Here is a 288,358-nt window from a genome sequence, read left to right as displayed (position 1 = left end):
ACATTCTTCACCTGACATCTGGTGATGCTGCTTACACTAGTGAGTGGAAAACAGAAGAATGGCCGGACATTCTTCTCTATTCCACTAATTACAAACTTTAAAAAGCTGAATTTTCCGTATTTTTAATTGTTTTTTCTTCCCATTTCCACTCACTGATGAGTGGACAGTTCCAAAATTAGATGTATAGCTCAGATTATTTTCTAAAAAAAGAAGACTTTTTTTCTTTTTCCAATCAGTGATTCATCACCCCTTTCTGTGTCAAAGTCAGATTTAACCCAGATTAGTGAAGATCATCCTTTCTTCTAGTGCTGGAGCTATGCACTTCACTATTATTTTTGAATTGGCATGGCCTGTTAATAACAAATTTCATAAGTGAATACACATATTGCGAAGGTAATATGAATATTCTGAGTTCCTTAAAGAAAAGTCTGCAAGGTAATCTTGGGTGGGCTTCAGCTACTATTCTGATTATACACTTTTGTTCAATGAATACTTTTTCCTTAATGATGAATTTACCCCAAAATATGATGACACATGAAAGCAGTGAATGAAAATATGCATATCAGGCTGATTTACTGATATTTTTATCACCAAAATTTGCAATAACCCTAATAGCGTAACTGAATGTAACATGAATGTGTTTCTTCCAGTTCAATTTCCCATCAACGCACACACCTAGAAATTTTGAATATTCTGCCTTAGCAATAGACTTCTGTTCAAAGTCTATATTTGTCAATGGTTTTATGCCATTTGTTGTATAGAATTTTATGTGCTGTGTCTTCTCAGAATTTAGTGAGAGTCTATTTGCAGTATAAACCAGTCTAAATTCAGTTCTGATGCTGTAACAAATGGAGGAGAGAAAGCAGAGAACAATATACTAATGCAAATATACTATCCAGTGTATCAGAATAACATTAATCAAAAACCTGATTTCATCTGTGCAGGCATGGACCCAGCATTTCCTCTCTACAGTTTAGAGCCCATTGAGAACCGCCTTGACGCAAGTGATGCTAGCTTTGTACAGGTGATACACACCAATGGTGGACTTCTGGGATGGAAAGATCCTATGGGCACAGCTGACTTTTACCCAAATGGTGGAACATACCAGCCTGGCTGTGGCATTGATATTGGATGTTAGTTATTTATGAAATTATGCACTTTTAACTTTTATTCAAAAGTAGAGAGAGTAGTATTGCTATGCAAACATCTATGCTATACTATGCAACTGAAGACCTATAACTTTTACAGTTCTGTTAACCAAATGTGTAAAAATCCTTTGTGAAATATGGTACTCTTTCTCAAACTTAAATATTGTAGGCAAAATGAATCCTCATACATTTAAAACTAAAGAAAATATTTAGTACAGTATATTACAAGTTTAGGTATTTCTGTTAATTAAAAATATACCATAAGGATAAAGACTAAGCTTTTATTTTTTCAGATGTTAAGTTTCTGTAGTGTTTGATGATGCATCTAGATAATAGTTGTCTTTTCCTTTAAAAAAAAAAAATCATTATTGAAAGCTGTTTGCTCATGTGGCACATAATTCCAAATGGTAGCTTTATAATCACATTTTTTCTCAGTGGTTACAGTAAAGTTATGCATTTTTTTTATTCCACAAATTCACAGATACCTGTAGTCATGCTCGGTCATTTTACTATTTTGCTGAATCCATAACGACAGAGATAGGTTTTACGGCACACCAATGTGGCAGCTGGAATGACTACATGAGTGGAAATTGTGCTGGGAATCCAACAGCTCTCATGGGAGAGACTACCCCAACCAGGTACAATACATTCATAATGTTTAATGTGATTTAGTAACTGATGTAGTTTAGGAGCACCTGAGTAATCTAGACCAAAAAATAATGGATAATTACATACAACAATAATTGTCCTTATATTCATTCAAACATACTTAGATACAATGTGTGTTCCCGTTCTGTTAGGACTGTGGCTATGAAAAATAAAAGTCATAGCTTATGTTCACAAAATCACTGTACTTGTTAAAAATAGTCTCCCACTGAAACAATGCATAGCTGAAATAATTTTGAAGGTGTTTTGAAACAGTCACTGCAGTCCTTTTTTGGAATTACATTTAGTACTGCAGTACAGTTTTTTGGGGATGATCTTAAATGCATTATAACGCCATACTTTCATTGCCAACTTCAATTAGGGGAACAATCAGAAGTTAGGTGGGACCAAATCTGGCAAATATGGTAGGTGATCAAGGATTGTGATCTGTTTTCTGCCCAAAAACTTGTGCACAATCTCCACTTTGTGGTCTGGTGCATTGTCATGGTGGAGCAATCAGAAACCTCCCTCTTGATATTTGGGTCAAATCCAATGAATTGTTCCGAGTGAGGTGGCAAAGTGCCTAGCACACTGGACTCGCATTCAGGAGGACGATGGTTCAATCCCGCTTCTGGCCATCCTGATTTAGGTTTTCTGTAATTTCCCTAAATTGCTCCAGGCAAATGCCGGGATGTTTCTTTGAAAGGGTATGGCTGACTTCCGTCCCCATCCTTCCCTAATCCGATGAGACCAATGACCTCACTGTCCGGTCTCCTCCCCAAAACAACCAAACCGCAATGAACTGTCACAAACACAAAACTTGATCATTGTCTCCGTGCTCCACTGCCATTTTCTGATGATGTCAGGCACACATTGTTACAATAGTTGCCAGGATGTCTGCTGTAGTGACGATCATGCTTTGTCCTTCTGTACAGTTGTTGCTCAAACTTCAAGGACTGTAAACCCAAAACCTGCCATGCGATAACATTACAATTTGGAATTTCACATAAGCAGTCCTAATGGAACTGGAACACAATGTGTACATCATGCTCTCAAGGGAGTGAAAACATGTTTAAATATCCCGACTACTCATTATTTATGCATTGGGAGTTACCAAAAGAAATTCAGGAACAATCTGTCATTCTAAGATCACACACACACACACACACACACACACACACACACACAGGGTGCCCCAGGAGGAATTATTAGTATTCAGGGATAAACTGCAGAATGGTAATTAGAACATTTAATGTACGTTGTGTAGTGAACTAAAAATTCTCATTTCTGGCCTGACGTGACATACAGATTACTTATGAGATCACCCCACCCTCGAAGCTGGTAATTAAGTAACTACAGTGATCATATAGTGAAATCAAACAGCAAAGGTTTATGAGAGTAAGGGATTGATATGCAAATGGAACAGATTAATTAGAGGTTTAACACATGAAACATTTGCTCTTATTGCAGTCCCTTTTACACACATTACAAATCTAAGGGTCAGTTTGAGTAAACATGAACACAACTCAATTATTAATGGGAAGGAGGATGGAATGAATCATCTCACCATTCTTCATAGTCATTGTCATGTGGTGATGTCGGCAGCAGACAGTGAGTCAGTACGGCACATCACCTCATTACTGTGCCGAAGTGGCTCGGCAGCTGCCATTAGTGTCTTGGAGCTTTGTTGTGAGGCTCCAGAACAGTCTCCATGTTGAATGCTCATAGTAGGTTGTGTAGCTGAAGTAGCATTACCACAGTGTTGGAAGACAGATTGAAATGCTTAGTTTAGTGCTTCGTTCCCAAGCACCATAAGGATTTGTCCACTTACCACAGACAGCTCCAGGATAAGTCACAAAGTGGGGATGAACATTTAGATGGGAGTAAAGATTAAGTAGGCAATGTGTGGAAGAGCCTCCATGTCCTCTTTATTTCATGCTATCTCACCAACTGTTCCATCCTGACTGTCCTCAATGAATTCTTCTTCCCCTTGGCATTATCCATTTGTGGACTAAACTTGTAATACCACCAAATGACTGATGACTGTTTTGTGACCAATGCAGAGTGGAAATTTTCTGTCTTGTGTGGGCAGGTGTGTAACTTGGGAACTGGCATTTTCCTCACATATTCAGTGCCGAGACTGTTCCCAGTGTTGGTCGCAATCAATCCAACAGATTGTTCTGATGTTTCCTGCATGCCTTAGTTGCTGTGAAAACAGCAACTTAACATTTCTTGATAATGGTAGTCTCTGCATGAGGCCTGGGCAAGTTTATGCTTTGTCTAAGAACCTGCTGGAATTTATGTTTTATAAGTACCTTGTTACTGACTGGCAGACAAAATAAAGGCTTGATTTTTCTTCCACAGTTCCATAGTTTCACCTGCCTCCCTCTGTGCATTCTTGGCAGTTTTGTGTCTACACTTTGTCTCTGTGCCTGTAGGGGTCTATAAATTATTGACATGTTTCTCGCTTTTTTAAGGTAGGTTAAAATTGCTGCAGCCAGCTAGGAGTTTCACACGCCTCCACGTGTCCATTCTTGACACTTGTGTGTATATGCTCTGTCTCAGACTGCAGGGGCTCATGAATTTTTGGCAAGTTTCTCACTGTCTGCCAGGCCCTTGCATGGTGTCTATTCTCATATGAACCAAGAGTCTTTTTCTTAAAGTCTACCCATTTCATGGGTGCAGAATGCCCTCATGTCCACATCTCCTGTGGTCACTTTACGAGGTTCAGCTTTCTTCTCCTACATGGCAGCTGACACTGGGAGGTATTGAAAGTGTCTGCCAGCAGAGCTACACCATAGACCCTTGGTATGACTCTTAAGCTTTTGATATGGAAGGTTGAGAGTCTTGGCAAAGTGTTCTATATGTGTTCACTTGTCTCTTCACACACACACACTTTAAAAAGGAAAAGAAAATTCTTCACTTCCTAGTAATTACACAGACACTACACTCACTAGTGTGGGGCTTTGTGGTGAGCTTACATTTTAAGTTGTGCCATAGTGTGTCAAACCCAGTTGACTATTATACAAATGTTACCCATAATAAATGAAACAAGACATGTAAAAATAAACAAAGATCAGAACAAGTGAACAGTGCACGAGGAACACATATCACATTGAACGGGGTAATGACATCACAGATGCACATAAGACACACAAAATAACCATGGAACAGAGATGTGCAAAAATAAAAATAAACTATACACCCTAATACTGTTAACGTGGAGATATGTCACAAATTTAAATAATAAATACATTCAAGGCACACAGAATTAGGATGTGTCCAACTAAAATAAATCTTACCCTGTAATGATGTTCATCAATGAGTTACATGGGACATACACCAACATGATAGACACAAGAGACACACAAGTTATGATGTGTGAAACAAATAAAACATGTTAAACACAAATGAACCTTACACAACAAAAAAGTTTATCAATGAGTTCTATGTCACAAATGTCAATATGAGAACCACATAAGACACTTAAAAGTAATACATGTAACACAAAAATTGACCTTACACAGTAATATTGTTCATCAATGAGTTCTGTAAAATGGATACAAAATGGTTGTCAGTTCAAATACTTGCTCACACAATAAATATTGATGACATTAGAGATGGGCAAACTGAGCCACGTAACTGTTTTGAAACAATGAAACAACACAATGTAATGTTTAGATAGGCAGTTTTGAAACAGTGAAATAGTTTTTGTTTTGTAAGCATATAGACCTACATATTATATCTTCTTGAATGTCTACTGTATAAATATTTTCATATAATCACAAATGAGGTGTGAGAGTGCCATTCATATCGCAGACAGAATGAAACTTCCACTTAGGTGTCTTGGCAGTTTCGTATTTCCTGCAGTAAATGATTTCGTGTAGTGTGACTTTCGTACTTTTCAATTGGCTGAGGACAGAGTTTGTATGTTTGACATAACAGATTTCGCCAAACTCGTTCTCCTGTATTGTAGCTCCTAATTTTGAGAGGTTTTATGAGTGAAAATCTGTATGTGCTCTTCAAAAGGCATGTCATGAGATGTAATTTATTGAGATAGCTTTCTAGTAAGCAAGGCACAGAATTAACATTTATGAGTGTGCCACTCACACTTTTCTTATAGTTAAATTTTCCATTGTTTGCCACACAGAGCAGGCCTGTAAAGTGACTGATGCACAAAGATAAATAAATTACCATAACAGGCTGGAGCATATAACGCATTGGTCAAGTATGGCAGTTTTTCGTCAAACATTCACAAGTCAGCTGGATACAGCTCATAATATGTACACTTGATAGAACTGGAAAACATGTTAAAACATTTCAAGGTAACTGAAATGCAGAGATTGGTATGCTTCCTTGAAGTATAAAATCCACTTAAGCAACCATACATCACTTAAGCCAACCATACATCAAAACACCCCCTACTCACATCTGCCACATAAAAGTGACCGCACATACCCTGTGAGCAGTGAAGAATTATGCTGTTGATATGTGTGCATGCGCATGCATATGTACGTGTGACAGAGATTTTCGGGGTCAGTGTTTCATTTTATATCTCTTGTAGACATGGGAAAAAGATAGCTAAAGCAGCCTCACTCTTTCTCTCTCTTATACAAACGCTTGCAATCATGTTCTCCAGGAATATATCAAACTCTCAGAGTGCATAAGAAGGGTGCTGTTGTAATAAGTGTTTATTTCTGCTTCCCTATACGTTTTGTTTGATATAATATCTTATGAAATATATGAATTATTGATGAAATGCCATAAAATGTTCGATGCTAGCAAACTACATTTTTTTTGGCACTGGCAATGGAATGCTTCGGCAGTCACCACTGCTTGCAGCATGTGGATTGTCTATACTTTGCATCAACCCTCCTACAGCTTGGTCAAAATCTTGTCAAATGCTGTCACTTGCTAGAGTTGAATGTCCCCACCACAACTGGTTTGGCTGGTGGTGGATTGTCTGTAGAACACTGAGTGGGTTTCTGTCACATTAAACAGCACTTGTTAATTGTGGCATCTTTTGTTTCTTTTAATCCTTGCCCAGTTTTTGGAAATGTATGCTCCCTGAAGCGAGGATCCACAAGCAATTGCTTTATCTGCAAACGTTTAAATGAGGTGGGTACAGATTCCATCCTCAAGTTTAGCAATTACTGTATTAATGGCTTTATTGCTGTAATCTGAGTTTTTCAGTCTCAGACAATGGCTTTGTAAACCTTTACTTAATAAGACAACATTTGACAAGGTTACATTTCTTTTGCTGCTAATTTCTGTTGTGACTTGATCAAAAGGAGATACTATTTCACAAGATTTGGCAATAACTGACCGGGCTTCATTGGACAGTTTTTTTTTAAATTCACACTGAGGAGGGCAAGGGTGCAAAGACTCTTTGATTTTCAAAAGCCTGTCAAACATTTCATACATGAAATTCCCTCTCGTAGGACAGTCTTGTTTCAGCGTTAAAATAGGGAAGCCCATTTGCTTCTGAATATTGCATAATTTCTGAAATGCTAGAAGGCTTCTTTTGAAAAATTTCAGTATTGACTTCACTTTTCCCTTGTTTCTGTAACTGGTTCAAGGCTTACTTGCACAACTAAATTCGTGCATGTGCAAAACAAGGTACATGCCACCATTTGCGCATCATCACTGCCTTCACCACATTTGGTGTATTATCTGTAGTGCAATCTATAATTTTATTGGTAATACCCCAAGTTGAAGTCACATTTTGTAACTCACTGGAAATGTTTTCAGCTGTACGCTTGTTATGGAATTTAAAAATGAAATGAACAGTCATTGCAATATAATTCTTGTTTTTCACAGATGTCCATCCATCATTCGTAGTGCAAATGTAGGATGGAGCTTGCATTGCAGATCTTACTCGCATGAGTGTGTTATCGAATACTTGACAGAGTAAACTCTTGGAGTTTCATTTAATAAATAAGTCGTTTTTCTAAACTGTACACTCTCAACTATATTAAATGGAGGATATTCTTTAACAACAAGTCTTAAAATCTATTCATCTATTTTGGCTCATTTGGATGAAGACATTGGCTGGTCTTGGTGCAAATCCAGTAATTTTTGTTTGTCTACCACACCTACCCAGAACTGAACTGGCAGATTCCTGAACAGTTGCTGCAGAAATTTATCTGGCTTCATCACTGCCCAGATTCATAAAAACTGGTTTCAAACAAGTTTCACTTAAATTAACCATTGGATGCTTATGCCATAAATGTCTGTTTAAGCAAGAGGTTGAACTACTTTTAAAAGACAACAACACCAAGCACAAGTTACACTTAATTTTGTCAGGATTCATCTTCATAAAATAATTTCACATCATGTTTCATAACGCCATAGCTGAAGACAGAAGAACCACCATGAACGGAACTGGAGGTGGGAGCAAACTGCAGAAACAATGTATATGCTACTGGGATTCCTACATTCCATTAGCAAGGGTAATATACCTATCCTGCTAATTTCGATGCACACAAAAGGGATCATTGTGGAGACTAGGCCCATTGACTATAGACTAACAAATAGCTCCACTTAATTCGAGTAAATAACAAAATATAACAGACAAAATTTTTGTTCCTCAAGGTGTTTCAGATCATTACTATAAATTCACCATGCTTCCCAGCCCTTCCCATTCACCATTTCACCATCAGTGATACATCAAGCAGATTGCTTGCAATTATACCTACATCCAATTAATGTATATGTCTAAAAACTGCCACTCTGTGGCTTTTTTCATTCAAAATGTTGTATGCTTACTTGCATTTTTAATTATTACTGTACATGAACAGAGAAGCATATGTTATAAAAGGTGTGTAATTTAACTGAATGGCTTTCACTCATTTGTTATTTTGAATGTGAATAGTGTGCATTATTTTACTGTTTGGATAGCGTTTATAAAGCAGATATTACGCTATTTTGGAAAAGGGCAGTCAGCCAGAAATGAAGCTTTATTTTTGGAAATCTCAAGCTTCATGCTGTTGTTTGTCAAAAATATTTTGACACTCTTGAAAGTGTTTCAGTATCTGTGCCAAGCTCGAATCTCATCCAACAATGAGTGAAATGAAACATCACTGTTTCGATACAGTTAGTCTGTTCCAAACACACGTGTACTGAAACAGCATTATTTTGAAACAACGATACAGTTTCTGTGTCTGGCTTGAGATCATATCTGGTCCCATTATCTGAGACAGGACGGAATGAAACATGACTGTTTCGAAACGATGAACCATAGCCTTTTCAAAACACTGAAACAGTTCCACGTATTGATACACTGTATCAAAACATAGAAACAGTGGCCAAGTCTAGATGACATACATTGTTGGACCACCACTAGCCATCAGGATAGGATGGGATGGGTAACATCTTAATATTTTTTCCAGCAGTGCACCACAGACCTCAGTGAGTTTGGTTCCCACCATACAGATTAGAGCCATCCTATCATGGAACCTACAATCATTATGAATAAAGTATGTATAATAGACTTTTGGGGGCCTTCCTCTTATTCACCAGGTTTTGTAGTATCTGCTGTGCAAGTTACATGAACAGACTCAAATCTCAACAATAAAAAATAACTAAATAAAAAATTAATAAAAAAATAAAAATTGTGCATGTATGTATACTCAATCAATCTTAACTTAACCTTAGTTTATAACATACAAAATAATTCTAACATGCCTCAATCCACATTCTATGCACTACTTTGCAAATGTAAAATGTCTTCTCTGCTGACTGTAAGGTACTTTTGGCAAATCTCTGCAACAGAAATCTTGTCAAATGGGGTGCATGTGTATTTCTCACCATCCATGCAAGCATCAATCAATTTGACACATTGTATGTCAATATGATATAACATGTACACACCATATTACAATTAAGGAAATGCAGCAACAAAAAACAGTACCATACAATGAAATGGTAATGTACTAGCATGAGCTGCATTATAATCCTGTGCTACAGGGAGTCTTATGCTATCAAAGACAGGTGGCTCCTATCATCCTTAATGACTGATAGTCAGACACACAAACATGGTGCATGTAGTAGCAGTGAGTGTGCTATCCGTATATAGAATGGGGAAAACACACGATCTATCTGAGTTTGACTGAGAGTAGATCATGACGGTCCAGAAGCTCGGCATGAGCATTTCAGAAACTGCACAACTTGTCAGGTATTCATGGAGTGCTGTGGTGAGAGTCTTCTACTTGTAGTGAAACCAAGGTGAAATCTTGTGGTTTTCCACCCCTCATTACAGATGTCGGTCATTGTAGGCTGGGCAGACTGGTAAAACAGGACAGGCGGTAAACAGTGGCAGAACAAACATTAGACTTTAACTCTGGGCAGAGTATGAGTGTATCTAAACACACAGTGCCTGAACACTCCTATGATGGGCCTCCAATGTTGACACCATGTCCGCCCACAGTAACTGAGGGGTCAGCGCAACAGGATATCAATCGTAAGGGATCGATTCCTAGCTGGGTTGAAGATTTTCTCCGCTCAGGTACTGGGTGTTGTTTTCTCCTAATCATCATCATTTCATCCCCATCACGCCCAAGTTGCTGAAGTGGCGTCAGATTGGAAGACTTGCACCCGGCAAACGGTCTAGCCGACGGGAGGCCCCAGTCACACGACATTTATTTGACATGATGACATCAGCAGCTACGACTGAAATGGGCGTGCAACCATCGGCACTGGACACCGTTGCAGTGGCAGATTGTTGCATGATCTGATGAATCTCAATACCTTCTTTATCATGCTGATGGAAGGGTACGAATCCATTGTCTTCCGTGGAAGCAGCTTCTTGACACCTGTACTGCGGGATGGAGACAAGCTGGCACTGGCTGCATTATGTTCTGAGGAACACTCACTTGGATGCCCATGGGTCCAGTGGAGCTTGTGCAAGGCACCATGATCACCGAGGAGTATTGTACACTGGTTGCAGACCACGTACACCCCTGGAGACCAACTTGTTACCGGACAACAGTGTCATTTTTCAACAAGATAATGTGCCACGTCACAAGGCCAAGGGTGTAATGGAGTGGTTCGAGGAACCAAGGAACACAGTGGCAAGTACCAACTGAAGTGTTAGCCCTCCTTCCCCTCCCCCTTCAGTACCACATACTGCAAAACATGGCTTCATTGAATTTCCTCTCTGTCTCTGGTAGGTGCTGGACTCAGGTTTTATGTCCGTCAAAAACCATTATCCTAAAGATGACTCCCAGCTGGTGCATGTATCACTTCATGGGATCAGACTGAGGGTTTCTAATTGAGGAAAAGGTCACTTTGATCCCATCCTTTTCCAATCCTGCCTTCCACTATGTGGATGTGACAATCGTAGAGTGATATGAGAGGGTTCTCTTGGGCTTACCACATATGTGCACATAATTTTCCATCAAAATTTTTAATGAGCCTTTCATTGCTTGTTTTGTGATGTAAGGCCTGATGTGCTTAGTAAATACAGCCACGACAACAAAAATAAATTGCTGCCCTGAACTGCCCCCTTGACAGAGAACCATACTGATCAACACACACCAAGTCATTTGGCACATCTGGTGTAATTGCATGCATTTCGCCTCATACAGCATGTTCAGGTGTTTTACTTGCTGGCACATATAGCATTTCCTAACTATCACCACAACTTTCCATCTTTAGTATGGCATATTCCCATTCCTTGGTGACTGTCACACACAACTTTGTCACTCTGCAGTGACCAAGATGCTGATGCAAGCGCTTGATTGAATCCTCCAAAAGTGCATCAGGGAGCCAAATTTTCAACCTTCATTCTTTCACGAGCCACCAGAAACATACACATCACTCATACATGCACAATAGAGCAGTATTCCTTGTTTGTGCATCCGTTACACCAAAGCTGACTACAGAAATTTCTTTACACTCCAGACTTCATGCTGCTGGTCTTGTACTGTGGCTAAATCCCTCCTGTATTGTCAGATGCATGCTTGGTCCTATTGTTCCAACATTGCCATTATTACCTCATTAATGTCTCTGCCAGCACATTAGTCACTGTTATCCTGTGATGACCAGTTGGTAAATTTGTTATATTTACCATGGCAAAAAGATTATTTCCAGATTATATTCCTGAATTGCCATGGTCTACCCCACTACCCTGTTACTTGTGTATCTGATGATTCTTAGGAATGTTGAAAGCATAGTGGTTTGTGTATAACCAAGTTTTCCACCCAAGCAGGTATCTACTGAACTGTTTTGATGCATAGACAGTGACCAGCATTTCTAGTTCGGTAGTGAAATACTGTGTCATTGCATCCAGTAGTTTCTGGTTATACATAGCCAAAATGTGTATGTTCCTATCCCTGCTGTCCTGTTCTAGACATCCCCCGCTGCCTTCCATACTTGCCTCTGTGATGAGTTAGAAAGGTTCTGAAAAATCAGGATGTGCAAGACAAATACTGTGATGGAACACAATCTTTAGTTTCTTGAACGCATTTTCCTCCTCTTTCTGCAGCTCTGCTTCTTACCCCTCTCCAACAGTGTGTATAGAGACTCAATGTCTGCATGAAGCTGACCATGCACTCCCTTTAAAATAATATCAGGCACAAGAACTGTCTTAACTCTCATACATGGGATGGTCACTTCATTTTCATGGTCTCCATCAGTTTGCACTTTTGTGGATGGATAGCATGCAGTGAGATCTCAAACATGAGATATACCACTCCATTTGCACACAGGTTCACTTTCTCAGGCCTGAGCATCATGCCAGATTGTCGGAGTGACACCAGCAGCTGATTTATGTGGCCCATGTGTTCATTGTGCTGCACAAGCCCTTGTGTCCCCCTATTTTCTGCCCTCATTGTATTAACAAGTGCAATCCTTTGTACCTCCTGCTCTTCAGTGTCATCCAAAGACATTAAGATATCAAGAAACTGTTCTGCCAATAGTGCCCCAATGAATGCATGTTGTACATGAGTGGGAAAATGCTCAACCGTTCCTCATCTGTCACTCTGTCATACAAGTATGCCACAAGAATGACAAAGTGAGCAGCATATGTTTTCATGGATTGACTTGACTGAGGTGTATACTGTTCCCAATATGTGCTCATCTTTTCACTTCCCTGTGCGACCAGGTTCTAGTATCTCACCAGAAACATGATGCATAAATCCTTGTAACTACTGTTTTCACAAATAGTCACATCGAACCTCACAGTTTCCTCCTGGCCAAGCATCCGCCATGCAGCAAGTAAATCATTGTATTCTGCCACTCCTTTCATTCACTGATACACATCTAAATTCTTTAGGCATGTCTTCAGGGAGGAGGGAGGGGGGGGGGGGGGATATTGCAAATTCACTGAAAATTTGGTGGCATGACCCACATTACCAGGACATTTCCTTGTCATATTGTAGAGACCTCTTGCAAGAGGACTGACATTATATTTGTGTGTCCTTGGACGATTCACTTTCCTCATCTTGACAGAGAAGTTTGTCATCTTCATGTTAACCAGCATTTCTAGGTTTTCAACCTTCATTTTGCATTCTTTTCTTACCTTGCCCAGGCTGTTGGTGACTTCTGCCAATGTCTTTCTGGTCCCGGTTCCCAGTTTGCAGCTGTCTATAGTAATTTGCCCATCAATGTTCTGACTGAAAAGTTTTAGTTTGGTTTCCAGTCTTCCAAATTTTGTTTGATTCTTCTCCATTATGGTGGTTAATTGAGATGTGTGGTTTTACAATATAATGAGAACTTGGCCCAGTGGACTCAGATTTTGACTATCCCCCAAAGATGTGCCTTGTATTTCCTTGGTCACCCTCAAACTTTTCTTAAGTGGCCTGTCGATTTCTAGCAGAATCAGAATTTGTGTACTTTGCACAGACGTGCCTGGTGATTCCTCACTCTCCCCCAAACGCTCCTCAGTTGGCCTGTCTGTTTCCATAGTTCCTCAATTGCATAGAAAACATCCATTCTTGTTACTTTTGTTATATGCTCTGTCTCAGTGCCTGCAGGTGTTCCCAGAATGAACTGGGACAGAGAATATGATGCTGATGTCAATGCTGGTAGCAGCAAGTAGAACAATGAAAATGTGAAACAGAATATTCACAACAACCAACTACATGTTCTAAAACTGCTTCATAAAATACAGGGGAGCCTGTGTGAACTGAAACTAAATACACTAACTACAGCTATGTCCACTGCTTGCTGCTCATTTGCAACACACTTAGCACACACAGACACACTGTCTTTGTGCCTGACATCCCACACAATGGTCATGGGAAGAGCCTCTATGTCCTCTTCCTTTTGTGCTGTCTCTTGACTTCTCCTAACTCTCAATAGCTCACAGACTCATCAGATTTTTCCTCCTCTCGGTATTGTCAATGGCATACCAAATTTGGTATGCCACTCTATGACTGATCACTGTTTTGTGACCTTGCCTCCCAGTATAGGGTGGAAATCTTCTGTCTTGCATGAGCAGGTGTGTGGCTCAGGAACTGGTATTTTCCTCTTGTGTTCACTGTTAAGACTGTTCCCAGTGCTGACCGCAATCAATTCAGCACATTGTTCCTACATTTTTGCATGTTTCTTAACTGCTGTGAATTGTGCTTTGTCTAAGAATCCGCTGGCATTTGAGATTTATAAGTAACCGCCTTGTTGTATGGCAAACATTTTTTTTAGCAGACTGATTCTTCTTACAAATTTACATAGATTCACCTACCTCCCTTTGTGGATCATTTGCACTTTTGGGTCTATGCTCTGTCTCTGTACTTGCAGGAGTCCTTGAATTATTGGTGCATTTTCCCCTTTTTAAGGCAGGCAAAATGTGCTGCAGCCAACAAAGAGTTTCCCACACCTCCAAGTAACCACTGTTGATGCTTTTGTTTCTACACTCCATTTCCGTGTCGCAGGGGTCCATGAATAATCTGCAATTTTCCAGATTTTTAAGGCAGGTCTATACTGCTGCAGCAATCCAGGAGTTTCACACGCCTCCATGGGTGCATTCTTCTTATCTTTGTATAAACACTCTGTCTCAGTGGCTGCAAGGGTCTATGAATCATTGGCAAGTTTCTCAATGTCTTCCAGGCCCTTCTCAGTGTATCTAGTCTTGAGCAAGCTGATGGCATCCACAAGGCTACCTCCTGTGTGGGTGCAGAATGGTTATGTATCCACATCTCCAGCAGTCACTATATAAGGTCCGACATTCCCCTCCTACTGGGCCGCTGGTGCTGCGAGGCATCAAAACTGTCTGCCAGTGGAGGTATTTCAATTGTTATTTATTTTCTTTGTTATTCAATACATTGTGTGGTTTACACATGTACAGCAGTTATTAAACAATACAATACTTGTTTACTAAATGTCAATGGAAAAACAGACATCATCCAATGCCATAAACAAAAGTCAAAAATCAAATGACTGTGCTGCTATGATCAATCCACAATTAGGATGACTGCCACTAGCTCCAAAACAAATGTACCTTAAATGTGTTGTATCCTGGAAACAATGTAGAACTGGGCATTTGTCTATACGATGTGTTTGCATCAAATGAACATTCTTGTCATATCCCTGAATGTTGATCATTCCCCCTGGAACACCTTATTCAGTTTGTTTCACAATTCATGTTACAAACTTTGAGAGGTTGTAGAAGGGACTTAGTAGACCATGTTTTACATAGGAATCCATGTTCTGAAACGTCATTCAAGGATGCTACAGAGCTCCAAAGTTATAGACACTGGCGCCTGTAATTATGTATATACAGGGTGATTTTGTGATGATGTTACAAACTTTCTAGGATTATGGAGAAGGATAAATGTATCAATTTGAGGTAAGGGTAACCCGTACTGGAAATGAATGAGTCAAAACTTAAAAGCAAAAACCGTTCTGATATATCTGACAGTTGGACACATGTACTGTTGCTGTTGTTGCTAAGATGGTAGGGTAAGCAAATCTCAGAGGTGGTAGTATAGACCAAAACAAGAAAAAATTCTAGTAAAAATGGGCTCTAAAATGGATACAGTAAGAGCTATGAGCACTTGTTAAATAGAGGAGATGTGTTTCACACAATAAACTGATTTTATGTTGGATATATGATTGCTAATGCTGTAGGGTAGACATATCCAATCAACATATAGGAATACATCATGATGGCTTAGCACAGGAAAATGCACCAATACTATGTAGTTAGTATAAAGTGTGCATTGAAATTGTCAGCACTGATGTCAATATGTTCAGATTGCTTTTATGGTATGAACTGTACAGCACTAATGAAATGATGGTGTGTTATGGCAAGGGTAGCAGCAGCATAGGCTGAGTAATGGAAATGACTGGGAACTGTTAGTTAGTTAGTTTATTAGTTTCATGCTCCATGGACCAGTCTGCATAATAACTATAATGAAGTGGAACAATTCATTTTAAATTCACATTTCAAATTAATTTGTACATACTGTTATAAGCTGAACATTAATAATTTAAAAAAAAAAAGATATACAGGTGTGAATTGGTAGTTCCAACCCACCACCTTTAACACACTACAGTAACAGAAATTCTTCTACAGAATGGAAGGATTTGTCAAGAAGAAACTTTCTCAGTTTGCTTTCAAACTTTACTTTCCTGTCTGTCAGACATTTTGTGTCACTGGGTAAGTGTGATCAAAAAAATTTTTTTTTGCTGCATTTTTCATCCTTTCTTGTGCTAAAGATAACCTTAATGTAGAATAATGAATGTCATTTTCTCCTTCTGGTGTTGTAATTATGTACATAATCGTTCCTTTTAAACTATAGTGGGTTATTTCCAAAAAATAATCATGAGGGAATAAATATCCTGTGAAGTAGTAGGCTGAGTGCCCAACTCCTTAAACATATGTCTACAAAATGATTGTATGTGAGCACCACATATTAGTCTTATAGCACATTTTTGCATAAAGCAAACTTTCTTTCTTAAAAATGGGTTACTGAGAACATTATTCCATACATCATTATTGAAAGAAAATATGCAAAAATATAACTTACTTATTTGTCAATTCCCAAGATTTGTATTGATGCTAAATGCAGATGTGGTGCAGTACATCTAAATGTACAAAATTTAATATGCTGTGTTGTTTTAAAATTGAAGGTGATACCATTTGCAGAAAATAAGTCAACAATACTTTTAAGAATTTTATTTGCCATTTCTTGCGTTTCTGTACATGCACTTGCACTGATTATAAAGAACTAATTCTGCTTGTTGTATACTGGACAGAAGTTCATTTAGATATATGAGGAACAATAGTGGACCTAAATTGAGCCTTGAGCAACACCATACGCGATTTCTCCCCAGTCAGAATTATGTCCCTGGCCCATATTCGTTGAGTTACAAAATACAACTTTCTGCATTCATTTGGTTAGATATGACATTATCTATTGGTTGTCTACTCCATCAATCCCATAAAACTTCAAATTTATCTCAGAGAATAATGGGATTTACACAGTCAGATTCCTTAGACAGTTCACAGAAAATACCAGCCTTCACTATTTTATTACCTACTGCTTGTAAAATTTGGTGAGTGAACATGTAAATGGCATTATCAGTAGAGCAACTCTTCTGAAGTCCAAACTGTGTTTTGCTGAGGATATTATTGTTTTGACAAGGTGAGTTATTATTCTAGATTACATCACCTTCTCACAGGTCAGTGGTTATCTCTCTTATCACTTTTCATAAACAGGGGTTTAATAAGGCATTTTTCAGTCTTTCTGAAAACATGCCTTGAGTTAGTGATGCATATATGTGGACAAATCTTTGGTACTCTGCTGGAAACACCATCAAAACCAAATGAGTTTTTATTTTTGAAAGAATGTTTAACTTTCTTAATTTCAGTAGAAGTTGGTGATACATTCATATGATTGAATTGTTTGAGAGAGCCTTTTGTCCCTATGCATTGCGTTGTGTTTAAGAAATGAGTATTAAATATATTTGCTAACTTTAAACTCATAATTAATAGCCCTTCCATTCAATTCAAAAGTGATGTTATCCTGCTCTATGGCCGGTTGCCCTGTCTCCGTTTCACTGTATTCTATATAGCCTTAAATCTGTTGTTAGAATTACTGATTTCTAACATTATGTGCATGATGTTAGGTTCATGTTCCCTGATTTTCTAATAACCTTTCTTAGTAATTTTGAGTAGTTTTTTTTTTAGTATGCAACTAGCGCAGCACCTCTACTTCTTCTTGCCAAAAGATACATTTCCCTTTTCCTTTCATAAGATACGTTAATGCCTCTAGTGATCTGTGGTTTTTCATGTGGTTATTTAATGTCCTTTCTGATTAGCTTATGTGGAATGCTGCTTTCAAATAACAATATGAATTTATCATAAAACAGATTAAATTTTATGTTAGCATTTGGTTCATTATAAATTTCATACCAGGTCATCTCTTGTAAACTATTCTTTAAAACATTTGTCCTGGAGACACTAATTATTCTATATGATTTCCACCGAGGAGAATCAGTACTGTAAGGCACAGTGTTATTTATGCTAACTAAATGTACATCATGAGCAGAGAGAGCATTTGTTACTGGTAAGCAGCTTTTCTCTTGTTTTTCAGTTTCATCACAGAAAACATTATCAGCTAGTCTCCCACTGTCTTTACCAACTGTGTTGGAAAGTTAATTGATCACATCTAATTGAGGGACCAAAATAAGGTTCTGAGATCACTTTTTCTGCCAGAATCCTTAAGAAAATCTCTATTAACGTCACCAAAAACTATCAAGTGTTTGCTACGGTCTGACAGACGGCACTGTAAGGAAATCAGATTCCTCACAAACAGTTCAAAATTTCTTAGTGGGGATCTGTATACCACTACAATTAAAAGTGAAGTATTTCTTGGTATTAATTCATAAGCACACACTTCTATGTGCTAATCACTACAAGATCTTCTTGTCTCAATGTTTTTGAATTTGTGTTCTGTGTTAATATACTTAACAACTCCTCCTTTTCCTATATTAGTTCTGCATGAGTAAGCATAAAGAGTGTAATCTTTAATATGTCACTTATCCAACCCTGTGGCAATGTGGTGCTCAGACAGGCACAGGATGTCTACCTTTTCAGGGGTCTCTAAATTTTTCAAACAGACAAGAAGCTCTTCTACCTTATTACCCAATCATCTAAGATCCTGATGAAATAAGCCAACTGCATTTTACGGTGTCTTCTGAAGTATTTTGTGGGGCTCTTCTGTTCTTCTGACTTCTTTCAAAACAGATTGCCTGAATCCTGATTCTAACCCAAAAAACCACAGGAATGTTGCTTTGCGTGACCATGCCCCCCCCCCCCCCACCCACTGCAGTATATTATCTGCAAGAAACTCATCAGCCTATTTTTCCCTCTCCTATTCAGGGGTGTAAGCCATGTCTAGTATATCCTCATCTCTCAATTGTAGCAGCCAGCAGCTGGCACTGCACTCACATGAGATATTCATTTTAGTCAGCAGCAGCCCTCTCAATGCAGTGTTCACACACCTCACAGCAGTGTTGACCCAGGGCCTATTCATGGCACTGCAGAACACAAAACTTGCATTTTTGTGTGTAGCTCCTATGCCTATTTCATCCTGGTCACTGCTAATGATGTAATTACTGTTCTTAGCCAGGCTGTTCTGTGCTCCACCTACTACAATAATCCTATCCTCTTTGCCAAAATGTTTGCAGAAATTCACTATGTTCTCTGTCACCTTGGCTACACAATACTTGCAATGTGGTACCCCATTCCTAATTTGTCCTGTACCATCTGACCATACCCCTCCCATTGCATCTACCTTGCAGCAAGGATCTTTTCTTCCTTCTCTTTTTTGGTTTCAACCTACATTGAGTTTCTTTGCTAGGAGCCTGTTTCAGCCTGCTGTGACCTGTGGCTGAATGAAACTCTTCTCCTTCTACTTCAATGTAATAAGTCAAGTTTATTCAATATTGATAGCTCAAATGTACGTGAAGTTGAAGAGCTGTTCCCCTTTTGCCCATTGCTTGTTACCTTTACCCAGTTCCCATGATCGTTTCCACTTCAACCCATCTACTGTAGTTCAAATTTCATGTGGTCAGATTCAGCCTGAAGGGCAAAAACCTTTGCATCCTGCTTGGTGATGCTCTTGTCAATTTTTTAGAGCCTACAATACCATGGGAGGGCCTTGTTGATTTCTCCATTCAGTTCCCCATTGCAGTCATCCCACTGAAATTACAACCCACAGTCTACGCATAATATTCCCTCCTTGATTATACTACGGCACCATCCACACTTATCACACATTGCCGAACCAATTACAAGCTTCCAGATAGAATTAAATCACTTCACACATTTTACACTATATGAATTTTCATTACTTATGAGCAGCAATAATTAGGCCTACAGGTTAGCGCTTAAGGTGTATGATATAAAGTAAAGAGTTATTTATTTCTCCTTGCAACAAGAACTTAACACTTGCTTAACTACAGCGTCTGTTAATAAACTTCACCACAACAGACTGTAACTTTAATATATGCAAACAGTATGTAAACAAATGATTAGTGCAAAATTTTCTAAATCAAACAACTTAGAATTTATGCTACAAATACTTTTCAGAAATATGAAATTAATATTGAATGGACACACTCAAATTAGATCCTCGGAAAGAAAAGCAGAACAATTAAATGAGGTCCTCTAAGTTAACTATGCCACATGAATGAACTAATACATATATTGTACTAGATCAACTGTTATTAAAATCCAAATAACCTATGAGAGTGCAAAATCCTGGACGTCTCACATGGCACAGGGCTGCCAACTTGTAGGTGGATTTTTATTACATACCAAAATACACAGTTCATTAAACAGTATCACCAAGATAGCTTGAAACAAGTGACAAAATCTTCTATTAAAATTGTGTATAATAATGATGAACATTAATAGACAATATTTAATAAATATACAACAAATATAGCAAATCCACAATCAGAGAAAAAAGAAATTGAGATGGCACAGTTCTTAGCACACTGGTCTTGTATTCAGGAAAATGATGGTTTGGATCCATGTTCAACCATCCTGATTTAGGTTTTCGTTATTTCCCTAAGTCACCCAAGGCAAATGCCAGGATGGTTCCTTTGAAAGAGCCTGACCAGTTTCTTTCCCTATCGTTGGGACTATCTGAGCTTGTGCTCCTTCTCTAATCACCTCGCTGTTGACAAGATGTTAGCCCTGATGTTCCATCTTCATCCCTTCAGAGAAAAACCTATGTCTAAAGTGCAGAAACAGCACAGATAGGCTTGCTAAACAGACGTAGAATAGAGAACAGATATTTTGAGTAATGAAAGTCAATGCCTAGGAATCCTGTAACAGTGATTCAAAACCCACCGCGATTTGAACAATATTTTAGTAGTAAAAGAGCAATACTGATCATACCAAAATACAGTAGAATTAAATAATTACAATACACCAAGCCAATGCCTAATCCTAAGATTCATGTAACAGTAACTAAAAATACACCAAGGAATATATCAAAATCATATGAGTAAAACTCAATAAACCTGATACCAAAAGCAGCAGAATTAACTGGTACTATATCCTAGACTACAGAATGCACATTATTTGAGCTATAGTTTGATGGACCCCAAACCATCGAGGGACAAAATGAAACAATATTAAATCATAACTTGCATCAGTAGTGTGGCCACCAGCAATGTATAACAAAGCATAACCATCTACACACACAAATTGGTCAAATACTGTGTTAATATGTGGTCAACTGGCATGGAATACATTCCCATGTAATCTCTGTTGCACTAGTGCCTGTACTATTTCCTGTCAGTACGTAGTCAGCTGTAGTGTGAGCACACAAAGAAGCTCACACTTGTCCTTGGGAAGCCCTGGATGCTAGACGCATAGCACAAGATGCTGTCTCTGTCAATGCTCTCTAGGAACAGACTTCTCAGATACCAACACAACACCAGCTGGCCTATGCTCCTCGGCTGCAGAACCTCTTGGTTGTGTCATCTGCCACCAACTGCTACTCAGCTCCAGGCACATGCCTCAAGTTCAAGTGTTCTGTTGTTCATCAACAGACTGACTGATAGTCAGATCCCAAGACAACACCATATGTTGTGCTCTCCATGCAAATAACATGCATGTTGCCAGTCAGCAACTGTCCATAATATTTTATGGTTCTGGCTCCAAGTTTCAACAGGTCTCAGGAACCACCCACTTGGGAACCAAGACACCACCAGATGGCATGCTTTCAGTGTGTTGTCAGACATCAGCTGCCCATTGTCTTTCTCAGTGCTGACTCCAAGTTTCCACATGTTTGATAGCACACTTAAGACTTCTTAACTGTTGCTGTGCACTCTCTGCATCAGCAAAGTGACCCCTCCACCTACACCTACAAAGTGGGGGTAGGACTTAAACTGTACTCCGAAATCATGGCACAGTTGGAACTAGTTACAGACTTCACATATAGAGAAGCATTTTGAAATCATAGAAAAGATGGTAGGTTGCATTGGGCCACGTACCCACTGAGGAGACATCTGATGTACACCAACTTACCAAAACTTTTCCAGTTATTAAGCAAATTTGAGCAAATAATACAGCAATATAGCTGAAGAGGACAATAAACTGTATGGACCTATGAGTTGGTAGAAACCCTTCTTGCTGGCTTGAATGAGGAACCTTCAGGCAGCACTTGATCTGATGCATATGACACTGTTGCCATACACAGTACTGTGAAATGCACAAACAGCAGCTACACTGCTCCCACCCACAGAAAATCCAAATCTTCAACTCTTGCAGACATTGGACCTCATGTCTTGGGAAGCAATGTGGATGTCAGCACTTACACTCCTACCATTCACAGAAAGTGAAAATTGTAGCTCTTGCTGACTTGAGAGATTGTGTTGTGTTGAGCCAATAAATGCTGTGTGGTCATAACTCACCTTCCCTCCCAAGAACTATTCTTGAATGTTGCCTATTCCACCAGATGTAGAATGCTCAGTAGTCACAAATTTCACATATAGGCTATTGTGAAGCCCTGTGCTACACTGGCAAACAGCTGCCACCATGGATGGAACTCCAGCAAACTTTGTATCTCTTGCCTGAATAAGCCAATGTGAGACATTCCACGGAAGGTGAATAGGAAGAGGAGGATTTTTCCTTTTTTGATGTGACCTCATTTCCTCTTGAGGAGTCCTGTAAAAATGTCTCATTATGTGACCCCTGTCGAAAGTGAGGAGGCTGTCCTGAAAAGAAGTTTCATTACATGTGACGTGTGGGATGTTGTATGAACAAACATTTGTACAATGATGTCAGGTGTCGTGCTTGCATGGAACCTGCAGGATTCTGCTTGGAGCAATTATTGTAAAAGTAGTATCTTATATGAGTAATTCAGATAAATGAAATCATTACAAATTATTTGTCTACTTGGATTTTTATCACAAGTGGATCAACAATAAAGGTGAAATTTTATACTTTCTTTTATAACTTTTGAATCAGTCATCTCTAGACCAAATTTCTACATCTAAAATTGATTCAGTGGATCCACTCCATCATACATGAAAGTTTGTTTCATCATCATGGAAATAGCATGTCAATAAGCTAGGCCTGATACAAGGAGCAGATGTAAAGAGTAGACTTTTGCTTCTTTGGAGGAATTGCTCTGTCATTTGTCCAACTTTCAATAGCTATAAATAAGCTTAATATAAAACAACCTCTAGATTATATTATAGAATACTTGAAAGACATATCATTGCTAAACTTTTTATGGAGAGGTATTTTCTTCTGGAAAAAGAGAGAAAAGTGTTGAAGGAAAGGAGACTTGTAAGTCTTAAAGATACAGGAAAAAATCTCCCAGGATCCCAAGTTAAGGGTAACTTTCAAGAAAGTGTATCTGCTGATGCTCCATTGCATTGATATTCTATGTGACATCCCTATAACCTTATACGTTACAAATGTCTTTTACTTCAATGTTTTCTCTCTGAAGAAACAAAGAAGAAGACCCTAACTCTGACAGAAATTTTACAGCTTTCTATGTGCTTCCACCTGCAGCCACTAGGTGAGCTTGTGCACTTTGTTCATATTTTAGATATTTTCAAATCTTTGATAATTACATATCATATTTCAGTAATACTGCAAAGATTTTCTTTCTTTCAGTGCATCTGGAACATATTATTTGGCAACTGCAAGTTATCCACCATATGCTCTTGGTTAGACATGGTGTTTCTGTCTCATTCTTCTGAGGATAATTAATTAGTTTACTAGTTAGTTAACTAATTAGTTAGTTTTGTGTTCCATAGATAAAATCTATGATAAACATTAAGATGTAGCCCGAGTCAACAGAATGAACATACAACACTTATATACAACTAAAAATAATATGTGTATGGCTACAGGCTGGCCATCTGTAGGTCTTTCTTTCGTTAAAAATGACTGATTATTTTATACAAGAATTCCTCAAAGATGTACAAGGAGTTTTTTAATCTACATTTGAATATACCCTTGCTACTCGTCAAACACTTTATTGCCATCGGTAGATTGTCAAAGTGTTTCATATCTGTGTATTTCACCACTCTCTGTGCCAGAGTTACCTTCAGTAAAGGGTAATGAAGACCATTTTTCCTTCTAGTATTGTAGTTGTTAATATCTCTTTTAATTTTACTCCCAAAATTAAATGGATTGTTTATGGTAAATTTTATAAGTGAATAAATGTACTGTGAGGCTGTGATGAACATTTCCAGCTTCTTAAAAGGGTACCTACAAGGCTAATGCGTTTGACCTCCATGCATAATTGTAACTGTTTTCTTTTGTACAATGAATACTTTTTGCCTAAGTGTGGAATTATCTCAGACTCATCCCATAAGACATCGGAGAATGAAAATATGCAAAATATGTTAACTTACTGACTTCTGTGTCCCTAAAGGTGGAAATTATTTGCATCACTCACATAGATGAGCCTAAACATTTTAGCAGGTCTGCTGTATGGCTTTTCCAGTTTGTTTTCATCAATATGCACACCTAAGAACATACAATGTTCTACAGTATTTATTATTTCTTGTTGGTGTACTGAGTTAATAGGAGGTGGGATACATTTGACAGTGCAGCATACATAAACCTTTCACAAAAACATCATTTAAATTTTTCTCTGTTGGTGCTTCTTTTCTTGGCTTCACAACAATACTAGTATAATCTGCAAACAAGAGTAATTCTGCCTCTTGATTCAAATAAAATGGCAGTTGTTTAACATAAAGCAAGGACAGTAGTGGGCCAGTGGTTGAATGCTGTGGGATCCCATTGTAATTTCTCCCCATGCAGACAAAGTGGCATCCATCTTGTTTTACTCTAATAGTGTTGGGTAACTTTCATAAATATGAACTAAACTAGGCATTTGCCTAAAATATATATTCTGTAACAACTTCTCTAATAGAATGTTATGAATTACATAATCAAATTCCTTTGATAAGTCACAGAAGCTCCCAATTGGTGATATGTTATCCTTTAAAGATTTTATTAAGTGCTCAGTAAATGTATAAATAGCTGATTCAGTAGAATGGCCCTTTTTAAATACTAAGTATCCTATTACTGCACAGTTAGGCAACAGCTGTGGTGTACATTACTTTCTCAGAAATTTTAGAAAATGATGTAAGCAGTGACACTAAGTGGTAGTTATTGACATCAGTGGAATCACTCTCTTTATAGAGAGGCCTAAAAATGGAATATTTCAATCTTTCTGGGAAAGCACAATGTACTGAGGATACATGACATAAACAACTAAGAACATTACATATTATAGGGCCACAGCTTTTTAGTGTCTTATTAGATATAATATCCACTTCATTTGAACTTCTAGTCAAGATTATCTTCCGTATTTCATAGGGGAATGTGAGATGAATTTTTATTTAACTAAATGTCCTCTATATTGCTTCTTCAGTGTCATTTTGCTTTCTCTTCTGAACTGTTTGCATCGATTATTTCACTTTTAGAAAGTAATTACTGAAAGTTTCTGCATGCACATGAACTGTCTTCTACAATGGTTCTGTTTGATTTAAGAAAAAGTGTCATCTTCTATGTCTTCTTTCACTGTCTGATCTGTCAATTTCAGACAAGATGTGCATACTCCTGTTTATAAGCAAAGTATTTCTGGGTCACTAACTTTTCTGGCTATTTTTTAAAAGGCCTTTTATCATTGTGAAGAGACTATGATACCTGTAGTGATCCATCTGTTTGTAGTGACCTTGATGATCAACATGTCAATCATGAACAATTAGAGTAATCAGTGAGAGGTCTTTGTTATGCAGTGACTGTCTTGCTCATGAGTTGCAATCAATCAGTTCTGTGTGGAAGTTATAACATACCTGTAAGTAGATTCCTAGAACATGTTGCTAAGAATACAGTGCGATAATGGTTGTCTCATAGGCAAACTTGAATATGTGGCATGTTTTATTCACAGGCAGGTAGAAATGAAGATTCTAGAGTTAATTTCCACACTGCAGCTGAGTGTGTGCTGAAATGAAGCAGCCTGGCAGATTAAAACTGTGTGCAGGACTGGGTCTCAGACATGGGACATTTGCCTTTTGCAGGCAAGTGCTCTACCATGAACTACCCAAGTGTGACTGACGACCTGTCCTCACCACTTTACTTCCTCCATTACCTCATCTCCTACCTTTCACATTTCACTTTAGGTCCCCTGTGAAACTTGTGGGACTAGCACTCCTGGAACAAAGAATACTGGTGACACATGGCTAAGCCACAACCTTGGGGATTGTTTACAGAATGGTTGTCTTCTCTGCAGTGGAGTGTGTGTTGATATGAAATTTTCTGGCAGATTAAAACTGTGTGCCAGAATTGAACTCAAATCTAGGGTTTTTGCCTTTCGCAGGCAAGTGATTGACCAACTGAGATGTCTGAGCACAATTCACGACCCATCCTCACAGCTTTGCTTCCACCTATACCTCATTTCTTACATTTCAAAATTACCAGAAGTTCTTTTGCATAACATGCAGGACTAGCACTCCTGGAACAAAGGGTACTGTGGAGACATGGCTTAGCCACAGTGTGGAGGTTTGTTTCAAGAATGAATTTCCACTCTGAAGTGGAGTATGAGTTGATGTGAAAAGAAAAAAGAAAAGTGAAACCAGAAATCTTGCCTTCAAACATTTGCAGTTGGATTCCCCTTCTCCCAGCCTCTGGAATGATTGATTGGAAAGAAGGATATTCTATGGCAACAAGTTGTCCTGGTCTCTCAAGTTGTGGATGAAAGATGTAAGAAATGTGGAGCATCCACAAGTTATATGTTACCAATTGCAGGTGTACTGAAAGGTTTTCTCATGCTGCAATGAAATGACTCTTGAAAGGAGACTTTCCACTGAAGCTGAGACGAAACAATCACAGTATACACAGATATTTTGAAAGATATCCCTGGCTAGAAACAGGTCACTCTTAGAATTATTTTTTGAGTAAAAGTGCCGTGTTTTTGATTGAACAAATATGATAGAGATGGCAATTGATTGAATGAACTGGATAATAATGATTTCAGAATGAGATGAAGAGACAGTGATTAACAAAGTTAACATTATAGGAGGGACTAAAAAGGGCAATTATATAAAATGTGGTAATACAAATGATCAAAGTCTGAGACACATTTGTTCCGTAATTACAGTTTTATATATAAGATTTTCTTGTAACTTCTTTTGTGTTGTGGCACTGTGTTTCACAATTAATTTCTTCCAAGAGCCACCGGGCAAAGAACAGAATTGGACCTCCACAGTTTCCAGCAGATATCTTGCTATTGCCGGAGAGAGTGGCAAGCATTCAAAACATGCCAGTTTTGCAAACATACAAGGAACTAAGATGATTTTTAGGAATGATGAACTATTATCATTGGCACATTCCCAAAGGTGCCCACCTACAAGCACCAGTGACAGACATTTTAAAAGGAATATACGCATCCAGAAGAGAAAGTGAAGAGGACACAGGAGCTATTAGACACTTCACGGTCTACACTGATCACACACCATTAACAGTGCTTTCTGCAAGAGTTACGGACCACAGCTTGCATAGACAGTATCAGCAGTCAGAATACATCTCATATTTCACCACCAATGAGAGGCACATCAGCAGCAAAATGGATGTAATGGCGAATTTTTTCTCCTGCTGCATGAACGTGCAAGTACTCCTGCGGAAACAAACTGCAGAACAGCTGCAGAGAGACAGCAACCTGCAACAACTACACAAGCAGCAAAAACTAGCACTTAATACAAGTTCATGTTCCAGAGCTAGGAGCCATGTTATGGCACAACATAGCCCACAATATACAATGCCCATACATACAACAAGAGTATTGACATCAGATTTTTGAGACCTGCCACAGCACAGCACAACTTGGGGTGAGAGCAACAGTCAAGTTTGTTGCCAAGAAGTGGTTGACAAGGTATGAAGAAGGATTGCTGTTAGTGGCCACAATCTTGTGACAGCTGTCAGTGGAGCAAAATCAAAAGGCAAGTCTCAGCACCAATGAGTGCCATTGAAACTCTAATGACTAATTTTATGCACTTGGATCTGGTAGAACCGCTACTGACCTCAGATGAACACAAATACATATGGATGGTCATAGATACATTCATATGGTAGTCAGAGGCCATTCCCATCATGAGCATTTCGCATGAAACAGTGGCCAGAGCCCTTGTCGCAAACTGGATTTTGATATTTTGAGTGCATGAAACCATAAGAATAGGTAGCGGGAGGCAATTTGAGTCTCAGTTGTCCATAAACTTTTGTGTCATTGTGGCTGGAGCTACCTTAGAAGTAATAGCTACCATCATGCAAGCAATGTGATGGTAAAAGGTTCCACAGGACCATCAAAGAGGCTCTAATACACAATGAAAGCCATTAGGCTGAGTCACTACCACTAGTGCTGTTAGAACTATGCGTATTTGTAAAAAAAGAAGCTGCTTTGCTCTGTGGCACAACTATTGCTTGGGGAAGAATTACAACCACCCACCTTGCATGTATCCACAAAACCACCATGATGGAGCTGAGTTAAGTGCCACAAAAAAGAACTTCGAAGAACTCTGTGAAGCGTTGGGAAGGGGACACCACCACTGTCATAACCATTCACAGTGCTCCAGGTTTCAAAGAGGAGCAGGAGGAGGTGGCGAGGGCAGGGGGGGGGGGGGGAGGGAGCTAGTGTAGTGGCCTCAGCAGTCAACACATTGATCATTAAGAGTTAGAGTATAATCATTGTGGTATCTTTGTCTATCAGTGAGAGTGTTGTTTGCAAGCTGGAAACATCACTTATCTTATGAACTGTATAAAGAGTATCTAGCAAGTATTTCATAGATGTCCTGTGCTAGATTCTCCAGTAAGTTCTCTGCAGAAGCTATTAATACGTGTAACTAAATATCAGTAGTTTCTTTAATGGCTTGCCATTATTACATTTAACTATCTTTTTAGAAACATTACTTTCAAAACTGTATGCAAACTCATAAGAAATAATTTGAATTTAATTGGGCTAATTTTAAATGTCACCCAAGTCTGCATTTTTTAAGCTGTTCTTAAAATCATCTTAAGTGTTATTAATCAGTCTGTTTTCTCAGACTGTTTCTGAACTTTACATGGGGCTAAGTTATATAATGCAACTAACTGTGCATCATGATTTGACAATTCATTTACCACTGGATACGGTGTGCATCTCTTTAATTTCTGTTTGGGAACTGAATACTTTATCTGTAACAGTACTACTATCTTGAGCAACTGAGGTAGGGAAATTTATGACTGATAGCAAATTAAAAGGGAATAAAGTCACCTCTGAATCACTTTCCTGTCAGACTACTGTAAGAAATTTACATTAAAATCATCACAAATTAATAATCTCTCCATTCTGTGTGTCAGAAGGTACAATGATTCATTAGATTTTTTTAAGAAAAATTCTCAGTTTCCCAGTGGAGGCCTGTATGCTGTAACAACAACAAATATTTCATTTCTCATCAGTAACTCAAATCACATACTTCTTTATTCTGATCTATTTAGAATTTACTTAGTTCTACATTTATTTCTATTGTATCTCATTATCAGGAATGTGATAACTTCTCCTTTATCCGCACTGAATATAAATAAACATGCACTTAACTTGTAACCTCTTATAATAGGATTTTTTTGTACCTGTGGTTATGTGGTGTCCAGACAGACAAATTATGTCAGTCTCTTCTCCCAAATTAACAACTCACTTACTTCATTTTTTTTGTAACTCTAATATTCTGATAAAGAAAGTTGATTTCACTTTTCCCTCTGTTATTATAGGATAAACTGGTAGTCTTTGTCAGTTTCTCTCTCTTTAATGCTCTCTGTCTGGATCCTGAACCTGACATATAGTTGGTGTCGCACCTGACCCCAGTAACTACTGGTGTTTGCCTTTGAGTATTGGTGACCCCTGCTCCCCCCCCCCTCCCCCCCCCCCCCCCCCCCCCGTGCCCTCCCCATAGTTTTTGCTGATAGATCTGCTAACTCGTCCTTATCCCTCCCATTCAGGTATATGCCTTGAAGAGTATGTCCCCATCTTCCTATAACAATAACTGGAACAGCACTATTAACAGAGATTAGATTGCGCACCGTGTAAATGTCTCCTGGACCAAGCTTATCTTCCTTATACAGCTTTGAAAACAGACAACAAACTGTTGTTACTCCAGTCAGCCTTAGCAAGGTCTTCAACACAGTTTCACACTATATCATAATAAAAAAACTAAGGCAATGAGCTAGCACTTCTGAAATCATATTTCGATAACAGAAAACAAATGGTGACCATACATCACATTAAAAAAAAAAAGAGACTGGTTTTCTCAATATAAAGTATGGAGTGCCACAAGGATCTGTGCTGGGACCTTTCCTGTTCGTTTTGTATGTAAATGACTTGAATGTCTTGTGCCATGTTCTGAAATTCAATTTTGCTAACAAAATTTCCTCTTGTTTGCCATTTGCTTGCCACATTTCCTAGCACCCCTTGTCATTTTTTCCCTTCAGCAGTTGAAATTCAAATTTCACAATTTCTACCTCTGTCACAGATGCACAAATCTTCACTCATGATCCCCAATTTTCCAGTCTTTCTGGCATAACCTACATTTCATGGAAGAGCCACTTTGATTACCTGATTCTCTCCTCCTTGCAATGATGCCATAAGCTACAGTTTTCACAAAGCACTCCTTGTTTAACTAATCGGCAGCTGAATCCACATTTATCACACAAGGCTGATTGGTTTTAATACTAGATACAACGTACATAAAAAAGAAATGCATGTTGCTCTTTTTGTGTATAGTTCTTGTGCATAAAATTAAGCCTAAATTTATGACTGTAGGACCAATAAGAAGAAGATTTTTTTATGATGTTTTATCTTAATTCATATGACACAGCTACATTAATGTAATTAAGGTATACTTCTAATTATGACACAAGAAATATTTAAATATAGCTTCTAATCTCTTATTTATGTAATTTTTTGCAACAGCAGAATTTCCACCATTTTCACGGGCATGGTGTTACCAACATGAAGGATATGAGGAAATAGTAATTTTCATCTTGATTCAATGTATAGCTGTCATTAAATAAATAATTTTCTTCATGGCACTGTATAGAAATTGCCTTATTTTCCTAGAAAATAGCAGTACTGAACATACAATTTTAGTCAAATAGACTTTCCTAGAAAATTAGTATGTCTACATTTGATCACATAATTGAAGTTATGCCTAAGTGTTCTTTAACAATTGTGCTATTTGTCATTTAGTGTGCAGTAATTGCGTATTTTATTATGCTCATCTAGCAGTGTCAGATAATTAATAAGATCAACAGAGGTCTGTAGATTTCTTCACCAATTAAAAGAAATAAATCAGACATCACTGTTGCAGTCAGATTTACCAAATCATGCAAAAGTATTAAGAGAAACTGCCAGTTCCTGACTTTACACTAGGGATGACAAAAACTAACTGGTTAAAACTGATACCAGTATTTTAGTTCTAAATAACCAGTATTTATTTGTATTTCTTTGGTCTCAGTCATAACATATGTTTTTGTTTTTACTAATACCTGAGTAAAAAACTGAAACATCAATTTGCCATAGCAGCAATGCTAATTTTTTTGTTTTTATTAAACTGGTCTTTTAAAAAAGGAGTAATTTGTATTCATAAAATTTGCATTGGTTTGAAATATTATGTCATTATAGAAAATGGGAAAAGCAGCCAGTGCTACTTTCAATAACAATGCCAACAGAAAACAAGCAATAAAAACATGGCATTAGAGTTGGCACAGCAATGCTGAGACAATGATCACTTTGTTGCCTTGTGTCGTGGCTTAAAGTACGGTGTACATGCGATGTACAAGACTTATCCCCACTTGGTCTATGTGGTTAATTTATATTAATGATTTTCCACAGTGTGTGGAGCATGGAGAAAAAGTACTTTTTGCTAATGACAGTATTATACTGATTACCAGTGAGACACCTGATCTGCTATTGGAAAAAGCCAATAAAGCACTAGCATTTGTTTACAAATGGTCTACAGAGAACATAGTAACTCTCAACATTAAGAAAACTAACAGCATGTACTATAGAATAAACAAGAAGCACAAGTCCATAAATTTAAAACTACACAACTCTTCAATAACAGATATAACTAACATTAAATTCCTAGGACAGCACATTGACAGCCAACTAAAATGGAATGAAAATGTGTTGATTATCTCAAAGAGAGTCTCCACAGCATGCTATGTGCTTAGAGTTCTTGGAACAGTATGCAGTGACATCTGTGTAATGTCAGCTTACTTTGATTATGTGCATGCTACCCTTAGCTATGATATAATCTTTTGGGGAAATAGTACCCAGAAACTACAAACAGTTTTCAGATTACAAAAGAGAGCTGTAAGAATAATGACAAAATACAAAAAATGGGTTTATTGTAAAAAATTATTTAAAAACCTGGGCATTCTGACTGTTCTTTGTGAGTTTATTTTTCAGACCATAATGTATATCAGAAAAAATCTTGACAGTTATAGCTTGAATAACGTTATTCATGATTATAACACAAGGGTGAGCCATTGCCTCCATTTAGATAGTAAAATTAAGCTAAAAGCTCAGAACAGTCTTGATTATCAAGGCATGATTATCAATAATAAGGTGCCACAGAATATAAAAGAAATTAGCACTACTATGTATTCTTTAAACGAACTGTAAAACTGTTTTTGAAAGAGCATTGTTTCTACACTTTGGACGAATGTCTTAAATGAAAACCAAAGAATTGTTGGAAACACCTAACATAAGTTATACCTGACTTTTTTTTCATCCATGTATTATATATTTATGCCTATGTACTTATGTCTACTAGTTCCATATCAACACACCTAGTATATTTATTTAAACAATATAAATTATCATTTTTCATTTATGTAATATGTGTGCAGCACTTTGTATTTATGTATTTAAGTCCTACATCATAATACCTGTGCTTATTAAACAATATACATGGCATTTGTTAAGAAAGTATTTAGACTTGATACCACAATTTGTACATTGGAGGATGGATAAATAAATAAATAAAAATAAATTTCTGTGAAGTAACATAGCAGTGGAGTAAAATGCTTCATATGCTTTAAGAGATTAAAGATTTGTCTGCCATTTCTGTTAAATGAGAAATGAAGAAGGAAATTATGGTAACAGTAATAAATTAAAAACTTAAAAACAATTCACAGTGTACAATAAAAACAGAATGTAGCTTATAACTACCTGTGTCTACATAATATGGTATTATCTGCTTGTAGTTCTGAAAATTGACAAATTAATATGAAAAATTGAGTTCTGCAATGTCAGTTTTCATCCTTTAGCGCTGACTGTTTCTAATTCCCAAATTGTGTCATGATTTCTGATTACAACATGATATTTGAGCAAAGTTTCAAAAACTTGGAATCAGTGAGAGAATACTGGTGATTTGTTTTAGTATCAACCACTTATAACTTTTTGAGAAAAAGCAAATGGAGGATAGTTCTCTTTTATTCGTCTATTTATACATTTTGATTTTATATTTCTTGAAACTGAGACAGTCCAAATTTTTCGATCTGTTTGTTTATTACATGAAGTAATAGGAATAAAATCTCAATACTCGGTTATTTCAGAAACTGATTATTTTGAGCAGTATTAATAATTGGCATGGAAGAAAAACATAAAATATAACTGAAAACCGGTTGTTTAAGTGATAACTGTCATCCCTACTTTGCACTTCTTTTCAGTCTTTGTTTCACTATTTTGGAAACAGTTGACAACACCATAATGAGAACTCAATAATATAAGGTAAGACCTGATAGTGGTATAATTGCAAGTAAAAGCTGAGAAGCAAATGATTAAGAAGATCAAATAGTGTTTCACTCTCTCAGTAGCAGTTACAGGGCATGGTGAAGAACACAGGTAAAGTTACAAACCACAGAGGTAATTACAACAAGAGAACTCCCCTAGTAGGGGAATACCAGGTGAGCAATAATCTTAACATAACTAAAGTTGTCACCAATCACAGTTCTTTTGTTAAAACCATTAATGAAGAAAATCATGTCATAATCATTGGTGTTTAGGCAATATTTTGGAATACAGGCTCAGTTATGCAATGGAACATGAAGTCAGGCATGCAGCTGAGAATGACTGTCACACAAATGTGAATATTGTGTTGCCTTTTGTCTATTACAATAGATGCTACATTATATGTTATTTTTAACTAGTAAATACAGAACTTCAGTAATTCCTCACTCCCAGATCACATTTATTATATCTAGGAAGGGGTAAGTTGCATAATAACAAGGATTGTTCAAGGGTTTTTCAGAAAGTGAAGTTACAAGTCTAATTAAAATGTGAGAAACTTTATCTCATAGATGTTTCCTCTTTTCTATGTCTGTAATCACACAGTTCTCTACATTTCCCTTACGAAGTAAAAGCTAAAGTTGGTACTATTGTTTTCAGTCCATATGACAAAAGTGAAAGTTCATGCAGTTATTCGTTTAATAAATTAAAAATGGGTAAGAAGAATTCAATGTCGTCTCCTTCCTGGTTGTCATGGCAACAGTAACCTTGCCTTTGAGCACTCACAAGCTCCAAAAATTAGAGAAAATGTATTTCATTTTCAAAAGGAAAGAAATGATGTTGATAAGGAAGAATAAGTAGAATACATATGTAGTGGAATCATACCTAAAGCAGCTGGTACACTTTGGTCCACTGACAGGAAACTGGGAAACTGTAGTCAGTCCACAACAAAGATTGTTTATAAAATATTTGTGGACAAGTTCGGGAATATTGATCACTGTGTGGTACAAACATCAAAAGGACCTTAATAGGTAATATTGAATTATTTCAAAACGAATGATGACCAGTTTGTTTGACTCACGGGTGAATATCAGACAAATGCAAAAGAACCTGAATTGGCAGACACTTGAATATAGACATTAATTATATTGCAAAACAGCACTTACAAACCATCAATAACTACTATTAACCCTTTCACTGCTCCAGGTGTAAATGTACGCTAATCATTTCAGTGCTCCAGACGTATATATCTATTTGCTATAAAAAATACAGCGGTTCCCTGCTACAATCGTATAGTTACGTATAACGCCGACAATCGGGCCAGCGAGTCGGAGGTAATTGTTGCGCAAGTATGCAGTTTAATTGTTGGAATACTAGGAAATACCTGAACGACTATTGAATGCTGAATTCTCTTTCAGCTGAGTTCATTCGAATCCCTATATTACCTAATTTGTGTGCGGCCTTTTCCACGTTACCGAATAAAATGACGCGACGTTACCGTCCGTTTACAGACGATGAGCTGCTGAGTATTCTAAACCAAAGTGACGACGAGAACATCGTGATGCCCAAGCCAGCTGGTCATGGGTGGACAGATAATGACGACGACGAGCTGGCAGATAAATCTGTTACCACAAATGTAAAAAAAATATTTGTGAACCAACAAACGTTGAACCAGTAAATGCAGATCCAGATTTTGACGTTATCGTCGATTCTTTCTCCGATTCCGAAGAAGAGCCTGAGTGTATGCCTGAAAAATCTCCTAAGAGACACAAAACAGTTGATTTAAGATGGAAAGGCTCTGATTTGGACCTTAAAGTGTATAATTTCTATAACAGTGGTTCCCGTTGCAAAATCATCAATTTAGATGATTTATGAACAGTATACGACTGCTTCCAAGTTTTTTTTTTTTAGCCACGAAATTGTGAGCTACATAGCTAAGCAATGTAATTTATGTTATGAACCCATTTGCAATGATGCCAGTGAAAAAGCAAGACTGCGACGTTGGAAAATTGCTGTAAATTTTCTGATGGCTCAAGTGAGAAAAATGAAATATTCAGTTATTGTACCAATGATCAGTTAATGTCTACTCAAATGTTTGTGCAAATCATGGCGAGGGATAGATATCTTCTGTTACTTAGAATGTTACATTTTCTGATAACAGTAAGGACCATGGAGATGACAAAATGTGGAAATTACGTCGAATTGTGGATCACTTAAGAACACTTTTTTGTGTTATGTGGATTGTGAGACTGGTTATATTCTTGACTTTATTATTTATGTGGGTGCAGCAACAGACGTAAAAAAAAGAAACTGACTTTGGTGTAAATGTTGGAATACCTGGAAGCATTGTTCTCACTTTACTTGAACGTTATCTTGGTAAAGGTCACACATTATTATGTTGACAATTGGTACACTAGCCCAACGTTATTTTCTTATTTGCATGACAGAATGGATAATGCCTGTGGAACTGTGAGAACAAACCGCAAAAGCATGCTTGCGTTATCTAAAAAACTTAGAAAAGGCGAGATCGAGTTTATGTCAACAGATAAACTTCTTGCTCTGAAGTGGCAGGACAAGTGGGAAGTGAGGATGCTTTCAACTCTTCACACAAGCGAAATTACAGTGACTGACAAAATTGACAGAACCACGAAAACCAAAAACAAAACCAGCTTGCATTGTAAGCTACACTGAAAATATGGGGGCCGTCGACAGGAGCGACATGATGCCAAGTTCAGTAGAATGTGTACTAAAAACTGTAAAATGGTATAAAAAAGTATTTTTTCATTTGCTGGATCTGTCTCTGCTCAGTGTACATGCATTATATAAAACTCAAACGGGATGAAATATTTCAGTATCTGATTTTCAACAGAAACTTATCAAGGAGATCCTAGAGATTCACCACCAACCGCAAACAGAGGGACGCCGTGGAAGGAGATCGGCTGATGGTGACAATCCCTTACACCTAACCAAGCGCCACTTTATCTCGCTAATCCGAGGAACTCCAAAGAAGAAGGCCGCCCAGAGAAGGTGCATTGTATGTGAAAAACATGATAAACGAAGTGACACAAGATACATTTGTGCAAAATGTAATGTGTCTTTATGTTTGTATTTTTGTTTCAAGAGATATCACACTTTGAAGTATTACTAATGTAATATGTTTTGTATTTTTTTCTCCTAATAAAGTGCCTTTTTTGAACAAAATAAGACTTTCTGAACAAAGATTTAAAAAAAGGAAATGATTTACACCGACAATACTGGATTTTGCGTCTCATTTTTATCTGAATAATAGCGGTAGACTGCTCCAGTCGTATATATACGCACCGGGTGAAAATACCGCGCACAGGGCGGGAGCTGCTGAGAGTAAATGCGCAGTGAAAGGGTTAAGGGAAGAAAACAGAAGAGCACTAGAACTCCTGTAGGGACCAGAAAGACAAGGTCAGAATGCTAACAGCATGTACAGGTCCATTACAGCAGTCATTCTTTCCACACTTCACTTGTAAGTGGAATGATAAGAAATCCTAATGTGCGGTACAATGGTAAGTATCTAGTGGCATGCACCTCTTTGTCATTTCCAGAGTATGACTTTAGACACAGATGTAGATGTAGTTGTAGATATCCCCTCTGGAGAAATGAAAGTGTTGAATAAATACTGAAGTTCATGATTTTCCACATTCAGCGATCTTCAGAATTGTCAAGACCTTTCTAGTATAATTCAGACTGTTTATACTTTTTGATGAAAGAAGTAGAAGCAGACTTAGTTATGATTTCTGAAAAAAACAAGTAAAAATTCTGTGCAACACAGTTATCAACTATCACTTTACTGAATATTCCATGATGTGTTGAATAGTGTAGTCATCTTGAATAATGTTAAGGATCATGTACATAAGAGATTGATCTGGAAGCAGGTATTCATCATCAGTATCAATATTAATATTAATATTCACATCATTCTTGCGAACATATTATTTTAAAAGTTCAAAGAAGATAACTTTAGGTACACCTTCATTGATAATGTTTTTTTGTTTGGTTGAAGGTACACCTTTAGCAATAGTGTTTTTATTTGGTTCAATTAGGTGATTTTTAGAAGATGAAAAACTTCTGATATTATGCCTTGTATCGACATACAATTTAAAATAAATCCTAAAAATTATTCTGTTTTAACATTCATTTCCTTTCTTGTTTGAATTAAGTTTCTTTGTATGAATAAATTTTTATCAATTTTTAGAGGAATATTGACCAATATAAAATGCTATTATTTGATTATTGACATATAATTTGTTATTTTTACTGTGACATATAGAGTTAAAATCTGTATGGAAACCAACTACTGTCGCACTATTAAATTAATCTTTATTGGGAACACATCACTGTTCACAAAGAAATACTGAATTATGACTCAACTGGAATAATTTTTTTAATTGTTAGTAATTAAATGAAGACAAACTGAGAATGAAAATAGGACTTCCATAGAAGGAGGCAAAAAGATAACTTTCTAAATATGTACCAAACGCTATTTATTATTCAACAATAGCCTAACTTTTTGTTGAGCAATAACTATCTATTGTGCTGAAGACAGCTGATTTGAAATAAAATAAGTAATGGCTTCATTTACTGTGAAAGCTCCCTGAATTAAAGTACAAAATAGAAAGAAAGGATAAAAGCAGAAAGTGATTCATTAGCATCACATGTTAGTTACACTGACAATCTGATACAATTGGGTAAATGTAAAGATAACATAGACCAACAATTGTTTTGGTGCTAGAATAATTCAAGTATGGTTATAGTTATTGCCTAGGTACTCAAATTTCTATGATATAACATTTTAGTGAAACATGTATTACACTGTTTTAATTTAGATTGATGAATCAACTAAAAAGTTAATCATTGAATTTTTATAATTACGTCACATAAATATTATTATATGCAAAGATAAGGAAAAAATCATCAATGAAACAAACTAATCAGTGAACTCTTCAGAAGCTTCTTTTACATGACATTCTGGACTGCATTTTGAAACAGTCCCTTTTTAAACCCCATGAGTAGCCTCCATCATATGTGTAGGCCATCTGGATTGGTGTTGTCCACCATAGCTTCAATATACTGGTGAAGGTTTTCACCTTCTTCCTCAATGATGTTTTCTAAACTTTTAAGACGATGAATCATTCCATGTAGGCTTTCACGGCCGGCGTCTTTATCAGTAAACTCTTCCGGGCTAAGTTGCCGTGGTCGATCTGTAGAACTTCTTCTCCCTGACGTTTCGTTCTCAACTACGGAGAACATCTTCCGAGGTGAGTCGACGACTGGCTGCTAGGAGCTGGGGCCGCCGCTTATATAGAGATCGTAGGGGGTGCCACCACACGTCACATGGCGTCGATGTTCAGCTATCTCTGGCTATCATCTGTTCTCTCGATTGCAGGCAATCGATTGTCACGTGATTGATGCAACGTCGACCGCCATATCTTATCCAATTTTAATCTTTCTTCTTTACGATTAAAATTGTATTGATGTTTGTGGATTTCAATTGCCTCTCTATACATACGTGTATAATAGTGCGACGTCCTCGCTAGCACGCTTGTTTCACCAAATTTTATGTCGTGATCTCCATCCTTAAAAACATGTTCCGCTACTGGCGATTTGTCGATATGTCCCAAGCGACAGTTTCTTTTGTGCTCCGTCAACCGTGTATTGATGCTTCTTTTGGTAGTTCCTATGTAAACCCTGCTGCAACTACAGGGAATTTTATATACCCCTGGGGTGGCTAGGGGGTGACGAGCATCTTTTGTTGATCTTAGGCATTCACTAATTTTCTTAGTAGGTCTAAAAATGGTCTCTACCTGAAACTTGGCTAGTACTTTTCCAATGCGATCCGTGATATTATGGATGAACGGAAGAAATACTTTTCCAGCTGATGGTTGTTGCTGTCTCCTATTTTTAGGCATTTTTCTATTTGGGTGAAGTGCTCGATTAATCTCGTTTTTTGTATAACCATTTTTCGCAAAGGCCATTCGTAAATGATTTAATTCTTCTTGTAAGTAGCCTGGTTCACAAATATTATTGGTCCTATCCACTAGTGTTTTTATGACCCCGATGGTCTAATTGGCTGTGTAATGCTCATGTTATTCAATATTGATAGCTCAAATGTACGTGAAGTTGAAGAGCTGTTCCCCTTTTGCCCATTGCTTGTTACCTTTACCCAGTTCCCATGATCGTTTCCACTTCAACCCATCTACTGTAGTTCAAATTTCATGTGGTCAGATTCAGCCTGAAGGGCAAAAACCTTTGCATCCTGCTTGGTGATGCTCTTGTCAATTTTTTAGAGCCTACAATACCATGGGAGGGCCTTGTTGATTTCTCCATTCAGTTCCCCATTGCAGTCATCCCACTGAAATTACAACCCACAGTCTACGCATAATATTCCCTCCTTGATTATACTACGGCACCATCCACACTTATCACACATTGCCGAACCAATTACAAGCTTCCAGATAGAATTAAATCACTTCACACATTTTACACTATATGAATTTTCATTACTTATGAGCAGCAATAATTAGGCCTACAGGTTAGCGCTTAAGGTGTATGATATAAAGTAAAGAGTTATTTATTTCTCCTTGCAACAAGAACTTAACACTTGCTTAACTACAGCGTCTGTTAATAAACTTCACCACAACAGACTGTAACTTTAATATATGCAAACAGTATGTAAACAAATGATTAGTGCAAAATTTTCTAAATCAAACAACTTAGAATTTATGCTACAAATACTTTTCAGAAATATGAAATTAATATTGAATGGACACACTCAAATTAGATCCTCGGAAAGAAAAGCAGAACAATTAAATGAGGTCCTCTAAGTTAACTATGCCACATGAATGAACTAATACATATATTGTACTAGATCAACTGTTATTAAAATCCAAATAACCTATGAGAGTGCAAAATCCTGGACGTCTCACATGGCACAGGGCTGCCAACTTGTAGGTGGATTTTTATTACATACCAAAATACACAGTTCATTAAACAGTATCACCAAGATAGCTTGAAACAAGTGACAAAATCTTCTATTAAAATTGTGTATAATAATGATGAACATTAATAGACAATATTTAATAAATATACAACAAATATAGCAAATCCACAATCAGAGAAAAAAGAAATTGAGATGGCACAGTTCTTAGCACACTGGTCTTGTATTCAGGAAAATGATGGTTTGGATCCATGTTCAACCATCCTGATTTAGGTTTTCGTTATTTCCCTAAGTCACCCAAGGCAAATGCCAGGATGGTTCCTTTGAAAGAGCCTGACCAGTTTCTTTCCCTATCGTTGGGACTATCTGAGCTTGTGCTCCTTCTCTAATCACCTCGCTGTTGACAAGATGTTAGCCCTGATGTTCCATCTTCATCCCTTCAGAGAAAAACCTATGTCTAAAGTGCAGAAACAGCACAGATAGGCTTGCTAAACAGACGTAGAATAGAGAACAGATATTTTGAGTAATGAAAGTCAATGCCTAGGAATCCTGTAACAGTGATTCAAAACCCACCGCGATTTGAACAATATTTTAGTAGTAAAAGAGCAATACTGATCATACCAAAATACAGTAGAATTAAATAATTACAATACACCAAGCCAATGCCTAATCCTAAGATTCATGTAACAGTAACTAAAAATACACCAAGGAATATATCAAAATCATATGAGTAAAACTCAATAAACCTGATACCAAAAGCAGCAGAATTAACTGGTACTATATCCTAGACTACAGAATGCACATTATTTGAGCTATAGTTTGATGGACCCCAAACCATCGAGGGACAAAATGAAACAATATTAAATCATAACTTGCATCAGTAGTGTGGCCACCAGCAATGTATAACAAAGCATAACCATCTACACACACAAATTGGTCAAATACTGTGTTAATATGTGGTCAACTGGCATGGAATACATTCCCATGTAATCTCTGTTGCACTAGTGCCTGTACTATTTCCTGTCAGTACGTAGTCAGCTGTAGTGTGAGCACACAAAGAAGCTCACACTTGTCCTTGGGAAGCCCTGGATGCTAGACGCATAGCACAAGATGCTGTCTCTGTCAATGCTCTCTAGGAACAGACTTCTCAGATACCAACACAACACCAGCTGGCCTATGCTCCTCGGCTGCAGAACCTCTTGGTTGTGTCATCTGCCACCAACTGCTACTCAGCTCCAGGCACATGCCTCAAGTTCAAGTGTTCTGTTGTTCATCAACAGACTGACTGATAGTCAGATCCCAAGACAACACCATATGTTGTGCTCTCCATGCAAATAACATGCATGTTGCCAGTCAGCAACTGTCCATAATATTTTATGGTTCTGGCTCCAAGTTTCAACAGGTCTCAGGAACCACCCACTTGGGAACCAAGACACCACCAGATGGCATGCTTTCAGTGTGTTGTCAGACATCAGCTGCCCATTGTCTTTCTCAGTGCTGACTCCAAGTTTCCACATGTTTGATAGCACACTTAAGACTTCTTAACTGTTGCTGTGCACTCTCTGCATCAGCAAAGTGACCCCTCCACCTACACCTACAAAGTGGGGGTAGGACTTAAACTGTACTCCGAAATCATGGCACAGTTGGAACTAGTTACAGACTTCACATATAGAGAAGCATTTTGAAATCATAGAAAAGATGGTAGGTTGCATTGGGCCACGTACCCACTGAGGAGACATCTGATGTACACCAACTTACCAAAACTTTTCCAGTTATTAAGCAAATTTGAGCAAATAATACAGCAATATAGCTGAAGAGGACAATAAACTGTATGGACCTATGAGTTGGTAGAAACCCTTCTTGCTGGCTTGAATGAGGAACCTTCAGGCAGCACTTGATCTGATGCATATGACACTGTTGCCATACACAGTACTGTGAAATGCACAAACAGCAGCTACACTGCTCCCACCCACAGAAAATCCAAATCTTCAACTCTTGCAGACATTGGACCTCATGTCTTGGGAAGCAATGTGGATGTCAGCACTTACACTCCTACCATTCACAGAAAGTGAAAATTGTAGCTCTTGCTGACTTGAGAGATTGTGTTGTGTTGAGCCAATAAATGCTGTGTGGTCATAACTCACCTTCCCTCCCAAGAACTATTCTTGAATGTTGCCTATTCCACCAGATGTAGAATGCTCAGTAGTCACAAATTTCACATATAGGCTATTGTGAAGCCCTGTGCTACACTGGCAAACAGCTGCCACCATGGATGGAACTCCAGCAAACTTTGTATCTCTTGCCTGAATAAGCCAATGTGAGACATTCCACGGAAGGTGAATAGGAAGAGGAGGATTTTTCCTTTTTTGATGTGACCTCATTTCCTCTTGAGGAGTCCTGTAAAAATGTCTCATTATGTGACCCCTGTCGAAAGTGAGGAGGCTGTCCTGAAAAGAAGTTTCATTACATGTGACATGTGGGATGTTGTATGAACAAACATTTGTACAATGATGTCAGGTGTCGTGCTTGCATGGAACCTGCAGGATTCTGCTTGGAGCAATTATTGTAAAAGTAGTATCTTATATGAGTAATTCAGATAAATGAAATCATTACAAATTATTTGTCTACTTGGATTTTTATCACAAGTGGATCAACAATAAAGGTGAAATTTTATACTTTCTTTTATAACTTTTGAATCAGTCATCTCTAGACCAAATTTCTACATCTAAAATTGATTCAGTGGATCCACTCCATCATACATGAAAGTTTGTTTCATCATCATGGAAATAGCATGTCAATAAGCTAGGCCTGATACAAGGAGCAGATGTAAAGAGTAGACTTTTGCTTCTTTGGAGGAATTGCTCTGTCATTTGTCCAACTTTCAATAGCTATAAATAAGCTTAATATAAAACAACCTCTAGATTATATTATAGAATACTTGAAAGACATATCATTGCTAAACTTTTTATGGAGAGGTATTTTCTTCTGGAAAAAGAGAGAAAAGTGTTGAAGGAAAGGAGACTTGTAAGTCTTAAAGATACAGGAAAAAATCTCCCAGGATCCCAAGTTAAGGGTAACTTTCAAGAAAGTGTATCTGCTGATGCTCCATTGCATTGATATTCTATGTGACATCCCTATAACCTTATACGTTACAAATGTCTTTTACTTCAATGTTTTCTCTCTGAAGAAACAAAGAAGAAGACCCTAACTCTGACAGAAATTTTACAGCTTTCTATGTGCTTCCACCTGCAGCCACTAGGTGAGCTTGTGCACTTTGTTCATATTTTAGATATTTTCAAATCTTTGATAATTACATATCATATTTCAGTAATACTGCAAAGATTTTCTTTCTTTCAGTGCATCTGGAACATATTATTTGGCAACTGCAAGTTATCCACCATATGCTCTTGGTTAGACATGGTGTTTCTGTCTCATTCTTCTGAGGATAATTAATTAGTTTACTAGTTAGTTAACTAATTAGTTAGTTATGTGTTCCATAGATAAAATCTATGATAAACATTAAGATGTAGCCCGAGTCAACAGAATGAACATACAACACTTATATACAACTAAAAATAATATGTGTATGGCTACAGGCTGGCCATCTGTAGGTCTTTCTTTCGTTAAAAATGACTGATTATTTTATACAAGAATTCCTCAAAGATGTACAAGGAGTTTTTTAATCTACATTTGAATATACCCTTGCTACTCGTCAAACACTTTATTGCCATCGGTAGATTGTCAAAGTGTTTCATATCTGTGTATTTCACCACTCTCTGTGCCAGAGTTACCTTCAGTAAAGGGTAATGAAGACCATTTTTCCTTCTAGTATTGTAGTTGTTAATATCTCTTTTAATTTTACTCCCAAAATTAAATGGATTGTTTATGGTAAATTTTATAAGTGAATAAATGTACTGTGAGGCTGTGATGAACATTTCCAGCTTCTTAAAAGGGTACCTACAAGGCTAATGCGTTTGACCTCCATGCATAATTGTAACTGTTTTCTTTTGTACAATGAATACTTTTTGCCTAAGTGTGGAATTATCTCAGACTCATCCCATAAGACATCGGAGAATGAAAATATGCAAAATATGTTAACTTACTGACTTCTGTGTCCCTAAAGGTGGAAATTATTTGCATCACTCACATAGATGAGCCTAAACATTTTAGCAGGTCTGCTGTATGGCTTTTCCAGTTTGTTTTCATCAATATGCACACCTAAGAACATACAATGTTCTACAGTATTTATTATTTCTTGTTGGTGTACTGAGTTAATAGGAGGTGGGATACATTTGACAGTGCAGCATACATAAACCTTTCACAAAAACATCATTTAAATTTTTCTCTGTTGGTGCTTCTTTTCTTGGCTTCACAACAATACTAGTATAATCTGCAAACAGGAGTAATTCTGCCTCTTGATTCAAATAAAATGGCAGTTGTTTAACATAAAGCAAGGACAGTAGTGGGCCAGTGGTTGAATGCTGTGGGATCCCATTGTAATTTCTCCCCATGCAGACAAAGTGGCATCCATCTTGTTTTACTCTAATAGTGTTGGGTAACTTTCATAAATATGAACTAAACTAGGCATTTGCCTAAAATATATATTCTGTAACAACTTCTCTAATAGAATGTTATGAATTACATAATCAAATTCCTTTGATAAGTCACAGAAGCTCCCAATTGGTGATATGTTATCCTTTAAAGATTTTATTAAGTGCTCAGTAAATGTATAAATAGCTGATTCAGTAGAATGGCCCTTTTTAAATACTAAGTATCCTATTACTGCACAGTTAGGCAACAGCTGTGGTGTACATTACTTTCTCAGAAATTTTAGAAAATGATGTAAGCAGTGACACTAAGTGGTAGTTATTGACATCAGTGGAATCACTCTCTTTATAGAGAGGCCTAAAAATGGAATATTTCAATCTTTCTGGGAAAGCACAATGTACTGAGGATACATGACATAAACAACTAAGAACATTACATATTATAGGGCCACAGCTTTTTAGTGTCTTATTAGATATAATATCCACTTCATTTGAACTTCTAGTCAAGATTATCTTCCGTATTTCATAGGGGAATGTGAGATGAATTTTTATTTAACTAAATGTCCTCTATATTGCTTCTTCAGTGTCATTTTGCTTTCTCTTCTGAACTGTTTGCATCGATTATTTCACTTTTAGAAAGTAATTACTGAAAGTTTCTGCATGCACATGAACTGTCTTCTACAATGGTTCTGTTTGATTTAAGAAAAAGTGTCATCTTCTATGTCTTCTTTCACTGTCTGATCTGTCAATTTCAGACAAGATGTGCATACTCCTGTTTATAAGCAAAGTATTTCTGGGTCACTAACTTTTCTGGCTATTTTTTAAAAGGCCTTTTATCATTGTGAAGAGACTATGATACCTGTAGTGATCCATCTGTTTGTAGTGACCTTGATGATCAACATGTCAATCATGAACAATTAGAGTAATCAGTGAGAGGTCTTTGTTATGCAGTGACTGTCTTGCTCATGAGTTGCAATCAATCAGTTCTGTGTGGAAGTTATAACATACCTGTAAGTAGATTCCTAGAACATGTTGCTAAGAATACAGTGCGATAATGGTTGTCTCATAGGCAAACTTGAATATGTGGCATGTTTTATTCACAGGCAGGTAGAAATGAAGATTCTAGAGTTAATTTCCACACTGCAGCTGAGTGTGTGCTGAAATGAAGCAGCCTGGCAGATTAAAACTGTGTGCAGGACTGGGTCTCAGACATGGGACATTTGCCTTTTGCAGGCAAGTGCTCTACCATGAACTACCCAAGTGTGACTGACGACCTGTCCTCACCACTTTACTTCCTCCATTACCTCATCTCCTACCTTTCACATTTCACTTTAGGTCCCCTGTGAAACTTGTGGGACTAGCACTCCTGGAACAAAGAATACTGGTGACACATGGCTAAGCCACAACCTTGGGGATTGTTTACAGAATGGTTGTCTTCTCTGCAGTGGAGTGTGTGTTGATATGAAATTTTCTGGCAGATTAAAACTGTGTGCCAGAATTGAACTCAAATCTAGGGTTTTTGCCTTTCGCAGGCAAGTGATTGACCAACTGAGATGTCTGAACACAATTCACGACCCATCCTCACAGCTTTGCTTCCACCTATACCTCATTTCTTACATTTCAAAATTACCAGAAGTTCTTTTGCATAACATGCAGGACTAGCACTCCTGGAACAAAGGGTACTGTGGAGACATGGCTTAGCCACAGTGTGGAGGTTTGTTTCAAGAATGAATTTCCACTCTGAAGTGGAGTATGAGTTGATGTGAAAAGAAAAAAGAAAAGTGAAACCAGAAATCTTGCCTTCAAACATTTGCAGTTGGATTCCCCTTCTCCCAGCCTCTGGAATGATTGATTGGAAAGAAGGATATTCTATGGCAACAAGTTGTCCTGGTCTCTCAAGTTGTGGATGAAAGATGTAAGAAATGTGGAGCATCCACAAGTTATATGTTACCAATTGCAGGTGTACTGAAAGGTTTTCTCATGCTGCAATGAAATGACTCTTGAAAGGAGACTTTCCACTGAAGCTGAGACGAAACAATCACAGTATACACAGATATTTTGAAAGATATCCCTGGCTAGAAACAGGTCACTCTTAGAATTATTTTTTGAGTAAAAGTGCCGTGTTTTTGATTGAACAAATATGATAGAGATGGCAATTGATTGAATGAACTGGATAATAATGATTTCAGAATGAGATGAAGAGACAGTGATTAACAAAGTTAACATTATAGGAGGGACTAAAAAGGGCAATTATATAAAATGTGGTAATACAAATGATCAAAGTCTGAGACACATTTGTTCCGTAATTACAGTTTTATATATAAGATTTTCTTGTAACTTCTTTTGTGTTGTGGCACTGTGTTTCACAATTAATTTCTTCCAAGAGCCACCGGGCAAAGAACAGAATTGGACCTCCACAGTTTCCAGCAGATATCTTGCTATTGCCGGAGAGAGTGGCAAGCATTCAAAACATGCCAGTTTTGCAAACATACAAGGAACTAAGATGATTTTTAGGAATGATGAACTATTATCATTGGCACATTCCCAAAGGTGCCCACCTACAAGCACCAGTGACAGACATTTTAAAAGGAATATACGCATCCAGAAGAGAAAGTGAAGAGGACACAGGAGCTATTAGACACTTCACGGTCTACACTGATCACACACCATTAACAGTGCTTTCTGCAAGAGTTACGGACCACAGCTTGCATAGACAGTATCAGCAGTCAGAATACATCTCATATTTCACCACCAATGAGAGGCACATCAGCAGCAAAATGGATGTAATGGCGAATTTTTTCTCCTGCTGCATGAACGTGCAAGTACTCCTGCGGAAACAAACTGCAGAACAGCTGCAGAGAGACAGCAACCTGCAACAACTACACAAGCAGCAAAAACTAGCACTTAATACAAGTTCATGTTCCAGAGCTAGGAGCCATGTTATGGCACAACATAGCCCACAATATACAATGCCCATACATACAACAAGAGTATTGACATCAGATTTTTGAGACCTGCCACAGCACAGCACAACTTGGGGTGAGAGCAACAGTCAAGTTTGTTGCCAAGAAGTGGTTGACAAGGTATGAAGAAGGATTGCTGTTAGTGGCCACAATCTTGTGACAGCTGTCAGTGGAGCAAAATCAAAAGGCAAGTCTCAGCACCAATGAGTGCCATTGAAACTCTAATGACTAATTTTATGCACTTGGATCTGGTAGAACCGCTACTGACCTCAGATGAACACAAATACATATGGATGGTCATAGATACATTCATATGGTAGTCAGAGGCCATTCCCATCATGAGCATTTCGCATGAAACAGTGGCCAGAGCCCTTGTCGCAAACTGGATTTTGATATTTTGAGTGCATGAAACCATAAGAATAGGTAGCGGGAGGCAATTTGAGTCTCAGTTGTCCATAAACTTTTGTGTCATTGTGGCTGGAGCTACCTTAGAAGTAATAGCTACCATCATGCAAGCAATGTGATGGTAAAAGGTTCCACAGGACCATCAAAGAGGCTCTAATACACAATGAAAGCCATTAGGCTGAGTCACTACCACTAGTGCTGTTAGAACTATGCGTATTTGTAAAAAAAGAAGCTGCTTTGCTCTGTGGCACAACTATTGCTTGGGGAAGAATTACAACCACCCACCTTGCATGTATCCACAAAACCACCATGATGGAGCTGAGTTAAGTGCCACAAAAAAGAACTTCGAAGAACTCTGTGAAGCGTTGGGAAGGGGACACCACCACTGTCATAACCATTCACAGTGCTCCAGGTTTCAAAGAGGAGCAGGAGGAGGTGGCGAGGGCAGGGGGGGGGGGGGGGGGGGGGGGGGAGGGAGCTAGTGTAGTGGCCTCAGCAGTCAACACATTGATCATTAAGAGTTAGAGTATAATCATTGTGGTATCTTTGTCTATCAGTGAGAGTGTTGTTTGCAAGCTGGAAACATCACTTATCTTATGAACTGTATAAAGAGTATCTAGCAAGTATTTCATAGATGTCCTGTGCTAGATTCTCCAGTAAGTTCTCTGCAGAAGCTATTAATACGTGTAACTAAATATCAGTAGTTTCTTTAATGGCTTGCCATTATTACATTTAACTATCTTTTTAGAAACATTACTTTCAAAACTGTATGCAAACTCATAAGAAATAATTTGAATTTAATTGGGCTAATTTTAAATGTCACCCAAGTCTGCATTTTTTAAGCTGTTCTTAAAATCATCTTAAGTGTTATTAATCAGTCTGTTTTCTCAGACTGTTTCTGAACTTTACATGGGGCTAAGTTATATAATGCAACTAACTGTGCATCATGATTTGACAATTCATTTACCACTGGATACGGTGTGCATCTCTTTAATTTCTGTTTGGGAACTGAATACTTTATCTGTAACAGTACTACTATCTTGAGCAACTGAGGTAGGGAAATTTATGACTGATAGCAAATTAAAAGGGAATAAAGTCACCTCTGAATCACTTTCCTGTCAGACTACTGTAAGAAATTTACATTAAAATCATCACAAATTAATAATCTCTCCATTCTGTGTGTCAGAAGGTACAATGATTCATTAGATTTTTTTAAGAAAAATTCTCAGTTTCCCAGTGGAGGCCTGTATGCTGTAACAACAACAAATATTTCATTTCTCATCAGTAACTCAAATCACATACTTCTTTATTCTGATCTATTTAGAATTTACTTAGTTCTACATTTATTTCTATTGTATCTCATTACCAGGAATGTGATAACTTCTCCTTTATCCGCACTGAATATAAATAAACATGCACTTAACTTGTAACCTCTTATAATAGGATTTTTTTGTACCTGTGGTTATGTGGTGTCCAGACAGACAAATTATGTCAGTCTCTTCTCCCAAATTAACAACTCACTTACTTCATTTTTTTTGTAACTCTAATATTCTGATAAAGAAAGTTGATTTCACTTTTCCCTCTGTTATTATAGGATAAACTGGTAGTCTTTGTCAGTTTCTCTCTCTTTAATGCTCTCTGTCTGGATCCTGAACCTGACATATAGTTGGTGTCGCACCTGACCCCAGTAACTACTGGTGTTTGCCTTTGAGTATTGGTGACCCCTGCTCCCCCCCCCTCCCCCCCCCCCCCCCCCCCCCCCCCCCGTGCCCTCCCCATAGTTTTTGCTGATAGATCTGCTAACTCGTCCTTATCTCTCCCATTCAGGTATATGCCTTGAAGAGTATGTCCCCATCTTCCTATAACAATAACTGGAACAGCACTATTAACAGAGATTAGATTGCGCACCGTGTAAATGTCTCCTGGACCAAGCTTATCTTCCTTATACAGCTTTGAAAACAGACAACAAACTGTTGTTACTCCAGTCAGCCTTAGCAAGGTCTTCAACACAGTTTCACACTATATCATAATAAAAAAACTAAGGCAATGAGCTAGCACTTCTGAAATCATATTTCGATAACAGAAAACAAATGGTGACCATACATCACATTAAAAAAAAAAAGAGACTGGTTTTCTCAATATAAAGTATGGAGTGCCACAAGGATCTGTGCTGGGACCTTTCCTGTTCGTTTTGTATGTAAATGACTTGAATGTCTTGTGCCATGTTCTGAAATTCAATTTTGCTAACAAAATTTCCTCTTGTTTGCCATTTGCTTGCCACATTTCCTAGCACCCCTTGTCATTTTTTCCCTTCAGCAGTTGAAATTCAAATTTCACAATTTCTACCTCTGTCTCAGATGCACAAATCTTCACTCATGATCCCCAATTTTCCAGTCTTTCTGGCATAACCTACATTTCATGGAAGAGCCACTTTGATTACCTGATTCTCTCCTCCTTGCAATGATGCCATAAGCTACAGTTTTCACAAAGCACTCCTTGTTTAACTAATCGGCAGCTGAATCCACATTTATCACACAAGGCTGATTGGTTTTAATACTAGATACAACGTACATAAAAAAGAAATGCATGTTGCTCTTTTTGTGTATAGTTCTTGTGCATAAAATTAAGCCTAAATTTATGACTGTAGGACCAATAAGAAGAAGATTTTTTTATGATGTTTTATCTTAATTCATATGACACAGCTACATTAATGTAATTAAGGTATACTTCTAATTATGACACAAGAAATATTTAAATATAGCTTCTAATCTCTTATTTATGTAATTTTTTGCAACAGCAGAATTTCCACCATTTTCACGGGCATGGTGTTACCAACATGAAGGATATGAGGAAATAGTAATTTTCATCTTGATTCAATGTATAGCTGTCATTAAATAAATAATTTTCTTCATGGCACTGTATAGAAATTGCCTTATTTTCCTAGAAAATAGCAGTACTGAACATACAATTTTAGTCAAATAGACTTTCCTAGAAAATTAGTATGTCTACATTTGATCACATAATTGAAGTTATGCCTAAGTGTTCTTTAACAATTGTGCTATTTGTCATTTAGTGTGCAGTAATTGCGTATTTTATTATGCTCATCTAGCAGTGTCAGATAATTAATAAGATCAACAGAGGTCTGTAGATTTCTTCACCAATTAAAAGAAATAAATCAGACATCACTGTTGCAGTCAGATTTACCAAATCATGCAAAAGTATTAAGAGAAACTGCCAGTTCCTGACTTTACACTAGGGATGACAAAAACTAACTGGTTAAAACTGATACCAGTATTTTAGTTCTAAATAACCAGTATTTATTTGTATTTCTTTGGTCTCAGTCATAACATATGTTTTTGTTTTTACTAATACCTGAGTAAAAAACTGAAACATCAATTTGCCATAGCAGCAATGCTAATTTTTTTGTTTTTATTAAACTGGTCTTTTAAAAAAGGAGTAATTTGTATTCATAAAATTTGCATTGGTTTGAAATATTATGTCATTATAGAAAATGGGAAAAGCAGCCAGTGCTACTTTCAATAACAATGCCAACAGAAAACAAGCAATAAAAACATGGCATTAGAGTTGGCACAGCAATGCTGAGACAATGATCACTTTGTTGCCTTGTGTCGTGGCTTAAAGTACGGTGTACATGCGATGTACAAGACTTATCCCCACTTGGTCTATGTGGTTAATTTATATTAATGATTTTCCACAGTGTGTGGAGCATGGAGAAAAAGTACTTTTTGCTAATGACAGTATTATACTGATTACCAGTGAGACACCTGATCTGCTATTGGAAAAAGCCAATAAAGCACTAGCATTTGTTTACAAATGGTCTACAGAGAACATAGTAACTCTCAACATTAAGAAAACTAACAGCATGTACTATAGAATAAACAAGAAGCACAAGTCCATAAATTTAAAACTACACAACTCTTCAATAACAGATATAACTAACATTAAATTCCTAGGACAGCACATTGACAGCCAACTAAAATGGAATGAAAATGTGTTGATTATCTCAAAGAGAGTCTCCACAGCATGCTATGTGCTTAGAGTTCTTGGAACAGTATGCAGTGACATCTGTGTAATGTCAGCTTACTTTGATTATGTGCATGCTACCCTTAGCTATGATATAATCTTTTGGGGAAATAGTACCCAGAAACTACAAACAGTTTTCAGATTACAAAAGAGAGCTGTAAGAATAATGACAAAATACAAAAAATGGGTTTATTGTAAAAAATTATTTAAAAACCTGGGCATTCTGACTGTTCTTTGTGAGTTTATTTTTCAGACCATAATGTATATCAGAAAAAATCTTGACAGTTATAGCTTGAATAACGTTATTCATGATTATAACACAAGGGTGAGCCATTGCCTCCATTTAGATAGTAAAATTAAGCTAAAAGCTCAGAACAGTCTTGATTATCAAGGCATGATTATCAATAATAAGGTGCCACAGAATATAAAAGAAATTAGCACTACTATGTATTCTTTAAACGAACTGTAAAACTGTTTTTGAAAGAGCATTGTTTCTACACTTTGGACGAATGTCTTAAATGAAAACCAAAGAATTGTTGGGAACACCTAACATAAGTTATACCTGACTTTTTTTTCATCCATGTATTATATATTTATGCCTATGTACTTATGTCTACTAGTTCCATATCAACACACCTAGTATATTTATTTAAACAATATAAATTATCATTTTTCATTTATGTAATATGTGTGCAGCACTTTGTATTTATGTATTTAAGTCCTACATCATAATACCTGTGCTTATTAAACAATGTACATGGCATTTGTTAAGAAAGTATTTAGACTTGATACCACAATTTGTACATTGGAGGATGGATAAATAAATAAATAAATAAAAATAAATTTCTGTGAAGTAACATAGCAGTGGAGTAAAATGCTTCATATGCTTTAAGAGATTAAAGATTTGTCTGCCATTTCTGTTAAATGAGAAATGAAGAAGGAAATTATGGTAACAGTAATAAATTAAAAACTTAAAAACAATTCACAGTGTACAATAAAAACAGAATGTAGCTTATAACTACCTGTGTCTACATAATATGGTATTATCTGCTTGTAGTTCTGAAAATTGACAAATTAATATGAAAAATTGAGTTCTGCAATGTCAGTTTTCATCCTTTAGCGCTGACTGTTTCTAATTCCCAAATTGTGTCATGATTTCTGATTACAACATGATATTTGAGCAAAGTTTCAAAAACTTGGAATCAGTGAGAGAATACTGGTGATTTGTTTTAGTATCAACCACTTATAACTTTTTGAGAAAAAGCAAATGGAGGATAGTTCTCTTTTATTCGTCTATTTATACATTTTGATTTTATATTTCTTGAAACTGAGACAGTCCAAATTTTTCGATCTGTTTGTTTATTACATGAAGTAATAGGAATAAAATCTCAATACTCGGTTATTTCAGAAACTGATTATTTTGAGCAGTATTAATAATTGGCATGGAAGAAAAACATAAAATATAACTGAAAACCGGTTGTTTAAGTGATAACTGTCATCCCTACTTTGCACTTCTTTTCAGTCTTTGTTTCACTATTTTGGAAACAGTTGACAACACCATAATGAGAACTCAATAATATAAGGTAAGACCTGATAGTGGTATAATTGCAAGTAAAAGCTGAGAAGCAAATGATTAAGAAGATCAAATAGTGTTTCACTCTCTCAGTAGCAGTTACAGGGCATGGTGAAGAACACAGGTAAAGTTACAAACCACAGAGGTAATTACAACAAGAGAACTCCCCTAGTAGGGGAATACCAGGTGAGCAATAATCTTAACATAACTAAAGTTGTCACCAATCACAGTTCTTTTGTTAAAACCATTAATGAAGAAAATCATGTCATAATCATTGGTGTTTAGGCAATATTTTGGAATACAGGCTCAGTTATGCAATGGAACATGAAGTCAGGCATGCAGCTGAGAATGACTGTCACACAAATGTGAATATTGTGTTGCCTTTTGTCTATTACAATAGATGCTACATTATATGTTATTTTTAACTAGTAAATACAGAACTTCAGTAATTCCTAAGTAAAGTGAGACATTCTCACAAGAACTTGTATAAAATCAGCTACTCCTCACTCCCAGATCACATTTATTATATCTAGGAAGGGGTAAGTTGCATAATAACAAGGATTGTTCAAGGGTTTTTCAGAAAGTGAAGTTACAAGTCTAATTAAAATGTGAGAAACTTTATCTCATAGATGTTTCCTCTTTTCTATGTCTGTAATCACACAGTTCTCTACATTTCCCTTACGAAGTAAAAGCTAAAGTTGGTACTATTGTTTTCAGTCCATATGACAAAAGTGAAAGTTCATGCAGTTATTCGTTTAATAAATTAAAAATGGGTAAGAAGAATTCAATGTCGTCTCCTTCCTGGTTGTCATGGCAACAGTAACCTTGCCTTTGAGCACTCACAAGCTCCAAAAATTAGAGAAAATGTATTTCATTTTCAAAAGGAAAGAAATGATGTTGATAAGGAAGAATAAGTAGAATACATATGTAGTGGAATCATACCTAAAGCAGCTGGTACACTTTGGTCCACTGACAGGAAACTGGGAAACTGTAGTCAGTCCACAACAAAGATTGTTTATAAAATATTTGTGGACAAGTTCGGGAATATTGATCACTGTGTGGTACAAACATCAAAAGGACCTTAATAGGTAATATTGAATTATTTCAAAACGAATGATGACCAGTTTGTTTGACTCATGGGTGAATATCAGACAAATGCAAAAGAACCTGAATTGGCAGACACTTGAATATAGACATTAATTATATTGCAAAACAGCACTTACAAACCATCAATAACTACTATTAACCCTTTCACTGCTCCAGGTGTAAATGCACGCTAATCATTTCAGTGCTCCAGACGTATATATCTATTTGCTATAAAAAATACAGCGGTTCCCTGCTACAATCGTATAGTTACGTAAAACGCCGACAATCGGGCCAGCGAGTCGGAGGTAACTGTTGCGCAAGTATGCAGTTTAATTGTTGGAATACTAGGAAATACCTGAACGACTATTGAATGCTGAATTCTCTTTCAGCTGAGTTCATTCGAATCCCTATATTACCTAATTTGTGTGCGGCCTTTTCCACGTTACCGAATAAAATGACGCGACGTTACCGTCCGTTTACAGACGATGAGCTGCTGAGTATTCTAAACCAAAGTGACGACGAGAACATCGTGATGCCCAAGCCAGCTGGTCATGGGTGGACAGATAATGACGACGACGAGCTGGCAGATAAATCTGTTACCACAAATATAAAAAAAATATTTGTGAACCAACAAACGTTGAACCAGTAAATGCAGATCCAGATTTTGACGTTATCGTCGATTCTTTCTCCGATTCCGAAGAAGAGCCTGAGTGTATGCCTGAAAAATCTCCTAAGAGACACAAAACAGTTGATTTAAGATGGAAAGGCTCTGATTTGGACCTTAAAGTGTATAATTTCTATAACAGTGGTTCCCGTTGCAAAATCATCAATTTAGATGATTTATGAACAGTATACGACTGCTTCCAAGTTTTTTTTTTTTAGCCACGAAATTGTGAGCTACATAGCTAAGCAATGTAATTTATGTTATGAACCCATTTGCAATGATGCCAGTGAAAAAGCAAGACTGCGACGTTGGAAAATTGCTGTAAATTTTCTGATGGCTCAAGTGAGAAAAATGAAATATTCAGTTATTGTACCAATGATCAGTTAATGTCTACTCAAATGTTTGCGCAAATCATGGCGAGGGATAGATATCTTCTGTTACTTAGAATGTTACATTTTCTGATAACAGTAAGGACCATGGAGATGACAAAATGTGGAAATTACGTCGAATTGTGGATCACTTAAGAACACTTTTTTGTGTTATGTGGATTGTGAGACTGGTTATATTCTTGACTTTATTATTTATGTGGGTGCAGCAACAGACGTAAAAAAAAGAAACTGACTTTGGTGTAAATGTTGGAATACCTGGAAGCATTGTTCTCACTTTACTTGAACGTTATCTTGGTAAAGGTCACACATTATTATGTTGACAATTGGTACACTAGCCCAACGTTATTTTCTTATTTGCATGACAGAATGGATAATGCCTGTGGAACTGTGAGAACAAACCGCAAAAGCATGCTTGCGTTATCTAAAAAACTTAGAAAAGGCGAGATCGAGTTTATGTCAACAGATAAACTTCTTGCTCTGAAGTGGCAGGACAAGTGGGAAGTGAGGATGCTTTCAACTCTTCACACAAGCGAAATTACAGTGACTGACAAAATTGACAGAACCACGAAAACCAAAAACAAAACCAGCTTGCATTGTAAGCTACACTGAAAATATGGGGGCCGTCGACAGGAGCGACATGATGCCAAGTTCAGTAGAATGTGTACTAAAAACTGTAAAATGGTATAAAAAAGTATTTTTTCATTTGCTGGATCTGTCTCTGCTCAGTGTACATGCATTATATAAAACTCAAACGGGATGAAATATTTCAGTATCTGATTTTCAACAGAAACTTATCAAGGAGATCCTAGAGATTCACCACCAACCGCAAACAGAGGGACGCCGTGGAAGGAGATCGGCTGATGGTGACAATCCCTTACACCTAACCAAGCGCCACTTTATCTCGCTAATCCGAGGAACTCCAAAGAAGAAGGCCGCCCAGAGAAGGTGCATTGTATGTGAAAAACATGATAAACGAAGTGACACAAGATACATTTGTGCAAAATGTAATGTGTCTTTATGTTTGTATTTTTGTTTCAAGAGATATCACACTTTGAAGTATTACTAATGTAATATGTTTTGTATTTTTTTCTCCTAATAAAGTGCCTTTTTTGAACAAAATAAGACTTTCTGAACAAAGATTTAAAAAAAGGAAATGATTTACACCGACAATACTGGATTTTGCGTCTCATTTTTATCTGAATAATAGCGGTAGACTGCTCCAGTCGTATATATACGCACCGGGTGAAAATACCGCGCACAGGGCGGGAGCTGCTGAGAGTAAATGCGCAGTGAAAGGGTTAAGGGAAGAAAACAGAAGAGCACTAGAACTCCTGTAGGGACCAGAAAGACAAGGTCAGAATGCTAACAGCATGTACAGGTCCATTACAGCAGTCATTCTTTCCACACTTCACTTGTAAGTGGAATGGTAAGAAATCCTAATGTGCGGTACAATGGTAAGTATCTAGTGGCATGCACCTCTTTGTCATTTCCAGAGTATGACTTTAGACACAGATGTAGATGTAGATGTAGATATCCCCTCTGGAGAAATGAAAGTGTTGAATAAATACTGAAGTTCATGATTTTCCACATTCAGCGATCTTCAGAATTGTCAAGACCTTTCTAGTATAATTCAGACTGTTTATACTTTTTGATGAAAGAAGTAGAAGCAGACTTAGTTATGATTTCTGAAAAAAACAAGTAAAAATTCTGTGCAACACAGTTATCAACTATCACTTTACTGAATATTCCATGATGTGTTGAATAGTGTAGTCATCTTGAATAATGTTAAGGATCATGTACATAAGAGATTGATCTGGAAGCAGGTATTCATCATCAGTATCAATATTAATATTAATATTCACATCATTCTTGCGAACATATTATTTTAAAAGTTCAAAGAAGATAACTTTAGGTACACCTTCATTGATAATGTTTTTTTGTTTGGTTGAAGGTACACCTTTAGCAATAGTGTTTTTATTTGGTTCAATTAGGTGATTTTTAGAAGATGAAAAACTTCTGATATTATGCCTTGTATCGACATACAATTTAAAATAAATCCTAAAAATTATTCTGTTTTAACATTCATTTCCTTTCTTGTTTGAATTAAGTTTCTTTGTATGAATAAATTTTTATCAATTTTTAGAGGAATATTGACCAATATAAAATGCTATTATTTGATTATTGACATATAATTTGTTATTTTTACTGTGACATATAGAGTTAAAATCTGTATGGAAACCAACTACTGTCGCACTATTAAATTAATCTTTATTGGGAACACATCACTGTTCACAAAGAAATACTGAATTATGACTCAACTGGAATAATTTTTTTAATTGTTAGTAATTAAATGAAGACAAACTGAGAATGAAAATAGGACTTCCATAGAAGGAGGCAAAAAGATAACTTTCTAAATATGTACCAAACGCTATTTATTATTCAACAATAGCCTAACTTTTTGTTGAGCAATAACTATCTATTGTGCTGAAGACAGCTGATTTGAAATAAAATAAGTAATGGCTTCATTTACTGTGAAAGCTCCCTGAATTAAAGTACAAAATAGAAAGAAAGGATAAAAGCAGAAAGTGATTCATTAGCATCACATGTTAGTTACACTGACAATCTGATACAATTGGGTAAATGTAAAGATAACATAGACCAACAATTGTTTTGGTGCTAGAATAATTCAAGTATGGTTATAGTTATTGCCTAGGTACTCAAATTTCTATGATATAACATTTTAGTGAAACATGTATTACACTGTTTTAATTTAGATTGATGAATCAACTAAAAAGTTAATCACTGAATTTTTATAATTACGTCACATAAATATTATTATATGCAAAGATAAGGAAAAAATCATCAATGAAACAAACTAATCAGTGAACTCTTCAGAAGCTTCTTTTACATGACATTCTGGACTGCATTTTGAAACAGTCCCTTTTTAAACCCCATGAGTAGCCTCCATCATATGTGTAGGCCATCTGGATTGGTGTTGTCCACCATAGCTTCAATATACTGGTGAAGGTTTTCACCTTCTTCCTCAATGATGTTTTCTAAACTTTTAAGACGATGAATCATTCCATGTAGGCTTTCACGGCCGGCGTCTTTATCAGTAAACTCTTCCGGGCTAAGTTGCCGTGGTCGATCTGTAGAACTTCTTCTCCCTGACGTTTCGTTCTCAACTACGGAGAACATCTTCCGAGGTGAGTCGACGACTGGCTGCTAGGAGCTGGGGCCGCCGCTTATATAGAGATCGTAGGGGGTGCCACCACACGTCACATGGCGTCGATGTTCAGCTATCTCTGGCTATCGTCTGTTCTCTCGATTGCAGGCAATCGATTGTCACGTGATTGATGCAACGTCGACCGCCATATCTTATCCAATTTTAATCTTTCTTCTTTACGATTAAAATTGTATTGATGTTTGTGGATTTCAATTGCCTCTCTATACATACGTGTATAATAGTGCGACGTCCTCGCTAGCACGCTTGTTTCACCAAATTTTATGTCGTGATCTCCATCCTTAAAAACATGTTCCGCTACTGGCGATTTGTCGATATGTCCCAAGCGACAGTTTCTTTTGTGCTCCGTCAACCGTGTATTGATGCTTCTTTTGGTAGTTCCTATGTAAACCCTGCCGCAACTACACGGAATTTTATATACCCCTGGGGTGGCTAGGGGGTGACGAGCATCTTTTGTTGATCTTAGGCATTCACTAATTTTCTTAGTAGGTCTAAAAATGGTCTCTACCTGAAACTTGGCTAGTACTTTTCCAATGCGATCCGTGATATTATGGATGAACGGAAGAAATACTTTTCCAGCTGATGGTTGTTGCTGTCTCCTATTTTTAGGCATTTTTCTATTTGGGTGAAGTGCTCGATTAATCTCGTTTTTTGTATAACCATTTTTCGCAAAGGCCATTCGTAAATGATTTAATTCTTCTTGTAAGTAGCCTGGTTCACAAATATTATTGGTCCTATCCACTAGTGTTTTTATGACCCCGATGGTCTAAATGGCTGTGTAATGCTCATGTTATGAGCTAAGGGATTTGAAACTGTTGAGCATCTCATTTACATGTTCAACATAGTTTTCAGCTTTGCATCTTCTTAGAGAATTTCTGACAACAGCAAGAAATTAAGTCCAGGCTCATTTCTCAGCCTCATCCATCAAATGAGAGGTGACTTAGTCACTGTGAATGTGTTAGCTATCCATTGTTATGAAATTTTTTAGATGCCACAGGTCTATGTTGATCATCTCCAGATAGACCTGTCTCCATGAAGTTAACAGAAAATCAAATTAAAATAACTGTATATTTTAATGGCATTCTCTGTTAACTTCATGAGGGCAGATCAATCTGAAGATGATCAAAACCGGTAACTGAATAGACAAATATTTGTGATCAATGACTGACTGTAGCAGCATTTACAAAATTCCTTTCATTGCGGGCCATTAAATATTTCTGTTTTAATTTATATGTACCCAACTGAGGCATTTTTTCTCAGACACATGCAAGGCATGATCCGTTCTTATCAAGCACTTTTACTATGTGCTTCATAAGGCCAGTGTGATATGCAGACCTGTAAAGATGATTTCCCTTCATTCAACTAATGGGTTGTTAATGATATTCTTTTCTCCAATTACATGTTTTCTCTCTTAGGCCACTGTTTTCTAATCCAGAGGTGTGTTATGCAGAAGTGCAAATTTGGTGTGTGGCCAATTTGCTGTCCTAGGAGAATGTTTACCATTCTAAGTCGACACAAATCACTGACTGATGTTCATGATACTTTTTCTTCTCCAAGACCAAAGCTATGGGGTTACATATTTTCGTTTTCATTGAGTGAGCAATTGATACTGAACCATTTTGTTCCATTTCTGTAGGAGGACACACTTCGAACTTCACTTTGAGCTGTCACCAGATAGGGGATAATAATTTGGAAAATATGCAAGAAGACCAGTTCTTTTTCAGGGTCTTCTAATTTCATGAAAAAATGCAAGACTATCTTTAGAGAAAAAGGTAGCAGACACTTCCTCTTGTATGGTACAAGATAATTTGGTAAAGGTTCCAGGGAATTTTTGTGTTTCAACTTGGAAGCCAGTAATCACAAGCATATTTTGACAGGTTGTGACCTCTGGTGAGATCATTTAATCATTGTCACATACATTAGTATCAGAGGGAGAACACCTGTCTTCACAGAAATCATGAAGCTGATGAAACCTAGGAATTGGCTCTTATACTAAGTGAGGGACTGGGCATCATGGAGAGACTAAATCAGAATAAAACCGTTTGTTACAATTGAGTCAAGTGATTCCAGTAATAGCCCTCAGAGTAATATTTGTGTTCTCTCAAAACCATCAATATTCCCATGCCATATTTCACACTTCGTAAGTACTTTGAAATGAAAGAGAAAAATGCAGAAGCATTGAGTTGTTGACAGACAAATACACACACACACACACACACACACACACACACACACACACACACACACACACACACACACACACACATGCCTATGCCCCTATATGGAGAGGACTGGGCGAAGACTGATTACACCACTGTCTGTCCAGCTGAGTACATATGGTGGCATAGGTAAATGTGTGCAAGCCCATGTGTGCACATGCATTTGAAAGATAGCAAGTTTTCTTTCTTGTTATTCTTGCATGTGTAGGTCAATGTCTCAATGCATCTGCTTCTTGCTGAGTGGTCTCCTTTGCTCCAAAGTATTTACATACTTCCAGAACTTTCCTACAAAAGAATGTCACACTTTTTCTTTCCCCAGTAGTCCATTGTCATAAATGTCCCGTAAAAGTCTTACAGATCTAATGGGGTGGCCATGTTTTATCCTGATCACAAGCCTAACACCGAGTTTCCAAGCTAAGAAACGTTTACAAAGTCACTAACAGTTCTGCTTCCTTTCAATGTGCAATCCCCACAAAACACGTCAATATGATTTACATAACTTTTTCTACTTGAACAATACAATACAATAATCTATAGCACCATACTTTTTAAGATAACCTTATAACAACTCTTTCCCACCAACTTTGCTGTACCTTAGACAACAAGAATTCACAAACTGACCTCAGATCTAGCATTGAATGTCACCTAAGTGACCACATGTTTACTCGATCTGGTGCAGTTTCCTGGAACTGAATCGATGATAGCAAAAATATACAGGAACCAGTTCTCATACATGTGATTTAGAGTTGCACATTTCATGTGGAACTACTGGTTAAGAAACATTTGTCTTAAAAAGTAGAGCAGATATAGAAAAACTGATTAATATTTAGCTTCAGCACCTCAAATACAGACTGAAACAGTTCTAAAATCCTATGCAAGAAAAATTTGTTTCGTGTAAGACTGTTTAATTCTCTAGTGGTTTTTGATGACTTCATATTGGAGAGTTAAGATAACACAAGGCAATATTTTATGGAGGAAAACATAGTTTAATAGGCGCCTTTTATTTAGTTCAAACATACTTTTAAGAATTCTGCACAACCTTCTAGGAAGGCGAATTTGGTGAAAAACTAGCTACTACTGCAGTTAGAGTAATAATGCATGGTAAGAGAATATTCAGGAGGCAGCTAGGCTTTAATCTGAAATATTTCCTCAACTGTTTAAGATATCAAAATGATGTTTTCACACTAATTAATTGTGAAAAAGTTGTCACTAAATTCGTAAAGTGTCTTTTCGTTCCTATGTTACTGACAGAGATATTGTTATCAACTTACGTTTTTCAAGTGAAACTACAGTAACTTCTACTATAAGTATTTTAGTTTTAAAAGAAAAGACTGCAATATTGTTTTTGGTCTTGTTCTTGAGGTATCGGAACTGGTATCGAATTTGGAGATTCTCATTACTGTCCTTGTTACTACCCTCTTTGGTCACCTCATGAGTTTGCATAAAAATGCATGTTGTTCTGCTGTTTATGTGATATGTCGTTATAAAACACCTTATTCCTTCCTAAAATTGGACACCACCTTCCCTCTTTCCTTTCCTAAAGTTCGTGATGCTGTTGTAAACATTGGATTTCTTTTTTTTTTTTTTTTTTTTTTTTTGCTTCATAGGTGGTGCAAAAAAATTAATTTGAGCCATACAGGGCATTGTACTTGAAATCAACTAATTCCCAGTTATTTGTTGCACTGACTCTTATCGATCATATTTATCTGGTGTTACTGTATTTTCAGTCTTTCCTTCCTCAAACACGTTTCACAGTTCACAGTCATGTTTTATAGATGCATATGCATGGTAAAAACCTGATAGAAACACGTACTTTTTTGCATTGCCAATGTATTTTACAGGCATTTTAAAATTTTTTGACATTTGGTAAGCATCACAAACTAACAATTAATTTAAGACTACGTTGTGTCTTAAGCCAAGTGTTGTACTATGATCGAACCTTTAACGTTACGTGCATCTGTATACATCTATTGGTAATAACAAATAACTCGTGTTACAAAGTACGAACATTTGACATTTTTAATAGCGCAGTGATCAGTTTGGTGACAGTGAAAAGCTGGTACATAAAACAGCAGTTGATTTTATTTAGCATTTTTCAAGGGTTTGTAGCATAGTATATACAATATAATTAATGTTTGACAATGATGTATAACTAATTTGTTAATTATATTTTATAGACAATTGCTGGTTTTTAATTATTTAAGGAGAGTGTGTTATATATTCATTCTAATATTTCATAGCAAATGATACACAACTTTGAAAGAAATTTTCTGATGTGACTGATGAGCCAGTCCATAAATGATTTTTGGATGTCCCCAACAAAAATGCAATTTGTCATTTTTCACAGAATTAAGATACTTAGATGTATTTTTATCTTTACAAATATTTTGGATGCTTTCGAGCATAGCTCGTACTAGACTACATTGTAATTGTAATACCAGTCTGTTATTGAGGAACAAGTGAGAGAAGTGTGTGACATACTTTTTCTTGAATAATATTTCAGGTCATTTAGATATTTTTGAGCACAGACCAGATGGGACTGCACTGTAATCAACTCCTTAATTTTAATATTCAGCTGTGACTGGAGGAGAAGGGAGTATATTATACAGAGTGTCTTTCCACAATTTTATGTACATATCATGGATTAGATGTCATTTTTAAGCATAATTTTTATATTACACTGTCATTGGTAGGAAAGAGGAGAGAGAGGGAATATAAAGCACATTTTGGTCTGTTCAAAAAGTAACATAACCCGACACAATATTTGTGCTGGAAAAAATGAATTTCTTTGTCTTTCAAGTGGAGGCTATGTAATTTTATTACATAACAGGCACAACTTTTATGGACAATTTAAATACTATACTCTGGTTGACTCAAAAGAGGAGGGAGAGGGGCTATATGGTACATAGTTGGACTAATTCCAGCATCTTGGATTTTTAATACTGCACAGTTATTGGTTGTTGATAGGATGGAGGGAATGGGAGGGGAAGACAGTTTTAAATTTTCCATTAAAACAGTTGGGATGTTTCCCATATCTCGGATTTTTCATTGGACCCTGACTTTTTGCTACTGCACTACGACTGGCTTGAGACAAGTAGTATTGCAGTGTACTTGGTTCGTGATAGAGGGAGTAGGATATGGTTTTCAAGTTCCCACTGTTGTATCCTGCCTAGCTGTAAAAGATGGCATGTCTAGGAGACCTGCTTCTCGGATCACTAGACAGCAATTCAAGCAAATCGTATTAAACAGTTTTATTGTGAAATGCATCATTGACAATACTTAACTTGAGAAATACATAGATGTGTCGCAAGCAAAGGGCGACATGCAATATAATCAATGTCTTTAAGTATAACAATTTCAGTACAATTGAAGTAATACAGTGGATGCTTCTATCCAGGTTGCCGGTCTTGACGCTTGTGTAGAACTAGCCGCGACCAGTCAGGAGCGGTGCTTATGTTCTCTTCATCTAGAGGCCGCTGCTGTTGATTTCTCATCCTAGAAAAGGGTCCGTCAGTGTGCTTTGGCTGACATCTTCTTCACAGCTCTCTCTACTCTAATGTTCCCAACAGGCATGACGGGGCTTGACTTTATGCCGGAACACCTATTAATACAAATGGACTATTTCCAACATCCTGGATTTTTTTCATTTCTAATACTGCATGATGATAGGTTGCAGATAAGGAACACTCCATGATATTTGTTGGAAACAGGGTGAGGAAGATAGAGTTTTTAATTTTCCACTAACACAATTTGACTATTTTTGCTACTTTGAATTTGAAACTGTACTATGATTGACTGGAGACAGTGGGAGGGAGGGAAGAGGAAGGGGGGAGGGATAGCTACTATAAAGTATGATGGAGATAGTTATATGTTTTAAAATATATTTTATTCATATCAAGTCCCTCCATTTGATATTTCACCCTGATCAGTTACAACGAGGAGGTCGTGGTTTACGGCATAAAGCACAATTGTGCTAGTTCCTTTTTTTAAATTCCCCACCAACTTTTAAATTTCCCACTTATGCCATCTTTGATTTTCTTGCAGTTCCCATCTTTTTTTAAATTTCTCACCAACCTCCATCTTTGATTATTAAATTTCTCACAAATATTTTTAATTTCCCATCGTTTGAACTGCAGGACAGTTGGCCTATTCAGAATTCTGGGCACCATTTTCTTGGATATCTCGCTATCCACCACTTTTTTATAATTTCCCACACTACGTGACTGCAGCACCACGAGTTTGATGCCACCTGGTGGCGGAAAGTGGAACTCCAGGATGGAGTCACCATAGCATTGCTACTGAAGTGTGATTTATATTTCAGTTGTAAAATGTCGTTTTTCCAAATACTTCGAGAGATTAAAACGGGTAAGTCATTCAGTGAAGCACCACTATAGTTCCTTCTGGCCTTGTCTGTATGGCATTAGATCTCCGTTTGAAAGACTTCAGGATAGTGTGACACTGCATTGTATCCAGAAATTGTTAAAATGTCTCAACCTTTTCTGTGGACATATTGGACGATATAAGGGTGTATGATACCGTGTTGCTGAAGATCTACAACTATTCACCTGTAAGATCAGTTGGACACAGCAAGGGTTCCACAGTGTTGTAATTGATTTGTCAAGGACAAAATTCATTAAAAAGTACTGATGGTGCTGTTTAAAGGCAAAGGGACGTTCGGGGACGCCATATTTCAGAATAATTTACAGTGGTAGCTGAAAACGATGTGTAGGAGACTGCGACTTTGGATGTGGGCGCCCATCAAAATGGTGGGGATGGCACTGTAGTGATGTTGGTGGCAGGCGACACATGGCTGGCAGTGCACAGGGTCGTTCTGACAGACAGGAGGCCCATGTTCGCCGCCATGTTCCACCACAATACACTGGAGGCCAGCAGCAGTGACTACCAAGCAAGATGGCGCAGTAGCTAGCACATTGGACTCCCATTTGGGAGGTTTTCCGTGATTTTCCTAAATCGCTCCAGAAATATGCCGAGATGGTTCCTTTGAAAGGGCACAGTCGACTTCCTACCTATTCCTTCCCTAATCCGATGAGACCGATGACCTCGCTGTCTGGTCTCCTCCCCCAAAAACAACCCAACCGACCAGCAGCAGTGAGGTCACAATACCTGATGTGGAGGGTCCAGTTCTGCGCCAGATGCTGGCCTACATTTATGCCTTTCAGTTCCCCCAGCTGCGCAGCCTGACCCCCCCCCCCCCCCTCCGCAAACTGCTGGCTGATGCAAACAAATACAGCGTGTCGGGGTTGGAGACTCAGTGTGAGTGGCAGCTGGCCACTCAGCTGGCGGTGGAGAATGCAGTGGGCACAGAAATGCTTGCAGTGAGGCACTCGTGTGTAAATCCCGTTTCACACTAGACGTGCAACTCTCACAAGAAAGTCGTTGTCTACTGCAGCGCTCCATGCGGTAGAACGTCCAACCACAAAAAAGCGTTTATATGGCACGTGACTGTCACATCATCTGCTTTAAATGTTTGTTGACAACTTCCAACATGTGAATCGATGGCCTTAGTTCACTTTCGAGACTTTCGGGTATTTTATGTCTTTTTCCAAGGGCACTACTTTTGTTTGAACTTTAGACGGTCACTATGATGATACATTTAATTGTTTTCCCACACTTTATATGAAACTTTAAGTCCCTCACATGTGTAAACACCCTCATTATAAAAGCCGTTTAAATACTTTCAGAAGACAAGGTTCAGAAGGATGGAAGAAGATATCACCTTGGTCTTATTATCATAGATGTGGCTTTCATCATAAAGAAAAATATAGGAAGAATGATGCTGCAGAAATAGAAGCTTCTGGGTTCGGTCATGGTTTCAAAGAAGGGACAAGGAAAAAAGACTGTTATTCCTTATTGATGAAGGAGTTGAGGCTGGAGGATCCACTACAGTTTAAAATTTTGTGAGAATGGCTGCAGTGTATTTCGACATGCTGTCGTCCTTAATTGAGCCCAATATTCGTCTGAGAGAAGCAGTTACGCCAAGCAGAAAAAAGACTTTAATTTCGTGTGTATATTTTTTCATACGATTGTTTGTTCAAATACAGTAGCTGAAAGTTGTCATATTTTATTCAAATGGTTCAAATGGCTCTGAGCACTATCAACTTCTGAGGTCATTAGTCCCCTAGAACTTAGAACTAGTTAAACCTAACTAACCCGAGGACATCACACACATCCATGCCCGAGGCAGGATTCTAACCTGCGACTGTAGTGGTCTCGCGGTTCCAGACTGCAGTGCCTAGAACCTCACGGCCACTTCGGCCGGCCATATTTTATTCCTTTCCATGTTAACAGTTACATTGCAATTTCTGGCGACTGGCGAATCTTACAAGAGCTTATCGTTTGCAAATCGCATTTTAGTACGAGTTTGTCTAAATTGACAATAGATTTATGGTGTGAAATCCGTAACTCTTTGAGAGATGACTATTTGAAGGTACTTGTTTCCTGTATTACTGAATTAAAAAAAGTGAGAACTTTCACTTCACTTTTACTTTCTTACGGGCTTCAACAGCTGAAGAGGAATGGCTTAGAATAGCAGCAGCTTTTGATAGATCGGGTAACCGAGATAAAAGCTTCAAATAATACCTACCGAAAATTGCTGGTATTTCACGCGTTAACTTTTGTGAGACGAACAACCTGCTGTATAACATTTCCCTGAGCAGGAGCGAGGTACACATTTCACATAGAATTTCGCGCCGTTTGTCAGCTGTGCTCCCCACTTGGTCGTCCGCGCAAGCGCGAAGAACCTACATACGTGTGAGAACAGGATCCATCCTGTTCCGCCATCCAGCGATCGTAAGCGTGAATCTCTTGCAAGTGGCCTCGTCTACGCGGAAGGCGCCGGCGGAAATGGTGCATCATGGGTAATCTTGCAAGCTCATACGTTCCGTGTAAAACGGGATTAAGCCTCACAGAGGTCGCTTTCGCCTTTATAAAGGCCAGCTCGCAGGTGTCGGCCACGTAGTGGGCCACCTGCAGAAACCATGTAAGTTCAAGTGTTTTCTAACGCAGCATGTGAGTGTGTGTGTGCATGCGCGCGCGAGCGCGTGTGTGTTTGTGTGTGTGTGTGCGTGTGTGTGTATGTGTGTGTGTGTGTGTGCATGTATGTATGTGTGTGTGTGTGTGTGTGTGTGTGTGTGTATGTGTGTGTCGTTGTAGTAGTTTGTGTGGGTATTTTCAAGCCTACAATGTCAGCCAATGATTTTACGTACATAACTCTTTGCTGTGTAATATACCTTCATTGAGAGGTACAAAAGCCATTTGCTGGTAGCTCACAGTGCTTTTCGTGACACATTCAACGGTGTTCTAAACTGAACTGAACTGCGTTTACTAGCAGATTAGGTGTCTATCAAATGTCTGTAAAGAGCTACTTTTTCATAGCTTCAAAAACTGTTTTGACTTTTAGGCAGTTCATCTTTATTTGCAGCCAGTAATTCTCTTAAACTGCATGTGTACAAATCGTTGTTACTTAGGTTTACTCATCAAATGTCTGGAAAAAGGGCCCTTGTGTATACAGCATGAGCCATTTTGTTCTGGACGCAGTGATGTACTGCTTAACACAGAATCAGACACAGTGATGTGTGTAGTTTGCAGCCAGGGCTGGCTATTCCTCAGGCCCCATTCTCTGCCCTGTTTAGGTCGCTGTAAGCCGTTGTGTATGAAATAGCATTTAATGCTGATTAGTGTCTCTGCTGATGCTGACTGTGGCATACCTACAAAGAGAGTCGTGGTGCATAAAGAGAAGCTACCTTGGAAGATGGGTTTAGGAATTGCAAACCTAATTTTATAGCTTTTGTGGACTTAGAGAAAGGTTTTGACAGTGTTGTCTGGAATAAACTCTTTGAAATTCTGAAGGTTGCAGGGTAAAACACAGGGAGACAAAGGCTATTTTCAACTTGTATAGAAACCAGACAACAGTTATAAGAGTTGAGGGACATGAAAGGGAAGTGACACAGTGTTGTAGCCTTTCCCTGGTGTTATTGAATCTGTATATGGAGCAAGCAGTAAAGGAAGCCAAAGAAAAATATGGAGTAGGAATTAAAGTACAGGAAGAAGAGGAAAAAACCCCGAGGTGTGCCGATGTCTTTGTAATTCTGTCAGAGCCAGTAGAGGACTTGAAGAGCAGTTGGACAGAATGGCCAGTGCCTTCAAAAGCAAAACAGGGATAAGTGAATGTAGTCGAACTAAATCAGGTGATATAGAGGGAATTAGGAAACGAGACACTTAAAGCAGCAAGTGAGTTTTGTTATATGAGCAGGAAATAACTGATGTTGGTCGAAACTGAGAGGATAAAAATATAGACTGGCAGTGGCAAGAAGAGTGTTTCTGACGAACTGAAATTTGTTCTGAAAGTATTTGTGTCTGGAGTGTAGCTATGCATGGAAGTGAAACGTGGATGATAATTAGTTAAGACAAGAAGAGAATAGAAGCTTTTGAAATGTGGGGCTACAGAATAATGCTGAAGATTAGATTGGTAGATCAGGTAACTACTAAGGAGGGAGTGAATGGAATTGGGGAGAAAAGAATTTGTGGCAGAACTTGACTAAGAGAAGGGATCGGTTGATAGGACACTGGACATCAACGGGTCACCAGTTTAGACGAAAGAATAATGCGATTCTCAGTCATGATCTGTATGAAGTTGAAAATAACAAGATGAAGTGAGCATCTGTGCTGCAGTGTATGGCTGCTCATTCCTCACGCACGCTGCGACCCTCTCTCGGACCACAAACCAGTCCACGACAGCTTTGGGCAGTCCTGCATACAGGTGAGTCTTCCCAACTCATTTCCTCTCCCTGCCACTCCCGACCACCCTCTGTTCCCTAAGAGCCTAGAGCACATACAACACTTGGGCACACTCCCTTCTGTGATCAAGTGATTAACGTACTTTACCTGCGTTCTCGATGAACATACATAAAGTCTCTGTCCACCTGTGTTGTTTTCTCTATGAGATTACTCAAGCCATCTGGTGGATACCACAGTATTTTTTTCTATTAAGGCACCGCAGACAACATTCTCTAACCCCATCTGTTGCTGCTGCTATTCCATCTTGACAACCTGAACACTGAAGAGTCGCCGACATCCAAATTTCATTAGTTCAACACCATTTTACAGTTACTGCAAATTTAGTAGCTAATAACATTCCCAAATCATCGAATAGTTTTCAGCGAGGCACATCAGACGAAAGAATAATGTGCTGTTTGACGTATTGGAAATCCTGTTTTTAAGATGACGGTGCATGCACTTTCTAGCCCAGGGGATTCCAAACTTTCTCTCTGATGCAATACTTTGAGAATCCTTGTACTTTTATGGAACACCTTATTTATTTTGAAAGTTAATTAAATTATCAAAAATGAGAAAAACTTGTTCTATTTAGTGATTGCTTCAACTATTAATCATAACAGAGAAGTTGTAATAAAATGTAAAAGGTAATTAAAGTCGTCAAAAAGTCGTGAAACAACGCCATGTTATTAATAGTTTTTTGCAGGGGACTTATTCACTTCCTGCGGAACACCGATGTTCGGCAGAGCACAGTTTGGGAAACCTAGAACATTGCTAATTAACCTATAGCCTGCATAGCAAATCATTCAATTCGATTCTCTCTTGTTCATTGTAGTTTAGCGTGAAAACTCATGTTTGAAATAAGAAACATGCAACTGTCGCTATGTATCTTCTTGTAAGATAGTTTTTATCTTAAAACAATGCTCATGGATATACTTGTCTACATTACTTCAAACTTGTTCTGTATACTGTGTTGTATGATACAAGCACTAGAGTTTGAACCATTTGTTTTTGACAGTATAGTCAGATCTACCTGTACGTTTTGCAAATGCTGTGAGTGACATACATCAGCTCCTTTTCATAATTTGTGTCCATCAGGTTACTCACTGCCTCATGCATCACATATTATCAGGCATTAGTTACATGCAAGTATCCAGATTCATTTCTATGATTGCCGTTGTCTTTCAACGTGTTCTCCCCCAATGTAACTTATAATAACATAATCATGGATAATGGATAACAAGAAATACTATGTACATATAATGTTTTCTTGTAACCATAATATTTTTGTATCAATGGTTAACACAATTCTTTAGCTTCTCTTGGTGGGTGGGAAGGGGTCCTCAGGACCCTCATGGTTTGTATCCACACCAGATTTAGCTGTCTATCTGCTTGGCATCAAATTATGATATGATTTACGGTTCACATCTCGTGTATGTGCAGGAAGAGCAATCATATTTTGTTCAGTAGCAAGTCCACAGCGTAACTTACAACTACAATATCGTAAATCGCAAACACACGCACACACACACACACACACACACACACACACACACACACACACACACACACACTCACACTTATCCTTCGCTGTTATTCGTTCAGTTCCAAGACGTTAGACTGTGTCCTGTAATGGGTGACAAATATACAAGCTTATTTTAAGCATTTCGTGATTTCATGGGCCATTACAAAGTGAAAGTTCTAGCTTTCAAATAACTAAATTTGTGTCAATTCTATTTACTCGATAATATTTCGGTATCTGTGGTAATATTTTTAATGGCAAATAAATTTCCCACTATCAGAGCTTACTTATATGACGAAATTTTTGTTTTCACCTTCCTGCACTTCTCACCCCTCTGAACTTCTTCTCCATCTGTTCATAATCTGCTGTAATCCTTTCCATTTGTACCTTCTAAATCCCACTCTTTAATTCAAGCTTTGAACACTGTCTGTTGGTGATATTATCACATTAATTAAATTTAAATTTCGGTCACAACCAGCTTAACGTCCTTGTAATTCATCTGCAGTTGCTGCTGTTCCGATGCATTTGAGCTGACCTTTCCAATAACTCTGTAAATAAGCTTAGTACAACTGTTGGCTATAGTACTTACTTTTGATACATGCTTTATCGTGAGCTGTCTATCATTACTGTGGTAAACTACTGCTGTGGCGACTTAAAGTAAGCTGAATGTGATTGCATCACTGATGAGGCAATTATATTGGATGAAACACTATTTTTGTTGGCATTGTGTACTCAGTCTGTTGTCTGCATGTGGATTATGTGCCAGTGGTCCTGCCTGTAGTGACCCGTCCCCAGGTCCCCGTATCAATACACTGAGCCACACTTTGCCCCTTTCTGCAGCTCACCAGTCACGGAAGACAGCAGGCTCACTGCCAGCACTCACTGTCAGACACACAGCAACCATGGCTGGATTCCTGCTGCAGATGCACCACCCAAGACAACCACCACATTGACCCATCTGATAGTGCTGCCGTCTCTTTGTATGTGCCGAGTTGCCTCAATACATGCATGCGTGCATGCACACACACACACACACACACACACACACACACACACACACTCACACACACACACACACATGTGAGCACGCACTCTCACAGTGCCATTACGTGTAGGAAAGCTAAAATATCTGAAAAAGAAAATGTAAGGTCTCAATCTAGATTTAATGTTGGTATGAAAAGTGAAATGGAATAAAGATGAAGATATATGGTCAGATGAGGCGCGGGTGACATTCACAGGATGAGAAAATTGTATCATGGGGGAGAGGTTAGCTATGACTAAGGAGGTTGGGCAAACAGTGAGTAATTATGAACAGTTTGGTGATTTGTTTTCAATAGAATCAGCAAACCAGTGCCGAAAAATAATTCAAGCATGTAAGTCAACAACGGACCCAGAAAATCTAGTGAGGGGAAGAGAGAGTATACGACGACAGTGAACGGGTAAATCTGCATGCAAAGCGAGATGAGGAGCTAATAGTCACAGAGGACTGGAATGCTGTTGCAGTAAAAGGGATAAAGATAAATTTACGTGACAATGTGGGATCTGTGGTAGGAACGAATGAAGAGAAATAATCTCGCAGTTCTGTATGGGTTCAAATGGCTCTTAGCACTATGGGACTTAACATCTGAGGTCATCAGTCCCCTAGAACTACTTAAACCTAACTAACCCAAGGACATCACACACATCCATGCCCGAGGCAGGATTGAACCTGCGACCGTAGCAGTCGCGCGGTTCCGGACTGCAGCGCTTAGAGTTGTGTATTAAACAACTATTTATAAGAAATACACTCTTCAAGAATAAAACCATCAGAAAGGGTCGATCGAGGAGGCCTGTCCTACCTCATATCCTCCGGTTGTGAAACATTGTCACAGTGCAACACGTTCACGTAACTGCGAGCAAAATGCAAACCGTATCTCTGCCCACTGCAGATAACACTTGTATCAGTTTCAGTAACAGATTTAGAACGTCATGTTGACCTGTTGTATTTGTTTTCTTGTCGGCAAATTTGGGAGGGGGGGGGGGGGGAGGGGGAAGGGCAGCAACCTCTTCGTTTCTCAGTAACACTTGCACACGAAGTCTTCAGTTACTTGTAGATGGATTCCTGTTTCTGTCTTTCCCTATGGAACTTTTTGCCCTTATGTCACAACACTTGTCCTATTATGCTATCCCTTCTCCTTGTCGCAACTGTCCACACGTTGCTATTCTCGCCAATTCTGCGGAGAACATCCACATTTCATTTCTTATGGTCACATAATTTTCAACATATTTCTGTAGCATCGCTTTTGGAACACTTCGATTCACTCCTTTTCCTGTTTTTTCCCACAATCCATGACTCATTTTCATACAATGCTGTGCTCCAAGCATTCTTAGATGTTTATTCCTCGGACTAGTAGATCCTCCAAGTTTTACTAGCCATGTCATACCGGTGATCGTTTACTTCTTATAAAAATGTTACTTCATCCCTTACTCTTAAATTTGCTTGGAAGCAGAAGACCTTCAAATGGTCTGCTTAGTGGTCCCCAGTTTTGATGTTAAGCTCGTCGCCAATATCATTTCTGCTACTCCCCAACATTTTCGTCTTTCTTTAGTTTATAAAACTAAATTCTATGTGCGTTAGGTAATTCATTCCATTCAACAGCTCAGCTAATCCTTTTTCACTATCAGTGATGGTAGCAGTGTCTTCAGCAAATCCTATTCACCCTGAACTTTACTCCTATTCATGAAACTTTCTATAATTCCACTATCGGTTCACCCTTCTTCAGTTTCAACAGTCTGGGACAATGACTGCAGCCCTGTGTTAAACCTATTTTACTCAGAGTACTGTTTTCTTCCATTCTTGATTATTGTACATTGCCACCCTTAATTTACTTTCACGAAGGGAATTAACAGAAAAATGGACCCACAGTTAAGTGAAAAAGGATCAGATGAAAGAAATCAAGATAGTTAAGAATAACATTGGAGTTGTTAACGCGGAAATAGATGATATCAAGAAAGAAATAATTGTCATGAATTCCGAAATCAATAATCTTGAGCAAGACATGACAGAGGTACAGTCAAAATAGGAAGCATAAATAGTCGTTTTGAGACGGAAGTGGAGAGGATCGACCAGAAAATGGAAGACACTGTTGAACCCATTTTTGAAAATAAAGTACTTGAAAAGGTAAAATTAGTACGAAAAGACGACAGGGAAAAGGTTACGAATTTGCAAACTTTAGTATCAGACGTAGATAATAGGGTGAAGAAACAGTTGACTACGTGTGATGAGAAAAAGAGGTAAGAGGAAACGTTAGCGACGACCGCTTGCCAAGCAGTTACAAAAGTAACCGAACTAGAAAAGAGATTATACGAAAAGCTGCCGTGTGTGTTATGTCACGTACATAATACTGAAATCTTTGCGAATGAGGAGCGTTTCGATCACCTCAAAAATCAGGATGGATTGGACGCCACCGACTTCATTAAAAATTGCGAAGTATTGCCAGAATCGTGGACGGTTAAGAGAAAAATTAACGCTGCAATCGACGTGCTAGCAGGCGATGCTAAGCAATGGGGCTTGAATCTCGATGTTGTGAACTTGAGCTTTCAAGAATTTAAGTATGAATTCTTGAAATAAGATTGATCAGAGCCGAAGCATGAGATTGAATGGCGCTATTTCATACTCTCAAAATCCTACGACGAAAACTCGTGCGGCTCAATGAAAGAATTCTGCGATTATTGGATCCGCAAGTTAGAATATTTGCATGACCGACGGACTGAATCGGTGATTGTCTAAGAGTGGTGGAAGAAGCTTCTAGGTGATTCCAAGAGGTACTTGGGCAGTAGTTACAGAACAATTACTGCATTCTTAGAAAAGGTCGAATACGAAAATAATTGGCTTAATAAACGCGAAAATTTTAAAAGTCGTGGTAATAGTAACAATTACCACAGCAGCAGCAATCATAACAACAGCAACAATGGCACTAATGGTAACCACCACTGTGGTAATAATAACTCACACCTCTATAACAGTAACAGTTATAGTGAGAACAATAATAGTAGAAATGACAGAGGCCAGTATTATGTGAATATAGTATGCGGTTCTTTGCAGAGTTTTGGACGGCAGGAGCAAAGTTAGCAGTTGCGACAAATGGATAGAAACGAGCCTGACATACTTAATGAAGGCAACCATTAGCCGCCCTGGTTTAGGGCCCAACGGGTGTGGGAACACTTTGGCGCCCCTTAGGCAACGTCGCTATAATAGATCCGAATGGATAAATCGGCGGTGGGAGAATATGCAGGAAGACACAGAGCGAGTAACGCACCCGCGGTAACAGTATTTGTGGATGAAACGGCAGTCAACAAAGCGATCACTGTCCGTAATAACGATGAGAGTAGAGTACCGGTCATTAACGAAGATGCTGGCGCTGTTAAAACAACAACGGTACCAAAAGCTCCAATACAACGTGATTCGCTGGCGGAGTTAAAGAAGCCGATATCGAATAAAACTTCCGTTATCGCGCAGGACAATGCGGAACGCGAGGAGGTGTGGTTAGGTCAGTTCGGGCGGATTATAGCGAACTGAAGGATTACAGAGGATTGTATGGGAGATGTGCTAATGGAGAGAGCGAACAATATTTGACACTTCTCAATCCGCACGAAATTAGCGTTTATGAAGAAACGGAGAGCTCTGCATCGAAGAGACAGGCTTGTCCAAATGTTTTAGCAATTGAAGTAGCCATCCCCAACGCCGCTGGTCCTAAAGAAAACAGAGGCGAAATTTCTGAAGAGGGGAAAGACGAGTTTGCCGATGATGACTGGGTACGACTAATTGAAAGCCTCGTAGATTACATCTGCGAGGTTAAGGCTGTCGTCATACAGTCAGACGAGAGTCGGGAGAAGAATTAGAAGCAGAAACAGAGCACATTTCTCCAAGCAATTTGGGAGATGACAGTCATCTTCCCTAAGAAAATTTACCTGACTTGCCAGTTACCGAATTACTGGTAATACAAAGTTAATTACTCGAAGAAATTGATAAAAAGGTTACTCTGCTGGGGTCAAAATTCAGCAACCCGAGAACAGGAAGAAAGAAATTATTAATGTCTAAGAACAGAAAATGAAAAAACATCAGATAAACCGCTTTCGGTGTCAGAGTCGGACGGATTTTTATGTAATGACCTTGAGTGTGGATGAGGGCTTGTTATGGGAAAATGAATTCTAAGGTGTATTGGAATCGTACTACTTTCTAGACGCAGAAGGACGAAAGAAGATAGTATATTTGTAAAAATATGCGTCGTCATCAAAGTGAGGAAATATGCTTGAAAATAATGAAGTATGACAAAAAGTATAGAGGTAGAGAAAAGTTTCTATCAATATTTAGAGTAGATTCTTCCTTCAGAAGTGTCTGTTGCACACTTCCTCCTACTAACCGGCATTATTTTCCTTCAGTAACAATAGCTTTACTCTCTGTAAAATTTCATTAGACATATGCGATCACAGTCAATTACATTGCAATCCAGTAGGCCGATTAGAAAGGTGGAGGTTAGAAGCACCATCACAGTGACCACATTCTCACAAAACATACAGTGCCAACTCGAGGCCTTATGGTGTGGGGTGCCATCAGATACATTCACAAATCACAATTGGTGCATAACCAGGGCACTGTGACCAGTGTGATCTACGTTAATGACATCCTGCGACATGTGACCATACCATTACTGCACAAAACCCCAGAAGCGATTTTCAGCAAGACAATGCACGACCACATGCTGCTGCATGAACACGTGCCTTCTTGGGATCACTGGATGTCGGCCTTTTGCCCTCTCTCGCCAGATCACCAGACTTGTCACCAATCGCAAATGTGTGGGGTATGTTGAAACAACAGCTGTAGTGCTCTGACCCAATGTCTACCACCGCAGGTGAACCACAGAACCAGGTGAATGTAACATGGATTGCACTACCACAGGACGCCATTCGCGCCTTATACGCATCGATGCCATAGGGCATGCAACAAGGTATCAGCGCGAGTGGCGGACCCTGTATGTACTAGGCAACAGGACACATGCTGAACCGAGGAGACTGATATGCTAAACATTTCTGTAGAACATGTCCTGTGAATATGAACGTCCTTTCTCTAGTCAATCAAGGTGTTCTGTTTTTTTCTAAACATGAGTGTAGTTCGTACCTAGTGCCTCTCTGAGTGGTCCAATTGATACAGTACCACTAAGTTAATACTGTGGAAGTAATTTCGCTTGCGAGAATGTTTCTAAAATAATTTCCACCAGGAATATGAGAGGGAAGTCTTTAAGATGTACATATTCTTTCACAATATTAACGCTTGCTACATTTGGTAAGTGCAAGTGACGTAGTTTGTTTGGCTTCCGCCGTCAGTGTTTCTTTCTGATGAATAATGGAATCGGCAGGCTGCACCTGTCACCCGCCTCGTGACGTATGAGAATGGCGAGTGGCGAATGTCTGCTTCTGCTGTATCCAATATGGCAACTCCTCCTTCTTAAATATCACTAAATCGCTGTTAATATTATTGCTGGCTGGCAAATGAGTGATGAGTGCTGTAATTCGACAATGTCTGAAAATCTAATCTATGTAGTAGCGTTTGTGGCAGGGTGTTCAGTTGGGTGGGAAATTAACTTCAAACAGACAGCGATTTCATTTGCATGTAAGTTATTTTTAACATTTTCTGTACTTCGTTTATGTATCTCTAGCTCAACAAACCGCCATCCCATCTCACAAACGCCATTACTCTAGTCTGGTGTAATACTGTCTTTAATACTTTGCATTCAGTTCAAACAATATTTCATACTGACAGTTTTTTTTGTGTTCTTTACTATAAATATTTTCCACACCCTCTTGAATCGAACCACTAATCAGCCTAACATACGCCATTACACGCCCTTCCATACGCTACTGACCCTAGGTTGTCTTCATCTTCGTCTTCCCATAATTTTACATTGCTGTTTATTTATGTTGGCATAGTACTTATATTAAAAATAATACACATGTATAGCTTTTATGCACATATCTGTAATTTTCATATTTCACCTATCATAAACAATAACAAATAAGTAAACACATGATAAAAAAAAATCTATCTCAAAATATAGTTAAATGTGGTACAATATGATAATTTTCAGGTACATGAAGTACCAGAAGTGAAAGCCACGTAAAAGTTTCAGAAAACAGTGGCAGCATGTACTAATCGAACATGAAAACTCGTGCCATTCCACATGCAGCGAGACGCAGGACGAGGTATAACAGTGCAGTTAATTATGTACTAAACGATTATGCAGTTTTCAATATAAGATAAATGCAGACGTCTTTTAAAAGCTTCGTATGAATCAGTGAAAGAACAAAGATTCCTGGAAACGCCTTGTAAGAGTTCATTCGGTTGGCTTTGCATTAGAGAACGGTGGTTAAAATAATTTACCGTATCATTATTTTCGCCTTTGACCTATGTTAAGTATCATAAAATGTTCTTATAAAAATATCGAAGTAGAAGACGGAGGAGAAAAACTTTCTTCACGCATAATCAATTGTAGTAATTAATTACTTGCTCTCAGTGCATTAAAATACGTAAAATGAGTCTAACATGTATAAATAGGCATGCAATTATGTACAAAGAACCAATTAGAAAACGAAGGCACGGGTTGTACGCTATCAGGCACAATTAGTTTTGTCACAGCAGCTAGATACAATTCTTACGACTGATAGCTGGCTTTAGTATGGTCTACGATGAAGACAGCCCTTTGAGAAGAATACTATTGGACATTTTACAAAGAGGATTCTGCAGTCACAGACTGTTTGTTTTCCCTCCGAGCCAGATTTCTGTCAGCTGTTGAACACAGTTCTTGCTCCAGACTGATGATGTGTGGGTTCCAACAAGCCAGTAGTCTGTTCTTGAGAAGAGGGAGTGTCGCTTCGTTACAAATGAAGAAAACGAACAGCAATGGTCCCTGAACCATGGTAGCAATATGCACGTAATATACGAACTGTGCTATACCTTCAGCCTGGTGGAACCCAATTCTAATAAGTATGCATATCCCACTTAAGGTGGTAGTCTTAACTGATACGTAAAGAAGTTGTCTCTTTGAGCCAAATTTGTCGTTACTATAAATTTGGAGTTCAGTCAAGGATATCTTAGTACGTAGGTACATGTATCCTAGTAGTCCAAGACAGATCAAATTGAAACCTATCGACAGTGAGATACCCACCAGGAATATTATCCGACTGTGGATCACGTGATATCTGCTCGTCTTTTCCAATGCAATACTTGCTGCACATAATGTACTCCATGCTATTAGTGCCAACAACACCTGACGGCATAATACTTTTCTCGATTCAGCAGGTAGATGATCATTAGGAAGCCTCAGATGGCGAACGCATGCGTACATTTGGTAGCAGAACGAGTTTAGCCAGATACAGCCGAGGAGCGCGAGGGCGCTGTCGACCAGCACTGTCGTAGACAAGTCGGGGACACCAGCCATACGATACAAGACCTCGGAACACAGGATCTGGATTATGCCTGTAATCTGGAAGGACAGGAATATCATTCCAGGCAAATTACGTAACTGGGGAAGGTATATGTACACTCCAGCAGTCAGAAAGCGGAAAATAATATTCACGGCTATAAACGAGATTTCTAAAGGTTTTAAGCTGTCAATTTTAAAATCCTTGTATTTCAAGGTGGCACTGCTTAGACTATCTTTGTAGTTCAGTGTTCTTTCTGATGCCTTTGCGTACCCATCTAGCGCTGATAACTTGTCCGTTGTTGAGTTTGATCCATTTGTATAAAGATGGACGCTACATACCTCGAGCCTATTATAGAAGGAAAAATCACGACACTTCACCAACAGAATAGCTCTGGAAACAGAGCAGATGGCATCTGTAGCATTCGATTCCAGACACGACTGGTCGTCAGGACTATCGAAATAGCAGCGAGCATCATGTACGGACTGCATCATACTAAAGGGGACATCCTGACAAATGCTGAAAGAGTTGACTGTCATCCAGGCCAAGAGGCAAAGGTTGACGTTCGCCCTCTGCGTGTAGGCCAGGTAACTGGTGACGGGTATGTGGGGCGACCGCTGCACCATGTCTTCCCACAGCTGTATACGGCACTGTTCACGCTGCCTGATGGTTTCTGGTGGCAGGTCTTCCAGTGGACACGTGGGGTGGTCCAGAGCGTTCGCCAACAGCTGCATGCAGCCAGTGTCCACGGAGAGGGTAGCATTGCTTCTGTCCTCCAGCTGCCACTCCTCATCTGCAAAATAGTCACAGCAAGTAGGTGGTGCTCATACACTGAAGGAAGCTGAAATCAAAGTCTCCTCTACACGATTAGACTAGGAGTTGTGGAACTGAATTGTCGTTGATCAATGGTTAGAACAGGTCGCGACCAACAAATTCCCAGGGATTATTACCTCAAATGATGTAAGACGGAATGTTACCAAAAATTCTAATATTCAGAAAGTCGTATATCAGAGATTTGTTAAATAACACAACACGAAATGAACATAAACAGTTACAATTGCAAGAAACCTTTTTATTTTTTAGGTTACCGGTTTTGGTTGGGTGCAGACCATCTTCAGACCTTATGTTAGGTGCTGATGGTGAACGGAACAGGCGCTACACCTTCACTACAGCTAACTGCTAGAGTTGTGGTACTTGCTCCGTTCACCGCCACAGCCTACCATCATGGTATGAGATCTGAAGATGGTCTAAAACAGACCAAACCGGTAACCTCAAAAAAAGAAATTGTTCTTCAGGTTGTAACTAGTTACGTTCATTTTAAAGTAAAGAAAAACGTTGTTTCTCAAACATTACTGCATACTACACAAGTATATTTCATCTACAGGGTATCAGAGAAGACTCCGTATCCGTCCTGACTTTGTGCCGTTCGGGAAATTAACAGCGTTTATTGATGTGACTATCCTGAAACTAACAAAAGCATTGTTATTAGTCTTGAATTGTATTGTTTCAGTATTGCATTGTTGGAGTTGTGCATCCATGGTGACACAGTTACTCTGTAAATTTGCAAGGACACGATGCAGTTCACTACGTTTAACCACATTAAAACAGATACTGAAATGAAAGGAGTTAGGCCAATGTTTTTGATTGACTTACCCAACAACAATATGGAGCAACGAGTTGCATCTTGCTGTGCTTTGTTGGCACAATTTCTGCCTTGTCTTACTCAAGAGTATTCTGCCAAAATTCTAACTTCTCTTTAATTTTGGAAAAGCTCCAAGTGATTCACCAATGACAGTAATGATTCCGAGTGCTGTCTAATCTCTAGTCAAGTTTTGCCGAGATTGCGACCACCGCCCCAATACAATTCAAGATTTCGACAGAGCGTCTCCAAGAGGGGTATTTTAGGTTTTATCATTACACGGAGGTAACAACAGAAGCTAACCATCTTTCTAGCCATGTTCCTAAGTAGCCGCTGAGACATTGTGTCTCTCGAGTTCCCACGGCAGCCTTCCAACGGCTGCTTTTAAGTAAAGGAGATATTCCTTCGCGTAGATCTCGCATCTTTGCACGAGCGCTTGCTAGCTGGCGTCACTTTAAAATAGGGGAAAGTGAGAGTGGAGGCAACTTCCGCCCTGAAGCCCAATTTAAGCTTGTGACGGTTCAAAATTATTTTTACCAGTTTTCGTGTCGTCACCATACAATTTCATCGTCCCAGTCTATTGTAATAGGAACCAAGAAGTAAGATAAGTTGCATTTCATTGCAACTAAAGTCTATCTTGATACATATGTTCTAGAAAAACCCATACTGTGTCCAGCAATGGAAATATTTGTGCAGACATGCCAAAGATCATCCGAACACCGTTGGTTGACACCAGAGCCTGGGCGAGCTGACCATTAGAAGAGCAACTGATGGCCACAAGATTCTTACTTTATTTGTTAAGAAATGACAGCAGCGCCCTACATTTGTCTCAATTAATGCTCCACGTATGGTACTGACGAGGGTTTCAGTCAGTCACTATTGAGGAGCTAAGGAGACAGCGAGCTTGGCTTGGTAGACGACATACACTGATCATCGAGAACATTAAGACCGGCGAACTACTATCGGTATAAACCTATCCAAGTGACAGCAGTGTCACCTGGTGACGAATCACTGCTAGTCAGAGACACTAACGGTGCATGTAGTATCAGTAAGCCTGCCGTCCATCTGTAGAACTGGGATGGCGCGCGATCTGTCGGACTTTGGCCGAGGGCCGATTGTGATGGCCTGGAGGATCGGCATGAGTATTTCGCAACCTGCACGACTTTTCAGGTGTTCGAGGAGTGCTGTGGTCAGTGTCTTCATCACATGTAGAAACCAAGGTGAAACCACGTCCAGATGTTGTAAGGTTGGGCGGCCAAACCCCATTACAGATGTCAGTCGTCATAGGCTGGACAGACTGGTAAAACAGAACAAGCGGCGAACTGTGGCGCAACTTACATCAGACTTTAATGCTCTGCAGAGTACAATGTACGAGCGTCACTCCAAAAGAAATGCACACTATTTTTGTAAAAACACAGTTTTCACTTTGCATCTGTGAAAGTTTTACAGTGTGTAGATACATCCTTCCCGCTTTTTTTCAAACTTAGTTCAACAACCTGTTTCCGTGAATGACGCCGTCACAGAATGTCTTCAAGATGGCTGCTACACTTGACGTTTGTCAGAAGCAACGTGCTGTCACAGAATTCCTGTGCTGTGAAAACGAGACAGTGGGAAACATCCACAGATGCTGCTGTCGATCGCAGTACAGTTAGTCGGTGGGCAAGCAGGTTACGTGATGAAAGCAGGCACGGCAATATTGAGGATGGTCCTCGCAGCGGCAGGCCTCGTACTGCACACACTCCAGACAATGTGCAGAGAGTTAACGAATTGGTGACTGCTGACAGATGCATCAAAGTGAACGAATTGTCACGCTACATTTGGATAGGGGAAGGAAGTGTTTGCAGAATACTGAAAGTGTCGGCGTTAAAAAAGGTTTGTGCCAGGTGGGTTCTCAAGATGTTGACAGTTGCTCGCAAAGAAACAAGAAAAACGGTATGCAGCGAACTTTTGTAACAGTACAAGAATGGTGGAGATGAATTTCTTGGAAGAAGTGTGACAGGTGATGGAACATGGCTCCATCATTTTTCACCAGAGATGAAGAGACAGTCAATGGAGTGGCATCATGCAAGTTCATCCAAGAAAAAAAAAATTCAAAGCCACACCTTCTGCTGGAAAAGTTATGGCTACGGTGTTTTTCGATTCCAAAGGACTCTTGCCTGTGGACATCAAGCCAAGTGGAACCACCATAAATTCTGATGCATATGTGACGACACTGAAGAAACTTCAAGCTCAGCTGAGTCGTGTTAGACCAAATCGGCAAAAGCAGGATGTTTTGCTGTTACACGACAATGCACGGCCACATGTCAGTCAAAAAACCATGGAAGCGATCACAAAACTCGGATGGACAACACCCGCCTTTAAGTCCTGACCTGGCTCCATGTGACTATCATATCTTTGGGAAACTGAAAGACTCCCTTCGTGGATCAAGGTTTGAAGATGATGACTCCCTTGTGTACGCTGCCAAACAGTGGCTCCAACACATTGGTCCAGAATTTTACCGTTCGGGTATACAGGAGCTGGTTCCAAGATGGCGTAAGGCAGTTGAGAGGGATGGAAAATGATGTGGAGAAATGAAAATATCGTTCCTAAAGTATGTTTCTACACGCTGTAAAACTTTCAAACATGTAGAATAAAAGATGGATTTAAAAAAAAATAGTGTGCATTTCTTTTGGAGTGACCCTCGTATCTGAACACACAGTGCACTGAAAGCCCCCATTGCTGGGCCCCACAACTGATGACCCGTGCATGTGCCAATGTTAACACCACGACATCGGTAACTCGAGCTGAAATGCGCCGTGGCTCTCGGCACCGGACATTAGCACAGTGGCAGAGCGTTGCACGATCTGTGAATCCCGATACCTTCTTCAACGTACCGATGGGAGGGCGCGAATCTGTCGTCTTCCAGGGTAACAGCTCTGTTACACCTGTACTTCGGAATGTACACAAGCTGGCGGCGGCTCTATTATCTTCTGGTGGACATTCATGTGGCCATTCATGGGTCCAGTGGAGCTCGTCTAGGCGCCAGGACGGTCACGTAGTATTGTACACTAGTTGCAGACCACGTACATCCTTTCATGACGATTATGTTTCTCAACGGCAGTGGCACTTTTCAACAAGATAATGCACCATGTCACAAGGCCAGGAATGTGATGTAGTGGTTCGAGAAACACAGTGGCGAGCTGCAGTTGATGTGCCAGTCCCACAACTCGCCAGATCTGAACCCGATCGAACTCATCTAGGATGTGATTGTTCGTGGCGCCAGAGCTCAAGACCCCCTCCCTTGGGAATTAAGTGACTTGTGTGTGCAGATGTGGTGTCAAATCCCTCCAGCGACCTGCCGAGGCCTCATTGCTTCTGTACCGCGACACGTCGTCACTGTTATCCGTGCCAAATGTGGACATACCGTGTATTACGTAGACGGCCATTATGTTCCGGCTGATCAGTGTATGTTTTACTGCATGGGAATTGGGACACCTTAAGTGTCGTGATCGATTCCTGCCTAGCGCAAAATTGTATCGGTTATTTCGTCAGTCTGAAGCTTTCCGAGATTTTATGGAAGGGATATAGGTTCAAATGGCTCTGAGCACTAAGGGACTTAACATCTATGGTCATCAGTCCCCTACAACTTAGAACTACTTAAACCTAACTAACCTAAGGACAGCACACAACACCCAGTCATCACGAGGCAGAGAAAATCCCTGACCTCGCCGGAAATCGAACCCGGGAACCCGGGCGCGGGAAGCGAGAACGCTACCACACGACCACGAGCTGCGGACTGAAGGGATATAGGACTCTGTTCTTGGGCTGAAATAGATTTCAAATGCAAGGTTGGAAAAGTGCAGTAACTGGTTTAGGGCATGATGAGTATAATTGTTTCCTGAATTTTGTCAGAGTCTGGCTCCTTGTATTTGTGTGACATTTGACGAAAAGTCAAGTGATTTTGATTTTGTACAGACTTACTCAAGAGTGTCTTGCATGCTGTCTCAGTATTTAGTAATATAATACGTGAGTCGTTAAATTGCAGCGATACTTAAGTTTTGAATTGAGTAATTTTGTCTGAAGTCGTTAGTGTTTCGTTGACTGTGATACTGGGTGGTGCAAGCGCCGGTGGATTTGGATATTGCAATTGGTTAAGTATTTTTTTTTAACTATAGAATCGCACTACGGGATAGTAACGTTGTTGTGTAAGTGGAGTAATTTCATACCTAGCATTATTCTCGAAGATTTTCTAAATCGGCGAATCCAGCACAGGAAAAAAAGATCAGAGGTGAATTAGACTGCATATTTTGGACATAAGCACTGTTAGTGACGTTACCACTGACACCACACCGCCCTAGTTGAACATTTTAAAGCGGAAAATACAACTGCTATCATTGTCTCTGTAGTAAAAGTGTCTAGTGACTTTACATTTAAGATTTGCTAGTGGCTACACGAGAGGCCAACACCTGAAGAGTAGAGATATAAAGTGGTGGTAATACCTAAATTTCATCTCGCTTAATGTGGGGTGGCGGTGGGGTGAATGGACTGTTGTAGCCTGTTGTGGGATTGTGTACCACTGTGGGCTACTGACTGTGGGGCGAAGCCTCTCCGTCGTTTCTAGGTCCCCAGTTCCATACAATACAATGCAATATAAGCTTAAAGCAAATAAGATCCATTTAATGTAAGGTGTGCTGTAGTGCGTGGAGGTAGAATTACGAGTTCGATCAAGCATGTGACTATTGATCACATCGTTGCTCGTATAGCGTTCGTAGGAATCTGTGTTCTTCTGAGAGCTTTGAGGTTGGATAGAATTCTATTGTGTCTCTCCTCGAGTAATTATCAATTTTATTTTATTTATATTTTTTCTTCTTTTTCTCGTGTGCTGGGCCGGCGTGGTGCCTGAACGTTTTAACAGGCCTAGTTACGTGGACACTCGTAAGTTGCAATTCTGGCACAGTGCGAGCTACACATTTGTGGCCATGTCGAAGGTCGTCTTCTTACTTCACTCCGCCATCTCTCTGAAAGGCTTACGTGCCAAATAAATGGAAAAATTCAGCTTCTCACAAACAGATGTGAACAGCTAATCCAGTTCCTAGCCTGACTGTAGGCAGTGTGTGAGGCTACACATGCGTTTTGCCAGTAGTAAAACGAATTATGGTAAGAACATCTCAGTGACGCATTCATTTTGTTAATAGACATAAGGAGTACTATGAGAGCATAAAAGTGTTAATAAAAATATGTACGGGTGTGCTACATGAATAATTAAGCTACTTTACACCTTGTGTCGAAATACGCAGAAAATATCGCTGAACAATGTCACAAATTTTGTCGATGGCGTTCGGGTCCACCGTGTATCAGGCAGATCACACGTTGTATGGCATTTACCAGTTAATGCTGAAATGAAGAGCGTAGCTGACAAGCAACTACAGTGAAGATCTCCATAAAACCACTCTGAAGCTTGATAATCGGAACAAGATCACACAAACAAAAATTGGTCTACATCTTTCTCTCACTCACTAACCGTTTGATTAAAATGAAAGGCTGGCAATAATTGTTTATTTGCTTTGTAAATTCCAGCCTGTGAATTTCGTAGGCGTAATGCGTTTTCTTCTTCCCTTACTCCAGCGACTGAAGGAAAAACTATGTAAGACGATATGGGTGAACAGATCACACAATACGCCAGAACCTGCTCCGTGTAAAATTACAGAAGGAACAGTACAAGGAAAGAAGGAGTGAGGAATATTTGCAAGTAATTTAGAAAACCCACCTAGTGTATCTCAATTTTCAAATAATGATGATAATGAGGTAGATGCCGCTGAAAATTCGCAGTAACACAAAGATGTTAATGACCATGAAGAATCCCTTTACAGCGAGGACATGAACAATTCAGTGCAGGTTCTCCACTTATTGTTTCCTCGTAATGAGAATACAACAGAGGCAACAGTCCTTCAGGCTGGAATTTCTGGAAGGTACCTACAAGGTACTCGATAAAGGTCTGTGATGATGAAGAGTCTCGTTTTATGTTGTTCTTTCTTTTTTTGTGGTGGGGTTTAAGGGCGCTCAACTACTGAGGTCATTAGCGCCCAGTCACTGTTGTTAGAGCGCATGGAATCTAGTAAAACTCAAGTGGAGGGGGGAACACCAGAAAGTCCTGACAAAGATGCAGATAAAATAAGTAAAAAGGTTAGATGTCTTTGGACAAGCTAGTCAAAGTTATAAAACGCAGAACACGAGCAGCTGCTCGAGCATCATCAGCTAAAATATCCGGTAAAGTAGATGGCAGGGACAGGACAACACGAGATTGACTAAAGCAGGGACACGACAATAAAACATGGTGCACTGTTAACGCTTGACCACAAGGGCACTGCAGGGCTGGGTCACCGGAGAGCAGGTAGCGGTGGCTAAACCGGCAGTGCCCAATCCGCAACCTGGTCAGAAGGACCTCTTCTCGCCGAGATGGTCGGGAGGAGGTTGTCCAAGCAGTTGGGAGCGGTTTTACTGCCCGGAGCTTGTTTCCTTGGAGGGATGACCAAGCATCCCACCACAACGACACAAGCCTCTTACAAACAACCCCACGAACGTCAGATGACGGGACACAATGGGAGGCTGGCCGAGGCAGGAGGCCTGCAGCCTTGGCTGCAGCATCTGCAGCCTCATTCCCAGGCACTCCTACATGTCCGGGAACCCACAGAAAGCTGACAGGAGAACCATTATCAGCGAAAGAATGGAGGGACTGCTGGATCCGTTGCACCAAGGGATGGATCGGATAGGGAGCTCCAAGCACTGAGGGAATCAGAGCAGAGTACATACGATGAATGGCGGTGGCGGCGGGCATACTGAACGGCCTGATGGAGAGCAAAAAGCTCGGCCGTAAAGCTGGAACATTGGTCGAGGAGCCGGTATTTAAAGGTGGCGGCCCCGACGACAAAGGCACAGCCGACACCATCGTCAGTTTTGGAGCCATCGGTGTAAATAAAGGTGTGACCGGCAAGTCGAGCACATAGTTCGACAAACCGTGAGCAATACACTGCAGCCGGAGTACCCTCCTTCGGGAGTGAGCTGAGGTCGAGATAAATATGAACCGTAGCCTGGAGCTAAGGTGGTGTCGGGCTCTCACCCTCTCTGAAGGTGGTAGGGAGGGCAAAATCCAATTGTCGAAGCAGGCGATAGAAGCGGACTCCAGGCGGCAGCAGGGCAGACACATACAACCCGTACTGACGGTCCAGAGAATCGGCGAAGAAGGATTGATAAGAGGGGTGGTCGGGCATTGACAACAGCCGGCAGGCATACCGACACAGCAGTACGTCGCGCCGGTAGGTCAATGGTAATTCGGCAGCTTCAGCATAAAGACTCTCGACAGGACAAGTGTAGAAGGCTCCGGTCGCAAGACGTAACCCCCGATGGTGGATGGAGTTGAGACGGCGTAAGAGGGATGGCCGAGCAGACGAGTAGACGAAGCTCCCATAATCCAGCTTCGATCGGACTATGGACCGATACAATCGAAGCAGGACAGTGCGATCTGCTCCCCAAGATGAACCACTAAGAACTCTGAGGACATTAAGGGAAGGTGTACAATTGGCCGCTAAATAAGAGACATGCGGAGACCAACAAAGTTCCCTGTCCAATGTGAGCCCTAGAAACTTAGTTGTTTCCACGAATGGGAGAACAATGGGACCGAGATATAAGGATGGCGGAAGGAACGCTTTATATCGCCAAAAGTTGATACAAACCGTCTTCTCTTCAGAGAACTGGAAGCCATTTGCCATGCTCCATGAGTATAGGCTGTCTAGACAACGCTGAAGGCAGCGCTCCAGGAGGCATGTTCTCTGGGCATTGCAGTAGATCGCGAAGTCATCGACAAAGAGAGAGCCTGAGACATTAGGTGGAATGCAATCCATAATTGGATTGATCACGATGGCAAAAAGGGCTACACTCAAGACGGAGACCTGAGACACTCCGTTCTCCTGGAGGAAGACGTCGGACAATACGGAACCCACACGTACCCTAAACTTTCGATCCGTTAAAAAGGAATCAATAAAAAGGGGCAGGCGACCACATAGGCCCCACCTGTGCATAGTGCGGAGGATACCTCCTCTCCAACAGGTATCATAAGCCTTTTCCAAATCGAAGAACACGGCTACCGTTTGGCGCCTTCGCAAAAAGTTGTTCATGATGAATGTCGACAAGGTCACAAGGTGGTCAACAGCGGAGCGGCGGCGACGAAAGCCGCATTGGACATTGGTAAGTAGCCGTCGAGATTCAAGAATCCAGACTAACTGAGCATGAACCATGCGCTCCATCATCTTACAGACACAGCTTGTAAGAGAAATGGGGCGGTAACTAGAAGGAAGGTGTCGATCCTTCCCGGGTTTGGGTATAGGAACAACCGTCGGTCCAGACGCGATTGAAGACAGTGCAAGCGCACGTTCGAGTTCCCGCATAGTAAAGGGGGCATTATAAGTTTCCAGATTCAGCGAGTGGAAGGAAGGTCGCTGAGCCTCTTCTGCCTCTTTCCTGGGAAGGAAGGCAGTGTGGTAATGGGCAGAGCTTGAAACCTCCGCGAAAAACCGGCCGAAGGCGTTGGAGACAGCCACAGGATCAACAAGTACCTCATTACCTGAGGTCAGGCCAGGTACCGAGGAGTGGTCCTTAATGCCCGACAGCCGGCGCAGGCCACCCCAAACGACAGAAGAGGGAGTAAAACTGTTAAAGGAGCTGGTGAAAGAGGCCCAACAAGCTTTTTTGCTGTCTTTGATGACTCTACGGAATTGCGCTCGGAGTTGTTTGTATCCAGTACAATTCGCCAACGTAGGATGGCGGCGAAAGGTGCGTAAAGCACGTCGTCGAGCACGGATAGCGTCTCTACAAGCCTCATTCCACCAGGGGACGGAAACGCGACGTGAAGAGGTAGTATGAGGAATGGAACGTTCGGCAGCATTGACGATAACAGCCGTGAGGTATTCGACCTGACTGTCACAACTGAGAAAATCGTGGTCCGGAAAGGTCGCCAGGGAGGAGTAAAGTCCCCAGTCAGCTTTCGGTATGTTCCAGCTCGAAGGACGTGGGGATGGGGTGTGGTGCAGGAGACGAACGGCACAGGGGAAGTGGTCGCTCGAATAGGTGTCAGAAAGGACATACCACTCGAACCGACAGGCAAGAGTGGTAGAACAGATCGAGAGGTCCAAGTGGGAGTAGGTATGAGTAGAGTCCGAGAGAAAAGTCGGGGCGCCAGTATTGAGGCAGACAAGATTGAGATGGTTGAAGACATCTGCCAAGAGTGAGCCTCTTTGACAGGATGCAGGAGAGCCCCAAAGGGGATGATGGGCATTGAAGTCGCCAAACAATAAAAACGGCGGAGGAAGCTGAACAATCAGGTGCATCAAGTCAGCCCGACTAACTGCGGATGACGACGGAGTGCAGATGGTACAAACTGAAAAAGTAAAAGCAGAAAGAGTAATACGGACAGCTATTGCTTGGAGTGGGGTGGTCAATGGGATGGAATGGTAATAGACACCGTCCCGAACGAGCAACATGACCACACCATGAGCTGGGATACCGTCCACAGGGGTGAGGTCATACCGCTCTGAGGTATAGTGGGTAAAGGCAATACGGTCAGTCGGGCGCAACTTGGTTTCCTGGAGACCAAGGATGAGCGGACAGTGCAGGTGGAGGAGCAGTTGTAATTCCTCCCGATTAGATTGAATACCTCTTATGTTCCAATGTAACAAGGCCATCGCTAGTCAAAAAAGAGGGAACGAGACGGGGGAATAGCTGGTCACCTCGACGGCTGCGGTGGGCCAGGTTCCGAGGGAACAATGCTACAACCAGCGGGAGGCGGATCCTGTTCCATCGAGTCGTCGCCAGCTGCGGCCGCTGTCCCGGGTTGTGTAGGAGGGGCAGCATCATTTGCTGACGAGAGGCCAGCTGAGCGCCTGGCAGCAGAGTGTCCCGGCGAAACTGTGGACGGCCGGGAGCAGCGACTCACGGATGGAGTGTCAGACGAAACGCGCCGGGGTGGAGAGGGGGATAGAGACTTCTTCTTGGAGGCCTTCTTGGAAGTCCGAGGAGGCACAGGGATGTTGGGCTGGACCCGAAGAAGGTCCTCACGCGCGGGGTCCGTTTTGGAACGCCGGACCTCGGAAGCTGGGGTCCGGAACGTTTCCCCAATGGACGCCTGAGAAGAGGATCGCTTCTCAGGCGGCGGGGGGGGGGGGAGGCGGAAGGGTGGCCCCTGGGGCAGAGGGGGCGGGGGCTGCAGGGTAGGAGGATTTGGAAGGGAAGGATTTGGGAGGCGGAGGCATAGACCCCGGATGGGGGGAAGGGGTGGAGGGGGGACAGGATAGGGGTGAGGATACTGGGGAAGGAGTAGACACGACTGAGGCAAACAAAGTGGTCAACGTCACGGGATGGAGGCTGTCATACTTCTTCCTGGCCGCAGAATAAGAGAGACGATCCAAAGTTTTGAGTTCTTGGATCTTCTTCTCCTTCTGATACGTGGGGCAGTCTAAGGATCTAGGCGAGTGGATGCCAGGACAATTAACACACCGAGGTGGTGGAGTGCATGTATGTTCCTCACGAAGAGGATGTCCACAATCGCCACAAAGGGGCTCAGCCTCACACCGTGACGACATGTGCCCAAAGCGCAAACACCGACAACAGCGCATAGGAGGCAGTACGTAAGGTCGCACGTCACACCGGTAGCACATCACCTTTACCTTCTCTGGGAGAACGTCCCCCTCGAAGGCGAGGATAAAGGCCCCGGTGTCGATGCGATGGTCTTTCGGGCCGTGCTGGACTCGCCGGACGAAATACACGCCTCGGCGCTCCAGGTTGGCCCTGAGCTCCTCATCAGACTGCAGCAGGAGGTCCCGATGAAAAATAACCCCCTGCGTCCTATTCAGTGCCAGATGCGGGACAATGGACACTGGGATGTCCCCTAGTCGGTCGCACGCCTGGAGCGCCGCCGACTGTGTGGCAGAGGTGGTCTTTATAAGAACGGACCCCGAACGCATTTTACTGAGAGCCTTGATTTCCCCGAAGATGTCCTCAATGTGCTGAACAAAGAACATGGGCTTGGAGGTGGCGAAATTCCCCCATCGGTTCGAGAACAGACCAAATAGTGGGGGAAGTACTTCGCCCCAAGCCGGCGGGCCTGACCTTCCTCCCAGGGAGTGGCCAAGGGGGAAAGGGCAGGAGAACCAGAACCAGAGACAGTACCTTTCTTTTTAAAAGACTCGGCCGCAGAGTGACCTGATACATGTTGACGTTTCATCTGCGAAACGTCCGCCCCGATACCACCCACTCCAACCAGGGGCTCTCCCCACGGGCGCCACCCAGCCTCAGCAAGGGTCACCTGGTAGGATGACCGTTGCCGGGAGTCCTGATGCCCCAAGGAGACGGGCATCTACTCCTTGGCTGACGTGGGGAGGGTGCAGCTCAGGTATCAGCAGTACGATCCCTGTGTTGTCAGGGGGCTACAACCTAGAGGGTACATGACGACCCCACCACAACGGGCTGGCTACCGTGCTGGATTTTGGGTGCCATGGAAAGTCCATCATGATCGTAGGTGCAGATGGGGACGCACTATGGGCGTAACTTGTACAACCCATCAGGCGTTTAGGCCCAATTTGAGGAATAGTGGGTATGGTTACAACGCCGTTACAATGCTGAGTGCCAAGGTCTTAGTGCACTGTGGACCAGGGTACACCACGTAAGGCGTCCTTCCCCAAAAGGCTCGTACTTCTGTAGAATTTTGAAAAATGGAGGTCAAACCCCAAGGGAGACCATCACATGGAAGGCCGAAACGGTTGAAACTCCTTTTAGTCGCCTCTTACGACAGGCAGGAATACCTCGGGCCCATTCTTACCCCGGACCCGCAGGGGCATGTTGTTCTTTCGTGTAGCACTCATTGAGAAAGTGTACATGAGGACCAACAAGGTAGGTCGAATTCTTTACAAGGAATGGATGGATACATATCTGCATGAAATAGGAAAAACGTTCTTGATGTTCTGATCTTGACATGAAGATATCAGTTAGCTTTGGAGTGTTGAGAATGGCTGACCATTGAATCTCGCAACCACTTATATGCTATTCTTAACATGTCGTGGTCTGACAATGTAGCAGCCCAAAGTGAACATATGTCAAGTGACAAACTGGGACCAATCAGGGAAGTTTCTGATATGTGGAAATTTATCTTGAGGGTTGCCTGCATTCTAGGATGGTGCGTGACCGTGCGTACCATCAAAACCTGGTAGACATGAAATAAAGTTTTGGGCTGTTTGTGACAGTGCGACAAGCTACTGCGTACGTTTGTTTTGGGGAGGAGGAAGAAACCAGGAACTTGCAACTTGGAGGAAATGTTTTGGAAACCTTGGTGATTGCTACAGTATGAAGAGAAAAACAATACGTAGGCGGTTGGTGGTTTTCTTCAATACGATCGAAGTACGCGTAAAGAATGCATGCACAAAGCCGGCCGGGGTGGCCGAGCGGTTCAAACAATACGTAGGCCGTTGGTGGTTTTCTTCAATACGATCGAAGTACGCGTAAAGAATGCATGCACAAAGCCGGCCGGGGTGGCCGAGCGGTTCTAGGCGCTACAGTCTGGAACCGCGAGACCGCTACGGTCACAGGTTCGAATCCCGCCTCGGGCATGGATGTGTGTGATGTCCGTAGGCTAGTTAGGTTTAAGTAATTGTAAGTTCTAAGGGGACTGATGACCTCAGAAGTTAAGTCCCATAGTGCTCAGAGCCATTTGAACCATTTTGCATTCACAATTTGAAAGATGCTGGCTACGAATAAAAAAAGAAACAATGAGACGTCGCACTTTCACCAGCAGTTTGGCAAAGCAATAGTCAATGAATCCAGTAGTATCACCAAACCCATAAATGGCGGCTAAACCTCCAGCTAAGAAAAGGAGAAAATGTACTTATTGTGAAGAGAAGAAAGGTTGTTTGCAATAGGAATTATTCTATAAAAATACACGATGTAGAACGAGAATAAGCTATACATCTTTAAAAAGTCACTGGCGAAAGTGTAAAATTTACGTTTTTTTAAATGTAAACTCACAATAAACAAAATTATTTTAAAAGTATTTATACATCAAAAGTGGTTCAAATCATAAGTAGTCAAAATAGTGTTGGTTTGTGTCAGTTTAAATAACACGGGCCTGAGAGGCCTGTCTCGTAGGTAACGTTATACGATTTCCTGCTAAAGAGAAAGTTAAACGATTCTGTGCTTATACATACAGGGTGATCCATTGATCGTGACCGGGCCAAATATCTCAAGAAATAAGCGTCAAACGAAAAAACTACAAAGAACGAAACTTGTCTAGCTTGAAGGGGGAAAACAGATGGCGCTATGGTTGGCCCTCTAGATGGAGCTGCCAATGGTCAAACGGATATCAACGGCGTTTTTTTGAAATGGGATAACCCATTTTTTATTACATATTCGTGTAGTACGTAATGAAATATAAATGTTTTAGTTGGACCACTTTTTTCATCTTGTGATAGATGGCGCTGTAATAGTCACAAACATATAGCTCACAATTTTAGACGCCCAGTTGGTAACGGTTAGGTATCTTAAACTAAAATACAGAACGTAGGTACGTTTGAACATTTTATTTCGGTTGTTCCAATGTGATACATGTACCTTTGTGAACTTATCATTTCTGAGAACGCATGTTGTTACAGCGTGATTACCTGTAAATACCACATTAATGCAATAAATGCTCAAAATGATGTCCACCAACCTCACTGCAATTGGCAATACGTGTAACGACATTCCTCTCAACAGCGAGTAGTTCGCCTTCCGTAATGCTCACACATACATTGACAATGCGCTGACGCATGTTAACCAGGCGTTGTCGGTGGATCACGATAGCAAATATCCTTCAACTTTCCCCACAGAAAAAAATCCAGGGACGTCAAATCCGGTGAACGTGCAGGCCAGTATGGTGCTTCGACGACCAATCCACCTGTCATGAAATATGCTATTCAACACCGCTTCAACCGCACGTGAGCTATATGCCGGACACCCACATGTTGGAAGTACATCGCTATTCTGTAATGCAGTGAAACATCTTGTAGTAACATCGGTAGAACATTACGTAGGAAATTAGCATATACTGCGCCATTTAGATTGCCATCGATAAAATGGGGGCCAATTATCCTTCCTCCAATAATGCCGCACCATACATTAACCCGCCAAGGTCGCTGATGTTCCACTTATCGCAGCCATCGTGGATTTACCGTTGCCCAATAGTGCACATTATGCCAGTTTACGTTACCGCTGTTGGTGAATGACTCTTCGTCGCTAAATAGAACGCATGCAAAAAATCCGTTATCGCCCCGTTATTTCTCTTTTGCCCAGTGGCAGAACTGTATACGACGTTCAAAGTCGTCGCCATGCAATTTCTGGTGCATAGAAATATGGTACGGGTGCAATGGATGTTGATGAAGCATTCTGAACACCGATGTTTTTGAGATTCCCGATTCTCGCGCAATTTGTCTGCTACAGATGTGCGGATTAGCCGCGACAGCAGTTAAAACACCTACTTGGGCATCATCACTTGTTGCAGGTCGTGGTTGACGTTTCACGTGTGGCTGAACATTCCTGTTTCCGTAAATGAAATAACTATCCGGCGAACGGTCCGGATACTTGGATGATGCCGTCCAGGATACCGAGCAGCATACATAGCACACGCCCGTTGGGGCATTTTGATCACAATAGCCATACATCAACACGATATCGACCTTTTCCGCAATTGGTGAACGGTCCCTTTTAACACTGGTAATGTATCACGAAGCAAATACCGTCCGCACTGGCGGAATGTTACGTGATACCACGTAATTATACGTTTGTGAATATTACAGCGCCATCTATCACAAAGGGAAGAAGTGGTCCAACTAAAACATTCATATTTCTTTATGTACTACACGAATATGTAATAAAAATGGGGGTTCCTATTTAAAAAAAAAACGCAGTTGACATCTGTTTGACCTATAGCAGCGCCATGTAGCGGGCGAAGCATAGCGTCATCTGGTTTCCCCCTTCAAGCTAGAAGAGTTTCGTTCTTTGTAGTTTTTTCTTTTGATGCTTATTTCGTGAGATATTTGGCCCGGTCACTATCAATGGACCACCCTGTATATATATCATGATGTAACCTTCTTCTGTTTTTGTGGTGGAGAAACTCGACGTGGCATAGACCCAACAAGCCGTTGGAAGTCCCCTGCAGAGATATTGCGCCATGCTGCCTCAATAGCCGTCCTTAACTGCAAAACTGTTGCCAGTGCGGGGTTAGTTTTGGGCATGCACTGACCTCCCGATTATGTCCCATATATGTTCTCTGTGTGGCCAAAACATTCGCTCAGACTGTGCAGAATGGTCTTCAGACCAGTCGTGAACAATTGTGGCCTGGCGACATGGAATATTGTCATTAATAAGTATTCCATCGATGTTTAGGAACATGAAGTCCATGAACGGCTGCAGAACGTCTCCAAGTAGCCGAACATAACCGGTTCAGTTGGGCCACAGAACTCGGCATTCCAAGCAAACACAGCCCACGCCATTATGGATGCACCACATCTTACACAGTGCCTTGTTGACCAATTGGGTCCACGGCCTCGTGGGGTCTGCAGCACACTCGAGACCTACCATCAGCTCTTAACAACTGAAATAGGGACTCATCTGAACAGGCTGCAGTTTTCAAGTCGTCTAGGGCCCAACCGACACGGTCACGAGCCCAGGAAAGGTGCTGCAGGTGATGTCAAGCTGTTAGCAAAGACACTCGCGTTGGTAATCTGCTGCCATAACCCATTAATGCCGCATTTCACCGCACTGTCCTAACAGATACGTTCGTTGTACGTCCCACATTGATTTCTGTGCTTGTACCAAGTGTAGAAGTGTGAAACCGGAATTTGGTTGCAATAATTACACGTCTGTTGTTTGAAACTGAAAAAAAACATTTTATTTAAAATAATCTCCATTTCTATTTATACATTTCTCCCACCTTTCCGGCAGGCTATGAATGCCACGCCAAAAAAAGACAGTTCTTTTGAAACGAACCAGTCAGCGAACCATTTTCGTCCATTTTAATACTAATTAAAGGGTTTTTCAGCAAGAGGGCGTTCCAGTGATGCAGATAGATGACAATAGGGCTGAGCCAAGTCTGCAGAATAAGCCGTATGCCCTAGTATTTCCCAACTGAACGTCACGATAGTTTCCCTGACCCGTTTTTCTGTGTGTGATGGGGCGTTATCATGGAGCTATATGACTGTGTTACTGTTTTCCATATTCCGGTTGCTTTTTAACGTAATGCTCGATTTAAATCGATCATTTTCTGTTGGTAGCGATCGGTGCTAAAGTTTTCACCAGGTTTTAGCAGCTCATAGTAGATGACACCCTTCTGATCTCATCAAACATCGAGCATTGTCTTCTTTCCAAAGCGATTTGGTCTTGCAGTGGATGTCAATGGTTTGCCTCGATTCATCCATGATTTACCACCCTTAGGATGCTCAGAATATATCCATTTTTCATCGCCTGTCACAATTCAATGGAGAAACGACTTTCTTTTGTATCTGGCGAGCAGCATTTCACAAATGCTCTTTCGATTTGCTTGCTGTTTTTCATGCAGTTCATGCGGAACCCATTTTAGCACTTTCTGCACCTATTCCACAGCTTTCAACAGAAGAGAAATGGCTTTCTGCGTCACATTAAATTGTTCCGCGAGTTCCTGTTGAGTTTGAGTACCATCTTCATGCAACAAGGCCTGCAATTCGTTGTCTTCGAACTCCAGTGGTTTCCCGCGCTCGTCGTTTCTCACGTCAAAACTTTTTGAACCATTCGGAACACTGTGTTTTCCCAAGAGCATGTTCGCCGAAAGCCTTGACAAGCATTCGATGCGTTTCTTCAAATGATAACAGGGAACCAATGCTGTCCGCAAATCGTAGTTCGTAGGCGCAAAAGTGGAAATGTTTACGGGTTGAAACTCATGGCGATGCATCGAACTTGGGTTACTGTTTGTTGACATCCGTCGTCAGCCGTTACAGGAAACAGATGGCGCTGTAGGTGCGGTCTCACGGGCCCTATACTGACGGCTAGCACCGTCTGTAGGGACATTCCGGTTTCATACTTCTACACCTGGTATATATGGATGAAATGAGTGGCCAGGTTTACAATTCACTTCTAAACACTGCCCCGGGAACATTACAGAGGCAGCATATGAATGGAATGTTGCTGAGGTGAAGCCGAAGTGCACACAGTCAGCCGTGTGAGAGTGGGCGTGCCCCTACCTGGGTGCCTTCTGTATCTTTCCGCCATTTTGCAGATCGTTTCGGTATTCAAGAGCACCGAACGGTCTAGTACTCGAATTAGAGTCCCTGCATTATTCAGTATGCATTTCGGTAGCGATACCGTTCTGGTCTAGAGAACTGAAGAACTGTTGTCGGTTTTTGTTGCGCAAGCCAATGAAAAGCAAGCGGCCGCAGATCCCCGCATGTGCACTGCAGCGCTCACAGCGCCACGAACACAAAGTGGCTAGCAGACGACAGGCGCGCTATTCTTCCAAGTACCGAAAATTGCATTTACGTTGCTATAACGCATGACGCCGCATTCAATCGAGCTGAAGTCCCCGCCTTCATCGCCCTTGCCTCTTCCTTAACAGTATCAGGCGCAGTATATCCATTTCCATGATTCTCAGCTGAAATGCATAAAAATCGTGTTTTGGATTTTAAGTTTCGAAAAATGAGCTAGGAATAGTGTGTAGTACCACATTGTACTAATACATCTATAAAAACACCCGAAAAATTGATTCTGAGAGTTTTAAAGAATAAGAGGATAAACAGAATGTGGTTATTGTGGTGTCACCGCCAGACACCACACTTGCTAGGTGGTAGCTTAAATCGGCCGCGGTCCATTTAGTACATGTCGGACCCGCGTGTCGCCACTGTGTGATCGCAGACCGAGCGCCACCACAAGGCAGGTCTCGAGATACGGACGAGCACTCGCCCCAGTTGTACGGACGACATTGCTAGCGACAATACGGACGAAGCCTTCCTCTCATTTGCCGAGAGACAGTTAGAATAGCCTTCTGCTAAGTCCATGGCTACGACCTAGCAAGGCGCCATTAGCCTTACCTAGTTTGAGAGTTATCGTATAAATGTCTCAAGAAGAACGTTGTAAACCAACAAAGAATAAAGTTAAGTATATTCCAAAGCTACGTATTTTCTTTATAGCAGTCATAACGTATCCTGTTCCAGACTTGACGCCAGTCGGCGTGTGTGTACGAGTGCCTTTCGGCTCCCTTCTCAGTGTGGCGTAGCTAGCTTGTTACGCCACAACAGTTATAACTCGCTCCTAGAGATCCAAATGATTAAGTAGCCCACTTCCCCCTATATGATATGTCAACGATTTGGGTCTTAAAAACAAAATTGAAAAAAAAACAACACATTTTCGAGAGCTCCTGCAGTTCGTCGAAGTTAATAACATGCATCTCATGAATGAAAGTGTTTCGTATATTGTGCTACAGTCTAAAATTATTACGGCAGAGATCTTTCATCTCTGTCTACTGTGGTTGAGAATTCGATCGCAGATAAATACTTGTGACAAGCAAGATTATGAAGATGACTGCTGCTGTTACATTCCCAGTAATTTAAGTTGTGCTCTTAGATTCCTGTCTAAACGCATACTCGGAAATCGCTACATATTCAGAAAAAAGGTATATTATTTCTGACAAAAAAATATAAAGGTCACTGTCGGTTGTTTCACCAGCAATTCCATCTCCAACAATATTTGGTATTTTAGACAGAAATCACGAAATCATTACTCAGGAAGTGCGCTCTTACATGTGAGTAATAACGAATATTGCAGAAAAATCTTAACTTACACGAGTAACAATGTCTCAGAACGTGTTGGATATATGAAGAGGCAAAAAAATTTTTTTGCGTCCACCCATGCGCGAACCCGTGTTCTATTGAATCGATCTCTGCATCGCATTCCTGCGCGCTAACAACTTTTTTTTTTTTAATCTCATTTTGGTCTATGTTCGTTGTATATGTTCGAGGCGGACGTCCCATGACATTCGTTGAGGTTGTTCGTTGAGCCGGTCACTCAGTTTTTATTTTTTTATTTTAGAGGGTAGCTAAACCCTCTGAGTGAACGAGCTGAGCTACCGTGCCGGCTACCACTTGGCCGCGCCAAACGACAGATACTCATTTCTTGTAGTATTGTGTAGACTGTAGAGGAATGTAGACTGACTTCGTTGTCAAAGGGTGCTGCGTAAGTCATAAATGCGTGATAGTTTGGATGGTTTCCAATATCAGGCTTCACATAATTGCTTTCCATTGTTACTTGAAAGTTGAAAACACGTTTCGATAGTTAATAACTAACCCATTTGTGGGAAAAAGTACACAAAGGTACTAGTAACGTCAGTTCACACTCATGTAATATACGTTAGCACAGCCAATGTCTTGATATTTAATGATCTTTAAACTCTTATTTGCACAAAAATAACACGTATTTTGAGAGAATATTGACCGAAAACGTTTTTTTATGTAATCATTCACATTAACAACCTAACCTAACCATATTTCTAACAAAGGAAAATAGTCAATTATGAACTCATTTTACAACCGGATGCGTCCTCTGGTGATTCTTTAGTAACACAATCACTAAATCCAAAGCTAAAACCGCTAAATATGTTTAAAACAACAAATTATAGGTGTACATAAACCACAGCTCACCAATCGACAGAGCCAGACCGAAATCCAAAACCTCTCGGTACAATTGTCGCAAAATCGGTGGGAGGACCGTTCGGTAACAAGTCTCAGAAGCTTACTGAATAGGATATTTCGATAAAGAACCGAAAATGACGTCACTACCGAGACTAACCTACTACACCGATCGGTATGAACGATACAGAATAGGTCCCCTGGCAGCACGTCAGGGCTCTGTAAATACCGTTTCGCTAGCGCAGGCGCTCGCAAATGCTTCCAAGGCCTGCCCATGGCTTTCTCCCACTCGCCTAGCCACGCACGTCACTGAACCGTGCGGAGCCACTCGGTTCATTTACTTCCTGTAGTTTCTATTGTCTGTGTAGACATCGCGTTCGGTATTTGTGACAAAACAGAACTAGTGGGTGGAAAATGGCTGAGGAGGAGTCAAAATCGTTGAAACGAAAGTCCTTTGAAACCATACTCTTCATCCACAGTGGGAAGAAGGGTACTTTTCTGTTGAAACGCAAAGCGGACCTCAGTGATTGATTTGCATACAACATCGTCTTCGCGGAAGAAGTACAATGTGAAGCGACATTATCAACTGCTTCACGAGAAGGTTATAGTCGGTTTGAACAATGAAAAAAGAAAAGCCAAACTTATTTTGCCGCACGTAGTGGCCGCGTGGTTTGACGCATTATGTCACGGATTGCGCGGCTCCTCCCGTCGGAGGTTCGAGTCCTCCTTCGGGCATGGGTGTATGTGTTGTTGCAAGCATAAGTTACTTTAGGTTAGTTTAAGTAATGTGTAAGCCTAGGGACCGATGACCTCAGCAGTTTGTTCCCTAAGGAATTCACACACATTTTTTGAAATTATGGAACTGAATACGTATACATGTAGATAATTATGACATTGAGTCACATTATTATTGTTATTAATAATATGTTATGTGCATTTTTCGTCTCTTTTACATGCTCCTAGTACGTATTTACAGGACGAGAACCTTATCATCCGCAACGATGCAGCGATGAGAGTAAGCTATCATGTAGCTCTTAAAATAGCTAAAATAGAATGGCCCTTCGGCGACGGAGAATTTGTGAAACAATGTTTTGTTGCTGCCGCAACAATTTTGTGCCCAGCCTGTCTTCCTGTTTTCGAAACCGTTGCTCTTTCACGGAGAACGGATTGCAGGCGTATTGAAGAAACGGCACACGGAGAAACAGGATCAAAGATTTGGTTTTCTTTTTATTAGCATTAGACGAAAGCACTGATGTATGTGATGTTGCTCAACCTACAGTCTTTCTGCGAGAAGTTGATCCTCAGTTTAATGTGATTGAAGAACTCCTCGATTTAGTGCCAATGCATTACACAACAACGGCCGACGGTATATTTACGTGCGTAGAACATGCAATAGAGAAATACGAGCTATGTTGGGATAACTTCCATCGATTGCAACAAATGGGGCTCCTGCAATGATTGGTCATAAGTCTGGTGTCGTTGCTTTGACACGAAAAAAGTTGAAAGCCGTCGGTATCCAGCAGGAACTACCAGCAATACAGTGCGTTCATCACCGTGTTAATTCGCTAGCAAAATGTGTCAAACTGGTTGTCGTCATGGACGTGGTTATAAAACTAGTTAACATTCTCAGATCGCACGGTTTGGGACACAGACGCTTCAAATCGTTCCTGGCAGGTCTCGAGTATTAATACGGCAATGTTCCATATTTTTGTGAAGTACGCTGTTTGAGTGGAGGTGTTGTTTTAGAACGATTTTTTAATTTACGTAAAGATATAGCGATATTCATGGATGCGAAAGGAAAACCGGTGAAAGAATTGGACGACCCACAGTAGATTTTAGACCTTGTGTTTTTAACTGACGTAACCAAGCATCTGAATAGCGTGAACGTAGTTTTGCAAGGTAGAAATAAAGTAATTAGCGAAGTGTTTGAGACTATTTTGGCATTCAAGAGAAAACTGCTTTTGCGGGCAAAGAAACTGTCAGAAATGTCGTGTGTACACTTCCCAAGCGTTGCACTAGTCGTCAGTGAAAACAATTTCAACAGGAGAGGCTCAAAGAACACTTTGGTGGGTTTGAAACGGTGCTACAGTCTCTCGAACGCATTTTTGCTAGTAATGAGGACTGGAATACGATGTCAAACTTTCTGCGACCCCTTTTGCAGCTAAGCCTTCTGTAATTCAGTTCGAATTCATTGACTTTCAATACAATCGTTTGCTGAACCCTTGAAAGCTTCTACAAATATTTCCCACGTGAATAGTTTCCATTGTTATTTAAAATAGCTGCTCGTGAGTATAGTTTTTTGGGACAACATACTTGTGTGAAAGTGTTTTCTCCATAATGAAACTGACAAAATCGAAGCTTATTTTCTGAGTAGTGTTACTCGTGTTCATCTGACTGGTGCAGTGCGCCTAATGACTAGTAATTTCACACCAAATATCGAGATGCTAGTTCAGAATCATTGTAAAATTATCCAGGATAATGTAAACTGTAAACTATTGCCTATGCCCTATTCGTACGTAGTACACCTCCTCTGAACTACACGTGTCTGTGTAGATATAACGTAACATTTACAGTACAAATGTGTTCGTTTCTTGATCCTTTACGTCCGTATCCTATTTGTGGCCATGAAAGTAGAACGTGTTACAGTGGTTTGCAATTGCGTTTCATCCGTACATGGCCAACTGTTGCATGGCACAGGATACACAAACTTCAGGTAAGCACGTTTTACACTTATGTAGCAATTACGCATGTTGTGCCACATATGATTCGCCTCCCGATAACTGTGTACAGGTGCCGAGTTCACGGACGCCACATACGCGTGAAACGACCTCGGACATGTGTTGTTGCACCTGCACTACGTAGGTTAGCTTGTCCATACTCACGTGTGCGCGCGAAGCGCTCTCACAGCGACACGATTGCCCCCCCCCCCCCCCCCCCTTCTCACGCCCGTGCAGTGTACGTGCCCAAGCGGCCAGTCACACCGCACAGCTCTGCTACCCGCACTACACGGCCTCATTGCTGCTGAGCGTTACCCTCGCGGCTGACGGTGTCCGCGGGCAACCGTGCGGGCAGCTCTCGGGCCCACCCCTGCTATACGCCCACCCCATACCGGTGATCAATTGGTCAGTTGCCGGCCGAAGTGGTCGTGCGGTTAAAGGCGCTGCAGTCTGGAACCGCAAGACCGCTACGGTCGCAGGTTCGAATCCTGCCTCGGGCATGGATGTTTGTGATGTCCTTAGGTTAGTTAGGTTTAAGTAGTTCTAAGTTCTAGGGGACTAATGACCTCCGCAGTTGAGTCCCATAGTGCTCAGAGCCATTTTTGAACCAATTGGTCAGTTACTTGCTGCACACACCGCAGTTTATGCCCTGGCCAGATTCGGGACTGCTAGCGATGAGCGCGACTGCAGCGCCTCCCTCAACATTTGCCTGGACTAGCTTGCACCGTACACTGCAGAATATCGCGCTCGACTCTCTCTCGCTTGCGTGCAAGTACATTAACAGCGATTTTTGATACCAATTCTTCATCCCAGTTGGTCTTAATACACTTTCATACAGAGATTCCTCAACTACCTACCTAATCACAGACCATTTCCTAAAGGAAACCAGAAAACATGAGTATTATCATACGTAGCTCATGTAAGAGAAACTCTACACTGTCCAACCTATAAACAAAAAATGAGTTTACATATGTATCAACCCCCTTACATCTTCTCCAGTACGCCGATGACACCGCCTTCGGCCGGCCGGAGTGGCCGAGTGGTTCTAGGCACTACAGTCTGGAACCGCGCGACCGCTACGGTCGCAGGTTCGAATCCTGCTTCGGGCATGGGTGTGTGTGTGATGTCCTTAGGTTAGTTAGGTTTAAGTAGTTCTATGTTCTAGGGGACTGATGACCTCAGAAGTTGAGTCTCATAGTGCTCAGAGCCATTTGAACCATTTTTGAACACCGCCTTCCTTGTCCTCATCCCCACCCTGCGACGCTCCCAGCACCTTCTCCAATCCCATCTTGACTGGTTCACCACTTGGTGTAACCAATGGCTGCTCAAGGCAAATCCTTCCAAGACCCAGGTGATCATTGTAGGCAAAACCACTCCTTCCTTCTGTCTCCTCGATTTCTAACTCACAATCTACAGCCATCCTATTCAGTTCACCCCCACCCTCAAGTACCTTGGCGTCACCCTTGACTGTCGCCTTGTGGGGCGGCGTGTGTAAGTTTGTAAAAATAAATTTGCTGTAACAAACGCTTGCAAGTTGAATCAGTTTCTGGCTTTTAGAATGTTGTTAATGCTGTCTTTCGCCGTTCTCAACACTGGCTCTCTATTTACTTCTTGGCACCCAGAAAGTGATTTAATAAAACATGGAGCCAGTATTTAGAGATCCTAGTGCCCACTTCAATTGAGATACCATTATAGCTGCAGCTTATAGCTCTGAGGAATTAGGAGATTGTCCGGGATTTCTAATCAAAAACGGTTTTCCAAAATAGTTGAGTATATTCTGAAATTCACTGATTAAAAACACAAGTATCCCTACAACCTAACTAACAGAGCAGTTCAGAGTCTAATGCGCTGATGCAACTATAAATGTCCGAATTAAATGTTAAAAAGAATGCTCGCCATAATTTGATGAAAATATTTCATCAAACGCCACGCTAAATATTTGGTAGAATGTCTGTCCCGCGACGGCGCGTGAAAATACGACAATACGCAAACTGAAGCTAGATAATGAAAATCATTCCAGAATTAATACTTCACATGAAATGTTTTCATGGTTCTGCGTATCTCTAGTAACTTAATACGGCACCCGAGGCTGTTTGTAGCAGATACACTGATGCGACGCGACTACCGACACAGATGGCGTGTCATTCAGCGTCTGGAGAGAACTGGGGCCTTGCCTCCTCGCGTAGCGTCCTTATATATAAAGCCGCGGTGCGGACGGCGAAGGGAACGCCTGATCTTTTCGGCTCTCTCGACTAGCCGCTGGGCTAGTAACGCACCACTTCAAGTTACATAATAATTTATAGCTTCTTTTGCTTATGGCCGATGAAGCTTTTAATTTAAACGTGCATTCAGCACGCAGGTAAGTATTGATAATAAAATTTTGACGTGGCTAAGTTAAATATTTTGGGCGAGAGAATTAATTAAATTACACTGTACGCAGTAGATGAGCTCTGAACTGGCCCTTTTGAGATCCGCTATCGCTATAATTTTATGGGTATTAAAAAGAAACTTTACACATCTTCATAATCATAGCGGACCTCCAACCTATTTAAATCTAAACAGCCTAGCCTTATTTATTAGCCTACTTAATCTATCTTGCTTCCTTCAGTTTTGAGATGAAAACCACAAAATCATGAATTTCCACTAAAGTCTTAATTTGTGAAATCCAAAGTACTGTTATTATTAAATCATTATGAAAGATCAATCTAAATATAAATTTTGAAGTCTCTAGCTCTTTTCTGTTGCGCCAATGATTTTTTCAGAAAAACGTCCAAATTTCGAAAATGGCTGAAGTTATCGAACTGATATTTAACACACATTAATTTAGTATTATTCCTGAGATGCTAGAAAAGTTTTATGTCATTTGCTTGATTTTTAAGGTATTGCACAACATTTATGACGTCAGAGCTAGTTACAGCAGACTGGCTGGCACACAATGGAAACTGATGTGAATTTACTACAGCGTGAGTAGGCTGCTTCCCTACAGCCTCTCCTGGACGCCCCCATTTTTCGACGATACAAGCCAAGGCACACTTCCGACTCTGCCTCCTCAAGCTTCTTTCTGGCCGCACATGGGGTCTGGACCCCTCCACCGTCCTCCACACCTATAAATCCCTTACCTGCCCTATCCTCTGTTCTGCCCATCCCACCTGGATCACTGCCGCTCCTACCTTCTACAAACCTCCTTCAAATCCTGGAACGCCATGCACTCTGCCTCGCCTATCGCATCCGCCTCCCCTCCCTCAAGCGGATCCTCTACAACTTAATTCCATACCCACAACTCCTCCTTTTCCTCGAACGGATACAGATCCTTTACACCTCCTACAAACTTAACCCCCCTCACCTGCTTGTCTCTCCCATCCTTTCCCACCCTCATCCGCTGCCGTGCCTGTACTCCCACACCCCACCTGCTCTCCATCTCTCCACACTCCACACCCTTGCCCAAGGTGGCTTCTGCCAACTCCCCCTCCTTGATGATGCCTTCATCCCCTCCATCTACCCCTCCTACCAACTTTGATCCTCCCCTTCCTCCCCCTGTGTTTTTCCTCCAGGGCACCCTCTTTCCCTTGTCTCCCTCCTCTCCACCTCCCTCCCTCCCCTCCCCGCTCCCCCCTCACCGAACTTCCACGCACCCCCATACTCCCTCCCCTCACCCTCCCTTCTCCCCACTGGTATCAACCCCCTCCCCCTCTCCCTCCTACCCTTACCTCTTGCCTCTGGCAGGCCCCTTTCTGTTTTGTGTGAACTGTGTGTCTTTGTGCGCTCGAGATCGTCACCGCAGTGGTTTGTCGTCCCGTCGGTGCATCAGTGTCTCTCTGTCCGAGCTCCTCTGTTCACGTGTGGCATTCTGTATTCTCCGTTGTGTCCAGTGTTGAACTTTTTTTTTTATCCGAGCAGTACGTCGGTGAACGACTTCGCTTATTTTTACTATGTTTGTCTCCCGTTTTTGTACTCCATGTATGTTTGTTTTTCTGTATTGCTGTTATATTGTGTGTCTTTCCTATGGCCGAAGAGCGGCGTATGTAGTCCGCTGCCGGCCTACCTTGTTTGTGAGGTATCAAAATGACAATAAAGAAAAAAAGTACGTCTGTAGCTGTTGTGTTACAGAGCTAAAAATGCCATTTTTAAAACAACACACTTATAACATACAACACTCTATGCATATATAATTTTAGAATGTTTACAGGAGATAAAAGGAAACACCTTTTTTTTTTTTTTTTTACAGGTGCACCATTTCCCCATTAGGCGCCTGTGAAGGTTGTGAGGACGACGGAGCAATACAGTTTTAAAGATGTTGCTGACCTACAAATGTTATCTTTGTGGAGGAACACGAAGCTTTTGATAAATGAAACACCGAGAGACAATCCAGAAGAGTTGTTTGTCCGTTTGTTGAATCTACATCCACTATTCGAGAGTTCAAATGGTTTAAAATGGCTCTGAGCACTATGGGACTTAACATCTGAGGTCATCAGTTCCCTTGAGCTTAGAACAACTTAAACCTAACTAACCATGACCGAGGCACGATTCGAACCTGCGACTGTAGGGGTTGCGCGGTTCCAGACTGAAGCGCCTAGAACCACACGGCCACACCGGCCGGCGCGTTTCGAGAGTCAACTGTTTCTTTTGAGCCAGTAAGACTGTCACTGGTACGCAGATGACAGTTGTCCATAAATATAAGGGGATGAAGTTTTCAACAACATGCGTAAAATAATATTCATTGCACAGTAGTGTCCCTGTACATCGGTAGCGTCCAAACTACCTTGGCACAGTAGAGGGAAACAATGCACCTGAGACATTTTTGTCGCATAAAAATGTGTTGCTTTTTGTCTCCCCTAAGCATTCCAAAATTTTGTATCCATAGTTCTCTTGCACCCTATGTAGCACAGGTGTCATTGATATGACGAAATTAAGTACTTATCTTGTAACAGACCTAGATGGAAACATGTCAAATTATCGAAAAAGAACACCAGAAGCTACCTTGAACGGCGTTGTAAATCGCGGAGGATCTAAAACTGGATATCCACACAGGCTTTTCAATCTCATTCCTCGAATTAGAATGCAGTCGCCGTTGTCAGTACATAAATATGTAGTAGATGGGTCCTAGTATTATACCTACCTATAAAGCGATCGACACCTACAGGATGTATCTCGTAGAACAGGTTGTAATGATAGAGGGAGTGCAGTGCGTCGGCAAGACTGAACATTTGTGATGCCCCTGGGTGTCGCTCCTCGCATAGCGCACCGAAGCTGCCACGAAATGACGGGTGCTCCTGGTGGAAGGAGAGAAGGTCTTCATTCAATACGGGGCGCCTGTAACACACAAGTCGTGGGGTTGGAAGTTAAAAACAAATTAAATCAACATGACAAATCATGGACAGTGTATACGTTAATGTGAAAATTCCCGAAGTGAATTTTCACTCGATAGCAGAGTGTGCGTTAATTTGAAACTTCCTGACAGGTGAAAATCGTCTACAAGACCAGGACTTGAACCCAAAACCCTTGCCTTTTTTTAACTAAAAGTGTTTTATTGCGATGAATTACAATGAAGAGCAATGTTATACAATTAGTAATGCAAAGTTTTCCCGCCACTAACAGAGCCTTCCTTCGCAGATTTAAAAAGTTGACAATACCAGTGTATATTTTCCATCAACAAGAAAAGTGTGTTTGAATGAGTGTAAGTGTGAAAGAGAGAGAGAGAGAGAGAGACTGCCAGAACTTTGCTGACGTGCTGACAAGGCACAGTCAGCAGCAGCTCATCTGCCATACCGCAGTCGGACGTCAGACGAGCGAGGCCTCAGCAGTCCACTGCACCTGCTAGTAGTGTGGCTGACAAATGGACATCCCAAGTGTCAATAAACTATCTTGATGAAATTTAGGGGGTGGGGGGTGGGGAGTTCTAGGAAGGTCAAGATAATGCAATACATATTTTTTTGTTTGTGCCCGATTTCACTTTTAAAGAGTAGGACACACACCAAGGAGTAATTTGGCATATTACGTTTGGAAGAAATATCTTCCAAATAACGAGATATAAAAAACGTTTCTCACATAAAAGTTGATATGTAATTAAAATTCTTGGAACCTGTGTAACCGAATTTTGTAATAATTTGAAGTTTCACAAACTACCTCACCCCCATTAATCTATTTTGAAAAATGAAAGTTTTTGTTACAACCCAAATTAAATAAGCTTTCAAGCTACATACATTCAGGTGTAATAAACTTGGTTTCTGAAATACCAATTTTGGAAAATAAACTGTACACAATTTGCTGTCAGAGTATTTTGATCATACAGGGTGACGCACGAAATGCGTTACCAATTGTTTCTTTCACAATTTACGACGCACATTAGATATCCCGCTGGGATCTCTACAGCAGTACCAGCAGAGCTTGGAAAGACAAATGAGTTACGAAATGACGTGTAATTCACGATACTGCCGCTAGGAGATTAGTAAGCAGCAATGGCTGACAATGTAAGACTGACGACACAGCATCGATCGGCAATTGTGTTACTTTTTCATGAAACAAAAAGCCTTGTTGTGATTCAGAGGCGTTTTCGACAACAGTTTAACACACGATGGGTCCCTTGCAAGAAGACCATCCACAGGTTGTACGATAAATTTGTATAGGAAGGAACAGCATTGGAAGCGAATAGACCTCGGCTTGTTCGTCGGAGAATGTTTAAGCGGTACGATTTGCTGTACAGAGAAGTCCCAGGAAACTGTGTAGAAAGGCAGCAGAGCAACTGAGAATACCCAGACGCTCCGTTCAACGCATTCTTAAAAGTGTCCTCCATATGTACCCATACAAGATGACCTGTGCACAAAAGCTCACTGAAGAACAGAAGCAGCAGAGACTACTGTTTGCTCAGTGGGCGGAGGATAGGGAAGATACTCTCAACAACGTTTGGTTTTCAGACGAGGCGCATTTTCATTTAGACGGTGTGGTTAACAAACAAAATGTACGCTTTTGGGCCACTGAAAACCCACAAGTGCTTCATGAACGACAACATTATGCTCCGAGGATCACAGCGGGGGCAGCAATTTCCAGTCACGGACTTATTGGACCCCTTTTCTTTGAAGAAACTGTGAACAGCGAGCGTTATTTGAGCATGTCTTGCAATAGCTTCATTCCACAGCTTCTTGCTACTGCCTTGCCCTTCAACACGCTGTGGTTCATGCACAATAGATCAAGGCCACATACTGCAAACACTGTGTTGGAGTTTTTACACGAGCATTTCAACATATGGATCATTTCACTCAGATTTCCAGGTCGCTGCAATGACGGACAAAATTGGGCCCCCAACAGTCCAGACCTCAATCCATGTGACTTTTTTCTTTGGGGGTACCTAAAAAAAAAATTTTTTCCGAAACGTTCACGTGATTTAATGGAGCTCAGAAGACTTATTCTTAAAGCTTGCAGTGAAATTGCGGAAGACATGTGCCGTAGGGTAAACACTAACTTCAGTGTTCCTTTGAAGGAAGTTAGGAAACGAAATGGTGGACATACTGAGCATGTGCCGATTTAGAACAAATCTCCATGGACGGCTCTTCATTGTAGTATATGTTCCTTTCAGATTGTATTGACAATGAAGTTTATATTCAAAATCAAAAGGGTAACGTATTTCGTGCACCAGCCTGTAGCTAATTAAATTATCTAAAAATTCATTATTAGTCTAGTTATTTATTTTACTTACGTTCTTGTTTTTAATTGTTATTTACGTTTTACATTCTTTTTTCTTGTTTTCCAGTTTTTTAGTTTACCATTTCACATACATGTATTTTGTTAATGAAACACAAATATTCATTAGTATGTAGGAAACCTGCAAATAAATACTTAAAACATAACGCTTTAGCACACCACACACATAAAATGAACAAAATTTGTTCACATAATATACACGCCAAAGAACACAATATAAAAAAATTCAACAAGATTTCAAATTGTCACAGATGACCTTCTAAACATCTTGATTTGTATGAAGCATATTTCAGTACATTGGTAAGCCTTTGTGAAGATAATTGATCATTTACTAGTACCTGCAGCTTGATTATATTGTTACTCAAGTGGAGATTGACATCATAATCATTCAACACAACGACATACGAAAATTTTGCACAAAAGTGTTCACTTTTCAAAATAAATTAAAGGTGGTGGGGTGTTTCGCAAATTTCAAATTGTAACAAAAGTAGATTATGCAATGTGTATTGCGTTATTTTGCCCCCTCTACACACCTTCCAAGTTTCATCAAGATCGTTTATTGACACTTGGAAATATTGCCTTGTGAGAGGCAGAGGGACTGCAACCAGACTGAGTCCAGTTTATACGAGCATATCTCGGACGCCCTCTAGTGACAACTGCGTTCACCTTGTATAATTTATTTACAAATTTTAACAAGAAGTCTCATGTATTAATGTCAAATGCTTTAGATGTTTCGCTTATTGCCGGCCGGTTCTAGGCGCCGAGCGGTTCTAGGCGCTACAGTCTGGAACCGCGCAACCACTACGGTCGCAGGTTCGAATCCTGACTCGGGCATGGATGTGGGTAATGTCCTTATATTAGTTAGGTTTAAGTAGTTCTAAGGTCTGGGGGACTGATGACCTCAGAAGTTAAGTCCCATAATGCTCAGAGCCATTTGTTTCGCTTATTAATGACAAATTAATTATGTTATGCCTTTTACACAGTTCTTGGTTATTTTTAATAATGCACAATATCAGTATTTTCTCTCTCCCGTCCCTCCTTTCTCCATCCTCTGCGTATCATTTATGATGCAGGGCCCTACATTTTGCGCAGTGGGTTCGGCAGAATGCTGGACGCCATAGAATGTCCTCAAAAGCGTACTTTTCTGCTACTACCTTTGTTATGCAAATCTGACTATGTTCTTCTGTTTGAAGAATCATTATTTTTTATTACTCGTGGTTAACCAGGTACTATTACGTTTGAACTAATGGCAACCTATACTATCAGAAAAAATGCAGCACCCTCAGGGACAAGGTCATCTTATTGGCAAGTGAAGTGACACGTAGGTCATCACTGTAGGAGTACATGATAACAAATTAAGACCACATGTCACAGTAAATGGCATCCGAACAGCTGCAGCATTATACTGTATACTCTCCTCCCTCTCATGTATTCACACATACAAACAATCATAGAGGTGCCAAATGACATCTTGCACTAAATTGTTCTAAGTATCTTGCACTTTTCCTTCAAGTTTGTTAACAGCTCTGGCTAGCCACGGAGAACGAGCAAGCTCCCTCCTCATCAGGTCACATACATGTTCAAATGACGAGAGATCTGGTGATCTCGCTGGCCAGATCAGTGGCTGTACGCCACAAAGCGCACGTTAGTGGCAGCAGCCATATGTGGACATGTATTGTCCTGCTGAAAGGTCACGTTGCCTACTGCCTTAGCGCATTGGTAACACCGGTTCCCGACAGGTCACCGAAGTTAATTGCTGTCGGGCTTGACTAGAACTAGGTTGGGTCACCGTCCAGTCTAATGAGCGCTGTTGGCAAGTGGGGTATACACAGCTCTTGTGAGGGCAATTGAGGAGCTACTTGAGTCAGAAGCAGTGCCACTGGTCACGAAAACTGACAACGGCCGGGAGAGTGGTGTGGTGACCATATGCTCCGCCACATCCGCATCCGTTGACGCCTAAAGGACTTGGCTGACACGGCGGCTGGACCGACTAGTACCGTTTGGCCTTTTTTTTTTATGGAAATGGCAGTATCGTGGGGTAACAGCCTGTGCAATGTAGGGGACACTGGTTGCTTTACATACAGGAACACCTAGTATGACAGCGAGTTGTAACAGGCGCCCCCACCCCACCACCCCTCACGCCCCTCCCCATCATGAACCCTGAGATGGGACCCATTGCCGTGGGCGAATCCACACTGGAATAGGCAGCTCACGAGATCTCTGTCACAGCGGTGCAAATCTATCGCTTGCATGTAGACAAAACAAATTCGCATCAGTAAAGACAATAGAGTGCCATTACACTCTCCGGTCGACACTTTCACGGCACCAGAGTAGCTGTGCTTGGCGGTGTCGTTGTGCCTGTGGTTGCCTGGCCATTTTCACATGTGCTCTTAATACTGCTGCTAGCGGACCGTTGCCAGTGGTCCCTCACCACACCTCCGGTACAACATGTGCTCATATTTCGTCCCTGGATGATCTTCAGTCAGCCCTGCTGTTTGCACAACGGCCCGATCTTGATTGCATCTGCACTACGCGGATGTCCAGAACTCGATCTACAGATGTAGGAATGCTCCATAGAACTCTGCTGGAAGCAGTGACACACCACCAATGCACTGTATCACCATGGGCAGCAATCAATCGGTACATCCATCTGGTTTTCCGTTGAGCAACAATGTGTCTCCGAAAATATCTCTGAACCTGTTTAGTGGTAGTATGTACTCATTGGAGGAGCATGGTTGCGCCCTAGAATGAATGACGCAAACACTGTTTACTTCTGAACTCAGCACTGTAACTGCCTGCATAGTCAAAACATAGATCCCACAGACAGGCCTCCTCAGAACCACGTCATCACTGATGCCTGTCACAGATGAATTAATAACACTACAACTGCTCAACATGCACATATTATATTCTGGTGCCAATGAATACAGTCCTAGTCGATCAGCAAAATTAGCCCCAAAAAGAAGGTTGCCTTCAAACAATTAGTGGAATTCTGGAAACAGTTTTAATCACTCAAGTAGCCCTCTGATACGATTAACTGAATTTGTGACGATTTCAAGTGGAACTTCAGCCTTAATGGAAAGAAAACCACAAAAATTTCAGACTTTTTCTGTTTCTTTTTTTCAAATTCGTTTAATCGAAAAAGCCAATGTTGCCAAAATGAAGAGAATTAAATTTTGCTTCGCTAGAGTACCAAAACTTGGCTATTTGATTATTTTTCGATAGAGAAGCTACGTTAGAAAACGGCAATTTTTCACACATTTCGGATTACATTCATGGCTATAAAACGAGCAACCAATTTTATACATAATTTTATAGCGGAGAAGTTGTACAACTCAGAACTGTGTTTTCAAAAAGTGAAATAAAGGAAGAATAAAACAAGCTGGTATGTAAATTTCGTCCTTATTCAATTATAAGCAAATCATGTGATTAACGACCAACGTCAGTTGAATGGTTTCTTCCAGTGTTCACTCTTGTTAATTTACTTTTCAGTACACTCAAACTGTACCTACGTAAGTATGCGGGAGACACAAAAAGCTGTGTCTTACAAGATGTTTGATGTCTTTAAAGAGTTGATTTGGAGAAGCCATAGTTTGATGTAGATGGAGGATTTCTGTTGCATAGAATGGCATTAGCTCAAAAACAACTATTATCTTCCTTAATTACAAAGTTAGTCAGCTGAGCGACTCTGCAGTCACCGAAAAAACTGCACCGACTTTCATGTTTATGGAACAACGTCAGTAACCATGGCAAAAGGTTCGTTTCTGCCGAGCGAACAAAATAAACAACGCTTCATTTAATTACAGATTGTACAACTTCAGGGTGAGCGCTTCAGTATTAAGGGAGCTGTAAAGGACGCCTATATTGTAGTTGTAGTCGCTGCTGCTGACGTTGCTCAGTCGTTTGAGAGGACACCGCCCTTCTGACTGCTCCAGTCCCATTGTCCTCCAACATGTTTCTACTTCACCCTGGTAGATGCAGACGAGGCGACGTAGTCTACAGCCTCCCAAATTTCAAATTGTCTCAAGTATCTAGAGAAAATATTCTACTCCTACATGCCATCAGTGTGTGAGAAATGAGTTCGTCGTTTTTCGACGGAGGTAAACTGAAACTCCTCGAGGTATTGGAGACGAAAAGCCATCTGCAGAAAACAACAGACATATTCCGAAGTTCCACTACTACTGCTTCTGACAATGACCAGACTGGACAGAAATTCATGGCAATCGTGCACTGCGAAGATTACAACATTATTAAAGGCGTTTCTTTGAAAAATGTGTGTCAAGAACATCATTCAGTCTCACTTTATTGCCTCCTAAACAAGCAACAGCTCGACGGTATTCCCTGAGAATGTATTTGAGCCCGCAAGATAGGAAAAAAAGGACCCACCAAGTCCTATGCAATGGGTGGAGGGCTTCAAAATTCGGCCTCTTGCCAGTTCCCACTGCTAGGGAAGCAGCACGTGCGGAACTGTCGAGTTCATTTCCTGGGCTTGGAATGGTGTGCCATGGAGGTTGTTCTTGCAGGAAAAACATCATTAAGTGTGCCACCGCTTGCAAAGTCCAACACTCCACGCATCTTCCAACTGACATCCCTATTACTGACAATGATGTCTGTGCTACAAATAATGAGATTTTGGAAAAAGGAAGAAGAGAGCCGACCAAGGATATGAATATAAAAGAAATGATGATGATGTTTGGTTTGCGCTCGGCTCAAGTGCACGGTCATCAGCGCCCGTACAAAGTCACAATTCTTACACAGTCCAATCTAGCCACTGACACGAATGATGATGATGAAATGATGAGGGCAACACAATCACCCTGTCCCCGGGCAGAGAAAAATACCAACCCGGTCGGGAATCGAACCCGGGACCCCGTGATCCAGAGGCAGTAACGCTAGCCACTAGACCACGAGCTATGGATGATATGGAAGAAAGGGAAGAATAAGAGTTAGTATTATTTGGACACTCATTCACCAAACAAGTGAAGGAGTAACGCTGTAAAATTAAGAAAAATGAAAAAAAAAACTGAAGATGTGAATTAAAATTTGTGCTATGGCCAGGACTTGAATCCAGGTCTCCTAGCCTCAATGCAGATGTTCTAACATTACACCACCGCAGCATGATGACTAACAGACCTGTACGGACTACCCTAGTCCAGCACTCTCCCTAACATTAACTTCAGTTCACGCCTTCACCCCATTTTTCCCTTTCCTCAATCGTCAGTATTGCCGAGGCTCTCCGTTATTGGCGTAGCATCCCAAATTTGTACGTAATGGGAAAATTCCGCCTGTACCTTAAGCATAGGTGATCTATTGATCTGTTGGGATTACATTTTACTTGTGATACTGCTATTGTGATGTAATGGTTAGCACGTCGGTCTAGTGAGCAGGAATCCTGGGTTTAAATCATGGTTGTGGCACAAATCTTAATTCATTTCTTCTGCTTCTGCACTATATGGTAACGTTGAGTCTTATGTGTCTCAAGGAAAATGTAATTACATCAGACTGTACTTAGCTACACAATAATCTTTTACTCTAAGATGGTTTGATTCACTGTATTACTTAAACATAATAATGTTTTTACTTTAACATAATCATATGTAACCCAAATTATTGTCAACTGACTTAACTTTCTCCATTCCCAATAAAACAATAACAACTAACGTATTTCTTTTCAATAATACCTCTGTAAACAAATCTTTTGCCCTATCTGTAATGTTAATATATTATATTATGGGCTAATTTTACAGTATTCAGAACTAGTAACTCGATAACTGTATGTTAAGAACTATTTACCAGAGACAAAAATAAAAAAAATAAATAATGGAAAATTCATTGAACAGAAATAGTACAACGAAAAAAACCAGTGCAAAGTTGCAAATTTAATTTTTTTTAAGTACTCGATGATTAGTTTCCGTCCGGGACCCATTTTCAGATCATCGTAACATCGTCACAAATAGTATTTTCGAAAACGCAAAAAACATTTAAAAATGTGCAATCCATGTAAACAGCGCGCACAGAATTTTTTCAGTCGTGTTTGCTAAGTTGCTTGGTTTTGTACCGTAGTATTGTGGTAAAACGTGCCCAGGTTTAGTGTCAGGTCCACATTTTTTCCTAAGTTATCAGTGTTACCATAAATTGAAAAATCTTATGTAGTAGCTGGCGGCAACTGTGTTTTCTGTAGTCGAAGTAGTATCACCGTTCATTGTTAGGTTTGCTTTGCTCATCTGCTGCGCAATATGTGACGTATTGTAAGACAAAGAGCCAACCGAAGAAGTGAAGAGTACACTACGAGATCAAAAGTATCCGGACACCCCCAGAAACATACGTTTTTCATAAGAGGTGCATTGTGCTGCAATTACTGCCAGGTACTCCATATCAGCGACCTCAGTAGGCATTAGACATCTTGAGAGAGCAGAATGGGGCGCTCCGCGGAACTCACGGACTTCGAACGTGGTCAGGTGATTGGGTGTCACTTGTGTCATACGTCTGTACGCGAGATTTCCACACTCCCAGATATCACAAGGTCCACTGTTTCCGATGTGATAGTGAAGTGGAAACGTGGAGGGACACGTACAGCACAAAAGCTTACAGGCCGACCTCGTCTGATGACTGACAGAGACCGCCGACAGTTGAAGAGGGGCGTAATGTGTAATAGGCAGACATACATCCAGACCATCACACAGGAATTCCAAACTGCATCAGGATCCACTGCAACTACTATGACAGTTAGGCGGGAGGTGAAAAAACATGGAATTCATCGCCGAGCGGCTGCTCATAAGACACACATCACGTAAATGCAAAACGACGCCTCGCTTGGTGTAAGGAGCGTAAACATTGGCGATTGAGCAGTGGAAAAGCGTTGTGTGGAGTGACGAATCACGGTACACAATGTGGCAATACGATGGCAGGGTGTGGGTGTGGCGAATTCCTGGTGAACCTCGTCTGCCGGCGTGTGTAGTGCCAACAGTAAAATTCGGAGGCGGTGGTGTTATGGTGTGGTCGTGTTTCTCATGGAGGGAGCTTGCACCCATTGTTGTTTTGCGTGGCACTATCAAATGGTTCAAATGGCTCTGAGCACTATGGGACTTAACTTGTGAGGTCATCAGTACCTCTAGAACTTTTGTATTACAAAAATGGCTCTAAGCACTATGGGACTTAACATCTGAGGTCATCAGTCCCCTAGACTTAGAACTACTTAAACCTAACTAACCTAAGGACATCACACACATCCATGTCCGAGGCAGGATTCGAACCTGCGACCGTAGCGGTCTCGCGGTTCCAGACTGTAGCGCCTAGAACCGCTCGGCCATCACGGCCAGCTGTGGCACTATCACGGCGCAGCCGTATATTGATGTTTTAAGCACATTCTTGCTTCCCATTGTTCAAGAGCAATTCGGGGCGGCGATTGCATCTTCTAGCTCGATCAAGCACCTGTTCATAATGCACGGCGTGTGGCGGAGTGGTTACACGATAATAACATCCCTGTAATGGACTGGCTTGCACAGAGTCCTGACCTGAATCCGTCAGAACACCTTTGGGATGCTTTGGAACGACGAATTCGTGTCAGTCCTAACCTACCGACGTCGATACCTTTCCTCAGTTCAGCATTGCGTGAAGAAAGGGGCTGGTGTGCCCCAAGAAACCTTCCAGCACCTGATTGAACATATGCCTGCGAGAGTGGAAGCTGTCATGGAAGCTAAGGGTGGGCTAACACCGTACTGAATTCCACCGTTACCGATGGAGGGCGCCACGAACTTGTAAGTCATTTTCAGCCAGGTGTCCGGATACTTTTGATCACATAGTGTGTTGGAATCCCAACACTTCGTAAATGAGCAGTTGTAATATCTCCTTCACTGTGGCCTATAAGTCACATTTTTCTGCTCCAGCCCGAATTAAGCGATCTAAGTAGCTTGTGTAACAGTAAAGAAAGCAGCGAGAAAAGTGAAACAATGAGTTCGGAAAAAAAGATTCAAATGGCTCTAAACACTATGGGATTTAACATCTGAGGTCATCAGCCCCTTAGACTTAGAACTACTTAAACTTAACTAACCTAAGGATATCACACACATCCATGCCCGAGGCAGGATTCGAACCTGCGGCTGTAGCAGCTACGTGGTTCCGGACTGAAGCGCCTAGAACAGCTCTACCACGGCGGCCAGCGATGAGTTCGACAAATATTTGAATTCACACGGGCTTATACCTAAGTATGTACTTCCCAGGCTTCTTCTTGTCCTCTTCCACCCTGTAGTACGGTATCTGCTCGCTGAGTGTCCTCACATCGCTCACCCAACTCTCACGCGTTCCATGTCCTTAATCCATACATGGAGCCGCTCTTCATTCGTGTGATTTCCCTGAAACACACAGAAAATAATTCAGATTATTTGCATGATATTCACAAACAGCAGGTATTCTCAACTTACACTTATAGGTACCGCCATCACGCTGTTACATAACTTTAAAGTTATTGTCGATACATGATTACGCTTTAAATAATGTACAGTAATTACAACACTCACGCAAAGAAAGTGTCTAGCGATGTCTTATCGAACATAAACAATTCTCGGCCTATAACAGCACATAAGAGAGGTGCAGTTTTTTCTCCGAAGTTACAGTACATTCTTTCGGGACGTAATAATGCACGCTGTAGCCGTAATATGTCTGGATTAAATGTTCTAAGGATGCCAGACAAGTCAAGCACCCAAATGCGTAGCCACCTCACGTGGCTGGGACCCCAAGATGATTTTATTCAATTTTTTATCAATTTTCGAGAAGACAAACGTGAGTTCGTTGGCTATCGCGCCAAAATCTTACTCCTTGCCAATGCTGTGAGAAACATGGAAACATGTTGTCACCGTTTACATACGTAATGATGTGCAACAACAGCTTTGTATCAGAAAAATTATCTGTGTTAGTTGTGCACATATTAATTGCTCAAAATGCTTCAAATGGTTCTGAGCGCTATGTGACTTAACATCTGAGGTAATCAGTCCCCTAGACTTAAACCTAACTAACCTACGGACATCACATACACCAATGCCCGAGGCAGGATTCGAACCTACGACCGTAGCACCAGCGCGGTTCCGGACTGAGGGGCCTAGAACCGCTCGGTCACAGCGGCCGGCTATTAATTGTCAGTTTGACACTTTTGTATGATTTCGTTGCTCGCTTTTACTAAAAATTTTTGTTTTTTGGTCGTCACTTGATATGTTATCTATTTCTGAAGGCCACCCCATGAACCATGGACCTTGCCGTTGGTGGGGAAGCTTGCGTGCCTCTACGATACAGATAGCCGTATCGTAGGTGCAACCACAACGGAGGGGCATCTGTTGAGAGGCCAGACAAACGTATGGTTCCTGAAGAGGGGCAGCAGCCTTTTCAGTAGTTGCAGGGGCAACAGTCTGGATGATTGACTGATCTGGCCTTTTAACACTAACCAAAACGGCCTTGCTGTTGTGGTGCTGCGAACGGCTGAAAGCAAGGGAAAACTACAGCCGTAATTTTTCCCGAGGGCATGCAGCTTTACTGTATGGTTAAATGATGATGGCGTCCTCTTGGGTAAAATATTCCGGAGGTAAAATAGTCCCCCATTCGGATCTCCGGGCGGGGACTACTCAGGAGGACGTCGTTACCAGGAGAAAGAAAACTGGCATTCTACAGAACGGAGCTTGGAATGTCAGATCCCTTAATCGGGCAGGTAGGTTAGAAAATTTAAAAAGGGAAATGGATCGGTTAAAGTTAGATATAGTGGGAATTAGTGAAGTTCGGTGGCAGGAGAAACAAGACTTCTGGTTAGGTGAATACGGGGTTATAAGTACCAAATCAAATAGGGGTAATGCAGGAGTAGGTTTAATAATTGATAAAAAAATAGGAGTGCGGGTAAGCTACTACAAACAGCATAGTGAACGTATTATAGCGGCCAAGATAGACACAAAGCCCATGCCTACTACAGTAGTACAAGTTTATATGCCAACGAGCTCTGCAGATGACGAAGAAATTGAAGAAATGTATAATGAGATAAAAGAAATTATTCAGATAGTGAAGGGCGACGAAAATTTAATAGTCATGGGTGTCTGGAATTCGGTAGTAGGAGAAGGGAGAGAAGGAAACGTATCAGGTGAATAAGGATTGCGGCTAAGAAATGAAAGAGGAAGCCGCCTGGTAGAATTTTGCACACAGCACAACTTAATCATAGCTAACACTTGGTTCAAGAATCAAAAAAGAGGGTTGTATACATGGAAGAAGCCTGGAGATACTAACAGATTGCAGATAGATTATATAATGGTAAGACAGATTTAGGAACCAGGTTTTAAATTGCAAGACATTTCCAGGGGCATATGTCGACTCTGACCACAATCTATTGGTTATGAACTGTAGATTAAAACTGAAGAAATTGTAAAAAGGTGGACCTGGATAAACTGACTAAACCAGAGGTTGTACAGAGTTTCAGGGAGAGCATAAGGGAACAATTTACAGGAATAGGGGAAAGAAATACAGTAGAAGACGAATGGGTAGCTCTGAGGGATGAAGTAGTGAAGGCAGCAGAGGATCAAGTAGGTAAAAAGACGAAGGCTAGTATAAATCCTTGGGTAACAGAAGAAATATTGAATTTAATTGATGAAAGGAGAAAATATAAAAATTCAGTAAATGAAGCAGGCAAAAAGGAATACGAACGTCTCAAAAATGAGATCGACAGGAAGTGCAAAATGGCTAAGCAGGCATGGCTGGAGGACAAATGTAATGATGTAGAGGCTTATCTCACTAGGGGTAAGATAGATACAGCCTACAGGAAAATTAAAGAGACCTTTGGAGAAAAGAGAGCCACTCGTATGAATATCAAGAGCTCAGATGGAAACCCAGTTCTAAGCAAAGAGGGGAAAGCAGAAAGGTGGAAGGAGTATATAGAGGGTCTATACAAGGGCGATATACTTCAGGACAATATTATGGAAATGGAAGAGGATGTAGATGAAGATGAAATGTGAGATACGATACTGCATGAAGAGTTTGACAGAGCACTGAAAGACCTGAGTCGAAACAGGGCCCCGGGAGTAGACAACATTCCATTAGAACTACTGATGGCCTTGGGAGAGCCAGTCCTGACAAACCTCTATCATCTGATGAGCAAGATGAACGAGACAGGCGAAATACCCTCAGACTTCATCAGTTTAATAAGTCACAGCTGCAAAATACTAACGCGAATTATTTACAGACGAATGGAAAAACTGGTAGAAGCCGACCTCGGGGAAGATCAGTTTGGATTCCGTAGAAATGTTGGAACACGTGAGGCAATACTGACCTTACGACTTATCTTAGAAGGAAGATTAAGGAAAGGCAAACCTACGTTTCTAGCATTTGTTGACTTAGAGAAAGCTTTAGACAAAGTTGACTGGAATACTCTCTAAAGGTGGCAGGGGAAAAATACAGGGAGCGAAAGGCTATTTACAATTTGTACAGAAACCAGATGGCAGTTATAAGAGTCGATGGACATGAAAGGGAAGCAGTGGTTGGGAAGGGAGTGAGACAGTGTTGTAGCCTCTCCGCGATGTTATTCAGTCTGTATATTGAGCAATCAGTAAAGGAAACAAAAGAAAAATTTGGAGTAGGTATTAAAATCCAGGGAGAAGAAATAAAAAACTTTGAGGTTCGCCGATGACATTGTAATTCTGTCAGAGACAGCAAAGGACTTGGAAGAGCAGCTGAACGGAATGGACAGTATCTTGAAAGGAGGATATAAGATGAACATCAACAAAAGCAAAACGAGGATAATGGAATGTAGTCGAATTAAGTCGGATGATGCTGAGGGAATTAGATTAGGAAATGAGACACTTAAAGTAGTAAAGGAGTTTTGCTATTTGGGGAGCAAAATAACTGATGATGGTCGAAGTAGAGAGGATATAAAATGTAAACTGGCAATGGCAAGGAAAGCGTTTCTGAAGAAGAGAAATTTGTTAACATCGAGTGTAGATTTTAGTGTCAGGAAGTCGTTTCTGAAAGTATTTGTATGGAGTGTAGCCACGTATGGAAGTGAGACATGGACAATAAACAGTTTGGACAAGAAGAGAATAGAAGCTTTTGAAATGTGGTGCTACAGAAGAATGTTGAAGATTAGGTGGGTAGATCACGTAACTAATGAGGAGGTATTGAATAGGATTGGGGAGAAGAGAAGTTTGTGGCACAACTTGACTAGAAGAAGGGATCGGTTGGTAGGACTTATCCTGAGGCATCAAGGGATCACAAATTTAGCATTGGAGGGCAGTGTGGAGGGTAAAAGTCGTAGAGGGAGACCAAGAGATGAATACACTAAGCAGATTCAGAAGGATGTAGGTTGCAGAAGGTACTGGGAGATGAAGGAGCTTGCACAGGATAGATTAGCATAGAGAGCTGCAGCAAACCAGTCTCAGGACTGAAGACCACAACAATAACAACAACAATTTCTGAAGGTGTCTCGAATGGTGTCGATTAGAAGGTATGTACTTTACTGTGTCTCGAGCGCTACGGTGAGGGCTGTATGCGTCGCAAGACGCTAAAACGTTGTAACTATATTCATTAATCGTGGAGTATGCTGAAAAAAATAATAGTTCCACTTTTTGTCATCAGGTGAAAATATTACGCTGTAAGCAATCAGAATATGATATGGTGCAGAAAATTGTAAGGAACGATCGAACAGATTATTACTGTGGTTCTGGCCATGTTTAGCAGGATATGGCCATAAATTACAGCATGCGTTCAGCATGGTCACCAAACTCAGGAACATGCTATATCCGTAACACGGCATGGTTGACAACTGCCCGCAGCATATTCGCTCTAATCAGAACGATATGTCGTCGTGTGATGCCTTTCAGCTCGGGAGGCATCCGGATAGATCGCTGATAAACACGATCTTTCAGAAATCCCCACAACCAGAAGTGACATGGACCTAGGTCGGGAGATTTGGAAGGCCACATATCTTGAAACTACCTAGAGATAGTGAGGTCGTTACCGAAGACATCTCGAAGCAAATCTTTCACCTGACGAACTACATGTGGTGTCGCCCTATCTTACATGAAAATATTGAAGCAGACACAGTCGTGTTCTCGCAAAGCTGGAATCACGTGATCTACAAGGAGATTCTTATAACTTGCAGATGTCACTGTTCTCCTAACAGGCCCACGAGTTGTCACAACCTCTAAAAAAAAAAAAAAAAGCCGGACCGAATGTAGGAGCTTGTTAAACCACACCACATAGTTACATTACTCGAGTTCCTGGACAGCATTTCGAGGAGTAGAAACTCATGTGGGACAGTTCTGCGAATTTACGGCAGCATGCAGAGTAGAATGTGCCTCCGTCGAAAGAATATTCTCCGGCCATCTGTCATCCATTTCTATGTGCGCCAAAAAACGAGGGGCACAGTCACGACGTTATAACCTATCGGGAATCCGATATATCATTATTTAAAAAACACCATCGCCGTTTCTCGATGCACAGAAAAGAAGTATCGATACATCGTTATATCAACGGACAAAATATCGAGGTATCGGCCTATAAAAATATCGGCTGCACATCGAAAATATACTGCTGGTTTTGGAGGTGTATATTTAAGTACTGATTTATTATTAGATATTGTGTACATCAAAAAGCTATCAGCCTGCTTATCACCTTTAGAGCAAGAATTGAAAGAAAAACGATGCACGTTTAGGCTTGGCGATAACCACTTTGCTAAGAACGTTACCTGCATATGAGTGACATAATAAAAGGTGTCCGATGGGACTATCGTTCGGTTTCGTCCCATATCGGATTTGTCCGGTACACTTCATGTGAACTTCCCTGTTTTTTCATTTCTGCAAATACCAGCGACCTAGCGCCGAGTGCCGATTACGTCATTATTTCCCCTCACTACTCTCCGCCTGCCGCAAAGACCAGTCTCGTCGTTTAGATTTTTGTTCATAAATTTTAGCAACTGTTTTTGAAGAATGTTGATGTGAAGAAGTAGCACATTACTTGCGTTAAAGTTGTTCTATTTTTTAATGCAAGTGGTATACTACTTCTTCACATCGGAAATCTTGTTATCCCATTGACACCCCTGGCTGTCCAGCCATTTCTGCCTCATGTGTATAATTTAAGCAGCCTGTAATCTGCAACAGAGGTAAAATCTGTACCGGAAATTTTAGATCTAGATTACAACATAAAAAAAATCAAGTGAGCATGTGAGAAAGGTTTGGTATGTCAGTTTTGATGCTTAATGTTGCTGTAGTGTATCGTTTTTGGGTTGTAGTAGGTGCAAAAGAGCCGTCTATGAATAACAATTACCACTTGCTGGCGTTCTTATACTAGTGAGATGGTGTTTCTGATGTGTGATGCGCTTTGCACATGTGTTGTATGTGTTTCCCCGCGTGTGTATGTGCTTTCGGTGTTCAAAGCATCTCATTCTAAAATTTATGTTTGCCTTTCACATTTATGCTGAATAACCGCCATTTCACGTTAACTGACATTATGTTTCTACTGCTGAATTTGTTTGAAGTTTTGCCGAGTGTCTGTAAATTTGCTTTTCACTGTCACCACGAATCATCTCAGGTATGTGATAGAAAGTTTCTCTCTTCATCTCATATTTTTCTAAATCTTGTCTAGTTCCTCCGATAACCGAGGACACGGTGAACGGTTATTTTCCAAGCTCTTCTCGAGAGAGATATAGGTTAGAATGGAGTCCAGCCTCCTGGGCACCGCCATAAACTGACGAAGGAGGTCGGACGCACTGTGTCCAAGCTGTCGTACGATGTTATCGGGCGAACTCTGCTGGCGACGCCCGGCCATCGTTGTCGACGCCGATGAACGAGAAGCGCAGTCACATGGAAGCGGTAGAGGGTCACACGGCCACTTCGTGCCAGATCTGCGCCATATGTAGCACTCCCAAGCGTCCATTGTGCTCTACTGCGCCCGGTGATCTTTGAACTGAATATACGAATTAATAATGGTTCAGATGGCTCTAAGCACTATGGAACATAGCATCTGAGGTCATCAGTCCCCTAGATTTAGAACTACTTACACCTAACTAACCTAACGACATCACACAGTTCCATGCCCGAGGCAGGATTCGAACCTGAGACCGTAGCAGCAGTGCGGTTCCGGACTGCAGCGCCTAGAACCGCTCGGCCACAGCGGCCGGCCGTGTTAATAAAATACTCTGAAGTGTCTAGTGATGTAAATTGGATTCAGATAATCTTTCAGTAGATATTCATCAATGGACGTCATAATAAACTAATCGATATTTCTGTCGTATTCGCACCCTTTGTGTCAAATGAGCGGAAGTCTTCAAAGAACAATTGGAAATTATAACTCTCAAATTCTTCTATCGTGTTACACTGACAGAAGCTAACCTGGCACCTATAGGATGGGAGATTTGCGGGTTTAAATCGGTAGGTGTGAACAAAGAATCTTGAATCACTGTACTGAGGGTACTTTCCGAGTACAGCTCGTGAGACGGCCTCGACGACAACGTTTTGCTTCTAATGCTTACAAATAGCCGATTCAGTGCATACACAGGTAGGAGTGAGCAGCTACACGGCTGTTATAACTTACTGATCACCCGTGTTGAAAGAACGGAAAAATGGAGAGATATTTCTGCCTAACAAGAATTACTGGAAAATCGCTGAAAGCCACCCAAGCAGCCGGCAGCAAACATGCAGCACAGGGCAGGAGAATGTGGCTCGCTAGAGAAAGCAGCGAGCGATGCTTTGAACATTGAAACAAAACGGAAATCTTGTTGAGAAACAAAATCTGTGGAGTTTTAAAGCAATAAAGTGTCTACGGAATTGTCAAAAAAGAAAAGACTTCTTCTGGTCGTACGTAAAATTATTCGACGTAGTAAACTCAGCAGACCAGTTGATCATGATGGTACCTAAACAGAAAGACGAATGATCTAATCCTATATCCAGAAAGTGTCTCACTGGAAAAGTACTCACTTTACACCGTCGCAAACAGTCGAAAAGACACACCTAAAAAGAAAGTAGTGTTGAATTGGAAACTAGCTCAAGTCGCCTTCTACAGGAAAGGTCACAGGATGTGGCGCGGTGCACCTTAAATTCTATACGAAATTCGCCAAGAAACTAAAATCAGTTCTAGAAACAGTGTCGTAGGTCGCTGGAACAACGATCTGTGTCATGGGACTGGAGAAAGGAAGCCGGCCGCTGTGGCCGAACGGTTCTGTCATAGTGCTTAGAGCCATTTGAACCATTTTTGGAAAAAGGATCAGGTGACTCCAGCCTATAAGAAGCGCCGCATGGAGAGCGTGAAGAGGTAGAGAATTACCACGACATGCATATATCAAAGCTATTTGAGAACGTAACTTCAGTTTAGTAAACAATAACGTTTTTCTGAATCGAGACTATGACCTTTTATAATGAAATTCTTCCTAAACATGTCCTGTGCGTAACCTGCATTTCAAAGGTAATAGACGTGTCGTAGTTCAAAATGTTCTTGTTAGTGGCGAGGTGAGGTTTCTAAGAAACATAACATACGTATCAGGCAAACTGCATTCCCTACAATGCAATGAAGGGATAATGGTAATGAAATCAACGAAGTTGGAACAACATGACACGACATTGAGACAAACCCGTTCTGAAATGCTGAACCCTAAATGTAACGAATATATGACATCTCCGTGGTAGAATCTGCACCCATGTATCTTCCCTACTATCCAGAGATGTTCTATAACATTTACGCAAAAGGGAATTCCTCTTCCCCTAATCATATCAATTCACTGGACGACAAACCATTTAATTCCCTTTACAAAAGACCCAATATGTCCCTTGCACGCCATTTTAGGGACTGACAGGAATTTATCGACGACACAAAAAATGTTAAACTTACCCGCAAATCATACTGCACCATTAGTCTATCACTGTATTTACTGTCAGATGTCTGACGGGCATAATGCCCCGTGGAAGGTGTCACAATTTGCATATTTTATAGATTCTGTTTATGACGTGTGTGTTTCCTTCAGATAATTTGTTTGCTATTATATCTGGTCCATTCATCAATTATGCGTATCAGCTGCAGCATCATCAGAGTGATACTTTTGGTTACGAGTAGGACTGTTAATATTTTAAAAATACTGGGAATCCGATATATCGGTATTTAAATAAACGTCGTCATCGGCTCTGGATATAACGAAAACAGTATCAATATATAGACGGGAAAGATATCGACGTACCAGCCTATGAAAATATCAGCTGCACGTTATAAATACACTGCCAATTTTAGAGCTGTATGTCTAAATACAGATTTATTATTAGATATTTTATACATCAACAAGCTAGCAGCCTACCTATCCTCCCTTAGACCAATAGCTAAAAGGAAACTATGCACGTTCACGCTTGGTGATAACAACTTTGCTAAGAATGGTAACTGCACAATGAAAAATCTCCGATGCGTCCGTCATTTGGTTTCGCCACATATCGGATTTCTTCCGTACACTTCATGACGACTTGCACGTTTTTTTCATTTCTGCCAACGCCAACGATCTAGCATTTGTAGTGTTAAAATTGCGTGAAGAACCTAAAAGTTGCAGTTTCTGTTGGAACCGCCGAGCACCCATTACGTCGGAACTTACCCTCACGCGACCAATCTTGTCATTTAGATTTTTATTCATCATTTTCAGCAAATTTTTTTGAAGATGGACGATGTGAAGAAATAGCGCCTTAGTTGCTGTTTTTTCACATCGGAAATCATCTTCAGTTCACACCTCACCCCCCCCCCCCCCCTCCAGTGCAACTGGACTACTATTGTGCCACATATACTTGCTTCACTGAGTCAAAGGGAAAGAGAGGACGTGATGAAAGCTCCTCTGGTCAGAGGAGTACAGGGTAATATCAACAACAGCAGAGAATGTTATAACAGGAGTAGGATTCGTTAGGAATAGGAAGGTAGGGCAGAGAGTGTGTTAATGTGAACAGTTCAATGATAAGGTTGTTCTTATCAGAATCTACAGCAAACCAATACCGACAATGACAGTTCAGGTACACATGCCGACGTCGCAAGCTGAAGATGAAGAGATAGAGAAACTATATGAGGTTACTGAAAGGATACTACAGTACGCAAAGGAAGACGAATATCTAGTAGTCACTGGGGACAGGAATGTAGTTGGAGGGGAAGGAATAGAAGAAAAGGTTAAAGGCGAATATGGGTTTGGGGCAAAGAATGAGAGAGGAGAAATACTAATAGAGTTCTGTAATAAATTTCAGCTAGTACTAGCGAACACTCTGTTCAAGAATCACAAGTGGAGGAGGAGGTATACTTGGAAAAGGCCGGGTGATGCGGGACGATTTCAGTTAGATTATATCATGGTCAGACAGAGATTCCGAAATCAGATACTGGACAGCAAGGTGTACCCAGAAGTATATACAGACTGAAATCACAATTTAATAATGATGTAGAGTAGGCTGAAGTTTAAGAGATTATTCAGGAAGAATCATTAAAGTGGAATACGGAAGTTCTAAGGAATGGCTCAAATGGCTCTGAGCACTATGGGACTTAACATCTTAGGTCATCAGTCCCCTAGAACTTAGAACTACTTAAACCTAACTAACCTAAGGACATGACACACATCCATGCCCGAGGCAGGATTCGAACCTGCGACCGTAGCAGTCCCGCGGTTCCGGACTGCAGCGCTAGAACCGCACGACCACCGCGGCCGGCTTCTAAGGAATGACGAGACTCGCTTGAAGTTTTCTAAAGCTATAGACACAGTAATAAGGAATATCTAAGTAGGCATTACAATTGAAGAGGAATGTACGTCTCTAAAAAGAGCAATAACAGAAGTTGGAAAGAAAAACATAGGTACATAGAAGGTAACTGCGAAGAAACCATAGGTTTCAGTTGATCGATGAAAGAAGGAAGTACAAAAATATCCAGGGAAATTCAGGGATTCAGAAACACTAGTCGCTGAGGAATGAAATAAATAAGAAGTGCAGCTAAGTTCAGATGAAATGGCTGTATGAAAAATGTGAATAAACCAAAAAATAAATGATTATCAGAGAGACTGAGTCAGCATGTGGGAAAGTCAAAACAACCTTCGGTGAAATTAAAAGCAAGGGAGATAACATCAAGAGTGTAACGGGGACTCCACTGTTACATGCAGAGAAGAGAGCGGGTAAGTGGAAATGATACATTGAAAGCCTCTGTGAGGGGGAAGGTTTGTCTGATGTGATAGAAGAAGAAACAGGAGTCGATTTAGAAGAGATAGGGAAACCAGTATTCGAATAGGAATTTAAGAGGGTTTTGGAGGATCAAATAAGGCAGGAGGGATAGATAACATTCCATCAGAATTTCTGAAATCACTGGGGGAAGTGGCAACAAAACGACTATTCACGTTGGTGTGTAGAATGTGTGAGTCCAACGACATGCCCTCTGACTTTCGGAAAAGTATCATCCATACAATTCCGAAGACTGCAAGAGCTGATAAGTACGAGAATTATCGCACAATTAACTTGACAGCTCATGCATCCAAGTTGCTGTCAAGAATAATACACAGAAGAATGGAAAAGAAAATTGAAGATTTGTTAGGTGAGGTTAAGTTTGGCTTTAGGGAAGGTAAAGGCACCAGAAAAGCAATTCTATCGTTTCGGATGATAATGGAAGCAAGACTAAAGAAAAATCAAGACACACTCATAGGTTTTGTCGACCATGAAAAAGGGTTAGATAGTGTAAAATGGTGCAAGATGTTCGAAATTCTGAGAAAAATAGGGTAAGCTATAGGTAGAGACGAGTGATATAGAACATGTATTAGGGCCAACAGGGAATAATAAGAGTAGACGACCAAGAATGAAGTGCTCGGATTAAAAAGGGTGTAAGACAGGAATGTAGTTTTTCGTCCCTACTGTTCAATCTGTACATCGAAGAAGCAATGATGGAAATAAAAGAAAGGTTCAGGAATGGAATCAAAATTCAAGGTGAAAGGATATCAATGATACGAGTCGCTGATGAAACTGCTATCCTGAGTGAATGTGAAGAAGAATTTGAGGATCTGCTGAACGGAATAAACAGTCTAATGAGAAGCAGAATATGGATTGAGAGTAAATCGAAGAAGGATGAATGTAACGAGAATTAGAAAAAAATGAGAAAAGCGACAAACTTAACGCCAGTAGATGAGCTACTGCAACAGAACAGATTCGAACCACTTGAGATGTGGTGCTACAGACGAATATTGAAAATTAGGTGGATTGACAAGATAAAGAAAGAGGAGGTTCTGCGCACAATCGGAGAATCCTACTACACCGCACATGAGCACAAAGCTTTTTACTTCAAACATGGCACACGAGCACAGAGATTTTTCCTTTAAACAGGCAGCGATAAACTGATCAACTCGGATTACGCGACGTAACTGTGCTACGAAAGAACGACAGTGCAGAATAATTTAATTTCATTGTCGTCTGTTTCTCTGTTGTCAGTGAACAGTTGAAGCACACCTGCTGGCTGGAATTTGCTTCTGTTTCTCACGTCGCTGGAGTTTTAGCTGGGACACATATATGTTCTGAATATTCTTGACACTGTCTTTCTGATTTAAAATCTTTGAAATTTCTTGCAGTGAAGTGTTCTGGATCGAATCTTATCCCACTTATTCTTAGCGGTTTTAGCGGTTTCTGTGGGCAGCGAAGACAGACTACGAAATTTAAGTAGTCTTGTTGGCAGTTGATGTGGTGTGTTGTCATTTGTGTGAACGTTGTTGTTATGTCTACACGAAAATGCATCTTTTGTTCCAACATAAAATAAAAATAATCTTTCCTCGAAGAAAAAAGCTTAGTTAAGAAGTGTAATATAAAATTTGCAAATGGTTCAAATGGCTCTGAGCACTATGGGACTCAACTGCTGAGGTCATTAGTCCCCTAGAACTTAGAACTAGTTAAACCTAACTAACCTAAGGACATCACAAACATCCATGCCCGAGGCAGGATTCGAACCTGCGACCGTAGCGGTCTTGCGGTTCCAGACTGCAGCGCCTTTAACCGCACGGCCACTTCGGCCGGCTATAAAATTTGCAACGCCACCTACTATTCGACTGTACAGAGTGGGAACTTTGATATCGTGCAGGCTGCAGCATAATAAATGGAACAAACGAAAGTTGGTTTCTTCTTCTTATTTCGCCAAAAAAGTAACTAAGTAAATAAATTAATTAAATTCTTACAACTGTGGTGAAGTGTATTTCACACATTATTAGACACTCTGCTTACGTTCTTTTCGTATGAACATGTGTTTAAAAATGTAAAACATTCCCAGTATCAACATGTTTTTTTTAACTGTGTCATTAAATCTAAGCTCAGTAATTCAAGACCACAGAGCTTTCACATTAATTACAGTAATGAGGGGCTGACTTGCTACCCTCCCATAATTTCTACAAGAAATTTGAGTAGAGTCGGGTTTTACATACTAAGGCCAACACATGTTACGGTATTTCAGAAACTGCTGATTAGCTTATCACAGCTTTTCAGGGGTACCGGTATTTTCATGGGGAAAATATGGTAGGGTTAAGTAGACTCCGACCACATCCTCGTAATAATAACGTTTCAAACACTGTATTGTAGATTACTGTCCTGGTAGATTACTTCAAAATATTTTCAACAATCATGAAGATGATACCAGGCAGAAACCCATTGTTAAATTTCCTTTCAGTCACCACGTAAACTACCGGGTGATAAAAAAGTCAGTATAAATTTGAAAACTTAATAAACCACGGAATAATGTAGATAGAGAGGTAAAAATTGACTCACATGCTTGGAATGACATGAGGTTTTATTAGAACGCAAGAAAACAAAGTTCACGAAATGTCCGACAGATGGCGCTGGACAGCAAAACGTCAGTGACTGCGCATGACAATCGTGTATAAAAGGAGGTGTAATGAGAGAGAGAATGAGATGCGCCAGCAGTCGCATCATGTTGACGTTACCTGAAAAGGTGCTTTTAGTGAAGGTGCTTTTAGTGAAGCTGTATTATCAGAATGGGGAATGTGCTAGTTTAGCGTTACGATCCTATCGCCATAGGAAAGGGATTCGAACGGGTAAAGGTCCGTTGACAAATGCAGCTGTGGCGAGAATGCTTTCGAAGATCGAAGCCACGGGTTGCTTAGATGATAGACCCCTTAGCGGCCACCGAGCACAAGGCGTAATGCTGCTGAGACAGTTCAGGAAGGAATGGAGACTGTAGCGGGTTCGTCTATGCACGGGGAAGTCAGCGCTCGTGCAGTCGCACGTCGCACCGGCATTTCATACGCTACTGTTTGGTTGGCACTTAGGCGTACCCTCCGATGCTCTCCGTACAAAATCAATCGGCATCATGAACTGTTACCTGGAGATTTAGTGAAACGGAGGTCATTTGCGGTGTGGGCGTTTCAAAAGATGGCGGAAGATGACGATTGGTTGAGTAACGTGTTGTGGACCGACGAAGCTCATTTCACGCTCCGAGGGTCTGTCAACGCCCACAACTGCAGAATTTGGGCTACCGAAAATACTAGAACTGTCACGGAAACTCATCGTGCCTTTTTTCTTCGAGGAAATGCGTGATTCTGGGTTTGTAACTGCTACCGTGATGGGTGAGAGGTACGGCGATATGTTACAGAATCACATCATCCCCAGCCTGGCTGATAAACACCTGATGGAACGTACGATGTTTATGCAGGATGGCGCTCCACCCCATATTGGTAGACGCGTGAAAGATCTCTTGCGCGCGTCGTTTGGTGACGATCGTATGCTCAGCCGCCACTTTCGTCATGCGTGGCCTTCCAGGTCCCCAGACCTCAGACCGTGCGATTACTGGCTTTGGGGTTACCTGAAGTCGCAAGTGTATCGTGATCGACCGACATCTGTAGGGATGCTGAAAGACAACATCCGACGCCAATGCCTCACCATGACTCCGGACATGCTTTACAGTGCTGTTCACAACATTATTCCTCGGCTACAGCTATTGTTGAGGAATGATGGTTGACATATTGAGCATTTCCTGTAAAGAACATCATCTTTGCTTTGTCTTACTTTGTTATGCTAATTATTGCTATTGTGATCAGATGAAGCTCCATCTATCGGACATTATTTGAACTTTTGTATTTTTTTCCTTTGTTCTAATAAAACCCCATGTAATTCCAAGCATGTGTGTCAATTTGTACCTCTCTATCTACATTATTCCGTGATTTATTCAGTTTTCAAATTTATACTGACTTTTTGATCACGCGGTATGTATATTTCCAAGCTTGTATTGTCGAATTTCGTTCTTAAGGCTTATTTAAACTAGCAAGTCGTTTAACAATATTATAAATTTTTGTCGTTTGTAAGCGCAGTTATTTTAAAAACGTAATTGTTGAAATGAGTACAGAACAAAAATGCCGTCCCGCTTAAGGTGCCGCCCCTAGGGCACGTGGGTAGTGGGCCTGTATGTAAATCCGCCACTGACTATCTCAGCTTACGAGAGGGATGTCTGCGTCGACAGTTACATGGAAATAGCTGTTTCGTTGCTCGTTATTATGATCTGTGGTAACGCAACGTTACTAGTCAAAGTAATCTATAGTAGATCGTTTCAGATTCCAAAAGCATTTCCGTTGCGTTGAATGCTTGCCTGTGGCGAGTTATTTTTTAGGGTACTTATATCGCGTAATAATGTTATTTTCTTTGGGCTTTATTCACGTTGCGCAGAGAGTATCTTTAATCAGGGCAGTGCACTGCTACTAGAGGAGTCATATCGGATTTTATACACGCGATATAAGCTTCTACTGTTTTAACCCCAAAGGCCTTCATACGCCGTTTGTGGGTAAATTCATAGATGAAGACAACAGTCATAGGGTAGGTTTCATTTAGGTCTGGCGACGTCCGCAGAGCCCAATTACTAAGAGGAATGCTCGTGCAAAACAGGAAATCCAGGTTCAAGTGAGCCTGCCGAAGTTTTTAATAGTTTTGAAATATTTATTAAATATTCTGCTTGGTGATTGTAAGAGCAGAGTGTGTCCTTTAACGTAGCATACGCTAGTCGGCGAGTTTCCGTTATACAGGGTCCGGCGGAAACGTCTCACGTATTTGAAGAGGCCACTATGTGAGTTGAGGTGGGGTTCTCATATGGATTATGTATCGGTGGATAGCGGTGTGCGTGCCGGTTTCGTCAGGCGCGATGGGGAACACCGTGCGTAGGTTGTGGAGGAGTGCATTCGCACAGGTGGTTCTGTGATCACAACTCAGCGATCATCTCGTGACCGTTCGAAGTTAGTAGAGCACTTGCCCGCGAAAGGCAAAGGTCCCGAGTTCGAGTCAAAGGTCCCGAGTTCGAGTCTCGGTCCGGTACACAGTTTTAATCTGCCAGGAAGTTTCACATCAGCGCACACTCCGCTGCAGAGTGAAAATCTCATTCTGTCTCAGTATTCATCGGAAGGACTTAGTCTGAGATGGTACATCGTTTGATGACTTACAAACTAAGTCGCGGATACGGTTCCTTATCGTAGGTGAGGGCCGTTATTTGTTGTAAGTGCACGACGGTACCGCCTCAGACGGCGCGGCATCTGGCACCTGAACTCGCGACTTCCACTGGATGTGTTGTATCGAGGCAAACGATGTACTTGAGGCGTTGGCAGAGTGGCCTTAACTGTCGGACCTGCTGTATGTGCATCTCTGATGCGTCTTCACAGATGAGTACGTCTAGGGTGGAGTCGTCAACATGCTACCTGAACGGTCGAGCAGTGGGTCAATGTTATTTACACAGATGCGTCCCGATTTGGTCTGGTAAGAGATTCTCGATGAATTCACATTTGGAGGGAGCGTGGAACACGGTTTAGGGACCAAAACAGTGGAAAAATAGTGATATCGATGAGGAGCCCTAATGGTGAGAGCAGGAATCACTCGACCACCATAACACCTCTTCATGAAATTGTACGGGTGAATCAGCAAGTGTTAACTACTGACAGATACCGTGAAGAGGTCTTGTGATCTCACGCGCGGTTGTTACGAGATTATGTGGGCCCAGACTTCGTAATGATGGACGTTTATGCTCGCTCTCATACAGCACAAGTGGTTGATGTTTTCTAAGAAATGGGAGATATTGCACGCATGGCGTGGCCTGCTTGCTCTCCCGATTTAAATCCCGTAGAGCATGTCTGGGATGCACTAGGGAGACGAGTTGCACCACGTCAGCACCCTCCAGCCACTCTTCAAGATTTGCGAGCAGATCTGCAGGAAGGATGGGCGTTACTGCCTCAACATGAGATTGGTGACATCATTCACAGAGTGCTCCGTCGCTGTCAGACTTGTATTGCTGCCAGACGAGGTCACAACCCATACTGAGCACAGTTGTCAGAATGTGTGTTCAAATTAGTTACGTTAGAAGAAATGAAGAACATTTTTGTCTACCGTTATGCATGTTGCAGTTGTTTACATTCTGTATTCTTTACATTGTTTCTACTTTACTATCACCTGTTTCTACTGTTTTGTGGCAAAATAAATGCAACATTGCAAAATTTCCATTTGTTGCCTTACTTTTGGACATCAATGTAAAATACGCTGTGTTATTATGGAAGAGATGGTGGGGAACCTTATACGATCCAGAGCTGCTCGCGGATACATATAGTTACTGAGTAGGCTTCTTTAGATTGTTGACCCAACCTAGGATTTGGATAAACTCCTGTAAGTCTGGGTTGCATTCTTTAGTAACTATAATGTTATGATTCCATTATAATAGAAATTGCAGTGGAAGGAGGCACAGTCGTGTTATTTAACGACGGCGATTACCGCTTAAACATCCTATTTTCGGTTATACCGGTTTCATTCGTCTCCAGTTTAACTTTACTGTTAAAACCGCTATAAGTAACCAGTTCTGAGATCATGGATTCTCGGTTTTGTTGCTATTATTTCGAATAATAAACGTAGAATTCGAACAGACTGAAATATTCTAATGAAGGTGAGGGACGAGGAGAGGACGATCGATATTGGCTTGAGGCATGGCATCGTGTCCAGCAGAGATGGCGAAGACGAAGGAGACGGGTGCGGCGTTGGTGAGAGGGAAAAGTCATGAGTTAATGACTTTCATGCATCGTCACTTTTGGGTGCTACCAATTTTTCACCTCAAATAAACCAAAAAATTAAAGGTTCAGTTATTATCCCAAATTATTCATATATCAATCAAATTTCCCTTCCTTTCCGAGGGACAATGAAAAATTTTTCTCCCCATATGATTTCCCAAATTTGCTGCACCTTCTCCCGTTTTTAATTTTCAAAGCAAATGGAGCACTGTACGTTTTTATTCTTCCAAAGCAAATGGAGCACTGTACTTCATTGCTATAGCTCTTCGTAAAGTACTTCCAACCTCGGGATGGTGGCATTCTATAATACAACCGGCCGGCCGTTGTGACCGAGCGGTTCTAGGCGCTTCGGTCCGTAACCGCGGTGCTGCTATGGTTGCAGGTTCGAATCCTGCCTCGGGCATGGATGTGTGTGGTGTCCTTAGGTTAGTTAGGTTTAAGTAGTTCTAAGTCTAGGGGACTGATGACCTCAGATGTTAAGTCCCATAGTGCTTAGAGCCATTTTTGTAATACAACCAATGTCCGACGACTACTGTAAAAAAATGGGGAACGTCTTTCATACTACATGTACACTCTTATCATGCTATGGGGCACACCACGCTTTCCCGATTTTCTACAAGAACCTAGTATTTCAAAGCAACGCAAATTTTACAAATGAACATTGCTCATTTTCGAAAAAGGATCTAACAAAAACTAAAATTTTAGCACTGCTATTACGGCAAATTTCTGTGTCGGTGTTTCATTCTCTTATGAGTAAAACATGAAAAAAGCTATTATCATCGAGACCAAACAAATACCGAAAACTACCAGCTATTGAGAGCTAGAATACCTCTATCGATTTGAACCGGTCGGTTTTTCCCATTCCTCGTGTGATTTATGTCTCCGAATTTTATACCAAGTACACATCGTTGGAAGTTGAACTGCTGCAGTCACTAAGACGTTGAGAATTTTCTTGAAGATGGGTTAAATTCAAGAAAGCGTTAGTAAAGCTATTAACATATTGTGAAAAGCAGCTACTATCTACTAATAGATAGCATTTTGTCAAACATTTTTCCATCCATTTTAAGAGGATGTATTGTCTTCGTTTTTTGGAGACTTTTTTTCTCAGTAACCAAGTATTGAGTTATCTGATATTAATAGGACGTCTGCTACCATTAAGTCAGGTGTATTTAATAAATTTAGGCTATTTGTTGACAGTTAAACTAAAAAAAGCCACGATTGCCCCTTGCATTGGCGATAGCAGCTGAATTTTCATGAAATTACGTAAGCTCGTCAGAGCTGCCGTCGTCCGCTGTTTCTATCACCCCATGATGGAAGAAGACTGGTCCACATCTTCTTCGGCACCGAAATCTAGATGACATTCAATTTCACGCCCTCCTCCTTCGTACTGAGGTTCTTGGAGTGTTTTACAATCTCTATGGCCTCTCTGTATAGCCTTTCATGGTATCCGCTTGTGGCTGCCAGTACTTGAGTCCTATCAAAATGGATGCGGTGGTCTTCTGGCTAAAGCACGTTCCTCAACAGCTGATCTGTCAGTCTCCACTCTTCTGCAATTGCGTTCGTGCTCTTCTTGTCGGTTTTTGACTGTTTCTTCTGTAGTATCCACATACACCTTCTCACATCAACACGGAGTCTTATAAATTCCAGCTTTTTACGGCGGTTGGAGAGCATCCTTGGCCGATTTTAGGTGCTCTTGCATTTTCCGTGTGGGTGTGCAGATTATGCGATGTTCCGCTTTTTCAGGATTTTTCGTATCCGGTCGGTAACGTCGTTAATGAATGGCTCTAAGCACTGTCGGACTTAACATCTGAGGTCATCAGTCTCCTAGAAGTAGAACTATTCAAACCTAACTAACCTAAGGACATCACACACGTCCATGCCCGAGGCAGGATTCGAACCTGCGACAGTAGCAGCAGCGTAGCTCCGGAATGAAGCTCCTAGAACCGCTCGGTCACAACGGCCGGCGAACGACAGGAAAACTTTAGTTTTCACCGGTGTTTGAGCATCGCTATGATTTCTGCACGGTGGTCTTAATGCTTTTTTAACCTCAGTGAACGAATAACCATTATTGAGCAATGCATTGGTGCGGTGTTTTAACACTGCGTCAAGGAGCTCTGAGTTTTAAGGTGGAATCAATTCGACCACGGCATTAATGCCCGGAACATTTTATTAACTGTGAGAATCTAGACCTTCCCCCCATAAAATACGAGTATGTAACCAAGAGGTTTAGATTTATAAAGCAGGATGTGATGCGAAGTATCCCAAAGGTATTAAAGAAATCCTGAGAAAGCATTAAAAAAAGGGAAAAACGAAATAATTTCAACTATAATCCTAATCCATTTTTACCTTGCGCCCTTTATCTAGTAACACCACAAGGATGACAGACGTTGAGATGAGCTCGTTCAGGACCCCTGGAGGGATTCTGGGAGGTAATGACGGCGACAGCGTGGGCCAGGTAAATCAGAAAACAGACGGCGAGATCTGACAGTCACGTGCGGCTATTCGTGTCATTCTCTCAAGCCTCGTACACACGACACGCCTGGAAAGAGGGGACAAAGTCGCCACTCACCATGTGCTCGAAGGCGAGGGGGACCAACAGCCATGAGACGTCGTCCACACTGAGAGAGAGCAGCTGCGCCGAGTCTCGCCAGTAGCTGGAGAGGTGTTCCAGGTAGACCACCACCTTGGCCTGGAGTTCTGGACAAAAAGACGACGACTTACTAGTGATCAGATTTCTGTAGAAGCACAGCTTTCACTTTCTGGCTTCACCAGCTCACGGAGTGTATGATGCAGGTATAACTTACTTTTTGAATATAGATCAATACGCGCTGCCGGAAATGGTGAGAGTTGCAGCATGGACACCTTGATCGAACACTACCAAACTCATACTCTGGTATTTTTAGCCCTGTGTCATACCTGGATCGAAATTTCATCCCAATGAGTCTGTATTTTCTGTATACAAAAAAGACATTCCTACAGATTAAGAACGGTGTGAATGCACTAGCAATTGTGATTGTCTAACGCTACTGGAACTATTCAGGGTACATCATTACAACTCAGACCACATAAAAACATTAAATCTACATCTACATCCATACTCCGCAAGCCATCTGACGGTGTGTGGTGGAGAGTACTTTGAGTACCTCTACCGGTTTTCCCTTCTTTTCCAGTCTCGTATTGTTCGTGGAAAGAAAGATTGTCGGTTTGCCTCTGTGTGGACTCTAATCTCTCTGATTTTATCCTCATGGTCTCTTCGCGAGATATACGTAGGAGGGAGCAATATACTGCTTGACTCCTCGGTGAAGGTATGTTCTCGAAAATTCAACAAAAGCCCGTACCGAGCTACTGAGCGTCTCTCCTGCAGAGTCTTCCACTAGAGTTTATCTATCATCTCCGTAACGCTTTCGGGATCACTAAATGATCCTGTAACGAAGCGCGCTGCTCTTCGTTGGATCTTCTCTTTCTCCTCTATCAACCCTATCTGGTACGGATCCCGCACTGGCGAGCAGTATTCAAGCAGTGGGCGAACAAGTGTACTGTAACCTACTTCCTTTGTTTTCGGATTGCATTTCCTTAGGATTCTTCCAATGAATCTCAATCTGGCATCTGCTTTACCGACGATCAACTTTATATGATCATTCCATTTTAAATCACTCCTAATGCCTACTCCCAGATAATTTATGGAATCAACTGCTTCCACTTGCTGACCTGCTCTATTGTAGCTAAATGATAAAGGGTCTTTCTTTCTATGTATTCGCAGCACATTACACTTGTCTACATTGAGATTCAATTGGGATTCCCTGCACCATGCGTCAATTCGTTTCAGATCCTGCTGCATTTCAGTACAATTTTCCATTCTTACAACCTCTCGATGTACCACAGCATCATCCGCAATAAGCCTCAGTGAACTTCCGATATTATCCACAAGGTCATTTATGTATATTGTGAATAGCAACGGTCCTACGACACTTCCCTGCAGCACACCTGAAATCATTCTTACTTCGGAAGACTTCTCTCCATTGAGAATGACATGCTGCGTTCTGTTATCTAGGAACTCTTTAATCCAATCACACAATTGGTCTAATAGTCCATATGCTCTTACTTTGTTCATTAAACGACTGTGGGGAACTGTCTCGAACGCCTTGCGGAAGTCAAGAAACACGGCATATACCTGGGAACCCGTGTCTATGGCCCTCTGTGTCTCGTGGACGAATAGCGCGAGCTGTGTTTCACACGATCGTCTTTTTCGAAACCCATGCTGATTCCTACAGAGTAGAATACTAGTCTCCAGAAAAGTCATTATACTCGAACATATCACGTGTTCCAAAATTCTACAACTGATCGACGTTAGAGATATAGGTCTATAGTTCTGCACATTTGTTCGACGTCCCTTCTTGAAAACGGGGATGACCTGTGCCCTTTTCCAATCCTTTGGAACGCTACGCTCTTCTAGAGACCTACGGTACACCGCTGCAAGAAGGGGGGCAAGTTCCTTCCCGTACTCTGTGTAAAATCGAACTGGTATCCCATCAGATTCAGCGGCCTTTCCTCTTTTGAGCGATTTTAATTGTTTTTCTATCCCTCTGTCATGTATTTCGATATTTACAATTTTGTCATCATTTAATATTTCGGCCTTTAGTCTGTCATCCTCTGTTTCAGTACCATATGATGTGTAAAGGATGTGTACAAGCTGTTATCACCGTCTTTCTCTCTCTGGCAAAGGTCGGGTCTTTGGGATGAGGGATTCGATTAGAAAACAGTACCGACAGAGCGCACAGTTAGCTGTAGAACAATGGTTGCAGAGCGTGTGGTGACGAGTTGGAATTAGGCAGCAGTGTGGCAGGGAGAACACCGACTATCGGAAGAGGTCAATGAAAGCTCGGTTGAGCTGTGGAGTTGCTGTTTGTTGTTTACCACTAACATGCGTGTGGAAGAACCGGAGTCAACTGCCACACGGAGAGGCACTCTGCAGTGTTCAACGGTTGATATTGCTTCTGTCTGTGGTGGTTAAATCAACGTTGCTTCTTCCTGGTCAAAGACTGTAGGAAGCAGTAATGCCCGCGATGCATACCTCTACAGCTACTGGAATTGTAGTGAGAGGAGCTGTTGGATACGACAATATGAACGATTTCCTAATTGTTGGAGGCAGGCTGAACGCTCGCAGAATATGGTAAGACTGTTAAACACTTTTGTCGTACCATTCATGTGCATGGTACCAGTAGGCATATTCCAGCAGATTAACAAAGGGCCTTACGCGCCATAAACACGGTGAGGAATCTATAGATCGGTGAGTGGCCAGCGCTGTTTCATGATCTGTCAGTCGCAGAGCATGTGTGGGATGTGATTAGGAGGACGTACAGCAACCTCCAGACAGCGTCCGTCATAAACTGACACATCATGTATCAAGCACTCCGTCTTCAGGCCACGAGTGGCCTACCAGGACCATCCGACCGCCGTGTCATCCTCGGTGGAGGATGTGGGTAGGAGGGGCGTGGGGTCAGTACACCACTCTCCCGGTCGTAAGGTGGTATTCTTGAGCGAAGCCGCTACTATTCGGTCGAGTAGTTCCCCAATTGGCATCTCGAGGCCGAGTGCATCCCGAAAAATGGCAAAAGCGCATGGCGGCCTGGATGGTGAGCCATCCAAGTGCCGACCACGCCCGACAGCGCTTAACTTCGGTGTTCTCACGGGAACCGGTGTAACCACTACGGCAAGGCCGTTGCCTTACCATGTATCAAGCATTGCAAGAATTTTTTCAAGACGACCTAATGAAAGCGTTTGTGAAGACAGACATGACTTCCGAATAAAATGAAACCTTAATCGTTTAATACCCGTTATTTGATGAACATCTCAAAAAATGGTTCAAATGGCTCTGAGCACTATGGGACTTAACATCTGAGATCATCATTCCTCTAGAACGTAGAACTACTTAAACCTAACTAATCTAAGGACATCACCACAATCATGCCCGAGGCAGGATTCAAACCTGCGACCGTAGCGGTCGGGCGGCTCCAGACTAAAGCGCCTAGAACCGCTCGGCCACGCCGGCCAGCTACAAATGTCCACAAACTTGGATATACATATGGCAATGGGGCTCTCTGCTAACGCTTCCTATTTCCGTCAGTGTGTGTTAATTTTTTTTTTTTGTGGTCTTCAGTCCAGAGACTGGTTTGATGCAGCTCTCCATGCTACTCTACTCTGTGCAAGCTTCTTCATCTCCCAGTACCTTCTGCAACCTACAGCCTTCTGAATCTGTTTAGTGTATTCATCTCTTGGTCTCACTTTACGATCTTTACCCTCCATACTGCCCTCCAATACTAAATTGGTGATCCCTTGACGCCTCAGAATATGCCCCACCAACCGATCCCTTCTCCTACTCAAGTTGTGCTGCAAATTTCTCTTCTCTCCAATTCTATTCAGTACCTCCTCATTAGTTATGTGATCTACCCATCTAATCTTCAGCATTCTTCTGTAGCACCACATTTCGAAATCTTTTATTCTCTTCTTGTCTAAATTATTTATCATCCACGTTTCACTTCCATACATGGCTATACTCCATACAAATACTTTCAGAAACGACTTTCTGACACTTAAATCTATACTCGATGTTAACAAATTTCTCTTCTTCAGAAACGCTTTCCTTGCCATTGCCAGTCTACATTTTATATCCTCTACGTCGCCCATCATCAGTTATTTAGCTCCCCAAATAACAAAACTCCTTTACTACTTGAAGTGTCTCATTTCCTAATCTAACTCTCTCAGCATCACCCGATGTAATTCGACTACATTCCATTATCCTTGTTTTGCTTTTGTTGATGTTCATCTTATATCCTCCTTTCAAGACACTGTCCATTCCGTTCAACTGCTCTTCCAAGTTCTTTGCTATCTCTAACAGAATTACAATGTTATCGGCGAACGTCAAAGTTTTTATTTCTTCTCCATGGATTTTAATTCCTGCTCCAATTTTTTCTTTTGTTTCCTTTACTGCTTGCTCAATATACAGATTGAATAACATCGGGGAGAGGCTACAACCATGTCTCACTCCCTTCCCAACCACTGCTTCCCTTTCATGCCCCTCGACTCTTATAACTGCCATCTGGTTTCTGTACAAATTGTAAATAGCCTTTCGCTCCCTGTATTTTACCCCTGCCACCTTCAGAATTAGAAAACGGCACAAACATGGCTTCTATAACCCCTCCCTTCCAATGACCAGTTAACCTCTTCTGTAGGTTCACTTCTCTTCGTTTCGCAGCCATGTTTTTCTATTAGTATCTAGTAAATACGTTTTCTTAGGAATGTGTATAAATGACGGTGTTTGTTGAACTGAAATATTTATTATAATTTATTATCATCATGTATTGACGACATAATGACTTGTACGTTGTTACGCTTAAGGATGTTAGGAATCGTCAAGGGTACTCCAAGATAGCAAATCAGAGACACAATGCAGTGAGCAGACAAATGTGGAAATGTTTAGGTTACCGTAGATAAATAATGACACTAGAACTGTATAATTGCAGACATTCTGGGCAGCTGTCTCACGGGAAAGTATAACTTCAGAGAATTAACTGGTAAGTCCACCCACCGACTAGACGCTGTTTTAAGATGTCTAACTAGAGGATGGCCACGAAAGGCACGTCTTAGTAGAGGCAGCAAGCTTGATACTTGCTATCGACAACGGCGACGTCAGTGAGTTTGCACAGGTTAAAGAGCTACTACAGCAGTCCCCAACCGCAGCAGGAGGGAGAGCGGGGCTAAGTGACGTAAAACGCTGTTGTTCCTGGCCGTAAAAGGAGTGGCAGTGACGTTCAGCTGTCAATAGCAAACTTGGAATTTGTTAATGTAAAATCCAGAAGCATCTCTACCTAACCATTAGGAGTAGGGGAGGAATCTAAATATGTTTGAGCAGAGGCTTCCTGGAGGTGCAGGGCGAGTCGCTAGATTGGCAGAAGCTTGTTAAGTTCTGGGGGAATGGTGGATCGACCATAGGAAGGGAGAAATAGTGGTTCGTAACGATTCTTAATAAACCCGAATTTTTGCATTCAGAGGGAGTTCTCAGTCAGATCCCAGGGGCGAAGGTCCCCATATCGCTCGTGGCTACCCTCAGTAGGCCCCGAAATATATATTTTTCTCACTTGGAGTGCTGTTCTCAAGTTTGTACTTAACGTGCTGCTAGCGTTCACTACTTCTGTTTAACACTTATCCCGAGATTTCAGACATTGAGTTCTGTTGTGCAGCTAATTGTCTCCTTTGTTTTTTTCTAATGTTTAGAATCAGCCTTCAGTGTAGTAGTTAGTGTGATCGCAAATAAATGGTGTTAATCAGACTTCTGAATTCCATGAGTTTCGTGCTGCAAGCATCCTGTAGACTTCCAGAATCCGCGCCTCTAGTAGGTGCTGATCCAAGTCATCAAGCAACCTTCTCTGAGAATCTATCTTTCCGCATTTGTTCCTCACCGCTCCTAAATTGCAGACTAACTTAACCCCCCCCCCCCTCCCCCTGACTTTCCGCAGGCCGCGGTGGCCGAGCGGTTCTAGGCACTACAGCCTGGAACCGCGCGATCGCTACGGTCCCAGGTTCGTATCCTGCCTCGGGCATGGATGTGTGTGATGTCCTTAGGTTAGTTAAGTTTAAGTAGTTCTAAGTTCTAGGGGACTGATGACCTCAGAAGTTAAGTTCCATAGTGCTCAGAGCCATTTGAACCATTTGAATCTGACTTTCCTCTCTCCTGTGTCAGGACAAGACATTAATATTATTTCATCGTTAGTATTGTGTGCAAGTTGAAAAATCAACTTTAATGAACATCTCTCAGTATTCCAGATTTGATGTAAGAGATGGACAGACAACCCTCACCTTGATAGTTAAATGTAAGCACTCTGGACAAAGAATTATTATCCACTCGCCTCTCCTGGCAACGACCTCAACTTAGAGAGGAACAAAGTGCTCAAGATTCTTCAGGTATGCCATATTCAGCTGTATCCCCACCTTAATGATCCCCATCATCACCATCGACTTCAATGGAAGTCATTTTGGCCCGTTCCGCATCGGAATCATTCAGGCCATCCTTTCAAGTGACTTCGCACGTTTCTCTTTCCTTTTGGTATGTACTGTATTGCAACTTTAGTTATTCTATCATTAGACATAAGTTGGGCGTGGCCTTCCCAATTCAGTCGATGTTTTTAAACTATATTTGCAATGGGTTCAACATTTAGTTTTTCTCCGATATCGGCGCTTCTTCCACTGTTTAATAATAAATGTCTCGCTAAAAAGTGGAAGAACATCGTATCTGATGATTCAAAGCAAAGACAACAGTATTACCCTGTAAATGCCCCTTTCTATATATTCTGTTTCAATGTACGTTGTATGGTTCCACAGAAATGACCAATTTTAGCTGTACATCATCTCAATTGGGAAATCTAAAATCACACCGATATATTTACTGTCTTATTTTTTAACTATTTGTCCATCTGTGACAACTATGACTCTTACGGGTTCCAATGTCTGAAACGCCATCACTTTTGTTTTCCTGTTGATATTCTCATCCAGTATACAGGGTGGTCCATTAATAGTGACCGGGCCAAAAATCTCACGAAATAAGCATTAAACGAAAAAATTACAAAGAACGAAACTCGTCTAGCTTGAAGTGGAGAATCAGATAGCGCTATGGTTGGCCCGCTAGATGGCGCTGCCATGGGTCAAACGGATATCAACTGCGTTTTTTTAAAATAGGAATCCCCATTTTTTATTACGTATTCGTGTAGTACGTAAAGAAATATGAATGTTTTAGTTGGCCCACTTTTTTCGCTTTGTGATAGATGGCGCTGTAATAGTCACAAACGTATATGTACGTGGTATCACGTAACATTCCGCCATTGGGGATGGTATTTGCTTCGTGATACATTACCCGTGTTAAAGTGGACCGTTTGCCAATTGCGGAAAAGGTCGATATCGAGTTGATGTACGGCTATTGTAATCAAAATGCCCAACGGGCGTGTGCTATGTATGCTGCTCGGTATCCTGGACGACATCATCCAAGTGTCCGGATCGTTCGCCGGATAGTTACGTTATTTGAGGAAACAGGAAGCGTTCAGCCACATGTGAAACGTCAACACGACCTGCAACAAAAATGGATCAAATGGGTCTGAGCGCTACAGGACTTAACATCTATGGTCAACAGTCCTCTAGAACTTAGAACTACTTAAACCTAACTAACCTAAGGATATCACACACATCCATGCCCGAGGGAGGATTCGAACCTGCGACCGTAGCGATCGCGCGGTTCCTGACTGAAGCGCCTAGAACCGCTCGGCCACTTCGGCAGGCTGACCTGCAACAAATGATGATGCCCAAGTAGGTGTTTTAGGTGCTGTCGCGGCTAATCCGCACATCAGTGGCAGACAAATTGCGCGAGACTCGGGACTCTCTAAAATGTCGGTGTTGAGAATGCTACATCAACATTGATTGCACCCATATCATATTTCTATGCACCAGGAATTGCATGGCGACAACTTTGAACGTCGTGCACAGTTATGCCACTGGACACAAGAGAAATTACAGGACGATGACAGATTTTTTGCACGCGTTCTATTTAGCGACGAAGCGTCAGTCACCAACAGTGGTAACGTAAACCGGCATAATATGCACTATTGGGCAACGAAAATCAACTTTGGCTGCGACAAGTGGAACATCAGCGACCTTGGCTGGTTAATGTATGGTGCGACATTATGGGAGATAGGATAATTGGTCCCCATTTTATCGATGGCAATCTAAATGGTGCAATGTATGCTGATTTCCTACGTAATGCTCTACCGATGTTACTACAAGGTTTCACTGCATGACAGAATGGCAATGTACTTCCAACATGATGGATATCCGGCACATAGCACACGTGCGGTTGAAGCGTTATTGAATAGCATATTTCATGTCAGGTGGATTGGTCGTCGAAGCACCATACCATGGCCTGCACGTTCACCGGATCCGACGTCCCCGGATTTCTTTCTGTGGGGAAAGTTGAAGGATATTTGCTATCGTGATCCACCGTCAACGCCTGACAACATGCGTCAGCGCATTGTCAATGCATGTGCGAGCATTACGGAAGGCGAACTACTCGCTGTTGAGAGGAATGTCGTTAGACGTATTGCCAAGTGTACTGAGGTTGACGGACATCATTTTGAGCATTTATTGCATTAATGAGGTATTTACAGGTAATCATGCTGTACAGCATGCGTTCTCAGAAATGATAAGTTCAGAAAGGTACATGTATCACATTGAAACAACCAAATAAAATGTTCAAACCTACCTACGTTCTGTATTTTAATTTAGATAACATACCTGTTACCAACTCTTCGTCTAAAATTGTGAGCCTTATGTTTGTGACTATTACAGCACCATCTATCACAAAGCGAAAAAAGTGGTAACTAAAACATTCATATTTCTTTACCTACTACACGAATATGTAATTAAAAAATGGGGGTTCCTATTTAAAAAGAAACGCAGTTGATATCCGTTTGATCTATGGCAGCGCCTTCTAGCGGGCCAACCGTAGCGCCATCTGGTTTCCCACTTCAAGCTAGACAAGTTCCGTTTTTTGTAGTTTTTTCGTTTGACGCTTATTTCATGAGATGTTTGACCCGGTCATGATCAATGGACCACCCTGTATAGTGATGATTAGACTCAACTTATGTTGTGCAATCTGAACTACTCTTAAGGTTCTCGTATTATACACTGATCTGACAAATGTTGTGTGTTGGACGTCTTTTTTCCTCACGTTATGCAGCAGCTTGATATTGCATGTACTCAACAAGTCGCTGGACGTCCCCGGAAGAAATACTCAGCCATGCTGCCTCTTTAGCTGTCCGTAATCGGGAAAGTATTCTCAGTACAGGATGATGTGCACTAACTGGCCTCTAGATTATGTTCCATGTTAGTCGATCTGGGTTGCCAAATATTTCGGTAAAATTGTCCAGAATGTTCTTTAAACCAATGACGAACAATTGTGTTGCGGTGACATGTTTGGGAACATGAAGTCCATGGTCTCTAAGTAGTCTAATATAAACATTTCCAGTCAATGAGCGGTTCATTTGGACTATCGGACCCAGTACATTCCATGTAAAAATTGTCCACACCATTACGAAGTCACCACAGCGCCTTTTTGACAACTTGCGTCTATGGCTTCGTGGGCTCTGCGCCACGCTTGAACCCTACATCAGGTGTTACCAACTGAAATCTGGACCCATCTGACCAAACCACGATTTTCCAGTCGTCTAGGGTCCAACCGACTTGATCACGAGCCCAGGAGAAACGCTGCAGGCGACTTGGTAGTGTTAGCAAACGCACCCGTGTTGATCGTCTGCTGCCATAGCTCATCAACGCCAAATTTCGCTGCACTGTTGTAACGAATACATTCGGCGTACGTCCCAAATTGATTTCTGCTGTTACTTCACGCAGTGTTGCTTGTCTGTTACCACTAACAACGCTAACCAAATGCCGCTGTTCTCGACCGTTAAGCGAAGTCCGTCGGCCACTTTGTTGTCCGTGGTGACAGGTAACGCCTGAAATTCGATATTCTTGGCACACTCTTGACACTGTGGATCTCGGTATGTCGAATTGATAACGATTACCGAAGTGGAATGTCCAATGCTTCTAGCTCCAAATACAATTCCGCCTTCAGAGTTGTTACTTCCCCTCGTGAGACCATAATCACGTCGGAAACATTTTCACATAAATCACCCGAGTACAAATGATAACTCCATCATTGCGCTGTCATTTTATAGCTTGTGTTCGCAATACTACCACCATCTGTACATCTACATCTACATATATACTCCGCTAGCCACCAAGCGGTGTGTGGCGGAGGGCACAATTCGCGCCAAAGTCATATTTCCCCCCCCTCTGTTCCATTCGCGGATCGCGCGAGGGGAAAACGACTGTCTGAACTCCTCAGTACGAGCTCTTATTTCTCTTATCTTCGAATGATAATCATTACGCGATTTGAAATTTGGTGGTAATAATATATGCTCTACATCCTCGGAGAAGATTGGATTTCGGAATTTAGAGAGCAGCCCCTTCTGTTTAGCGCGTCGTCTATCTGCAAGTGTGTCCCACTTCAAACCTTCTATGAGATTTGTAACACTTTCGCGATGGCTAAATGTACCAGTCACGAATCCTGCCGCTCTTCTTTCGACCTTCTCAATCTCTTGAATCAAACCCAACTGGTAAGGGTCCCATACAGTCGAACAATACTCTAAGGCTGGACGAACTAACGTATTGTAAGCTCTTTCCTTTGTTGAAGGACTGCATCGCCTCAGGATTCTACCAATAAACCGCAATCTAGAGTTCGCCTTACCCGTTACTTGAGTAATCTGATCATTCCATTGGAGATCATTTCGAATGGTCACACCCAAATACTTGACTGTTACCGCTTCCAAAGACTGATCATTTATTTTGTACTAATACATTAATGGGTATTTTCGCCTTGTTATACGCAGTAGGTTACACTTACTAATATTGAGAGATAACTGCCAGTCATTACACCACGCCTTTTTTTTTTTTTTTTTTTTTTTTGAAATCCTCATTGATTTGTTCACAACTTTCGTGTGATACTACTTTCCTGTAGACTACATCATCATCAGCAAACAGTCTAAGGCCGCTGTCAATGCCATCAACCAGATCGTTTATGTAAATCGTAAAAAGCAGAGGATCTATTACGCTGCCCTGGGGCACACCTGAAGTTACTCTTGTTTCTGTTGAAGTTACCCTTTTCAGGACGACATACTGCTCCCTGTCTGTTAGAAAACTTTCTATCCAACCGCATATGTCATTGTGATAGACCGTAAGTGCGCACTTTTTGTAGGAAGCGACAGTGCGGAACTGAGTCGAACGCCTTTCGAAAGTCGAGAATTGTGCCATCAACCTGGAAGCCGGTATCTAGAACCTGTTGTATATCACGCACAAAGAGGGCCAGCTGGTTCTCGCATGACCGCTGTTTCCTAAAACCGTGCTGGTTTCTGCAGATGAGCTTCTCAGAGTCTAGAAAGATCATTATGTCTGAACACAAAATATGTTCCATGGTCTGTATATAAGCATATCGCTATCCGATGACGTTTGTCACCTGAGTGAAAACTGATCATCACCGAACAGTGTAGTCATGAAATTAAAATATCACTTCTTAATGTGTGATTTAACATATTCAACCATTTATCAATAATAACGTCAATATAATCATTGAAAAAGTTGGGAGACGGTGGGCTTCCTTCTCTGATTCCTCGATTAATATCGGCGGATTCTGTCCGTTTCCTTACAGTATGGATTCCTATTTTATTATTTTTGTATAATGATTGAATTGTTGGAAGCAGATCTCCTGGAACTTCCATTTCCTTCAATGATTTCCGTAGCGTTTTCCGGTTTACCTTGCCAGATGACTTTTCGTAATCGGTAAAAACATTATAAATTCATAATCTAAATTCTCTTCCTCTTTCAGTGAATTGTGCCAAAGTCAAAAGACAATTGGAACAATGATTTAGTCTTCTTAAAACCTTTTTGTGCCTCTATCACAAGTGCTTCCACTATTGGTACTGACCTCGTGCTTATAATGTTAGCGTACGGTGTTCAACACCAGTTTAGCAGACTTATTCCTCGGTAATTTGCGTATTACAATCTGTCACCTTCCTTGTACATAAGGCGTCTGTGACATGTCCGCTCAGCCAGCAAATAAAATTTAAAAGCCTATGCTTCAGTTCGTTAGTTGCATATTTAATCAGCTCAACGTTTATATCATCAGCGCCCAACAACGTTTTGTTTGTTGTTTCTTGGATCACATTCTGCAGTTCTTCTATTGATATCAAACCTACAGTCACTTGTACTGATGTTTGTTTTTGGTTTTTCTTCATTATCAGTCAACAAATAGTCAAACTATTTTAAACACTCGGAATTACATATAGTTGAAAAGTATCTCTTTCTTGTTTATTGAAGTGCTTTATAGTTTTATGCTGTGCTTTGTCTTACGTGAGTATCGTGTTCTATTTCACTCACATATCGATCCCGACTTTCATGCTAAATTTTTCGCATTCCTTTCTTCCCTAAAGCAGATTTACTTTCATAAACTTATTTGTAATTCATAGTATTAGGTAATGACAAGGCTTTTAGACACACCTCCATTTGTCTTTTATTAGTATGCTAATGTAGTCGTTCAAAACCGATATCCCCCTTCTAGAATATCTCTCTTTCCTCGTTACTAACGCTTCAGCAGCTCCATACTTTGTAGTTTCTTTAGTAGTATCCCGTTCTCCATTTATGTTGTTTCTTGATGGTTTCATTTGATATTTCTCATTTAGTCCCTTTTAGATACTAGTTTCTTTCTATATTCTTACAAGGGGAACCCTCAGTAGGTTGCTCCCTGACACAGACCAAACTTCGCTTGGTGAAAGAAGGGTAAAACTTAAGGGATACTTATTTTTTCTTATGTGCCAACAGTCAATCGTTTCCGAGAAAATGACAAAGTTTTGACTTTACTTCATCAGTTAGTGCGAACAGCATTAAACCAAGTGACTCAGGAGCGTAGTAGCTAACAGCATAGTTTCGAATTTTTGTGCTCTCTGTTCAAATTCAGTCTTACGATCTTTTTTAATCACAGAAGTGTGTGACTTCAATGGCATCAATATTTTTTGTGACATCGAGAAATACATTGGAATTATTTACAAAAGAAATCAAATTGGCCAAGGTCCAAAATAACGGACCAGTTCCAAAACATCAAATCAGTTCCAGAAGTGTACGACCAATATGGCAAGGCTGTTAAGAAGAGTTCCAGTAACTATTCCCCAGCTATGCATCACAAATTACGTAGAGGGCCTCAATTCAGAAGTGATCTTGCATCTATAAGTTTACTACAATCTACTCAAACAGAGTCTTCTGGGTGAGAAAACCATTGAAGCAACACATGAACTAACTTCCTTAACAGAATCGTGAAAGTGACAGGGGGGGGGGGGGGAGGGAGAGAGAGAGAGAGACTTGGTCCAAATTGATGGAAGTATTGGATATGACACAGAGTAGAGAGGCCTGGAGACTATTAAAGAAACAGAGCAAATATTTAATTATGAATGAGGCCCACTCAGATGTAACAGCCAGTCATATTGCCCGTCAAATTCTCATGGATAGCAAAATGAAACGAGAGGCTAAGCACAGGCAACCCATGTCGAAGACATCTGCACATAAAAATCTAGAAAGATCTGAATACATGCAAACTTTTAACATGACAAATTAAATAAAGGTGCTGCTGTGGATGATATGTGGGTGGAACAAATAAAAAATGTGGAATTAATGGTTGCTACAGCTTTTAATAGCTATCTAAGGTCACCTAAGATCCCAAAATTATGAATGAATGCTCATGTAATAGCTGTTTGTGAGCCCGGAAAGGGCAATAGAGAATGGAGGAACTGTAGCACAATATCTCTCCTGTGCCACCTCAAAAAGATGGTACTCAACAAATTCACTCAGGCTTTTGGCCAACAACTCACTCCACAGCAGGTACACTTTAGACCAGGCAAAAGTGTTCAACACATTCGGGATGGATCTGAAAACCGACAGTTCACAGAAGTAGCTTTCATTGAAATCAACGATTGACCGACTGTATACTGTTAGAATACGTTTGAGGACACGAAGAACTTCAGACTTACTAGAGTGATGTCTACCATGCTATATAGTCGCAGGGTTTTTGTTGACTTTCAACAAAGGAAATTTAGATTACAGAAGAATGGATTGCCACTACTATTCAATATCTACAGTAATGACCAATCACTACACACGAACACAAGAAGTTTTATCATTGCAGACAACGTTGCACTAGCCTGCTGAAGAAGTAGAAGTCACCTTTGAAATTGTTCTGAAGGAACTTGGCATATACTACGTGGCTCAGCATCTAAAACCGAATCCATCAGAATCCCAACAGTTCGCTTTTCATCGCAGGAAATGGGAGGTTTCATGGAAAATGCATGTCTCTTGGAACGCAACCTTCTTTGAAGATTATTTCACCCCAATCTTACTAGGGGTAACACCGGATAGCAATTTCACTTTTAGAACGCGCTGCTCCAATATCAGTCACAAAGCCTGTGGTAGAAATAACATCCTGAGGAATTTAAGACGTATAAATCGGAGTGCACAACCCACATGTTCTTAGAACCAAAACACTGACTGTGTGTTACTCTGCTGGAGAATATGCATCCCCTGTGTTGTACAGTCAATCCATGCTAAAAGTGTGGACCTTGCGTTCGACGAAGCTTTGCAGGTTAACCACCGGATGCCTAAAACCCAACCCTGTTGAAAAGACGTACTGTATTGCTGGTATTGCACCTCCCAAGTATTCGTCGAGATGTCGTTGCTGATCAAGAACAACTGAATGTAGATACTATTGAAACTCATGCACTCTTTAGCTATCAACAGTCTCAGCCTAGGCTGAAAAGAAGGACAAGCTACTTCCAGAGACCGAAGTCTTTGGAAGTACCTCCAAATAAGGCAAGATTTCAACTGTGAAAATCTAAGAAACTGGACTGGACAGAGCCTCGTGAACATCTTTCAGCTGGCTGCAAAGAAGTCTGGATTGTTTTGGTTGTCCGTAAACCGAGTAATAATCAGAGTCAGCAGGGCTGAGTCGTCGCTTACGTAACAGGGCCTCACATCAGAGGACCGAAATTGCGAGTATGGTCAAAATCAAACAGTCATCCATTTGACCTCTCTCTCCATTTTCCCTCTCGTAACAAGAACAATTGTTTGCCAGTGACAGTGCCCTACTTGTGGCTCAGTTTTGGAGAAATATTATGTGAATGGAGATTTGGTCAATTCCTTCACCTCGTTAATTTATTTTTTGCAATCTATGTACATACAAATATAACTATAATTGTTATGTGATCATGTATACATTTAACTGTATGTCTTTGGCACTCCTCTGACAAAAGTAAATGAAAAATAAATCTGTTTCTCACTCACTTGTGTCGTCAGTACCTCTCCTCCAGCATAAGAAATATACCATCATTCCATAACTGAAATATCGGATCAGGGATGTCCACCATCTTGGCTGTGACTTTGCACAACACTAATCCTTTCTCCATCACCTTCTCCATTTCAGCCATACTGCTCTGTAAACTACGTCTTATCCAATTATCATCAACTTATCCCGCCTGTCAGAATATGGCAGCTGTCGTCCTTCGTTCCAAGAGCGAACTAGTACTTCCGCCTTTATCTCAACACTACCCATGCTTTCCTCATCCCTCTCTATTCCTGTTTTTTTCCTTGCATTTCATCTACTAATCTTACCCTACCATTTCTCGCTCTTTGTCTGAACAGCTACAATTATTATTAACACTATACAGGGTGTTACAAAAAGGTACGGCCAAACTTCGAGGAAACATTCCTCACACACAAATAAAGAAAAGATTTTATGTGGACATGTGTCCGGAAACGCTTAATTTCCATGTTAGAGCTCATTTTAGTTTCGTCAGTATGTTCTTCCACCTACGCTCAATGGAGCACGTTATCATGATTTCATACGGGATACCCTACCTGTGCTGCTAGAACATGTGCCTTTACAACTACGACATAACATGTGGTTCATGCACGATGGAGTTCCTGCACATTTCAGTAGAAGTGTTTGTACACTTCTCAAGAACAGATTCGGTGACCGATGGATTGGTAGAGGCGCACCAATTCCATGGCCTCTATGCTCTCCTGACCTCAACCCTCTTGACTTTCATTTATGGGGGCATTTGGAACGCTCTTGTCTGCGCAACCCCGGTACCAAATGTAGAGACTCTTCGTGCTCGTATTGTGGGCGGCTGTGAAACAATACGCCATTCTCCAGGGCTGCATCAGCGTATCAGGGATTCCATGCGACGGAGGGTGGATGCATGTATCCTCGCTAACGGAGGACGTTTTGAACATTTCCTGTAACAAAGTGTTTGAAGGCACGCTGGTACGTTCTGTTGCTGTGTGTTTCCATTCCATGATTAATGTGATTTGAAGAGAAGTAATAAAATGAGCTCTAACATGGAAAGTAAGCATTTCCGGACACATGTCCACATAACATATTTTCTTTCTTTGTGTGTGAGGAATGTTTCCTGAAAGTTTGGCCGTACCTTTTTGTAACACCCTGTATACGCACGTCCTAATGTTGAATCATTACGGATGTCTGGTTAGATGTAAGAGGGGGTATAAGCGCTCCAATTTTACTGGTGAAATAAATACGGAAGTACATAAAACGTGCCAAATTCCCTTACGATTTATAGCCCACGTTTACATGGTCTATTCTTATAAGAGGCATTCCAAATGAAACCCGGTGACTAATGTAAAGTAACGGTAATGATTTTATTAACTCAAAAATGTAGTTATACACAGTACACATACTCAAAAATACTCGCCAAAACTGATGGCACATTTATGCCATTGCGACGTTAGCTGGTCGATTACATCCTTAAAGAAGCTAGTAGGCTGCTGTCGGGTCCAGGCCTGGACCCAGTCACACACTTCGTCGTCCGTTGAGAATCGATGTCCGCGAATTGCTTATGTTAGAGGTCCAAACACATGAAAGTCACACGGTTAAAGTTCGGACTGTACGGTGGATGTTCCAGCGTTTGCCACCGTAACTGCTTTGAAGGTGGTGAAGTCGCATGTTTCCACTGTTTGCTCTGACGCTTGCTTTCTGGTTCAAAATAGTGACACCATGTTTCGTCACCTGTGATAATATGCGACAGAAAGCCGTATTCCTTCTCATGATAATGTTGCAGATGACTGAAAGACAGCCTCATTCGTGTATTGCGCTGTTCGGCAGTCAGTTGGTGGAGAAGCCATTACGCAAAGATTTTTCGAAAGTTCAGGTGCTGATGCAGTATCGTGTGGGCGGTGCCCACGCTAATACTCATTAACAGATGGATTTCGTCCACGGTGATTCTGTGGTTGTCCAAGACTAAAGCACTTCCACAACCATTTCCCGTGTGATGACACGATGAGCCAGTCCGTGACGAGCATCGTCTTCCAGTAACTCGCACCCCTCAAGGAATCGTTTGCGCTATTCCACAACACTTGAACGACTTGGACTGCACTCATCATACACAGCCTTCATCCGTCGATAAACTTCACGGCCTCCAACTCCCTCCGCCGCCAAAAATCGAATCACTCCTCATTGTTCCTGCTTACTCGCCTGCATGTTCGGTAGTGACGATAACTTCGGCGTGAAACCACACTGGCGCTATGCAACATCAAACGGTGCGCATGCGTCAGTCTGTCTACCGATAGATGGACCACCATACCCGCAGTTACGTGGTGCCACCTTAAGTGTAAGGCAAAGGTACACACACTGTCGGTTTCATCTTAATGAACCTCATACTTTCTTTCGAATCATTGAGCATGTTACGCGGGGTTGGTAGATCCACGTGCCCTCAGTAACAAGTGTGTGTCAGCGGGTCTCGATAAATTTTCGACGCGCTGCTCAGGACACCAGGGGACCTCAAAGTTCTAGAAATTCCGGAAAAAACAGACAACACTTCCCTACATTTTCTCGGTTAAGAGAATGACAGTTGGCGGAAGTCTTAAAAGGCGATATGCCGGAGTTTCGCGTAGACGTTTTGTGTACATACGACCAGAGCTTGTTCAAATGGTGCAAATGGCACTGAGCACTATGGGACTTAACATCGGAGGTCATCAGTCCCCTAGAACTTATAACTACTTAATCCTAAGTAACCTAAGGACATCACACATATCCATGCCCGAGGCAGGATTCGAATCTGCGACCGTAACGGTCGCGCGGTTCCAGCTGAAGCGCCTAGAACCGCTCGGCCACTCCGGCCGGCCCGATGCATGTTCAAGAAAGTTTTTGCAAACAAGTGATTTATTATTTGGTGCCCCGCCTCCCACCCGTTACACCCTTATGTTCGTAGACTTTCACCCATGTTAGTTTTCCGTACTAATTGTGAAATGCTCTGGGGCCCGTGGGCTCCACTGGCGCCTGGTAGTACTATTGTGATACGTCAAGTAAAGAAATTTGCAGTTGCCACGCCAAGTGTCATCTTTCGTCGCTTGGCCTTTAAAACGGCCCTGCTCGCAGTCTAGAACGATCGCATCCAGACTTGCACTACACCTTCACTGTTGATTCTGCGTATGGTTCAGGCACTCCCGCCTGCAAGGGTAACCACCGCGTTCACAACGCTTCCTAGATATGGCCCCGGCTTGACGGCCGCTGAAGCCATGTAGAGCACCTCGACTGTCCTGCTTAATCATCCGACCTTTATCTCACAGATAATGTCTGAAACGTTGCAGACAAACCCTATCGCCCTCTCCCCCAATGTCGTACCTGTACGCGATCTGATGAGTGACTTCGGCTGGACACGTGAGGAAGCTTGGGCAGTTGTCTCCTCCTCGCCAAACACCGCCATTTCCGAGGCTAGGGGCGGTGTGTTGTACTCCACTGTACTGTGCGGCGTCACCCTCATCTCTCTCCTAGGTGGGCGGAAGGGGCGGTGGGGAGCTGGCCAGTAGTTCGTCTGACGAACTTATTTGACATCAGCTCAAGTTTTTCCTCAACGTTCGTGTTCGTTACTAAACGAAAAGGATACGTTAGGTGCAATCTGGTTGTCAGCGGATATTGATTTTTTCTTCTGACTTGGTTATTATTTACTTCGAAGTTTTTGTTTGCCTTGTACTTTGATCACGACACAGTTGTAAGCTCCAAAACATCCAATCAGCTACGTTTTTTATTAAGCTCTGAAACATTCAATCAGCTACGTTTCTTTATTATCTTAAAGAAGATCTTCTTGATAGCATAAGTTAATGAGCAAAGTACGCTTTCGTATAGATCTTTTAAGTAAATTTTCCCCGAGACATTTAAGTCTCATCTTTATCTACGATAATGATGGAAGCTGAAAAAAATTAGTTAATATTTGTGGCGCGGTCGGGACTTTTTTTTTACACTTTTACCAGAATTCGATTTCGAACGTCACTTTTCTGACAGTTAAAAATATTTAGCAGAGCATATTTTTTTTATTTTTTATTTTTTTTAAATAAGGAAAGGATTTTGGAAGGTTTGTTTCTTTCTTTATTATTATAATTTTTTTTATATAAATGGATAAAGGAAAGCCGTTCCTCATCGGCTACATAACCAGACTAATACCAAGTCGTCCCATTACGACATAAGGATGCTCCATACTAGAGCCCGCTGCGAATTGTTCGAAGACTATCGTCTCGTTGCTGTGTTGTTCAATTTTTTCTTTTTTTGTTTTACTAATTTATTTATTTTTATATATTTGTTGAGATCATATAGGGCACGCCCTTCAGGCGAAAAACAATTATGTGTAATTACCATCAATAACAAACAAAATAAAAAGCGATTTATAGAATTTAAAGAAAACGCCCTCCTAGCAGAACAGACAAAATGGCATCCGCGTCCCGCCAACTTGTGTGTAGACGCACACCGTATCCCAAGGCAGTCAAGCATGTTCCAGACACTTCTTCACGGACTCGAACCAAGTTCTTCTTGCTTACTAGCCAGGAATGCTGACCCTTACACCACCACAGCCCTATGGACAGCATTGCTGCACGAATTACTCTAGCTTTGTTGGGGAGGGCATGTGGCTTGAGAAGTTCGTGCAGCTACGTTGAGCATCGTACTGCGGCGGTGTAATGGTCAGCATTTCTGCTCAGTATTCAGGAAGACTCCGCCTCCGCAAAAATTTTAATTCATATCTTAAGTTTCCATCATTATCGTAAATTACGCTTAATTTAATAACAGCATACTTCAAAATAAGATACTCACCAGTTTCGTTCAGCCTCGATGACTGAATGAAAGATAATGTATTTCGCAAGGCGCACTGAAATCTGGCGGTTATGGCTCTTGTGATGCGCCGAGCAGCTTTCAGTAACTGGACGAGGATGGAATGCCTCAGATGATCCATTGCCAGAATTTCCGCGTCCCATTCTAGGTTAGTCCAGCTGTAAAAATAAAATGGAGTCACCAATTGTAACAAACGATAGTCTGAAACTTGATTGTATTGTCTACAACAGAATGGTGAAAGCTAAACTCAAGTTGCCCCTTCTCCAGTTTCTATATTCTTCTTCGACAGTGGTGGACAGGCCATTAGAAATTAATCAAGGCATTGTACGTTGTATGTTAACCGGGGACCTAGAAACGAAGGAGAGGCGCCGTCCCTGCCGCATTCGCAGTGGTCCACAATCCCACGACTACTACCGCAGTTCACTTCATCCCTCCGCCGCCCCACACCGAACCCAGGGTTATTGTGCGGTTCGGCCCCCGGTGGACCCCCCAGGGAACGTCTCACACTAGATGAGTGTAACCTCTATGTTTGCGTGGTAGAGTAATGGTAGTGTACGTGTATGTGGAGAACTTGTTTGCGCAGCAATCGCCGACATAGTGTAGCTGAGGCGAAATAGGCGGAACCAGCCCGCATTCGTCGAGGCAGATGAAAAACGCCTAAAAACCATCCACAGACTGGCCGGCTCACCGGACCTCGACGCAAGTCCTCAGGCCGGATTCGTGCCGGGGACCAGGCGCTCCTTCCCGTTCCAGGAAGCCGTGCGTTAGACCGCTCGGCCAACCGGGCGGGCAATCAAGGCATTAGACTGAGTTACTCCGGAGTAGGTTATGAATGCGAGTCTGCTGACACATTTTGATCAACGGAGCGGTCTCTGTTGAAATACGAGAATGCCTGTGTACACATTCATCCCAAACTACTACGCGATACTGACATTCTCTAATACACGAGAATGATTATTATTACATGGCTTTAAGGTACATACATGAGTACATGCACAATGTATTCACGGGTTAATATTTAAATTTGGTAAATTCATGCAAATCTTTCCATCTTCATACACATGGAGTTCGCAGTTCTCCGCGATATGTCCCACAGTCCCGCACCATGGTCACACTCAGCATTTTCACTATAACCTCACTTTCAAGATGTGACCAAATATACCGTGTGCCGTTCGGATTCAGTCAACTCGCCAACATTCGCAACAAGCAACATCAACCATTGCAGCATCCGTGACCGTATTTTGAATTCGATGGATCTCCGGGGTGGATGTTCATTCAAAGCTTTTTCCGCTTCTTGGTGTCATCAAAAACTTCTGTGACCTGAAGAACAACCCAAAGTGGCCTTCGTGTCTTCAGGCATCAAAATTGTGAATTGAAGAGCTAACAGGAATGAACTAAGGAAAGTTAGATCACATAGAAGCGCAAGCTGAGTGATAGGAGTTAATTTGGATATCAGAATCAAACAAGAGTTTATTTTCCAATTTGCCAGTCACAACCAAAGGGTTTATGTACCAATTTCGAGTGAACAATATTGTAAGCTTTTTGTGCCCCCGCCCAGTACCGCTCGAGTATGGAGGAAAAGTTGAGGCTACTATAGAACTTGTTTCTAAATTTGTCACATTTAATCCTTTGTGAAGCTTGACAGCAAAAACTTGTGGTATAGAATTCACAAATCACTTTCAGAAGGAAGTAGAGGGTGTTGAGAAAGTGATGTTGAGTAATAGACCACAGTTTAAGCAAAAACAGTAGCAAACCATCCTTAAGCGGCGACAAATGAAATCTGTCTTCATTTTGCCTTACCATCCAGTGTCAAACTCAGTAGAAATTATTTGCAATAGGCAGCACCATAGCAGGGAATTATTCATAAGTGAATTTCAGGGGATAACAAACGAGATGCCAATGGATCGACTGAAATGTCTCCCAAAACAATCTTGAATGACAAAGGACTGCCAGACCGCATGTGAGAGCCAGTGAATCTTATGCCCACAACAAAGGTAGGCATGATGAGGTTTTTAAACTTGTGACAGATTGTATCAAGAAAGCAGATGGCAAAAAAAGTAAGGCAGATGGAACGACTATGTCAGATAGCCAATGAAGTAGAGGATAAACAGTTGGTGAGATCCCATCTGCTATATGATGCAAAATCTATAACATCTACTTTCGGTATTTTTGTATCGGGAGAGTTGTATACAAAAATGCTGTTGAGTTTGAAACCTTACACACAAAGAATTTATGTAGCTTACATCAAGCCATGTAGCTCACATAATGTCTCTAATCACAAATCTTTGAAGTATAAATAGTTTGATGTAAACCTTGTCAGTGTGTTTTCTTTTGAATTACAGTCCATCAAAATAGCAGTTAGTGCGTATTACTCTACTTTCATCATCTTCTTGTTAGAACACAAGTTACTGAAGCCAAACTTGGCCATGTTGTTGATTGTTGTGATAACGTAGTCAGTCTATACCTGTATTTGTGTTGTGAGGTGGTATGCTCAGAAGTACATGAGAGCAACGCAAGAGTTAACTTCTATGGGAGCAACTGTAATTAATGAACATTTGACTTGCAGCTCTGTAGGATGCGTATAGAGAGCTGTAGATGGCAGATGAATACAGGATTTAATTGCATAGAGTATTTGCTAAATACTAATGCCAAGGGAGCACTGGCAATATGAAGGTAGCGAGAAGCAATAACGGAGTTTTTTGTTGCTCTTGCCCGGAAAACATGACCCGCATCAAGGGAGTACTGAGAGTAGAAATGGATCTAAAAAAAAAAATAACGCAGAGGATGCGATTTGCTGCAGTAGTTTGTTTGAGTTGAGAAAAGGTACGCCAAAAGGAAGGTCTGTTACAATCTTGTGCTTCACAGAAGATGAATGTGTTGCTGCCTCTCTCAAAGCAAGCTTTTAATGAGGAAACCATGTGGGAAGAGATCAGGTCATGGAACAACTAATCAGCAACATGAAGACAGAAAGAATGCATTGATCAATGACTGGACAATAGTTTACTATGTGCTAGCCTGTATTACTTTTGTAGGTTTTTTTTCTGTAATAGGAAACTGAACAGCGGAGAAGAAAAGAAGTGGAAGTTAATTAATGAGAATCGCTCAGGTGATTCGATTTTTTATGTTTTTCTCGATAGATCCGAGATTCCAGTGGACCAGGAGTGTACGAAGACTATTTTGGAAATAGTTAGCGACATGTCCTTTTGTGTCAAATTCCATGACAAAAGCAGTGGAAATTAGTTGACGACAATCGGTCACATGATTTTATGTTTTTCTCAATAGATCCGAGATTACAGTGGACCGGGAGTGTATGAAGATTATTTTGGAAATAGTTAGTGACATGTCCTTTTGTGCCAAATTCCATGACAAGAACGAGACTTTTGAGTGGAGATACTGAAACAAAGATGTAATAGCAGACAAACCTTCATACTTCCTGTGGTTTGTAATCAATCGTAAAGAAAATGTTTGAGTGAGGGAGTATCAGAAGAACATGGAAATTAGAGACCGCCATGGACCTCATATTTTTGTACACTTGTATATTGTGTGTTAATAGATTATTTCCATGCTTTCCAGTTTCAAATCAAGTGGCTGAGCGATGGCTCTGTGTACCCATATAGACTGAGCCACACGAGGTAACAAATCGGTCAGTTCTGTAATTTTTTCTCGTTTGAATTGCTATGTGTTTATTGTGTTGGTTAATTGCGACTGACCTTCTGACTGCGAAACGACTAGAGAGGAGATGATGTCATCTTTTTCGGTTTTTGTGAGATGTTTACAGATGCTGGAGACTGACAAACACTGTAATACGCAAGGAGAGTCGTATGGATAAGAAGACGTAGAGACTTGACTCCAGTCAAATGATAGTGTGAGGATGTGTATAGGAATGACAAGTAGATGAAATTAACAGGTCGTTGAGTATGTCCAGCCACGTTCCTCACTTGGACAAGTAATTCTGAAATGTGTGTATAGAATGATGTAAAAGGTATATGTAGTGAGTGATTTGATTCTATGAGTTTGCTGGTGGTGAATGGGAGTAGTGCTACTTAACGCTTAACTTTTTTCTTCACCCTGTCCATTGCAAACTGTGTACGGTATGAAATCGCTTGATATAACTTTTTTTTAATTAGTCATAACTATGTATAAAGTATGATTAAGATTCATGTGGTAACCTCCTATTCACGTAAAGTTCGAATGGAGATCTGTGCAAAGATTATTGCATTAATAACGGGTCCATGCCGTGTAACATGTCGTAAAAATAATTGATTGTACATCTGTTAAGAGAGCAGCATGTTCCCGGGACTATGAAGCGAGCTCAGTGGTTGGGATGAACTGGAAGATACCTACGCTACTGTCGCTGCCCGAGTAATGGAAGGCTGCTATGTAATTGAGTATCCTAGCCCAGCGGACAAGGTAGCCCTAGCCACCACAGCACTGCTAATGCTCGGACCTAGGAGTCCGCTTCACTGACGTCACGCACGTCCTGCCGAAAGAGATGACAGTTGAGCAACTAGGATTACCTGGCCTGACTTCACAGCACGAGCGGTAATCAGCCCTAATGACGCAGAAAGGGTCTGATACACTCCTAACAACTCTTGGGTACAGAAAATACAGAAGTGTGCTGGCATTAACGCAACGCTATCATGGGCAATCCGCCCAAACCATGCACACGCGATTGCGTGTGGTAGGTGCCATGGTGTCCAACAGCAGTGTGGTACTAGAAGAAGAGAAACTACGTGCATGTTTTTATGGTACCACACGTTACTGTGCCACAACGTTCACATGAATATCAACCACGAGTTCAGCAGATGAGTCAAGAGCAGCCTCCCTAAATTTTCACTAAGTCTTAAGAAGGTGAGACAAGCGTTTTGATCTGCTTCCCGCCAACAGCTGATTTAACTGAAAGAACCTGCGATATGACACGAACTTCTTTGAGCTGGATCACGCCCACCTAACGCATGTGGAACTCACTCCCTATGACTGTCTTAACGAAACAGTTCTGTAACCCATAGTCCAAATGTATTGTCTTTCCAATCACCACTGAGATCTACTATACACATTATGGGAGGCGACTGCAAGAAGACACGTGCTGTAGGCATCCTTGAGAATCTGAGCCAATCGACTGAGGTGGCTCAGGCTGTTACTGAAGAGCATTGTCTCTTTATCAACATTACTAGCGTAGTTTTCTTTATTCTATTATGTTAAGTGTTTGATGATGTGTGAAACTAAAAGCAATATTGACAAATGCTACTGTAGAAATGTTATTTTTTCATTTACCAATATTGTGTTTATTCTTTGAGACATATACTCAATTTTTTCATTGCTAGTAATGTAAATATCCCAAAAGTAATTCGATTTGTCTGCAAATTATATTCATTTCCTATCGATCGATATCAACTTATACCCTTTTATAGCGCTTTGTTTTTGCAGTTATTTGTTTTAAAAAATTGCTTGCTTCCTACTATAGTGTGATTTTCTTTGAATTATTTAGTTGCTGTCAAGTTTGTTTGCCTACAGTTGGTAATATACACGTCTAAATAGTAACTTTTTCTTTATTTTTCTTGAGTTAATCAATGATAATGTATGTCTCTTTGTTAACGATGTGATACATTAATTTTGTTGACGTTTAAATTTTATTTGATACTGTAGTGTTGAAGTCGGCCAACATGTTCTTTCGCGATACTTTTAACATGTTGGAGCATTAATTATTGTCTTTAAAAATACAAAACTGTATTAATTAAATGATATTCATAAGTAATGTGTCAAATTTCATTCTCATGTGCAAACTTGAAGTGCATAATTCGAGGTCTATTCGAGAAAAAGGGAACGATTGGTCGCGAAATGAAAACCACAGTGAGGATCACAACTTTTATTTGCAACAGTTAGCTAAATCTTCCAGCTTCTTCTCTACGTAGTCTCCGCTCTGTCTTAGACATTTGTCGTAATGTTGTATCAACTTTCCAATAACGTCGTCACAGAAGGCAGGCTATTGTGCTTTCCGGCACATTTCTGCGCTGGAATGCTCCTCATTGTCTATTTCAAAACGTCGTCTTCATAGCCAGAGGTTTATCAGATGGAGCCACATCTGGGCTGTATGGAGGCTGATCAAACACTTCCCATCGAAAACGCTGCACGGGCGTTTTTATAGCCGCTGCAGTGTGCAGCTGAGAACTGTCATGAAGAAGGAAATGCATGAAGTTAGGTTCTGCGGGGTTGCATGATATCAGGCGAAATCTCTCGGCAGGCACCTCATATTTGGCTGGAGACATTATTGCTCTAGGCACCTTTACGCGCTAAAACTGAACGGAGAAGAGCTACTGCTAACGTACTTCCCAACACATCTGTGCAAACCCTCATAGGATTTTCACTGTAGTTTCCGTTTCACGACTGATCGTTCCTTGCTTTCCGAAAAGTTATCGTATTTGAATAGATGAGTGTTTATTAGACTCTAAAGAAGCAATCTTCTTTTAAGTGGATAAAATTTGAACTGGGTTAAAGTCCATTAGATTGTAAAGGAGTGGTATCCTTTTTGATTATTTTATTCACTTATTTTTCTTGTAATGAACAAACTGTACATTTGTGTTTGTTTCTATCATGTACTGCTTACCTGTCACCCATGTTGTTCAATTGATAGTGAAACCTTCCCGTCTCCTCTATATCTCTTTTGTTGCGGAACCTTCCCTTTCACAATAACCTGTGAAACCTTCCCTTAGGATTTCTACCTCTTGCTTAATAATAACAAATGAAATCTTCCCTTTGAAATTAATTCTCTTTCTCAATCTTCGCATACAAATTTAAATGCTGCTTATTAAAAGTTATTTTCTGATTATTTCGACGAAACATAGAATGTGTCGTCGTCGTGGCCCTCAATCGTTATGTGCTATAACCCAAAACTGTTCCTTACCTTTTTTACTGTTACTGGATCGCCGTCTGACTGCTACATCAAACTGCAGCATGAACATACTTACACTGTTTACTATACTCTATTAGCTGCTGGTGGGCTGTCATAATAAGTGGCTGTATTTATTACCAAAGCTGACGTTATTCTTTAATAGCAAAGCTGACGTTATTCTTTAATTAATTTGACTGACGCTACGTAGTTCATAGTTAAACTTTTTCTTGACAACAATAAAATTTTGCGAAGTTTTACGTTGATGGTTTTTGGGGTGGCAAAAATTAATTATATTTTGAATGAAATGATTTTACAAACGTTCAAATCGGACTTACTTTTTACAATAATCTTACAACTAGCATTGCGCAAACATACCTTCCGTAGTCTTGAGTTTCTCAAAAAAATAATTCAATAATATTAGTTCCTCTTACGATAATAGTTAGCTGATGTCTCTGTACATCCGTTTATAACCTCTTGTAAATCATAGCCGATGGCTGGCAGGCACACCGCTCCTCTCGACCTCTCGCTTCAGACCTGCTACCGACTCGCTCCACATCTCGCTTACTAATGACTTCCTACGAACGCTAAAGTGCGGTCTCTCCTGCCAACAATGCTTTCTGGTGCAGGCAATCCCTGCTAACATTACAAAATGTATCAGTGCGCGGTCTTTCCCGCTCTTTTCTTAAAATGTATCCTTACGCTGTCCGTCCCACCCTTTTTAAAATTATATCAATCTGCGGTCTCTCTTGCCAACAATACTTTGGTGCAGACATTCCCTGTTACCACAATTATTTCCAACATGACAAATATTAATTATTCCTACTTAATCCTATTAATAAAATACAAACATCTTTCATAAACTGTGGTTTGACAATAGACAATAGAAATATACACGTCTTACAATAGGAAACCTTTCATGTTGTGCTTGCGATTTTTTCCTTGTAAAACCTAAGTATTGTCATTATAGATAATTATTCACAGAGATAGATCCCATTTTCTATGGGTCACTAAAATTATGATTTCATATAATACAATCGAATCATTTAGTTCCCTCAAGATTTGTACTTGTTTCTTGTGACTTTGTTCATTAATTACTATGTATGCAAAATAAGGTATTTAAGATATTGTCCTCGTTTGTTCAGCAAAACATGCCAGGGACTGCCCTTCCATTTGAAGGACAGCCCCAGCTCAACTTTCCCTGGGGCTTCCGTTGATGAAACGCATCAGTCAGATTCGTTTCATAGACTTTTATTTCATAACGCATATAGTGTCCCTGTAGTACTGATTTCACGACAGACATTACTGCGTTACGCTAATAATCAATCTCTGGAGTAAGGAGAAGCCGATTTGTTCATTTATTTCATTTGTAGATGTATGTTACATCATACATTTATCCTATAAACTATGAATGTATGAACTGGGTGTCAGTGCATTTCAAATGCTTCTGCGGTCGACCAGAGTTAGCAAATGCAGCAACTCGTCTTTGCCATTTTAACGTGATAGAAATCTATATCAGAGAACAAAAAGCATAGGCAGAGTCAGTCAACAGGTCCTAGTATGTCTGGGGTGTGGTTGCTCAGAAGTAATGGTATCGTTCAATTCCACCTGTTGGAAACGGAAACCATGTCGGCCACGTAGCTGTTTCGACACTCTTGCAGTTGTTTGGTAAGTGAACCGATATGCCCTCTCGAGCGTCTTCATTGGTTGAGGTTACATGTATTTCAGTATGGGAGTGTAGTTTGTGTATAGTCTATTTCATTCCAGCTTCGGTATTTTAAGGAAATGTTCATGATCCTCTTTTTTATTCTTTTACATGATTTCGTGTATTTATTGTAACTTGGTAGTGTGTGCTTTGTTAGTTTTTGGACTACTACCACACACGTACCTTGTCTGAACAATAGGTATTGTGAGCTGTACATTTTATTAAATTGTTTCTATAGCAGTTCCTGAATCATATGGTGAATATTATAAATTAATTACTATTTTAACCGGTAAATCTTTGTGTCCAGTATCATCCCCTTTGTCTGATAGACCCTCACATGTTTGTGATCCTATAGGTTCCAGTTAAAGGTTCTAGTGGGAACCTATGCATAAGTACCTGCATGCATGTGGACCTATCTTTCATGAACTACTTTATGATTTTAACAACATATTTGCAACCAACTATCTCTGACAAGACTGACCACTCTAATCATTCTTTGCTTGCCTTGGTGTGAGTAGATTGCAGAACTAAAATTTGTCCTTTATCTAGCTGTGGGAATGTGCGTGTGTTAAGTGATCCTTGCCTCATGGTTTGGAACTTTGATATCTCAGCCATGAGGCTGATTCCATTCACAATAGTCAATGTTCCCTCTGAACCGCTCTTTGATATGTGTCAAGGGACAGTTATAGAGTGCAATCGGACGTTAGATTGTGTACTCCTATCAGTGTCATGAGATTCTTGATTTATAAATGTGTTTTAAAGTGTTTTCGGTGGCAGTCTCATGGTTGACCTGAATAAATTTTCACTATTTGTGATCAATTAATCTCATCGTCTCTCTGTGTGATGTTGACGCTCATTCTTATTCCCATCCAATCGCAAGTACCTATCCCTGAAAGATCAGTGTAAAGGGGACGTGAAGAGACTTAAAAGTAAATAGTATGCAGATTGAAAGATGTGCAGTAAAATAAATCCTCCATAACATCACCTTCTGTTACATGTTCGCCTAGGTTCGAGTAATCTGTTTCATGAAATCATTAACTGCGTCCTTTTTGGGCTATATTTATTTATATAGAGTCATTTAGTAGTAAAAGCATGAGAAGCACTGAACGGGATTTAGATGGAAGCGCATATCAATAACTTTTTCGTTAATGAAGGCCCATTAATTGTAGCCTAAGAATAAATAAGTTCTAAGTATTCCCTGTTTTGTGGAAAGCCTACACAGGGATCTTATTTCATTTAAACACCTTCATTTTTTATATTACAACAGAAATAAGGAGTGTGAAAACGGAAAACATTTAGAGACACTACCTGGTTAGAACAGAATCATACAGTTAACTCTCTAAAATGTTCATCTGCGGTCAGCGACTATAACTCTGAAAGACAGTACCTCATACACAACAAATTATTTCTATTTACGTTTCTCAGTATTATTTTCTGATTATATGTTTAGATTTTATTATTCTCTTGAAATTCTGATCAACTGAAATGTTGCAAAGTAAACTTATTACAGTTATTTCAAAATAATGTTTTAAGGAACGTCGTAAACACACTGGCAATGTCAGGGTCTTTATAGTGTATAATAACAATCCCAAACGAAAGATATTTTGGAATGGCACTAACATCGATGGTATATGAGAGCGCTAAAACAGTCGCTAGTTAACAGTGAAAGAGGTCGGACGTGAAGTAATTGTCAGAGCACGCAAAAAATTTTTGTAAATGGCGTTGTGACATAATGTTTCACAAGGCATTGTGGATACATCGAAAAATCAATTGTATAGACCACATTAAAATTTTAATTTCAGGAGAAGTCTGAAGAGTGTAAATGAGAGAGAAGTATTTTGTGGCCAGCTATAATTATACATTCCCCGTAAATGGAAACGAGCCTTTTGCCCAATAACTATGGCTTCAAAAGTCATTATTTTACGCTAAAAGCAGCGGTACCTCAAAGTAAGATTGTGCCACTTCCGAGTTTAGAAATGTACGAGACTTGCAGGGTCATAAAATCAGTTTACTGAATTATGCAGTACTTTGTAAATTTTAATCCTTACCTAATGTTAACGATTTTCCTGTATCATCGCCAACAGTAGCATCCTGTTCCAATCATTATAATAATCAGGTGTCACGTTATTAAAACAGGGCCACGCGGCTACACCTTGGCACGGTTCACGCGGTTCCCCCCGCCGGAGGTTCGAGTCCTCCCTCGGGCATGGGCGTGTGTGTTGTCCTTAGCGTAAGCTAGATGAAGTAGGGTGGAAGTCTAGGGCCCGATGACCTCAGCAGTTTGGTCCCATAGGAACTTACTACAAATTTCCAATTTCCAAAACAGAGATAAAATCTAATATGAAAGTCCTAAGTGAGTGAGAAAGCTAATATTACACTTTGCTATTTCAATGGCTTAACCGGAAGTATTATTTAGATTTTGAAATTTAACTGCATTCACCAATTTTTTGTGAAGCAGGTAAATTCAATAACAAAAGTAATTATTCTGGCAAAGTAAAAGTTAATTCTGTGATTGTAAAATATTATTTAATTCTGTATATATATTTGCGTAATGCAGGTTTTTGTACTTTCAACATTGCCATTTCTAATTGCTGCTAGGTAGGAAGACTTTACAATTAAATTGTTACATTTTTTTCGAAATGCATTTTGATTGGTAGAGAGAGGTGATTCAGGAAATCTAGTGACAGTGAATATTATTGTGAGGTCACGTTTCTCAGTCATTATGCATTGCGATTAGTAATTTACTTCAATTTTGAATGACTCAAATGTCCAGTGTAATGATAGTTGAGGAGTTACATACAGCTACCTGGTTTCAAAAAATGGAATTCTGAAAATTTGTTCCAAATGACTCTCCGTTCTTTTAGCTTTGCAGACGTGAAGATTTCAACAAAAAATATTTGTCGGTTGCAGCATTATAGACGAATATATATGATGATAGGCGTCTGATATTTGAACATTCCATGTCCACTGCATCCGTCAGTTTCTGTTAGTTAGCTGACTTTCAGGTTAACTTCGAAGTGCATTTGTCATGCTTCTGTGTGGCAGAACGGAACTGAAAATTTCTCATACTTGTTAGTCATAGTTCAGCCCTCCAATTGTCCACCTCAGAATTGTTTACTGTCTGAATTGTGTTCTGTCATTGAGAGTGTGGACTATTTTCTACAGCTGTTGTAACGTGATTTCTGAGGCGATTTTACTTTATTTTGAAATGGAAAACTCAAAGCATATTATAAAAACAAAATGGCACAGTCTCCTGGGAGGACTGGAGATTTAGAAAAGAATAGTGATAGTCGTAGCTACGCACCAAGTTGTTTGATGAAAAACATGAAAGTCTATTACATACCTAAGGATTCTATAACAAAAAGGGCAAATGTAATTTGTAACATAATTTTTAAAAAAAGATAAATGTTTTGTGACTGGTTTCGTTCAAGATGCTATGACTTATTCCACTCCAAAATTTAAGAGATATGCCCAAAGACTGTTAAAAAAAAACGGTGCAAATAGGGGCTTGTGACATTGTGATTACTTTTAATGATGGGCTGGGTGGCACATTAAAATCTGTTGAGAAACTTAAAGACCTGTGTGGTAAATACGATCAAATGTTTGAAGAATGAAAGCATGTGGAACATAACTCTTTCAAAAAAAAGGGGGGCAGGGCAAGACGATCTACCAAGGAGCTAAGGAAAGCAGGAAAGACTGAAATTGAGGGGTTGGGTTGTTTGGACGAAGAGACCAGACAGCAAGGTCATCGGTGTCATTGGAGTAGGGAAGGATGGGGAAGGAAGTGGGCCGTGCCTTTCAAAGGAACCATCCCGGCATTTGCCTGGAACGATTTAGGGAAATCACGGAAAACCTAAATCAGGATGGCCGGACGCGGGATTGAACCGTGGTCCTCCCGAATGCGAGTCCAGTGTGCTAACCATTGCGCCACCTCGCTCGGTGACTGAAATTGAAAAATGATGCAAAGAAGAAAGGACACCAAGGAGTATACTATTGAGCTGGGCAGTTTTCGCTCATAAAAGTCGTTCTAACTTACAGTAAAGCATTTTTCAAACTTACAAACTGATTTTCTCAGTCCGTATATTTACGAAATGGTTTCCCTGGTAACTTTTTGTGTAATGGATGAATCATCTTATAATTATTAGAGGAACTCTACTTATGGTGCTCTGCAAGATACACTAGATTGAAAACTTTTTTAGTTGTTAATTTTTAATTGGTGTAAAAGTGGTTCAGGAGGTGGTTTAGGAACTCAGTTTTATAAAACATTTTCCGCAAGGAGTGCCTTGACGATCCTAGCGAATGTTCTGGCTGCATATTATAGCTATAGTATGAATGAAGGTGTACAAAAAACTTGCTTGATGATTGTGAAATGATAAATCATCTCCTGACAGAATTTAACCCACTCACAGTGGTACAACATTTTTCTGGCTAGTTGAGGGGTCTTTCAGTAAGTAACGCAACACCTTTTTTCTCGGGCAGGTTCGGTTGAGAAATTCGGAGTTCGTTGTGGTACATCGTGGAATATTCCCGCTTCAGCCCATATACTTTCACCCAGTTCCGATAGGTGGCGGCGCTATATGCAGCCCTCAAAATGGTGTCTGTAATGGAGGTGCGTTCCAAGCAGTCAGCTGTCATTGAGTTTCTTTTGGCGGCAGAGCATCGCAGGTATTCATAGACGCTTGGAGAATGTCTGCGGAGACCTGACAGTGAACGAAACAGCACACTCATTTGACGTGGTCGACGGGCCACAATGAAACAGCTCACTGCACAACTAGACGCCTCTGTTCGTAGTGCTGACACGCTCGTTCACCAGTTTGGGTACTCAAAGCGAGTCGGCTCCTTGGAGCCTAACAGAAGACCATAAAGAGCTATGAGGACCGTCTGTGGGGAATTGCTTGCACATTAGATGGCTGATCGCGACAATCCTTTGTCGAACATCGTCAAAGGCGATGAAACATGTGTTGATCACTTTGAACTGGAAACAAAACAGCAATCCACGGAGTGCCACCACACCACCTCTTCTCCGCAGAAAAACTCAGAGATGCGCCCTCAGCCAGTAAAAACATGGCGATAGGCTTCTGTGACTTTTAAGTGATTATCCTCCTTGATATTCTCTCGCATGGCGCAATGATCAATTCGGAAGTGTATTATGCTACCCTCAGGAAATTGAAGAAACGACTTTAGCGTATTCGTCGCCACAAAAAATGCAAAAAAATGGCTCTGAGCACTATGGGACTCAACTGCTGTGGTCATAAGTCCCCTAGAACTTAGAACTACTTAAACCTAACTAACCTAAGGACAGCACACAACACACAAAAAATGCACACGAACATCTGCTTCTTCGTGATGACGCAAGGCCTCACTCAAATCAGCACACTGGAGAGGAGCTCACAAAACTCCAATGGACTGTTCTTCCTCAACCACCCTACAGCCCAGATCTCGGACCATCCGACTTCCGTCCGTTTGGCCCAATGAAGGATACACTCTATGGGAAGCAGCACGTGGGTGATGGAGAGGTTATTGATGCAGCACGACGTTGGCTCTCACGTCAACCACTAGAGTGTCACCGTACGGGCATATAGTCCCTCCCAGTAACGTGGCGTAAAGCCATTGAATTCAATGGAGATAATGTTGACAAACAGGGTTTCGCAGCCAAAACAGTGGGAAATAATATGGTGTATTGTAATTCTGAATAAAACCATCACGATTTCAGAAAAAAATGTGTTCCAATGCTTATTCAACGCCCCTCGTAGGAACGAACAAACGATATTTACTTTAAGCAGACAACCATAACGTGATTTTCAGCCTGATGCTTTTCATTAGCTATAATGATTATAATAGAAAAACTAACAAGTCTTATATCATTTGCAAAGCATGACAAACTCACCAGACAAAATACTAGTCAACAACTTAATTTAGCACACAGGTTGCTCTGCAGCCCTACAGGTAGTGTAGAACTGATACCAGGGAGTCACGTGACTCTCCACTGCTGACGTCAAGTCGTGGCAGAGAGATGGCAGTCGTGGTAGGTAAGTGCCAGTTGCTTGTATGAAATTAGCACAACAAGGTGGGTCGACTTGGAGATCTTAAGGGATAGCAGAAACCTGCTATAGTGTTTAGACAAGTTCGTGACCATGTTGTTGTTGTTGTGGTCTTCAGTCCTGAGACTGGTTTGATGCAGCTCTCCATGCTACTCTATTCTGTGCGAGCTTCTTCATCTGCCAGTACTTACTGCAACCTACATCGTTCTGAATATGCTTAGTGTATTCATCTCTTGGTCTCCCTCTACGATTTTTACCCTCCACGCTGCCCTCCAATGCTAAATTTGTGATCCCTTGATGCCTCAGAACATGTTCTACCAACCGGTCCCTTCCTCTTGTCAAGTTGTGCCACAAACCCCTCTTCTCCCCAATTCGATTCAATACCTCCTCATTAGGTATATGATTACCCTTCTAATCTTCAGCATTCTTCTGTGGCACCACATTTCGAAAGTTTCTATTCTCTTCTTGTCCAAACTATTTATCGTCCATGTTTCACTTCCATACATGGCTACACTCCATACAAATATTTTCAGAAACGACTTCCTGACACTTAAATCTATACTCGATGTTAACAAATTTCTCTTCTTCAGAAACGCTTTCCTTGCCATTGCCAGTCTACATTTTATATCTTCTCTACTTCGGCCATCATCAGTTATTTTGCTCCCCAAATAGTAAAACACCTTTACTACTTTAAGTGCCTCATTTCCTAATCTAATTTACTCAGCATCACCCGACTTAATTCGACTACATTCCATTATCCTCGTTTTGCTTTTGTTGATGTTCATCTTATATCCTCCTGTCAAGACACTGTCCATTCCGTTCAACTGCTCTTCCAAGTCCTTTGCTGTCTCTGACAGAATTACAATGTCATCGGCGACCTCAAAGTTTTTATTTCTTCTCCATGGATTTTAATACCTACTCCGAATTTCTCTTTTGTTTCCTTTACTGCTTGCTCAATATACAGATTGAATAACATAGGGGAGAGGCTACAACCCTGTCTCACTCCCTTCCCAAGCACTGCTTGCCTTTCATGCCCCTCGACTCTTATAACTGCCATCTGGTTTCTGTATAAATTATAAATAGCCTTTCGCTTCCTGTATTTCGTTGTGGATTGGCAAGACAGCCAACCCACTATGAGAGGAAGCCGAAAGGCACGCGTTTTAGCTCACGCAGGCTGGCGTGAGGTCTGGAACAGGTCAAGGAAATGAGACTAACAAAAAATGTACGTAGCTGCTGGAATACTTAACTTTAATCCATAATTGGTGAACATCGCTCTTGACGGTACATGTTTTACAGCATCAATAGTAACTGGTAATGGCACCTTGCTAGGTCGTAGCAAATGACGTAGCTCAAGGCTATGCTAACTATCGTCTCGGCAAATGAGAGCGTATTTTGTCAATGAACCATCGCTAGCAAAGTCGGCTGTACAACTGGGGCGAGTGCTAGGAAGTCTCTCTAGACCTGCCGTGTGGCGGCGCTCGGTCTGCAATCACTGATAGTGGCGACACGCGGGTCCGACGTATACTAGCGGACCGCAGCCGATTTAAAGGCTACCACCTAGCAAGTGTGGTGTCTGGCGGTGACACCACACATTTTACCCCTGCCACCTTTATAATTTGAAAGAGAGTATTCCAGTCAACATTGTCAAAAGCTTTCTTTAAGTCTACAAATGCTAGTAACGTAGGTTTGCCTCTCCTTAATCTTTCTTCTACGATAAGTCGTAAGGTCAGTATTGCCGCAAGTGTTCCAACGTTTCTACGGAATCCAAACTGATCTTCCCCAAAGTCGGCTTCTACCAGTTTTTCCAGTCGTCTGTATAGAATTCGCGTTAGTATTTTGCAGCTGTTACTTATAAAATTGATAGTTCGGTAATTTTCACATCTGTCAACATCTGCTTTCTATGAACTGGGCTATAACTAAGCGCAAGAAGTTGCCCAGTTTGTTTGTTTGTTTATCACTGTGGACTGTCCATATGTCTACAAGGGATGCAGTACCGCTCACAGCAGACAGATATTAGCCGCTGGCACTCGAAAGAAAGGCACTCCTTGTCAATGGCAGTCAGTTTCAAACCGGACAGGAACAACTACTTTCAGTGAATGCAGGTCCAGTTTCCGAGCGATCATCACGAAGACAACTGCAAAGATTAGACATTTCGAGTCGGATGCCACGCAAAAGGCTGTTGCTCACATTGGCACATAGAGATAATCTTCCTAATGAGCCAATCAAACCTATGAACTGGGCTATAACTAAGCGGACGCATGTAGTGTGTATAGCAATGATTTCGGCTCATTTCAAACGATGCGAAGAGTAAGGTGGACCAACGATCCAAAGAGTTGTTCAGGCTGCAGTACGTGAAAAATACAGGGTTATTACAAATGATTGAAGAGATTTCACAGCTCTACAATAACTTTATTATTGAGATATTTTCACAATGCTTTGCACACACATACAAAAACTCAAAAAATTTTTTTAGGCATTCACAAATGTTCGATTGCGCCCCTTTAGTGATTCGGCAGACATCAAGCCGATAATCAAGTTCCTACCACACTCGGCGCAGCATGTCCCCATCAATGAGTTGGAAAGCATCGTTGATGCGAGCTCGCAGTTCTGGCAAGTTTCTTGGTAGAAGAATCTTTCACATAACCCCACAGAAAGAAATCGCATGGGGTTAAGTCGGGAGAGCGTGGAGGCCATGACATGAACTGCTGATCATGATCTCCACCGCGCCGAAAATTCAAAGCGTTTGACTTTGTCATCGGGTGTCAGGGCTTGTAGCAATTATAAACGGTAAGGCTTCTGCTTTAGCCTTTTCCGTAAGAATTTCCAAACCGTCGGCTGTGGTACGTTTAGCTCCCTGCTTGCTCTATTCGTCGACTTCCGCGGGCTACGCGTGAAACTTGCCCGCACGCGTTCAACCGTTTCTTCGCTCACTGCAGGCAGACCCGTTGATTTCCCCTTACAGAGGCATCCAGAAGCTTTAAACTGCGCATACCATCGCCGAATGGAGTTAGCAGTTGGTGGATCTTTGTTGAACTTCTTCCTGAAGTGTCGTTGCACTGTTATGACTGACTGATGTGAGTGCATTTGAAGCACGACATACGCTTTCTCGGCTCCTGTCGCCATTTTGTCTCACTGCGCTCTCGAGCGCTCTGGCGGCAGAAACCTGAAGTGCGGCTTCAGCCGAACAAAACTTCATGAGTTTTTCTACGTATCTGTAGTGTGTCGTGACCATATGTCAATGGATGGAGCTACAGTGAATTTATGAAATCGCTTCAATCATTTGTAATAGCCCTGTAGTTCAGGCCGGAGGTGGTTCTGTTAAGATATGAGGGTGTTTTTCGTACTGTGACTTGGATGCACTCATTGAGGTTATCCTGAACATTATAAGGTTTTGCCTCGTGATGACTGGGTGTTGTGTGATGTCCTTAGGTTAGTTAGGTTTAAGTAGTTCTACGTTCTAGGGGACTGATGACCATAGATGTTAAGTCCCATAGTGCTCAGAGCCATTATAAGGTTTTACGGACTGCACGCAGCCGTACGGTACATAACACGCGCTCGCCAGCCGGCCCATCTGGAATGCTGACACTTTGATTGGTCAGCAGTGCGAGGCAGAGAGTAAGCCACTGACCGCCGTCCACAGCGCGCCGTATTAACTAACGCGGCCTCGGTCGCGAATATGTCTCTTTTCTTAGCTCACCATGGAGCCTTTCGATACGACCGTAATTAGCCGATGTTAGGATGTCAGAAACAGTGATGATGGGTGCGCGTAGCGTGCGTGTTTTATAAGCAGCCTTTGTTAATAAAACTGTTTAAACTGACTTCTCGTGTTCGCGTATTGCCGTTCCTCAAGGGCCCACCGCTAACAAATTCTGACCAAATATTCGTGTGATCATCATCCGGGCCAACAACACAAATTACCCCCTTATAACGTGAACCAGAGTGTTTATTTGCCCGTTCTCAGTGACGAAGCGTTGCCCTATTTGTAAATCTTCGTGATCAGTATGCTGTGGACACTCCCATGTTACAAGATGACAACAGCCATTTTCACAAGGTTGCATGCACACATTTCCGGTCGGGCAAACACCCAGGACGCCTAGCACACCTCGTGGGGCCTGCTTTATCACACAATACTAATACCGTGGACAGTGGCTGGGACTTTTCGAAACGAAGGCTGCAACGTACCACTCATAATCGCCGGAAACTGGTGCGTCCACCGGACTTAAACATCAAGGGATGTCTATATGACGTACAGGCAGTGTACAGAAATAAGGAAACACCAAGAACGTAACACACTGTCATAACAGTTTCCAGTCATCTCTGAATAGGTAAATACAAGTCCTGCATAATTTCCAAGTGAGAGCTATGTCACTCTTCCTGTAGGTTAGTGGAAAGTTCGGGTAAAGATGAAGGAGGTGTTTAACAATCACGCACGTTCACCGGCCGGAGTGGCCGAGCGGTTCTAGGCGCTACAGTTTGGAACCGCGCGACCGCTACGGTCGCAGGTTCGAATCCTGCCTCGGGTATGAATGTGTGTGATGTTCTTAGGTTAGTTAGGTTGAAGTAGTTCTAAGTTCTAGGGGACTGATGACCCCAGAAGTTAAGTCCCATAGTTCTCAGAGCCATTTTGAACGCTCGTTCCCCTCGAAAGTAGATCACAGAGGCTTAATAATATTGGTGGTTGAGGGAGACGTGAGAATTCATCCTTGTGCTCGGGGAACCAGTCCTCGACGATGCAAGCTGTGTGAAGAGGTGCTCAGTCATCTTGGAAAATGGCGTCACCGTTGGGGAACAAACACTGTACCATGGGCTCGACCTGATCAGCCAAAATGGTCACATATCCTTGTCAGCAGTGTGACCTTGGAAGTAACAATGGGGCCAATGGAATACTATGATATCGCTGTCATAATTATCAGCGAACCACCTCCATGTTTCACTTTTTGGACGTAAACTCGTTGAGAAGTTGGAAAAAAATGTGAAGCAAGACTCATCCGACCGAACCGCTTTCTTCGGTTGGCTTCGGCACCAAGTTTTCCTGTTAATAACCATTTCATCACTCTGCAGGAATTGATATCCACCGATAGTTTCGGAATTCGAGCTCTCTCTGCTATTCCCTGCTTATGGAGCTGCCTTCGTATTTGCGATTACGACATTCAGTTCTGATGTGACTAATGTAGCTATCGTGCTCTTACGTTTCGTCACAGTCCTCACAATGACTGTCTATCACGACCAAGCAACACATCCTTTTGTAGTGGTTAATAAAAAAGAAAGAGAAGAGAAGAAAAGGTTGAATATGTGGGAAGAAATGGTGAATAAAAAGGGGTATTAAAATCGTTAATGACCGAGAAAAAGGGAAAGAATTAAATGCAAATCGGACTTCGTATTACAGAAGAGCTATCGGACTTTGTGATTCGGAAAAGCTATTGTTCGGGTGGTCCTTGTGGCGTTTCTGAGCAAAAGTCAAACCAATTTCCACTACAAAAATTTTTTGAAAGAGAACAGAGAATAACAAAATGTGATTAACAGGGGGAGATGGCGTAGATAAGAGTTCATTCTTTACCATATTAACATGTCTTCTCTTGTGCGGCGTCCAGATCTTGTTCTCCAAAAATCTCCTGCTTCATTTTTGCGTGAAAAGTCGTAGCTGCTCCGAAATCTTGCAATAAATTTCATTGTCCAGGAGTTACTAATGTATACAAATTAAAACCGTCTTGATATTGAATGCTATGTATTTTACGTTGCTGCTTCCATCCTCCAAATTTCATTCAAACTTTCACAATACGTCTGCACATCAATAAGTTTTTTCGTCTTAATCCGACCAAGACTAGCTAATAAGTGAATTTAAGCTTCCGCTCTCAAGAGACAAGAGCGGGTAGAAAACAAAAAGAGTTAAAATTTTTGTACCTTCATTTTCTTATATATTTTCTCATGCAGCTGTGACTATATAATTTATATCTGAGGGAACGAGTGTAACGCGGCGAAATTCAAAGTCCCGCTACACTTTCGTCCAATTTGTGACTTAGAGGATGCATTTCCCACTCTCGCTGCATTTGGTATAAATCTTGCCTCTTGGTACACCAAACACTTCAGGCGTCTTGTTTAGCGAGGCACCCACTATAAGAGCAGCAGCGATTCGCCATCATACGATTGCACTTATTCCGACATAATCCATTCAATACTTTTAAGTTCTGCCTTGCTGCAGTTCTTGTCATGGGGGAAGCCTCGTCAGAGAGGTCCACCGCATGAGCGTCTAGGGAAGCGATTCCAGTGGTGGTTTCCCGTTGCCTTCCACTGGTGATGATGAAATGATAATGAGGACAACAGCCAGTCCCTGAGCGGAGAAAATCTCCGACCCAGCCGGGAATCGAACCCGGGCCCCTCGACGTGACAGACCGCCGCGCTGGCCACTCAGCTATCGGGGCGGACTAATCCATTCAGAACTATGCAGAACAATGTTCTGACCAGGACTACAACTTGTAGCGTATTGAGGACGTTGCGCAGGTAACGTTTTTGGTCAAATACAATAGCGCAACCAGCAGGCGTAGTTAGCAGAATAGAGGCCGTCATCACGGCTACAGGTGGTGCCACGAGGTACTAGCCCGCTGTCTCGTGGGGAAGTGACCAGTGTGTTGTGCGGTGCACTTGGTAAGGCTCGGAAAGTAGGGAAGACAGATGGTAGTGCACAGAAGAAAATTAAGAAAAGGAAAAGAAGATTATGTGTACGGTTAATGACGGAGGCCTTCCGTGGCGTACATACCCCCGGACACAGGAGGAGTGGATGCAGTGCTTGGCGATGAGGGAGCACAGGTCCCAGGAGTGCAGCTCGTCTGGCGTGGCTCTGGCGAGGTCGCGGACCGCCTCCACAGCGCCGCCGCACCCCTCCACCCATGCGGGTGGCCAGCGGCTGCTGCTGCTGCTGCTGGTCGGTATCAGGGGCGCCACCGCCGACACCGCAGCAGACGGCGGCGCCAGGTTGTCGCACGTCACGTACACGTCATAGCTTCCTGTGAAACATTGAAGACCGCACACTGACTGCCCGGACACAGTTTCATTAACTACTTCTATCTACACTCATTCCATTAGAACTACTGACAGCCTTGGGAGAGCCAGTCCTGACAAAACTCTACCATCTGGTGACCAAGATGTATGAGACAGGTGAAATTCCCTCAGACTTCAAGAAGAATATAACTCCAATCCCAAAGAAAGCAGGTGTTGACAGATGTGAAAATTACCGTACTATCAGTATAATAAGCCACTGCTGCAAAATACTAACGCGAATTCTTTACAGACGAATGGAAAAACTGGTAGAAGCCGACCTCGGGGAATATCAGTTTGGATTCCGTAGAAATGTTGGAACACGTGAGGCAATACTGACCTTACGACTCACCTTAGACGAAAGATTAAGGAAAGGCAAACCTACGTTTCTAGCATTTGTAGACTTAGAGAAAGCTCTTGACAATGTTGACTGGAATATTCTCTTTCAAATTCTGAAGGTGGCAGGGGTAAAATACAGGGAGCTAAAGGCTATTTACAATTTGTACAGAAACCAGATGGCAGTTATAAGAGTCGAGGGACATGAAAGGGAAGCAGTGGTTGGGAAGGGAGTGAGACAGGGTTGTAGCCTCTCCCAGATGATATTCAATCTCTATATTGAGCAAGCAGTAGAGGAAATGAAAGAAAAGTTCGGAGTAGGTATTAAAATTTATGGAGAAGAAATATAAACTTTGAGGTTCGCCGATGACATTTTAATTCTGTCAAAGACAGCAAAGGACTTCGAAGAGCAGTTGAACGGAATGGACAGTGTCTTGAAAGGAGGGTATAAGATGAACATCAGCAAAAGCAAAACGAGGATAATGGAATGTAGTCGAATTAAGAAGGGTGATGCTGCGCGAATCAGATTAGGAAATGAGACACTTAAAGTAGTAAAAGAGTTTTGCTATTTGGGGACCAAAATAACTGATGATGGTCGAAGTAGAGAGGATATAAAATATAACCTGGCAATGGCAAGGAAAGCGTTTCTGATGAAGAGGAATTTGTTAACATCGAGTATAGATTTAAGTGTCAGGAAGTCGTCTCTGAAAGTATTTGTATGGAGTGTAGCCATCTATGGAAGTGAAATATGGACGATAAATAGTTTAGAAAAGAAGAGAATAGAAGCTTTCGAAATGTGGTGCTACAGAAGAATGCTGAAGATTAGATGGGTAGATCACATAACTAATGAGGACGTATTGAATTGAATTGGGGAGTAGAGGAGTTTGTGGCACAACTTGACTAGAAGAAGGGATCGGTTGGGAGGGCATGTTCTGAGGCATCAAAGGATCACCAATTTAGCACTGGAGGGCAGCATGGAGGGTAAAAATCGCAGAGGGAGACTAAGAGATGAATACACTAAGCAGATTTAGAAGGATGTAGGCTGCAGTAGATACTGGGAGATGAAGAGGCTTGCACAGGATAGAGTAGCATTGAGAGCTGCATCAAACCAGTCTCAGGACTGAAGGCCACAACAACAACAACATCTACACTCATGCTCATAAATTGAGGATAATGCTGCTACATGATGAAACAACGCTCTGGTGGGCGGTTTGCAGGTTTAAATCACCTCGTGGTATGACAGTGCGGTGCATTTGACCTGCGGTCATCGCACGGTGGCGCTGGCAGCAGTCCACATACGCAGAGGTGTGTTGGTGCATATCAAATGGTTCAAATGGTTCTGAGCACTATGGGACTTAACTTCTGAGGCCATCAGTCTCCTAGAACTTAGAACTACTTAAACCTAACTAACCTAATGACATCACACACAACCATGCCCGAGGCAGTATTCGAACCTGCGACCGTAGCGGTCGCGCGGTTCCAGACTGTAGCGCCTAGAACCGCTCGGCCACTCTGGCCGGCTGGTGCATATCAGAGTACAGTGCAGGGAGCAAGTGTGCAGTCGTTTTCAGACGTGCTAATGGTGACTGTGTGTTGAAAATGGCTCGAAGGACACATATTGAAGACGTTATGGAGAATAGAATACTAGGGCGACTGGAGGATGGCCAAAAACAGCAGGCCGTAGCAGGGACCCTCCATATGCGACGAGGTGATCTCACGATTATGGCAACGATTCCAGCAGACAGGAAACGTGTCCAGGCGCTACAGTATGAGACGTCCACAGTGTACCACACTACAAGAAGACCGATATCTCACCACCAGTGCCCGCAGACGGCCACGGAGTACAGCAGGTAGCCTTGCTTGGGACCTCACCGCAGCGATTGGAACAGTTGTCTCCAGACATGCAGTCTACAGAGACCTGCAAGGTGCATTCCACTCACCCCTGGTCACAGGAAAGCCCGTAAAGCCTAGATTAAGAACACAGTATATGGTCATTGGAACAGTGGACCCAGGTGATGTTCACGGACGAGTCCAGGTGTAGTCTGAACAGTGATTCTCGCTGGGTATCATCTGGCGTGAACCAGGAACCAGATACCAACCCCTTAATGTCCTTGGAAAGGACATAGATGGAGGTCGTGGTTTGATGGTGTGTGGTGGGATCATGATTGGTACACATACACCACGGCATGCCTTTGAGAGGGGAACTGTAACAGGTCAGGTGTATCGAGACGTCATTTTGCACCAGCACGTCCGCCTTTTCAGGGATGCAGTGGGTCCCATCTTCCTCCTGATGGATGATAACGACGGCCCCACCGAGCATCCATCGTGGAGGAGTACCTTGAAGCAGAAGAAATCAGGCGAATGGAGTGGCCTGCCTGTTCTCCAGACCTATACCCCATCGAGCACGTCTGGGATACTCTCGGTCGACGTATCGCTGCACGTCTTCAAACCCCTACGACACTTCAGGAGCTCCGACAGGCACTGGTGTAAGAATGGTAGGCTACACCCCAGTAGCTCCTCGACAACCTCATCCAGAGTATGCCAACCCGTTGTGCGACCTGTGTACATGTGCATCGTGATCATATCCCATATTGATGTCGGGGTACATGCGCAGGAAACAGTGGTGTTTTGTAGCACATGTGTTTCGGGACGGTGTTCTCAGCTTATCATCAATGCCGTGTGTGTTCCCTATGTGGCTATGCTATTAGCGCCAGTTTTGTGTAGAGCCACGTTGTATGGCACCACATTCAGCAATCATCCTTAATTTATGAGCATGAGTGTATGTTCAGACATCTCACCACTGAAATACAGACAACATGAAAGCAGCAATCCATAAAGTACTCGTAAACCTGTCATCACGTGTAGTTTGGGCTTCGACGGGCAGATTACTAGCATTTCAGCTGACTATGAGCACGCTGACCATTGCTGTGGGCTCCACCGGTGTGGAAGCAGAGATGGGCATACCGGCAGTGGTGCGCCCTATGAAGGTGCTGGGCACAGGACGGCAGCACGTTGTCTTCTCAGCAGAGGTCCTGTTCTTATTACAGCTTCACGGTCGACAGATGCAGTGTGGAGGCTTGCCAGGTTCCACTGATCAGTCTCGTGCAGGGCCAGCATCTAGCATCACTGTATAGGGCACCATTTGATACACAGTGCATAGTCGGCAATTTGGACAGCAGCCTTTATGTTTGTAATGCGTTGAGGCCTATGGTTCTGCCCTATCTCTGAGATGCCCTGACATTATCTTCCAAGAAGATGATTCAAAACCACACACTGTCCCGATCTACCGTGATACAGATGGTTTTAACTGTCGCCGTTAACAGAACGTTCTCCAAATCTCTCTGGCACTGTAAACATCTGGTAGTGGCTTACCAAAAAACTGGCATGCGTCACTCTATAGCCACGGAACTCTGGCACATACTTGCAGCAATACGAAATGACATACCTGGATTGGCCATCCGAGCTCAGTTCAGCTCGAAGGCCAGTCAGGTTACCGAGCGAGGTGGCGCAGTGGTTAGCACAGTGGACTCGCATTCAGGAGGACGACTGTTCAATCCCGCGTCCGGCCATCCTGATTTCGGTTTTCCGTGATTTCTCTAAATCACTCAAGGCAAATGCCAGGATGGTTCCGTTGAAAGGTCACGGCCGATTTCCTTCCCCGTCCTTCCCTAATCTGATGAGACCGATGACCTCGCTGTTTGGTCTCTTCCCCTAAACAATCCCAACCCAGTTGGGTTACAGCCATTGTTTATGCCATAAATATCAGCAGCGAAAGATGTGGCAGTGTGCTGTCATAACGATTCGCATGCTCAGTTTGATAATTAAATGAATTAAGGGATTTGGTATAATAATTAAGAGAGATAAATAGCTGACAAACGTGTCAACTGATGCAACATTTCATTACACTAAGAATGGTGTAAACAGCATAACAATCAGAGTACACATAGTGGAGTTATTTGAGTTTGAGCTAGCCTACTCGGAAATGGGTGGAGCGCGAGGCGCCAGATACCACATTCGGGGGAGGGCAGCTGGCTCCCTCAGATATTGCCAGTCACCATCGTGGGCTAATGCAGTGAGACCTGGAAAGCATAGGAGCAGGTGCAGGGAATATAAAAAGGACCTAAATTAAATGTTAAGACTTCTCTTCTCTTTGGTTCCTGTAGAGAACTCCAACACCAGAGCCATCCCAAAGCAAAAAATAATCCACTTTACATTTTGTTCTGGTTGACAGTAGAGAATTCCTAGTGTTGATGAATGTAGAGTTGACTTATATATCAGTAAATTGTAGAGAATGATATAATTACAAGCAGAGTTTGTATGTGGTGAACTGTAGTGTCTGATGTCATAATCATCAAGACTTAAGAGAGTGAAGCGACACACCACAATCAGAAGACAAGTGTCTCAGCAGTTGAATTGGAAAGACGTGTACAGAGAGTCGTTGTGTCATGATTCCGCAGTAAGCTTTGTTAGAGCACAGTCTGTGCAAGTAAAGTTGTCTGAGTAAGGCCGTGCAGGCAGTGAACTTTATGACTGTGTTTGAAGTATATTTCTGCTGGTGAGAAACGCTGAGACGTAGACACAAGTAGTTAATGAGCAAAGCTTATCGTGTGTATAATGCATCACTCCCTCGAGAGTGATGATAGATTGGGCGCAGCTTGCTGGCCACCTGTTAACTGCTTAAGTTTTGTGGTATTGTAGTCACTCATGAGCCTTTTCTAGTGGCTCGCAAGTTGTGGAATTTTTCGGCATGAATAATATCTAATAAAACATTTCCACCTTTCCAAACCCTGGCGAGTTATGATAAGTCCCGTCGGGGAACGAGAATTAACAGCATCTCCCCAACATAGATTAGCTGAGTTTTAGAATTTATAAACAATAAATTTTTACGAGATCGAAGTTTCGTATATGGCCTTTGTGCCGCCGATATCAGCACGATTGCAATGAGCAAGCTCTGTGAATTCTGATAAGCGCCGTCTTTGATTTTTTTACGTAATTACGAATGTTCAACAGCTTATTCTGAGGACACTGGCCCTCAACTATACAGATAATTTCTACCAGCATTGATTTAAGCTCACATAATTATGGCTACCAGGCTCTCTCTTACAACGGATTGGGTTTCCATACATACAGTAACTTTTTTACATCATAGTTACCTAAGAAAAAAGGAATTTTAATGTGAAGACATGGAGTTCATCAGCGTTTTAAAAAGTGTTAAAATGATTTTAATGTCTACAGTGACAATGTGAGTAAGTAATACTCACTATGAACTAATAAAGTTAATACTTCCTGTACTTGTATTTCTGCTGCTAGTGCCACTGATAGTGATAATAATTATAATTAATAATAATGATTACAATAATAACATTCATCATAGTGGCAGATGTAAAAATGATTTATGGACGTACAAAATACTTATTTTATAATATAGCGAGTTCTGGGGAACGGAAATTTAAGGAAACTGCACCAGCTGAGAATATTGGAAAATTAGGAAAGAAGGGCAAAGGATGCATACAGGGACAATGGTAATCATTTTTGTTGCTTTAGTACACATGTCATTAACTGTCTTATGAAGCTGGAGATGTTGTTCATTTCCCTAATATACCGCACGAGTTTATTCGAGAGTCTTGATACTGAGAAGGACATCGAGAAAGTAGCTACGCGATGGAGCGAGACAGAAAACATTTTGCTGTTGTGAGAATGAATGTTGCCATGTTGTTCAGACAAGAACGTTAAGCTCGAGGAGGTATATGAGGGACAGCGTTCGATGACAAGACAGTAAAGGTATCAGAGGTTATGGAAAAAATCCTGCACTTGTCTGCATGAAGCCAGGAAAGGTGTGCATATGATGATGAAATGTGATGGAAGAGTCGAACATCACAGGTATAACGGACACAGGCATTCACAGCCAGTTCCAGGCTACGTGAACTTTCTTGAGAAAGGGGTTACAGTATAACATCGCTGTAATCAATAATTAGAAGTATAAGTGTTTGTAAAACTTTCTTCTTGAGATCAAGACGGAAGAGATTTTTATATTTTCCTAGGGCATGGAGAGATACTGATGTTCTCTTACACATTGCAGTAACGTGCCTAGTTCAATTTAGATTGTCATGTGTTACTGACCTAGATTCTTTTCTGAAGAAGAGAAGTTGATATTTGTCCGATTTGGGGTTAAGGATTGTAAAAATTCGTTCTAATGAGCCTAGAATGGCCAACCTGCACAACTTGGGTTTTGCGTAGCTTGAGCCTTAACAGTGTATCCCGATTCAATTTTGATATTGCACACAGCTCACTACTAAAATTCTTGATAGCTGTCTTCAGGGTTATTGGTTTTGCACTTCGATACAACTGGAGATCATCTGTGTACATGTGTGCAGTAGGACAAAACTGATCACACATCGTAGACATATAAAGTAAAGAGCATAGGACCTAATGCCGAACCCTGGGGGGATGCTTGATACGACCTGCCTCCGTTGTGACCTTAGGGTGTGAGACATGACGCATTCCTGGCAAGGCATCAGGTATGAGCCAAACCACTGCAATGCACCTGGCGAGAAATTCTGGTTGCTAAATTTGGCAAGCAAAATGTCGAAGTCGGCAATGTCAAAGGTTTTTCTTAAGTCTAAGAATCACATAGTAGTCGCCTCTTGTGCATCCATGTCAAGCTTTAGGTCATCTGTCATCATTATTAAGGCAGCCATTACGCTGTGATGTTTACAGAAACCTGACTGATATCCTTCTAGTAGGTTGTTTGTGATTAGGCATTTTGTTAGCTGGTCGTGTACTATTTATTCTAAGGTCATGGACAGTGCGGGAAGAATGCAATTAGGTCGGTAATCAGAGGCTGCTGTGGCAACGTCCTTGTTAGATAGTGGCTTAGTCGGTCCCTGTTTACAGGCCTCAGCGAAAACTCTTGTAGTTATGGAGTGGTTGAAGATATCTGTTACAGTGGGCAGTATTGGGTCAGTGATAACCTTCAGCATTTGGACTGTGATGCCATTGTATCCAATAGATCCAATGTATCTGAAACACGTGATGGGTTTTTGGGGGTATTGCAAATAATAAGCTGCAGATAGAATTCTTTGTGGGTTCAGTCGCTATGAAGCATCTGTTTCGTTCTTGGTTGAGTCGTGCTTTCAGATAATGTGAACTATTTGTTCAGTTCTTCCGCTGGGACAGTTGGCTCAGCTGCAGCTTTTACTTTGCCTATACCAAGACCACACAGGTTTTTCCGTAGGGCCCGCAGCTCGTGGTCGTGCGGTAGCGTTCTCGCTTCCTGCGCCCGGGTTCCCGGGTTCGATTCCCGGCGGGGTCAGGGATTTTCTCTGACTCGTGATGACTGGGTGTTGTGTGATGTCCTTAGGTTAATTAGGTTTAAGTAGTTCTAAGTTCTAGGGGACTGATGACCATAGATGTTAAGTCGCATAGTGCTCAGAGCTATTTTTCCGTAGGACAGATGATCTTCTGTTGTCGGGTAATGTGTGGGCCTGCCTCAGTTTTGCATTTCTCACAGCTGCTTCCGTTTCTGTTTGTATGCATATGATTTTCAAGCGTAGGGCGCAGTTTACATGCCAAGTATGCAGCGTCTATGAGATTCATGACTTCTTTTCGTTTCTCAGCTAGCGAAGTTACAAGTTTCTTTTCTACTTTTCTGGTCTTTAGGGGAGCATATTTGCATTATAGTCGAGTAAGTTTGTTAGTACACAACGACGTATGATACGACACAAAATGTTACAATTTCCTACAAGCTTTAATTGTAGTTACATTACCAACTGAGATTTAATCATAACAAATTCTATCAAGAATAATGCGCTGTTAACGGATTCTCAACATGCTATTCATTTGAAACGGCATACTCTTATAATACGCAAGTTACAATAATTCTTTTGCGATGGGTATGACGTTTCTCGTCATATTATTGCAACGAATGATACAATAAACGGATGGTTTTCGAGAGTTTGCTAATTCGTTTATTCTCAGAAATGGCATATACCAGGTTTACCGGTATGAAATGAGCGTTAAGATACAAATGTGTCAAAAAATGTTCAAATTTGTGTGAGATCTTATGGGACTTAACTGCTAAGGTCATCAGTTCCTAAGCTTACACACTACTTAACCTAACTTATCCTAAGGACAAACACACACACCAATGCTCGAGGAGGACTCGAACCTCCGCCGGGACCAGCCGCACAGTCCAAGACTACAGCGCCTTAGACCGCTTAGCTAATCTCGCGCGGCTACAAATGTGTCGATAGGGAACAATGTGTTGTGAACGAGCCTTAATTTTTTGTTTGTTTGGTTGGTATGGCATCTGTCAAAGATATTTAGTATACGTCAAGTCATGGAACAAACAACATCATATGTTTTCATCGTGTTGGTTCAAATGGTTCAAATGGCTCTGAGCACTATGGGACTTAACATCTATGGTCATCAGTCCCCTAGAACTTAGAACTACTTAAACCTAACTAACCTAAGGACAGCACACAACACCCAGCCATCACGAGGCAGAGAAAATCCCTGACCCCGCCGGGAATCGAACCCGGGATTTTCATCGTGTTAACAATGTCGAATTTTGTACCAGAAAGTGATGATTTGCGGAAAACATTAATTTTTTGTTTTCATTTGAAAAAAAGTGCTACAGAGTCGCATCGAATACTTGTCGAGGCATATGGTGATCATGCTCTATCAGAAGCAACATGCAAAAGATGGTTTCAACGGTTCAGAAATAATGATTTTAATGTAAGAAATGAAGGACGTGGAAGACCACCAAAAAAGTTCGAAGACGCCGAATTGCAAGCAATATTGGATGAAGATGAAGAAGCCGGCCGAAGTGGCCGCGCGGTTCTGGCGCTGCAGTCTGGAACCGCGAGACCGCTACGGTCGCAGGTTCGAATCCTGCCTCGGGCATGGATGTGTGTGATGTCCTTAGGTTATTTAGGTTTAACTAGTTCTAAGTTCTAGGGGACTAATGACCTCAGCAGTTGAGTCCCATAGTGCTCAGAGCCATTTGAACCATTTTAAGATGAAGATGACTGTCATAATGACTGTGTGGGCGATGCGACCTATTCTACGCCTTATTTTAGATCTATATGACGATGCTATGCTGATTATATTTTATATGTTTTTGACGATGCCATTATGGCCTTATCACTTTAGGACATGGTGTAAAAAAGATCTGAGGATGGTCATTACGGACTGAAACCGGTCATCGTCTAAAGAATTCATATTGTGATCAAAGATTGGAATAGAAAACATTTGACAGTATTGGATCACTGCTTGTGTACGCGACCATGTAGCAGTTGGTGAAAATAGTACCTTACTGTCGGGCTGAGAACCTTTTATGTTGCCCCACAACAGGACGTGCAAGCCAAGCCGTCTGTCGGCTGTTCAGATCCGCACGGCGGATAACGTCGTGTAAATCCGTAATGTACGAAAAAGTACTTACGGGGATACTGACAGTAGGTCCACCACAACTTCTTTTCGCCGTAGCTGCTCCCGGGCGGCCCGGTGACGTGGAAGATGTAGTCGCAGACGCAGTCGAGCAGCGAGGTGCCGTTTGCTGCAAGCAGCGCCAACAGCGAAGCTGCTACACCCGCCGCCAGCATCTTAGGCTGTTCTCACTGACAGTGGGATCACGCGCAGTGCGCGGTGCATGGGGCGCACGCAGGCTCAGCACAGCGACGGGCGCGGCGCAAATCTTTCCGCAGGAAGGGTAAACCGCGGGAAGTGTGACGCCTCTCGTCGCGAACACAGCCGTGTTCCTTTCCGTTATGAGGAAGTCCAGCTGCAAACACACAAGCGCCACGGATAATTGGTTCAAATGGCTCCGAGCACTATGAGACTTGACGTCTGAGGTCATTAGTCTCCTAGAACTTAGAACTACTTAAACCTAAGGACATCACACACATCCATGCCTGAGGCAGGATTCGAACCTGCGACCATAGCGGTCGCGCGGTTCCAGACTGTAGCACCTAGAACCGCTCGGCCACTCCAACGCATCATTATTCTTTCGTTTCATGCCTACGTCTGCCACAAGTTTTCACTACAATATGTAGGTGGGAATTTAAGGAGAGGGAACCTGGATAAACTGAAACAACTAGAGGTTGTACAGAGCTTTAGAGGCCGGCCAGAGTGGCCGAGCGGTTAAAGGCGCTACAGTCCGGAACCGCACGGCCACTACGGTCGCAGGTTCGAATCCTGCCTCGGGCATGGCTGTGTGTGATGTCCTTAGGTTAGTTAGGTTTAAGTAGTTCTAAGTTCTAGGGGACTTATGACCACAGCAGTTGAGTCCCATAGTGCTCAGCGCCGCGCCAGAGCTTTAGAGAGAGCATAAGGGAACAATTGACAGGAATGGGGGAAAGAAATACAGTAGAAGAAGAATGGATAGCTTTGAGGAATGAAATAGAGAAGGCAGCAGAGGATCAAGTAGGTAAAAAGACGTGGGCTAGTAGAAATCCTTGGGTAACAGAATAGATACTGAATTTAATTGATGAAAGTTGAAAATACAAAAATGCAGTAAGTGAAGCAGGCAAAAAGGAATACAAACGTCTCAAAAATGAGGTCGACAAGAAGTGCAAAATGGCTAAGCAGGGATGGGTAGAGGACAAATGTAAGGATGTAGAAGCTTAGCCTACAGGAAAATTAAAGAGACCTTTGGAGAAAAGAGAATCACTTGTATGAATATCAAGAGTTCAGATGGAAACCCAGTTCTAAGCAAAGAAGGGAAAGCAGATAGGTGGAAGGAGTATATAGACGGTCTATACAGGGGCAATGTTCTTGAGGACAATATTATGGAAATGGAAGAGGATGTAGATGGAGATGAAATGGGAGATATGATACTGCGTGAACAGTTTGACAGAGCACTGAAAGACCTAAGTCGAAACAAGGCCCCGGGAGTAGACAACATTCCATTAGAACTACTGACAGCCTTGGGAGAGCCAGTCCTGACAAAACTCTACCATCTGGTGAGCAAGATCTATGAGACAGGCGAAATACCCTCAGACTTCAAGAAGAATATAATAATTCCAATCCCAAAGAAAGCAGTTGTTGACAGATGTGAAAATTACCGAACTATCAGTTTAATAAGCCATAGCTGCAAAATACTAATGCGAATTCTTTACAGATGAATGGAAAAACTGGTAGAAGCCGATCTCGGGGATGATCAGTTTGGATTCCGTAGAAATGTTGGAACACGTGAGCCAATATTGACCCTACGACTTATCTTAGAAGCAAGATAAAGGAAAGTCAAACCTACGTTTCTAGAAATTGTAGACTTAGAGAGAGCTTTTGACAATGTTGACTGGTATACTCTCTTTCAAATTCTGAAGGTGGCAGGGGTAAAATACAGGGAGCGAAAGGCTATTTACATTTTGTACAGAAACCAGATGGCAGTTATAAGAGTCGAGGGACACGAAAGGGAAGCAGTGGTTGGGAAGGGAGTGAGACAGGGTTGTAGCCTCTCCCCAATGCTGTTCAATCTGTATATTGAGCAAGCAGTAAAGGAAACGAAAGAAAAGTTTGTAGTAGGTATTAAAATCCATGGAGAAGAAATAAAAACTTTGAGGTTCGCCAATGACATTGTAATTCTGTCAGAAACAGCAAAGGACTTGGAAGAGCAGTTGAACGGAATGGACAGTGTCTTGAAAGGAAGGTATAAGATGAACATCAACAAAAGCAAAACGAGGATAATGGTATGTAGTCGAATTAAGTCGGGTGATGCTTAGGGAATTAGATTAGGAAATGAGACACTTAAAGTAGTAAATGAATTTTGCTATTTGGGAGGAAAATAAATGATGATGGTATAAGTAGAGAGGATATAAAATGTAGACTCGCAATGGCAAGGAAAGCGTTTCTGATGAAGAGGAATTTCTTAACATCGAGTATTGATTTAAGTGTCAGGAAGTCGTCTCTGAAAGTATTTGTATGGGGTGTAGCCATGTATGGAAGTGAAAAATGGACGACAAATAGTTTAGACAAGAAGAGAATAGAAGCTTTCGAAATGTGGTGCTACAGAAGAATGCTGAAGATTAGATGGGTAGATCACATAACTAATGAGGAGGTATTGAATCGAATTGGGGAGAGGAGGAGTTTGTGGCACAACTTGACTAGAAGAAGGGATCGTTTGGTAGGACGTGTTCTGAGGCATCAAGGGATCACCAATTTAGTACTGGAGAGCAGCGTGAAGAGTAAAAATCGTAGAGGGAGGCCAAGAGATGAATACACTAAGCAGATTCAGAAGGATATAGACTGCAGTAGGTACTAGGAGATGAAGAAGCTTGCATAGGATACAGTAGCATGGAGAGCTGCATCAAACCAGTCTCAGGACTGAAGACCACAACAACAACAACAACATTGAGTTTCACTATAGTGATTTAAAATTAGCGGCGACTTTTGACATTTGACTGACGGGAACGCGACCCAATTGTCCAGGTAACGTCAATGGCTAGCTGGCTTTCCCTACCACACTGCCAACGGTTCGGTTGGTAAAGCGTCCCTGTTGCCACACGATGCAACCACCTGGCGTCACGCCCCGACCTGCTGGAAACATGTAAAGGTGATCGCCCTACCCAAGCTGGGCAAGGATGCCAGCCTAGCGAAGATTTCCCGGCTGACCAGCCTCTTTCCAGCACTGTCGAAAGCCTACGAAAAGCTGTTCCTAGCCCGGCTGCAAGCGCACTTGGAAGCAGAGGGGATCCTACCAAACGAGCAATTTGGCTTTCGGTGGCAACATGCGATGACACACCAGCTGCTGCGCTTGACGGAGGAAGCGTTTGGTGCCATTGACCGACGCGAGTATTTCGGCGCTCTCTTACACGGCGTGTCACGTCCCTTAGACTTCGTATCCTGGGGATACCTGTGCCGCACGTGAAGCTCATCATGAGCTATCTCGAAGGCAGAACGTTTCACGTTCGAGTAGTTAGTGGAATTTCCACGGAGCGTCGCGTACTCGAGGGTGTACCTCAAGGCTCGGTCCTTGGACCAATGCTTTACTCCCTCTACACCGCCGATCTACCACACACAGACCGCGTGCAGCTGGCACTATACGCGGGTGACACGGTAGTACTCAGCCGCAGCAGGTGTGTCGACACACTCCAGAGGCGCATACAGACCGCCAAAGACGCTCTCACCGAGTGGGAAACAAAGTGGCGACTAGCTTACAACGGTAAAAAATCGCAAGCAATCATCGTATCAACGCGCTACTACTGTCAAGATGCTCCCACAGTCACCATTCGTGGAGTCTCGGTGCCGTGGAGTGCAACGGTAAAGTACCTGGGGGTCACTCTTGATCTTCGCCTAACGTGGATCAGCACATCGTGGACATCAGAGGGAAAGCACTGGGACGGTTCAGACTGCTTTACCCCTTACTCAACCCGACCTCCACGCTTCCCCACCATGTCAGCCTTACCCTTTACAAGGCCGCCATACGTCCACTACTAGAATACCGGCCTTGGTATGGAGTAACACGGTCGATACCAACTTAAGGCGGCTCCAGATGATTCAAAACAGGGCAATTAAATTAGCACTCCATCTCCCCTGGGTTTTCCCAACGGAGGAGCTACACAGGATCGCCAACGACTTCAGCGAAGAGAGCGCTACAAACAGATGGCGGCCAACTTCTATGATAAGGCCGAGCATTCGCCGAACCCATTGGTGTGCGCGCTCGGAAACAAACCACACTGGAGAGCAACGCTACGCTGATCTGATCAGCTGCGCCACCAAAACGACGCAGAACAACACTGAGGACCCCGCTACTTCTAAGTAGCAACCACGCAAAACTGCCTCACATTCTACGATGCGGTAACCATGATAATAAAAAAGCTCACGATGCAGAGCAGCCTAGACAATCAAGAGCACTGAAACTAGTACGAACCCACAACATGTTGAAGGCAAGAAGTTAAGCAGAACTTCCTCAAGTACAAAGCTGAGGGATCGTACCCACATCAAAGGTTCAAACGGTGTTCCCTCAACATACTGCAGCGCGCATGGCGTCGAGCATTAGACGCATCGACTATCGTCATCTCTCGTTGTAAAGCCGTATTTTCTGGCGTTTGGTTTGTGGTCGTCAGGCATTGTCGACAAGTGTTTTGATAAAAAAAATGGCTCTGAGGACTATGGGACTTAACTTCTGAGGTCATCAGTCCCCTAGAACTTACAACTATTTAAACCTAACTAACCTAAGGACATCACACACATCATTGCCCGAGGCAGGATTCGAACCTGTGACCGTAGCGGTCGCGCGGCTCTAGACTGTAGTGCCTAGAACCGCTCGGCCACTCCGGCCGGCAAGTGTTTTGTGTTGGCGTTTTATTAATAACAGCAGTGCAGTACATCTGAATACGAGATTTGAAATAAAAGCGTCGTCGAAGAACACGTTCCCTTGTTGGGAATATAACCTGCTGCAATAGATTGCTCGGGATTCGACAATAGTAATGGACGAAAGCCCTACCACTCTGGGTACAAAGAAATGTTCCGTGAGATAAAATTGAAACTAAGAAGGTAGTTGAGGAGACATTGATTCATAATGGACTTTATTTAGTTTTGAGGAGTACGTAACTTCTCTTGTTACCATGTTAAAATCTACATGCCGCGCGGGCTAGCCGCGCGGTCTAAGGGTGCCTTGCCACGGTTCGCGCGTCTCCATCCCCGTCGGAGGTTCGAGTCTTCCCTCGGGCATGCGTGTGTGTGTTGTCCCTAGCGTAAGTTAGATTGAGTAGTGTGTAAGCCAAGGGACCGATGACCACGGCAGTTTGGTTCGGTAGGAGCTCACCACAAATTTTCCCCCAAAAAGTCTGCTTATTTTGTCAAAACACAGCAGAGTTTAGAAATATTCATCCCAGAAACATACTAATGCAGTTGAAATTGTGACAGAACCATGAAATACTGTATTATTAAATCAGCAACTGAGTGCTAGTCAAGTCAATAGTTAATGAAGCAGCCCATTCTCGGTATAAAAATAAACTTGTAACTTATGTTGTTACAAAACCCACAGCAGTTCTAGTTTCATCAGCTATCGATGCTCCTCAATCATTACATTATTTCAATGATAAAATCGGTAGTCGCTTGAGTATCGCGGTAGATATGAAAATTTCGCATATTAATCATATGACAAACCACTCCCGTCTTCGCGCGCTATCGTTTGCTAAGATCTTGTTTCGATATTTCAAACCATTTATGAGATACGAGTAATTTATGAATATTTCATTCTAGTTGTTATCACTGACGCAGCAGTTCATGACAGAGGGCTTCAAACACATTCCATTTTTCTCGAGATTGGAAACAGACAGCGATACACAGGGTGTTTCAAAAGTGATGGTCAATTTTCAGGGATATGACAGCAATGATATTTCGAAACAAAAAAGTCAAGTAAATATGGAATCTAAAACGCATACCTTAAGAACTATGAGATATTCTTGATCTTCAGTATTGTGAAACAAATCTCTTCTACTGCAAGCTCTTTGCTTTCCATATTTTGGGAAGAGGTAGTATGAACGAAAACAAGACAAAAATGTCTAGTAAACATGTGCTCTAAAATGCATACATTAAACGTTAAGAGCACTTGTTCGTTAGAAGAGATGTGTCCCAAAGTACCGATGATGAACAGGTGCTCATAGCTGTTAAGGTATGCGTTTTAGAGCCCTGTTTCGACTGATAATTCCTGTCATATCCCTGAATATTGACCATCACTTCTGAAACACCCTGTATTTCAATATATTATCTACATTTTCTACGCAGCAACATGTAAACTCACACACAACAAACACAAATTCATACCGACAAGTATTTCTCACTGCAAACTAACAATTTCTTGTAGGAGTATACATACTATCTAAATACCAGAATAACTCTGACCGTCGACGAAATGACGCTGAAGAATGAAGCTGACGAAATAAATTATAATATGTGCGAGAATGAGCGTTTATTGCCGAATAGCTTCTTTGAAGTCGTTTGAGAAAAATCACAGTTCGACTGGTTTGTTGTTGACGCAGTCAGCGAGCCTGCCAGGTTTCGCGCCGAGCAGGCCTGGTGCTATGGAGCTATCCTGTGGGCACCTCCTGAGGCACCCAGCACACGCTGGCAATTGCGCTTCCCTCCCCCCCCCCCCCCCCTCCCCACCCGCTACTTACTCAGCTGTCGAAAGTCGCAACTTATTTTAAACGCACTAGAAGAGACTTGTGGACGATGTCCAGAAGTGCTGGTCTATTATTCTGGCACAAGAATCGGCAGGCTTGCGCTTCTTTAGTACTGAATTGGCAACTAACAATGGAAACTCTCCGTCGCACCCCCGTTAGATTCAGTGGTAAGATACCCGTCAAAAACTGAACACAGATCGAGAATGAAAACAGGAAGTAAGTGTACCGAATTGTGAAAAAAGAAGCAAAACCGAGACAGTGAACGTTCCAAACTCAAGAAGTGTAAACGTAAACATGTGTGATGTCATGGTTATCTAGTCATGTAGTTCGATTGCAAACGAGGAGATCTGTGTTCAAATCACCCTCGTGCCGATTTCACTTTTTTTCTTTTTTCACAAAATTACGAGCTGTCCATCCAGTCGTTGGTGTGTCTGTTCGCTGAATTCAGATTTGTGTCTGTGTCGTGGTTTCACGTCCGTCTGCAACAGCGAGCTGCGAGGAAGGCCATCCAGATGTACGACAGTTGCCCAGAAAGACATTCACCGCATTTCTTTGCTCAGCCCAAAACAATCCTACGGATTCGAAACTTTACGTATGTAATATTTGAAGTCTCCTAAGTGAGCATGCCAAGTTTCCATCACTTCTGACCATCACTTCTGATAGCGTAGCTGCAGGAAAGTTTCAAAATGGCGTCTGTAGGTGATGCACGTTACAAGCAATGTGCCGTCATTGAATTTCTCACTGCACAGAAAGAAACTGTAGGGAATATTCAAAAACGCTTGTGCAAAGTCTATGGAGCATCTGCTGTCGACAGAAGTACAGTTAGTCTCTGGGAGCGGTGAGGTGATCAGAAGGCGATTCGTCGGAGCTCAACGATTTGCAGCGGTCGTGGAGACCATCCACGACTGTCGCACCTGACTCGCCTAACGTATCCTCATCGGTGTTCCACCTGTTTGGGCCATTAAAGGATGCCATTCGTGGAAGACATTTTGATGACGATGAGGAGGTGATTCACAAAGTGAAACACTAGCTCCGCTATCAGGACAAGACTTGAAATCAAATGGTTCAAATGGCTCTGAGCACTATGCGACTAACTTCTGAGGTCATCAGTCGCCTAGAACTTAGAACTAATTAAACCTAACTAACCTAAGGACATCACACACATCCATGCCCGAGGCAGGATTCGAACCTGCGACCGGAGCGGTCCCTCGGCTCCAGACTGTAGCGCCTAGAACCGCACGGCCACTCCGACCGGCGGCTTGATATCGACAGGGCATAAACGCTCTTGTTTCGCGCTGGAGGAAGGCCATAGAACGGGATGGAGATCTTGTGGAAAAATAGGGTGTGTAGATAAAACATCATTCTTTCGTGTGTAATTCTCATTATGATCAAAAAAGAATTGTACAATAAAAAAAATGTGATGCATCATTTTCTGGGCAACTTTCGTACGTACCTCCTATTTGTTCTACCCAAATACCACATGTTATGACTCTCGCGTTCCTGTTTAGATGTTTCGACTCTTGAATTCCTTTGTTGTAACATAGTTCAACCCACCCGGTTAGCCGAGCAGTCTAACGCACGGCTTTCCGGAGAGGTGCGGAGCGCCTGGTCCCCGGCACGAATATGCCCGGCGCACTTGTGTCGAGGTCCAGTGAGCCAACTAGTCTGTGGATGGTTTTTAGGCGGTTTTCCATCTGCCTCGACGAATGTGGGCTGGTTCCCCTTATTCCGCCTCAGCTACACTATGTTGGCGATTGCTGTGCAAACAAGTTCTCCACATACGCTTACACCACCATTACTCTACCACGCAAACACAGGGGTTACACTCGTCTGGTGTGAGACGTTCCCTTGGGGGGGGGGGGGGGGGGGGGGGTCCACCAGGGCCGAACCGCACAATAACCCTGGGTTCGGTATGGTGCAGTGGAGGGGTGAAGTGGACTGCGGTAGTCGTAGTGGGGTTGTGGACCACTGCAACTGCGGCGGGGACGGAGTCTCTCCGTCGTTTCTAGGTCCCAGGTGAACATACAACATGCAACATAATTCACGTCCGTTTGTCTGTTGTTTTCTTCTCTGTGGGAGGTCTATGCGGCATCTCACCTGTTCTCACTATTCTTCACATTTACGTGCGACGGTTAATATATTTGGGGTCCTACCCACTCTTCGCTTGTAGGATGCCTAAAGGGTGTTGCTTTCTCGGAATGCTATACAACAGTTCAGTAAAATAACATTAATGGTTTTTATTACAAATAAGAAGGTTGACAATACTTAGGCTTTACATCGGTGTCGGAAGCGGTGGGCGACATGCAAATAAGTAATGTTATTCACTATAGACAATGTCCAAGTAAGCAATGGATGTGGATCGCACGTCACTGCAATCGTAGTGCCGGGTCTACTACCGTGCTAATACTGTCCGGCCGAGGCTGGCAGGAGCGGCGCTTGTATTCTCTTCGGCTAGAGGGCGCTCCTGTCGTGGTGCGGTCCTTGTCAGCGCGCGAGCTATTGGCTGACGTCGTCTCTCCGCCTTCTTTCCTCTTGCGATTTTCGCCTTCGTTCCGGCGTTTTTCGATAGCCCGGAACATATATTTTTACCAGATGACTCATAGTCTCTAACCAATGTATAGTACGACAATTGCCAAGACTACAGAAGGAGAACAGACACCTCAATAGCTGGATGGAAAGTTCGTAACTTTGTGAAAAAAACTACGTACGAGTTTTAATGTTATCTGTGCCTCACTGCTTTTTTTTTATTAATTTGTGCCTGATTTTATTCTGAGAAGCTCAGTAATGTATGTAAATACCGTAAATGTAAACGTGATTCTAAAAGTACTTGAAGTGAAGTGAAGCGCAGCTGGACAGCAACAAACTCTTTAGCGCGCAATCCCTGCAACGATAGTAATTGTGAATCTTTGAGTGTGGACTCTACAAAAAAAGACAATTGATTTATTAAAAAAGAGAACTGTTAATCTGTATCTTGTGGAAAGAGGACGTGTTGCTTGACCGTCGCTCAGAACGTATCGTTGCATTTAATGAAAACTGATATTTTAGTGATAAAGCCGAGTAAAGTATGTGTAAGAGTTGCCAAACATTTATCTATACAAATTTTCTGGAAGTGAAGAATAGAAATATCTTGTTTTTGGAAAAGGAGGTGACCTTCACTGTCGTCGCCGTCAATCAATCGACAGAATTGTAAGTGTACCAAGTTCACTAAACTACAGGAAAAGAAATGCATTCTCTACAGTTTTCATTCAATAAGTAACAACCTCTCATAATGTCTAAAGTACAGTAATTGGATTATGTTCTTGAACAATAGTATGGTGTTGAACTCCACTGACCAATTTTGATGTAGCAGGAAGTGTAGTTCGAAGGAAGTTTGTGTGCCAAGCAACCTCCTTTTCTCAAGAAAAGCAGATTGCTGTTTGATCTTATTTACTTACAACAGTGGTCCCTTAGGTATGAAAAGCTACGAAAACTTGGGCTCAGAGCTATCCGCAATACGGCCAAGTAACTAACAGAGTCGTATTTTAAACCTTAAAGAACAATAACTTCCTCCAAATTGTAATATGTCACCAACTGGTGCAGAAGCTGATCATTCAAGGAGGCAGCAACCAAATTCAGGTACCAGTTACGACTTAAAGTAAAAATCTCAATCAAAACTCAATCTCTCTCTCTCTCTCTCTCTCTCTATCTCTCTCTCCAAACACATATGTAAATATTCATATTATTTTTAAAAAAGTCATTTTATAGAGTGAGATTTGAACATGGATTACAGATGTCTCGTTTTGCAGCCCAGCTCCGTAAACACACAACCACAAGAACGTGGTTCTTGCAGTTTGCCCGATGCTGCACAACTTGTGCTTAGACGTTTCACTGTTTCTATTTCGCTTCTTTTTTCACAGTTCAGTACACTTTCTTGCTGGGGCTATCAACTGGGCCATTTTACCACTAAATGGTTCAAATGGCTCTGAGCACTGTGGGACTTAACATCTGTGATCATCAGTCCCATAGAACTTAGAACTACTTAAACCTAACTAACCTAAGGACATCACACGCATCCATGCCCGAGGCAGGATTCGAACCTGCGACCGTAGCGACCACGCGGTTCCAGACTGAAGCACCTAGAACCGCACGGCCACACTGGCCGGCTTTACCACTAAATCTGAGGGAGATGCGATGGGGCCGGCAGAAGTGGCCGTGCGGTTAAAGGCGCTGCAGTCTGGAACCGCAAGACCGCTACGGACGCAGGTTCGAATCCTGCCTCGGGCATGGATGTTTGTGATGTCCTTAGGTTAGTTAGGTTTAACTAGTTCTGAGTTCTAGGGGACTAATGACCTCAGCAGTTGAGTCCCATAGTGCTCAGAGCCATTTGAACCATTTTGGAGATGCGATGGGGGATTTCCCTTGTAGGAGAGATTGTGAGTAACTGTGTTTATTGCAAAAATAAATTTGTCGAGCAGAGTTACTGGTGGTGAAAATATTATGAAGATAGCACGGTGATGAGCCGAAAACATTACGACCACTGCCCGACGCGATATTGGATGCTACCAGGTAGCGTTGCGGACATGTGATGCACTAAAAGAATTACGGAAGCGGAGTAGATACGAATGGGAAAATATTCAAGCGACGGTATAGGCCGCAAATGGGGAACCCACAGACGTAAGGGCACATTGCTGTTCGCCACGGCGTTTGAGAGAGTATGTCGGAAACGGTGGATCTGGTCGGCTGTTGGCGTGAGGCTGTCATGAGCGTCTATGGACAGTGGAGGGGCCCGCATCTCGTGGTCGTGCGGTAGCGTTCTCGCTTCCCACGCCCGGGTTCCCGGGTTCGATTCCCGGCGGGGTCAGGGATTTTCTCTGCCTCGTGATGGCTGGGTGTTGTGTGCTGTCCTTAGGTTAGTTAGGTTTAAGTAGTTCTAAGTTCTAGGGGACTTATGACCACAGCAGTTGAGTCCCATAGTGCTCAGAGCCATTTGAACCATTTTTTTTGACAGTGGAGGGCGTTGAACCCAAGAGTGGGAGACAAGACGCTGGAAGTGCAGTCCCCGTCACGTCGCAGAGCCCGCTCCGTGGTGCAGGGCTGCTGGCGACGTGTGGCAGATCTCACACCAGAGCGCAGTTGCGCTGCAGGCACCGGTGTTTCGCAGCGCACGTACTCGAACGTGGAGCTACGTAGCAGTCGATCCGTACGTGTTGCCGTGTTGACCCGTTGACACTGTCAGTGACGATTGCAATGCGCACGGGATCATAGAGAGTAAACCGTGGATCAATGTAAACGCGTCGCCTGATCCGATTAATCAATTCTGTTGTTACACCGGGAAAGAAGTAGAGCTGGAGGAATGGAAAACTGCTGGTGTATGTACCATGTACAAAACGTTGATACAGAACTGTACAGGGATATCTCTACTATGCACGTGGTGTAAAATGGCATAAGCAGCTACATTGGACACGCTCAACTCATACGCTGACGTAATATTAGACACATCAGAAGCGGGGTTCAGAAAGGGCAAGCCAACAACTGATCAAATATTCACACCAGGACAAATACCAGATAAGAACTGGGAGCACGATAAGGCTACCTTCTGTATCTTTATAGACTTCCACAAAGCATGTGACATCATAGAGGGAAGACGTGGAGGATAATGGCAGAGCTGATAAAGATAACTAAAACGTGTGTGATGGAATCAAAGTATAGAGTGAAAGTACAGGGGGAGTTCTCAGGAACATTTCAGGTAAACACAGGAGTGAGACAGGAAAATATTATATCAGCAACGCTTATCAGTTTCGCGCTTAACAACACCCTGAGAAGAGTAACGAAAGGAGTCGCCATAGGGAAAAAGGTACATGTTATGGCTTTCACAGATGATATTGTGGTGACAGAAAGAACCCGCCAGGTTAGCCGAGAGCGCTAACGCGCTGCCTCCTGGACTCGGATAGGCGCGCCGGCCCCCGATCGAATCCGCCCGGCGGATTCCCGACGAGGGCCGGTATGCCGGCCAGCCTGGATGTGGTTTTTAGCCGGTTTCCCACATCCCGCTATGTGAATACCGGGCTGGTCCCCACGTTCCGCCTCAGTTACACGATTCGCGGACTTGTGGAAACTTTCGCACTATTCCATGGCTTCCACTAGACGCAGACAGGTGGGGTCCACTAATTCCGTTCTGGGGGGATTCGCGGTGGCTGCAGAAAGGGCATCTGGCCACCCTCTGCAACTAACACTGCCACATCAATAGTAACACGGTCGACCGCGCGTGACGCGGGACAAAGGTCCCAAGAAAGAAAGAAAATTGTGATGACAGAAAGGAGCATGGAAGCCGTGGAGAAAATGGGAACTGTACTGATGGAAGAAGCTAAGAAAGTAGACCTAAGGATAAATGAAAGTAAAACATAGTTCATGGTAATAGGATGAAGAGCTCAGTCACGACAAAACAATCTAACAGTCAGGAACATAAAAGTAGGGTAAACGGTTCAAAAATGGTTCAAATGGCTCTGAGCAATATGGGACTTAACATCTATGGTCATCAGTCCCCTAGAACTTAGAACTACTTAAACCTAACTAACCTAAGGACATCACACAACACCCAGTCATCACGAGGCAGAGAAAATCCCTGACCCCGCCGGGAATCGAACCCGGGAACCCGGGTGCGGGAAGTGAGAACGCTACTGCACGACCACGAGCTGGGGACGTAGGGAAAACGGGAACATTCACGTACCTCGGTGTCAATATCAATCAGCAAAAGCTTATAGAAGAAGAGATCGTAAAGAGACTTGAAGCTGAGGGAAAAATGGTTCAAATGGCTCTGAGCACTATGGGACTCAACTGCTGAGGTCATTAGTCCCCTAGAACTTAGAACTAGTTAAACCTAACTAACCTAAGGACATCACAAACATCCATGCCCGAGGCAGGATTCGAACCTGCGACCGTAGCGGTCTTGCGGTTCCAGACTGCAGCGCCTTTAACCGCACGGCCACTTCGGCCGGCGAAGCTGAGGGAAGATGTCTAGGAGCTATACATAACATCGTAAGATGTAAGTTACTATTTGGCAAGTAAAAATAACAGTATATCAGACAAGTGGTGTGCTACGCAAACGAGACTTGGACCCTGAAAAAGAAGTAAAAAACTCATTGAGTCGTGGCGCCATTGAGTTAGTACACTGTTCTCTATGGCGCCATCGGCTCAGGTGTAGTATCGAACATCCGTCTTGCGGCCCCATTGCCAGTATCTATGTGGAAGAGTTGGTACTGTGAGTTGTGTCTTTAGAAGGTCTTTGCTTGCCGACATATTTTTACGAGGTCCGCTGGGACAGGAGAAAGGCACGAAGTTTGGGGATTGGCGGTAGCGTCGCGACAAGAGGTGGTTACGAGATCCGAGCGGTCGAAGCCACGAGATGATAAAGGGGAGTAACATTCTTTAATCGTCGTGGTAGTTTGTTTCATTGTGTACCTGCCTTTCTTATTATTTTCTGGCGTTCACCCGACCATCAGAGTCTTACTTGGTCGTAAATATAGGCAGTAGTATTGTACTAAGACACTAGTTGTTGTTTGAAAATTTGTTCCTTTACTATATTTCCTTATCTTTCTGGTTTGTACACGGTCATTAATGTTCTAATTAATCAGCTCTTGGTCGTAAATACAGCCGGAACAAATGTACTAAAGCACAAGTTGCCATTAAACGAAAGAGGGACCTTGTGGTTAGATTTAGCTGTAACCGGTTCATTTCTTTGATTGAAATTACATTTCTCTGTAATTCGTTATAATCTGAACAATCCGCTGTACTAAGCTGTTCGTTTCTGTGTTTGAAGACCGTGTATTATTGGTGTATTTTATCTGGATCTTGCGGTTCCGCCGAGTGAGGTCTCTTGTTTTCACAGATAATGTTTTAAGACGCGTCTTCAGAGCGGTCTTAATAACTGACATTCAGTTTAACTTTGAAAATATTAACAGTTAACTGTCACCAGGGCTTTAGTCAAAATAACATTGTCAGAAGGGACAGGTTGGGATCCAGTTGCACCTTGGTTGCCGATAGATGTTAAGGGGTTAGTTGCTTTGAAGTAAGCCTTATCATTGTTATATTGTTTGCTAATCTATTTAACTCTTAAGCACAGATGCGCATGTTAACCCCAAACCTTTCGACATACAGCTTTCAAATCAAAAGTTAAGTCATTTGTTTTGAGAAGTTTAATCACTCTTCTCCTCAATGGTGCTTATGTAGTTTTATGTGTTGCAGAAGACCATTTAATAACACAGAGTGTGTCCAGCGCGGTAGTAAACACCGCTGTTTCACCTGATAACGGGCGGGCTACATGTCCGGCCGTCTTATCAATGTCATATTGTTTGCTGTTTTGCAATACAGCACTTCAGATTTCTTTTGCAAAGATTAAAAGCTTATTCAAATTAAGATTTAAGGTCAAAAGAATTTTGCAAATTAGTTCATTTTGTCAAAGAAAATTTTATGATTAAATGCTTCGATTATCTGTAAAACACAATTTCTATATTGTTAAATAAACGGGTAGTGTGAAAAGATAGTTATATTAGTGGGCCCTCCCTTCCACGTTTTCCTTAATTCCAGTAAGTACCACGCATCACTCATCACTTTTGTAAATAAAGTACTGAGAAGAATAAATGGACCAGTGAAAGGAAATGAACAGTGGACAAGAATAAGGAAATACAGAGAGCTAAAGCAATTATACACGCTACCTCACATCGTAGCGAGTTTGAAAACTAAAAGATTCAAGTGGTACGGAGTTGTGAGAAGGAGAGAGGAGAATGTGGTAATAAAGGCAGTAATGGATGGAGAAGCCAAAGGAAGGAGACCACTAGGACGGCCGAGAACGAGACGGAAAGATAATATCGTGGGAGACGTGTAGATACTAGGTGTGGGAGATGAAGATGCAGCTTATAATGGTCGCCTAGTCGTAGATATTGCTATAATCGCACTATTTCACTCCCATTTACGGAGCTTGTTAGCACTTGATGTTAGGTTGGCGCCATTAAAATGCATTGTGCTAATCGCTGCTGCTTGCTGGATCGCTGCTGTGTCTGGATGCTAATGCTGGCTCTAAATCTGGTTGTCTAGGGGTAAAAAGATGAGGTCCCGTGTTTTTGATGTGCTTTTGATGATAAATAATGAGCGAAACCAACAAATATTTAAACTTCAAATATTTATTACTCTGGTGGCCATCTTAATTCCACTGTCCACCAAAGACAATGACACAACACAAAGTAGCACCTCTTTTACATGTTCTTTGCAATGTTTATCCACCTCGAACAATAACACACATACACCTTACCAAAGTGACATTCAGACTACGCTCCCGACCCTTCTTGCTGCTTGTATTTATAACCTTGTCAAAGAACTACTAAAAAGAGATATAGTTTGTAAGTCACATGTACATCTGTTATCGTAATTTGTGCAGAAAAGTTATTAATTTATATCGAGTGACATAATCTAACAGGTTATTAAAATGACAGACAGATTTGTTGACTTGACAGAATAATTCTTTGTTACAAAAAGGCCGTTTTTTAGAAGTATGTCAATTGACTTCTCTAATTTGCATAAATAAGTAAATAACATGAATTATTAACAATTACATTGGTTTTCGTGTAAAATAGGAGTGTTTACGTGAATTCTGAGTGAAAGCGGTCCTAGTGAACAAATAGGTTTCACTGGGTGATTTTTATTTAAGGAGATCCAAACTACGTAAGTTGGCCACTATTTTTCGTACTTCATATTAACTATTTAAGATGAACTTAGTATTTTTACATGATGACATTTGCTGTATCAGTGATCAAGTGATATTAACTTTCGTGTGGGTCAGTTACTAACTTATTACAAGAGATCGAGTCTTTCGAAGGTATGCTCGAAACGTGCACCGCACCACGGACGCAATTAGGTAGACGAAGCATTAAGCCATGCGTTACATTGACCTCGGCTTCCGTGGGATCTCTGCTAGTAAGGGAGGGCACTGTGACAGGTGCCGTCTACGTGATCGTTATTGCGGACCACCTGTATCCCTGCGTGCTCGACTTCTTGCCTGACTGCAACGGCGCCTTCCGCCAATATAACTGTCTGTGTCACCAGGCCAGAACCGGGGCTGCTCTGTCTTCAGGAGTGCAGTAGTGAAGTCATGTTGATGCTTTGACCACCAGATTCGCTTGATCTGAACCCGATGGAACACGCCTGGGACCCTGCTCCCACAAACCGCCAGCCAGTGACTTACGGGAATTGCGCGACCACGCACTGTGGGAAATCTACTGAAGATTTGTCGAAACGATGCAACTCAGGACCACTGCTGTTTTGCGTTTCACATCTGGACCAGCGCGCTGTTAAGCAGGCAGTTACAGTGTTACGGTTCACCAGTCTTTATCACATGCTCAAGAGCAGTTACAGTACTAGTACAGATTCATACGGTGATATCCGCCATGCGGGTTTCAAGAGCGGAGAGGCTGTCCTCAGCTTGGCAGTAAAGGACTATGCTTATTAGGGGAGCGGGAGCGGGAGCTTGGGGGGGGGGGGGGGAGGAGGACTGCACTCACTTTTAAGTCAATTCAATGGACGTAGTCCAGCCTCAGGTTTCGCCTCAGTGGAATTGTGCGACACCAACACTTAATGCTACTAGTAATTAGCACTTTTTTGTGAGTAATGTTTCATAGGTATTTTGTACAGATTTTGGCAACAGTCAAGTTAACTTGTAATTTTTTAACTCAATAAGCCCATTTTCTATATTGATGTGTTGTATGCTGTGAAATATTGTATAGATTGGCGACTCTATGGAGTGTTCTGTGCACCACGACCAGATAGTGGATATAATTGGAAGGAGAATCAGCACTGGTCGTATTTTTTTGTTTTGCAGTTTATGTGATCGCTCTAAGCTTGTTGATACCAGTGCCTGCCAATTTGAATTGTATATTACAGCACAGAGGATGGTCACTAAGTGAACGAAAATCGATTTTGCGGATAATAAAACAAAATACGACCAATGCTGATTTTCCTTCCAAATATTGTATAGTTTAGTGGTGCACGTTGAGGCTTAGCTTTTCATATCGCGCTCGTGTTAAGTAAGAGACGATAGCAAGCAGACAACACCAGACAGTGAGTCACGGTTATTGCGCAACGGATGTGCTCTGATCCAGTGACTCGCTGCAAATAGTCACGACTGAGGCAGAAAAGTAAGAGTCGTCAGTCTTCTGACTGGTTCGATGCGGCCTGCCACGAATTTCTCACCTGAGCCAATGTCTTTTTCTCAGAGTAGCACTTGCAGCCTACATCCTCAATTCTCTGCTGAATGTACTCCAATCTCTGTCTTCTTCTACAGTTTTTACCCTCTACACCTTTCTCTAGTACCGTGGAAGTCAGTCGCTGATGTCTTAACAGGTGTCCTATCGTCCTGTCCCTTCTCCTTGTCACTGTTTCCCACACATTCCTTTCCTGTCCGATTCTGTGCAGAATGTGCTCATTCCTTATCTTATCAGTACACCTAATTTTCAACATTCGTCTGTAGCACCACATCTCAAATGCTTCGATTCTCTTCTGCTCCGTTTTCCTACAGTCCATGTTTCGGTACCATGCAATGCTGAGCTCCAAACGACTTCGTACGAGCTATGAAATTACCAGGCATTTAAAACATGTTTTGAAAACAAAATTGTTGTTATTGCGATTATTATGACTGTCATTAATTACTGCTAATTCCTTTGTTAATGTGAATAATGGCGTCAAGTGAAACTAAAATAGTACATGAGTATTGTTATGTCGATCAACTGAGCAGACGTTAGCGGGAGAACTCTGAGTATACAGAGAAAGTGAGTTATACTCTTAGGCAAATTTTGTAATGCACAACTTGCCAGTTTGTAGGAATAGGGAAACAAGAAACATTTTACGATATTTCTGTTATTTAAAGGGGAGTTATTTTGATGTTTGTGGAGTTTCTAAATTTTCGCATTTAGTAAACTGTTCATAAAAACTATTAAGTTGTGATTAGTCAAATGTAAAAGACACGGGACTGCGCAGTTTAATACTAATATAGGACTGGCTATGATGTGTACCAGCCAACCAGAGACAGTACGTTCACGGGTATTCTGTGAGCTAAAGAACTGCTTTGTGAAGTCTGAAGAGTCATTTCGGAGTTCCGCCATCATGATGTAAGGAAACATTGAAAATTTGTGGTAAGTTCCTATGGGAGCAAACTGCTGAGGTCATCGGTCCCTAGGCTTACACACTACATAATCTAACTTAAACTAACTTATGCTAAGGATGACATATACACCCATGCCCGAGGCAGGACTCGAACCTCAGACGGGGAGAGTCGCGCGAACTGTGGCAAGGCGCCTTTAAGACCGCGCGGCTGACGTTCGTATTTCGGTATAAGGAGCTCTGAACAGATGTGATAATTCTGCAGAATACCCTGGATTGCAGCAAAGTGGATGCCAACGTGTGAGAAAAACAAATACGTGAAATTTCGATTTTAATACGCAAGCTGTAACTTTTGAATAACCAAAATCTGCGTAGCACGTTATACAATTTGTGACCGCAAACTGAACATTCGTATTCGTCAAATTGTGTAACATTTGAGCGAGTATTCTGTCATTGGTGAGGGGTTTGGTAATTCTTCTACGGTCCGGTTCAGTTAATTACCATTAGCTGTCTATGATGAGTGACTGTGATGGCGTGTGAGTTTGCCGAAACTGTAGCTTCAGGTTAGCATGGACTTGGTTAGCGCAGACGTGATTTGTATCAAATGAGTGGCAATATATTCAAGTTTTCACTTACAAACTACTCACCGTTGAATATCTGAGCTAACTTGTGTAACCAGCCTCCGTCGACCTGCTGTCTTCGACTTCTCTGACGGAAGATACAATGTTATTATCTACTGTATATGCATGGCTTTTAGTTAAATATATACATCAGATGGTGCAGCCATAAACATTTTCACTGTAACGGTGACTAAGTTACTAATGCTAAATTTTTGGCTCAGTCGTCCACCCTTCGTTTGTTGCTGCGTTACCGAAAACAATATAGTTAGTAACGCATTTGGATGTTAGTTATTATTCGCCAATATAGACGATGTTACGGAAATCGCTTTAGTTCTTTATTAATAACATCAAATAATAATTAAGTGACCATGAATGATTACGTTTTGTATAGAGGGAAAAGGAGGGTTGACCCTACAACCATTCTCAGCAATTAAGGCAAGTAAAATGTCCGTGATTTTTATGGTTAGTCACTCGAAGATATTCTAGCAAGAAATATGGTCCATTAGTATATTTCAGTACAGTAATTCAAACTGCGTACACTTTAATTTTCACAAAGCTAAGTGTCCAGTCCAGTTCTTATAATCAGTTAATAGTGTAGTCCACAGATCCAATTATCAGTTATTCGGCATGTACTAGAAGTTAATATTGAGCGCTACTTTTTCTCGCGCACACAATTCCTCAGATATTCTCAGCCCGTGACCTACGGCGAAAGTCCCGTATAAATTAACTACAGTCAATTTCGTTTGCAATTTAACAAAAGTTCCCTGATCCCTTGCGTAGCGTATCACACGGAAATGCTCGCTACGTAGACTTATTCAGAGCGCAGAAAACAAGACAAGAGAACTTACAATACCCGCGCATGGTTTATATTGTAGAATTTAGAGACAAAACTAGCTGCGTTAAATCCTCTTTGGTTTCCCTGAAGCGCTACTTTGCTGCTGGCGTTATTCTGATGAAAGATTATACACTACTAGCGCATTAAAATTGCTACACCACGAAGATGGCGTGCTGCAGACGCGAAATTGAACGGACAGGAAGAAGATGCTGTGATATGCAAATGATTAGCTTTCCAGAGCATTCACACAAGACTGGCGCCGGTGGCAACACCTACAACGTGCTGACATGAGAAAAGTTTCCAACCGATTTCTCATACACAAACAGCAGTTGATCGGCGTTGCCTGGTGAAACGTTGTTGTGATGCCTCGTGTAAGGAGATGAAAAGCGTACCATCACGTTTCCGACTTTGATTAAGGTCGGATTGTAGCCTATCGTGATTACGGTTTATCATATCGCAACATTGCTGCTCGCGTTTGTCGAGATCCAATGACTGTTAGCAGAATATGGAATCGGTGGGTTCAAGAGGGTAATACGGAACGCCGTGCTGGATCCCAATGGCCTCGTATCACTAGCAGTCGAGATGACAGGCATCTTATCCGCATGGCTGTAACGGATCGTGCAGCCACGTCTCGATCCCTGAGTCAACAGATGGGGACGTTTGCAAGACAACAACCATCTGCACGAACAGTTCGACGACGTTTGCAGCAGCATAGACCATGGCTGCGGTTACCCTTGACGCTGCGTCACAGACAGGAGCGCCTGCGATGGTGTACGAACGTGGGTGCACGAATGGCAAAAAGGCATTTTTTCGGATGAATCCAGGTTCTGTTTACAGCATCATGATGATCGCATCCATGTTTGGCGACATCGAGGTGAACGCACATTGGAAGCGTGTATTCGTCATCGCCATACTGGCGTATCACCCGGCGTGATGGTATGGGGCGCCATTGATCACACGTCTCGGTCACCTCTTGTCGCACTGACGGCACATTGAACAGTGGACGTTACATTTCAGATGTGTTACGACCCGTGGCTCTACCCTTCATTCGATCCTTGCGAAACCCTACATTTCAGCAGGATAATGCACGAACGCATGTCGCAGGGCCTGTACGGGCCTTTCTGGATACAGAAAATCTTCGAGTGCTGCCCTGGCCAGCACATTCTCCAGATCTCTCACCAACTGAAAACGTCTGGTCAATGGTGGCCGAGCAACTGGCTCGTCACAATACGCGAGTGACTATTCTTGATGAACTGTGGTATGGTGTTGAAGCTGCATGGGCAGCTGTACCTGTACACACCAGCCAAGCTCTGTTTGACTGAATGCCCAGGCGTATCAAGGCCGTTATTACGGCCAGAGGTGGTTGTTCTGGGTACTGATTTCTCAGGATCTATGCACCCAAATTGCGTGAAAATGTAATCACATGTCAGGTCTAGTATAGTATATTTGTCCAATGAATACCCGTTTATCATCTACATTTCTTCTTGGTGTAGTAATTTTAATTGCCAGTAGTGTATATCGATAATTTTAATTAAAACATTTTCAAGGCTATTAATTATTACTGATATTGTCGATCACCTCTCCACTCCCCTATATGAAAATAAGCCTTATAATACTGTTCTTAATTAAAAGTGCGGTAATACTTGGTACTAGCAAAACATTTGTTGCATCCGTTGGACTCGTGTAATGCTATTGGCGCTACTACAGATTTTCCAGTTGAGATGCTTATTCGTTTGTAATATGGCATGCATGTGACCTGACTGCAAATGAAGAAAGCACTGCAAGGTGAGTAAATATTATTTCAGGAGGACGAGTACGTAGAAAACCGCGACGTTGCAATGTGTTGAGCCCGAGGCCAGAATTGTAACGGTAGAGCAGGAGGAGCTGGATTGATGTCCACCAGTGTAGGGAGGACAAGGCGCGTCAGAGGAGGAGGTGGTAGGCGCGAGGAGGCAGCTGGGGGCCGAAGAGCGGCCTGCCGGCAGCCACCAGCCCGGTGTGGGCGCCGGGCACAGGTGTCTCCAGAGCCTCGGATTGCAGCTGGCAGTTGGAACGAGAGCCATGTGTGAGTCGTGCTGAAGCTGTGTCTACATAATGCCCGCCGACGCAGCGTTTCCAAGCAAAGTAGTGTTTTCATTTATACTGTAAGATGTATGGATCAGTGTGGTCTTATTGTGAATGTATTGGCAGGATTTAACTTATGTGTGTATCCACATTGTTGATGACGCAATACCTGTGATACCATCCTGGTCCGATTCCTATAACCGACGTTAGTGTTACAATAATACAAAGTAGTAAGGCGTATTAGAATTCGTAGGTCACAGCGTTAAAGAACTACGACAGGACGATGCAAACAACTTACCATGTTCAGAATTTCGGAGGCAGCTTTTGACAAGTTCCTTGTACTTCTACGCGCACTCCAACATGACGACGTCAGTGTGTGTCTCATCTGCTGAACTCGATGAGTGAAGCGTTTCCAGCGTGTCTGCCTCCAGTTCCTCTGGACAAGGCCACCAACTGTCATCCGACCATACGAAATATGGCCGCAACTCTCGTCGTAGTCAAGTACTCCAAAATTTTCACTGCCGTCTGTCCAGTTTCGGTAAATAGTAATAACGGCTAAATTCGAACTTTTGACCAAACCCTCCGTTTCTGCGCTAATTTTCTTGTGGTACTGTCACTTAATATAAGTTTAATTGTTGCGAAGTCTCCACTAAGGTATTTGTCTCAGGTGTATGGAGATGAAACCTGGAAGGGAAACAGTCCAGGCAAGAAGAGAGTAGAATCTTTTGAAATGTGGTTCTAATCATCATTTCCTTTGGGCCTTTGACCCACTGCAATACGGGGTCGGCGTTGTTGCTAAGGATTTGGCGATGTTAGTGTCAGAGAGTGGCCAGATACCCTTCCTGTCGCCACGCTATACGCCCCAGGACGGAATCAGTGTACCCCAGCTGTCTGCGTCTAGTGTAAGCCATGAAATAGTGTGGACGTGTTTTCCAATGTCTGCGAGTCATGTAACTGAGGCGGGACGTGGGGACCAGCCTGGTATCCACCTAGTGGGATGTGGAAAACCGCCTAAAAACCACATCTAGGCTGGTCGGCACACCGGCCCTCGACGTTACCCACCAGCGCGCCTACCTGGGTCCAGGAAGCAGTGCATTAGCGCTCTCGGAGACCTCGAGGATGAAATGTGGTTATAATAATAATGCTAAATGGACCGATAATGAATCGAACTGTACAGAAAACAAGTGCCACAAATTGACTAAGGGAAGGGACCGATTAAGATGACTTACCCTGAGACAAAAAGGTATCGTCAATTTGGTAATGGAAGGAAGTCGGGGGTTGGGAAGTAGGAGAGGGGGGCAGGTATGGGGTGAAGGGGGCGAAGTTGTAGAGTCAGACCAAGGCTTGACCATAACAAGCAGGTTCAAACCTATGTCATTTGCAAGAGTTATGCGTATGTAGGAGGCGTCCATAGATAAGCGTGTGAGATAAAAATGAAATGATCGTATGGCATTATTGGCTGAGAGTCCCCGTGTGGCTGCCTAGTTCACCTTTTTCTGTTTGGCACCACATCACCGCCTTGTGCATCGATGATGATAACACGAAATGATAAGGGCAACACAGACAACCATCGCGCAACAGGGGAAAATCAATGGTGCAGACGGGAATCGAGCTTATCAGCCCAGCATAGAAGGGCAGTCATGCTCATCACTAGACCACAAGCCACAATCACAGACGTGGTTTCCTGCGTCGAACCAGTCTTCTGACTTAAGACCACAACAACAAGAACAACAACAACAATAACTGTCGAGCCATCTTGTATGTCACTTAATCAGCGACTTCCACGATCCTGTGTTCATAACACCACCAAGTTATCTTAACTTCCCAGACTGCTTCTTCTTCGGAGCTCTCCGCATGGCTTTAGAATGACTGTAATAGTTGGCACTTGCTAGCGATGAACAGCAGGTCCCGTAATGTTTTCTTCCTGAACCAGATACAAGCGCATTGCGGACGGTACATGCAATCGTTAACCTGGACACTTTCTCTCTTGTATCTCCTTGGCGTATTTTCTTCTTTTGCCATTTAATTTGGTTCTTTACAGTCAGATATAAAAGTTCTCGGTACTTCTGCGTCTTGCAGCCCTCAAGTTCTGTAGAAAGGATATTTTTAAATGTTTAACACCAAAGCGTTCATTTAGAAACGAAATATAGCGAAGATATAAACACAAGCGAAAATACCCTTTCAGCTTTCGGCACGCATCTCATAGAGTATAAATACTCCATTGAAAATATCGAGAGAAATCTCAGTTTCATAATGTCTCCAAGGACAATTAATGGACATTTTAGAAATAATACAGATCTAAATTCACAGGACTAAACACCCAGAGCAAATGCTGCATTAACAACCAACTTGTGCAGAAAATCTTCATAGAAATCTTGCATAGCAGCTTAATCAGCATGTGGAAGGCACTCCACCGTGCATTAATCAACAAATACGCGACAGCAAACGGTTCACATAAACCTTCAATAATACCTGCACTCCATCTCACTTCAATCACTCATCAAATATGTACGAGTCTGCAAATTATACATTGAAAATTATAACAGCAACACAATACTGTCATATGTGCATTCCAATGCAATACGAATGAAACTAAATGTTACCTATTAAATAGGAAATGCTCCTATGGAACACTTTGCCTCACTCTTAAAGTACTCAGCGATATTGAAATACAATCCCAAAGTGAGAATCGCTAAGCGGGTCTAAGGCTTCCATTCTGTTCCTTGTTTGACCAGTTGGTGTGACACTTGAAGATAGCAAAATGAAAGCCGAAGTTTTAAATTTCACTTCAAGAAGTCGTTCACACAGGAGAATCCTACAAACATCCGTCATTTCACCATCGGACAGACTCCCGTATGGACGACATAGTACGAGGGGGAGTTGGAAAATAAGTTTCCCCTGTCGACTGTGGGCAGAGTTGTGTGATATGGGCGAAAGACGGCACGGCAGGTGAGCGCGCACGTTCAAGACATCGATACACCATTGAGTAGAGTTCGACTGCGATTAAGCAGATGGAGCTGCCGCAGTGCCTGCGCAAAGAGGACGCCAGCCGCTCGGTCTTTTCCCGGAGCTATGGAGGGAAAGTGCGTTTTGGAGTCGTGGTCAAAGGCGGAAGCGAGAGCTGTTTTCCGCTATGAATGAGCACGTGGAGAATCAGGCACAAAAAATTCGTAACCACCTTGTTGAGGTGTATGGGTCAGGTGTGATGTCGAGGCAAATGGTGCGGAGATGGTGCCAGCAATTCAGTGATGGACGTCAGCAAGTGCAGGACATACCGAGACCCGGACGGACGTGCACAGCCACTGCAGATGCAAATGTCAGGAAGGTGGATGAGATGATTAAAGCGAACTGGCGTATCACCATCGATGGAGCAGCGGCAGAACTTGGAATCGGACATGAGCGAGCTCACAAGATCATCCACGACATTCTTCGATACAGGAAGGTGTCAGCACTATGGGTGCCCCGCCAGCTGACCACGACACACATGGAACAACGCATGGCGTTCTGCCTTGAACATCTCGTGCGCTACCACGAATCTGGCAATGACCTTCTGTTTCGGATTGTGACGGGGGATGAAACGTGGGTCCACCATTACATGCCCGAATCGGAGACCGCATCCATGGAGTGGAAACATCCGTCATCACCTGTCCGAAAGAAGTTTAAAAGCAACCCTTCTGTAGGTAAAGTGCTACTCACCGTTTTCTGGGACCCCAAAGGAGCTTTGCTGCTGGACTTTCTGGAGGATGCAACCATCAATGATGCGTGGTACTGTGCCACATTGTCGAAATTGAAAGAGGTAATTCGTAAAAAGCAGCCTGGCCGTCTCAGATCTGGCGTTCTGCTGTTGGATGACAACGCGAGACCACACACGGCGACGGCAACTCAAAACCATATTGCAACTCTTGGTTCTGAGCGCCTACACCATCCGCTTTACAGCCGGATCTAGCACCAAGTGACTTCCATCTGTTTTCTGCTTTGAAGAAGACTCTCGGCAGAGGGCGCTTTGGCAGCAATGCTGACGTCAAACAAGTCGTTCAACGCTTCTTCAGTATGCAACGCCCGGATTTCTTCCTGGAAGGCTTTTTGAAGCTTATAAAGCGGTATGACAAATGTCTCAATGTACTTGGAAATTATGTAGAAAAATAAAGATATGTCCTATCTTTAATGTCGCATCTCTTTTTTTCCTTTCACACACAACTCTGACCACAGTCGAAAGGGGAAACTTATTTTCCAACTCCCCCACGTAATAAGCTTCCCTGGGGTAGAGAAACAACTGAAAGATTTGAAAGCAAATGAATCACCAGGTCCGGTTGGAATCCCAGTTCGGTTTTACAAAGATTACTCTACGGCGTTGGCTCCTTACCTAACCTTCATTTGTCGTGAGTCTCCCACCCTGCACAAAGTCCCAAGCGACTGGAAAAAAGCGGAGGTAACTCCAGTGTAAAAGAAGCATAAAAGAATGAACCCGCAAAATTACTGACCAATATCCCTAACTTCGGCTTGCTGCAGAATCCTTGAACATACTCTCAGTTCGAATGCAATAAACTTTGAAGAAGTTGAAAAAAAATCAGCCAACCAGTTGCAAAACAAAGGTTTATTTCGACCTTGACCTAGGTTTCGATATTTCTAAAAATATCTTACTCAGAAGGAGTGGTCCTAAAAAAATGTGTACAGACGCTTACAAACTATTTTTACACAAATGACAAAATATTAATAATAGAAAATATTTGTGAGGTAAGAGTGCTCACTTTTTACATCACATGGTGATAAAGTACATTAGCTTAAGCCGAGCGGTGCTTGTCATATATAAAATTGATATAAAAATTACATCACTTGCCGTGGCTTAAGACAGCAGCCAGATTACATCCAGCGTGCGTCAGAATAAATGCACAAATGTATTCGCCCACTGGCACAACGTTCGTCTACATGAAATTATAGCAGCAGTCCAAAGAATAAAATAATTGCGTAACATAAATATTCACCACGCCAGAGACAAAGGCCAGCTGTTCCGAGGTACAGGCTCAAACCGATGAAGAAAAATTGGGATGCAGAGGACGTTAAATTCATGAGCGTAAGAACTCTGACTCGTGTTTCAACTCGCCAGTAAGCATTTCCTTGTTGGCTTTAAACCGCTGCTCACTGTCACGTAATACGTGTTTACCGATCTCCGCTAATATCGGGGAATGTGCCGTTTTCCTCAAAATACTTGATCTTTCATTCGTCATCTACTTACAGTATTTTTTCAGCATATGTTCCTACACATGGAGTTCCACAAAAAAAATGTATATTTTCTGCGTAAGCCTCCGTTCAGTCAAGCAGAATGTTCTCATTTTTTATGTTGTGATGTAATTTTATCCCTTTTACTCTTTTCTCTACCTTTTTGAGACAGAAGTAATTTTTTGCAACAAAATTGATATCTTCATATTTACATGCAGTATCACTCTGCTGCATAAATGTTTTACACTTTACATGTACCTCAAAAATTATTGCGACTGTCCTTCTATAAGAGATTTCATTTTTCTTCAGTGTAAAATTATGTTACTTAATACAAGCAAAACGCAGTGATTAAGCGCATGTATATAGCATCCACTGCTTTCCAATTTCTCTTTATCGTTTCCGCCAAGTCAAACGCAAGTTTCTCTTTATAGTGACAGTTTTAGCTCGTATTTGCTCTGCTTTCTACATGCATTTGTGACAGTGGTCCATTGTGAAGAGAACTCTAACTTCTGCACGCTGATTTATACGTACATTATTACTCTGTCAGAGAATATACTGCCGGCCGCGGTGGTCTAGCGGTTCTGGCGCTGCAGTCCGGAACCGCGGGACTGCTACGGTCGCAGGTTCGAATCCTGCCTCGGCCATGGGTGTGTGTGATGTCCTTAGGTTAGTTAGGTTTAAGTAGTTCTAAGTTCTAGGGGAGTTATGACCTAAGATGTTGAGTCCCATAGTGCTCAGAGCCATTTGAAGCATTTCTTTGAGAATATACTTGGAGATTTTATGCGTAATGTACGAGGGGCGTTTGAAAAGTCCGTGTTAAAATAAAAACTACTTACGTGTTTGGGGTAAACCTTTTTTATTTTTCGACAAAGTCTCCTTTTAGACTTATACACTTCGTCCAACACTGTTCTACTTTGTTGATCCCTTCCGAATAATAGGAATTGTCCAAGTCTACAAAATAGCTATTAGTTGCTGCAATCACCTTCTCGTTTGAATAAAATCTTTGTCCCGCCAGACATTTCTTCAAATCGGGGAACAAATAGTAGTCCGACGAAGCCAAGTCTGGGGAATAGGGGGGAAGTGAAACGAGTTAGAATCCTGTTTCCATTAATTTTGCGACCACAACTGCTGACGTGTGTGCTGGTTCATTGTCGTGATGGAAACGGACTTTTTTTGCGGTCCAATCGCCGACTAATACATCTGTGCAGCGCGTTTTTCAAACGGTCCAATAACGATGAATAATACACTCCTGGAAATTGAAATAAGAACACCGTGAATTCATTGTCCCAGGAAGGGGAAACTTTATTGACACATTTCTGGGGTCAGATACATCACATGATCACACTGACAGAACCACAGGCACATAGACACAGGCAACAGAGCATGCACAATGTCGGCACTAGTACAGTGTATATCCACCTTTCGCAGCAATGCAGGCTGCTATTCTCCCATGGAGACGATCGTAGAGATGCTGGATGTAGTCCTGTGGAACGGCTTGCCATGCCATTTCCACCTGGCGCCTCAGTTGGACCAGCGTTCGTGCTGGACGTGCAGACCGCGTGAGACGACGCTTCATCCAGTCCCAAACATGCTCAATGGGGGACAGATCCGGAGATCTTGCTGGCCAGGGTAGTTGACTTACACCTTCTAGAGCACGTTGGGTGGCACGGGATACATGCGGACGTGCATTGTCCTGTTGGAACAGCAAGTTCCCTTGCCGGTCTAGGAATGGTAGAACGATGGGTTCGATGACGGTTTGGATGTACCGTGTACTATTCAGTGTCCCCTCGACGATCACCAGTGGTGTACGGCCAGTGTAGGAGATCGCTCCCCACACCATGATGCCGGGTCTTGGCCCTGTGTGCCTCGGTCGTATGCAGTCCTGATTGTGGCGCTCACCTGCACGGCGCCAAACACGCATACGACCATCATTGGCACCAAGGTAGAAGCGACTCTCATCGCTGAAGACGACACGTCTCCATTCGTCCCTCCATTCACGCCTGTCGCGACACCACTGGAGGCGGGCTGCAAGATGTTGGGGCGTGAGCGGAAGACGGCCTAACGGTGTGCGGGACCGTAGCCCAGCTTCATGGAGACGGTTGCGAATGGTCCTCGCCGATACCCCAGGAGCAACAGTGTCCCTAATTTGCTGGGAAGTGGCGGTGCGGTCCCCTACGGCACTGCGTAGGATCCTACGGTCTTAGCGTGCATCCGTGCGTCGCTGCGGTCCGGTCCCAGGTCGACGGGCACGTGCACCTTCCGCCGACCACTGGCGACAACATCGATGTACTGTGGAGACCTCACGCCCCACGTGTTGAGCAATTCGGCGGTACGTCCACCCGGCCTCCCGCATGCCCACTATACGCCCTCGCTCAAAGTCCGTCAACTGCACATACGGTTCACGTCCACGCTGTCGCGGCATGCTACCAGTGTTAAAGACTGCGATGGAGCTCCGTATGCCACGGCAAACTGGCTGACACTGACGGTGGCGGTGCACAAATGCTGCGCAGCTAGCGCCATTCGACGGCCAACACCGCGGTTCCTGGTGTGTCCGCTGTGCCGTGCGTGTGATCATTGCTTGTACAGCCCTCTCGCAGTGTGCGGAGCAAGTATGGTGGGTCTGACACACCGGTGTCAATGTGTTCTTTTTTCCATTTCCAGGAGTGTAGTTTTACTCTTTTCCAGATAGTCGATGAGGATTATCCCCTGCGAACCCCAAAAGACACTCGCCATAACCTTTCCGGCCGAAGGAATGCTCTTCGCCCTTTTTGGTGCAGATTTTCCCATGGTAACCCATTGTTTAGATTGTTGTTTCGTCTCAAGAGTACAGTAATGTATCCATGTTTCATCCACAGTGACGAAACGACGCTTAAAGTCCTGCGGATTCTTCCTGAACAGCTGTAAATCATCCTTGCAACACTTCACACGATTCCGATTTTGGTCAAGCGTGAGCAATCGCGGAACCCGTCTTGCGGATAGCTTTCTCATGTCCAAATGTTTATGCAAAATATTATGTACCCGTTCATTCGAGATGCCCACAGCACTAGCAATCTCACGCACCTTAACTCTTCTGTCATCCATCACCATATGATGGATTTTATCAATGATTTCTGGAGTCATAACCTCCACAGAGCGTCCAGAACGTTCAGCATTACTTGTGCACATATGGCTACTCCGAAAAATTTGAAACCACTTATAAACTGTCGTAATCGAAGGTACAGAGTCGCCGTAGTGTTTATCAAGCTTCTCCTTAGTCTCCTGAGGCGTTTTGCCTTTCATAAAGTAATGTTTAAATTCTTTTTTGTCCATTTTTTGACAATCACTGAACTTCCTTGATTCACACGAATGCCAAACACAAAGAAATAGACTAATACGGCTAAAACTTGGTGTGTGTTCTTCCCAAAGATGCTGCTAACTAAACATGACCTCGACACGCGCCGGTGGTGCCATCTCTCGCACTTTTCAAACGCTCCTCGTATACCTGTAAATTTATTGCATTAGTAGTAGCCTTGTAGAAGAAATTTTAGTTCTTACTTTAATGTAAAATGCTGCTGCTTAACACAAGTAAGGCGTAGTTCTTATGGGCCCTCTGCATCCCAATTTTTTCTCATCAGTTTGAGCCTGTACCTCTGAACAGTTGGCCTTTGTCTCGAGCACGCTGAATTCTTATGTTATGCAAATATTTTATTCTTTGCTCTCCTGTTATAATTTTATGTAGGCAAGAGCCTTTACCAGAGGGCGAATACATCTGTGCATTTATTCTGACGTACCATGAATATAACCTGGCTGCTGTCTTAAGCCATGGTGTATGATGTTCCTGGTTTTTATATCAATTTCATACATGACAAGATAATTTTATATGTGACAATAGCCGCTCGGCTTCAGCTAACGTATTTTACTACCATGTATGCGAACCTCACAAACATTTTTCTATTATTAATATCTTGTTATGTATGTAAAATAGTTTCTAATCGTTTATATATATTTTAGGGCTAACTCCTTCTGAAGCAGATATTTTTAGAAATATCTAAACCTAGGTCAAGGGCTTAATAATTCTTTGGTTCGAAACTGGTTGGCTGATTTTTTTCAGCCTCTTATAATTCATGCAGTTGTTGAATAGCAGTCATGTTTAAGATATAACGAACTTTCTTGAGACTAAGCCGCTTATGTCCCATGCCTTAGAAAGCGTCACTCCTGCGAAACTCAGCTTGCCCTTTTCTCACATGATATACAGAGAGCTATGGATGAAGATCAACAGGCAGATTCCATATTTCTAGATTTCCGGAAAGCATTTGACACGGTGCCCCACTGCAGGTTTTTAACGAAGGTACGAGCATGTGGAATAAGTTCATAGTGAGTGGCTCGAAAACTTCTCATGTAAAAGAACCCAGTATCTTGTTCTCGATGGCGAGTGATCATCAGAGACAAGGAAATCGTCAGGAGTGCCCCAGGAAGTGTGATAGGGCCGCTATTGATCTCTATTACACAAATGATTTTGGAGATGGCGTGGGTAGCAATCTGTGATGTTCGCTGATGAAGCCGTGGTGTACGGTAAGGTGTCGAAGTTGAGTGACTGAAGGAAGATACAAGACTATATAGACGAAATTTCTAGTTGATGTAGTGGTTCAAATGGTTCAAATGGCTCTGAGCACTATGGGACTTAACATCTATGGTCATCAGTCCCCTAGAACTTAGAACTACTTAAACCTAACTAACCTAAGGACAGCACACAACACCCAGTCATCACGAGGCTTGATGTAGTGGATGGAGGCTAGCTCTAAATGTGTAGAAATGTAAGTTAAAGCAGTTGGGTAGGAAGAATAAACCTATAATGTTCGGATACAGTATTACTAGTGTCCTGCTTCACAAATGTAAATATTTGGACGTAACGTTGCAAAACGATATGAAATGAAACAAGCTTGTGAGAACTGTGGTAGAGAAGGCGAATGGTCGACTTCGGTTTATTGGGAGAATTTTTGATGCATATAGGACCCTCGTGCGAGTGGAACAGAAAAGGAATTGATTAGGTGCCCTCTGCCACGCACCGGTACGGTGGCTTGCGGGGTATGTATGTAGTTGTAGATGTAAATGTAGGTATAAGATACTATAATAAAATTGTTTGCATCAAAATCTGTCAAAATTCAAGATAACACCTACGATAAATAAGTTAGTGTGACAAAAAATGGGCTGGCCGCTGTGGTTCTAGGCGCTTCAGTCCGGAACCAACCCCCCCCTCCCCCCCCTGCCCCCCCCCCTCCCCCCGCTGCTACGGTCGCAGGTTAGAATCCTGCCTGGGGCATGGATGTGTGTGATGTCCTTAGTTAGGTTAGTTAGATTTAAGTAGTTCTAAGTCTAGAGGACTGATGACTTCAGATGTTAAGTCCCATAGTGCTTAGAGCCATTTGAACCATTTGGACAAAAAATATGTTGAGCACTGCTTGTTTCTGGGCTGGGCGGTGCTGCAAAGTGACATCTAAATAGCTGTTTGTGTTGGTCGGCTTTCTATACACTCTGTGACCTAGATTGTTATCAGATCTTCTGTATATCAACACATCCAGGAACGGGAGTCCTACCTCACTCTCACCCTCCAAGTTAAATTTGATTTTGCGGTGAAATTCCATTTAAGAAATTGTGGAACGCATGAAGTTCTGCTTTGCTGCGTGGCCGTATAACATGTATCGTCCACATAGCGGAGCCAACAAGAAGGCTTCCAAAGAGCACTACTTAATGCCTGTTACTCAAAATGTTCCATAAAAATGTCAGCTGCAACTGGCAATATGGGTGAGCCCATAGCAAGGCCGTCAGCCTGTTCATAGAATTCACCATTGTATATGTGAGTACAGGCTTTCTCGGCGAATTTCGTATATGAACTCTTCACGGGTTGTCAGCGGAGTAGCGTCGTCATCTCGTAGCAACGTTTCGATGGAATGCATCTCCATCATCTTCAGGCGAAGATGAAACACTGCTACATCGAAACACTGCTACGAGACGACGACGCTACTCGGCTGACAACTCGTGAAGACTTCACATATTCACCATTGCATTTAAAATAGCTCGAACGAAGACATAATTCACTTAAGTCACAAACATCTGAAGCAACTTTCTCCCTTATGATCTCCATTGTATCTGATACTGGGACGTTGGTAAATAGCGAAGTCACATCGAAGCTAACAGGAATGTCGCCTGCAGATATCTTCACTGTGCGTATAATTTCTAAAAAATGTTTTGAATCTTAGACAAAGATATTTGTTTTGCCAACAAGAGGTCTCAGTTTGTCAGATAAATGACGCGCTAAAAAATAAGTTGGCGAGTTAATTCCACTGACGATAGACCTCAAAGGAACTGATTATTTATATATATTGGGTAGTCCATACATTTGGGACGTTATCCCCAAATTCGTCAGAATTAGCCACCCTGTGCAGTCAATGAAAGCCAGGAGGATCTACAAAAGGGCGAGCCAAGCACAAAGCCTGCAGACTTACATAAAGTTTATTTTATTTAAACTCTATAACGTTACTTTTCAGCACGCCCCCATACACCTCTACTCACTTTTTTGCTGATATCTCAAGGCTGCCGACTTAGGAACATAAAAACGGTGTTCATACTCATCAGAGAAACGACTATGACAAGGCCTATGTTCCGTAAGATTTCGGGATTGCAGCCGGATCACGTTGGCTTCTTGCCACGATATTTCAGCTGGCAATTGTCCAGCCATCTTCAGGTGAGTGTCCATCACTGGAGACTGCAAGTTTTTTTTCCCTTTATTGTATTTCGATTCCCCCTGAAGGGGGCGGGCTGGGAGCAGCTTATCACGCTGCTCTGCAGCCTACAGACTTTTTAAAATGTAAGAAGAAGTTAAGAAACAATAAAAGCAGGTGATAAAACGGGGACTTAAATTTAAAACGGCGGAAAATTGGGGAAAGTTAAAACATAAAGCAAAGGGTTGGCAAAGTGAGTAAAAATACACAGGATCCAGAAGGGTAACATAGTAGACACACAATTAAAAAACATGGCGACAGTCTGGTTTCTGTTCGCAAGAGATCTAAAATCACACCCAGCGACAGTATGATGTCCGTTTGCAACACGTCGGAAAAGACACACAACACTGAACACTCACTATAAACACTGCACTAAAATGTCGGCACAAAGAGGACACACCATAGCCAAGGGCAGATGGAGGAGGGGTGGACCTGGACAGATGAGGGAGAAAACAAGGAGGGAGGAGAGGAAAAGCGAAAAGGGGGGGAACCAAAGGAGGGAGAAGACCCATAAGGGGGGGGGGGGCAGACACGAGAGGGAATGGGAAAAGGCAGAGGAGGGAAATGCAAAAGGACTCGGGGGAGAGAAGAGGAGGCAGAGAGAGAGTATATGGGGAAAAAAGAGGATGGAAGGGTGGAAGGGGGTGAGGGGAGAGGGAGCCCAAGAAAAGGATGGAGGAAAGGAGGGGGGGTGAGGATCAGAGTTGATAGGCGGGATATACGGAGGGAGAGAGGGCATCATCTGGGAGGGGGAGTTTATGGAAGCCACCTTGGGAAAGGAGATGAAGGGTGTAGAGATGGAGGGTTGGGTGGACACAACAGTGAAGACGTGGCAGGGGGCGGGGATGGGAGATGAGAGGAGAGGAGCAACCAGGGGGAAGGGGGATCAAGGCGGCGGGAGGTGTACAGTATGCAGATATGTTCGAGGAATAGGAGCAGATGGGGGAAAGGAATGAGGTCATAGAGGATCCGTGCGGGGGACGGGAGGTGTGTACGGAAGGCGAGGCAGAGTGCATGACGCTCAAGGATCTGGAGGGACTTATAGAATTTGAAGGGGGGGGGACGAGACTGCAAGTTCCTGGAGTAACTTTATACCAAAAATTGGTGCAAAAACGCATGCGCATTGATCTCCGTCTCAGGAGCGTCATCTATCGAAATCCGCGCCCTCTGGAGCTACCGTTGTGTCTGTGGAGTGCAGGCGCATGCCTAAAGGTGAAAACGACATGTCTGCCCTCTGTCGGAATGCGCGCCCACGTCGCTAAAAACAGACGTCAGATGTCGCCAGACGGGTCATTATGAATAAACTGTCTTCTTTCAGAAGAAATCAGAGAGATCACCAGGTCCCAGGCCTTGCAGTTGCCACGTGAGGTTTACAATCAGAAGATTTACAACTTGCTGAGTGAACCAATGTATCGGAAGATTGACAAAGACCCCACAGCGAAAGTGGAAAGGAAAACATCAGGACTGCAGAATTCTTCTTCTATTCCGCAAGAAGTGGCGAAAAGACTAAGACCTCTCTGTTGTGTGCCACCAAGGCTATACGGTCTTGCGAAGATCCACAAAAAAGAGGTTCCGTTACGGCCGATCGTCAGTAATATTGACGCCCCCACGTATGATTTGGCGACACATCTCGCTTCTCCACTAAGACCTTTTGTGGGGAAATGCGCGCATCATGTTCGCAACTCGGCTGACTTTATCAATAGACTGAAGTCACTTCAACTTAGTGAAACTGACTTACTAATCAGCTTCGACGTCATCTCACTTTTCATTAAGGTTCCTCTTATGGATTCTTTGTCTCTCATCAGCAATAAGTTCACGGCTGATATAACAGCACTTTTCCATCATGTCCTTTCCTCAACTACTTTTTATTTAACAACGAATATTTTGAGCAGACTAACGGTGTTGCCATGGGCAGTCCTCTCTCGCCTTTGGTAGCAAACTTTTTCATGGAAGACTTTGAGGAAAGGGCACTAGATTCGGCAAAACTTAAACCGAGAGTTTTCTGGCGATATGTAGATGACGCTGTTGTAGTGTGGCTCCTTGGTGAAGAAGAACTGTCACGGTTCTTGCAACATCTGACTGCAATCCACAAGAACATCCAGTTTACGATGGAAATAGAGGAGAGTGGTTGCTTGCCTTTGTTGGATGTCTTGATTACAAAGAGATTGCATGGGTTATTAGGGCATTCTGTCTACCGTAACCCAACACATACGGAGCTTTACCCGCGAACGTCGAGTTGTCATCATCCTGCGCCAACTACCAGCGTCCTTAGAACGTTGGTGCACCTGGCTCATGTTGTTTCTGATGGAGACAGCCTTACAAAGGAGCTGGAACATTTAGTGTCGGTGTTCAGAAGTAATGGTTACTCTCCACATCAGATTAGAACAGCGCTAAGAGGGAAGAAACGTGACCACCTACAACATCAAGAAGATAAGGAGCTATTCAAATCCAGGGCATTCCTTCCATACGCCAGCAATCTTTCATCTAAAATAGGCAGGATCCTAAGGAAACATCAAGTTAAAGTAATCTTCCGGCAATCGGCGAAGATTAGTGCCCTTCTCGGTTCAGTAAAGGATGATCTGGGTCTGCGGAAGGCCGGTATCTATAAAATTCCTTGCCACTGTGGCAAAGCTTACATCTGTCAGACGACACGCACAGTACATGAAAGGTGCATTGAACACGAACGCCATACTCGCCTTTCGCTGCCCAGTAAGTCGGCCGTAGCTGAGTTCTGTATTACCACACGACACGCTATGGATTTTTCTGCCACGAAAATCTTGGCGCCAGGGAAAAATTTTTGGGATTCAGTAATTAAAGAATCTGTGGAAGTACGCCTCGCGCAAAATCTTGTAAATCGTGATGGCGGTTTTCAACTGGACAAGGCCTGGGACCCGGAGATGTCTCTGATTTCCTCTGAAAGAAGACAGTTTATTCATAGTGACTCGTCCGGCGACGTCTGACGTCTGTTTTTAGCGACGTGGGTGGCCATTCCAACAGAGGGCGGACATGTCGTTTTCACCTTTACGCATGCGCCTGCACTCCACAGACAGAACAGTAGTTTCAGAGGACGCGGATTTCGATAGATGGCGCTCCTGTAACGGAGATCAATGCGCATGCGTTCTCACGCCAATTTTTGCTGTAAAGTTGACTCTGCGAACTTGCAGTCTCCAGTGAAGGACACTCACCAGAAGATGACTGGACGATTGCCAGCCGAAATATCGTGGCAGAAGTCAACGTGATCCGGGTGCAATCCCGAAATCTCATAGAACACTCACAAGGGAATCTCCCCATCGCACCCCCCCTCAGATTTAGTTATAAGTTGGCACAGTGGATAGGCCTTGATAAACTGAACACAGATCAATCGAGAAAACAGGAAGAAGTTGTGTGGAACTACGAAAAAAATAAGCAAGATATACAAACTGAGTAATCCATGCGTAAGATAGGCAATATCAAGAACAGTGTGAGATCAGGAGCGCCGTGTTCCCGTGGTTTGCGTGAGCAGCTGCGGAGCGAGAGGTCCTTGGTTCAAGTCTTCCCTCGAGTGAAAAGTGTACTTTCTTTATTTTCGCAACGTTATGATCTGCCCGTTCGTTCATTGACGTCTCTGTTCACTGTAATAAGTTTAGTGTCTGTGTTTTGCGACCGCACCGCAAAACCGTGCTATTAGTAGACGAAAGGACGTGCTTCTCCAATGGGAACCGAAAACATTTGATCGCATGGTCATAGGTCAACCGATTCCTCCACAGGAAAACACGTCTGATATATTCTATACGACACTGGTGACGGCATGTGCGTCACATGACAGGAATATGTTGTCGACCCACCTAACTTATACACTTGGCGAATGGGTAAAAAGATTCTTCTACCTTGCCCGATTTAGGTTTTCTTGTGGATGTGATAATCACTCCCAAAAAAGTGATGAAAACATAAGAGTTCGTCACATAAACTGCAACAAATAAATGCAACAGTTCCACAGTCGCACAGTTTTCTCTGTGCTCTGTCAAAACATGTTTTTAACGGTTTCAAATTTTTCCGTGTGTAGACCGTCAAATTCTGCATATGTCCAAGCAAATCTGAACATGTCCTGGAATTTTGGAGAGCGAAGTTGATTATGTGTGAGCACCTGAACTTTGATAATTGTCTGAAAATAAAAAATTAAACTTTTCACTCGAAGGAAAACTTGATCCAAGGACCTCTCGTTCCGCAGCTGCTCACACTAATCACGGGGCCACGGTGCTCGTTAGCTCACACTATCCTTGATGTTGCTTATCTTACGCATGGACTACTCAGTTTGTATAATTTGCTTATTTTTTTCTTAGTTCCACATAACTTCTTCCTGTTTTCTCGATTGATCTGTGTTCAGTTTTTCAAGGTCTATTCACTGTGCCAACTTATAACTAAATCTGAAGGGGGTGCGATGGGGAGGTTCCCTTGTCAGTACGCCGGAAAAACTTCAAGAATCACGACTGTGAGTATGTTAATGGAAATAAAACCAGTTGTTTGTAATAAATAAAGTAATAAAGAACTTTTTAAGACCAGCGGTAAATATGTTCATCAGCATCGCTCTTAGGGTTGGCTGTCGTATTCGAGAACACTGTATCAGCCGGCTCCTTTCCGCCTGCGGCCACAGCAGAGATGTGACGCCAGCGACCGCGGCCGCGCTTCCGCCAGACACACGTGCAGATATGTCAACATATGGGCTATTCTTGGTGCAGTTTCGCAAAGATCCGGTTTCAAAATGCGACATGTAGGCGAAAATACTAGTTATTGAAGCGTCTTGTTTAACAGTTTTCTTTGAAATGTTACTTCCCGACTGTGCAACGTGGCCGGAGTTGGTGCAGTGGCCGGTTGTCAACCTGGCGTGTCTGTGAGCACGGTAGCGGTAACCAGCTGAGCTGTAGCTGAGCCGGTCCAGTGTTACACGGGCACCGTGGTAAGGCGAAGTCCCGGAGTCAAGGCCGACGTGCATCAAGTGGGTCGACTGCATTTGGCTGCAATACTCACGGACGGGAGTCGCATCGGTCGGGGTACGAGTAGTCTACATTTTGTAGGAAAGGGAGGTAGAAGTGTAATAATGACTATCACTAGAGATACAACAACTTGCCATTAAAGGCGTGGTTACAAAAGAAATGAATTAAAGAAATCTTACGTAACTCAAAACGCAAACACTTAATATTTCGAAACACGAAAAGTTAGGATTCCCCTTTACAAATCAATCTAATTACACCTGCATCAGAACTGGACTAATTACTAGAAAAGGAATTCATATCTTAACCTAAAGGAGCACCATGCTTGTGAAGTGACACTTTTAACTCGGATGTTCACGAGCTGTTTGGGGATCTGGCACAATCTGTGGTGCTGGCCCACTTGATTTACCGTACCCATATTTATATATAATCGATTCCAAACCAAATGACAAATAGAGCTAAAGGTACAGACGTAACGCCGACCGCTGGTGGCCGAGCGGTTCTAGGCGCTTTAGTCTGGAACCGCGCGACCGCCACGGTCGCAGGTTCGAATCCTGCCTCGGGCATGGATGTATGTGATGTCCTTAGGTTAGTTAGGTTTAAGTAGTTCTAAGTTCTAGGGGACTGATGGCCTGAGATGTTAAGTCCCATAGTGCTCAGAGCCATTTGAACCATTTTACAGACGTAACACTAGGAATGACCACTCGATTGTAATAATTTATAGATTGTGCAGAAACCATGTAAAGTGCAGTCACAAACGCGCACGGAACGGATTAATACTAATTGGTTCTATGTGATCATTATTTCTAAATATGTTTCCATTTTATTATATGAGTGAGAGGTGCATCTAGTGCCGGAACGATGTTGCTGAAGTGCGGTTACATTTCTTACTGAGAAGAAAGAAGTTTAACAGAAGATGGGAAATGATTAGTTACTTCGTTATTTGCTTATATTAGCAAAGTGTACCGATTCTGCTACCTCAGGGGGTAGCATAATGGTATAATTATCATGATAATGAGTACCTAGTTCATATTTCTTAATGAATCAAAGAATAACACTTCTAGTGTTAGTGTTATGAACAGTAGTACAAGCTGGACTGCAAGGGTGTATCATCCACAAGCAGTAACGAGTGCAAAAGTGTAGAGTATAAAAATTGTAATGTAAATTGTGAAGGTGCGTGTATGATTGTGTGTAAGTAGAACATCCTGTACAAGCAGGACCGTGACTAGCCGTGTCGTGCAACAGGCCGCATTTATGTTCGTCACTGCAAGAAGCCGACGAAAGATTAGGTGAACTGTTGGCTAAAATAGACATCATGACTGTGGGAAAGAAGGCGAAAGCTAGACAAATAGATTTTAGTGTTCAGGTTACCCCTGACCAAGTCAGTCATCTAACGCGCTTTTGGCACGAAAACGAAGCAGGTAAGTATCTTGATCCGCTAAGGATCGAGGAAACATGCTGTATTCAAAGCTATGTGCATATACAATAAGTTACAATGGGACCATTGTTCATGATTACTTATCGATCCATTACGTCCGAATACAAAACTGAAGCTGTTCGGTAACTAAAGTATGCTTCGATGTTTCGTGGCTAAAAGGGAAGCGTCAGGATTTCCATGGAAAAAATTCGAATTTTTTTTATTACGGAATGTATATACATCGAAGAATTATTGCTCAAAATATTATGCGCGAACTCTGAAAAGGAACGATTCTGCGCGCGTTTGAAGCCAAGCGTGCACGGTCCGCCTCGGTGTGAGAGAACCGGTCGCCACACGTTGCTACCGAAGTCATCACCTCTATCTATACCGATTTGAGTAAATCTGATTTGCTGGAGCGTTTTTGGACGGTTTTACTCATTCGGAGATACGCTCCTAAAATAACACCCAGCCTAAAGTGAAATTGTCAACATTGCTTCAAATTTGGTCGTATGTCTATTCAGTGTAGGCCACACTGCTTTAATACAAGTGGCAAATGCTCCTTATATCGAAATCGATGAAATGCGCCGCTTCTGTGAAGATAGAGGAGCCAGCACTGATAGGCTCGGTGACGAAAAGGGCTTTGAGGACGAAAATGAGGGCTCATCAGGTCAAAGTAGCAGAAAGCGACTATCCACTAGCCGCGGCGATATCCCGTAGGTTTCAAGCTTTGACCCTTTTTTATATGACGAATAATTGTCAAACTTTAAACGCATTTTTATCAAAATCATGTTTTTCGGCAGTTTTGACGTCTCCCATGTTATAATTTTCATCTGATTTTAATGATTTTTGGTCTCCCTTGAAGCAAACTGAATTCTCTTCAGTTCATCGTAGCCGATTTTTTTTAATGTTGATATTTAGTATTTTTTCGGAAAAAGAGGGCTCCAAAAATATCTATAATTTAGCCAAATAATTTTTTTTCAAATCCCTGCGATAAACTAAAATTCCACCTGTAAGGATCAGGCTGATATGTTAATTTCATGTTTCAGATAACCACAACCGGAGTTACGGCAACTGTCCATCTACCTCCTTTCAGATCTGCATCGGGAAAATCCCAATTACACAGTGATGATATTAAAATTTCCTCATAAAAACTTCAGTGTATGCTCTATTCATTGCAGCATACTCCATTTTTCTACTACATCCAATACGGAGAAAAAATATCCTGAGTTGAGTAATAAATTCTTCTGTCACCATGTCGTTACCCCTGAAGTTAACAGAGTAGCGGTAGGAAATCTGAAAGTGACACTTGCAAGAAAGAGTAGCGAAAGAACAAGTACGTTTGGGAACACAAAACAAGGCAGAAATATGTGTCCGCATTAGAAGCGCCATTCGGTGCACATCTAGCCGCTGGTGTTGTCAGCGTAATGTCGCAGCAGGGGGCTTCCTCGGCTTCCCTAACCAGACGTTGTTCACTAAAAACAGAGTGTGAGTCGTTCTGTTTCTCTTCCTTTAAGTGGAGCTAGTGCGCCTTACTGGTAGGTATCTCGCCATTAAATCTGGGTAAAATAATATGGATAATGCAGCAACAAGGGAGTAGCGATACGTCGATATATACTGAACCTGGAATAGGCATGCCCATCCAGAGATATGTAAACAGGTACAAAGAGCGCTGCGGTGGGCAACGCCTATATAAGACAACAGGTGTCTGGCGCATTTATTAGAACGGTTGCAGCTGCTACAATGGCAGATTATCAAGAGTTAAGTGAGTTTGAACGTGATGTTATCGTCGGTGCACGAGCGATGGAACACAGCATCTCCGAGATAGCGATGAAATGGGGATTTTCCCGTACGATCATTTCACGAGTGTACCGTGAATATCAGGAATCCAGTAAAACATCAAATCTCCGACATCACTGTGGCTGGAAAAAGATCCTGCAAGACCGGGACCAACGACGATTGAAGAGAATCGTTCAGCGTGACAGAAGTACAGCCCTTCTGCAAACTGCTGCAGATTTCAATGCTGGGCCATCAACAAGTCTCAGCATACGAACCCTTCAACGGATATTTAGTATTTTTTCGGAAAAAGAGGGGTCCAAAAAGAAAAGGGAGGTAGAAGTGTAATAATCACTACCACTAGAGACATAAAAACTTGCCATTAAAGGTGTGGTTACAAAAGAAATGCATTAAAGAAATCTTACGTAATTCAAAACGCAAACACTTAATATTTAAAAACAGAGCTCGAACAGAAAGGTTTACATGTTCGTTTTTCCCGCGCTCTGTTCGGGAGTGGAGTGGTAGAGAGATAGTATGATTGTGGTTCGATGAACCCTCTGCCAAGCACTTAAACGTGAATTGCAGAGTAATCATGTAGATGTAGATGTAGTTGTAGATATAGGCTTTCGGAGTCGCAAGTCCACTAGTGTGCCCATGATGAAGGTACGACACAAAGTTGTACGCCTCGCTTGGGCCCCTCAGCACCGACATTGGACTGTTCATGACTGCGTAAATGTTGCCTGGTAGGACGAGTCTCGTTTCAAATTGTATCGAGCGTATGGATGTGTATGGGTATGTAGACAACCTCATGAATCTATGGACCCTGCATGTCAGCTGAGCTGGTGGAGGCGCTGTAATGGTGTGGGGCGTGTGCAGTTGGAGTGATATGGAACCCCCGACACGTCTATATACGACTCTGAGAGGTGACAAGTACGTAAGCATCCTATCTGATCACCTGCATCCATACATGTCCATTTTGCATTCCGATGAACTTGTACAATTCCAGCAGGACAATGCGATACCCCCCCCCCCTCCCCCGCCCCCATCCAGAATTGCTACATAGTGGCTTCAGGAACACTCCTCTGAGTTTAAGCACTTACGATGGCCACCAAACTACCCAAATATGAACATTATTGAGTATATCTGGGATGCCTTGCAACGTGCTGTTCAGAAGAATCTCCAACCCCTTGTAGTCTTAACGGATTTATGAACAGCCCTACAGGGTTTATTGTGTCAGTTCCCTCTGGCACTACTTCAGACGCTAACCGAGTCCATGCCATGTCATCCTGTGGCACTTCTGCGTGCTCCCGTGGGCCCTACACGATATTAGGCAAGTGTACCAGCTCCTTTGACTCTTCAGTGTATAATGGCTGGGAAAGCATATGACACTGCTGCCACTGTCGGAGTGCTCAGACCAAATTAATCCTACTAGCTCCTCATAGGCTAAAAACAGAAATACAGAACGGAACTGACAACACGGCAATAGGGTGACAAGACCGGGACGGTCAAAAAATTAACTGCAGTGATAATGCGGCCATGGGCGTCCACTGATCACTTCCATCAGAACGGACGCACACTTTCCTCCGAAACTCGACGACGACTTACGGTGAGCTTTAGAAGACTTTTGGAGAGGAGGTAATGTTAAGAACTCAAGTTTTTCGTTGGCACAAAATGTTTAGTGAAGGCAGAACGAATGATGAAGATAGAGACCGCAGTGGACGACCATCAACCTCACGGACTGACGTCAACTTGGCCAGGGTGCGTGAACTCGTACGATCTGATCGAAGATGATCCGTGAAAATGATTGCAGAAGAACTGAACATCAAATGAAAAACGGTTCGTCTAATAATAACCTAAGATCTTGATATGAGAAAGATTTGTGCAAAAATTGTACCCAAAAATCTCACACCGCAACAGTGAGAAACAGGGAAAAACGTGGCACCTGATCTGTTAGAGAAAACGGAAATCAGTCCAGAATTGTTGAGCCCTGTTATCGCTGGTGATGAAAGTTGGTTTTTTCAGTACGATCCAGACACAAAACGCCAAAGTTCGCAATGGTGCCAGAGGGATCACCCAGACCAAAAAAAGCTCGCATTCAAAGTCAAAAGTGAAATGTATGCTTGTGTGCTTCTTTGATTCCAAGGGAATTGTTCATAAAGAGTGGGTGCCTCCTGGACAAACAGTTAACTAATATTACTACAAAGAAATTTTAGAAAGACTCCGTAAAGGAGTTCTTCGCGTCCATGCCAACATTGCTGATAATTGGATTCTGTATCACGATAATGTGGCATCCCATACTGCTCTGTCAGTACAGCAATTTTGTTTAACCTCAAAACAAATTTCACCACTACCACAGCCACGTTATTCACCAGATATCGCTCCGTGCGCCTTTTTTCTATTTCCAAAAGTAAAAATGGCGGTCAAGGGACACCATTTTCAAACAACACAAGATGTCCAAAAAGCTGTGACGAAGGTCTTGGAGGATCTTAAGAAGATGAGTTCCAGAAATGTTACCATCAATGGCAGAAGCGCTGGAAAAGGTGTGTGCAGTCAGAAGGGAACAGCTTTGAAGAAGACAACACTAAACTTGACTAAAACGGTAAGCAACATTTTCTTTTTCACATCAGTCTCATTACTTTATTGCCGCACCTCGTATACAGAAGTATTACGACAGACAAAGTCCAACGAGAATAACGATTCAGTGAAAGTCTGAAAACTGTTATTACAATGCCATTGAAATACTACATAGACGCTAGAAAATAAGGGGAGCAAAAGAAATTGATATCGGGACAGCTGTTATTCGTAATCCGTGTTAACTCAAGAGAAATTACGAGTTTCTCTGTAATTTCAGATCTAAATTATCCGCATTCTGCGCGCAAAGAGCTTTCATCTGTAGCGTATCACTTCACCAGCAGGTTATCCAGTGGGACTGATGCAACAGTATGTCATTTGGTTGTTTCTTCAGAGAGTTCCCTTTGGCGGGATGTTATCATTACAAATCATGCAAAGCTGAATGTAAGAAATAAACGTTATTGATAAACTAATAAGAAAGTATTAGAATTTATTGGAAAAAGCGAAGTATTGTAGAACACTCACTATAATGTCGTTTATTGAAACTGAACTTCTCGAACAATCACTATATACAAACAAAGAAAACAAATAACATGTAGACGAACATTCATCAAGAGCGTCGGTGAGGTCCGTCGGAGCTGGTCCTAGCTCAGCGAGGAACTGGCTGCACTGCTTTTTTTTTTTTTTACTTTATTGTTATTTTAAAGCCTGTACAACAGGCAGGCTGTCAGCAGCACACTACGCTGCTCTTCAGCCATAGAATATACAAGCAGCAAATACAGTGAGAAGACACAAGTTACAGAACGGTGGGCAATAAAACAGGAGACACATAGAGACATACACAGAGCCGTTCACACTCGTCGATAAACCACACTGCTAACTGATGAGACGACACACGAACACTGAAGATGACGATGGCACTGGTGAACGAGGGAGTGTGACGGTGAACACTGAACACTAAACACGACGTCAAACACGAAACACTGATGGCGGTGATCTCCGGCGCGCGAATGTCCACGTAGCGTGTGCGAGTCCGGGGACCTGCCATGAGGGGAACAGGGGTGAGGTGGGGGAGAAAAAGGATGCCAATGGCTGAGGAGACGGGGGCAGGAGGAGAGGGACAGGGTAGGGGAGGCCCAGGGGAGGAGGGGGGAGAAAAGGAGGAGGGAGGGAAAAGGGAGAGAAGGGAGGGAGGGTGCCCAGAGGAGCAAACACAGGAGGAGGGCGGGAGAATCAAAGTTGGTAGGAGGAGTAGATGGAGGGGAGGAGGGCATCATCAGGGAGGGGGAGCTGGCGGAAGCCACCTTGGGAGAGGGTAAGGAGGGTGGAGAGGTGGAGACCAGGTGGAACGTGGGAATACAGGCGCGGCAGCGGGTGGGGCAGGGAGAGGATCAGGGAGACGAGCGGGTGAGGAGGATCGAGTTTGCGGGAGGTGTACAGGATCCGTATCCTTTCAAGGAAAAGGAGGAGATGGGGGAAGGGGATGAGATCGTACAGGATCCGCGTGGGGGAGGGGAGACGGATGCGTTAGGCGAGGCGGACAGCATGACGTTCAAGGATTTGGAGGGATTTATAAAAGGTAGGGGGGGCGGAGATCCAAGCCGGATGGGCATAACAAAGGATAGGGCGGATGAGGGACTTATAGGTGTGGAGGATGGTGGAGGAGTCCAGACCCCACGTACGGGCAGAGAGGGGCTTGAGGAGACTGAGTCGGGAGCATGCCTTGGCTTGGATTGTCCGGAGGTGGGGAGTCCAGGTGAGGCGACGGTCGAGGGTGACGCCAAGGTACTTAAGGGTGGGAGTGAGGGTGATAGGACGGCCACAGATGGTGAGATAGAAATCAAGGAGGCGGAAGGAAGGGGTAGTTTTGCCTACAATGATCGCCTGGGTTTTGGAGGGATTGACCTTGTGCAACCACTGGTTGCACCAAGCGGTGAACCAGTCAAGATGGGATTGGAGAAGGTGTTGGGAGCGCTGTAGGGTGGCGCCAAGGGCAAGGAAGGCGGTGTCATCGGCAAACTGGAGAAGGTGGACGGGGGCTGACGGCGGCGGCATGTCCGCCGTGTACAAAAGGTACAGAAGGGGGGAGAGGACAGAGCCTTGGGGCACACCGGCAGAGGGGAAAAAGGTGTAGGAATCCGTGTTATGGACGGTGACATAGGAAGGACGGCGGGAGAGAAAGGAGCCGATCAGACGGACGTAGTTAATGGGAAGGGCGAAGGTTTGGAGCTTGAAGAGGAGACCGGAATGCCATACGCGGTCATAGGCATGTTCGAGGTCCAGGGAGAGGAAGATTGCGGACCGACGGGAATTAAGCTGTTCAGAAAGGAGATGAGTGAGGTGAAGGAGAAGGTCGTCAGAAGAGAAGGACGGCCGAAAGCCACACTGGGTAACGGGAAGGAGGCAGTGCAGGCGGAGATGCTGGAGGATCCGTCAGGTGAGGATTGATTCCAGGACCTTGCTGAAGACCGAGGTAAGGCTGATGGGACTGTAGGATGAGACTTCGGACGGCAGTTTGCCAGGTTTAAGGAACATGAGGATACAGGAGGTTTTCCACAGGTTGGGGTAGAAACCGGTGGACAGAGTGGAGAGGAAAGAGACAGGAGCTTCACGAAGGTGACGGTAGGTGACACGATCGTGACCAGGGGCGGTGTTGTGTTTTGTGCGGAGTGTATCAATGAGATCCTGTGTAGTGATAGGGGCATTGAGTTCCATGTTTGTAATGTTGTCCAAGTACTGGAAACCAGGAGCGAGGGGAGGGAAAGAGGTGTCAGTTCGATCGCAGATATCTGGGAAGAGGGAGTAATTGAACTGTGGATCATCGGGGATGGAAAATACATCGGAGAGGTAGGAGGCAAAGTGGTTGGCCTTACTAAGGGTGTCAGGGAAGTAGTGTGTCCGGGTCACGCGTGTGGAGGAAGGCACGGTAGAGACGGCGGGATTCACGGAGGAGGAGGAGGACGGCCTGTGGGGGTAAGGTAGGACGGTGGGGGTGGATGGCGACAGTAGGGACGTGAGCCTCCACGGCCTCAGACAAGGTCTGCTGGAGAAAGGAGGCAGCATGGGTGACATCATAGCGGTGGTGGTAGGTAAAAGGGTGGCTATCGACCTGGGTGGAGAGGGTATCCCGGTAGGCATTCCAGTTGGCACGGGAATAGTCATGGACATACTTAGGGGGAGGGTCATTACGAGGGTTGGGTTGGGGGCGACGTCCGTCTGAAATGGTGATGAGGACAGGGAGATGGTCACTACCAATAGGCTCCAGGACATCCACCGTTATGCGACCAAGGAGGTTGGGGGAGGAGCGAATAACATCAGGAGTGGAGTTGGATTCAGGACGGGTGTGCTGGGGGATGGGGAGGAGGTCACCTTGAAGGGTGGAGAGGAACTGATGCCACCGCCGTAACTGGGCAGCGGAACGACTATGGATGTTGAGGTCAGCGGCGATCACGTAGGAGGAGAAAGTACGATCGACGTGGGAGAGGAAGTCGAAGGGAAGAGGAGCATGGGGGCGGACATAGATGGTGGCGCAGGTAACGGTAAGGCCGGGGAAGAAGAGACTAAGGATCAGGTGTTCGGTGGGGTCGGGAAGGAGAGGTTGGAGCCGAACGGGGATCTGGCGGCGATGACCAATAGCAACACCGCCACGCGCAATTGGGAGGGGATTATCGGAGCGGTGGAGGAGATAGGGCGAAGTGTGGATGGTGTGGTGGGGTTGGAGGAAGGTTTCATTAAGGAGGAAGGCATCCACGCGGTGGGTGGCAAGGGTGTGCAGGAAGAGGTTCTTGTTGGCGGGAAGGGAGCGGATGTTGTTGAAAAGGATATGTTGCTGTCGCTCCATGACAGGGATTTAGATGAGGGTGTCAAGGCGGGAGAAGGTGAAATGGACCTGGTTGTTGGAGTAGGTGGCGTACATCTTGAGTTGGAAGATGGAACGGGCGGCGAGGGAGATCTGCTGGAGGGCGTGGGGGCGCTGAAAGGGATGGACATTCTGGAGGATGATGATGAGGAACCGGATGATGTCCTCAGCGGTGGGGGGGGGGGGGGGGACGAAGGGAATTTCCAGGAGGGGTGGGGGCGTCCAGAGGACGGACAGGGACGGTGAGTTCAGGAGTGATCGGAGGGGGTCGGGCTTTACGCTTTTCGGAGTGGGTGGGATGGGGAAGATGGCAGGTAGTACAGGAAGGAGGGGATTGGAGGTTAGGGCACTGCCTAAGGAAGTGCGCTTGCCTACAATGCGGGCAGGTGGGGGCCTCGCGGCACTCAGCTGTGGGGTGCGCGTTACAGCGCAGACACCTCTGGCAGTGCAGGGATTGAGGAGGGGAATGGGAGGGGTCGACCCTGTAACGCTGGTTGAAGAGGAGGGCACCCTCCATCAGGAGATGGTCAATGGAGGGGGCCGCATAAGGTGGGTGGGGCCGGCCGAGTTGAAAATGCGGCGGACCACCCGCACCTCCAGTATGGGACGTGCCTTGAGCTCAGCCAACACCTCCTCCTCTGTGATCGACGGACTGAGCCGAGTGATCACGCCGGTGAGGGTCGGCGGGCGACACGGGGGTTGGGGTTGGCGGGTAGGAGATGGGGAAGGAGCAGGGGTGAGGGAGGTGTTGGGGCCAAAACGGGTGATGGGGAGGCGGGAGAGGATGTCAGTATGGAGGGTGGGGCTGGGGGAGGAGATGAGAACAGAATCCAGTCTGGGAGTGAGGAGAGACATAGGTGCACCAGGGAAGTGTTGGCAGAGGAGGAGGGAGAGATTCCGGGCCTCAAGAAGGGAAGGATCGGGTCGGGAAAGGAGGTATTTGTAGAAAGAGGGGGGAGAGGAGGAGGAGGAAGAGGCGGAGGGAGCAGGGCCAGTTGGGGAGACATCCATGGCACCCTGGGGGGGGGGAAGGAGGACGGGGCGGGGCCTTTTTGGGGGCGGAGGAGGTGGTGGTGCCACTAGGGCGCTTAACGGCGGCAGAAGGGCGGGTGGTGACAAGAGGGACGGGAGCTATAGGGAGGTGGTGGGAAGGGACAGGTCCCGGCGTGGACGCAGCAGTCGGCGCCGGAGACGGTGACGGTGACGGTGATGGCGACGGTGACGGTGACAGCGACGGCGACGGCGAGAGCTGGGCATGGACAGTGGCCCGACGGGCCACCACCCTAGCCGGAGCTGCAGTGACAGGCTGGGGGAGTGGGAGGAAAGGATCAGAGCGAGAGGAGCGGGAGGAAGAAGCTGGAGAGGGGGCGACAAAGAGCGAGGGCGATGGGAGAGTGAGAAGAGGTGGCATGGAAGGAGGGGGGTGGGACTGGGCACACCACATTATAGTGGTGGAGGCGGCGGAAGGGGAAGTGTAAACTATGGCGGTGGTGGTAGCGATGGCGGTGGTGGTGGGGGTGGACATGACGTCAGGGAGAAACAATAACGCACAGAACGAAAAGAAAAGGACACAAACAGGGGACAGACGAAGGCAAAGACGGAGGAGGACGAGGACGGAGGAAGACGAAGACGGCCAAAGACCAGGGTCGGACGGCGACGGCGGCGACCAGGCGGCGGCGGCGGCGAGCACCGGCTGGCGGCGACCAGGCGGCGGCGGCGGCGGCGGCGGCGGCGGCGGCGAACAGACGGACGGACGGACAGCAGGCAGCAGCGGTAGCGGCGGTGACGGACAGCGAGCAGGCAGGCGGACGGACGGACGGACGGACGGACGGACGAACGAACGAACAGCTACAGCAGGAAGCGGCGGGCAGACGGGCAGACAGACAGACGGACGGACGGACGGACGAACACAATCTTCGAAGATGGAGATTCCAACCCGAGAGTAGCCCAGGCTTTGCAATCTGACGCCTTCGACTGAGGGGATCCAACCCTCTGATGGCTGCACTGCTGCCTCGCTGGCCTTATAAAGCCGGCGGAGGTCGACGGAGTACTCCAACTTTCCCTGTATCTGTGAGGCGACCTCTGCAGAAAAAGGTTCGCATTAGTCTCAAGCAAGTTCTGTTCGTTTTGAACAATTGTTTTCCCCTTGGTTGCGCCTGCAAGTACTTGTGTATGTTATATGGTACACAGGGGTGTCTTGAGTGTAGTTGGCCTGGCAGGGGCCGTCTGTGGCAGACGTATCATACCTCCCTTCCGGGGGAGAGCCGCGCGAAGGATCGATAGCTGCTACGTTGTGCAGATCTGCAGCTGCGGCTCCCTGGAGGAGGCTGTGGAGGCTGCCTCTTGGAGAATATGGTGCTGTACGTCCTGCGATGTGGGCTGACCGGCGTACTGGTTGTGATGGCGGCCTGGGTGGGGCCAGTGGCATCAGTTCGTCTTCATCGGTGGCCATCGGCTGTTGGGGAGGCGCCGAAGAGGGGCCAGGCAGCTGGTCCGTCGGCTGTGGCTGCTGTGTTGGTGGTGCTGGTGGCAGCGACTGATGCCCTGAAACGTCACCCATGCAACGATTAGATGGCATTAGTGAAGGGGTCTGTGTAGGTGGTCCAGAATGGGTTGTAAAGGTGGCGGTGGTCCGTGTCGTAGGGTGCAGTGCAGGTGGCGCAGGGTAGCGGGGACGCAATTGATTTCGATGGCGACAGACTATGTGGCCATCGAAGATGACATCAAAAATTTGGCGACCCCGGGAACGCTGGATGACGGCGAGCAGCCAACCTGCGTTGGTGCCAAAACATTGGGTCCAGACTAAGGAGCCAGGGATGAACTGCGACTGTCCAGGGGGAATCTGAATGCTTGGAGAGGGCAAGAGAACATGTAGGAGGCTGTGGAGTGCTTCTCCTGGGCTTCAGTCCCCTATCAGAGTGGCTCAATAGGAACTGAGGAATAGCGTCCGACCATCTTCTAGGGAGTGGTCTTTGGTATATTCGAGCATTTGTGTCTTGAAAGTTTGACCAGGCGTTCCGCTTCCCCATTGGATTGGGGATGGAAGGACAGGATAAGAAGATGCTGGATGCCGTTGTCAGTGCAAAAGGAGAGGAATTCCTGGCTGCGAAATTGTGCTCCATTGTCTGTGACTATGGCTTTCGGTAATCCTTTCAAGCAAAATATTTTTGCGACCGCTGATAAGGTAACGTACGTGGTGATTGCTGAACACCGAATGACGTACGGGAAATGGGAAAATACATCCGTGACTACGAGCCATTGGTGTCCCGGAAATGGTCCCTTGAAGTCTAGGTGGATGCGTTCCCAGGGACCGTTTGGCATAGGCCAGGGAAGGAATTTTTGGGGGGGACGGGGCAATTTTTGGGCACAGACGGTACAGCGCCGCACCATCTCAGTGATGTCAGACGTGAGGCCGATCCAAAAAAATGCCTTCTTGTGAGGAATTTGGTGCGAACGATCCCCCAATGCCCTTGGTGAAGGATGTGGAGAATCGTCAGCTGCAGGGATCTCGGAAAGATGACCCGCAGTTCTGCTGAATATAAGCGAAGGAGAAATCCATCCACCACCGAAAGCTGGTGTCAGATGGAATAGTACAACCAGAGGTGGCGTTGATCCTGAGGAGGTGGCAAGGATGGCCAACCATGCAGAGCGCGGTGTCGGACGGCTCGGAGGAGGGAATCTGCTGCAGTGGCTGCAGCTACTTTGACAGCTGTAACAGGGAATGCCTTCAGGGCCTCTTGGGCGTCATCATCAATCTGAAAAACGAGGAGGTCCAACTGGTCAAAAGCAGGGTCCGGACCTTGTGGTAGACGCGACAAGGCGTCCACGTTGGCGTGCTGGGAAGTGGTATGGAAATGCATGGTGTAGCGAAATTGGGACAGGAACAACACCCAACGCTCGAGACGCTGGGATGTTTTGGTCGGTAATCGCGCGGGAGGCGCAAATAAAGAGAGGAGCGGTTTGTGGTCAGTAATAATGTGAAAGGGCTTGCCATAGAGAAAGAGACAGAACTTGGAATAGGCAAAAACAATGGCAAGTGCTTCTTTCTCGATTTTGGAATATTTGATTAGCGCTGTGGAGAGAGCTTTTGAGATGTATGCTATGGGGTGCTCTGTGCCATCCGGCAATTTGTGAGACAGGACGGCGCCCACACCATACTCAGAGGCGTCCGTAGCAAGTATCAAAGGAAGATTTGGATCATAAGGCATGAGACATGCAGTGGATTGGGGCTGCTGTTTGAGGGTATGGAAGGCGGTCTCACAGACTGCGGTCCAACAGAATGGGATATTTTTGCGGCAGAGGTGGTACAGGGGTGCTGCCACTTGAGCTGCAGAAGGAACGAATTTCCTGTAATACGAAATTTTGCCCAAGAAGGATTTCAACTGATGAAGGTCCCAGTGATGGGGCAGGTTGTTAATGATGTCGATGTAAGAGAAAGATGGACAAATGCCATTCTGGGAAATGATGTGACCCAGATAGGAAATAGATTGTTGGAAAAATGAACATTTAGAAATATTACATTTTAGACCTGCAGTTCGGAGGTGGAGGAAGAGGAGGCGGAGGTTGGCTATGTGCTCTTCAGAGGAGGACCCTGTGACGACTGTGTCGTCTAAGTAATTTATACAGCCCAGAATATCAGTGAGAAGTTGTTCAAGGTATCTTTGAAAGATTGCAGGAGCACTGCCTAAACCGAACATGAGTTGGTTTAGTTGGAAGAAGCCAAAAGGAGTATTTATAACAGTGTATTGTCGGGAGGAAAGATCAAGAGGAGTTTGGAGATATGCTTCTGCTAGGTCGATTTTGGTAATGTAGGAGCCCCTGCCAACTTGCGAAAAAGATCTTCCAGTCGTAGAAGGGGATAGTCATCAACGAGAAGCTCTGGGTTGACTGTAGACTTAAAGTCACCACAGAGGCGAAGGTGGCAGCCTGGCTTCTGCACGATGACTAAAGGCGTGGACCACAAGCTGAACCGCACGGGCTGGAGAACCCCTTCATCTTGCAGATGTTGGAGTTCTTCTTTGAGCAGCAGTTGTAGCGCCACTGGTACCTGGCGTGCCCAGAATAGCGGGACCAGGCAGTGGGACAGAGTTGGAACGAGCCCTCAAAGTCCTTGGCGCAGCCTATGCCCAGTGAAAACAGATCCTGGAATTCATTACAGAGTGCATCAGCTTCAGGGAAAGGAACATGCTGAGACACCAGGTGAGCATCGTCCACAATGGAAAACCCGAATAAGCAGAAGGCGTCCAGTCTGAATAAGTCTGCTGTGGAGGAATTGTTGACAACCAGAAGGTGACTGGATGGTGAACCGATTTGTACTTGACTTGGGTCATGAATTGTCCTAGGAGAGCTATCTCTTGCTTATTGTACGCCAGTAGATGCTTAAGCGCTGGAGAGAGAGAGTTGGTGAACCAATGTTGGCATATGAAGTTTAATTAATCAAGGATACTGCTGCACCTGTGTCCACTTGCAGACGCAGAGGTTTGTCATTGATAGTGATGTCTATAAAAATTTTTGATGTGGAGGAGTTGTCTACCTAGTTGACGTCCATTGGGGTGTTGTTCCAGCCGTCTGGATATGGCCTGGGCTGGCGGTTGCTGGAGTTGGGTGTTTTTGCGTGACAAACGGGTGCTAAATGGCCTTCCCTGCTGCAGTGTGTGCATTGCGCCCAGCGGTCTGGGCAACCTTCTCAATCATGTGTTGAATAGCAGGTGGGGCAGGAGGGCAGGTGGAGATGATCCCCACGACGACGTTGCTGGTTGTGTTGCTGCTGCAGTGGCTTCTGGCTCTGCCCAGGATGATGCGACTCGGCATCTTGTTGTGGAGGCGGTCTCCGACCGTGGCAGCGGTAGGAGCGCGGCATTGAGCCCTGGATTGCTGCGACGTCTTCGGTGTCCATTGTGGCGCCGTCACGGATTGCTGCTACATCTGCCCAGGATTCCGGTCGACGATAGGCGGCTGTAGAAATTTCGAACTTGTAGGCTACTTCTATAACAGGTGTTCTAACTTGAGGGTGTCATAGGGGAAAACGGCGTCTGGGGCTGCCTGTATCAAGTGGTCACGCACCATGTCATCAGCGTATGATTCCTTGGAAAGATGTGTGTGAAACTTACATTTCCTGCTGAGACCTTGCAGCTCGGCTGCCCACTGGCGATAGGTCTGCTCGGGTTTCTTCCGGCATTGGTAGAACTCAACGCGGGCTGCGAGTACATGATATTGGCGTTTGTAGTAGGCATTTAACGTCGCACAGATGGCGGTGAAGGAGAGGGAGTTGGGGTCCAGCGGCAGTAGCTTCGTGAGCAGGAGATACATCTTCGATTGGTTCCATGACAAGAAAAAAGCGTGCTGCCTGTCTTCTTGGGTGACTTGATGAATCGTGAAGTGTTGCCGGAGACGTCGTTCGTATGTTTCCTATTCTTCAACTTCATCGTTGAATGATTGGAACGGCCGGCCGTGGTGGTCTAGCGGTTCTAGGCGCGCAGTCCGGAACCGCGCGACTGCTACGGTCGCAGGTTCGAATCCTGCCTCGGGCATGGATGTGTGTGACGTCCTTAGGTTCGTTAGGTTTAAGTAGTTCTAAGTTCTAGGGGACTGATGATCACAGATGTTAAGTCCCATAGTACTCAGAGCCATTTGAACCATTTTTTTGCTTGGAACGGCGATGGCGCTGCGGGACGGTGGAGGCTTCGAATTTCGGCGATCAGTTGTGTCTGAGTTTCCAAAAACTGGTGCAGAAGTCCTTGAAAGAATTGTTGCCATTCTGTAGGTGCTGCTGTTGTAACCATGATTCTCGTCGGTTCGTTCCACAATACTCGTCGCCACTGAAGAATACTCAGTATTGTAGAACACTCAGTATAATGTCGTTTATTGAAACTGAACTACACTTCTCGAACAATCACTATATACACACAAAGAAAACAAATAACATGTAGACGACCATTCATCAAGAGCGTTGGTGAGGTCCGTCGGAGCTGGTCCTAGCTCAGTGAGGAACTGGCTGTACTGCTGCTGCGCTGGCCTTATAAAGCCGGCGGAGGTCGGCGGAGTACTCCAACTTTCCCTGTATCTGTGAGGCGAACTCTGCAGAAAAAGGTTCGCAACAGTCTTTAGCAAGTTCTGTTTGTTTTGAAGAATTGTTTTCCTCTTGGTTGCGCCTGCAAGTGCTTGTGCATGTTATATGGTACACAGGGATGTCTTGTGTGTAGTCGGCCTGGCAGGGGCCGTCTGTGGCAGACGTAACAGTTACTAAATATATGTTGGAATCCACTGAGACTCGGACCATCAACATATCATCTCTTAGCTTACAATACTGCCTCTCTACTCGTTACATTACACCCAATATGAATAACTCACGGCCATACTTTCCATCATACCATCTCCTGAAAGCTCCAGTCGTAACTATAATTTAAACTGATATTTCATTATTGTACCAAGAACAATGAGTTTTTCATCGATTTTCAGGGTGCCATAGCCTTGAAACAGCATACATTCATAATACACAAGTTACACTAATTCTTTAACCACCAATATAATGTTTCCCGTTATTTTTTTTACAACAAATCATACAATTAAAGACAAATTTTCGAGGTACCTCAGTTTGGTGATTATACATATATGGGTTTCAACTGAAACCAGTATGGCGTCTCGTGACGCTGTACTCAAGTGGCGTCATATGGCGTTAGTGGCGTGCTTCCAACTCATTGGTTGACGTTCAGACGCACGTTCAAAATATCTGACATGCTAGATATTACTCTGCACCTTCTGAAAGAGGGAAGACATTCCACTCTATGAAGTCAGAAATTCGACACGCTCAACGTTTGAATGCACGGTCCATGTGCCAACGGCTTGGGCAGGTAGCGGAGTGTGAATGTTTGCTTCAGCATTATCGGAGACTACCATCCGTGACTGATCCGTAATTCACTACGGCAAACTGAATTGTTAGAAGATACACACATTTTCTTACCGAAGTATTATCAGCTCTCCTAGGGGAAGTACCACTTGAAATATGTGGATGTACGTCGTACTGGAACTGCGAGTGCCTGGCTCACTGCTCGCTTGTGGCCAGAAAAGCGCTCACCCAGGTCTTTCTATGTACCTGGATAGGATGTAAGGGCGGTATAAACTGACCTGCATGATGGCCTAATGTGACGCTACTGGACGTTTCTCTCTCCAGTAATCTCAAAGATGAAGTTTGTGTCCAAGTCCGACGACTCCAGAACATTTAAAGCATCGTATTGTTGCACCATGTTCAATGATATCGAAGGAATCTCTTCACTTTCCAGAAGCGCTTGCACCAGCAGACGTGTATTGTGATAGACAGTGGGAATTTAAAACACCTGGTGATATAAAAGGAATTTTAAGGGAGTGTTTATGACCACTTTCTTTTGTGGTTTTCACTTTGTTGCTGTTGTGAATTTTCAATTTAATATAAACTCACGTCACTGATCTATAATTTAACAGTTTAAATACCTTAACTCAGTGTTTTACAGATCCATTCAATTTTTCATGTCCATCTTTCTATGAAGGCTCTGGCAGAAACAAGAGCAAAACTACAGTGTTTCAAAAAGGAATTTACAAATTTGAAAATTCATATAAAGTAATTCGTTGTACCTACTGAGGTTATTATAGCGTCAATTTGTAGGGAAATACATCAAGTTTTGTCTCGCATAGTTCGCTTACGCCGAATCGCACCGTAAGGAGCGCTAGCGGCAGTTGCGTTAAAGATGGCTGCCTTCACTGGACCCGAGCGTGCTACCTGTGAGTTTTGGTTTGAAGAATCTAAGTCGAAAACAACTGTTCAGCGTCATTTCCATACCAAGTGCGCTAAAGATCCTCCTAGTAGGCCTACACTTCATGAGTGACATAAATGTTTTATAAAAACAGGTTGCTCAGTAAGATATTGGAAATCATCTGGTCGTCCAAGCATATCTAACGATGTCCTTGAGCGAGTGAAGACGACGATTGGTCAACAGCGCTACTAAATCGACCCGGCGTGAATCTCGTGAACTGCAAATCTCACACACGACTGTTTGGGGTGTGTTGAGAAACCGTTTGCATTTGAAACCGTACTTTTCGACGATCGTACAAGCAATGAGAGACACTGATAAAATTGTCCACAAGAACTTCTGTGTGGATATATTAAATCAGTTACATGAGGATGAAAATTTCTTGGACGAAATCATCCTTTCTGGCATCTTTTCACTTAAGTGGCAAGGTTAACACACATAGCTGTAGGACTTGGGCAGTGAAAATCCTAATCAAACTTCGTAACATGTTCGTGATAGCCATAAACGGAACGTTTTTTGAGCTTTCAGCAAGAACTTAGTGTATGGTCCCTTTTTTTCCGTGAGAGAACCATCAGTGAAATGATGTACCATATACCACAGATCGATGAGCAAAACCAAGAACGAAATGTTTACTTCATGCATGATGGTGCACCAACCCACTACCAGGCCGATGTATGGAATTTTCTCGGGAAAAATGGATTGGCCGTGATGCGCCAATTGAATGCCAACCCCCCCCCCCCCCCCCATTTCCCCAGACATGACACCATTTGATTTTTTTTATGGGCATTCTTCAAGGACATCGTATTTGCACCTCCTGTGCCAGCTTCTCTACGTAAGCTTTAGAGCGAGAATTCACGCCACCACTGAGCACGTTACACCTGCAATTCTACAGCGAGTTTGGGAAGAAATTGGCTTCCGATGGGATGTGTGCAGGATATCCAAATGTAGTCACATACAACATCTTTAGTGTAAGGTGAAAAAACTTGATGTGTTTCCCTACAAAATAACACTAAGCCCAGCTCTACATCTTATTTCAGTAAATTTATATGAATTTTTAAAGTTGTAAAGTCGTTTTTGAAAGGTCCTGTATTATCGTAGAACTGGCGAATCGTCCTCAGATGTAAAGTGCGACCCGGCCGAAGTGGCCGTGCAGTTAAAGGCGCTGCAGTCTGGAACCGCAAGACCGCTACGGTCGCAGGTTCGAATCCTACCTCGGGCATGGATGTTTGTGATGTCCTTAGGTTAGTTAGGTTTAACTAGTTCTAAGTTCTAGGGGACTAATGACCTCAGCAGTTGAGTCCCATAGTGCTCAGAGCCATTTGAACCATGTTTTTGTAAAGTGCGATTTTTACCAATTTTAAATTAAACTTTTATACACCACTGTAAGCTGACTGTCTTAGCTACGTCGAGCTAGAGAGTCGCTTTCGGCCTGAAGAAACAGTTCGATATAACACGAACTTTCTAGTATGACAGCTATTGGCTTCTTGTTCAAGGCAGAAAACAGTAAGTTCTAAATGTTGTAATTTCTCCTAAACTAGTAATCGGCTTTTTAAGAGAAAAATGCCGTTGAATTCACCTCTATTAGAACTACGATACTACCGGCAAAAATTGTAGCAATTCCATCAGAAAATTGCGAAGTTCATATCGGTATCTGTGTGGTTAATTTAGTTATTAAAAGAGACCATACATATTATAGTGTGGCCTTTTCGCGATTCATTTCTGTTGAAAGAGAATAAGGATATCTTATCAGCTCAACTGAATCATCCTGTGTATTGTCTTGCTGCACATTATTCCTTTAGCTGCAGTAGTAGCTAGCCCGTCACCGAAGTCACCTATCCAAAATTTTATGCATAATTCTTAAAACTATGTTTGAGCTAAATAAAAGGGACCTATTAATCTGTGTCTTTCTCGAGGATAGTATTCTTATACGTTTCCTTAACCTTCCAATGGGAACTCATCGAAAACTAGTAGCGAATTACATTCACATTTGTCCGACTTTCACATCGTCACTGTCACTAATATGTGATGCTAATGAATCACTTGTTGCTGCTTCAGTTCTTTGTCATTTTCCATAGATTCTTGAAACTTTTATTGAGCTAAGCTTTCAGAGTGAATGAATTCATGATTTATTTTATTCTAAATGAACAGTCTTCAGCTTAATAGATAGTTATCAATCATTAACGTTGTGGTTCCATAACCACTTACATCTACTGATGCACAATAAATTATGTTTGGCAAATCTTTAGAATGTCTTACTTTTGTCTTCTTCTCTGGATGTCTTACTTTAATTCTACATATATCTTCATTTAATTACTAATGAACAGGTAAATTATTTAAACTGAGTAGTTATTCAATATTTCTAAGTAAAAGATTAAGTGTTTCCTTTAAAGATTGTTTTAATGCTGTAGTAAAGCTTTTTGCATGCAACTGTATTAACTCCTATTGTTATAGCAAAAAATTACAAGTTATATTTTAACACTGAAATGATAGGATTTATTGTTAGTCAATATAGTTTAAAAAAATCAGGAAAACTTTTTTCATACAAAGAAACCTACTACAAGCATGAAAGCAAATGAATGTAAAAATCGAGCTATTATTTGAAGTTACATTGACTGTATGTGGATGTAAAGGATAATACTGAATGTTTTTCAGCTTTTAAGAATCAGACTATTGGACCAGATAAAAGGACTGTTGCTAATCTTGTTTCTAAAACTATGTCATTTGATATCATTAATATAATCTTTAATTTAGGTAGAGGTATAGTTCTAAAGAACACTACTTTTGAGGGTACCTCAATTAACAATGATTACTGTGATGAAATCACGCTTTTATTTTTTGTTAATGAAGAAGTTCGAAGTTTATTTGGTTTCAGCTGCCTCCTCTTATGAGAAGATAAAAAATAATATATATATTCACAACAATGATGTAGTAATTAATATTACTATTGATGATGAATAGTTGATCCTATACAATCTCACATGCACCATATCTTTAGTATTATTCAAGGTGACTGAACAGACTATTCAATATATCACAAAAAATGAGTAAAATTCGAAGTTGTAGTGACGTTGCAAGGCTTTTGGACTTCAGTTTCGGCATCTAGCTTAACTAAATCTCTTTCTATTTCCTTCATCAACAATTATAGAGAGATTGAGTTATACTAGATAGTTCTTAACGGTTGTGAAGTTCTCTGAACGTTGAACATCATCAGCTTCAATATTTCTTCCATACTTTCGTCTACATCTATATCGGAATGTACAGCCATTCATTAAAAAAACACAGTGAAAGGCGTGGCAAAAGGTACTTCCCATTGTACAACATATCAAAATTTCTGGCCATTCCATTTGCTTATGGAGTGTGGAAACACAGATTACTTAAATGCACCTGTGGATGCTGTTGTTATTCTAATGTAGCCTTGTTTAATCCTACAAGAGTAAAAGGCAGGGAGCTGTAGTACATTGCCAGATTCCTCACTAAATACTCGATTTTTAATATTTTTAAATAGTGGTAAGCAGTATAGTTAGTGTCAATCTTCGAAAGTCTACCAATTCAGGTTTTTCAGCTCTTCTGAGATGTTCTCCTGTGAGTCAAACACACGTCTGGTCATTCATATTGCCCTTCTTCAATATTACCTATTAGACGTTTTTGGTATGTGTATCACACACTTTAAAATGAATCACACAAATATTTTGTAAACAATATCCTTTGTACACTGACTGCATATTCCCAGTATCCTATCAATGAATCAAGTTTTGCCACCTGATTTGCTTTTGATTCAATAAATGTGATCGATCTGTTTCACATCCCCATATGTCAAATTCCTTTATTCTTCCTTATGAACATCATTTTTTTGGTTTTGAAATTCAAACACAATTCCTTCAATTTTTACTGTTGTCGCTACAATCGGGATGGAAATGACACTGAATTCTTCATACCTACATTGAATTCATTAAGCGAACTGCAGCACGAACTTTCACTTTTGTCATTTAGAACGATAGCAGTAGCATCAAATTTAGTTTTAAACCATAAACGAGATCTAGAGAAGTGTGGCCTTTCAGAGGAACTAAAGAAGAAACAACTGTGAGTTGGATTTTCTCACATTAAATTACAACTTCACTTTCTGAATAACCTATGTTCTTATGCAACTTACCTCTTCTGGGTGCATTCAGACATACAAAATATATGTGGCCTGACAGAGTGAAGAGTGGCTGGTCCTATATACATGCACAAGCGTGAATTTCTCACTTTTATTAGAAATTATTGGAGTTCTATATTTATTACTTAGACGTAATATTTAACCCATCATCTATCACATAGATAAAAAAGGAACAAAATCTTCGCAATGGCATGATAATCATCCTCAGCTGCGAGCTTTATTTCATGCCTCATTGCATAATTAAGGCCCTGTTCTAAAATATTGCATCAACACTCAGTGATTTTGATTTCATTTTCTTTTTTAAAACCTTTAATTAGACACGATGACAACCTCACATCTCCAGTTACCTTAAAATTGTTGCTCACCTGTTATCCACTACTAAGGAAGTTCAGTAATTGTTATTACCCATCGGGCATGTAACATTGCTATCTTCTTCACCATGCACTATAAATGCTACTGAGTGAAAAAAGCGCTGCTGGCTTCTTAATACTTTGCCTTCTAAGATTCACTTGTAGTTGTACCACTGTCAGGTTGTATCTGGTTTTATTGACTCCTCAGTATTGACACTGCCAACTGTTTAGAAGGAATTGAAACAGATGCTGATGACCAGTGCAAAGCCAAAAACTTCCTGTTTCTCATAAGACTTTAGCTTGATTTGGGAAGTTCGACTGTAATCTAGGTGTCTGGTTTATTTCAGTTGGTGAAGAAATACAGAGACCTGTATGGTTTTTAATTTTTCTGATACTGCCATACCAGCACAATAAAATACACAATTACTGGATTTGCAAAGACAGCCAGCACAACTCTTAAAGAAGTATGTTTGGGGAGTCTGTTTGATTAAAATTGTGTAACCAGCACTTTTGTGTGGAAGGAAAGTAAAGGGTCTTTGCAGAGTGATACCAATAAAATTCTTTATTTAATGGTAGTTATACACTGAATCAACATGAAGATTACTGCTCCAGGTTTATATAGAAGTTTTGGATGTATCCCATGCCCTGGGCAGAATACACAACATCTAGCCAAGAGCATAAGGTGAAGAGCTTGCAGTTGCCAAAAAGTACCTTCCAGATGCGCTGAAAAAAAAAGAAAATCTGTACAGTATTACTGAAATATAAGAAATAGTTATTAATTATGCGAAAATATTTATAATATGCACAGAGAGTATGTTCTCACCATAGAAATTTATAACTGGTTTGTCAGAGTAAAGATCTACTTCACGTGGCAGAGGACAAAAAACAGTGAAGTAAACAAGATTTGCAAGCCATAACGTTACAGGAAAGGAAACACAGAACCACAATCCAATGGATCCTCACCGCATATAATAAGGGCTGCTCGTACTGTGAACAAGGATTGCAACCTTTGTTCACAGTACGAGTAGCCCTTAGGGGCTCGCCATCTCACAACTGTTCATGACGTCACCTTTCCGGCTCAGGTCTTTTTTAATATGTGACTTGTAAGTACTGCATCTTTTCCAGTCAGTACAAACTTTAATTTTATTAATGTACTATATGCCGAATATGTTTTAGAACAGGTAGTCTAATTACGAAGACGACGCTCATAGTAGCGTCGAAACCAGGTCAATTTTGACTTAATATTTGTGCCCGAGGGCTTATTTGTTCCAATATAATTCTGATATGGTCACTGAACCTTAGCAGCTATGTTCAAAGATATTTTACGTTTCTTACCTGCCCAGGTATCTAAAGCTGCTTCTAAATATAAAGAATTAAAAATGAAAATTTTGAATACAAGTATGACTATCTATTTTAACAAGCAGTGTGAAAAAAGGGGACTTGTCTCGACTTATACAAAAGCCTACATCAATTTTTCTGTATATTAGAAAAATCCAAAGTCCTTTAGACCTATCATTAAGAATATTATTTGTAATAGAATAAAAGAACTGTACGCTAAAAAAGACCGTCTTAACGAAGAAGCATACCATTTGTACTTAAATATCACAAACACTTATCGTGTTAACTATAATTTTAATATTGACGACATGTGGACGCAAATTAACGAACATCTAGAGATTTGTAAAATAGGTATAATGCAGAAACACGAGAAGAAGCTCAGCAATCTTTTTTGTCTGCTTTCTAATGAAAAATGCCCTCAGAATAGATTTTAAAAAAGCAGTCACATCTTTCATGAAAGAATTTTAAATAAAACCAACATCGTCTTTACTGAGAATGAAAAAGTCTTGTTACGAAAAGGACTAAAATACAATGTCAGGCCTAACCTGTCAGACAGAAATGTAAGGGAAAATATGCTTGTTGATTTAAAAATCGGTCTCGATTATAATAAGATAGATAATGCTTCTCAAGCCAGAATTGCGTATGATGTAACCCGCATGCTAGAGAAAAATGCAGCTACTTTGTCTAATTCTACACGTAACGACAGAATTTTTGTAACTTCCATTAATAATAAACTTAAAACAGCAAATGCTTTAATAACTAAATCCGATAAAGGTTGTTGTCTAGTCATTGCTTATATTTCTGAGTATATTTCTAAAAGTGAAAATTTCTTCAGTGAAAACAACATATCGTAACTGCATGATGATCCGACTCCTAAATTACAGAATGAAGTAAGGTCAGCCATTAACAATGCTCAATTTCTTATAAAAGCTTTCCAAAAGAAACTACTCATCAATACGAATCCCCAACCCCCTAAACTTCGGTCCCAGTTCAAAATTCATAAACCTAATTATCCAATACGTCCAATCTCCAACGGTATGAATAGCGCATATCACGATTTGGCCCGATTTCTACACGAAACTTTGAAAAAATCTTTCGTTTTCGAAAATAATTATTCCGTTCCTAACAGCCACGTTTTGGTCCAAAATATTAAAAACTTAGTATGCAGTTCAGACACCAAGTTTTTTTCCTTAGATATTAAAAATCTTTATACCAGTGTCCCGGTACCTGAGACGCTCATCATTGTGGAAGAAAACTTACGTCAATTTAAAAAAGATCTATCAGATGAACAGATTACCGACTTAACGAATCTCATTAATGTCGTTGTCAAGTACAACTACTTTGAATTTAACGGACAACTGTACCAGCAGTCTGATGGGCTCGCTATGGGCAACCCTTTAGCCGGCATCCTTGCCGACATCTTTATCAATTCCTTAGAAAAAAAGCTGTTTAACCGTGTCTCAGCCGCTTCACTAGGTATCCTTTCTTACACAAGATACGTTGATGATATTCTAGTCATCTATAACGGACCCGCCGTTAGAATTGATCATATATGTGAACTTTTTAACGACCTCCATGAAAAAATTTCTTTCACTATTGAACTCGAAAACGAAAACCGCCAATTACATTATTTAGACTTGACGCTGACAATAGAAGACAACAACATCACTTTCAATATTTTTCGAAAAGAAACGTATACTGACCAAATCGTGCCTGATTCCTCTTTCCATCCGCAGTCTCAAAAAATGCCTTTTTTCACTCTGCCGTCCACCGAGCAACCTCCATACCACTTTCAACAGAAAAGTTTAATGAGGAGATTAATTTACTTAAAATCATAGCAGTCAATAATGAATATACGCCTAACATAGTGGACGATATCCTAAAAAAGAAAACTGCAAGAACTACCACGCTCAACACCTCATGCACTGAAATTAACCCAAAAAAACGTTTTTCTATTCCTTTCATAGGACCCATTTCCTATCAAATTCAGCGCATGATTCGCAACAAATACAACTGCCATGTTGCTTTCTGTACTAATAATAATCTAAAGAGAAACTTCATTCATAATTTGAAATCCATTCGCTCTCCTACAGCAAGTTCTGGCGTTTATAAGATCATCTGCGATACCTGCTCTTCCTATTATATAGGGCAAACTGGACGTGCTTTCACCATCAGATATAAAGAACATCTTTTGAGAAAGAACGGCACCAGTCCCCTAAATTCATCCTTTGCCGATCATCTCTTAATTACTGGGCACGTGCCTAAAGCTATAGGCGATAACAATATTCTGCATACCGAAAAGAAGGGGCGTAGGTTAGATGTCTTAGAGGAATTGGAGATTTTTCAAACATCTCACTCGTCATGATGCCCTCATTCTCAACGAACAGCTGCAGCTGCGAAATAAAAACTTTTTTTTACTGTATAAAACCATTGCTTGATCTTTGATTCAGATTTCCTCATGCAGTTTACCGAAATGTTGTTTTCCTGTCACATCTTTGCTGTTTTCTTGTATGTCATACTAACGTTTTTTACGTTACAAAATGTATCTCTATTTAAAGCAGATAAATATGTAACTTCATCCTGTTATTGTTAATGCTTACGTTATGCCTGAATCAGCTGCATCACAATTTCATGTGTCTAAGTTTGAATGTACAGTAGCCTAGTTGTTTCTGCGGCTACTAGATGGCGCTCGTAGCAACACCATGTTTACGTGCCCGCACTTTTTAAAGTCGGCACCTCAGTCTCGTTGCAACCCTTGTTCACAGTACGAGCCCGCTGATTCAGAAATACGCATCGGAGATTTAAGATGTGATCACCACTCTACCTACGACAGCCGCTTAGGAGAAGTTGGAAACAGCAGCAAACGGATGTACGCGCGTCAACCGATTGCCAGGCGTCGTCTCAGCGCCTGTTCGTCAGTGATCGTAAGTGCAGTTAGAAATATCTCGTAGATACTGGTTCTGACCTATGCGTGTTCCTGTACAGGAAGTAGTACATCAAGCGGCCATGCACCCACTTCTGTTTGACTGCCGCCAACAATTCAACTATATCGACATTGTGAATTGTGAATCAGCCTGGACCTCGGACTATGGTGCGACTTTACGTGGCATTTCATGGTTGCAGATGCGTCAGAACCCATAATAGGCGCAGATTGTTTGGTGCATTATCAACTGCTTCCCGACATGGCGAACACGCGGCTTGTTGATGGCGTCATTGGGTTAACAGCTGCAGGTTTCGGCGAGATATGGCAGTGCACACGGCTAAACTCATGTAAGACACCAGCTACGATGACATTCTCTACTGCTACATCAGCAGCGTCTTACTGAAGTGTTCAGAAAATTGGAACTGTATGGCGTTGTTCTAATCACCGCCAAGTGCGTCTTCGGCCAGGCACAAGCTGATTTTTTAGGCCACAGGATCATGTCGGGCTCACTACCCTTGCCAGAGAAACTTAAAGTCATTCTGCAGATGACCCGACCAGGACTTACAAGGAAGTGTATCGCTTTCTTGGCGTCTTCAGTTTTTATTGCTGACATCTACCTCATGCGGCTGAGTTACAAGCGCCTTTAAGAGCGGCACTCAGTGGCCAGAAGAGCAAGGGAAACTCACTAGTTGCCTGGACGGATGAAATAATCACGACTTTCTAAGCAACGAAGGAGCGTTTAGCGGACGCGACATTACTCGCACACCCAGAACCGAGTGCATCATTGGCTCTAGTAGTTGACGCGAGTCAGACGGCTATCAACACAGTGTTGAACAACATAATGGAGCATGGCAGCGCTAGCATTCTTCTCGCATTAGCAGTCTCCGTCTCAACAGAGTTACAGTGCCAATGACAGAGAGCTTTTAGCAATCTACGAAGTCATTAAATAATTCTGATCTCAACTGGAGACCAAGCATTTAATATCTTTCCACACCATAAGCCACGCGCATATGGCGTCCGATTAAATAACATGAATTGTTCACGTGGACCTGCACGACTTCCTTGAAGACTCCAAATCATCACCAAAACCTCAGATGCTAGAGATTCCTGGCATCGACGCCAAGTTGTACTGTGACGTGTCCAGTGGCAAAACTCGTCCTTTCCTACATACGGCGTTCGGTGGTGTGTTTTCGATAACATATGTAACCTGTACCGGCATGGGTCATGCGACAACACGATTAGCCTCCAATAGTTTGTGTGGCCAGGAGTCAAGAAGGACTGCCGAGACTGGGAACGGACATATATTAAATGCCAACGCAACAAAACCAAAGGACATGTTCGCACGCCAGTTGGTAACTTTCCTGATACAACCTCATGTTCATATCGATGTTATTGGCTTCTAGAATCCATGGAACAGCCAACGTTATTTACCAACAATGGTGTATCGTTTCACTTACTGCCCGGAAGCTGCACCAGTAGACAACATCGTGGCGAGACCTTAGTTTATGCCTTTGCTCCTACTTAGTTGTCACGTTTTGGCTGCCCTTCGCATGTCACGTAGATCGTGGACGCCAGTTAGAGACCGACCTGTTTGTACAGATGACTAAATTATGTGGCACTCATCATCATAAATGATGAGCTATTTTACCCCACCAGCAAAGGGCTGATAGAACACTGGCACTGGTCACTGAAAGTACGCCTGGTGTGTCATGATGAAAGTTGAACAACAACCCTCCCAATGGGTTTGTTCGGTCTGGGAAACACTTACGAGCCGGATTTGGACGCTTCAGCTGCCAGACTTGTGTACGGTGACACGTTACGCCTGTCAGGAGAGTTCGTGTATTAACAGTCCTTGCAGCTACCCAACTTGACAGATGGTGATTTTATTTGTCAGAGGAGGGAACATATCTCCCACATCAGACCTCAGCAAACGCCCAGACATTGATAAGAGTATACACATAATCCTACGCTCTGACGGCATCAAACTAAAGTAACTAACACCTTACTCAGGACTGCATAAAGTGGTACGACGAGGAGACTGCAAGCCCTATATCTTTGTTTATGGCAAAAGCACTACTGCCTCACTGGGCCAGGTGAAGCCTTTATTGCTCTCTCAAAAAGAAATTCCGACAACGCAGCGCAATCCCGACCCAGTTCCAAATTCTTCGTCACCGCCAGCTCCAGCAACCGTCGATACGAAGGTCTCAGGACATACAACACGTTCGGGTCGACCAGTCCATTTCCCTAGGAAGTTTTGGACATCGTTCCGTTTTCCCGGTGGAGGCTGATGTAGCAGACAGAAGTGACACGATAGCCTAGAGCAAGCTGTGTAGTTTTTGAGCGTTATGTTGGGGGCGCTGTCAAAGTGCTTTCGAGCCAGCCGCTAGAGGCGCTGTATTCTGTGACGCTCTTTTCCTTCTCTTAGAATAGTTTTTCGTTCTGTTGTCAGCTATTTTCGGAGTTACATTTGACTACTGAACGTTCTAGTTATCGGGGCGGCTCTACCTTAATGTAAAACGCCTTGATCTAGTTTAGTTGTTAGATAACTCTTTGTGCAATTGAATAAAATGTTTATTGATTCTGAGATGAAGAGTTTCTTTCGGTACATTGGCAGTTAATAGTATGCACGCAGTAATTTTCGTTAGACTTTGATATAGATTATTCAAGTGTTCCTAAACTAAGTCATTTACTAAACAACGTTACACATTACTGAATGTATTGTACCTGCTTGAGACAGTCTCTCCCATGAGAGCTGTTGGGTTGCTAGCACAGTTTCCAGCGTCGTAGTCGTTCCAGCTGCCACACTGATATGCCTTAAATCCTGTTCCTGATGTTATGGATTCAGCAAAGAATTCAGTTGACCGACCATGGCTACATGCACCTGTGGATTTGTAGAATAAATACATATGTATAATTTTCACTATAATGGTTGACATAAACATTTTAGTATATAAAAAATTACCAGGCAGAATTATGTGCCAAATGAGCAAACATCATAAAGTAATGATTAAAAAAGAAAAGACAGCAACAATTTATTAGCAACATTTTGGCTGTACAGAAACCATAATATTTGAAGAACAAGCTTTTCTCTATATCTACATCTTAAGTAATAGAAAGACCATTAAATGATATTGTAATTAGCGACTCAACCCGGCTTTGCATAGGCAGCACTAAGTACCTATGGCTGGAAGACTCTCTGCCATAGTGCTAATAGATTATATACACAAACCTTCCTTGTGAATCAATTAGTGAAAACCGCATCAAAATCCTTACAGTAGCTCATGAGGATAGGCTTCACATACAGAAAGGTAAAAAGTGGTTGGGGACTTTAATTCATTATAGTTCAGCCAATCTACACGAATATTATGTACATAAACCTTCCGTATGAATCTGTCTAGTTATCAGTGATAACTGTACCAGTACTTCCTGAGATTTGCCTCCATATTCTGAGTGAATAATGTGGCAAGGAACTTTAATTAGTAATATATAGAGATATATAGTACTAAAGATTCTCTATACTTCTAAAAATGTAAGGATCTGTTTTGTCTGAAATAATTAGGTTTGAAAAAGAGTACCATATTTCACAATGGAATTTTACACATACATGAATTTTTTGGTTAACTGAAATGTGAAAGCTGCAGCTCTTCTGCCTACTGTATGCCAAAAACAAAAATTAACTTTATGTGGGCAAAGTCATATATCATCATCTACCACACAATCAATTCGGTTGGTATGAAACAGCTTCCATGTCAACACTTCAGCCACCGCTACCTTTGGTATTAGGACTTAAAGTGCATAATTTCATAAATAACTAACCTGTAACATCAAAGTCACAACCAGGCTGCCATTTTCCACCATTTGGATAGAAGTCAGCTGTTCCCATAGGATCATACCACCCCAGATATCCACCATTGGTATGTATCACCTGTACAAAGCTAGCATCACTTGCATCAAGACGGTTTGAGGTGGGCTCTGAATCAAAGAATAGTGCTGCTGGGTCCATGCCTGTGGAGATAAAATCAGATTTTTGAGGAATTAAATTCTGATAGACAAGAGGAGACAATATATTTGTATCTGTATACTCATAGCTGTTTTCTTTCCTTATTCCTTTACAATTATTGCTGCAACTAAATTCGTACTGGCTTATATAGCAAAGATCTTAGGATCTTGTCACTGGTTCTTTGTGGGATGAATAGTTTGATAAGCGTTACATTTAAGATTATTAAATTGCCTTGCTGTACATTGAAATTAATAAATAAATCATCGGTGAATCACGCAATGATTTCATGTATTATTTTTGTTCCACGGAATCAATAGTTTTCCACATCACAAGGGTAACTGGAAGAGAAGTTATTTATAGAAAAGTTTTTATTTTCTCTGAATTAATACTTCGATTTTGAGTACAGCACTAAGTTAATTCTGCCCTACACTCTAATTACAATTAATGTTATGTTTGACTGAAGTAACAAGTATTTATTATTTATTGATTTATTGCTTATTTAGCCTGCCCATATTAGGACCTGCAGTTTCAAAGGATCTTAATTTCCCTAATGTTTTGAGGAAGATTGTTCTAAGGCGGCTTTCTGACTCAAATAACGATTTAGAGAACATGACAGTGTTGTCTAGTGGTATAGTGAGGCTTTTACTTTTATGGGAAAGAGTATGTCTGCTTTATCGTTCAGATAGATGCGTTAGGGGTTGTGAAGATAAATAGGAAGGAGAGCAATGATTGAGAAGACGATGTGGCAAACACAAGGTATGATTATCTCTATGCTTATCGGCATATATCCATGATAATTGTTCATTGGCAGGAGCAGTATGGTCGAAATAGCGTACATTACAAATGTGTACCACACCCGCATTCATCGCCAGTCCCAGCCGATGTGAGCTCTCATATTAAATCCCTTGGAGAATAGGGACACCATACTGAAGGGTGGAGAGTATCAGTGACTCTGTAAGTTTCATTTTAACCTTACGTGGTTCAGTGCTTTCTTTTGATTCGTTTATTGACTATGAAATTAAACCATCAGAATATCACCATCATTAATGTATGTCAATCATGTCTCATATATCAAAAGTGCAAGAAAGTGAATTCGCAATAAAAAATATTGCAGTAACTTAAAAGGTTAGCTGAGTTAAAATTACGGACTCATATGATTTAAGAACGTTACAATAATCCAAGATTGTGATCAAAGACAACGACAGTCATAACAAACATGAAAGTTATCATCAATATTCCTTGAAATACATGACCCAGAAGCGGTTGTTCCTCTTGCAAGAAATACATGAACAGCCATGATGTCAGTACCAAATATTTTCATACGAAGTAAAAGCATAACGAGTACAGACTATATTTGTAAGATCTTCTTATCAATGAAACATAAAATCATAACATGAATGAGCTTTTGTAAATAAACAACATCCTTCAGGACTATAATGAGAAAAGCAGAAACGAAAATGTATAAAGAGATAATAGAGATAACAAACTGAACTAGGAAAAATTCAGGAAACTGATTCAACAGACAAATAAGAGGCTGGAAGTTAATGAATCTGTGATAGAACAGCAGAAGTATAAGCTATATCTGGCGTTATTGATGCGTTTAAGAAAGTGACTTAAAATAACACCCTACCTGTTATTCTGTTTAGTCTTCCTGCAGTAACACGATTGCCTGCAACACCACAGACGTGAGCACCTAGGCTATGTCCTACAAGCTGCATGTTATTGGTGCTGGCTCCAAGAGAAGCAAGCCAGTCGATGAAAGTTGCCACTACTTCTCCAACTCCTGCTACAGCAGCTTTTGCCTGAGCGTAATTCCAGTTTCCTGCGTGGACTGACCAGTCTATGACAATCACATTGTAATCTCCAGCTCGTAACCAGCCTGAAAATTATGCAAATAAAGCTCTCTTATACTGCCCAGCATTACAGAACTAAGGACTCTGAGTTATAGCGAAGGTAAAATACAAGTAGCTAATTATGCAAGTGGGATGGAAATTATGCAGTCATTTCAATTTGAGAGACTTAACAGAAGTTTCCCTCCACGCAGCCAAGCATCAAAATAATGCAATACATATACAAGTTTAGATTTATCAAGTACAAAAAGTATTCCTTATCTTATTCTGGGATTCCATTATACCCTGTAAGGAAAGAGTTGTAATGGGGACAAAGTAAGGATTATTTACTTAACTCAAGAGATAGATCATTTCTCTGTTACAGGAACAAACATGTAAAATAACGTGTCCTACTCTCCCATGTCTGCCCTGTGGAACAGCGATAGTATCATGTACAATACTTAGTGTTAACTGCATTACATATCACAAAGCCACATGTAACTTTCTTCTGTGTGTAACTGACAAGTCTTGTTATATTTTAAACAACTTTAGTTTTGTTTCCTGGAAATATATAACAACATTTCAATCTAACTGCTCCACATTTGTTACATAATATGTTCATTAAAGCGAGATTACTTCTCACCAGAAATAAGTGGTTATGAGGAGGAGAGAGATAGAAGAACAAAGAAACATAATTCTGAGATTCTGGACAGCATTTTTCTGCAAAGCTAACAAACACACACACACACACACACACAGCAACTATTAACTCCTGGTCCAGTTAGGTTGCAGTGTCAAAATACAACAGTTCTACTGCATGTTAGTTGTGTAGTTTTGAATAATGAGTTTTCTGAAAGCTTACTATTTTGTCATCGACTCTATGTGTGCTTTCTTATTCAGCACCTCTTCTAATTGATGAATATTGATTTACCCTCATATACATATTTCATGCTGGATTTTACAACAAAGTCTTCCATATTAATGGCAGTTTTGATATTTGTTTCATAACTTGTAAAATGAATTATAGTTTGTGAAATTCTGTTAATTCTCTGTAATTTACACAACCTATAAACTGAATCACCTGGCTCGTACTATTAATGTCCATATCAAAGAACGTAAGACAGTATGGAGTAATAGAGCTGTAGAATTTTCCCGGAATGACAAAGGAGAAAAATTTCTGCACAGCTTAGTCTTCAGAAGCACAACTTCTTTTCTCCTCCATCTCGTCGATTCACTTTTCTTTTTCTTAATTTCCGTTTTCTTCTAAGTCGATTTTAATGTTTGTTATCACAGCATGCTTTCACCGGTGTTAATGTGTGATCTGTAGAAGCTGCATGAGCGTTAAATTTTTGTAACGTGACTACACCTATTGTAAGAGAATTTTTGGCTAGTGCAACATAGTGAAAAGCAAAGAATGTGGTTCACATTGCTGACATACTCTCTTAAGCACAGTTTGCTATTATAGCTTGATACTTGAAACTGATGAATTTAAGTTTGTGTTTTTGAAGTGAGGGATAAATTTATTTTGTTTCAAGCTGACAATGAACACTGCAGTCACACCAATTGAAAAGGATTTGTCAGATAAGCCACAACAAATCAGTGGTATTCCCATTAGTATATTTGGTTATGTTTACTAATTCAATAAAGATTGTCTTGTATTCGTTTCAACCATAACATATTTAAGCAGTAGGCTGAAGAACTTCTTTCACTGTAGATACCTGACATGCGACATTAAAATATTCCAGTGACTGTAGATGATAATATTTCTGTAACCTGTAACTAATATTCACTTTTGATGATTGGAATTATGTATGACATGTCCACTGACTTTGTAGATTTGGATGTATGTGATGTACACTAATTCGTTTTAAAGAATAGCACTTACCATCACGGATGTCACTCATGTGATCCCCTGTGTTCATCCATCCATGGCTAACAAATTTTGTTTGTTTCGAGGCAACGAAGTTTCCAATGTAAGATCCACCTGCTGTCAAAGTTTGAGGGCTACTTGGATTTGCTCTGTTGACAAAAAGAAATCATTGTTGATAATATATCTCCGTTCGATCAATCAAATTATTGTGTGTCATCTGAAATTGTTGTTGGAGACAGCATCGTATTTTCGTGGAAATTGTTCACCTTGAGAATATAATCTTAGTGGTCAATTGTTAACACTGTAAAAAGCTTAAAAGCTATTTTGGTGTGATATCGGAACATAGAATATATTCACGCTTATCTGTGATACATGCTTATGAATAGTCGGTATTGATTAGTTCTCAACAACCAACAGCTCGAACAATTCCCAAAAATATGCCCTTCTTTTTATGTCTCCCACAAAAGACTCGAGCTTCATGGAGGAATTTTATAGTGCTTAATGGACCATCCAAGGTGACAGTCGCTGCAATTTACAAGCTGTTAGCCTTAATAAGTGATTCGGCTCCTAGACGTTTCTTCCCTCTTTCGGCCATTTTTCACTATCTTTATAGAGCAAAAGAAAAGGTTACGACTTGACATTACATACGTTTCTCAAACATGTAAGAGGAAACATTTTTGACATGTGTCTGAACAACTGTTTCTCCACGATAGAACTTATTTGTTACAACTTTTCGCAGCACTTTACCGGTATTCTATAATTACGAGAAACACGCAGGAACAGAATGCACCAGCACAACGCAGAAAAATCGTTCTTATTGAACGAGGACTTCCGCCTTATGCAAGACACCTTTTTTTCTATTTTGTTTCACCTAGACATGTTTCAGCCCTCATTGGGCTATCTTCAGTGGGTTATTTATTATTTTCTAACAGTAAAATTGTTCTTACATATCAACATTTAGCGAACCTTTTAGTACATAATATTTACAATTGTGAATGAATAATTGTTGTAAAATATTAAACATCATATTTTCATAGTTCACGCCTGAGATATGTATTAACGACCTGATGCACTGTGTGTTGTCAATAACATTATGTAAAAGTTCTATTTACAACTAAATTGGCGAAAAGTGTGGAGGTATGTGTTAGTTTACATACCTTACATGACTCTATTGGACATTTATTTTGGCAGCTATTCTGCTACCTATCTACAACGTCTCGTCTGCAAACATCAAAACCTAACTTTTATTTTTCTGTAACAATAATTTCGTAAGAAATTAACCCAAGGAATTTCGCACAGTGAAAAAGAAGCAGAAGATGAAATATCAGCGTTATTGCAAGATGAATCAGTGGAATGTATGGTCCTCGTATATGCTTCGAATAAGTCCACAGCAATATGATCGTGTGGTACATAAGAGAAGCTACGGATGTTCGAGGGTGGAAAAGGTCTACTATGGAATCGACCCTAAAATTGGTAGATGAGATAAACAAACTTATCCTTTCAGTTAGTAAGGAATTTGTTTTCAACTCCGACCAATCGGTATCTGAAGAGGAAATGCATATGAAAGGAACTCTGGAAATTAGAGGAACCAAGAGAACTGTGTCAAGATCAACTAACATCAATGCATTAACGTATGTGTAAACAATTATGCCGACTGTTAATTTGGGTATTATATTGGCACGAAAGTTGTTCATTGCACTGCGAGAAGTTGGAAGTGTTCTGCCCCCTGAAGTTCTTTCTCATGTGCATGATCTTGCAAGGGCAGTAGGGAATATTTACGCCATAGCAAACAAGAGTGGGAAAATGGGTGTAAGAGAACTACAACTATGGTATGAGCACTGTTTCTAGGCAGTAGTCGCTCAAATTAACTTACTTTTGCTGGATTCCTGGTCTTTGTATAAAAACCATACTCCTTTGGAGCAAAACTATCCCTCCCAACAAGCGTTTGACATTGCAGTTCATACCACCTGAAAGCACCGGACATTTTCAGGCCTTGGGTGTTTGTTTTTTCCCCACCTACGAAACAGCAGCTACTCCTTAAGGGATACCCAGTTTCATCATAAGCCCCACGACAGCCTGGCCTGCCATCACATCCCGTCAGCTCTTATCACCCAGTTACACCACTACGATACCGTATGCATTCTTTAAGAGTGCATACCGATTTGAATGTCCCGCACAGTTTGTATCTTCGGAGGAGTTCGCCTTCGATCTTGGTGGTGCGAATCTTACTGATCACTACACACGCCATTTTTTATTTGTTATTCATGCTGCAAGTTCTTGGTTATTTTGAGCATTTCTTGAACGTCGACGATGTCCATTTTGTGAAGTGTAATGCATACAACTCATAGAAGGATGTGTCTCTGCACCTGCCGGACACAAATTTTCTGTTGCACTCCTGATGCATATAATGAGTCATTAGCAGCTAATATTTTTCCTGTCATAGTTGTTGCCACAACACTTGCAAATCAGCCTTACTAAAGATTGAACTTGCGAGCTCTCACTGAAGGGGTTTATTCTTGGTCCACTTAATCTGCAGTATTTCTCTGTACACCACATCTCAGACGTTTCGATAGTCTTCTTTCCGGTTTTCCCACAGCCCATAATTAATACTATACATACGTGCAAGAATTTTATTCCTCAAGTTAAGGCCTATATTTGATTTAAGCAGACTTATTTTAGCGAGGAATACCCTCTTCGATTGCATTAGTCTACTTCTTATATAATCCTTGCTACGTCCATCTTGTATCAGTTTGGTTCGAAGGCAGAAAAATTGCTTAACTTCCTCTGCTCCAACTGTGGTGTCACCGCCAGACACCACACTTGCTAGGTGGTAGTTTAAATCGGCCGCGGTCCATGTAGTACATGTCGGACCCGCGTGTCGCCACTGTGATCGCAGACCTAGCGCCACCACCAAGGCAGGTCTCGTGATACGAGAGTGGACTCGGCCCCAGTTGTACGAGAACCAAGCTACCGCCCAGTTGTACGCGAACCTAGCTATCGCCCAGTTGTACGAAGCCTTCTCTCTCATTAGCCGAGAGACAGAATAGCCATCAGCTAAGTTAATGGCTACGAACTAGCAAGGAGCCATTTGTATCAGTGCCTATAGCTTACGAGTAATCAAGAGAGATGTATTCCAAGGAATTATTAAAAGTTAAGTAAAAAGCATCTACATACTTTTCTTCTTATTCATTCATAAGTTTTTATGTTCCAGACTTCACGCCCGTATGCTTATTGCCGTGCGTGCACTATCGGCTACAGCTTTAGTCTAGCATTCCTTTTCAGCAATCAACATCACGGTGTCGGTCCAGCTACCGACACTACACCAACGTTCTCCATTTATGCTATTTTTCAGTGCTTTAGTCTTTCTTTAATTGAGTCCTACTCTCAATCCATATTTTGTGCTCATTAGATTGTCGATTCCATTCAACAGGGCCTATCCATTAACATCGAATTTAACGGTACAGTCCTGTGACGACGTTAAGATAGATCTCTGCCAAGTCAACAGACACAGGTCGGACATAAAAATTGACTATTAAAGAAGACAATAAAGAAGGAAGATTTAAGAGTTAACTGGAGGGGATACGTGAGAGTCTCCTACCTTTTGTGTTCCTATCTTCTGGCTTTGAGAAGCAGTTTTTCCCTCAGACTGCGACTGTAAACGCACGCTGTCGTCATAGTGTCATTTCGTCTAAGCAGCATCATAAGGAAACGGCTACTGACAACCTAAGAGGCGTCTACCGTTAACATGGTTTATGTGGCAACAGTGCACTTTGTTCCCACAGCTGACGCCTTTTCACCTGGCTCCGTTCAACAACATCGCTGGGATGTTACAGGAACTCAGAGGTCGGTGAAGGGATGATGAAGCAAATATGCTCTTTGACCAATCAATGGCGCCTATGGAATGGACAGACTTTTTGAGCTAAAGCGTTTCAAGCATTTCGTAGAGTATAGGTGAGACTGACAGATCTCATGTTTATCTCACAATTTCATCTGACTGTAATTTCTTGTCAAGAAAGGCCTTAAATGAAATCTCTATATCTTATTGCAGAAAATGTGCCATTGATTTTGGTGCAACATATGCCAGAGACATTGATACGACAGATCTAGTTAATGAAGTAACTGCTTTAGAGTTGCACGTGAAGAAGCTGATTAAGAGCATTGACACAGCTTGGCTTGTGGGTATTCCGAATGTCTTGTTTTTCAACGTATGGCGTGAAGGATACTTACCAAAACAACGAAATAGTATGACAGTGGCGGTGACCGGAGCATATTGTAAACGCAGTTTCAGCAAATTAATGATAGAAACATACTTAAGGTCGTGTATGCTGAGATCAGATTGTCAGAGTTAGCTGCATTCTCGATACAACACGACAAAGCGGATAAACTTGATTTAAACGATCTAGCTGACGCGTTTGCTTCACTCAAAACGCGGAAATCCAAATTAAATTATAATAAAAACACAGTTCCTGGAAAGGGATATTGTGGCAGTTCTTAATTATAGCCCTTCTTCTTTGACTTCCAGTTATTAATTTCTGCTTTATTAGTAATTTATGAGCAGCAAAGGAAATTGTTATTTATTAATCACCGTTCTGCAACCCGTAAACCGATAAACCCATAAACAATAAGATACAGATTTCATTTTTATTTCAATTTCTTTAGGAAGTTTATACAGTTTGCCTTTTATTTACTACAACGACACATTCATTTTATTGTGTGCAACACTTTTCAGCAATGTTGTCCAGTTAGATATGTTTTTCAATATTGCTTCATTATATTAAACCTAATTATACAATTTGTAAAACTGCGTAAAAAATTGCATAAAGGCAGTTTTATGGGGTAGGTGTGGATGGGGGGGGGGGGGAGGGGGAAGGAGGGAGGCTGCAGCTTAGGTAGTTGTGCCAGGTCGCAGTATCACCTTGGTATGCCTCTGCTGCTGAATATTTGGTTTATTCATGTCATTTAGTCCTTGATATAGGAGCCCAAAGGTTGAACAGTGAGGGAGAAAGCCTACATCCCCTCACACTGCTTCCAATCCAAGCACTTCTCAATTTAGTGTTCCATTCCTAGTGTGTCCTCTTGGTTCTTGTACCAATTGCGTAGGAACACTGAGCAATTTTCTCAACGCTAGCACGGATGGGACTGCTCCACTCGAGAGACTCCTATTACCAACAAGGAATGTAGATCTGATGATGATTTCTGTCGTAGATCGAAGCTGATCATCCAAAAATAATGAATGGTAACATCATATACGCGACCACGAGTGTGTTTAATAAATAAACTATGGTTTATGCCTATTTTTCTGAGGATTTCAATCATCTTTCACAATTTTACTTTGTCGAAAGATTTTTCTATTTCGACAAATCCAGTCTAAGTGTCTTGATTTTTCGTTAAGTATTATCTCTATCATCAATCTCAACGTCAGGAGTGCGTCTCTGTATTTGTATTGCCAGAAGACAAATAGGGTCTTCACACCCATGAGAGCCGGTCCACATGTCACTGCAAATGTTCCCAGTATTAAATATCACACTGAGTTCAGTATTAGACTAAAATTTACACAGAAGAGGCGCAAGAATAAAATATAGCGGTTATAATACGTATCGCAGATGACACTTGTCTTACTGAGTGTAGAGTTGGAAGACGACGTCACTCGCATCGACCCGGACTTCCTGCAGAGGCTGGGTCAGGTCGTAAAGCTCGACTCCGGCATCCTTCGTGGGAACCAGCTCCCACCGGCGAGGACGTGCTGTAACAGAAAAATCTAAATGTCTGCGTAACTGGGGCATGTGGTTCTGCAGGCTGCAGACATTTAACGTGAAGACCTAATATGAAATACAGTGGAACTTCGTTGGTCTAGACTAGGTGGGACCTAAGATCTTCCGAGTTATCGAAAGTCCAGATAATCTGGAAATTGAGAAAACTTGAAGTCAACTTGTCAAAGAAATAACATTTTGGAATTCGTTTTCGAAATTTTCAGCTGCAGCTATGTTCTACGGTAATTGAGGGAGCAGCAGAGAGTAAAACGAGTACGGGAAGAAGACAACGATTGAAATACAAGCAACAAATAATTGAGGCTGTTGGTTGCCAGTACCGCTCTGAGATGAAGTGGTTGGCACAGGAGAGGACGCTGTGGTGGGTTCCACCAAACCAGCCAGAAGCTGGTTAATAAACATCAAGGCCCCTCCCCTCCCCACACTAAACGAAATTACATTCCTTCACCAAATCAATTCCTCCATTGGCGTTATTTCCTGCGATGGAATATCTGGCAGCAGTGCTCGGAAATCATCAAGCCAATGAAGTCATGTTCAGGTAGCCAAGTTGTTAAGGGGGTACGTACATGAAAGCAACCGACATTGTGATTTTTTTAAATTGGCTCTTCATTTACTACATGGTACTAAATTTCAATTCCTGAATATTACGTTCCGATTACACTCCTAAATTTGATGAAAATAATAACTGGCAAAAGATGGCACGTGGCCATGGCTCTTTCTTGTTCTGTATTTCCTCATATTATTTATTCCTGTGGCCTTTTCTTCCAGTTTTATGTAATTGTCATGCAGGGAATTTTTGTGTAGTACATCAACAAGGTTGTGGAATTGCATCACTGCCACTGGTTCTGTATTCTCTGGTTTATGGTGTTTGTTTATAAGTGGTTGCAAAGGAGTAAAGTTTTCGAAACTGTGTGTAGATCTATTATTACAATCTGCAGGAAGCCCAGTTCAAGTAAAGTGTAATTACTACACTTTAATAACCTTGGCAGACTACGAACTCTACAGAGGCTAGGGTTTGATACGGGAGCTTTCACATTATCGATATTGAAGGAAATCTCTAACAGGAGAATTTCTGCAGCTGACATTATTGCTACTGATTTTGAAATGTTCAAATGTGTGTGAAATCTTATGGGAGTTAACTACTAAGGTCATCAGTCCCTAAGCTTACACACTACTTAACCTAAATTATCCTAAGGACAAGCAAACACCCCCATGCCCGAGGGAGGACTCGAACCTCCACCGGGACCAGCCGCACAGTCCATGACTGCAGCGCCTTAGACCACACGGCTAATCTCGCGCGGCACTCATTTTGAAATCAGATTATTCAAGGAAGAAAATCAGAGAAAAGATTCCTTGAGGATGAAAAGTAGTATTCATATGGTTTGCATTAATTCACTCACAGAGGGCAAGGCCATATATAAAAACTTTCAAATCTTTGAGTCAGGTTTCCCGTAACTTACATTTTAAAAAGTTTATGTACATTTTCCTTAGAAATCATTAACGTTAGAGTACTTAAATTTGGCATTAAGCTAGTCAATACTATTGTGAAATATTCTCTGAAAGGAATTTTCATTTAATACAATGGAAATGTAAGAGAGAAACCCTAAAATTTGTTTTTTTTTTACAGATATTTGGAGAGCTGTAAAAATCCAGCAAAATAAGAGATCAAAATTCTATTACACAGATATTTGTAATAATGGTATATCAAATTTTGTACAAAAATGTATTAATTTCGTTCTGAAACACTTTTCAAAAATGAATATTTGTACTCACTTTGTTAAAAATTTCAGTTGTTTATAAATAAAAACCTATAACACCGATAAAAATTAAAACATATTTGTGTATGCACATAAAATATTTTAACAAATGTTCCAAACGTAGTTACGTTGCCTTGAGAACCTTTGACTTCATAAGTTTTTTTTCAGAGTATTGAAATTTCGTTAATGTCCCCCCAACCAGCCAGAAACCGGTTAAACACCAACCAACATTAACCCCCTCCCCTCTCAATACCATATCCTTTGCTAAATCAAATCTTCCATTGGTGTTATTTCCTGTAGTACTCGAATATCACGAATGGAATCGTGAAAGTTGACATGGAGTCGTGTGTTCAGGTACCTCAACAGTTAAGGCGACTGCTTCCGAACAGAAAGCAATTCAGGTCGAGTCTGGGCCCAGCTCAGACATTCATTTGCTACACGTTTCTCTGCTGTGGAACAACAGGAACTCGTGGCCGGGCATGTGAAAATGATCAGAATAGTGACGACGCAAAAGAAAGAAGAGAACCACGTTTCAATAGTATTTCATGTCATTATTTTTTCGTTAGTTTGATTTTATTTCAATTTACTAGGTTAGCTAGCAGTTGGCACCCTATTTTATCATTGGTACACGTTGATATCAAACTTTATTTCATCAGAAGTGCATTTGCTGGTTGAGAATTTATGTTGTTGATTGCTAATTTGTGCGCATAACTTTTCGTTCTTGTATCATTTTTTTTTTTTTTAGTTACATGAGGTCGTGGTGGCAGTAGCCAAAAAATACTCTAAAATAATATAATATACAAAAAAAGAAAGAAAATATAGAGCTTTACTGACAGAATTTCACTATGATCAAAGATTCATTCTAGTAACCATTTTCCTGTAGTAATAATACGTATTTTATCTACAATGTCTTCAGAAAAAAGTTGAACTGAACAGACAGAAAATGCCAAGACCTGGACGCTTAAACTTATTTAGCCCATAGCAACTGATCTGAGGCTCTGAAGTATATCGAACAGATTGACTTCCTCCTTGACAACCACACAGATTCTTAAAGCATCGAACATGCGAAACCCAACTTAGGCTTTTCTGACATGATATTCCGAATGCCATGGAACATGACAGACTTCCATGATTCTGGAAAAGCATTTGACACGATACCACACCAACGATCGTTAACGAAAGTACTGTGTATCGGGTATGAACCAAAATTTTTGCGTGAATTGAGATTTCTTAGTAGGGACGACGCAGTATGTTGTCTTGGATGTAGAACCAGCGACAAACACAGATATTACTGTGTTGGGACCTGTGTTGTTCATGTTTCTTGTGAATCACCTGCCAGATAACACTTACAACAATCTCACGCTTTTTGCACATTAGTCAGCTATCTACAGGGGATGGGCAAAAAAATGTGAACAGTGGAAGTAAGGGGGTGGTTGTGTTTGATGGTCAACAACACAGGCAAAGCAAGTGTTGCACTGGACTGTGCGTGTTCAATACGGACTAGGCATCGGTGCAGGTTGTTTAGGGGTAGTACACACAACGCCGGCCGAAGTGGCCGTGCGGTTAAAGGCGCTGCAGTCTGGAACCGCAAGACCGCTACGGTCGCAGGTTCGAATCCTGCCTCGGGTATGGATGTTTGTGATGTCCTTAGGTTAGTTAGGTTTAACTAGTTCTAAGTTCTAGGGGACTAATGACCTCAGCAGTTGAGTCCCATAGTGCTCAGAGCCATTTGAACCATTTGAAGTACACACAATGTATCTGCATTTAGAGACCAAGGTCAACTTGCAACGAAATACCTAACAGAGTTCCAAAGAGGGCAGATTGTGGGCGCCTTATTAACTGGGCATCAATAATTAAGACAGCCAGCTTATTGAATGTTTCAAGAGCAACTGTTTCAACAGTCATGACAGCCTACACAAAACATGGAAAGAGATCATCGTGTAAACGCAATAGTGGGCGTAAATCAAAACTAAATGACAGAAATCTTCGTACGCTAACACGAATTGTGTCAGAACAACACAAAACTACAGCGGCTAAAGTGACTGCAGAGCTCAACAGCCATCTTCGAGACCCCGTATCTATCGACACTGTCCGCCGAGAACTCCATAAAGCGAATATTCATGGACAAGCCGCTATACCGAAACCATTAGTGACGACAACCAACGCAAAACAACATGGTGTCAGAAGCATAAATCACAGACGGCCGATCACTGGAAACACGTCATATGGTCCGACGAGTCAAAATTTTCGTTATTTCCAACATCGTGAGAGGTTTACGTCTGGTGAACGCAAAAGAAGCCTACAATCCTGATTGGTTGTTTCCAGCGCTTAAGGTTGGAGGTGGAAGTGCGGTGGTGTGCGGTGGTGTGGTCTTCTACTGGTCGCAACATTACTCTCAAAGGCCGGGTTACAGCCAACGTTTATGTAAACATTTTAGGTGATGAGTCAAATGTTGTTCCCCAAAAATGATGCCTTATTTCGGGACGATAATGCACCTATTCACACAGCCAGGACAGTACAATCGTGGTATGAGAACTGAACTGAACTGCAGTGTCTTCCTTGGCCAGCAGAGTCCTTGAACTTGAACATAAACGAACCCTTGTTGGCGGAATTACAGAGCAGACTCCGGAGCAGATTTCCGTCTCCGTCGTCACTACATCTACATCTACATTTACAATCCGCAAGCCACCCAACAGTGTGTGGCGGAGGGCACTTTACGCCCCACTGTCATTACCTCCCTTTCCTATTCCAGTCGCGTATGGTTCGCGGGAAGAACGACTGCCGGAAAATCTTCGTGCGCGCTCGAATGTCTCTAATTTTACATTCGTGATCTCCTCGGGGGGTATAACTAGGGGGGGGGAGCAATATATTAGATACCTCATCCAGAAACGCACCCTCTCGAAACCTGGACAGCAAGCTACACCGCGATGCAGAGCGCCCCTCTTGCAGAGTCTGCCACTTGAGTTTGCTAAACATCTCCGTAACGCTATCACGATTACAAAATAACCCTGTGACGAAACGCACCGCTCTTCTTTGGATCTTCTCCATCTCCTCTGTCAACCCGACCTGGTACGGATCCCACACTCATGAACAATACTCAAGTATAGGTCGAACGAGTGTTTTGTAGGCCACCTCCTTTGTTGATGGACTACATTTTCTAAGGACTCTCCCAATGAATCTCAACCTGGCACCCGCCTTACCAACAATTAATTTTATATGATCATTCCACTTCAAATCTTTCCGTACGCACACTCACAGATATTTTACAGAAGTAACTGCATCCAGTGTTCTTTTTCCGCTATCATATAATCATACAATAAAGGATCCTTCTTTCTATGTATTCGCAATACATTACATTTGTCTATGTTAAGGGCCAGATGCCACTCCCTGCACCAAGTGCCAATCCGCTGCAGATCTTCCTACATTTCGCTGCAATTTTCTAATATATATATATATATATATATATATATATATATATATATATATATATATGTATATATTGAGAAAAGCAATGCTCCCATAACACTCCCCCGTCTCACGCCAGAGGTTACTTTAACGTCTGTAGACACATGCTGTGTTCTGTTTGCTAGAAACTCTTCAATCCAGCCACACAGCTGGTCTGCCGTAGGCTCTAACTTCGTTTATCAGGCGACAGTGCGGAACTGTATCGAACGCCTTCCGGAAGTCAAGGAAAATGGCATCTACCTGGGAGCCTGTCTGTAATATTTTATGGGTCTCATGAACAAATAAAGCGAGTTGGGTCTCACACGATCGCTGTTTCCGGAATCCATGTTGATTCCTACAGAGTAGATTGTGGGTTTCCAGAAATGACATGATACGCGAGCAAAAAACGTGTTCTAAAATTCTACAACAGATCGATGTCAGAGATATAGGCCTATAGATTTTTGCATCTACTCGCCGACCTATCTTGAAAACTGGAACTACCTGTGCTCTCTTCCAATCATTTGGAACCTTCCGTTCCTCTAGAGACTTGCGGTACACGGCTGTTAGAAGGGGGGCAAGTTTTTTCGCGTAATCTGTGTAGAATCGAATTGGTATCCCATCAGGTCCAGTGGACTTTCCCCTGTTCAGTGATTTCAGTTGCTTTTCTATTCCTTGGACACTTATTTCGATGTCAGCCATTTTTTCGTTTGCGCGAGGATTTAGAGAAGGAACTTAAGTGCAGTCTTCCTCTGTGAAACAGCTTTGGAAAAAGGTGTTTAGTATTTCAGCTTGAATCGTGTCATTCTCTGGTTCAATGCCATTACCATCCCAGAGTGTCTGTATATGCTGTTTCGTTCCACTTACTGATTTAACGTAAGACCAGAACTTCCTTGGATTTCCTGTCAAGTCGGTAAATAGAATTTTACTTTGGAATTCTACAGGAGTTACAAGATGTTCTGATCGAAGAGCGGCATAACATTCCACTGGAGACTATACAACCATTATATGCCAGTATTCCGAGAAGAATCGCAGCTGTATTACGGACAAATGGGGGTCCTAAGCCTTATTAATAAATCATTCCCAAGTAAGTACAGGTGTTCACATTATTTTGCCTATCCCCTGTACGCTGAATATGTGAAACAAGCTGCATAATACCTAGTGAGATCCTGAATTATACTGGAGCAAACGTTAACAACTCGTTTAAGGTGTTCAAAAATGTAAAACTGTGCACGACACCAATTGCAAAATAGTAGTATCCTATGATTACAAGATCAGCGAGTGACAGTTGGAATCAGTCAACGTAAATAAATACCTGGATGTAACAGTTTGTAGGTACATGAAATGGAATTATCACGTAGACTCAGTTGTTGGTCAGGTGGTTCACAGATTCTAGTTCATTGCCATGATAATGGGGAAATGCAGTCAGTCTAAAAAGGAGATTGCTTATAAATAAAATGTGCGACCCATATTAGAATATTTCTTAATAATACACACCGAACGGTACTAACACAGCATTTACAGAACGTGACGAAAGATGGGCAGCACGAATGTTCGCATGTTTGTTTGACTCGCGTTAGAGCGTCACGGACATACCGTGAAACCCGAATTGGCAGATGCTTAGGATATACTCTAAGCACTCCGCGAAAGCCTTCTTACAAAGTTTCGAAACCAGTGTCAAGCAAAAAATCTTGAGCTATCCGTCGTTCCCCTATTTATCATTCCCATAGAGACCCTGAACTCATTAGGCCAATTGCAACACACACAGAAGCATTTAAGCATGCATTCCGCGCCCCAGACGCGACTAGAATGGGAAGAAACCATAATATGTGCCTCTATACTGCTGTGAGCACCCTCTACCATGTACTTCATAGTGGTTTGTTCATCCCTTCCAGATGTTCATTCCTAGCTTCAGCTCCGTACAACCATCACGGGAGTGTTTAGAACGCTATCACCGAAGTTGTGTTTTTGTTGTGAGCTACGAAAATGGAACAGACGAATTAAGAGTAACGTTATGCCATCCATTTTCGTGTTAAAATTGAAGAATACGCGATTGCGACCTTTGAAAAATTGAAACAGGACTATGGGGAGCAGTCCTTCTCAAGAACACAAGTTTTTAGGTTGCACAAATCAGTTTTGGAAGGCCGCGAAGACTTTGAAGATCAACCTCGCTCAGGGAGACCATCAAATTCAAACATTTGAATTCAAAAATTGGTTGACAGCTCGTACTGGAGGCACAAGTTGTCCTTGAAAGGCTTGGGAAAAGGGCGAATCGAGTGAGAACGGACACTGCAGACAAGTGGATGCTGCATCCTGACAACGCCCCATGTCATAAGGACACTTCCATCACGGAATGTTTGATCCCAAAAGGCGTTCCTGTTGTTCCGCAGCGCCGCTCTTCACTTATCAGAGTCATTCTGACTTTTCCCTTTTTCCGAAATTGAAAAATGTCGTAATAGGACGACTTTTTGAGACGATGAAGGACATTCAAAATAATGTGACTGACTTGTTAAAGACTCTTTATCAGCTGAAGACTTTCGTGCACTGCTACCAAGACCGGGAAGAGCGACTCCGCCGCTGTATAACTGCCGAAAGGCACTACTTTGAAGGGGTCAATATTGTTGCTTGAAAAAAAAAACACTTTGGTAGATAAAAAATCAGTCTCATTACTTTTCACACTCACCTCGAATACAGCGCATCGTAGAAATTTACTGTAATTGTCAAAATGGCTCTGAGCACTATGCGACTTAACTTATGAGGTCATCAGTCGCCTAGAACTTAGAACTAATTAAACCTACTTAACCTAAGGACATGACACACATCCATGCCCGAGGCAGGATTCGAACCTGCGACCGTAGCGGTCGCGCGGTTCCAGATTGTAGCGCCCAGAACCGCTCGGCCACTCCGTCCGGCACTGTAATTGTCATTACACCACGCTGGTACTGAGCATATTACGTATAAAGTGACTGCGTCATTTCTTCGATCGAGTGACTACTTAGAGTGAAATGGCAGTTACTTAGTTCTTTATCACAAAAGTCTTCGTATCCCATTACACACACAGGAAAGGAGTGCTTGCAAGGTTAGAGTCTACATTATATAGAATAACTTCAGGTGCAAATTCACAAATAGAGATAGCTATGAGAAATGTTGGGCTCCATCAGGTTCCCTTTCTGTGCTGCGACCGTGGAATATAAAATTATAAAGAATGTAGCAACCAGTCGCGGAAACATAATTTATTTATCTTGTTGCAAATCGATTTCGACTGATATCGGTCATCATAGGTGGATTTTTCTAACCGATACATGCCGTAAGTAGAAGTACTGTCCTTGGCAGATTTCTATCATGAAGTAACTTCTGTTGGTAACATTGGCCATTAACAATGCCCGATATGCTCCAGTTACTCTCAGAAAGGCTGTGAGTAAACGTTTTATTCACAAGTATACCCCTTTCCTTGCAATCTGTCTGTCGGCTGCTTGATACAAATCTTTTCACATGGGTGCTGATCAAAATTTTGAACACCCGACAAGGAGGTAAGGCAAAGTCTGTATGGAAACTGTATTTTAGTATTCTATTGTGATTGTGTAAGTCGCCGTTGACTTGGAGTTGGCTTTGAATATTAGACGCAAATGAACCGTGAAATGAATGAGAAATTCCAAGACCTTTGAAGAAGCCATTGTAAGATGTGTGACTTCACTGTACGCAACATCCCTCTTTTTATATCCTATACCCAAAGATTGAATTGTGGCGAAAAGAGGAAAGAAAAAGGAGCTTCTGTAGTGGAACAAGGACTGTGAGGAAGCGGTAGAGAACAGGAAAAAGATTTGTAGAAACTACTTCGTTCCAGTACATGCCTATTGGGGACATCCTTCAGGATGTAGAACATTCACAAAAACAAGTATGCACAATAAATATTTAATAAGAAAAACAAAACTGCTAGTTTACTTCCCACAAATTCCAAATGAAACAAGGTCCTCGTGAATGTGGAATAAGTCAAAGGAAATCTTAATATATTTTCATTTAAAATGTCACAAAGTACGTAAATGTTCAGTACACTGAGGCGCATACGATACTTTTTAGTCTATTGTAGCTATCCATTATAAAATTAAAAAAAAATCATGTTGTAACACTTGTTTACACTGATGTGACAAAAGTCGTGGGATAATGATATGCACATGTACAGATGGCGGTAGCATCGCTTACACAAGGTGTAAAAGTTCAGTGCAATGGCGGAGCTGTCATTTGTACTCAGGTGATTCACGTGGAAAAATTTCTGACTTGATTATGGCCACACGACGGGAATTAACAGACTTTAAATGCGGAATAATAGTTGTAACTAGAAATTAACAGACTTTGGGCGCGAAATGTTGCTAGAACTAGAGGCATGGGATACTCCATATATTGCGAGATCCACAGTGTCAAGAATGTCTCGAGAACACCAAGTTTCAGGCATTACCTCTCACCACGAACATCGCGGTGACCAACGACCTTTATTTAATGACCGAGAGCAGCGGGGTTTGTGTAGAACTGTCTGCTCTAACAGACAGGCAACACTGCGTGAAATAAACGCAGAAATCAATGTAGGACGTACGACGAACGTATCAGTTAGAGCAGTGTGGCGAAATTTGGCGTTAATGGGCTATGGTAGCAGACAACCGATGTGAGTGCCTTCGCCTACAGCGCCTCTCCTGGACTCGTGACATATCGCTTGGACCTTAAACGACTGGAAAACCATGAGCCGATCGGATGAGTACCGATTTCAGTTGGTAAGATTTGATGGCAGAGTTCGAGTGTTGCGTAGACCTCGCGAACGTATGGAGTTGTCAAAAACGCACTGTGCAAGCTGCTGGTGGCTCCGTAACGGTGTGGGCTGTGTTTACATGGAATGGACTGGGTCCGTTGGTCTAACTAAACTGATCGTTGAGTGGGAATGATTATGTTCGGCTGTGTGGAGACCACTTGCAGCCATTCATGGACTTCATATTTCCACACAACGATGGAATTTTGATGGATGGCAATGCACCGTGTCACCAGGTCACAGTTGTTCGCGATAGGTCTGAGGAGCATTCTGGACAATTCGAGCCAATGGTTTGGCTGGCCAGATCGCTCGACATGGTCCGAATCGACCGTTATGGGACATAATGGAGAGGTTAGCACGTGCACAGAATCTTGCACCGATAACGCTTTCGCAATTGTAGACGGCTATAGAGGCAGCAAGAGTCAATATTTCTGGAGGGGACTTCCAACGACTTGCGGAATCCATGCCACATCGAATTGCTGCACTAGGCCGGGCAAAAAGAGGTCCGACACGATATTAGGAGGTAGCCCATGATTTATGTCACCTCAGAGTACAATGAACGCACTGCCGGAGGAAAATCCATTCCATGAAGGACCTGTGGTTATACGGATGACGTTACAAAGAAAGAAGGAGAACGAGAATAGTAGACACAATAAAGTAGAATACTTCAGAATTAGGAGGCATGTGATCCACACTAATGCACTATGTATTTCATATATTACTAAATAAAAGTTAATTTTAGTATCTGGCCGACCTTTTACTTCAATGAGAACAGCATTAACTGAATTATCCTTCGGCGTTTGACAGATAGTGACAATAACAATAACGATTCTTTTTTTTTTTTTGACCTGACGAAGGTCTAATAATCTGAAAGCTTCCCTGTGTGAAATAACAGTTTCGGAATATCAAGTAAGTGTTTCCTTTTTGATATTATGACGAACAATGATAATTGTAGTGTAATTGGCCCATATTTCGGAGAAATTCAGTTTTAAAGAAGAGTAATGGAGGCGATAATTTTCGTCTAATGTTGTAGTTGTGGATATTACTATTCAGTTACAACATTTAATGATTAATTTCAATAAAATTCAGTGATACTGTGGTAATTATAGGAGAACACTCCATGCATGGTGTCCCATTAGGAATGGTCAATATTAGTAGATATGACAGGAACGATCATTCGAAGCAAAAAAGTGAAGTAAACGTGTGCGCTAAAATGCATACCTTACAAGCTATGAGCACTTTTTCATCTATATTACTGTAAAACAAATCTCATCTACTGCAAGCTCTTTGATTTCCACAACCGTGTGAGTCTGAGACAGACACACATGCATATGTGGAGAAGAACGTTCCCCAGAATACACTGACTTCTTCTGAGGGCAATACACCAACAATATACACTACATTTGAACTGCACAAAAACAGATATACATATATACACAGCAATAAGAGACGAAGAACAATGGGCATAGCTAAACGGACTGACAAACAGTATCTCAAAAAACAATACATGAAGAGTACCTGTGGCACGACATAACCGACATGCCTATATGCAACTTTTATTTTTTATTTACACGTCAAGTTCCGTAGGACCAAATTGCGGAGAAAATGTCCAAGGTGGTGGTACGTGGCAATATATGAAATTACGACATAAAAGTAATAACAGATAAAAATAAAATATTTATGAACCCGAAAAATGTAAAGCATATATTTAAGTAGACTCAATCAACAATACAACAATAATCAGCTTACCTTTTCAAAGAACTCCTGGAAAGAATAGAAGGAGTGACACATGAGCAAACTCTTCAGTTACGATTTGAAAGTGCGTGGATTACTGCTAAGATTTTTGAATTCTAGTGGTACCTTATTGAAAATGAATGCAGCAGTATAATGCACACCTTTCTGCACAAGAATTAAGGAAGTCCAATCCAAATGCAGGTTTGATTTCTGCCGAGTATTAACTGAGTGAAAGCTGTTTATTCTTGCTAATAAGCTAATATTGTTAACAGGAAATGACAGTAAGGAACGCACATATATTGAGAGGCCGATGTCAAAATACCCAGACTCGTGAACGGGGGTCGATAAGAGGTTCGTGAACTTGTAAGAGGTCCGAGCAGATGTAATTTCGATGTATTGCTCATGCGCTGCCTGCGATATGCAAGGTCTCTGACCAGAGAGCAGTGTTGACTGCAGTAGGAACTGTGTAGCAGTAGCAGTAAGTTGTTGCCTGTGTGTGTGTGTGTGTGTGTCTGCTCTGGTCTGGTCTGGTGTATCATGTTCGCTGGGCCGGTCGCGGTGCAGCGATGCCGGAGCCTGAGTATTATTGTATAAGGTAAAAAGAAACAGCCTCACGCATATCTAGTAATATTATGTAAACTCCCATGTATATCTTTTAAAAATGTCCTAATAATAACAAGCATTCATTTCAATTTACAGAATTTAACATTTTTTTTCAATGCATGATCATTCCGATTGTTGCAAAAGAAAAATCATTTGCTTCTTTTCATAAATAACAAATGTATAGGCCAGCATTGCATAGAGCTGTGCCGGAAAAGAGCTATTGTAAGAGTAGATAGTTGCCGACTTTATCGAGGTGAGAATTTTTGCTTTTTATTCAGAATGATCTTACAGGGCCATGACGCAGCACTGCTGTCGTCAAAATTTTACCAAGTTACTGAATTTATTTTTTATTACGAGGTTTAGGAATGTTTCTGTTTCAAGCTTATATTAAATGAGGAAAGAATTTTGTGGATACATTAAATGGGAACCAGTTTTGTTCTGAGGTTACACTAAAATTAGAATCATTAACCAAATAATATTTAAATTATATATTTTTTGTGGGGAGGTTACAAACTTACACCACTTATTGCCCGAACTGCACGTTTCTGAGCCAAAAATATCCTTTTAGAATGGGAAGAGTTACCCCAGAATATAATACCATACGAATAAGCAAATGAAAATAAGCAAAGTAGACTAATTTTCGTGTCGTACGATTACTCACTTCAGTTACCGTTCGAATAGTAAAAATGGCAGCATTAAGTCTTTGAACAAGATCCTGAACGTGGGCTTTCCATGACAGTTTACTGTCTATCTGAACATCTAGAAATATGAACTGTTCAGTTTTACTAATCATATGCCCATTCTGTGAAATTAAATCGTTAGGTTTTGTTGAATTGTGTGTTAGAAACTGTAAATACTGAGTCTTACTGTGATTTAGCCTTAGTTTATTATCTACAAGCCATAAACTTAAGTCATGAAATGCACTGTTTGAAACTGAGCCACTGTGGCACACAACCTCCTTTGCTACCAAGCTAGTGTCATCAGCAAACAGAAATAGTTTACAGTTACCTGTAAAACTAGAGGGCATATCATTTATATAAATAAGGAATAGGAGTGGCGCCAACACTGATCCCTGGGGCACACCCCACTCAGACCCCACATCAATGTAACAAGAATCTCCAGAGGATGATAGCGACCCTCACACTGACAGTGTGAACAGTGACACTGAAGAGGAACAGGAGGAGGAAGACGAGATGTGGCAGTAAATAAGCATAAGGTGCTGGCCATCTAGCCCATAAAGCACCAAATGTTGTACTCGGGTGAGCACCTAAAGTTAATGCATAATATTAGCAATATTCTTTCTCTATTAGTATCCAAACTGTTTTTGTTGTGACTGGCTGTCAACAACTCGAAGAAACCATTCTGAGGTATTCACAGCCAGTCACAACTGGTGATGGCATGAACAAATCTCTCCTCTGTCCTATCATCCTTTTAGACACTTCTTAAAACAACAAAATTGTATTTATATTTCAATCCTAAATTATTGTTATATTAAAAAATATTATTCTTTGTAAAATGTTGTAGATAGAGACAAAACAAAAAAACTACAAGATGCACGATCTATTTTAAAAACTAACAGGTCTATAATTTGACAATAAAGAAATAATTAATAAGTAAATTTCCATAATTTGAGAGATGGTAGCATGGACAAAAACAAGGAAAAAATGTCCATTATACAGGCTTTTAAAGTGGGTACCTTAAGAAATATGAGTATTTGTTCATCTTCGCAACTGTGAAACACATCTCTTCTGCTGTAGAAGTGCTTATAGTTCGTAAGATTGGCATTTTGGAGCCTGGGTTTACTAGACCTTAGTGCTTCGAATGATCGTTCCTGTCACACCCCTAAATACTGGCCATTCCTCCTGGGCCACCGAGGATAATTCAGATGGCACCCTTTTATCTAACAAAAACTTTCTCTGCAATAGACGACTTACTCCACAATAGTATTACATACGATATCAATGAACAGACAGTGTTGAAAAGTTAACAACTCCATTCATTTCTAAATTATACTGATTAATAAGCTTCGTAGAGTGTTTCTGCTAGTTATTATTTTAATGTATACAGGGTTATTACAAATGATTGAAGCGATTTCACAGCTCTACAATAACTTTATTATTTGAGATATTTTCACAATGCTTTGCACACACATACAAAAACTCAAAAAAATTTTTTAGGCATTCACAAATGTTCGATATGTGCCCCTTTAGTGATTCGGCAGACATCAAGCCGATAATCAAGTTCCTCCCACACTCGGCGCAGCATGTCCCCATCAATGAGTTCGAAAGCATCGTTGATGCGAGCTCGCAGTTCTGGCACGTTTCTTGGTAGACGAGGTTTAAACACTGAATCTTTCACATAACCCCACAGAAAGAAATCGCATGGGGTTAAGTCGAGAGTGCGTGGAGGCCATGACATGAATTGTTGATCATGATCTCCACCACGACCGATCCATCGGTTTTCCAATCTCCTGTTTAAGAAATGCTTCTGCTTTAGCCTTTTCCGTAAGATTTTCCAAACCGTCGGCTGTGGTACGTTTAGCTCCCTGCTTGCTTTATTCGTCGACTTCCGCGGCTACGCGTTCAACCGTTTCTTCGCTCACTGCAGGCCGACCCGTTGATTTCCCCTTACAGAGGCATCCAGAAGCTTTAAACTGCGCATGCCATCGCCGAATGGAGTTAGCAGTTGGTGGATCTTTGTTGAACTTCGTCCTGAAGTGTCGTTGCACTGTTATGACTGACTGATGTGAGTGCATTTCAAGCACGACATACACTTTCTCGGCTCCTGTCGCCATTTTGTCTCACTGCGCCCTCGAGCGCTCTGGCGGCAGAAACCTGAAGTGCGGCTTCAGCCGATCAAAACTTTATGAGTTTTTCTACGTATCTGTAGCGTGTCGTGACCATATGTCAATGAATGGAGCTACAGTGAATTTATGAATCGCTTCAATCATTTGTAATAGCCCTGTATATACACCACAAAATGTAGGATTTTAAGGTGGGTTTCGGGATACTCTTGACACAGATTGTTGACAATATTTATTTCTGTAAGTTTTGAGGAATAAAAAGACTAGCGCTCAGGTCGAAGACGTGGCAGAATATACACGAAAGGGTCTTATTTGGCTCAGAGAATCTTTTTCCTGCAAATGCATGTACTTTGTAATATGGCAGCAACAAACAGTAGAAATACCACA

At 42.0% G+C, this 288,358-nt stretch overlaps 1 protein-coding gene across 1 annotated transcript; it reads right to left on the bottom strand.

Annotated features, from left to right (window-relative positions):
• Positions 1 to 81,619: 81,619 nt before the first annotated feature.
• LOC124788608 lies at positions 81,620 to 193,092 on the bottom strand. The gene is made up of 7 exons (XM_047255877.1): positions 192,933 to 193,092; positions 182,877 to 183,123; positions 161,473 to 161,648; positions 141,253 to 141,380; positions 120,873 to 121,023; positions 110,094 to 110,287; positions 81,620 to 81,711 (listed from the first exon to the last, which is right to left on the bottom strand). Exons 1-5 carry the CDS (start codon positions 193,090 to 193,092, stop codon positions 120,955 to 120,957), a joined length of 780 nt encoding a protein of 259 aa, XP_047111833.1. The 3' UTR covers positions 81,620 to 81,711; positions 110,094 to 110,287; positions 120,873 to 120,954.
• Between the last annotated feature and the right edge of the window lie 95,266 nt (positions 193,093 to 288,358).

Source organism: Schistocerca piceifrons, chromosome 3, assembly GCF_021461385.2.
Source record: "Schistocerca piceifrons isolate TAMUIC-IGC-003096 chromosome 3, iqSchPice1.1, whole genome shotgun sequence".
Lineage (NCBI taxonomy): Eukaryota > Metazoa > Arthropoda > Insecta > Orthoptera > Acrididae > Schistocerca > Schistocerca piceifrons.
The sequence above is the reverse complement of the archived record's forward strand: the minus strand, read 5'-3'. Positions and strand labels throughout refer to the sequence as shown.

Bases quoted from the DNA above. Each gene is read 5' to 3' on its own strand.
- LOC124788608 (XM_047255877.1), bottom strand. From the start codon at position 193,092: ATGCTGGCGGCGGGTGTAGCAGCTTCGCTGTTGGCGCTGCTTGCAGCA. The intron at 161,649-182,876 runs GTATGTACGCCA...TTATTTTTACAG, and splicing joins CACTCCTCCTGTGTCCGGGG to CTGGACTAACCTAGAATGGG. The intron at 121,024-141,252 runs GTGAGTGGCGAC...TGTGTGTTTCAG, and splicing joins CCCTCGCCTTCGAGCACATG to GGAAATCACACGAATGAAGA.